Below are 288,358 nucleotides of genomic sequence, written 5' to 3' on the forward strand. Positions count from 1 at the left end.
AAAGCTCTTGTGTTTGCCATGGTGTCAAAAACAAAAACTGCAAACTTGACCAAAAAAAGAGAAAAAAATGTGCAAAATGTTGTGACAAGTGTGATGATTTTTTTTTGCACGTTTAAAAAACAAAACAAAACAAGAGGTCTTGTGTGTGTGTGTGTGTGTGTGTGTCATAATCAAAGCACTAACTTTAAAAACACTTGTGTGACAAATCTAAAAATAACACTAACTCAATCACCAAAGTTTTTTTCCCCCCAGGAAAAATGGTAAAACAAAGGGCACACAAAAAAACTGAATAAAAACAGCTCTTGTGTTTGCCATGGTGTCAAAAACAAAAATCAAAAACTGCAAACTTGACCAAAAAAAGCAAAAAATGTGCAAAATGTTGTGACAAGTGTGATGATTTTTTTTGCACGTTTAAAAAAAAAAACAAAAAAACAAGAGGTCTTGTGTGTGTCATAATCAAAGCACTAACTTTAAAAACACTTGTGTGACAAATCTAAAAATAACACTAAATCACCAAAGTTTTTTTCCCCCCAGGAAAATGGTAAAACAAAAAAACTGAGTAACGACACCTCTTGTTTGCTATGGTGTCAAAAATCAAAAACTGCAAACTTGACAAAAATAAAGCAAAAATGTGCAAACCGTTGTGACAAGTGTAAAAGGTTTACTACTGTAAACCAAAACTACATCATGAGGCTTGTGTTTTGCCAAATGTACAACAAATGACCGAGTATAACGATGCAGGATTGTGAACGGACAAAAAGTGCCTTGAAAGTTGACTATATCGATACTGTGTGATACTATTGAATGCAGGTGAAAGAACAGTGATAAATATTGATTAATAAACCCTGGCTACAGACTGCCAGGAGAACGCTATGGACCACAATGTGTCTTTATTCTATTATACCAGACAGACACCCAACATAAACACCAACACTGGGACCAGATTACTAACAGTTGCTAACAGTTTAGGAAGGACCTTTTCTGATCCAGTGACCTCTGACCTCACGTGTTCTTCCATGCTCACCTTCTTAAGACACAGGATCACATGATTAATGATGCATTTCTGCTTCCTTTGCTGCGGCATCATGTGGGCTTTCTTGTCTTTTACTGCTAAAACGGGAGAACATGGATGAGACAATTATACCAGACATCAATCAAATCAATTCACTGACTTTACCTCTCTTGTTGCCCTCCGAGCCTCCATCCTACTTGGATGACTGACAGCACCAACATGAAGTCACCTGTGTGTTGTTCAGCTTACAAAACACGACACTCACAGAAATGCAGTCTTTCATTTTTTTTTATCTCCAAGGCGTCTGAACGCTTGGTGCCAGGCAACACCTCCAGTGTATCCAAGCTAGAAAGAGATCTTGTTCCTGAAAGACTTTTCACGTACTTGTTAAACAAGTTTATCACAGTCCACCACTTTGTGTGTTCTGTGTGTTAAATGCCCACATACAGTACACGGTTTACACCATTGAAGTACATTAAGCAAAAAATAAGCAAATCTTGTTATAAAGGGAGATAAAATCCAAACCTACGTACCTGTGTGGAAAAGTGTGAAAAAGTCCCCCCTCCTGGAGTGAAAGTAATTGAGTTCAATCAGTGAGAAAAAGGTTACAACACAATTCCTAAAGCTTTGGGACTCCAGAGAACCACAGCGAGAGCCATTATCCACAAATGGTGAGAACATGCAAGAGTTACAAAAGACCCCACACAACATCCAAAGAACTGCGGGTGTCACTTGCCTCAGTTTAGAGACTCATTGCAAGTTAACACAAACAATTGTTGCTGGTAAGAGTGGCTCAACACTTCCTCAGTGTGGCTGAATGTGGGCCAAAATTCCTCCACGGCGCTTTAAGAGACTCATTGCAAGTTAACACAAACACTTGATTGCAGTTGCTGCTGGTAAGAGTGGCTCAACACTTCCTCAGCGTGGCTGAATGTGGGCCAAAATTCCTCCACGGCGCTTTAAGAGACTCATTGCAAGTTAACACTAACACTTGATTGCAGTTGTTGCTGGTAAGAGTGGATCGACGTGGGCCAAAATTCCTCCACGGCGCTTTAAGAGACTCATCGCAAACACTTGATTGCAGTTGTTGATGGTAAGAGTGGCTCAACACTTCCTCAGTGTGACTGAATGTGGGCCAAAATTCCTCCACGGCGCTTTAAGAGACTCATTGCAAATTAACACAAACACTTGATTGCAGCTGTTGCTGGTAAGAGTGGCTCAACACTTCCTCAGCGTGGTTGAATGTGGGCCAAAATTCCTCAATAGTGCTTTAAGAGACTCATTGCAAGTTAACACAAACACTTGATTGCAGTTGTTTCTGCTAAGAGTGGCTCAACACTTCCTCAGTGTGGCGGAATGTGGGCCAAAATTCCTCCACGGCGCTTTAAGAGACTCATTGCAAACACTTGATTGCAGTTGTTGATGGTAAGAGTGGCTCAACACTTCCTCAGTGTGACTGAATGTGGGCCAAAATTCCTCCACGGCGCTTTAAGAGACTCATTGCAAATTAACACAAACACTTGATTGCAGCTGTTGCTGGTAAGAGTGGCTCAACACTTCCTCAGCGTGGTTGAATGTGGGCCAAAATTCCTCAATAGTGCTTTAAGAGACTCATTGCAAGTTAACACAAACACTTGATTGCAGTTGTTTCTGCTAAGAGTGGCTCAACACTTCCTCAGTGTGGCTGAATGTGGGCCAAAATTCCTCCACGGCGCTTTAAGAGACTCATTGCAAGCTAACACAAACACTTGATTGCAGTTGTTGCTGGTCAGAGTGCCTCAACACTTCCTCAGTGTGGCTGAATGTGGGCCAAAATTCCTCCACGGCGCTTTAAGAGACTCATTGCAAGTTAACACAAACACTTGATTGCAGTTGTTGCTGGTAAGAGTGGCTCAACACTTCCTCAGTGTGGCTGAATGTGGGCCAAAAATTGCTCCACGGCGCTTTAAGAGACTCATTGCAAGTTAACACAAACACTTGATTGCAGCTGTTGCTGGTAAGAGTGGCTTAACACTTCCTCAGTGTGACTGAATGTGGGCCAAAATCCCTCCACAGCGCTTTAAGAGACTCGTTGCAAGTTAACAAACACTTGATTGCAGTTGTTGCTGGTAAGAGTGGCTCAACACTTCCTCAGCATGGCTGAATGTGGGCCAAAAATCCTCAATAGTGCTTTAAGAGACTCATTGCAAGTTAACACAAACACTTGATTGCAGTTGTTGCTGGTAAGAGTGGCTCAACACTTCCTCAGCGTGGATGAATGTGGGCCAAAATTCCTCCACAGCGCTTTAAGAGACTCATTGCAAGTTAACACAAACACTTGATTGCAGTTGTTGCTGGTAAGAGTGGCTCAACACTTCCTCAGTGTGGCTGAATGTGGGCAAAAAAATTCCTCCATGGCGCTTTAAGAGACTCATTGCAAGTTAACACAAACACTTGATTGCAGTTGTTGCTGGTAAGAGTAGCTCAGCATTTCCTCAGTGTGGCTGAATGTGGGCCAAAAATCCTCAATCGTGCTTTGAGACTCATTGCAAGCTAACACAAACACTTGATTGCAGCTGTTGCTGGTAAGAGTGGCTCAACACTTCCTCAGCGTGGTTGAATGTGGGCCAAAAATCCTCAATCGTGCTTTAAGAGACTCATTGCAAGCTAACACAAACACTTGATTGCAGTTGTTGCTGGTAAGAGTAGCTCAACATTTCCTCAGCGTGGCTGAATGTGGGCCAAAAATCCTCAATAGTGCTTTAAGAGACTCATTGCAAGCTAACACAAACACTTGATTGCAGTTGTTGCTGGTAAGAGTGGCTCAACACTTCCTCAGCATGGCTGAATGTGGGCCAAAAATCCTCAATAGTGCTTTAAGAAACTCATTGCAAGTTAACACAAACACTTGATTGCAGTTGTTGCTGGTAAGAGTGGCTTCCTCACATATTTCAGCACACTGATTGTCCAGGTTAATTTAAAAAAAATACAGCTGCCAAGTCTCTTACATCACAATATTTATTGAACCATTTTCTGTTTATTTTCTCTACATTTGACTTTTATAGTTTGTTCTCCATTTTTGTACACTTTGTATTTACACACGTTAAAATAAGTCTTTCTCCATTTTATACAGCATCAACAGTTACAAGTGCTCCTCACACCTCAAGTTTCCCGTCTTGTAGGTTTCATCTTGGTGCCAGGGTGCGCGCGCACACACACACACAGACATGCGCACAACTGTGTCGCACCACGAGACGGTCAATAAACACAACCAGCACGTTCACGCATTTTGGATTGGGAGGGTGGGGGGGAGGATTCATGTTGCATAGAAGTAACTCAGACAACAAGAACAAAAAAATTTGGTGCTGCAGATTGCTCAAATGCTTCTTTTTCGTGTGAAAATAAAACTCCTGAGACCTTCCAATAGTCGACCGTTTGGCATCGATCAATAATAAATAGAACACAAACAGCATTGTGTCGTGGGATGTGACGTCACAAAAACTACCTCTTTAAATAAACTGAGCGTACACACACCTACACAGACTCAACATATATACTGTATATCTATATATATATATATTTAGATATCTTTTCATTAATTCTATTGACGTGAGTTGGATAGATTAAAGTGCATTAAAATGACTGAAAACAAAAATGGAACCAGACGGAATTGAAACAACACTGGAACCTCCAAAGTTCTAAAAAAAAAAAGGAATGTTCTGCTTTTTGAGCGATCGCCATAAAAATTTTTTTTAAAAAAATCCTGCAGTACCTAAGAACCCCACTAGAGGTCAGTATTGCTCCGCCGACATCTTTCTTCTACCGCTCCATTATTTTCGATTTTATTTTTTTTTACTTTACGGCTACATTTTGACACATGAAGATTAAAAATATTAAAATGAGTTAAAACATTGCCTGTACAGTTAAAGACTTTTATCTGGAACACATAGTTTTCATGATTTCTTATAAGGAAGCTAGCTTTTCAAAGCTAACTGTGATGGACTTTGGAGGTTCCATTGGGCTGATCCATCAAACATGTTTTGCAACATACGTCCAGCAGACGTAATAATAATAATAATAAACATACAGCTTTAACACGGTGTCAGGCCTTTCATGAAATGTCCATAGCTATCATGGATGTATATATATATACACAATCACCACATACAGTAACCTCGTTTTGGTGGATAATCTACTGCTTTCCAACACAATGACGCTAAGTGAAAGTGCATGTATGTACACTACTGGTGGACACCTAGCTTAGCTTGGCTATTATTGTTAAATCAAAACCTGTTTTCATTTAAGACAGTTGAATCACTTAAGGACAGGAAGTGTGTTGGCACGTGTGGTGAGAAGGATGGAAGGGGAAAAAAAAAAGGGGGGGGGTGCTGGGCAGCCTTAAAACATGCAGGTGAGCATCGCCGAGGTCGGGCCCAGGCGGGGCCGGGCCTGGGGGTGGTGGCAACGTAAGGCAAGCGGACAGCGTGCAGGCCACTCCATACGCGAGGAGTAAAAATAAACAAGTGCACTTTCATGAAAATAAAAGTTACAAAATCATAAGCATGGCATTTTTTTTCTTTTTATAGGTGGGGGGGGGGGGGGTCATAGAACTTAAGTTGTCACTAAGCTACAGCATAAAACCACTTTTGGTCGTCTTTCTCCGCAATATATGGGATTTCCTCAAATAGTGACCTCTAATTTATGCTGTACCCAAATTAATCGCTGATTAATCACAGATTAATAATTAATTCATAATCGCTGATTAATTTAAAAAGGTGGCTGGAGTCCCTTTGACTTGAAAGCAGACCCATCCATTAATTGCATCTGTTTGCTTCATATTAATTCGGTTAGGCCATCTGTTACTGATCGTGACCGATTAACTTGAGCTTCAGATTAATCGACAATGAAATTGATCATAGTTTTCTGAAGTTCTAATTTTCAATTTCTGAATAAAAAGGTGGAAATAAAGTGTTTTTAAAAATCAGATTAATCAATTAATCAAAAAAAAAATAATCGCACTAGAATTTCTTCATTAAAATTAATAGCATCAAGAAAAATGCCATGAAATTAACCTCAGCGTCAAATATATAATATATATGAATTCTATATACTTGTAGGGAAATCGAACATTAAATAATATTTTTCTACTAATTGGATCGAATTAGCCGCTATTTGAGGAAATGCATGAATTCAAGTACTATTATGTTCGAATCCAGTGGGCTGTTTATCCAGGTCAACAACACATGAGGTAGCGTAAACAACAACAACAACAACAAGAAAATAAATACACTGCTATTGTTTTTTTCACCAACCGCTATGTTGTGACAGTCACTCGCCACTAGAGAGCAGCAAAAGCACAGCAAGAAGAGGCCGCAATGCAGCCTCATTTAAAAAGTGCCTCATTCCATCGTTTCAGCCTGCATAAACCTGTCTCATAATGCTTCACAAATACATACACAATTGCGTATGTGTAGATATATATATTCATATATGTATATTTTACGTTTAATTTTAATTCTCAGTAGTGATTTTTTTCCATGAAGTCCAGTTCATCAGATCTCCAGTTTGGTTTTACAGCATTTTTTAACAGATTTAAATCTGATTATTATTATTCATGAAAAATAAACAAGTCGGGAAATCTCTCGATGTCTTTAAGCCAAAAAAAAAAAAAAAACTGCTACCTTCTTTCTTTGGATTGTCATAAAAAAATAATAAATTCATCTCCTCATACTGTATACTGCATATTATCCTGATTTTAAAAAGAGCCGTTAAGAAGGAGGATAAACGAAGCGAGAGCGATTGCACGTGAGCCCGGGGGGGGGGGGGGGGGGGGGGGGGGGGGAGATAAAGGAGGGAAATGAAGAGCAAGAACGCTTTTCCGCGTGAGCGTTATTGCTGAGACGACTGATTCAAGTCAGGGAATCAAACCGCGGGTGAAATGTCATGGAACCACGACGACCTAGCCTAGCATCCGTGAGGACGTTCCTGTGTTTAAGGAGCCTGGAATGCTCAAGTGAGGGATGTGATGGGTGCTTCAGAAACGGGATTTGGACCTGCGGCGGCCATTTTGTACTGATTTTGGAACAAAGATGCTAAGTTGAGTGACACCCAAAATGGCGGCAAGTCTTAAACCTGCGATATGATCTGCATGTTGAAGCTGGGGGATCGGGACTGCTTGGTGAGGGGGGCTCCCGGGGACAGCAGGTCTTGGGCCTCCTCCGGCCTGAGCAGGTGGGCCTCCTGCAAGCTGATGGTGGAGTGGCGGTGAGAACCTGCAGGACGCCCCCGTTCCCGGTCTGAGCCTCCTGCGCCGCCCTCTTGGTCCTCTCTGCCCCCGTTCAGGCTGAAGGTCATGCAGTCGAAAGACTTGCTGGAGGAGGTGCTGCCGGTCCGTACCAGAGGGGGTCCCGCCGGGAAACTCAGGTGCTTCTTGATGGGACTCAGTTGAATTGCGTCCAGTTCGATGCTGGCCGGCGGGGACGGTTTCCTCTGCCGAGTCGCCCCGGCTGACACGTTCTGAGACTCGGGTCTGTCTCGGTCCTTCTCCCGGGACAGTCGAGCTGTGATGGCTTTCTTGATGTTGCTGCCGCCGCTGCTGCTGCTCAGGCTGCCGGCCCTCGGGCCCCCGCCGCCGCCCGCTCTGGTCCCGCTGGGCTGGCTGCTGTTGGACGCCCCGGAGGAGAAGCCCTCATCCGGTTCGTTCACGTTGAAAGAATCCTCGCCGCCGCTCATTCCATCGGCATCTAAGTTGAGACAGGTACTTTAGGTACTTAAGTACTTCTTAGAGTCACAAAAAAACTCCACGGGGAACAATTTCGGATGACCTCCAGCTGAATCATGTGACGTGCCACCACTTGATATGTTGTTGTAGCCACGCTATATAAGCTAGTTGTGCAGAAATGTCAATAATTTGAGCACTCCTTGAAAGCTCTTAAGACATTTTAAGACATTTCAATCATCATGCACAAAGACCCGGGCAGGAAGGGGCTTTGATTGACATGCACAAAACAAAAAGGGGGGGCACGGGGGGGTGCATGCTCTCCAGCCGAATCCATCATTTATTATTATTCTTGTAGCACTGCTTAGTCACATGACTTGGCCCGGACAAATCCAGCCTGTTAATCAGCAGAGAGTGCTGAGGCCGATCCGAACGCCTCGTGAGATTGATCAGGTCCACTTTGAGTCGACAGCCTGCGGGGGGGGGGGGGGGGGGGGGGGGCAGCAAGGCGGTTTGCAAGGCGAGGGCGACACGAGCGATTCCGCTCCACCGCTTGCCATGTTTGCTTTGGTGAAAACTAAGAAAACTAACTCTGGTGTGTTTGATATGCTAGCAAGCTAACTTGGGTTAAGTGGCAACGCAATCATCCATCTTTCTTCTAAGTCAACTCTGGTGCACCCCCCCCCCCCAAAAAAAAAATCAAAGACCTAGACGATGTACCCCAAGTGTGGCCTGGGGCTTCTCCTCCCATTCTGTGTGGAAGTGGTACATTTTGGGCTTTTTTTAAATATAATAATAATACCAATATTATTATTATTATTATTACAAATGAAAATTATAAAAATCATTAAAATCATTATCATCAAAATAAAAATTATAATTATCATTAATATTATAAATTATAAAATAATATTATCAAAATAAAAATAATAAAAATAATTATTATTATCATTATCACAAATGAAAATTAAAAATAATTAATCATTATCATCAAAATAAAAATTATAAAAAATATTATCATTAATATTATAAATTATAAAAATAGTATTATCATCAAAATTAAAATAATTATCATTATTATCATCAAAATAAAAAATATAAAAAATATTATCATTAATATTATAAATTATAAAAATAATAATTATTATCATCAAAATAAAAATTATAAAAATAATAATCATCATTATCATCAAGTGCTCTGAGAACGCAGCATTTGGTCTATGTACCGTTTATAGGACAAAGGTGGGCCGCGGACAGTTTTCATATCCCCCCGAGTTGGTAAAGTTTGGGAACCCCTGGCCTACAAATTTGTCCCTAAAATTGCCTTTCGTATGTAAACTTTTTATATGTTTGCCATCAAATAAGTACAATTCCAAAAAAACTGATTGAACCCCCTGTGGGAGGTTTTCCACCTTCCGGTTATACAAACATGTGATGACATATACTTTTATACAATACAGAATATGACTCTTGAACACAACACAATTGCTGAGTAGATCTCATCTATGAACACATGCAGGCAATCAGGTTAGTAAAAACAAGATCACCCCCCCCCCCCCCCATTCCTCTCCACTGGAAGAAAAAACATTGATGATGTTTTCCAGGTAAGATCATGCAAAGAGCTGAGCAACACCATCCGATGGCTCAAAAGGTCAAAGGTTAAAGATGAAGCAAGCACACACAAATGAAGACATTCAACAGGACAAAATGGGCTGGCAATTCATGGCATTGCACTAACAACTTTGGCATTTTGGATCGTACCAAACACGTTCTTCACGTTCACGTGACCTTTGGGTTACTTCTAAATGCTATCTTTGTGGAGGTGCTAGCTGAAGCACGTGCATGCGTGACGGGAGGGCTCGTTCCCACTCACTGAGCAGAGGAAGTAATGCGACGTGGCAGAATGACTTACGCTGCTGGACAGAAATGTTATTTAAAAAAAAAAAAAAAAAAAAAAAAAGCCACTGGAATACCGGCGGGCGAGATAGAGCGAGCCAAAAATGGTGCAGTGAAACAAGACGTCAGGTGCTCTGCCGGTCAAGTGAAACGGATGGACTTTTTCCTGACTATTATGGCTGAGGGAAGCAGTCGAGGACTCAGTGAGTGACAAGGGCCAAAGTAAGAATGTTTGCTCGGGGCGGCAGAAAGGGAGGATTTGACATCATGACAAGCCCATGCAGGCCGCTGGGCCTCGCTTCCTTCCAAGCAGCGCAGGCAACTCCTTCTACTGGAGATGGGCAAAGAGCAGCAGGCTGTTAGCTGAGAGTCTGGGCGAGGTCAGTCGCGTTTACACCAAGAGGTACGATTCGGTGAGGCTTGGCACGGTACAGTTTGGAACACAAAGTGGGTTGGTGTTGAATCCTGATCCTCACCAAAATGTAACGTGCTCTTTCGGGGGTCGAAGAGCCACCCTTTTAAAAGGATTTGATACTCCATAGTCTCCAATTATATTACTGCCCTCAGTCTCCCTTTTTTCTTGCCCTCAGTCTCCCTTTTTTTTCTTGCCCTCAGTCTCCTTTTTTTTCTGCCCTCAGTCTCCCTTTTTTTCTTGCCCTCTTAAAAGGATTTGATACTCCATAGTCTCCAATTATATTACTGCCCTCAGTCTCCCTTTTTTTCTTGCCCTCAGTCTCCCTTTTTTTCTTGCCCTCAGTCTCCCTTTTTTTTCTTGCCCTCTTAAAAGGATTTGATACTCCATAGTCTCCAATTATATTACTGCCCTCAGTCACCCTTTTTTTTTCTTGCCCTCAGTCTCCCTTTTTTTCTTGCCCTCAGTCTCCCTTTTTTTCTTGCCCTCTTAAAAGGATTTGATACTCCATAGTCTCCAATTATATTACTGCCCTCAGTCTCCCTTTTTTTCTTGCCCTCAGTCTCCCTTTTTTTGCCCCCCCCAGTCTCTTCTTTTTTTGCCCCCCCCAGTCTCTTCTTTTTTTGCCCCCCTCAGTCTCCTTCTTTTTTTGCCCCCTCAGTCTCCTTCTTTTTTTGCCCCCTCAGTCTCCTTTTTTGCCCCCTCAGTCTCCTTCTTTTTTGCCCTCAGTCTCCTTCTTTTTTGCCCTCAGTCTCCTTCTTTTTTGCCCTCAGTCTCCTTTTTTTTGCCCTCAGTCTCCTTTTTTTTGCCCTCAGTCTCCAAATTAAACTTCCGTCTTCACTGTGGCCAACAGGAGGCCCTTGTTCTCGTCGTGCATTAGTGGGTCTCCTACTGATGCATTCAATGCAGCATGGTTTTCACAGTTTTCATGGTTTCCTGTACCACTATGAAATAGACTAGTACTGCAAAGGACCAGAACCCACTGTAGAAGGGACACAAAGACTGGGTGCCAACATTCCAATTGGTTATTTTGGCTAGCCTTCAAAATCCATGAAATCCATGTACTAATCTGTACCTGCTTCCTGGTGGGTTTGTGTTGAATCCTGATGAAAATGTAAAGTGCTCTTTTGGGGTCGAAGAGCCACCCTTCTAAAAGGATTTGATACTCCATAGTCTCCAATTATATTACTGCCCTCAGTCTCCTTTTTTTGCCCTCAGTCTCCTTTTTTTTTTGCCCTCAGTCTCCTAATTAAACCTCATTCTAGTCATGCATTAATGGGTCTCCGACTGATGCATTCAATGCAGCATGGTTTTCACAGTTTCCTGTACCACTATGAAATAGACTAGTACCGCAAAGGACCAGAACCCACTGTAGAAGGGACACAAAGACTGGGTGCCAACATTCCAATTGGTTATTTTTGCTAGCCTTCAAAATCAAAATGTACTAATGTGTACCTGCTTGGTGAAAACAGCGCTTTAGGTTACTTTGGGGAGATGCAAAAGGGAACAGCAAAGACAAATCCCTCAAAGCTGAATAGTAGGTGGAAAAGGAAGAGGAGGAGGAAGATAGGGTGCTTGCTACTCAGGGTGTCCGCCCCTGTCCCCTACCCTCAAGTGTGATGGGGGGAATGATGCTGATGCTGCTGCTGCTGCTGTTGTTGTTGTGGTGATGATGATGATGATGGTGACTGCGAGGTCCGCCTTCTCTCTGCTCTTTCGCTGTTGGGGTTTGGCGGTTAGGACGAGTGACGGTGAGGCTCAAGTCGGCATCATTCGAGTAGTCAAAACAATCTGGGAGTCAACAACACAGATGTGGTTCTTTAGTGCCGGCCGGCGGGGAGGAGGGGAGGTGGGGGGAGGCGGGGCCTCAACCACTTCTGACCGAGCGTCAATCAATCAATTTTATAGATTACTAAAAACACAAAAGCTAGATTTCTGACGGAAGCGGTGGAATCGAGCGCCATTTTGTCATGAGGAGACAAAGCAAAGAAAGACAGGAAGCAGTGAGAAGAAGAAGCAGCACCGTGACGCAGACGCGACACGATGGACACGGGAGACACCATTCGGACGTTGCTAATGGTGTGTTTGGATCACAATGTAAAAAACAGTGTTCTTTCTCACTGTTCAGGAGCACAAAAAAAAACAAAACAATTCAATGTTCTCACCTAAAAGCTCCTTCTTGTGGCCTTTCACAGATTAAAAAAAAATATATGATAGATATTACGTTCATATTATCAAGCTATGGCTTCCTGCACGCTTCCTTGCAAGCATTACCTTCTCTCTTCCAGCGGTGGCGTCGAATGGAAGCGGTCGTGATGGCCGATATGGAGATGCGGCTAATGGTCGGCGTCACCTCCACCTGCAGCACTTTACGGCCCTGCGGCTCGTTGGGAGCGCTGTCTGGCAGCGAGTTCTTCATGGCGTTCCCCAACTGTGTGTGTGACGCATAATCAAAACGGACATCAAATCGCGACAAGTGACTGACTTGACACATGCTGGTGGTCTTACCAGGAGAGGCTGGGAGTAGAGTTCTAGCTGGGCTCGATACAGAATGTCTTCCAGAGCCTCCCGCCCCATGTCCCACTCGCCATTGTATCTGGGAAAACACAACACGGCGTTCGACAATGTCAATGACGTGATGCCATCTGACAGGCTCTGATGTTTGAGTCACTGGACTATTCATAGTTCTTTAGCAGCTACGGGGAAGGACACGGACTTTAATCACACTGATCTCACAATACAACCATAAGGTGGCCAGAAATATTTCAATATTGAACAAAGCAAAATTAGTTCTCAATCAGAAATCACTCCACACTCTTTATTGCTCTCTGCTTCTACCATATCTTACTTATTGTGTGGAAATATGGGCTAATAACTATAAAAGCAATCTTCACTCGCTAAATGTACTGAAAAAAAAGGCCAGTAAGGATAATTCATAATGCCGCCTACAGAGAACATACTAACTCCTTATTTCTAAAATCACAAATACTTCAACTTGCTGATATAGTTCATCTTCAAACAGCTAAAATAATGCATAAGGCTAAAAATAACCAATTAGCTAAAAATGTCATCCAATACTTCTCTACAAGAGAGGAGAAATATGATCTCAGGGAAGAAGAAGTACATTTGAAACACTTCTATGCTAGGACTACTACGTTAAAAAGCCATAGCATTTCAGTATGTGGAATCAAACTATGGAATGGATTGAGTAAGGAAATCAAACAATGCACAACGATGAGCCAATTCAAGAAACAATACAAGCAGTTGATGTTTGCTAAATACAAGGATGAAGAGTCTTGAACCATGTCACAGTGCTATATATATCACAATATTGACACTTACTATGGTACCCATTATGTCATTGGATGCTCATATCACCTCGTACTTCGGTACAAGGTACATTATTAAAAAAAAAACAAAAAAAACTTAAACTGTATTATTGAAAGCAGGAAGTGAACAAATATAACAGTTTAAAAAAACAAACAAAAAACCTTAAACTGTATTATGGAAAGCAGGAAGTGAACAAATGTAACAGTAAAAAAAAACCCAAAAACCTTAAACTGTATTATCGAAAGCAGGAAGTGAACAAATGTAACAGATTTAAAAAAACAACTTTAAACTGTATTATCGAAAGCAGGAAGTGAACAAATGTAACAGTTACTGATTGTAAAAGTACCAGATGGAGGGGTAGGATTTAATAAGCTTTGCTTCTTCCTACTCCTTTTGGACATGTGGAACTGTGAACTGATTATGTGATGCATTCAATTGTAATCTGATGCATGTTCAAATGAAATAAAACCATTACCACACCTAATATTAAGACCAGTGGGGGTATACTGTAACATTATATTTCATATACATACTCCAGTATATTTCATGTGGCACTTTGCTAATTCCCAGTAAGCATTATTTGCTAAATATTTGCTACTTGCTAAATATTGCGACCATCCATGTCACTAAATTGTCAACACAGATCTGTACGTATGAGGTGTGTTATGACGCGGAGTTGGTTGATAGCATTATTATTATTATTATACATTATTATACTTAATCTTTTATCTTCCAATACATCGTCCCCTGATTTCTGCTACTAACTTCGTCATTACCTCACAGAATCAAACCGTGTTTCTGCTGGTTGCCACCAGGCGGTGCATTAATAATCTGTCCATGCCACACAATGGTTAGAATTAATCAATCATTATGTCCACCCCTATTAACCTTAAGGCTGTGTCGCTCTCATCTGATCTGACAAAAGATTAATTATTTTTGTTCTTGCCGCAGGAAACAAAAAGTGTTACCATCAAAACAAGAAAAATAATTCATTTTAATTTCTGAGGGCCTGACAAGCAACAAAAACACCGGGATGGATGCCCGCCCTCTTCTGGGACATATTAACCTAAATCCCAGCGTGTCCTCTTCGGCTGCAGCCAAGGTCTCTGTGTCTTTGTGCATGTTGTATGGTGCTCCATGTATGATAGGCTGGCAATGAGGTGACTGATGATGGGGATTACAAAAAAAAATAAAAAATTTATCTCTCGTTATATATAGAGTGTAATTTTTTGCCGTCACTGGCAGCAATCTTCTTAAAGTATTCCTACTGTGTAATTCTGGAGACGGGGCAATGAGCGGTAGATTGGTCGCACTCTCCTTAGCACATCATGCTAAACGGCGGTGACGCTCCTGCCAGATCAAGGGGCCCCTTGCTAAGGACGAGCTATCATCGAGGAGCCATAATCAGCTTTGCATCGGCCGTCCTCATGAGGAATGAAATCACTTGCTCCTCGGCCGCAATGCTGATGTAATCAGTCTGCAGTGTGGGGAGTTCCTATGACCGTCTTAACATATGCCGCCATCACACCATCACCCAACGACAGAAATGTTGGTCACAATATTAGCTACACATGCACAATCTGCGAGTTAGCATATTAAAAACAAACAAACGTGACACTGCAAAATAAGTGCGACAGTGAAAAGAAAAAAGTTCCAAAACCAAATTAGTTTGCTAAGTAAAAACACAAAAAAAACCCCCAAAAATTTTATTTTCCAGAATAATATAAATAAATGTGCAAACCAAACAAACACAAAATTACAATAGACAAAACTCCATCGTCTATTATTATATTTCATCAACAAATACAAATTATTGAGAAAATATATTGGCTTAGGGGCTGCACGGCGGTCGAGTGGTTAGCGCGCAGACCTCATATCTAGGAGAGCTGAGTTCAATTCCACTCTCAGTTTGCATGTTCTCCCCGTGCATGCGTGGATTTTTGACCACTTGTGGATAAATGGCTCTCACTATGGTTTGCTGGAGTCCCACAATTTTAGAAATGGCTACAACTCCACCTTCGGCCATCTCTGTGTGGAGTTCGCATGTTCCCCCCGTGCATGCGTGGGTTTTCTCCGGGTACTCCGGTTTCCTCCCACATTCCAAAAACATGCTAGGTTAATTAGCGACTCCAAATTGTCCATAGGTATGAATGTGAGTGTGAATGGTTGTTTGTCTATATGTGCCCTGTGATTGGCTGGCGACCAGTCCAGGGTGTACCCCGAGTTCACTATGGAATAGTGGTTGCTGGCCATTTCTGGGAACGTTCACCAGTGTTCCGTGTTTTGACCACTTGTGGATAAACGGCTCTCACTATGGTTTGCTGGAGTCCCACAACTTTAGAAAGGAGACCCGAGTTCAATTCCACCCTCGGCCATCTCTGTGTGGAGTTTGCATGTTCTCCCCGTGCATGCGTGGGTTTTCTCCGGGTACTCCGGTTTCCTCCCACATTCCAAAAACATGCTAGGTTAATTAGCGACTCCAAATTGTCCATAGGTATGAATGTGAGTGTGAATGGTTGTTTGTCTATATGTGCCCTGTGATTGGCTGGCCACCAGTCCAGAGTGTACCCCGCCTCTCGCCCCAAGGTGTACCTAATGAAGTGGCCACTGAGTGCAACACTTACATGGCGTGATACACAGCAGTCAGCATTTGCACCATGAACTCAGGGTCCAAGAGCACGCGGTTACAAGGTTCCCTCCAGAGCTTCTGCTGCTGCCGGGGGAAGCCACATACGCACAACCTGTGAATACACACACACACACAGCATTTAGTGAGCGATGTCCTCGCTCAAAGGCTCCACTCGAGGCCCGAGCATTGTTCTGAAGCTCTGCAATCTTCACAGTCACAGCTTGCCGCATGTCTGAAAGTCAGCTTTGCTTCAGGCGCTGTCCGTCTGCCTGCTCACAGTGGGGAAGTCTTCATATCCTGAAATAGTCTGCAGACGCTGCAGTGGGACCATTACTGGCCGGCAACTCCGAAGCCCCGGAGCACAGGCACTCATCTTGTGAATCACATATTGATTTTTATCTACTACTGCCTGACATCTATGGGAAAAAATGTGAAAAAGTGCAATTCCCTTTAGAAATTGTGCGCTGACAGATGCTGTCGGTAAGATGAAATGTCGATTAAAGAAAATTAATTGAAGACGTGACAGCTATGGATTTCCTACATACTCGAACCTCGAAGCCTTTAGCGCAACCTTCATTAATTGTACACAACATTTTAACTCGTAGTGGGCAGATTGATTAAAGGGGACCTATTATGGTCATTTTGGGGCTTTGTATTGAGTTCTGGACTCCTATAGAGCAGCTCCACACAATAACCCACAAAACAACCATTCTAGATCTTCCAGACTATGCGCCTCTTCTCTTGGATTTCCTGCCTCCGGCCCAAACGGCCTGCAAATTACTCTAACCCAGGCCCTCCACCCGCCAAACCCACTCCACTGTGATTGGTCACACTCCAATGACGCATTTTCTGAGTACAGGCAATTTATGAATTACTTCATAAGCGCCATAATACAATGCACCCCCCCCCCCGAGTAGTTGTGAGCAGCATCCCAAGCAGACCACACATCATTACAACATCTTGAAGATGAGTCTTGAACCAGTTATGATGTGCTTTATATATCACTATATTGACAGTTACTATGGTAACCATTATGTCCTTGTATGGTCATATCACCTCGTACTTCGGTACAAAAAAAATAACAACAACCTTAAACTGTATTATGGAAAGCAGGAAATGAACAAATGAAACAGTTACTGATTGTAAAAGTAAGGAAAGCAGGAAGTGAACAAATGTAACAGTTACTGATTGTAAAAGTACCAGATGCATCTTGAATACTTACTCTAATTTTTGGGTGTCTGGGATGGATTCATTGGATTTACATTTTTTTTCCCCACACGGGTAAAACTTGCTTTGGTTAAAGTCCGTTTTGGTTTGAGTCCTTCTGAATGACGTTAACCAAGACACTACTGTTCGTTGTTGGAGCACAACATACAGTTTACGATCTTCTAAATCCAACTTCCAACATTATTAAGAGCCTTCTAGACATGAAATAATAATAATAATAATAATACATTTTAATAATAAAAAAACTATATTAAGAAAGCAGGAAGTGAACAAATGTAACAGTAAAAAAAACCCAAAAAACTTAAATTGTATTATGGAAAGCAGGAAGTGAACAAATGTAACAGTTACCGATTGTAAAAGTACCAGACGGAATGGTAGGATTTAATAAGCTTTGCTTCTTCCTACTCCTTTTGGACATGTGGAACTGTGAACTGATTATGTGATGCATTCAATTGTAATCTGATGCATGTTCAAATGAAATTAAACCATTACCATTACATTACACTCCGAAAAGCTGCTACAAAGTAGCAAAAGATGTAATCCAAGGTTGCAATATACGTATATATTTACGGCAAACACATTTACACATATTCTATGAGTGTCTCACCGTGAGCTCATTCTGCAGGCTGACTGGTAGGAGGACAGCGGCATGTAGACCACAGCCGCGTTGTAGCACAGCATGAGGAAACACAGCACCTCAAACCTGTAAATGCACACAGTCACAGTGATGTCACGGCAGTCACGATTTAGCAGAACTCATACTGTGTATTCGGTGACAAAGTCTTTTGGAGTGTGTCTTTGTGTCACTGCAAGAGATCCACGGTGCATTTGGGGGGGGGTAAAAACTAGCAATGTATCATCAGAACGAGGCGACAACCCTTAAGGGCGTTAGGGATTTCTGGGCATAAACAATATATCAACCCCAGCCCGGAGCTGGATTTACAGATGTGCTGCAAGGAAGGCCCGGCCCTGCTACAGGTCGGTGATTATTATTTATGACGCCATGTGTTCCGGTAACAGCCAGGGGTACCTGTTCTGAGCTGTGAAGGTCTCTCTCTGAGGATGGAGGCCGCTGTATACCACTCGGATCAGGTCATGTTGACACAGAGCTCCCTCTGTCAATGCCATGGAGCCGAGGCTCGAAGGCTACACACAGATGCAAATTAGTCTTATGTAAATTTCAGTGTCATGTTTAAAAAAAAAAAAAAAAAAGCACTGAGTGGGCAGAAATATAATCCATTAAGAGGCATTTTTTTTACATTTTCCAGCTGTAGTACTTCTACAACACAGTACATATAAAAATGTAATAGTAACTCATAAAGTGAGATTGCGATGCATCTTGAATACTTTAATTTTTGGGTGTCTGGGATGGATTCATTGAATTAATTTTTTTTTCCCACATGGGTAAAACTTGCTTTGGTTAAAGTCTGTTTTGGTTTGAGTCCTTCTGAATGACGTTAACCAAGGCACTACTGTATTTTCGTTGTTGGAGCACAACAAACGGTTTTCGATCTTCTAAAGCCGACTTTTGGTTAAAGTCCGTTTTGGTTTGAGTCCTTCTGAATGACGTTAACCAAGGCACTACTGTATTTTTGTTGTTGGGAGCACAACAAACGGTTTACGATCTTCTAAAGCCGACTTTTGGTTAAAGTCCGTTTTGGTTTGAGTCCTTCTGAATGACGTTAACCAAGGCACTACTGTATTTTTGTTGTTGGGAGCACAACAAACGGTTTACGATCTTCTAAAGCCGACTTTTGGTTAAAGTCTGTTTTGGTTTGAGTCCTTCTGAATGACGTTAACCAAGGCACTACTGTATTTTTGTTGTTGGGAGCGGTTTACGATCTTCTAAATCCGACTTTCAACATTATTAAGAGCCTTCTCGACATGAAATAATAATAATAATAATAATAATAATACATTTTAATAAGAAAAAAAACTTAAACTATATTAGGAAAGCAGGAAGTGAACAAATGTAACAGTTACTGATTGAAAAAGTACCAAATGGAGGGGTAGGATTCAATAAGCTTTGCTTCTTCCTACTCCTTTCGGACATGTGGAACTGTGAACTGATTATGTGATGCATTCAATTGTAATCTGATGCATGTTCAAATGAAATAAAACCATTACCATTTTATTTGTATAGCGCTTTTCAGAGTACTCAAAGAAGCTTTACAGTAGAGAAAAAAAAAAGAACTAAAAATAGAGTAGAGTAAAAACAGAGTAAACGATGCATTAAAATACAATATCCATACATTAATTCAGGGCTAAAAGCAGTCGGGTATAAAAAGTTAGACATTAAAAACCGATTTAAAAATAACACCTTTACACTCCCACTGCTAAACCATTAGCATTCAGACTATATTTTCATTTAGTGATGTTCATCTGATTAACAAACAAATCTGAATAATTGCCACAGAACAAGGTAGAGTGGGGGTGATAACTGAGTAGTAATTACACGAGGGATTATAATCACCAAGCCTCTTCACTAAATTGAAGTGATATTTTCTCTTAAGTATCTTACACACTACAAAAAGGAGAAGTGTATGTCAAGTGTATGGCATACACGCTTCCCTACAGTAGAAGCTCACCGCCATTCCCCGGTCCTTCCGACGCCATGTTTACGGCATTGTCTCAGGTTCGAGAGCCTCTCAAATGAATGGTGGTGAATATGATAACTCACCGTGCACATGCTAGGATTTTATGGAGCCTTGCCACACATGCGTATTCCGTGTCATCGTATTGTATGTAAACACGGAAAGGACCGTTGGTAGCGGACGATGCTCTGCGTGTGCAAGCTCTTTGTCAGCATGTCTAAGCTGTGTTAATGAATTACTGCGCTCCGCATGGCTGTGATGCAAGATGGTGAATCATCGACTGGCTTTGAGGCTAAGTGCAAGTGCAAATATTTGAGAGCAAGCATCCAAACCGCTGAAATGAGTCTAAGAAGGCTAGAAACGGAGCATAAAGAGATACATCTCACCTCGTGGTAAATGGATGGTTTGGATAATGAAGGGATGGTGAAAGAGAGGAGCTTGCCATTGCCGTCTTTGTCCACAATCTCCTGGTAAAATGAAAACAAGCCAGAGAAGCCATGTCATTAAAGCGATACAGTTTTACACCTTCATCAGCGTAACATACACACCGCCGCGGGGTGAATGCGTGGCTTTACCACCATGATATACAATCTGTTCAAGTGAGTATCACATGCATTTCACACCACATATAGTAGACTCCCACTGCGCTGCATTCATTTTCTCAATGCAAGCATGAATACTGCAATTACTGCAATTTTGTGGCACATCTTATTATTGTGAAAGGTGCAGGTAGCAGCCCTCCAGCCCCCGTTTTTTTTCTTGTCAACACATCAGAAATCGCAGGAGGTTATTAATCAATACAATAGTCATTTTAGATATAAGTCTTAATTCATCACACAACAACTTTACACTCCAAATGGTAGCTAAGAAATATACAAGACAAGTGAAATACTACAGTAAACCTCGGATATATCGGACTCGGATATATCGGAAATTCGCTCACAACGGACAGATAAAAAAAGAACCGATTTTTCTGTAATGCATTTCCAATAAAAATTCATTGCATATATCGGATTTTTTATAACGGATTTCGCCTATTTCGGACAAAATCTCCAGTCCCGTTCCAATGCATTTCCATTAAATTTCCCTCGCATATATCGGATGGCCGAATCGTGACAGGCCGCTATACGACGTCATTTGCAGCGTTGCCTGTGCGTCCAGGTACATTGGAAACATAGTCAAGGAAGTGCCTTTTTATAACGGACAAAATCCGATATATGCGTAAAACGAACATTTTCCGGTATCCGCATATAACGGATTTCGCTTATATCGGACAAAACCAGTGGGAACAATTGAATCCGATATATCCGAGGTTTACTGTATTATACTATTTTAACTATTTGCATTACCACCTATCAAAGCAATTCATGACTGAACAATGAGTAACTGTTTGAAATAAACTGAACCTAAACATTTAGGTGTCAAACCTGTGGGCCTAGCATGTACAGCTATATAAATGATGCTATTGCACGTGACGCAGTGTTAGTCCAGGTCTCTTACATACACACGCGCACAGCACAAACACAAACCTCACTACTTTGTAGTAAGGATCGACCGATACATCGGCCGGCCGATATATTATCGAGCCGATATTTGCGTTCTTTACTTGAATCGGTATCGACCGATACACGCGTGGGTTCGCCGATGTATTTTTCTGCCGCATGATTTACAGACAGGCATAAAACTTAAACTACAACATAAATGTTTTGCACATGGTTGAATATTTCATTCATTTTAAAAGTTGATAATGCCGTTTAAATGTGTGTTTAAGAAAGCTGAATCCTACTGTGTTCAGTGTTTACATTTCAATAAATATTTGTTTAAACTCATTGTTATTTTTTCATGTAAATTGAGGCAGTAAAAGCGGTATCGGCCACAAATATCGGCCCAAAAAAAATCGGCCATCGGCTAAGAGTGATGGAAAAAAATCAGTATCGGCATGGGCCCGAAAAAAAAACCTATCGGTCGATCCCTACTTTGTAGTACATCACTGAATATATGATGAAAAGTGCTGAGAGCAGAGCTGTTTATCAGAGCTCAGGCTTATCAGACTTGAAGAGTGTGTGAGTGTGTGTGTGTGTGTGTGTGTGTGTGTGTATAGCATGTGTGTGTAATGAAATAGACAGACGGGAATAAATTATGCATGAGTATACTTTTAACAGCAATGGCTGAAATGGATCTCTTTCTATTGATATTTTTTTTTGCTGTCTCTCGTTCTCTTTCTCTTCACACATTTTCCAAGATGAGCTTTTTCCGGGGGTTTGCAATCTAGCCTGGCACCATTAGCTTAAGGGTTTTTCCCCTGCAAGTTGTTTTATAAGACCTCAGGAATGCTGCACCTGTCTGAGAACGAAATGATCGTTTGTTATGGCGCGGAGAACATTCAGTCCATTCAGCTTCGATCCATTTAAAAGAGATTCTTCTCAAAACAATATTCCACATTATGAGCATCTTATTTGCCTTATGCGCACTATGAATAATACATGCGTTGAGCCGGGGTCAAACGAGGCTTCATGTGTTACCTGACCTGGATGCACAGGTCAGATAACATAATAACATAATACAAAAATTGAGTATGCTAGTTGTAAAATGTTGGTGTTTCTAATAAGAAAATATATAAAATATCATTCAAATTAATGCATTATGAATCTACCACACATTATGTATCATATACAGTAAACCTTGGATATATCGGATTCAATTGTTCCCACTGGTTTTGTCCGATATAAGCGAAATCCGTTATATGCGTATACCGGAAAATGTCCGTTTTACGCATATATCGGATTTATATCCGGCATATGCGTAAATCGGATTTTATCCGTTATAAAAAGGCACTTCCTTGACTATGTTTCCAATGTACCTGGACGCGCAGGCAACGCTGCAAACGCTGCAAATGACGTCGTATAGCGGCCTGTCACGATTCGGCGAATCGGAGCGCCACGATGCGGCCATCCGATATATACGAGGGAAATTTAATGGAAATGCATTGGAACGGGACTGGAGATTTTGTCCGAAATAGGCGAAATCCGTTATAAAAAATCAGATATATGCAATGAATTTTTATTGGAAATGCATTACAGAAAAATCGGTTATTTTTTATCTGTCCGTTGTGAGCGAATTTCCGATATATCCGAGTCCGATATATCCGAGGTTTACTGTATAATAGTAATGGGGCGTTGTCCATCGGGCCAGCCAGTGTCTTTCGTACACTTTGCTGTTGTTCCAGCAAAAAAAAATTAATTAGGAAATAATTTTTTTCTGACCCTTCCACTTTCAGGTTATCTGTACTTCCGTGGAAAAATGAATGAGTGTGAAATAATGTTTGTCTATATGTGCCCTGAATGAATATATGACTAAAACAGGATGTTGCAGGTCCCATATGGACCTTCAAGAGTCCACACGAATACTACCAAAGCAAAAGTAAGGCCCACCAGGTTATAGATGCCCAGGAGGAGTGCCTCGATGCAGCCATTGCTCTGCCGATCTCTGCTGGCCGTGACTCGCAGATACACCCACACCAGCTCAGGCAGAAACTGCAGGGTGAAGCGTCGCAGGCGGTCCTCCGAGCTGCGGTACAGCTCGAACAGCTGGTGGCACACGGGCTCCAACAGCTGGATAGATCAGAGAGTCGGACATCAGAACGTGCAAAAAATAAGTAAGAGATAAGGTCGAACGCAACACTGGTAAGCTTTTATTCCCAATTCCTGTTTTCTTACATGAATCCACATCACCATAACATAACCCAGGGAGGCTTGGGGGCAAAGTTTAGTCAATAGTAGAAGATGTAGAGGACGGCATCATAATGAAAGCCTGTGCCAATGTTTTTCATCCTTGAGGCAATTAAATTAAGTGCCGAAACGGCACTTTTATACACACGAATAAAACAACTTTGGCCCAACAAGTTGTCCGCAACAAGCACTCAGCAGTCACAATTTGACACCGCTTCATTTCTTCCACACGGACACATCACTAATGGAATTGCATGGGCAAATTACAATTTTGAATTCATTGACATTTGCGGTTGGTTGACCTCACACGAAGGAGCTGCAACAAAAAAAAAGGGGGACTAAGATAATTGCGTTCTGCTGCTGAATCACCAGTGTGAAATTAAGGGTTCCATATCAGAGGGGGGACTGCCGAGGTTGTGATATTTGGAGTATGACCAATATTTAAGGAAAACACAGTGCTAATGTCATGCATAAATACCAGTTTGAGCCAGCATCAAAGCATAACGCTATAAAAGAAACTGAAAATCTAGCAGAACCGCATTTAAAAAGGAACAACTCGGTTGTGTCTGCCCTGGTTGTTCAGTACAATATGGCAAAAGCGACAATAAGTGAACAATATTATTAATCATGTAGACCCGAGTGGACCATAAAACATACAATGTGCAGCTTTCCAAATTCTATCATAGGCAGCATTATTTACGTCCTTATTTGTGAAGTCCAACTTGTCTCACTTTGCACTTTGATGTTTGTGCCACATACAAATGTGCAGCTTTCCAAATTCTATCATCGGCAGCATTATTTACATCCTTATTTGTGAAGTCCAACTTGTCTCACTTTGCACTTCTTTGTTCTTGCACAGATGTTTGTGCCACATACAAATGTGCATCTTTCCAAATTGTATCACAGGCAGCATTTTTTACATCCTTATTTGTGAAGTCCAACTTGTCTCACTTTGCACTTCACTTTGTTCTTGCACAGATGTTTGTGCCACATACAAATGTGCAGCTTTTCCAAATTTTATCATAGGCAGCATTATTTACGTCCTTATTTGTGAAGTCCAACTTGTCTTGCTTTGTTCTTGCACAGGTGTTTGTGCCACATACAAATGTGCATCTTTCCAAATTGTATCACAGGCAGCATTTTTTACATCCTTATTGAAGTCCAACTTGTCTCACTTTGCACTTCACTTTGTTCTTGCACAGATGTTTGTGCCACATACAAATGTGCAGTTTTCCAAATTCTATCATAGGCAGCATTATTTACGTCCTTATTTGTGAAGTCCAACTGGTCTCACTTTGCACTTCACTTTGTTCTTGCACAGATGTTTGTGCCACATACAAATACTATTTGACTTTTGGACATTTTGTTGAGATAAAATGTTTGAAATAAGCCCCTTTTCTACATGTTAAATTTTGTCTTAGTTTTAATTTTACTTCCTTCCATTTTATTTTATAACATTTCTTACAATTACAATTACATAGACAATTTTGTAATAAATTTGTGTGTGTGTTTGTCGTGCATCACCTCGTTGCTTGGCTCCTGGATCACACTGTACAATGCTGGTACCAAGGACTTCTTCAGATGGAGGCTGTCTGCATAACTTGAGATGTGGGTTTCTGGTAAGGACTGTGTTAAAATAAAAAGAGACAATGTTTTGCCGAGAAATAACAATTGGTAAAGTGTCTACCATTGATTCCCAAAACATTCTGGTAGGGCAGGTCCATTTAATCGACCAGGTTCAGTAAAAATGGACGTACTCATAAAAAGGAATGATGGGATCGCTCATGAAGGTTAATGACATTCAAATAAGAGGAGGCAGATCTAAACCGAGTCCCAGCATGCTCAGAACGCAATACGGTACAGTGAGTCATGCCATCGCATTTTGTTTCTCTCTTCAGTTGGTCCACTTTTTCTTCACAGTCAAATGTAACAGCTTATTCAAAATATGTCATTGTATAGCATAAGGATGTGCTAACTAAAGGAAACCGCTGCACGTGTTCATGGCATTCATGTTTTCCTGAAGCGCAGCACCCTTTTCAGGGTGAAAGTTTGTCAAAACATGCAACCCTACAGAGTTGCCTGTGCTATTGTTTTTCTGGCAATTCCATAACATGGCGGTGCTGTTAAACCCTAAAGTTTGACCCCATACGGCGGAACAACAACAACATCTATGGTAACTTTAGAGTGTTTATCCAAATCAGCATGACAAGATTGGTTGAAAAAATTGACTACCATCAACCAAACCTTGCCGGTACCTGTAAGTCATTGATCATTTCTTTAATAATTATAAAACTGCAATCTTGCATGTCTTCAAAAGCATTTGGAGGCACCACAAATATCGTGTACAGTCTAATTTTTGCACATAAGAAAACAGTGCATTTCACAGTTTGTGCAATTTCATTAATGCAAGCAAGTTTACTAAAAAAAAAGCATGACAAAGGCGAAGAAAGGATGTTACCTTGAATTCTGAGAGCCATTCTTCGACGACACTGCGCTCGAAACCCAGCATCTTCCTCAGAGACACTCCTCGGCTGCCTGGTGAACAGAGAGAAGCACATACTGTAGCGGATAGAAAGCAACGGCCATAAACATCCTGTTGAATTTTGGAAATGTGCTGAGTCAATATTCACGCAAGATGCCGTTTCACATTTTGGGTTTCACAGAATGGGGGCAACGTTCATCGCATGACAGGTTAACATTCGCTTTTCATGATCGAGCGCATGTTGTCAACACTTCAGAACTGCAGGAATCAGCTGGGCAAATAGCAATGGAAGAAGGATATCCTGTTTTTCCTCAAATAGCAGCCTCCACTCTGACATACGTCGTGCCCTACTTAACGGTGAGGTGTGGTGTCGTCCACATAAATGAATAAATAATTGCTCCATCTCAGTGGTGCATGCAGGTGGCTGTAATCACCATTACCGTGACTGATACCACTACGACCATATGCCACAGTTAACAGACAACATGCTCTATGCCAGGGGTCTCAAACTCAATTTACTTGGGGGCCACTGGAGCTTGGGTCTGGGTGAGACTGGGCCACATCAGGTTTTTCCAAAAAAAAAACAAAAAAAACGCATTTATTAAAAACAAAAAAATTACAAAAAAACTCTGCTTTGGTTCAATTTTCTACAATAAAAGCTCTGATAAAATATTCCACTGTTCTCAAATATCTTACTTTTTATTTTTCTACACAAAATAAGATGAAAAATAAACAAATCAAGAATAAAGAAAATCAATCAGTAATAAATAAACATAATAATTAATAAATCAATAATAAAAACTTAAGAAACCACATATAGTTGGTGTGTAGACAAATTGTTTTTTTCAAATTAAAATGAACAAAGCATTATTAGAGCCCTGTAGACATGACAAAACACGACTATAGTCACATTTATACTCTTTTTATTTACAACATATTGCGCAACTGCAGGGTCTTGAGACACATGCTAACTCGCAAACTAGAGAGCTAGCGACCTAAACGGTAGCCTTCAAGTTATTGCCTTTAAACTTAAATAGCCAAAAACTTACCACTTCCACACGGATAGGGAGGATAACTATTAACAGTTATTTAACCTTTAACATGAACATTAATCAAACGTAATAATTTTTTCTGGGTACATGATACCATACAGCATCCATATCAAACTTACCACTTCCACACGGATAGGGAGGATAACTATTAACAGTTATTTAACCTTTAACATGAACATTAATCAAAAGTAATATTTTTTTCTGGGTACATGATACCATACAGCATCCATATCAAACTTGCGCGGGATGCACTAACATTAAACTTTCATATCAAGGCGGGGGCCTCAAACTAGTGTCCTGCGGGCCACATCAAGCATATTGCATCACGATCCATGTCCCATTTGTTATACAATCCATTGCTCCATTGACATAATATAGCTAAAAGTAAAAATGATGCGAGGTCATAGAAAAGTGGAGGAGATTGTTTTTGTTGACATTTTAAAAAAATCTACTCGTATCAGCCACTCTGCATGTATTATGTATGACAAGGGCTGTTTTCTTACCTCAGTGTCCCACAACTCAGGCCTCCAGAGGGAGAGGCGAATGGGTTTGGACAGCGTCACACATTGTTGATGGTCACCTAAACAAGGACAGGTACAATGAACGGTTAGAGGAGATTTAGCAATTGAGTTGCAAGGGAGCCGACATGGACCTGCCAACCTTGAATAGACCCAATATCCTGCTGGCTGGGGACACTTTGATTTTATTATAGTTTTTTTTTTAAAGGCTAAAACAATTATATTAATATACATACATTGATAATTAATTATGGTACAATTAAGGTTTCTGTTGTATGTGTATTATCATACCGGCGTACTGGATACAGCAAGTATTATGTGTTGTGTCAATCACGTGTTGCCAAAGGCAAGGTCAGTTGAGTTAATTTACTTAATTCATTCATTCATTTTCTACCGCTTTTTCCTCACAAGGGTCGTGAGGGTGCTGGAGCCTATCCCAGCTGTCTCCGGGCGAGAGGCGGGGTACACCCTGGACTGGTCGCCAGCCAATCACAGGGCACATATAGACAAACAACCATTCACACTCACATTCATACCTATGGACAATTTGGAGTCGCTAATTACCCTAGCATGTTTTTGGCATGTGGGAGGAAACCGGAATACCCACAGAAAACCCACACATGCACGGGGAGAACATGCAAACTCCACACAGAGATGGCCGAGGGTGGAATTGAACCCTGGTCTCCTAGCTGTGAGCTCTGCGCGCTAACCACTCGACCGCCGTGCCGCTAATTTACTTAATTCTTAATACTTAATTCGTACAAAATTAAAAACATATAGCATAAATATGGCATCAATTTCAATTAAATTTGCAGTATGAAACAGTGTCTGTCTCAATGACGTCTGTCTCAACAAGCCCGCACGGCATGTCCAAGCCCATAAATTCAAAAAGGAGAGGAATTGAACAGATATTATTTGAGCTGCACGAGATGAAGAAATTGTGGGTGCGTGCGCTATAGTGGAATTTAACAGTTCTAGTTCCTCGTAGAGCGACTCGAGCGTACACTGCGAGAATAAATTATTCAAAGTATCCGACTGTGTGTGTTCACAACAGTGCAATACTAGCTGGGTCTTTAAAGCCCTAATGTAATATTGTCTATTTCTTACACTCTCACAAGCCATCATACTGATATTTGCATCCAGTTTACTAACTAGCTGTCACTATTGCCTGAATATGTCACACCGATAATGAGGTCGGGCAAATGACAATAGGCAAGCGTCTCAGCCGGATTTGCTCATTGTCTTGCAGCGGCGTTTGAAAGGCCCTAACAAAGTACCAACCCATCCTGTTACTGTAACTTCAAACCCCAAATTTCAATAGCATTGCAAACAAACTCCACAAGATTGAAACAAAGCCAATAACTGGACTTCAGAGACAGGATTTCAATATTAAATGATCCTGTGTGGATTTATGGTGCGGTTTGAGTAAGATTTTACATTAAAAAAAAAAAAACTGCCATGCATATTAGTGCATAACAGTACAATACCCAAATTTTCACTAAATCATGCAAAGTGTCAGCTCACTTGCGCTCAGTTTGGGGTGCTCAGGTTTCCATTTCAACACAAATGGATTAGCAATGAAGCTAAAGGCTTATGACGCTGGGTACAAATAAATGCAGGAAATGATTTGGAATAAAACAGAAAATACACGTCAAGATAAAGCATCTCATCAAACATGTTGTTAAAGTTACGACGCTGCTCCCAGATGGAACTGAGTATACGATGCTAACTTGCTAATTGGGTCAAATTATTAAGTTTCATTAATGTTCATGTTAAAGGTTAAATAACTGTCAATACTGTACATTTGAATCTGAAAAAAATAATTTCTCTACCAACTGTATGTGGTTTCTTACGTTTTTCTTATTTGCTGTTTTATTATTATTTTACTTATTTATTACTGATTGATTGATTTATTGTCTTTATTCTTAATTTGTTTTTTTTTATCTTATTTTGTGTATAAAAAAATAAAAATTAAGATATTTGAGAACAGTGGAATGTTTTATCAGATATTTTGGTGTGAAAAAACGGAACCAAAGTACTGAAAAAGTGTAGGGTATAGCAGAAGCAAAAGCATCAAAGATAGTTTTTTTTTATTGATTTTTGTTCCCAGTTTTTAATAAATGTGTTTTTTGTTTTTTTTTGAAAACCTGATACGGCCCGGCTTCACCCAGAACCTAGCTCCGGTGGCCCACAGGTAAATTGAGTTTGAGACCCCTGCTTTGAAACCTCGGCCACAGAGGGTTGTACGGGTTTGACAGTCTGTCTGTATACAAAAAAAAAACGGAATAAATGCATCTTTAGAGTATAAATGTGACTAAAAATTAACAAAAAAATTTAACAAAAATTAACAAAAATTAAAGCATTATTAGAGCCCTGTAGACATGACAAAACACGACTATAGTCACATTTATACTCTTTTTATTTACAACATATTGCGCAACTGCAGGGTCTCGAGACACATGCTAACTCGCAAACTAGAGAGCTAGCGACCTAAACGGTAGCCTTCAAGTTATTTCCTTTTAAACTTAAATAGCCAAAAACTTACCACTTCCACACGGATAGGGAGGATAACTATTAACAGTTATTTAACCTTTAACATGAACATTAATCAAAAGTAATAATTTTTTCTAGGTACATGATACCATACAGCATCCATATCAAACTTGCGCGGGCCGTACTAACATTAAAGTTTCATATCAAGGCGGGGGCCTCAAACTAGTATCCTGCAGGCCACATTTGGCCCGCGGGCCGCGTGTTTGCGACCCCTGATTTAGTGTTTGCTGACAAGACAACTTGACGGGCAGTGTGTATTTATTCCATTCAATACTATACTTGGTAAACGCCACCCCCCGCTCTGATCGAAGGTTGCTTCACCTACAGTACATATATGTGGAAATACTATATTGATACTCATAATGCTCAGGTTGATAATAAAAGCAATATAATAACAGAATTGCAAGGAGAGACAATACTATAAAAAAAAGTGTAAATAAAGTTGCCCCAAATGAGCAGTGCCAGATTTCTGCAAGCCAACAAGCTAGTTTCCCGTCTCAAGGTCAGGTTAGCTCACTCAACCATGAATTATTGAGCTCAAGCAAAGCCCTGGGACTGTTTGCGCCACCCCCTTTTCTGCAAGTAAATATCCAACATGGTATCTGCATTCATCCTCAGCCGCAACACATTAAAGGTAAAACATTAAAAATGTATTCAATTTTCCTAGATGGAATATTCCTCTCACTCATTCATGCTTTCTTGTGCAGACTTGTTTGCAGAAGGTCTTGGTGGAACACACACACAGACATTCATCTAAACACTTTCCCTAGGTAGGAAGATTAACGCTCACTACGTGACCACGATGAAGCTGTCTGCTGTAATCCCCACCCCCTCTGCCTCGCTTAATCGTTACGAGAGCCAGCCACTCACCAGCAGCAGATTAGGCTGGTCTTCGCTGGAATGGAAGCGCTTTTGAAAATTCAGCACTGGAGAATGATGAGCCTTTGTGGAAACGTCAAATGTGGCCCACCGTGTCAGTTTATGTGGTCCACGATTATCTTAAAAGGCGACCCATTATGCTTTTTCCACTTTTCGGACTTATAAATGTAATTAGAATGTTGTATTGTCGTGTTAAATGACGCCAAAGTTTCAGATCAGGTTTGCGCATTTGGATGTGAGCCCTCAAAATGGTCGGTTTCAGACGAAGGAAAGGTGCATTAATGTCTGCATTAATATGCTGTGCGTACACTTACGCTTCTGAGCTCAACCGCACCAACAGTGCCTCTGACAAAGTGTGTCCGACAATGAGTGCTCCTCCTCGAGCAGGCAAGCCCACACGCCCGGCTTCTCCTGAGCTCCACCGCACCAACAGTGCCTCCGACAAAGTGTGTCCGACAATGAGTGCTCCTCCTCGGGCAGGCAAGGTTGGAGGCAAGCCCACATGGCTTCTCCTGAGCTCCACCGCACCAACGGTAGGTCTGACAAAGTGTGTCCGACAATGAGTGCTCCTCCTCGGGCAGGCAAGGTTGGAGGCAAGCCCACACGCCTGGCTTCTCCTGAGCTCCACCGCACAAACAGTGCCTCTGACAAAGTGTGTCCGACAATGAGTGCTCCTCCTCGGGCAGGCAAGGTTGGAGGCAAGCCCACATGGCTTCTCCTGAGCTCCACCGCACCAATAGTGCCTCTGACAAAGTGTGTCCGACAATGAGTGCTCCTCCTCGGGCAGGCAAGGTTGGAGGCAAGCCCACACACCCGGCTTCTCCTGAGCTATACACCGCACCAAAAGTGCCTCTGACAAAGTGTGTCCGACAATGAGTGCTCCTCCAAGGTTGGAGGCAAGCCCACACGCCCGGCTTCTCCTGAGCTCCACCGCACCAACAGTGCATCTGACAAAGTGTGTCCGACAATGAGTGCTCCTCCTCAGGCAGGCAAGGTTGGAGGCAAGCCCACACGCCTGGCTTCTTCTGAGCTCCACCGCACCAACAGTGCCTCTGACAAAGTGTGTCCGACAATGAGTGCTCCTCCAAGGTTGGAGGCAAGCCCACACGCCCGGCTTTTCCTGAGCTCCCCCGCACCAACAGTGCCTCTGACAAAGTGTATCCGACAATGAGTGCTATTCTATTCATTGACTATCAACTCCTATACCCACTATTTTAGAAAGTGGGGTTCGTTCATAGTTAGGAAGAGTGTCGTTGTCATTCAGCACTTCCACTTCCAACACATTTTCTCTATTCGTCATTTGTTTTTCAGATTTTTATTTGTGATTTTGAGCTTAAGTGAGCCAAACCGCCTCGGAATTCACTTGTTTGCGTCGGTTAAAAACAAATTATATTGTGTTTGCTCAGCTTATTGTGGTTTGTTTGTTGGAAGTAAACCAAACGTGACATGTGTCAGTGTACCCTTACAGAGGAAAAAAAAAAGACAGGTACAGAGTCTAAACCAGATGTCATTGATGTTTTCGGTGTGCAAAGGTCACCGTCAATAAGTTATTGTGTTCATCAATAATTCTCCCCCAGGACACAAATAAAAACATTTGGGCAGGCTATGTTCACATAGGACATTGGGGCAGATTCCCCTGTGGAGATGCGGTTTCAGTGTGTACAGTACAGTACAGATTAATTATTATATATGATCAGTTTCTGAATAGTATTTCAATCGCGAATTTCTGTCCCTCAATGGGGACATGACAAAAAATAATTGACATAGAATGAGCATAAATCTAAAAATAGACACGACAACAGAAACAAGCGGTGGTGGTGTGTGATACAGATGGAGGGGAAAAACTGTCTCCACTACAAGCATCACCGTTCTCTCATAGGCCAGCCGAGGGGAACTGAGGCGTACGCACATCCAAGGCTAAAATTAGCTCTGCTGCAGCTGCAGGGCCAGACGTGCTGGGATGGGCCCATGTTGCAACGCACACAGTCACAGTACACACAGGGTTCCATCAATTAGACAGGGCGCGCCACACCAGTTCACACAGGTGATCGCCATCAAGATCCTGCCTCCCATTTCACACAGATAACTTGGACACAATGTAAACTAACCATGAATCACACCAGCAGACACACACGAACGTCTCATGTGTGTCTGACGCACAAAAAATAGACTTTAGGTCCATTTTTGACACATTGATACATAAATTCAGCAGCAAGTACCCGATGCAATAGCCATCTTGGAACGGATCTTCTAGGGATCTAAATAAAAGGTCATCGGGGAATAAAAATTCACATTGTGTGCAGATTAATTGCGTCACACGGCGTGCATTACTAAAATGCAACCAGCAGAGGTGCTGTTGTTTCAATCTTAACTAGTGTGTTGCCTAAAGCAGTGATTTTCAACAACTGTGCCGTGAGAAATCGTCAAGTGTGCCGTGAGGAATTATTCAATATAACTTTTTTTTAATTAACATGTATTAATAATTTTCTGCAGAATGGTAAAGCAATGTAATATTCGTCCGTGTGGCAACACCTCGTTCCTCTAATACAGGGGTCTCAAACTCAATTTACCTGGGGGCCACTGGAGCTAGGCTCTGGGTGAGGCTGGGCCGCATCAGGTTTTTAAAAAAAAAAAAAAAAAAAAACACACACATTTATTAAAAACAGAAAAAAAACAAATAAAAACACTGTCAATGCTTTTGCTTCTGCTATACCGTACACTTTTTCAGTGCTTTGGTTCCGGTTTTCCACAAGAAAAGCGCTGATAAATCATTCCGCTGTTCTCAAATATCTTAATTTTTATTTAATTCATGAAATAAGATATAACAAATAAATAAACAAATAAAATTAAAGAAAATAGATTTTTTTTTCCACAGTATTAACATTTATTTAACCTTTAACATGAACATTAATGGAAATGAACCATTTTACCCAATTAGCATGTTAGCATTGTTACATCTAAGAGCAGTCCGGTGTGCACACAACCATTTTAAGTCATTTCTGAGTACATGATATACCATACAGCATCCATGTCAAACTCGCACATTAAACTTTCATATCAAGGCGGGGGCCTCAAAGTAGCATCCCGTGGGCCGCGAGTTTGAAACCCCTGCTTTAATAGACTTAGTGATGCACGTGAGAGGTAGTGGTGACATTTCTAACATTGTTTGTTAAATTAGTATGCGGATCAAAAAGGGATCTGCTGTGGCGAGTCGGTAATCAGGAAAAAGCTGAAATAAGCAAATAATGTTGGTTATTGGTGTGCCGCAAAATTTTTTCCAACGTAAAAAAACGTGCAAAACGATAGAAATCACATGATCTTTTATACACACCTATCATCGCCTGATACCAACCACATGGATTAATTATACATCTTTAAATAATGATTTAAGTGCTATTGAGCAGGGGATTAGGTAGTTGACCGTTCCCTGAGAGTCACTTAACATCGCAGAAAAAATGGAGGAATGCCGTGCTGCCACAATGGCTGTTTAGCAAGCCTCAACAAAGGCTGACCTTGAGTATGCCCTGACCACGAAGCACCCGACCAGCTTTAAAAACACACACACACAGCATAGCCGAGGGAGTGAGCGAATTAATACCCAGTGTCCGTCCTGAAAGCTTGGCTTTAAGACCTGCATTAAAACGATCAAAAATGGAATTTACATTTTGGCTTCAAATAGTAGCAGCTGACATAGATGCAACATTAACAAGGAACAGACTGCTGAAAGCAAGCTAATAGTCACATAACTCCTGAAGGATATATCTTTATTTCAATCGTCCCTTGCTTTATTCCCAAGCATGTTAACAAATGCCTCGCTCTCCGGTTAGCATCACTCATGGCTTGTTCCAGCAAAAGCCTACGCTTTCCTTCCACGTATTTTCAATCCTATCTCGACATCAAATAGCTGGCACTAATTCAAAGGCTCTATGGATCACCCGGGCTTTGGCGACTGTTCAACCTCAGATGGACACGGAGTCGTGACCAGCAAAGAGAGCAGAGATAGTGACTGATGGCCTGTTATCTAATACTGACCGTGTTCTCGTGTTAAAAACGGTTTCAGTGAGCCTTGTGTAAATTGTCATCAACAACAGAACCAATTACATCAAAGCTTCTCAGTTATACGATCTTACAATTTCCCTTTGACTATAAAGACCATATTTTGAGGCACAGTTAATCCACCATACACATACAGAGGAATCAACTAAATGGTTTGTTTTTATTTGTTTTAAACTTTTTTCCTGATCAATATAGAATTGCGTTAAAACATGCGGCCAACACTAGTTTGAGGCCCCAGCCTTGATATGAAAGTTTAATGTTAGTGCGGCCCGCGCAAGTTTGATATGGATGCTGAAAAAATTAACTGCAGCAGCCGTATGAGAAGAAATTTGGCTTCAACCGACTTAAATGGACAACATGGACAGTAACCAAAACACCAAAATTATCTTTAAAAAAAATAATGCACTACAGCAGGGGTCTCAAACACGTGGACACTCGTTTGAGGCCCCCGCCTTGATATGAAAGTTTAATGTTAGTGCGGCCCGCACAAGTTTGATATGGATGCTGTATGGTATCATGTACCCAGAAAAAATTATTACGTTTGATTAATGTTCATGTTAAAGGTTAAATAACTGTTAGTAGTTATCCTCCCTATCCGTGTGGAAGTGGTAAGTTGTTGGCTATTTAAGTTTAAAGGAAATAACTTGAACGCACAAACAATTAAAACACAATCTATTAAAAACACCTGCAAAATGTGGTTTTATATACATGTGTTAGCATGTAGTAACAGTTGGATTTATGATATCATAATACTCCGCCAGTGAAGTAGCTATTCAGTATAACAATGTCACTACAAATAATGTCGCTGTAGCTTGATTCAAACGCAGATCACATTATGTATGTATTTTTTGGTCCAATCAGATTTCAGCTTCTAAGTGTTGCATGTCAGTATAATCAGCGTTCAGATCAGATTCAGTAAAGAATCAGCCAATACTCCTGATTATACTACGTTAGCAATGGGGCTTTCTCTTTCACCAATCAGATTTCAGCTAGTCCACAGTAACGCCAGCATTTTTCCATCCCGCGATTGGTTGATCAGACCAAAACTGTTCCAAAAATAGTTTGCAGTGACCTGGCAATGAGGATGGATTTTGTCTATAAATAATCAACATCTCTGGTGAAAATGATGTGTTGCAATGAAATAGTTAAAAATTCTTTGTTTTCCAAAAAAATTTCCTGCATTTCACAAACATTTTTATCCATTTCACAAACAATTAAAATGAATCAAATGATTTTCAAAGAACGATCTACATTTTTGCATAGAGACCTACTATCAACAACTGTCAATTGCATCAATCTCCTGGTATGGCTAATGCTAATCCAAGTTAATCATTTTATAAAAGGATAATATATGATTAGAAAATCCATCTAAAAATCTAAACTAAATCTCTTACCATGCTGTTAACAACTCCCTTCAGAGAGCAGCACAAACTGGGTCTAACAAGGACAGAAAAACGCTGCACAAATATCTGAGAGTGTGTAGTTTAAGTCGTCACCTGGCAGCTGCACTAAATAGTACCCGTTCAAACACCGGTCTCAGTCTCGACAGTGAAGCGGCGACTTTAGGATGCTGGACTTCATGACAGGACTGCCAAGAAAAAGCCAAATCTCAGACCCAAAGTGATCCCAAACTTTTGAGCGGTATCGTATGTAATGCTCCAAGTCACTAACAGAAATAAAACTCGGCAATATCATCAAAGACGTATTCAAAGATAAAGGATTAACTGGGCTTTGTGCTTTTGTGACAATGGTAGCCATCCATGTTTTTGTATATTATTGATGGTTTGTACAATTGTGACACAATAGCGGTGGTAATAAAAGGAGCTGTCTGTCATGGTTAGATACTGCAATGGCAGCGCTAGCATTCAAACGTTGTACTGTATGTCTCCGCCCTCTTTCTGCTCAGTCTCGACTGCTAATTGTCAATAGCTTCTCGGAGACGGCGTGCATTTATCTGCATGTGCATGCAGACTATGGGAATGTGCCTGTGCAAGAGTCGTCGTCAGGAATACAGACATGTTTGTACAATCAGAAACCACCGTAGCCGGTTGTTGCGTTGTAATTTTTGATTGAAAATAAAGTGCAATTTGGATCCAAGGAAGAATACATGTAGAACTGCTAAAGAAGTGGATTAATTTTGTCAAATCCCCACTGACGACCCCAGTAACAAATGCAAATCCCACTCGGAGTTTTCCTAATAGCAACCTCTTCAAAGCATATTGTATATTGTTAAAGGTTTATTATGGTGACAGTTTAACTCTGGAACTGACTATTACTATTTCAACCGGGAAGATCCTTTGGGATATTTTCAGTTCTGAACAAACCTGACAGACTGCGGTCGGCCTTAGACGTCTAACTGCAAAGTAATTTGGGACTCGATCTCAACCAATGCATGTACAAATCATGAAACCCGTTTGGTTTACATTTGAGTGTTTAATTTGGAGTATTTGTTGGTTGAAAGACTCGAATGGCTGCTCATGTGTAAATTACATTGGCAGTCAGAACACACAAGACGGACCCCAAAGCCGTGAGTCATACCCGGTCGAGTGTCAAGCCTGAGCACGCAACTCTGCCTAGAACGACTCCACTGGTGACTTTTTAGAGAACTAAGACCACATTTGGAGGCGAGGAACAATATAACAAAATCAAAGACCTGTTTGACTTGCAAAGTGTCTAATCTAAGGGGTCTCTGAAAAAGAACATGTATGAATTGTTTCTTCTGGGGGGAAAACTGAAGGGGTGTCAGGGGGGGACTAGAAGCCTGTGTGATCCTCTGAGGCTGTAGTGGGGGGGGCGAACACAGTGGAAAACAGTCCCCACTGTTAATCCATGCCAGGCTAATTACAGCTTTGATCCTTTGGGTAGGCGCTGCGTCACACTGGAGGTAGGGAACACACGCTGCCGATTCATGCATATTGTTTTGGTTTTATTGATCTTGGTTTAACTCACACTTGTTACATGTTTGTTACAAACATGGACGGAAATAATTTGAATTATTTGCGGCAAACACTTACCACTTCCATATGGAATGGGAGGAGAACTTGCTATGGCAGACTATATATAGTGTTAAGGTAATATAAGGTAATGTCTCAAAGATGTAACGTTCTGACGCCTTGTGACTAGAATACTACATATCACTTGTCTCGATGGAGTAAGGGTGCAATATTCGAACTGCAAAGTAGTGAGGGATGAAAATACAGTAAACCTCGGATATATCGGACTCGGATATATCGAAGATTCGCTCACAACGGACAGATAAAAAAGAACCGATTTTTCTGTAATGCATTTCCAATAAAAAATTAATTGCATATATCGGATTTTTTATAACGTATTTCGCCTATTTCGGACAAAATCTCCAGTCCCGTTCCAATGCATTTCCATTAAATTTCCCTCGCATATATCGGATGGCCGCATCGTTATGCTAATCTTGTTGATGTCACTGGCTATTGTCTTTCTCCTGGCTCCAGATTTAGGACAAATATAAAAGTGAGTGACGTCAATAATACTAGCACAGCAGTGAATGAGATCTTAACCTCACTATTGGAAATAACGTAGGCGTAACGTAACAATTTGTTATGCTCAGAGTCCAATAAAGTTAAATTCTCATTACCTTACGTCTCTTTTCATTGCCCAGTCCAGGTACATTGGAAACATAGTCAAGGAAGTGCCTTTTTATAATGGATAAAATCCGATTTACGCATATACCGCATATAAATCCGATATATGCGTAAAACGGACATTTTCCGGTATACGCATATAACGGATTTCGCTTATATCGGACAAAACCAGTGGGAACAATTGAATCCGATATATCCGAGGTTTACTGTATTGTGTATCTTTATGTAATATAAAGGAATTAATTACATCTTTTATATATAGGGTCAATTAACAATGAGCTTTGTGCTGAAAATGTCCCGCACTCTTAACAATGAGACTATTGTCACATTTTCTGCATTCATTAAAGCTACTTTCAAGTACATTCTTTCTCTACGATAAACTCCTCTGGGCAGCAGTATTCTAGCCAAGGAACCACCTAACCACGTACATGTACTTCATCCACAATCCATTTCTAATGCCTACTACTCACAGGTATCATTTATCAATGATACACGTAAATCCTGGACATAGAGAGGAAAGATTAACTGGGTAATTGGGAGTTTCTGTTCTAAAATAGACCGCCGCTCTGGTGATAGTCCCAAAACACACAGCACCAGAGACGAGAGAATGGGTTGCGGGGGAGTATCGGGAGGATGATGATGATGATGATGATAGAGGATAAGCAGCAGATGGCACGGCATCAGCTCTGTGTTTTTGCCAATGATGCCATTATTTGAGGAAAATGGCAATGCAAAGCTGAAGGGTGGAGATTAATGAAAGTCATTATTGTTGAGAGTTGTTGGTTTGAAGTGCTTTGAGAACCAAACTACTGTTATTCACTGGAATGCTAATCAATCATGTTCCTGTTTTAAAACAATTACCCGGGTGAAATTAGGTGAGTGCAATGCAGAAGCTCTTGAACTGACCATGGCTGTAAGACAAACATTTCGACTGATTAATAATCTAAAAGGCAAATCACAAAAAAAGTCAAACATTCATTCAGATTGATGATGCATCACCTTAATTTTTATAAAGTATCGGTATGAATATCAACGATACCGTCCATGTATTTTCTTAGTATACCAAATCTAGCGGTGTCGCATACCACTACTTAACACATAAAAACTTAAACCTCGGATATATCGGATTCAATTGTTCCCACTGGTTTTGTCCGATATAAGCGAAATCCGTTATATGCGTATACCGGAAAATGTCCGTTTTACGCATATATCGGATTTATATCCGGTATATGCGTAAATCGGATTTTATCCGTTATAAAAAGGCACTTCCTTGACTATGTTTCCAATGTACCTGGACGCGCAGGCAACGCTGCAAACGCTGCAAATGACGTCGTATAGCGGCCTGTCACGATTCGGCGAATCGGAGCGCCACGATGCGGCCATCCGATATATGCGAGGGAAATTTAATGGAAATGCATTGGAACGGGACTGGAGATTTTGTCCGAAATAGGCGAAATCCGTTATAAAAAATCCGATATATGCAATGAATTTTTATTGGAAATGCATTACAGAGAAATCGGTTCTTTTTTATCTGTCCGTTGTGAGCGAATTTCCGATATATACGAGTCCGATATATCCGAGGTTTACTGTATCTCCAACGTTCAAATGCCATCCTCGGAATAACATTTGTTCTTTCTGCACCTCACTACAGCGAGGTGCATTCACGGACACGCTGAACGCCCAACAGCAACACCACTAGACTTAACAACTACCGTAAATTCCGAACTATAAGCCGCTACTTTTTTCCCAAAATTTCAACCCTGCGGCTTATTCAGTGATGCGGCCAATTTAGGTAATTTTTCCAATGGCCGCCAGGGACTCTCGAGTAGAAAAGGTAAGATTAAGTGGAATATATGCGTCGAGGAAGACTGCAACTTCTTGTCTTGTGCATAAATTAAATTAGCGTGAACATACCCTCATCATGGAAAATGCAAAAAGAAAGGCATATGACGCAGCTTTCAAGCTAAAAGCAATCGAGCTGTCCGATAAAGAAGGAAACAGCTGCTGCTGCACGTAAACTTGGCATAAACGAATCGATGGTGAGACGCTGGAAACGGCAGCGGGAAGAACTGGAGCCATGTAAAAAGACGAAAAAAGCTTTCAAACGTAATAACTGGAAAACATATATTATTATTGTTAAGTTATATTATTAAAATTTTGAAAACTCTGTGTACCGTCTTTCTTTGTAAATATGTTTACATGTTTTAATGTGGGCACATGCGGCTTATATACAGGTGCGGCTTGTGTTTGTACAAAATCGTTTTTCCTCTAAAAATGTAGAGGGTGAGTCTTATAATCAGGTGCGCTCTATAGTCCGGAAATTACGAAATTAAGATCCCAATTGTGTAAACGTAATCAAAGACATGAAAGTAGCCATTCTGATGATGGTGTTGAAGTGATTACTATTACTATTTTATTGTTTGTTTTTATTGTTCATTTGTAAACTGACAACATTCTAAGTACATCTACAGTACCGAGCATAAAATCTATTTTATCTATCTATCGTTTGCTCCACTTTTGAGAGAGAGGAACCCACAAAATGGTCGCTTTGTGGTTTTATGACATCATGAAGGAAAAGCCTCCATCCACATTGACACGTTACCACGTCGGACCCACCACTTTTTTTTATTTTTTAAAGGCTTTGCTACACATCTTAAAACAAAGCCTGCAGCTCTGTCAGTCAACTACAGGCATCGGAGCTGTAAGTTTAATTTTTTTTTTTTTCCTTCAGTGAATACGTTAACCTAGCATGATGTTGCTGGTTAAAATGTGACTGGAATGTTAGCGCTGTAGCTCACATAGCCATGCTAGTGTTGCTAAAGTTCATGTCCTCCTTTTCCACTCCTTAATGTCACTTTTTTATATCTATTACATGGGGCAGAAAATGTAAAAGGTGCATTAAGTGAGCTCATTCATGACCTTAATTAGGAAATTAATGTCTTAAATGATACACAATCTGAGAGGAAAAACAATAAGGAAAAAAAATGCACAATCTGAATTAATAATTTTAAAAGTTGAAAGCTTACAGTAAGAATATGGTATTGTATTGCTAATACTATATAACAAGTGTGGAACAAATATCAATATGCAAACATCTGATTGCATACTATTGCACATTATTTCATAAAGTGTTCCACCTCCCACACGCACTAAAGAGTTGACTCACGCCACGGTAATGAAAAAAAAAAAACTGTAAGTAAACAATTTGTCACCATGGCCACTGTAGGTAGTCTATTTCAATAGTAAAGCGTCTAAATTCTTCCAAGCGACGTTGCCACGAAAGCTTCGTGGAGCCGCACTGCTAGCTACCGTAGCTCGGCTCTACAACGGGCAACGGTCCTTGCTTAGTGTCGGTCGTGACCAGGCCGGATATTACCTGACCCTCACCGTCGGTGTGGATGTCCAGGGTCGCTTGTGCTCCCCGGACTCACACGCGTTTACACTTGAACGCCACGTAATAAAAAAAGCCTCCATGCCACCACGGGTACCCTTCAACACCGCACAGCTGCTGCTGATGGTCCATGTCCGCGTTATTAACAGCGACAACACAGGGTATTTGAGGACCTACCTTAAGTGAAGCTTATAGCCACGGTGGAAGTGCGGCGAGAGGAGGGGGGAAGATGGTGTTTGGTGAAGGCGGTCACCCGGGTCGAGCAACGCCGATGCCTGTGACAGACAGCGAGGAGCGCCTCCGTATGCACTGCAATGGTTGATGAAGCACCACGCCACCCGATTGGCTGAGCAGAGCGGAAGTCCTCGCGCTTTGGTCGGGCAAGGGGGAGGAACGAGATGCGTTCATGAACATCGGACAGCACATGACACAGCGATCACGACGCAGTTCAAAGTAGCAGAAAGGCAATGGATGCTAATAAATGGTAATTAAAAAAACTCTACTATAAAGCTGGTTGAGAAACGTCTGCGATATTACAATATCCGATACAAAGTAATTTGAGCACAGGTGTTATTTTAGTATAATAGTAGTCGTGCCTTTTAGCCCTTTATATAGTTTTTTTAATGAATTATAGAGTTGTATGTCGGACATTAAAATGTCGTCTAGCTAACATGTTATCAGTTAACACGTAAATCAACGTACTATGCTAGTACTAGTACTATGAGTTGAAAGCTCCCGTCCCCTTCCATGAAGTACCAGCTTTTAGCTTTCACTTTTATAACTATTCACAGACAATTACGTAATTTCCAACACGATGGGAAGTTTCACGGAAGTTTCAGTATATGCCGACATTAGTAGCGTCACAAGGCAAGTTTAGCTCACTTATAAGATTACTTTATGTTCACTTTACAGCACTTAAAAGCCATCACGATGATCTGTTTTCGTTTCCATGATAGCTAATGGAAACTCCTATGCTACAACAAGCATAAGAATGGCTGCGCGAATGGCTGTCCCAGATAAGCAAATGCTTCAGACAATTCATGAAATATCGGAGGCTCTCGGTAGCGACGAACGCAAGACGGTGTTCTACTTGTGTGGAACCTCGGAGACAAACAATACAGCGACTTGTTTGAAGGAGACACTCAAGTCCAAAGCCATGAGCTACGACAAAGGTGGACAGTTTCTGGCAGAGCTCCTGGTGCATTTGAGAAGATACGACATCCTGAGACTGGTGTTTGGTTGCAGCAGGGACGAGGTGGAGAGGACGTTGAGATCCGGGCAGGTTCTACCGGAATTCAGGTGAGATCATATTTTTTCGATTTAACAGCCACTCTCCGGTACTAGTGCAACTTTAAAGGAAATATGATGTAATAACTATAAAAGCAATCTTCACTCGCTAAATGTACTGCAAAAAAAGGCCAGTAAGGATAATTCATAATGACGCCTACAGAGAACATACTAACTCCTTATTTCTAAAATCACAAATACTTCAACTTGCTGATATAGTTCATCTTCAAACAGCTAAAATAATACATAATGCTAAAAATAAATTAACAAAATAAATAAATAAAACTTATATTAGGAAAGCAGGAAGAGAACAAATTGAACTCGGAGGCCTGCACGCTACCACTCAACCACCGTGAAGTTGCCTTTTTCTAAGCAGAAGGGATCATTTCAATCAGCCGTTTTTATTTTCCCATGTTGTTTGAAGTATGAAATATACACCACCTTTCTACTTAAACTGTATTATGGAAAGCAGGAAGTGAACAAATGTAACAGTTACTGATTCTAAAAGTACCAGATGGAGGGGTAGGATTTAATAAGCTTTGCTTCTTCCTACTGCCTTTTGGACATGTGGAACTGTGAACTGATGATGTGGTGCATTCAATTGTAACCTGTTCAAATGAAATAAAACTATTACCATTACCAAACTGCAGGGACAGTTCGACTTCCTGTTTCTCACTCAATGTACCCGACCGAAACGCGTCTAGTATTTAACCAACTACAGCTTACAGGCATGTTTTTTATTACTCCTGTAGAGTACTGATGACCCATTTAAGTGAGGACATGACCAGTGGAGATGTCAACAACGTGAAGTTCCTGCTGAGCACCATCTTACCACGTGAGAAGATGGAACAAGCAAAGGTGAAAGAAGAATGTCATCGGTTCTGGAATGTACATAACTGCGTGGGTGGGGGTATTTGCTGTGACCAAGCCAAAAATATGTCATACTTTCACTTCTCTTTTTAAAAATTTCCCACTTCCCTTTGGCAGAACTTCCTGGATCTTGCGATAGAACTGGAGCACCTGGATAAAATTTCATCCGAAAGAGTGGGCTTTCTGGAGGAATGTTTAGTACACATTGGCAGGATTGACCTTGCCAATAAACTAAAGGTGTACAAGATATCAGGTGAGCATGCTCAGTACTATCCTTTTGTCCTTTAACCTTTAATGGTTGAACCATTATCAGTTACACACTAAAATGTTCGTTTCTGCTTTTATACTGCGTGGAATGTGAAATTCAAAATTTAAGCTGCATAATTTAAAAAAAATGTAACTAGATTGACTTAAATATACTCTTATATATAATTATACTTAAATATACTGGACTGGTGGCCAGCCAATCACAGGGCACATATAGACAAACAACCATTCACACTCACATTCATACCTATGGACAATTTGGAGTCGCTAATTAACTTAGCATGTTTTATGGAATGTGGGAGGAAACCGGAGTACCCGGAGAAAACCCACGCATGCACGGGGAGAACATGTAAACTCCACACAGAGATGGCCGAGGATGGAATTGAACTCGGGTCTCCTAACTGTGAGGCCTACGCGGTAACCACTCGACTACCGTGCATCAGAGGCAACATTCATTCATTTTCTACCGCTTATCCTCACGAGGGTGCTGGAGCCTATCCCAGCTGTCTTTGGGCGAGAGGCGGGGTACACCCCGGAGTGGTGGCCAGCCAATCACAGGGCACATATAGACAAACAACCATTCACACTCACATTCATATACCGATGGACAATTTGTGGGAGGAATGTGGTAGGAAACCGGAGTACCCGGACAAACTCCACACAGAGATGGCCGAGGGTGGACTCAAACTCGGTTCTCTGCGTCACCTGCGCGCTAACCACTCAACCACTGTGCAGTCACATGTTAAGTTAACTGGCTCTAAATTGCCCATAGGTATGAATGTGAGTGATTGTTTGTTATATGTGCCCTGTGATTGGCTGCCTCTCGCTCAAAGACAGCTGGGATAGGCTCCATCATACCTGCGACCCTAGTGAGGATAAGCGGCATAGAAAATGAATGGATGTGTCGATTTTTAGCTTGTTAGCTTGTTTTCCGTGAAAAATGTATGCCAAAAACTAGCCTCGGTTAGCGTACATTTTCCGGTTAGCACACATATCACACGCGCCTTTCCTTTAAACAAATTGTCATTGATTTCAAGGTTTGATTTCAGGAAACACACAAGTATGTGAACACAACGTACAGCAGTCCTGCCAGGTGAGACTCATACTGTTACTCATTTATAAACAAACGTATTGGAACACTCAGCCATTATTAGACAAAAGTATAAAACTGAGGCATTAAAAATGTTTTCAAATGTTTTTCCAGTTCACTTTTACTACAACAAACTCACTTAAAAGTGCTTTTATGGATCTTGCCTTGTGCACACAAGTTCAAACAGTCAGCATACGATTGTGTAAAAATAAATCGATCTAAAGTGTCTAGTCCAAAGAGTGTCCCGAAACCTTTGTCCAGTCTTTTCCCTGCCTGTAGTACTATGGTACCCATTATGTCATTGTATGGTCATATCACCTCAACAGTGTAAAACTGAGGCATTACAAATGTTTTTCCAGTTCACTTCTACTGCAACAAACCCACTTAAAAGTGCCTTGTGCACACAAAATGAGCCTTCCCCCAAACAGTCAGCATACGATTGTGTAAAAATAAATCTAAAGTATCTAGTCCAAAGAGTGTCCCGAAACCTTTGTCCAGTCTTTTCTTTTATGTCATTGTATGGTCATATCACCTCGTACTTCCGTACGAAAAAAAAAACTTAAACTGTATTATGGAAAGCAGGAAGTGAACAAATGTAACAGTTACTGATTGTAAAAGTACCAGATGTAGGGGTAGGATTTAATAAGCTTTGCTTCTTCCTACTCCTTTCGGACATGTGGAACTGTGAACTGATTATGTGATGCATTCAATTGTAATCTGATGCATGTTCAAATGAAATCTTACCATTACCATAGTATATTTCTAAAAGTCTGTGCTTGAATCTGTGTTCCAGAGTCCTTTAACCAAATACAAATTTACCAGAGGAGTGTGCATCATCATAGACTGCGTGGGCAACGATGGAGGTGAGAGGCTCCACAGGCTACCTCTGGAGTTAAATTGTCACTGTGATGATGTGCAGCTTGCCTCACATTAATAATGGTTGGGTAGACGGCACGGCGGTTGAGTGGTTAGCGCGCAGGCCTCACAGCTAGGTGACCAGGGTTCAATTCCACCCTCGGCCATCTCTGTGTGGAGTTTGCATGTTCTCCCCGTGCATGCGAGGGACTTTCTTAGTAATTGTTTTTCCTTTTAATTGTGGTAATTTTTATTTCTGTAAAGCACTTTGTGTTGCATGTCTTTGCAAGAAAAGTGCTCTACAAATAAAGTTTTTTTTTGCGGGAGGAAACCGGGAAAAAAAAGGAGAACATGCAAACTCCACACAGAAGATGGCCGAGGGCGGAATTGAACTCGGCGGCCTGCATGCTATCTACTTAACCACCGTGAAGTTGCCTTTTTCTGAGCATTCATTCATTTTCTACCGCTTTTCCTCACGAGGGTCACGGGGGTGCTGGAGCCTACCCCAGCTGTCTTCAGGCGAGAGGCAGGGTACACGCCTGGACTGGTGGCCAGCCAATCACAGGGCACATATAGACAAACAACCATTCACACTCACATTCATACCTATGGACAATTTGGAGTCGCTAATTAACCTAGCATGTTTTTGGAATGTGGGAGGAAACCGCAGTACCCGGAGAAAAGTAAACAGAGATGGCCGAGGGCGGAATTGAACTCGGCGGCCTGCATGCTATCCACTTAAACACCGTGAAGTTGCCTTTTTCTGAGCATTCATTCATTTTCCACCGCTTTTACCAGCTGTCTTTGGGCGAGAGGCGGGGTACACCCCTGGACTGGTGGCCAGCCAATCACAGGGCACATATAGACAAACAACCATTCACACTCACATTCATACCTATGGACAATTTGGAGTCGCTAATTAACCTAGCATGTTTTTGGAATGTGGGAGGAAACCGAAGTACCCGGAGAAAAGTAAACACAGATGGCCGAGGGCGGAATTGAACTCGGCGGCCTGCATGCTATCCACTTAATCACCGTGAAGTTGCCTTTTTCTGAGCATTCATTCATTTTCTACCGCTTTTACCAGCTGTCTTTGGGCGAGAGGCGGGGTACACCCTGGACTGGTGGCCAGCCAATCACAGGGCACATATAGACAAACAACCATTCACACTCACATTCATACCTATGGACAATTTGGAGTCGCTAATTAACCTAGCATGTTTTTGGAATGTGGGAGGAAACCGGAGTACCCGGAGAAAAGTAAACAGAGATGGCCGAGGGCGGAATTGAACTCGGCGGCCTGCATGCTATCCACTTAACCACCGTGAAGTTGCCTTTTTCTGAGCATGTGTGCTCGTGTGTGTGTGTCTAGTATGGAGGGTGGGACGGAGGGGCTTTCTTAGTAATTGTTTTTCCTTTTAATTGTGGTAATTGTTTTTAATTCTGTAAAGCACTTTGTGTTGCATGTCTTTGCAAGAAAAGTGCTCTACAAATAAAGTTGATTTGAATTGATTAAGAACTGGTACAGGAGGACACATAATGCTCGAATCTCAATGCAGTTGTGCAATTTGCAGTCTGATTCTTCTGAGTTTCATTCCAGTGACATCTTTTCCTCCTCAGAGATGCTGGAGCGCACATTTACATCGCTTCACTTCAATGTGACCTTGCACAAATGGCTCACTGTTGCCGAGACCGTTTCGGTGCTCCGCGGGTTATTCCGAGGAACTAAAGACGACGGAGCGGACGGCTTCGTCTGCTGCATCATTAGCCGTGGCACCGCTACTCATCTCCTGGCCACAGATTCGTACGGTGAAGGTCTCCGGCTTGAAGATCTCCGACGTCGTTTTGTCGGTGACATGTGTTCCGTACTGGTCGGCAAGCCCAAAGTCTTCTTCATCCAGATGTACAATGTCTTGGAGTCCCAGCACTGTGCCAGCGTGGAACATCGGGATGAGGATTTGGAAACAGACGGTCGATTGAGTCCGGATTCTATCCCGTCAGATGCAGATATGCTCTGGAGTCACTGTTTGACCGGAGAACATCAACTGCAGCAAGGACAACACCGCTCCATTTACCTTAAAGCTTTGACCGATGCCTTGCACAAAGGCAAAGAGAGGTAGCCGCATCAACATAACGCTAAACTAAAACTCTATACATTGTTTCAAGTTTAGATTTGTTTAATTTTGGAGGCCTAACAAAGCTTTGTGTTCTGACAGGAACCGGCATGTGGTTGATCTTCACGTGGAAGTGAATGCAGCAGTCTTTGAACACAACCGCAGGCATCCTGGGGACAAGTACCACATTGATTTGAAACACACTTTAAGAAAAGATCTTTACTTATAGACTTGAACTACTCACTTCATCGCTGTTGTCCCAGCTGTCTTTGGGCGAGAGGCAGCCAATCACAGAGCACATATAACAAACAATGGGCGAGAGGCAGCCAATCACAGGGCACATATAACAAACAATCACTCACATTCATACCTATGGACAATATAGAGCCAGTTAACCTAACATGCGACTGCGCAGTGGTCGAGTGGTTAGCGCGCAGGCCACGCAGCTAGAAGAACCGAGTTTGAGTCCACCCTCGGCCATCTCTGCGTGGAGTTTCTCCGGGTACTCCGGTTTCCTCTAAATTCTAATCTAAATCTCTAACCGGGTGGCACGGTGGTCAAGTGGTTAGCGCGCCGGCCACACAGCTAGAAGAACCGAGTTTGAGTCCACCCTCGGCCATCTCTACGTGGATTTTCTCCGGGTACTCCGGCTTCGACTAAACTCTGAACTAAATCTCTTACCGGGCGGCACGGCGGATGAGTGGTTAGTGCGCAGACCTCACAGCTAGGAGACCAGGGTTCAATTCCACCCTCGGCCATCTCTGTGTGGAGTTTCTCCAGGTACTCCGGTTTCCTCTAAATTCTAAACTAAATCTCTTACCGGGCGGCACGGCGGACAAGTGGTTAGCGCGCCGGCCACACAGCTAGGAGACCAGGGTTCAATTCCACCCTCGGCCATCTCTGTGTGGAGTTTCTCCGGGTACTCCAGTTTCCTGTAAACTCTGAACTAAATCGCTTACCGGGCGGCACGGCGGTCGAGTGGTTAGCCTGCAGACCTCACGGCTAGGAGACCAGGGTTCAATTCCACCCTCGGCCATCTCTGTGTGGAGTTTCTCCGGGTACTCCGTTTTTCCTCCCACATTCATCCCACAAATTGTCCATAGGTGTATGAATGTGAGTGTGAATGGTTGTTTGTCTATATGTGCCCTGTGATTGGCTGGCCACCAGTCCAGGGTGTACCTGGAAAAAATGAAAAAAAGCGATAGAAAATGAATGAATAACCTAACATGCATGTTTTTAGAACCACCATGCGGCCCTGGATGTACCTAATATACTTTTTGGAGTATATTTAAGTAAATCTAGTTACATTTTTAAAAATGATGCAGCTTAAATTTTGAATTCCACATTCCACGCAGTATAAAAGCAGAAACGCACATTACTTATAGACTTGAACTACTCACTTCATCACTGATAGGCAGCTTTGCAGACATTCACATTGTATTTCCTCATGCTACAGTAAAATACAGTCAAATCAAATGTAAGAGTATATTTATAACACTTAAAATATGTATCGCTACAGGTCTCCATACATGTATCTTGTTCTGTTTGTTGTATTCATTCCCTATGCCACTTTCTTGCCATATATGCACAGTGCAGCTAACACATTTTTTCGAGTTTTGTATAAAACTTGCACTGTTTTTGTTGTTGTGTGTCTAAAGTAATTGTGTGATTTGCATTATATATTTAATATGTTTTGTCACTGGTGGTTTGTCTGACTATTACTCCTAATATTAGAACTGGCGTTACAGTGGAATCGGTGCACACACGGTGTCAATGATGAGTATTTTATTATATTTTCTATTTTATTAACTCAAATGATTAAAAAATATGTTTTGCCTTTTTGAAAAAATGATCCCATTAGAAGGTGATACAAAAGAAAATCCGATTTTTGTGACTTTGTCTGCAAATTAACATTGAATCATTGAATCGTAACACATAAAAATAAGTTATCAGTCCCGATATGCGCTGTGTTTGACTGTTCAAAAAAAGCAGAAGCTTTTTTAATTCAGTGTCTGTGATATTTTACCATTCAGTACATCACAAATCTAACATTCCATTTTTATTACAGTGTATGGTTGAAATTTAAATTTCAGTTCACTTTGCCTGTTGTGTTTTGAACATCAACTTATCACCAAACAGAGATTGTGAATTATTGTAGTTAAACTCAGAGGCATATAAATGGATGATTAATCAAAAACTGGTATACCTAAGCATGAAATGACATCATTTCAAATGTTGGACCCAGCACCACCCAGTGGTGGGCGGGTCAAATTTACCCACAAATATCACAGGAATTGGAATAAAACATTCATAATTCAATCCAGCCAATCACAGAGCACATATAGACAAACAACCATTCACACTCACATTCATTCCACCGTGAAGTTGCCTTTTTCTGAGCATTCATTCATTTTCTACCGCTTATCCTTACAAGAGTCGCGGGGGTGCTGGAGCCTATCCCAGCTGTCTTCTGGTGAGAGGCGGGGTACACCCTGGACTGGTGGCCAGCCAATCACAGGGCACATATAGACAAACAACCATTCACACTCACATTCATACCTATGGACAATTTGGAGTCGCTAATTAACCTAGCATGTTTTTGGAATGTGGGAGGAAACCGGAGTACCCGGAGAAGACCCACGCATGCACGGGGAGAACATGCAAACTCCACACAGAGATGTCCGAGGGTGGAATTGAACTCGGAGGCCTGCATGCTATCCACTTATCCACCGTGAAGTTGCCTTTTTCAATCATTTTCTATTGCTTATCCTCATGAGAGTGGCGGGGGTGTCGGAGCCTATCCCAGCTGTCTTGGGGCGAGAGACGGGGTACAGCCAATCACAGGGCACATATAGACAAACAACCATTCACACTCACATTCATACCTATGGACAATTTGAAGTCGCTAATTAACCTAGCATGTTTTTGGAATCTGAGAGGAAATCGGAGTCCCATGCACGGGGAGAACATGCAAACTCCACACAGAGATATCCGAGGGCGGAATTGAACTCGGAGGCCTGTATGCTATCCACTCAACCACCGTGAAGTTGCCTTTTTCCCGAGCAGAAGGGATCATTTTAATCAGATGTTTTTATTTTCCCAATGTTGTTTGAAGTATGAAATATACACCACCTTTCTACTTAAACTGTATTATGGAACGCAGGAAGTGAACAAATGTAACAGTTGGAGGGGTAGGATTTAATAAGCTTTGCTTCTTCCTACTCCTTTTGGACATGTGGAACTGTGAACTGATTATGTGATGCATTCAATTGTAATCCGATGCATGTTCAAATGAAATCAAACCATTACCATAAAGATACAGAACGTTATTTTCAAGAGTGAAACAGATGGAGTATAATTTGTCATTTTGATTGACAGCAAGTCCTCACGCTCGGCCATGTTGCTGGTTCTGCTGCACACCTGCGTGCAATAAGCAAGAGTAGCGACTGATTGACGCAGGTGGCAGCCCTTAAATAGAGCCAGTGTAGTCACTAGTCAGCAGTACCAGGACCCAAGAACAAGTGTGCGTTGGATAAGTGGTGTCATTTACCGATGGCTTGTGGCGTTTGTGTGCGGTAAGGTTACCTTTTGTGCTTCAGCCATTTTGATTTCTTGTTATATCTGCTCATATATGTTGTGTTTCTCCAGGGTTCTTGTTCTGTGTCTGTTAGCCTTCGGACACTATGTGATGGGTATGTACTTGTAGTTCTGTGTACCCGCACAATAGTACTCTAATACTTCCTCTACATCTACAGCTCAGCTTTCACCGCTCCACAACCAGGAGTCCTGGTACGCACCGCCACTGGAATACAGTCAAAGTGATTATGGAATGCAGGATTTTATGCCGCCCCAGGAAGATGGGAGTCGGGAATTAGGCGAGGAGTTTGGTGTGTTTCCACTTGACTGCCCCATCCCCGATTGCGCTCCACCTCCACAATGTCCTCCCACTCTTTGTTGCAAGTGCTCTTGGCGTCGGTGTCGCCGCCGCCGCTACCGACCTCACCAGTAGGATCTTGTTTTTTGCATTCCTCGCGGTGTTGAGCAGGTATTAATGGATTTATGTGGTTCAGTTTTTTTGGAAGGTTTTAACTTGTGTGAACTTTGATTTCAGGTTCTTGTCCATTGGTTACTTTGGAAGTGAAATAAATTTGGAAATTGACTCTGTTGTGGTGTGATTTGATAGATTCTCCGTCTGGTGGTTCAAACGCCAAAAGGTTAGCAGTTTGAGCCTCGCTTCCTCCACCCAATCACTTTCACTCACCTTTTTTAAAGTGCTTTAAAATGTACAGTTTTACGCCCTGTAACCTTTTTTATTGGGACTATTGATCCACTTGTCCTCACTAAGGTCATGGGCGGTATGCTGCAGCCATTCATACCTACACTCAAAAAATAAATGTTAAGACTCAACAAAAAATCAAAACAGTTTCCATTAGATCAGGGGTGGGCAAACTTTTTGACTCGCGGGCCGCATTGACATGACAAAATTTACGGGGGGGCAGACTATATGTTTTACATGTAACAGTCCACCTGGTATTATTGTATCTGTAAAATTGGCATGCAATCTGCTATTATTATTTATTATTTTATATTTATATTTAAATATTTTAAAAATAATAAAATATAATAATTAAGATAATAATTATTATATTATTATTATTATGTAAAATATGCAAATATAACAATATTATATATAATTAATATAATAATTAGCATTAATATAATAATTATAATAATCATAATAGTTCTAATAATTATAATAATCTAATAATCTAATAATAATAATTATTATGTGCTTGTGTCCCTTTTTTCAGGAGCACTTTGTAAACAACAGACCATGTCAAAAAACGAAATTGATAAAACCATCAAATGGTTGGCTCAGGCCATGATGCCAGGTTGTATGTTGAGTTTAAATGAAATACTTTGGAAAGATTGGGCGGGCCGTATTCAAACACTTGGCGGGCCGGATGTGGCCCCCGGGCCGTAGTTTGCCCACCCCTGCATTAGATAGACTCCCTTTATTGTCATTGCACAAAAACACAGTAGTGAAATTGCCAACAAAATGTCGTTGCCTGGCTCCCATATAATAACAGACACAAAAGAAGATAAGTAATAATAAATAAAGTGCGCTTAAAGAGGAGTAACACAAAGTTACATAAAGTGTAAAGTGCAGCGTGAACAGTAAATTGCCCAAATAATTAAAATAAATAATAATAATGTAAGTAAGGTAGAGGGGCTTATTTGGCATTGAGCAGTCTGATGGCCAGGGGGAAGTAGCTGTCTCTGAACCTGGTCGTCCTCCAGAGCGGAGGTATGGAGTGACCAGCCGAGGTTGTCCGTGATATGCACCCCCCAAGTACTTGGTTGTGTTCACAACTTCTACGGCTGTGTCGTTGATGCTGAGTGGAGTGTGGCTGGGTCTGGATCTCCTCAAGTCGACGATGATCTTGCACTTCCTCCGTGTAAGCCAGTTCGTTGTTGTCCTGAATGAGGCCCACAACTGTTGTGTCGTCCGCGTACTTCAGGATATGGTTGCTGCTGTACTTGGGGCGACAGTCGTGGGTCATTAGGGTAAACAACAGGGGGCTCAGAACACATCCCTAACGATGGATATAACTGCCCTGCGCTGGAGACCGATGCTTTGACACTGCGCTGACGATGTAATGACAATCGATCTGCTAATTGCATACAATGACAGGGTTGGGGGTTAGGGTTTACACTCCCCCCACCGAGAACGGTAACAAATTGAACTGCTTGACAATCAAATATCAGACTATAAGTATGCATTCTGCAATTACTCAAAATAACGATGGGGAATGTGCTGAAGGAGTTCACTTTCAGTTAGAGCTTTCCAAATTTCCATTCAAGTTTTTTTTTAACCGGTAGGTTTTATTTTGGACAGTGTAAAATATATCCGGTGGCATCTGGAATAGCCTGTTGCATTTATTTGCTGTCAATTTGAAAAAGAAAAACATTTAGCAAGAAAGATGCATGTGTCCTCTTTTGTTTTTAATTTTTTTATCTTTGGAAATTAAAAAAAATATATATATACTCTACAGAAAAAGAATTGGAGCCAAGCGTTCCCTCATGTGACCTGTATCGGTCCAGAGCGAGGAAACGGAATCTCTTCAGCAAGCTTAATGCTTTAGTTCCAAGCCATGGCTTCCCTACAACTGCTTTGGAGGACCAGTATTCCTGAAACATCCATGCAGTCAGAAGATCGAGATAACAGAAAAAGCCTGGGATAGCCTGTTTGTTGCTAGTTGCATTTTTTTGCTGTTAATTTGAAAAAGAAAAAGAAAAAACACATTTAGCAAGAAAGATGGATGTGTCCTCTTTTTTTATTAACTTTTATCTTTAAAAATTAAAAAAAATATATATATCGTATATAGATTTTTTATTTTTTGTAACCCCCCCCAAAAAATATATATATACACACAATATATATATCGTATATATATAGATTTTTTTTGATGAGTATATGTATCTATACTGCCATCAATTTGAAAAAGAATAAGAAAATACACATTTAGCAAGAAAGATGGATGTGTCCTCTTTTTTGTTTTAAATTTTTATCTTTAGAAATTTAAAAAATATATACACACACACACACACACAATCACACACACATCAAATCTACAGAAAAAGAATTTGAGCCAAGCGTTCCCTCAGTCCATGGCGAGGAAACAGAATCTCTTCAGCAAGCTTAATGCTTTAGTTCCAAGCCATGGGTTCCCTACCACTGCTTTAGAGGACCAGTATTCCCGAAGCATCCATGCAGTAAGAAGATCCGGAGACCCAATTAAAGGCCACACCCACAATTCACTTTCAATTTGAATAAGTGTCTGAAAGGGACAGTTTGCAACCAATTTCTAGTCTTAGGACGCCATCTTTTGTGTACAAAGTGTCCGGTTTCATTGAATGCAATACAAAAGGAACATCACAGCACAAAAGACTGACTCCATATTTTTATTTGTTGCCATCAAAGTACACCTGAAAACAAAATTAACACACAAGTCAACACCTCAGAGTGAAAACTGAATTTTGTAAAATAATATTTACCTGCTCAACAACCACAGGACACAAGGAAGATCTACCAAGAAGTGCGGGGGTGAGGGCGGCGACGGCGACACACACGCCAAGGGCAATTACAGCATCGTGGAGCAGGGCAGCGTGGAGGGGGAGGGCATTTAATAATGGGACATTTAAATTCCCTTAGTCTTGGAGTCAGCCCCCCAAAAGAAGCAAGACCCCCATCTTGGGACATGGAGTCCGGCCTTTCATCTTCACTTGGTGTCATGCTGCGTGGTTGCAATGGCGGAGCGTACCAAGACTGCATGCTGCGGGGTGCTGGAACCAAGTACTGCATGCCAACTTCCTTCTTGAGGATTCCATCTATGTTGGGCTTCCGTGGTTGGTGCTGCTGTGGAGCTCCACTCTGCTGGAGAGGCATTTGATGACCCTCCAAAGAGTCACCATTGGAACCTCCGGCGGACACCCAGTTTCGTTGGTAGCTACTGTCCAAGCGAGCTGGAGAAGAGCTGCCACCCAAGTTGAAAGGAGCAACACCTCCATGGCTAGATCCTCCTCCTAAAGACAGGAAATAGTACAAGACCGCTTTGCAGATCCACAAAAACCCCAACACTTACCCATCACGTGGTGTCCAAAGGCAAACAGCCCAAGTACAAGAACCCTGAAGATACAATAGAACATTTAAGTAGCCGCAACAAGAAAGCAAAATAGACAAAAAAATAAACTTACCTCACACAAAAGTCACAAGCCATTTGCAAAAGCGTTCGCTCATCCAACCTCAGCTCGTTCTTGTTGTTTCTGTTACCTCACTGGCTCTATTTAAGGGCTCTTACCTGCAGCAGTCAATTACACTCAGGTGTGCAGCACGACCAGCCATGTGGCAATGAGTGAGGACTTCCTGTCAAGAACACAAAATATCCTTAGGACCACCAAAATAAAAAACCTTATAATCTACCTAATATGCTTATTATATATATCCCTTTTGAATCCTTATATGCTTATTCCTCCCAAAATAAAAAAGCATGTTAGCTTAATTGGGGATATGATATTTAATTATGATATGACATTTAAGTATAAAATAATTATTATAGATTGTTGCATTGATAACAGAAAAAGCCTGGAATAGCCTGTTGCTAGTTGCATTTTTTTGCTGTCAATTTGAAAAAGAAAAAAAAAATACACATTTAGCATGAAATATGGACATGTCCTCTTTTTTGTTTTTAATTTTTTAAAATCTTTAGAAATTAAAAAAATAATTATAAAAATATATTTATTTATTTATTAAAAATATATTTATTTCTTCTATTTTATTTTAATTTTTTTTTTTACATTTTTTTGGGATGTATCTTCTTGACGCATATTATTTCCAGACTTGCAATGGCCACAAAAACATGCGGTACACAATATTAGAAAATACACATTTCGAAACTACACATTTAGCAAGAAAGATGGACGTGTCCTCTTTTTTTGTTTTTAATTTTTTTAATCTTTAGAAATAAAAAATATATAATAATTATAAAAATATATTTATTTATTTAATAAAAATCTATTTATTTCTTCTATTTTATTTGATTTCATTTTTTTTTATTTTTTGGGATGTATCTTCTTGATGCATATTATTTCCAGACTTGCAATGGCCACAAAAACATGCAGTACACGATATTAGAAAATACGCATTTCGAAAATACACATTTAGCAAGAAAGATGGACGTGTCCTCTTTTTTGTTTTTTGGTTTTTTTATAATTAAAAAAATAATTATAAAAATATATTTATTCATTTATTTATTTAATAAAAATATATTTATTTATTCTATTTTATTTTATTTTATTTTTACATTTTTTGGGACATATCTTCTTGACCCATATTATTTCCAGACTTGTAATGGCCACAAAAACATGCGGTACACTATATTAACTGTACACTAGAACATTGATTCCCTTTACAAAGGTACATCAAACCTTTAAGGTAGTTTTACTGTAACAGAAAGAGACAAAATGTAAAATCCAGAAAAAAATACAAGCTTGAGGTTAGTTACTTCTTTGTTTACAGTTTAAGTAATTTTTATTTGATAGAAAATCCAACAGCGATGATATTTGCACGTCAGCAGTTTGTTGATAAATTGTAATTTCCTCCTCTTTGTTTGTAATGTAAATTTATTTAATTGTGTGTGTGAAAAAAAAAAAACATCCACACAATAATAATAATAGATTGCTGGTTGCAGTGAAATAGGTTTGTGCAGTTGCGGCACAGTGCCGCTAGGGGTCAGTGTCGCCCCACTTGGTCGCAGCAGGTGAGCGCTCGTTGGGGCTGTGCTGCTGTTGCTATGATGCAATGGCGAGCGATGGCTGAGTTGAAGGAGTTCTCGCCACAGTTGAAGTGAGGTAGCCGTCACTGTAGGACGCAGCGGCACCGCAGCCGGTGGTAAAGACAACCGCCGCACCGGGAGTCACATTAGTTTCCCTCTCAATGGCAACACGTCGCCGTTTGCGTGGACTAGCTAGTAGCCGTGTCATGACTGTGCTGGAGGTTTACTTCGAGACGCACCCTGTTTTCTCCCCACGCCGGTGATCGAATCCTTTTTTTTTTTTAGGAGGAGGAGGAGATCGTTCTACCGTAAAGCAAAACCGTGGACACATTTTTTTTATATGGCTGAAAGAACCTCAGCTGGTGTGCTGACCGTGACGCTGGAGCCCACACCGGTTGTCGCTATGACCCTGCCCGCGGAGGTCCGGGCCAAGCTGGCGGAGCTAGAGCTGGAGCTCTCCGAAGGTACCTGTGCTCCAACAACACAATCATACTGTGTTTGTATTCCACGCAGCACCATGACACAACAGCAGGGACTATATTGTACAGTATGTTCATTCCTCGAACTGGGGCACTTTTCCTTGCAAGTCCAACTGTAGACTTCCGGCTGTTATTGCCTTTGACCTGCTTGCTTGGTGTCATTAAGTTGTTTGATTGCACACGTGACACACCCATGCAGCTACTATGTGCTGTTTGAGCACATAACTAATCCATGTTTGTTTTACTTTAAACACCAATAACATTAAAGACATTAAAGGCTGAGTCACGTCAAATAGAATAAAATAGTCTTTTATCACCACCAATTCATTTGGAACATTCCATTGCCGATGAGAGTTTTATGCCGATACCGATGATCCAGGAACGATACTGATACCGATCAGAATCAGAATCGCCTTTATTGTCATTGTATTGCATACAATGAAATTTGAGCGCAACTCCAAGGTGCATTTTGTTCATTCATTCACCCTGGACTGGTGGCCAGCCAATCACAAGGCACATATAGACAAACAACCATTCACACTCACATTCATACCTATGGACAATTTGGAGTCGCTAATTAACCTAGCATGTTTTTGGAATGTGGGAGGAAACCGGAGTACCCGGAAAAAACCCACGCATCCAGGGGGAGAACATGCAAACTCCACACAGAGATAGCCGAGGGCGGAATTGAACCTGGGTGTCCTAGCTGTGAGGCCTGCGTGCTAACCACTCGGTCGCCATGCAGGCCGTAGGTATTTATTCATTCATTTTCTACCGCTTTTTCCTCACGAGGGTCGCGGGGGGTTCTGGAGCCTATCCCAGCTGTCTTCGGGCACCCTGGACTGGTGGCCAGCCAATCACAGGGCACATATAGACAAACAACCATTCACACTCACATTCATACCTATGGACAATTTGGAGTCGCTAATTAACCTAGCATGTTTTTGGAATGTTGGAAGAAACCGGAGTACCCGGAAAAAACCCATGCATGCACGGGGAGAACATGCAAACTCCACACAGAGATAGCCGAGGGTGGAATTGAACCCGGGTGTCCTAGCTGTGAGGCCTGCGTGCTAACCACTCGGTCGCCATGCATCTTTCAGCGAATGCTGAGATATGACATAACACGCAGATCGAGACGTTCTTCGATGTTGGTGTTTACGTTTTACTGGGCATGCCCCATTGACTATTCTGGTTGACTATAGCGGCGCATGTAGACACGCGATTGGAATATTCCTTTCCATGTATACCATTGCTTTCGGAAAGGTCATTCGGAAAGATTGAAAACTCCTCATGTAAACGTGGCTATTCTCTCCATGGTCCGCCATCTTGGATGAATCACATGATGTTGATGTTTGCGTTTTACTGGGCATGCCCCATTGACTATTCTGGTTGATTATAGCGGCGCATGTAGACACACGATTGGAATATTCCTTTCCATGTATACCATTGCTTTCGGAAAGGTCATTCGGAAAATTGAAAACTCCTCATGTAAACGTGGCTATTCTCTCCATGGTCCAATCCATCCATTCATTCATTCATTCATTTTCTACCGCTTTTCCTCACGAGGGTCGCGGGGGGTGCTGGAGCCTATCCCAGCTGTCTTCGGGCGAGAGGCGGGATACACCCTGGACTGGTGGCCAGCCAATCACAGGGCACATATAGACAAACAACCATTCACACTCACATTCATACCTATGGACAATTTGGAGTCGCTAATTAACCTAGCATGTTTTTGGAATGTGGGAGGAAACCGGAGTACCCGGAGAAAACCCACACATGCACGGGGAGAACATACAAACTCCACACAGAGATGGCCGAGGGTGGGAATTGAACCCTGGTCTCCTAGCTGTGAGGTCTGCGCGCTAACCACTAGACCGCCATGCCGCCCCCAATCCATCCAAACGCAGTCAAATCCTCATGCCTACTAGAAAGGGCTTGGATCCTGGATCCTGGATCCTGGATCCTGGAGACATCCATGTGAACATCAAACAAGGCTTGGAAATAGAGTACACGAGTACACAAGTACACGAGCGAGAGAGGTACTAATGGAACATACCTACATGTTTCCACAAGCGTCCTACCAAATCTATATCTGTCCAGCTTCCTCTTCCTGCTCTCCGCATGACACATCCTGCCATATTGGCGCTCCGATAGGAGAATTTCCCCTTTCTCCCCTTGCTGTGGTTTCTCTCCTATCTCTATCACCGAGGCGTCACTGTCGCGTTTCATCTCCCTTTTGAATCCAGTTCCTGCATGCCGCTGTGACCCTCTGACCTCGGAATGATGCCATTCGGTCGCATCCTGTCTCCGAGCGGAATGGATGCCTTGTTGTATCGGAAAGTAGACGAGGCGCTCGCATCTCGTTGATTTCCTGCCCTTCTCAATGAGCTCCTCTCACGGGGACGTTTGACATGTGCTGTCCCCGTCTCTGTTTAGTATGCCTAAGTGTGTGGGTAACCTTTGTGAGGAGGGGGGGGGCGTAGGAACGCTGTATTATTCATATGCATGAATGAATATACGTCGCATGTTTTCTTAAGTAGTCAAGCTGCAGCAACCAACCCAACAGCTTAGCTCCGTGATATTTCCACGTCAGCAGTCGAGACTCGCCGACGTGTGAAATAAACAATCTGTGCAACCTCACTGCGGTTATAAAAAAAAATAATAACACGCATTTATTGTCATTTTCAGCAGTTTTGGAGAGTTTTTACTGACTGTATACCTCCAGGTGACCTTTGTTTTTTTTTTTTTTTTTTTTTTGTTACCCCTGATGACAATCAAACTTTTGGGTATACTGTAGGGAACCCAAAACAAGAATTTCTGCCGTGTGGAACATATTTTACTTTGTGAAATTAATGGTTTAATTTCATTTGAACATGCATCAGATTACAATTGAATGCATCACATAATCAGTTCACAGTTCCACATGTCCAAAAGGAGTAGGAAGAAGCAAAGCTTATTAAATCCTACCCCTCCATCTGGTACTTTTACAATCAGTAACTGTTACATTTGTTCACTTCCTGCTTTCCATAATACAGTTTAAGGTTTTTTATTTTTATTTTATTTTTATTTTATTTTTTATTTTTATTTTAATACACTTTAAGATTAATACAGTTTAATACAGTTTAAGGTTTTTTTTTATTTTTTTTAATTAATTTATTTTTTTTAATAATGCACACAACATAAGATTTAATTTAATACACTCAACACAATGTGATCAATAGTCAAATGGCAGCTGATGCAACCTCAACAATGGTATGTACATGACAGGAAACTTGGAATTGTACAAACTTTTTCCCAAATTTTGTGTCACCTTTGTTAGAACATTATTAAAAACCTACATTTTACATATCAAGGCACATTTTAGTACATTTGATGAGACTTTTGGTAATGGTAATGGATTTATTTCATTTGAACATGCATCGGATTACAATTGAATGCATCACATAATCAGTTCACAGTTCCACATGTCCAAAAGGAGTAGTAAGAAGCAAAGCTTATTTTAAATCCTACCCCTCCATCTGGTACTTTTATAATAAGTAACTGTTACATTTGTTCACTTCCTGCTTTCCATACTACATTTTTTTTTTACAATGACATCATCGGTACCATAGTACTACAGGCAGGGAAAAGACTGGACAAAGGTTTCGGTTACATTTGTTCACTTCCTGCTTTCCTAATATAGTTTAAGTTTTTTCTTGTTTGTTTGTTTTATTTATTTTTTATTTTAAAAAAAATGTAATGTTTTAAATTTTTTAATTTTTTTAATTTTTTTAATTTTTTTTAAAATTTTTTTTTCCATTTTTATTTATTTATTTATTTTTTGTCCTGTACCGAAATACGAGGTGATATGACCATCCAATGACATAATGGTTACTCTTCATCCTTGTATTTAGCAAACATCAACTGCTTGTATTGTTTCTTGAATTGACTCATCGTTGTGCATTGTTTGAGGGTCTTACTCAAACAATACTTTTTGGGAAAAGTTCTTTTTCATCTAGGAGGACGATCAGTCCAAGTGTACTTCTCTGCACTGTGGAATATTACCGATAATAATTAAAATTGTTATTATAGCCTTTGTAGATTGATTGGCCGCGTCCAGAATGACCAAATCCTTAGTGTGGTTTGTTTTCCCCAAATGTGCTGCTGGCAGATTAAGGGCTCTTGATCCCAAATATAGGTATGTGTGTTACTTCTCAGCTGATGAGCGGTCAAAAAATGGGGTGGAAAGGAGGGCAAGAAGACAGATGAACTCCATTATGTCCTGCTGGGATGAAGGAGGGTTCGTTTTGTCTGCTTGGAAAATTCATAGTCTCTCCTGCTCTCATTCCTCAAATGGTTTTCTTTCCTTCTCTGTTCTAGTGAGCCACACCCTCTGATCACAACATTTTTTTTTTTTTTTTTTGGAGGCTGCCAAAGCCGCCAAACACTACACTGATCAGCTTGATGTCATTTTTGCAAAAAATGTTTTTGCTTGTTGAAGCATGTTTTTAGTGTTTGGATGCTGTGTGCTTTGTTTAATTTATTGTGGTTTTCCAATTATTCGAAATGTACTTAATTATTACTTAATTATATCATGACAGCATCCCTCGCTTAAACCATCACCTTTTAAGATCCGGATTTTCATGACGTCATCATGGAATTTTTTTTTTTTTTTTTTTTTAGAAGGCTTTGCTACACATCTTAAAATATAGCCAACTACTTATGTTGCTGTTAAATTGTGTAATGTTAGCACTGTAGCTCCCATTTCTATAACCACGTATACATGGACCCAAATATTCCAATTGCATTCGGTTTATTTGCTCAACCGGAAAGAATCGAACCTTTGTATACACCTCATTCCGAAATAAAAGTGCCAATCTGAATGAATATATAATCGGATTATTCCTTTCCCCAATCCGATTGAGGTATCTTGTATCCGCTCAATCGGAAAGTTGACAGAATGCGTTCTTTTTCATTGTGTTTTTCTTCTTCTGTTGTTTATTGGCGGTTGGCAAGCAGCTTTCGTGTGCATTAGCGCTATCTGTGGAACAGAATCTAACCCCTTCTATACGCCATTCACAAGTCCAGTTTTATTAAAAAAGAAAATATATATCTATATAAAACATGTCCCGGGTTTAATTATAAAATATTAGCAAGATTGAATTTTACCTGGCGGCACGGCGGTCGAGTGGTTAGCGCGCAGACCTCACAGCTAGGAAACAAGGGTTCAATTCCACCCTCGGCTATCTCTGTGTAGAGTTTGCATGTTCTCCCCGTGCATGCGTGGGTTTCCTCCCACATTCCAAAAACATGCTAGGTTAATTAGCGACTCCAAATTGTCCATAGGTATGAATGTGAGTGTGAATGGTTGTTTGACTATATGTGCCCTGTGATTGGCTGGCCACCAGTCCAGGGTGTACCCCGCCTCTTGCCCGAAGAAAGCTGGGATAGGCTCCAGCATCCCTGTGACCCTCGAGAGGACAAGCAGTAGAAAATTAATGAATGAATGTTGCCTCGGTTGCACGGGAGTCGAGTGGTTAGCATGCAGGCCTCACAGCTAGGAGAACCAAGTTCAATTCCACCCTCAGCCATCTCTGTGTGGAGTTTGCATGTTCTCCCCGTGCATGCGTGGGTTTTCTCCGAGTACTCCGGATTCCTCCCACATTCCAAAAACATGCTAGCTTAATTAGCGACTCCAAATTGTCCATAGGTATGAATGTGAGTGTGAATGGTTGTTTGTCTACATGTGCCCTGTGATTGGCTGGCCACCAGTCCAGGGTGTCCATTGACTATTCTGGTTGTGGAAGAGATTGGAATATTCCTTTCCATGTATACCATTGTTTACATTCGCAAAACAAGATTCCATTCGGAAAGAGAAAAACATGACTTATGTTTGTGTGCAGCTCATTAGCATTAAAGCTACAGACACACAAAACAGCATGTTCTTACTCGGAATTCCAAAAAGCACTTCTACTGTCTAAACTGTTTAATATCAAAGCTATGTTTGCCCAACACATTTTGACACTAATCGAAAAATGACCCCTCATAAGTCACGAAGTATAAAAGCTATACCATAGTCACCCTGAGGAGTTCATACTTATTGATGAGTGCAATCAAGTATTCCTTTTTAAAGTTTCTAGATCCATAGAGCATGAATGATGTCAACCTGAATGGATTTTGAGCTTTACTGCTGGTTTCGTTGCATACTGTAATATGATTCAATTGCCCCGGAGTGTGTGTGTGTGTGTGTGTGTGTGTGTGTGTGCCTTAAAGTCCAGTTGGCTGAAGCCATTGTGTCTGTAACAGCGGTGAATGTTACTGGAGACTGGAGATATTTCAAGGGTGTGCCGCAGAGCAGGAGTTTAAATTCTTGGGCCGGGCTCTTGTGCTTCTTTTTACTTTCTGAAGTGTGTTTTTTTTTTTTTTTTTGCACCAGGACTTGGTCACGTTTTTACATTTGGGTGTTTATTTTGGTGTTGGTTTTCGTTAATGAGGGAAGTGTTGGTCATTGGGTTGGTCATCAAGGAAGAAGTCTTTTGTTGTGGTTCTGTCTAGGTGTGGCTCCAGGAATTTTCTTGTGAGACTTGAGCATTGTACTTCCAATCTTTTTCCCAGAATTTATGAATAATAATGAGTTTCTATGACAACATGGCTGAGGTGGACTCTTGCAGAAGTACATACTGAGTTTGATTCCGGAATAAATTAGATGTTATGGAAGGTAAACAATGACAGTTTTCAGTGTGTTTCTTTGCTGCCTGTGTAAAAATATTTTTTTTTTCCTATCAATTTTGACATTACTATTTCAAAAGGTTGTATAACTTAAAAATAGTTATCGATAAAGGCATACTGTAAATTTGAAAAACCATCAGTATGACCCAAGGTTTGTGATGGGAGTGAATGTAGTCATCTAGTTTGCATATTATGACATCACCAGGCTGAAAATTTGTCAGATTTCTGTTTTCAAGTAAACCCAGCCATCACCATCAGCACCCCAAACATCGTTTTCTACACAAAATAAGATGGAAAATAAATAAACAAATCAAGAATAAAGAAAATCAATCAATCAGTAATAAATAAATAAATATAATAATAATAATAATAATAATAATAATGAAACGGCAAATAATAAAAACTTAAGAAACCACATATAGTTGGTGGGTAGACAAATTATTTTTTTCAGATTAAAATTAACAAAATATTATTAGAGCCCTGTAGACATGACAAAACACGACTATAGTCACATTTATACTCTTTTTATTTACAACATATTGCGCAACTGCAGGGTCTTGAGACACATGCTAACTCGCAAACTAGAGAGCTAGCGACCTAAACGGTAGCCTTCAAGTTATTTCCTTTCAACTTAAATAGCCAAAAACTTACCACTTCCACACGGACAGGGAGTATAACTATTAACAGTTATTTAACCTTTAACATGAACATTAATCAAACGTGATATTTTTTTCTGGGTACATGATACCATACAGCATCCATATCAAACTTACCACTTCCACACGGATAGGGAGGATAACTATTAACAGTTATTTAACCTTTAACATGAACATTAATCAAACGTAATATTTTTTTCTGGGTACATGATACCATACAGCATCCATATCAAACTTGCGCGGGCCGCACTAACATTAAACTTTCATATCAACGCAGGGGCCTCAAACTAGTGTCCTGCGGACCACATTTGGCCCGCGGGCCGCGTGTTTGAGACCCCTGCTTTAAGCCAAACAATGAATGGTGCCAATAACAAATAGTGTTTTTATTTTCTGAAAATCTGTCCACTTGAAGCCATGCTGGTTTTTACTAAAGAGGACTCCTTACAAAAGCCACTAGTGACACAGACCTTTAATCATACAACAGAAAGACAACAACGTTGCCAGTCTCCAGCAAGGCCGCCATCCTGTCCTTCCCTGCCACACGAGCAAAAGCTTCCAAGCACACCAGCAGGTTTTTTAGCCACGCTCCACATGGAGCGTATAAAAAAAAAAAAAAAAAAGACAGAAAATGTGCAGCAACTTCTCGGGGTTGTCTTATTTTTAGTTGTCAAAGTACTGTGCCTGGTGTGGTGCCAGTGATGACACCACGGGTGTCCTTGCATGTGAGAGATGCTGACTAAACAGGACGCTTTCCCCCCCCCTCATCAAGGACGTCAAACTCAGAATGCTCCTCCATTTTTCCTGAACCAGCATGACTTTTTTTTTTTTTTTTTTTGGTTTGGCAGACGCTAACTGCCTGCTCTGCCGTTACATAGCTGTGTCCACATCTTTGATCCCTGACCTCTCCCTGTGCCCATCTGGCAATTGGATAGCATCCATTTATCACCCCCGTCCTGCAATAATCTGGCTCTAGTGGATTATATTATAAATGAAATAATTTGTATTAATCAACATCATTTCTATTGTCATTGGTGGACAATGCTAACAAATAAATGTTGTTGTTTTAGTCACTAATACAGTGAAAATCATTGTGTTTTGTTGTATCCCCTGCTGACTCTAGGTTAATGATTAAGACCATAAGGCAGGGGTCTCAAACACGCGGCCCGCGGGCCAAATGTGGCCCACAGGACACTAGTTTGAGGCCCCCGCCTTGATATGAAAGTTTAATATTCGTGCGGCCCGCGCAGGTTCGATATGGATGCTGTATGGTATCATGTACCCAGAAAAAATTATTACCTTTGATTAATGTTCATGTTAAAGGTTAAATAACTGTTAATAGTTATCCTCCCTATCCGTGTGGAAGTGGTAAGTTTTTGGCTATTTAAGTTGAAAGGAAATCACTTGAAGGCTACCGTTTAGGTCGCTAGCTCTCTAGTTTGCGAGTTAGCATGTGTCTCAAGACCCTGCAGTTGCGCAATATGTTGTAAATAAAAAGAGTATAAATGTGACTATAGTCGTGTTTTGTCATGTCTACAGGGCTCTAATAATGCTTTGTTCATTTTAATCTGGAAAAAATAATTTGTCTACCCACCAACTATATGTGGTTTCTTAAGTTTTTATTATTTGCCATTTTATTATTATCATTATTATTATTATATTTATTTATTAATGATTGATTGATTTTCTTTATTCTTGATTTGTTTATTTATTTTTAGCACTGGAATGCAGTTTCACTGACAGTAAACAAGCTTGTTTTTAATGTTTAATTAAAGGATCCGGTATTAATTAATTTTCAAAGAGCTGGTGTGATAATACACCGGTCAGTGCCAGCAACACCTAATTAGCCTCTATGGGATTTTTATAGCCAACCGCTGCAAGGGTCAATGTTTACAAGCATGTCGGAACACTGACCTCACTCTGCTCTGCAGTCACCAGGAACTCAGGAACACCAAGGAAACATGAGGGACTTAAATTATTATTATTTTTTTTTATATGTACTTCATCACAGTTCTATTTGGTCAGGAATTGTATTTAAAGCAATGGATATTACCAAACAACATGGAGTTGTGTGCTGGAGCCTATCCCAGCTGTCTAAAAATTTTAATATATAAAATAATATATAAAGTTCATTCATTCATTCATTTTCTACCGCTTTTTCCTCACGAGGGTCGCGGTGGTGCTGGAGCCTATCCCAGCTGTCTAAAAATTTAAATATATAAAATAATATAATATATAAAATTAATGAATTAATTCATTTTTCTACCGCTTTTTCCTCACAAGGGTCGCGGGGGTGCTGGAGCCTATCCCAGCTGTCTAAAAATTTCAATATATAAAATTATATTCATTCATTCATTCATTTTCTACCGCTTTTTCCTCACAAGGGTCGCAGGGGTGCTGGAGCCTATCCCAGCTGTCTAAAAATTTCAATATATTAAATTATATAATATATAAAATTCATTAATTCATTCATTTTCTCCCGCTTTTTCCTCACGAGGGTCGCGGGGGGTGCTGGAGCCTATCCCAGCGGTCTAAACATTTTAATATATAAAATAATATAATGTATAAAATTCATTCATTCATTGATTTTCGACCGCTTTTTCCTCATGATGGTCGCGGGGGTGCTGGAGCCTATCCCAGCTGTCTAAAAATGTCAATATATAAAATAATATAATATATAAAATTAATATATCATTTTTTTATGTATAAAAATATGTAACATTTTAAAAATATTTTTACTTCACTGACATAACAAAACAACAATAAAACACGTGAGGTACCTCAGAGCCGGTTTACCTATCAAGCTGTAATTATTTTTATTGTCATAGCCATATTAGCCTGAACAGCCAGGACACGTGTCCTTCTTTCCAGTGTCGCAATAAGTTCTAGTTCCTGTTTTATGGTCATTGTGAAACATGCCATCACCGGAACCCCTTCTGTGGTCGCGTCACAAAAAATAAAAATGAAATAATGATGTGCAATATGTGGACCTGGAGTCTGTTTGTGACCAAAATACATGAGAAATGTCTATCATCTTTCTTGCTTGTTGGCTCCAGAGCTACTCAAATTTACAATTTTTAATATTATTATTCATCCAGGTCATTGGATTCTCAGTGGATTGAACAACCTGAACAGTACAGTTGTGATGATTGGGGGGGAGGGGGGGGGGGCTTCGCTACACATCTTTAAATCAATCCTTGAGGTCAGCCAACTATCAGTTGTCAGAGCTACAAATTTTTGTGTTCTATCAATTCAACTTGTCGAGTTTAAAGTTGTGGATTCATCTCATGTGTAACTTCACTGACATAACAAAAGTAGTTACTCAGGTGTGTAACATGCTGATGAAAGACGAACGAGAGCCTCTTGCATCGTGGCGGGGCCACATGGTGGAAGACAAACAGACAAAAAAATGTCCGGAATGTGATTTGACCTATCAACCGAAGCACGAGCTGAAGGGGGCTGCCAAATCCACACTGCAGGACACACAACACACGGGCAAATAGTTAACTAGGCTACCGACATGGCTATGCTATCCCACTCCCTCTTACCTCATCGGCCAAAGTATCCCAGCAGAATGTGGGAGGGAAAGAATAATGAAGTTTTTTTTTTGTGGTGTAAAAAAAAAGCAGGCCCTTTTAAAGATACAATACTTTATTTGGGACTTAGTAAGAAATATATTGAATAAATACATATGCGGGGGTGCTGGAGCCTATCCCAGCTGTCTTCGGACGAGAGGCGGGGTACACCCTAGACTGGTGTCCAGCCAATCACAGGGCACATATAGACAAACAACCATTCACACTCACATTCATACCTATGGACAATTTGGAGTCGCTAATTAACCTAGCATGTTTTTGGAATGTGGGAGGAAATCGGAGTACCCGGAGAAAACCCACGCATGCACGGGGAGAACATGCAAACTCCACACAGAGATGGTCGAGGGTGGAATCGAACCCTGGTCTCCAAGCTGTGAGGTTTTTGTTTCCAAAAACATGCGACTCCAAATTGTCCATAGGTATGATACATATGTATATATAATGAGAATATAAGATGATACGTGTTTGAAGAAGGCGCTGACAACAGGGGTGAGCAAACTACGACCCGGGGGCCACATGCGGCCCGCCAAGCATTCGAATACGGCCCACCAGTTGCTTTTTAAGTATTTCAACTTTTCACACCCCGAGTTCAATCCGAGTTTGCATGTTCTCCCCGAGCATGCGTGGGTTTTCTCCGGGTACTCCGGTTTCCTCCCACATTCCAAAAACATGCTAGGTTAATTAGCGACTCCAAATTGTCCATAGGTATGAATGTGAGTGTGAATGGTTGTTTGTCTATATGTGCCCTGTGATTGGCTGGCCACCAGTCCAGGCGACCTGAAGACAGCTGGGATAGGCTCCAGCATACCCATGAGGATAAGCGGTAGAAAATGAATGAATGTGCACTTGGGGGGGGGGGGGGGGGTCGTACAGCAATGAGTCTCGCACACAATAAAACTAAAATAAAGTAAAATTATTCCAACAACATGCGTGCTAGGTTAATTAGCGACTCCAAATTGTCCATAGGTATGAATGTGAGTGTGAATGGTTGTTTGTCTATATGTGCCCTGTGATTGGCTGGCCACCAGTCCAGGGTGTACCCCACCTCTCGCCCGAAGACAGCTGGGATAGGCTCCAGCATCCGCCTCCACCCTCCTGAGGATAAGCGGTAGAAAATGAATGAATGTTGCCTCTGTTGCACGGCAGTCGAGTGGTTACCGCGCAGGCCTCACAGCTAGGAGACCTGAGTTCAATTCCACCCTCGGCCATCTCTGTGTGGAGTTCATGTTCTCCCCATGCATGTGTGGGTTTTGTCCGGGTACTCCCACATTCCAAAAACATGCTAGGTTAATTAGCGACTCCAAATTATCCATAGGTATGAATGTGAGTGTGAATGGTTGTTTGTCTATATGTGCCCTGTGATTGGCTGGCCACCACTCCAGGGTGTACCCCGCCTCTCGCCCAAAGACAGTTGGGATAGGCTCCAGCACCCCGTGCGACCCTCGTGAGGAAAAAGCAGTAGAAAATGAATGAATGAATGAATGAGCTGTGAAACAGGTTTCCTCCAGTGTCTGTTCCTGGCTCATACCAATCCAGTCCAGTCCAAATCCCTTGTGATGTTTTATATGGCACGTTCCACCAGAACACATGTTTAACTGATAAGTGCTTCAGAGGGAGGTTGAGTATTAATCACGGTCAGGTGAACTTTTCCTAAAAGTGCATTTAACATACAAATAATCCTCTTCATGCATGGTGAGGTCATAGCCATGTGGCTTATCCAGTCACCTTTAATCAGCTGCATATGTTCAATCTCCTGTAGAGAGTTCCCCCATAACTTTTATTCACTTTTACTTGCGGAATCTCAAGCGCTCGGTGAGAAGCAGTGACACACACTGCTGAAAGGTCCTGTCATCTAAAACAAACACACACGTGAGTCAACACCTCTGCACTCCGACTGGCCGCATTTTTGACATAGACGTCTCAGTTGTGTGTGGCTGATTATTCATGGCTGAGCTCCTGTAACACATTTGGGAGTCATTCCTGGGTTTAGAGTTCAGCTGTTGAATCTCAGAAGTCTGCTGTCCGCTCCTTGCATTGTTTACCCAGGGTTGGTTTTCCCAAATATTATCCCACTATTTAAATAGCCCGTCATTGGGAAGGTATTTGTGTGTGTTTTTGCGCACTTGTGTGTTTATCTGTGTGTGGAACATTTGGAGATTCAAATAAACATTCATTCATTCATTTTCTACTGCTTTTCCTCACGAGGATGCTGGAGCCTATCCCAGCTGTCTTCGGGCGAGAGGCGGGGTATCACTATTATCACTATCACTTTAAATATCACTATTACAACATTGGTTGTACTGCTGCTGTGTTGTGCAATATACTTGGGTCAAAGAGAGAGATTGGTTTACTAATTACACTTTCTCATGCACTCCAAATCATTATTAAAGTTCTGTTCTATGTGGTTTAGGTTCATTCTTTTCTACTGCCTATCCTCACGAGGGTCGCGGGGGTGCTGGAGCCTATCCCAGCTGTCTTGGGGCGAGAGGCGGGGTACACCCTGGACTGGTGGCCAGCCAATCACAGGGCACATATAGACAAACAACCATTCACACTCACATTCATACCTACGGACAATTTGGAGTCGCTACTTAAACTAGCATGCATGTTGTTGGAATAATTTTACTTTATTTTAGTTGTATTATTGTGTGCGAGATTCATTGCTGTACGCCCCCCCACCCCCCAACTGCACATTCATTCATTTTCTACCGCTTATCCTCATGGGTATGCTGGAGCCTATCCCAGCTGTCTTCAGGTCGCCTGGACTGGTGGCCAGCCAATCACAGGGCACATATAGACAAACAACCATTCACACTCACATTCATACCTATGGACAATTTGGAGTCGCTAATTAACCTAGCATGTTTTTGGAATGTGGGAGGAAACCGGAATACCCGGAGAAAAGCCACGCATGCACGGGGAGAACATGCAAACTTTAAGATGCTAAATATAATGATAATATAATATAATCAATAACCACTAAAGGGTTTAGCCCCGCCCCTGATAGAAACTGAATGAATGGAGGATCCCTATGTTATTGTGCATGTAGTATTTGGCTCGGTCTGTCTGCTTAAAACATCATCAGCAACCCCTCACTCGGCTTTATTGTTTTTGGCATTGGTCGGCTGCACGTACACATATGAAGGTATGTGACTGAGTGTGTCACACACACACACACACACACACACACACACACACACACACACACACACACACACACACACACACACACACCGCTTCCTCTCCTTCCTCACCCAAGCCTGTTAATTGAATTGCGGCTGTGGGTTTGGCCCCTGGCTCACGAGTCAAGGGGGAAAAGTGCAAAAGCAGACCCTTTGCTTTCCCCACGACTGACCAGTAGATTATGTTTGCGACCTTTTTTCCTGCACAGAATGGTTGTAGGTCTGGAATACTATTATTGCAAGACATTGTTTTTGAAATCATATATTGTGCCATAAGCTTCAAAGAATGGAAGCCATGTTGGAATATTTGTTACCGCTCCATTGGAAGTTGTTGTTTATTTTTTGCTGCATGTCTAATTAAATGGTTTTTAAAGGCAAATTTAATGTTGGGGGTACACGGTGGTTGAGTGGTTAGCATGCAGACCTCACAGCTAGGAGACCAGGGTTCAATTCCACCCTCAGTGTGGAGTTTGCATGTCCTCCCACATTCCAAAAACATGCTAGGTTAATTAGCGACTCCAAATTGTCCATAGGTATGAATGTGAGTGTGAATGGTTGTTTGTCTATATGTGCCCTGTGATTGGCTGACCACCAGTCCAGGGTGTACCCCGCCTCTCGCCCCAAGACAGCTGGGATAGGCTCCAGCACCCCCTGCAACCCTTGTGAGGATAGGCGGTAGAAAATGAATGAATGAATGAATGAATGAATGAACATTATTAGAGACCTCTCGACATGAAATAACACCCCTATAGTCACTTTTACACACATTTATAGTAAACATAACAGAAAATAATACATATAAGGCATAAACAATTAAGACATAAATAATATTTACATTTTTTTGGAATGTTTATGTTCGGTTCCTCCCACATTCCAAAAACATGCTAGGTTAATTAGCGACCCCAAATTGTCCATAGGTATGAATGTGAGTGTGAATGGTTGTTTGTCTATATGTGCCCTGTGATTGGCTGGCGACCAGTCCAGGGTGTACCCCGCCTCTCGCCCAAAGACAGCTGGGATAGGCTCCAGCACCCTCCGCGACCCTTGTGAGGAAAAGCGGTAGAAAATGAACGAATGAATGGACTGCTCTACTTGACTGCAAGCCAATCTGAACTAGGACTAGAACTACGCCTTCAAGCACAATGTTGCACCAGCATGGAAACAGGAGTTCAGAACAATGTACTGTTTTGCGTCTTAATTTCATCGTTGACATACCGTTTGGAGCAGAGAAGCCACCTTCAGGGTACGACTGCTACGGGATAGGCCTGGTAAAGTCTCACTGTCAGCTCCAGGTACAGACAGTATTAGTGGTGACAGCACGAGAAAGATGATCCCCAAGTTTTGCTGAGAAGCTACAAATCATCTCACTCAGAATGAATAAAAGCCTCCCGCTGGATGCTTGTGACAGTTTAGAAAAAGGAAAAGACATTTTGATGTTGTCTTCATATTATGTGACTGATCTCCCAGGTTTTGCTACTGAAAGGAGACACAGAAAGTTGCCTGATTAATTAATTATTGCATTATTATTAAGGCTTTAATAATAATTCACACTGGGTCAAATTGACCAATATCACATGTTTATGCTAATAATTATCCATAATTATCATTCATTCATTTTCTAACGCTTTTCTTCACGAGGGTCGCGGTGTTGCTGGAGCCTATCCCAGCTGTCTTCGGGCGAGACAAACAACCATTCACACTCACATTCATACCTATGGACAATTTGGAGTCGCCAATTAACCTAGCATGTTTTTGGAATGTGGGAGGAAACCGGAGTACCCGGAAAAAAACCCACGCATGCACGGGGAGAACATGCAAACTCCACACAGAGATGCCCGAGGGTGGAATCGAACTCGGGTCTCCTAGCTGTCTGGCCTGCACGATAACCACTCGTCCAAATTCAGCAACTCATTAATTTTCTACCGCTTATCCTCACGAGGGTCACGGAGGGTGCTGGAGCCTATCCCAGCTGTCTTCGGGCGAGAGGTGGTCACCAGCCAATCACAGGGCACATATAGACAAACAACCATTCACACTCACATTCATACCTATGGACAATTTGGAGTCGCTAATTAACCTAGCATGTTTTTGGAATGTGGGAGGAAACCGGAGTACCCGGAGAAAACCCACGCATGCACGGAGAGAACATGAAAACTCCACACAGAGATGCCCGAGAGTGGAATCGAACTCAGGTTTCCTAGCTGCATGGCCTGCTCGCTAACCACTTGTCCAAATTCAGCAACTCATTCATTTTCTATCGCTTATCCTCACGAGGTTCACGGAGGGTGCTGGAGCCTATCCCAGCTGTCTTCGGGCATGAGGTGGTCACCAGCCAATCACAGGGCACATATAGACAAACAACCATTCACACTCACATTCATACCTATGGACAATTTGGAGTCGCTAATTAACCTAGCATGTTTTTGGAATGTGGGAGAAAACCGGAGTACCCGGAAAAAAACCCACGCATGCACGGGGAGAACATGCAAACTCCACACAGAGATGCCCAAGGGTGGAATCGAACTCTGGTCTCCTAGCTGTGTGTCCTGCACGCTAACTACTCGTCCAAATTCAGCAACTCATTCATTTTCTACCGCTTATCCTCACGAGGGTCACGGAGGGTGCTGGAGCCTATCCCAGCTGTCTTTTGGGCGAGAGGCGGGGTACACCCTGGACTGGTGGCCAGCCAATCTCAGGGCACATATAGACAAACAACCATTCACACTCACATTCATACCTATGGACAATTCGGAGTCGCTAATTAACCTAGCATGTTTTTGGAATGTGGGAGGAAACTCCACACAGAGGGTGGGATTGAACTCAGGTCTCCTAGCTGTGAGGTCTGCGCGCTAACCACTCGACCACCGTGCAGCCCTGTGGTTTAGGTATTGTATGTAATTGCCCTGGCTATAATAACTAGAATATTTTGAATTCCTGTAGCAAAGTCTGTATATTATGATTCACATCACCATTGTGGTATGATGATACAGTATATGATATGATATATAATACCAAAATGATCAAAATCTGTCAAAATTTGATTATATCATTTCATTTACAGAACCTAGCTCTCGCTTGTGAATCCAACCTTATGTGATTTGAGGCAGACAAGCAGGAGGAGGTAGAAGCTGTAAATAGCAGAAGGAGACATCCCAGTAGACTCAAGCTGTTTACAGAGAAAATCTACGTAAAAGATCAAACTTAAGAAAGTAAAACGATGAAAAAAATACAGTCGTAATACTGCGTTGTTGGTAATGCAATACCAGTGACCAATTATGCTAATTTCCAGCCCTTAGTATTGGATAGTTGCGGACTCCTATGGAGCAGCTACACACAATAACCCATACAGAATACAGCAGGGGTGCTCACACTTTTTCAGCATGCGAGCTACTTTTAAAATGACCGAGTCAAAATGATCTACCCACTACAAAAATGCAAAACATCTATTTATTTTCAAATGTATTGAGGATTATTTGTACGTACAATGTATGTTGATGTACCTTACATAACCAAATGAGCCAATATTGCAAAACACACATAATTAACTATTAACATTTTTTGTAATTACCTGAGTTTACTTTGATGACTTGCACTGAATTGAACCAGCCAGGGATGCATAGTCCGGACAGTAGCTGCTGATAGCCAGCCTCAAGCACACTTCTAAATGGTTATCAGTCATGGATAATATCCGTATCATAATATCCGTATAATATTCCATATCCGTATGGAAGTCATATGTTTTTTGCCTTTTTACTTGGTCCAGTTTTTGCCTTTTTACTTGGTCCAGCTCCTTCACTCATTTTAGTGACCATAAACTTTAGCGAGGGCTTAAAATCTCGCAATTCGCCGACTAGCTTAGCACTTTGCATCGTTGTTTACGCATGAGCGGTGACCTAAAGGTCAACATTCAGTTGTCATCTGATTGGTTGTCCTGTATGTCAATCAAGTAACGGCGATGGATGATAGGCTGACATCGTAAGTTCTGCTGCACTTAGAGACGTTGTTTGATTTGATTGGTCACCCGAAGGGCAACATTCAGTTGTCATCTGAATGGCTGCCCTGTATATCAATCAAGTGACGGCATTGATGCTGGGATGATATTTTTTTAATGTCACGCCGCGATCGACCAGTACCACCTCCGCGATCGACCGGTAGATCGCGATCGACTTAATGAGCACCCCTGGAATACAGCTTTCCAGACCTTCCAGAATCTGCACCTATTCAAGTCAAGTCAAGTTGTGTTTCCTTGGATTTCTAAAACAGTCATTCAAAACCCTGATTGGGTGTTATGGATTTGCCCTATGGATGTTACCCAGTTAGGAGGTAATATAAGGTTCCAAACTAAAAAAAAACAAAAAAAAACGGACACAACAATTACAATAAATCAATAGGCTTCTCTTGTTTGGTATTTTACCCGGTGAGATGATTGGTGGAGCAGGAAAAGTCATATTGAAGGGAAGGATTGCTGCGAGGTAACCAAAGTAAACATTGTTATCAGGTCCTCTGCAGGAGGAAGTGTCACTCAACCGCTGAGAGTTCAAACCGTGGGTCTTTTGTTGGGCTGTTTTTTCCTACTATTGGATGCCGGACTTTTATGGGATGAGGATATTAAAGATTTTTTTCTAATGTTTGGAAATATATATATATATATTTATTGTAATTCCTGAAGAGCTTTAGTGCATTTCAAACAACAGTTCAGAAGCTTTAATCTTACTTACTTACATTATTTTTCACTTGATGGTTGTTTGCAACAATGCAACATCTTTACATAAATACAGTACATTTACTTAACAAAATATGAGAAACAGCTCGCATTATGGTGCAAAGCCTAATCACATTAATATTCATATTAATAAATATCTCACTTTTTCAGTGTAAACTGATCAATTCTTGTAATAGCTCACATTCAATTGTGCAGATGTACCTAGTACATCTAGTAGACCAGGGGTCTCAAACTCAATTTACTTGGGGGCCACTGGAGCTCGGGTCTGGGTGAGACTGGGTTTCCCCCCCCCAAAAAACGCATTTATTAAAAACAAAAAAAATTAAAAAACTTTGCTTTGGTTCCAATTTTCTACAAGAAAAGCTCTGATAAAACATTCCACTGTTCTTAAATATCTTACTTTTTATTTTTCTATCAATCAATCAGTAATAAATAAATAAATATAATAATAATAATAATAATAAAAAACATTACAATTTCAAAAGGTTGTATAACTTAAAAATAGTTATTGATAAAGGCATACTGTAAATTTGAAAAACCATCAGTATGACCCAACGTTTGTGATGGGAGTGAATGTAGTCATCTAGTTTGCATATTATGACATCACCAGGCTGAAAATTTGTCAGATTTCTGTTTTCAAGTAAACCCAGCCATCACCATCAGCACCCCAAACATCGTTTTCTACACAAAATAAGATGAAAAATAAATAAACAAATCAAGAATAAAGAAAATCAATCAATCAGTAATAAATAAATAAATATTATTATAATAATAATGAAACGGCAAATAATAAAAACTTAAGAAACCACATATAGTTGGTGGGTAGACAAATTATTTTTTTCAGATTAAAATGAACAAAGCATTATTAGAGCCCTGTAGACATGACAAAACACGACTATAGTCACATTTATACTCTTTTTATTTACAACATATTGCGCAACCGCAGGGTCTTGAGACACATGCTAACTCGCAAACTAGAGAGCTAGCGACCTAAACGGTAGCCTTCAAGTTATTTCCTTTCAACTTAAATAGCCCAAAACTTACCACTTCCACACGGATAGGGAGGATAACTATTAACAGTTATTTAACCTTTAACATGAACATTAATCAAACGTAATAATTTTTTTTCTGGGTACATGATACCATACAGCATCCATATCAAACTTGCGCGGGCCGCACTAACATTAAACTTTCATATCAAGGCGGGGGCCTCAAACTAGTGTCCTGCGGGCCAAATTGGCCCGCGGGCCGCTTGTTTGAGACCCCTTTAGTAGACCAATGTGTGTCCATGCAGCCCACTGATAGAAAGATATCTATATATTCCTGGACTATATCTTCTTGGCCATTTTGCGCCTCGATGAAGTCGACCAGCTCGGTTTCAGATGTCCTCTTTGGAGCTTTGCCGCCTCTGTCCAAGTGCTCAAGTCATATGTGACCCCGACAGAGCCGCAGGCCTATTTAACCCAGTCAGGGGCCATGAGCTTTTCAAAGAGGTTCTGGCCTGAGGCTGCTGACCTTTTTGTGGCTTGCCCACACAATTATACCTCTAAGCTTGCCACTGCATTAGTCTGAATCTGCTCACGGCGGGGATGAAATAGAGGCCACTGGAGCTTCCATAGCTTTGCGTTGTCACCAGATGAAGCAAAAGGGCATTAAGGTCTCACCTTGAAAGCAGACTTTGCTTCATGGTATCCATAATGCAGCTTGTGCATGGGGTGGAGTAAAGTCAGACAATTTTTAGGGCCTGTCTTAGAAGAATTGCACAACACAGCAGCAGTACAACCAATGTTGTAATAGCGATAAGGAGCAAACCGCTCAGCCAGCAATAATAATAATAATACCGCTGATGATTCATTGTAAACAACAAGCAAGCGTAACACACATGAGCTTCACAACAACAGCTGAGTAGTGAAACCAACACTTTAAAGCGCATGCAGAGGTACATAAAGCTGCTGGAAGCTGACCACTCACACTTCAAGTTATAGCGTCAATTAAGGCTTAATGATTTTTTTTTTATGGTAATGGTTTAATTTCATGGTAACACACATGAGCTTCACAACAACAGCTGAGTAGTGAAACCAACACTTTAAAGTGCATACAGAGGTACATAAAGCTGCTGGAAGCTGACCACTCACACTTCAAGTTATAGCGTCAATTAAGGCTTAATGATTTTTTTTTTTATGGTAATGGTTTAATTTCATTTGAACATGCATCGGATTACAATTCTTCATACAGAAAGCTTTCCAGATTTTCCAGAATCTGCACTTATTCCAGCTGTGTTTCTTTGGATTTCCAAAACGGTCTGTTTATTCCACCCACAATTTTTTTTTATGGTAATGGTTTAATTTCATTTGAACATGCATCAGATTACAATTCTTCATACAAAAAGCTTTCCAGATCTTCCAGAATCTGCGCCTATTCCAGCTGTGTTTTCCTTGGATTTCCAAAACGGTCTGTTTATTCCACCCACGGCGTCGCCTCCGAGCATGCCCACTCCACTCACACTTAAAGTTATAGCGTCAATTAAGGCTTAATGATTTTTTTTTTATGATAATGGTTTAATTTCATTTGAACATGCATCGGATTACAATTCTTCATACAGAAAGCTTTCCAGATTTTCCAGAATCTGCACCTATTCCAGCTGTGTTTTCCTTGGATTTCCAAAACGGTCCGTTTATTCCACGCCTCCGAGCACGCCCACTCCACCGTAATTGACCGCAGGCATACAGTTTGTATGGAAATTGCAATACCAGTGACCAATTATGCTAATTTCCGGTCCTTAGTATTGAGTTGTGGACTCCTATGGAGCAGCTACACACAATAACCCATACAGAAAGCTTTCCAGATCTTCCAGAATCTGCACCTATTCCAGCTGTGTTTCTTTGGATTTCCCAAAAAAAGTCTGTTTTAATTTATTCCATCAGATCGTATCAGAATCGGCAGGATAAAACCCTGATTGGATGTTATGGATGTTACCCAGTTCGGAGGTAAAATAAGGTTCCAAACAAAAAAAAAAAACGGACACAACAATTACAATAAAAAATCAACAGGCTTCTCTTTTGTCATTTTACACGATGAGATGATTGGTGGAGCAGATGATTGGTTTTAATTTATTCCACCTACGGCATCGCCTCCGAACACGCCCACTCCACCGTGATTGACCGCATGCATACAGTTTGTACCGGGGTATTGAAATTGAAATGTCGTAACTTGAACTTTTCCAATGGCACTCATCATAAATACATAGAAAAATGTACAGTTCATGTATGTGATTGGTATCGGTATTTGCGGAGCGAAGTAAAAAAGTAAAACAGAAGTACTTTTTGCAAAGTAAAAGTATAGTCAAACAGCCTGCTTCTACCCTTATTTTCTCCCAGAGAGAATGTTTCACATAAGGATTTTGAATGATGAATTTTCCTTTAACACGGGATAAACACCATTATATTGCTTAAAGCAGAAAGTGCGGCACCGTAAGCCTTTCCTCGAGAACATAATTCGGCTTGGGACCCTCCTTATTCCCTGAAAAACTGATTTTCTGGAGCATATTTTGTGGCGTGTTGTACTCATCCCAGGCTCTGTTTACTCTTTCAATGTAATCATTTTGCCTTCAAAAAATAACAGAAATTATCTGCTTTTTATTTTTATTATTGCTTTTTATTTTTTTCAAGGTGCTTCATCTCCCTTGAAATCTTGTCGCTTTCCAGTGGAGGTCGTTTTTCACACAAAAAGACATTTTTGAAAAATGTAAAGTGAAGCGCCGAAGAACTGGAATCTGAGGCGGAGTGTCGAATTTGGGAGAAAACTTTATTTTTTTTCTTGCAAACATTAACTTGCACTCTTTGCTACGTAAAGACATGAAAGACATAAAAGCCCCCGTCTCTCAACCACAACAGGAAGCGGAAAACCAAGTCCCTTGCGCCCACCCGTCCGGGTGGCAACACCTTCCCTATCGATAGTTCCGGGGGTGAATTATGTCCCGGTAACCTACCACTGGGTTTGCTGGTTCACAAAAACAAACACAAGCCACAATGTTATGTGCAGTCAGTGCACTGCTGCTGGGGGGGGGGGCTTGGAAAAACGGCCCTCCCCTCTCTAGCACTTTGTTCATATGACAAATTGACCCGAATCCTAAAAATGGTAATTTGCATGGTTTGGTATACACTGGTATCCATCCATCCATCCAACCACTTTTTACCCTTAATCCCACTTGGTATAAAAATAAAAAAAAAAATGCAGCAGAACCGGGATGAGGATAAATATAACAATGTGAATCTGTCCCAGCAGCTCCTGAACCAAACACTCCATGTTTACATTAGTAATCCCTTCAGGACAATGGGTCTTACGTTATCCATGTCTGTCATTTTAGACATTAACAGTGTACTGTAAAGGAGATAATACCAGCTGAGTGGCTGGAACTCACGTTTGAGAGGGATTTGTAGAGTAAGATGCATGCTATTTAGGTTATGTATAATCAGAAGAACCGGGGTGGCTTAGTGGGGGGGGGGGGGATCGGGATTAAGATATTTTATGTACGGTTTTTATGGGTGAGATTTGTTCACTCATTTGTACTATAGTATATTGCTTACAAGTGTGTGTGTGTGTGTGGGGGGGGGGGGGGTGCTTCGTGAGAAACATGCGAAGCCGACTCGTTGCAGGGGTGGTGACATTTGCGTGTTGGTGTAAAGTTTTCCACTAAGGGAGCACATTGATTCCACAGAAAACGTCCATGCTTGTTATGGGGAGATATGGGGACTCCAGAACAAACACACAACTGGGTTTGCTGGTTCGCAAAAACAAACAAAAGCCACAATGTTATGTGCAGTCAGTGCACTGCTGCTGGGTGGGGGCTTGGGAAAATGGCACTCCCCTGTCTCTAGCACTGTGTTCATATGACAAATTTACCCGAATCCTAAAAATGGTAATTTGCATGTTTAGTATACTGATATTATATTGTTTGGTATACACTGATATCCATCCATCCATTTTCTATGCCGCTTATCTTCACTAGGATTGCAGAGGTATGCTGGAGCCTATCCCTATATATTGTGCAACTATACAATTTACACAAATATATAATAATATCATACCTATTCCTTCCTGGTAATGGTAATGGTTTAATTTCATTTGAACATGCATCAGATTACAATTGAATGCATCCCATAATCAGTTCACAGTTCCACATGTCCAAAAGGAGTAGGAAGAAGCAAAGCTTATTAAATCCTACCCCTCCATCTGGTACTTTTACAATCGGTAACTGTTACATTTGTTCACTTCCTGCTTTCCATAATACAGTTTAAGGTTTTCTGTTTTTTTTTTTTTTTTAATAATGTACCTCGTAGTAAGTGTCAATATAGTGATATATATAGCACATCATGACTGGTTCAAGACTTTTCATCCTTGTATTTAGCAAACATCAAGGATGAAGAGTCTTGAACTGTTACATTTGTTCACTTCCTGCTTTCCATAATACAGTTTAAGGTTTGTTTGTTTTTTTTAAGACTCTTCATCCTTGACATATCACCCCGTACTTCAGTACGAGGTGCATTATTTAAAAAAAAAAATTAAACTGTATTATGGAAAGCAGGAAGTGAACAAATGTAACAGTTACTGATTGTAAAAGTACCAGTACCAGTATTTAGCAGCTATATATATCACTATCTTGCTAGGCAAAATTGGTGGTGCACAAGTTTGCAAAAAATCTGCCTGTGCCAGTCACACCCACTTTGCTTTTTTACTTGAGAAAGGACAGGGAGAGTCGGCAGAAACAGGAAATCATCAAAAACAGCACTCTGGAGACTTAAGCGTAATTACTTTCTGATTTGATATAGTTGATATATGTTTCATTGCTTGCTGAACTGAGCTCCTGTGAAGTGCTCTTGAGGTCTTGCATGCACAAAAGCCAAAGAAAAAGCAAATGCTTACTGTTTTTTTTCTCCTCGCTGGTGTATTTTGGTGTTGCTATGTGAACACAATGTGCCAATAGACGTGTAGGATTAGCTGTGTGTACTCTTTACATTTACAACCATGAGCTTTGTTGGATTGTATATTTGGAAAGTATATTTTGTACAGTGTGTGTGTGTGTGAGCAGGTATTTGCTGGTGCAAGATATTCCTCTTCACAACTACTAACACAAAGGAAACCGGGATTAAATACTCTTGAGATTGAAATAGTCTTCAAAGTCTTCAAAACATCGCAATTTGCAGCGACCACGCGGTCACCAAACACGAGGACAGCAGCTGTGCGCGCACCGGAAAAGGCACACAACCCGCAAACAAACACGCTAACACGTCAACGCGATGCAGCTCCAAACGTATATACTGCATTATCATCACGCATCAGCAGACCTGCTCTCATTCTGTGGATCATGTGATCTGCTGCTGCCATCCATCAACTTCAGTAGACACATGACGCACACACGTTGCAAAATCAACAGCGACTATCAGGACAGCTGTTTCCTGTGCAGAGCATGTAGACCCAGAATACTTCGTTTGTCCTCCCCCGGCCAACGTTTGGGTGCCTTTTGTAAAGTGCTTTGAAATGACAACATGTGTTTGACTTATAAACAACTTTAAGAGAACGTTTGTGCAACATGGCTGTGCTGCAATTTGGAACAATATGGTATCCATTGGGGCAGTACGATGGTGTAGTGCAGGGGTCTCAAACTCAATTTACCTGGGGCCTACTGGAGCTAGGGTCTGGGTGAGGCTGGGCCGCATCAGGTAAAAAAATAAAATAAAATAAAATAAAAAAATATATATATATTTTAAAAAATAAAATAAAAATATAATAAAATATTAACACATTTTAATTATATTAAATATTAATAAATATATATATAATATAATAGTATTCGATGCTTCTGCTATACCCTCCACTTTTTCAGTGCTTTGGTTCTTTGCAAAAGCTCTGATAAAACATTAAATTGTAATAAATTATAATAAATTATTATAAATTAATTTTTATTTATTATTAAATTATTAAATACATGTTTAATGTTAATTTTTATTTTTCGACACAAAATAAGATGGAAAAATAAATAAGCAAATAAAAAAACAAATGAAACAAATTAATTTTTATTTATTATTACATTATTAAATAAATGTTTAATGTTAATTTTTATTTTTTGACACAAAATAAGATGAAAAAATAAATAAGCAAATCAAAAAACAAATGAAACTAATGAAACTAATTAAATTTTCATATCAAGGCGGGGGCCTCAAACTAGCGTGAGTTTGAGACCCCTGGTGTAGTGTTTTTGTAATTGGAATGGCAAAATGCAACAGTACAGGCGGAACAACAGTTAACCCCGAGACCGAACTCAACTTGTTCTTGAACGTTCAAATGTTCTTCATTTCTGTTGAAGATTGTACGGATCAATTTCCAATGGCATGTTTTACTTTTGTAGACTATAAACTAGTTGAGACAACAGCACCTCTTCTGGTTGCAGACAAGTATTGCACTCAATTTTGACTATATGTCTTGGTCAAAACAGTGTTAAAAATGCATGAATCAGTAAAATTATTATTATTATAATTATAATTATTGGCATTTAAATGCATGATAGCATATTGTAGCCTACTCCCACAGTGTTCTGTACAAAACCGAAAGCAGCATCAGTCGGAAAATCAGTAATATTTGAATGTAATGCACCCTAATCCCCATAAAAACGCCCCTTTCTCAATGTGCTATGAAGCCCACAAAAAAAAAATACAAGGACCCGGACAGAGCAGACTGTAGCAAGACAGGATGCATTAGGCCACGGTTTATGGGTGGGCTCAGCTGGTGTCTTTAATTGACCGGTCGGAATGCATACAATGGGATGGGTGACTTACGTCTTTTCAAATACCCAATCCTCAAATGTACATTCATCCTGTCAGAAGAAACCATATATTTCATAGGGGTGTACTTCATTTTTGGTACAGCAAGGAAACAAACATTCATTCATTTGCTACCGCTTATCCTCACGAGGGCCACGGGGGTGCTGGAGCCTATCCCAGCTGTCTTCGGGCGAGAGGCGGGGTACACCATGGACTGGTGGCCAGCTAATCAATCACAGGGCACATATAGACAAACAACCATTCACACTCACATTCATACCTATGGACAATTTGGAGTCGCTAATTAACCTAGCATGTTTTTTGGAATGTGGGAGGAAACCGGAGTACCCGGAGAAAACCCACACATGCACGGGGAGAACATGCAAACTCCATACAAAGATGGCCAAGGGTGGGGAAAGACAAAATAAGAAGCCAAAAAGTTACCACTTCCACACAAAATAGGAGAACTCATTCATATATTCATTTTCTACCACTTATTCTCACAAGGGTTGCAGGGGTGCTGGAGCCTATCCCAGCTGTCTTCAGGCGAGAGGCGGGGTACACCCTGGACTGGTGGCCAGCTAATCAATCACAGGGCACATATAGACAAACAACCATTCACACTCACATTCATACCTATGGACAATTTGGAGTCGCTAATTAACCTAGCATGTTTTTGGAATGTGGGAGGAAACTGGAGTACCCGGAGAAAACCCACGCATGCACGGGGAGAACATGCAAACTCCACACAGAGATGGCCGAGGGTGGAATTGAACCCTGGTCTCCTAGCTGTGAGGCCTGCACGCGAACCACTTGCACACCGTGCAGCCTAGGAAACAAACAGCAAACCTAAAATTGCTTAGTGCTTGAAAAATATATATATAAAATATATATTATATGTTTTTTTCAAGCCGATACCGATTTTTTTTATCACCCTTAGCCGATGGCCGATTTTACTTGAGCCGATACTGCTTTTGCTTCCTCAATTTACATGAAAAAATGACAATGATAACAAATATTACCTCCGGCAACACAAAAGCTGCCCGGCGGATGCCTGTGTGTAAATCATGCGGCGGAAAAATACATCGTCCGATACATCGATTCAAGTAAAGAACGCAAATATCGGTATCGGTCAATCCTTATTTTGTACTAATTATTTCTATTTACAATGTAAATAGAGGTCATGCATGTCTTTGGCACGGCACGTGGGGGGTTTAAGAATGAAATCCTAAACAGGCTTATGAGATGCAGGAGGCAAATTGAGGGTTAAAATAAGCTTATGGAGCAAAGGCAGTAGCGAGGGGGGGAAAAGCAAGAGATCTGTTTGTTTTCCACATCCATCATGTTGGAGAGGATTGGCCTCACGGGAGTCATAAAAAGCATAGAAACTACGCAACTGCGGCAAGTCTGTGATGTTATACCTCTCCATTTGTAAAACCCTTTTATAGCGTGTGGCTGCATTAGCAATGCGGTGGCTTCGGTGTCTTTTTTTTTTTTTTTTTTTTTTTTTTTAGTTTCCTTACCAGGTCACACATTCTTCACTGAGTCCACTTCTTGTCTTGATGAGGAGGTCCGTTAGGGTCACTCGGCCTCCCGTGCCTCCTGCTTCAATTAGTTTCAGTTATTGTCACACACCATTAAACCTCCATGAACAGCTGAGGTGGCGAGAAGTCAGGACCCCAGCTGTCTGTAGCGCCGTCTAATCCACTCATCTTCCTCATGTTCCGCCTCAGGTCAACAACTGACGTGATTGCTGACCCGCTTCACACCTCCAAGACGGGACACACTTTTGTCCAGTGGCATTATTTAAGTATGTTTTCATGGACTTCCGCAGATGGACGTGACGGAAAACGTCATGTTTCAAAGCAAGGATACACACTAGGGATCGACTGATATGTTTTTTTTTGGGGGCTGATACCGATTTTTTTCCATCACCCTTAGCCGATGGCCGATTTTGCTGGGGCCGATACTGCTTTTGATCCCTCAATTTACATCAGGGGTCTCAAACTCAATTTACCTGGGGGCCACTGGAGCTAGGGTCTGGGTAAGGCTGGGCCGCATCAGGTCCCCCCCCCCCCCAAAAAAAAAAAAACGCATTTATTAAAAACAGAAAAATATATTTTCTACAATAAAAGCTCTGATAAAATATTCCACTGTTCTGAAATAATTTAAGTGTCATTAAATTTTTATTTTTCTGCACAAAATAAGATAAAAAATAAATAAACAAATCAAGAATAAAGAAAATCAATCAACCAGTAATAAATAAATATAATAATAATAATAAAACGGCAAATAATAAAAACTTAAGAAACCACATATAGTTGGTGGGTAGACAAATTATTTTTTTCAGATTAAAATGAACAAAGCATTATTAGAGCCCTGTAGACATGACAAAACACAACTATAGTCACATTTATACTTTTTTTTATTTACAACATATTGCGCAACTGCAGGGTCTTGAGACACATGCTAACTCGCAAACTAGAGAGCTAGCGACCTAAACGGTAGCCTTCAAGTTATTTCCTTTCAACTTAAATAGCCAAAAACTTACCACTTCCACACGGATAGGGAGGATAACTATTAAGAGTTATTTAACCTTTAACATGAACATTAATCAAACGTAATAATTTAATTTTTTCTGGGTACATGATACCATACAGCATCCATATCAAACTAGCGCGGGCCGCACTAACATTAAACTTTCATATCAAGGCGGGGGTCTCAAACTAGTGTCCTGTGGGCCACATTTGGCCCGCGGGCCGCATGTTTGAGACCCTTTTTTTTCCCTTGAATCGGTATCGGCCGATACGCGTGTGGGTTCGCCGATATATTTTTCTGCCGCATGATTTACCGTCAGGCAGAGGACCCCGGCAACACACGCAGTCGCGGTACCCCGCCCCCCACTAGCACAACATATTCCTTGCTTCATCTCTTTAATTTCTGTCTACTGTAAACCCGTCTGTCAGGAAGAACTTGTTTCTGTGGGTGTTTCTAGCAACTTGCGGTTTGTTTTGCTTATTTATGCTTTGTAAAAAAAAAAATATCTTCATATGCATTGTCATAAATATTTACCTTCATTTAATCTTGTAAATTGCATTCTGTGATTGACAGTTTCTCTTCCTGGTGATCAGGTGTGCTGGATTGGATTATGCATACATGGGATGTTCCACGTTTGCAGAGGCTATGGTGAAGGCGTTAATCAATACTGAGTGGTAAATAGAGTTGGTTGACTTGACCTGACGTACATCTGCCACTGATGATATATTCCACTTGCTGATGAATCTTGAAATGGAATAAATTGAGTAGCGAAGACCAGGTGTATCATCAGATTAGATTATTTATCTGCTTTACAATATTTACAATATTTCCTAGAGCGGCACGGTGGTCGAGTGGTTAGCGCGCAGACCTCACTGCTAGGAGACCAGGGTTCGATTCCACTCTCGGCCATCTCTGTGTGGAGTTTGCATGTTCTCCCCGGTTTCCTCCCACATTCCCACGACTCCAAATTGTCCATAGGTATGAATGTGAGTGTGAATGGTTGTTTGTCTATATGTGCCCTGTGATTGGCTGGCCACCAGTCCGGGGTGTACCCTGCCTCTCCCCGGAAGACAGCTGGGATAGGCTCCAGCACCCCCGCCACCCTCGTGAGGAAAAAGCAGTAGAAAATGAATGAATGAGTTCTCTTATTTTGTGTGGAAGTGGTAACTTTTTGGCTTCTTATTTTGTCTTTCCCCACCCTTGGCCATCTCTGTGTGGAGTTTGCATGTTCTCCCCGTGCATGCGTGGGTTTTCTCCCACATTCCAAAAACATGCTAGGTTAATTAGCGACTCCAAATTGTCCATAGGTATGAATGTGAGTGTGAATGGTTGTTTGTCTATATGTGCCCTGTGATTGGCTGGCCACCAGTCCGGGGTGTACCCCGCCTCTCGCCCGAAGACAGCTGGGATAGGCTCCAGCACCCCCCGCCACCCTCGTGAGGAAAAAGCAGTAGAAAATGAATGAATGAGTTCTCCTCCTATTTTGTGTGGAAGTGGTAACTTTTTGGCTTTTTATTTTGTCCTTCCCCACCCTTGGCCATCTCTGTGTGGAGTTTGCATGTTCTCCCGGTGCATGCGTGGGTTTTCTCCCACATTCCAAAAACATGCTAGGTTAATTAGCGACTCCAAATTGTCCATAGGTATGAATGTGAGTGTGAATGGTTGTTTGTCTATATGTGCCCTGTGATTGGCTGGCCACCAGTCCGGGGTGTACCCCGCCTCTCGCCCGAAGACAGCTGGGATAGGCTCCAGCTCCCCCCCACCCCCCCGTGGATGAATGAATGAATGAATGAACAATATTTCCTCATGTAGTGACAAGATGCAAATATGAATAAATTTTCCGTTTTTGGGTTCATGGCTCATTGTGTAGTTCGTCTTGAAGGTGCACGATGGGTTTGAGGTCAGGGTTCTGAAGTTCATGCATACTGATCTCACCCCAGCACGCCTTGATTGCAGCTCTCCGTTCTTTTAGTGTCATCCTTTTGTTTGTGCACGTGTTCCACACACACACGCTCTCCTTCCTGTGTTCCCGCCCCTCCGTCCCTGAGTCCATGCACGCATATGCATGCAGTTTGCACATGCAGGTGTTGCCAAACTTTTGGAAGGGGAGTGTATGCACACACACACACACACACACACACACATTCCTTCCTCCCTTAACAGGAAAGACAAAGGGAAACAAAAACACCACTTCCTGTACTTACATGGAGCTCTCCACACAATAGAACAGGAAGTGAGTGGCAACTGTAAGCCAGCACACAAATATGAAGGAATCATACAGTGGTCTCTTTCTTCTAGTATAAAATGCTACTTTCCTTCCCAGTTCCTTTCCTGTAAAACCATTTTCCACCACTTTTGTGTCAGACTGGAGTCTGTTGTACAGTTTATAAATCTCGCCCGAAGACAGCTGGGATAGGCTCCAGCACCCCCGCCACCCTCGTGAGGAAAAAGCAGTAGACAACGAATGAATGAGTTCTCCTCCTATTTTGTGTGGAAGTGGTAACTTTTTGGCTTCTTATTTTGTCTAGTATAAAATGCTACTTTCCTTCCCAGTTCCTTTCCTGTAAAACCATTTTCCACCACTTTTGTGTCCTAGCTGTGAGGTCTGCGCGCTAACCCCTAGACCACCGTGCCGTCCCATTATAACTATTATGATTATTATATTTATTATATTAATGCTAATTATTATATTAATTATATATAATAATATTGTTATATTTGCATATTTTACATAATAATAATATAATAATTATTATTTTAATTTTATTTTAATTATTATAATATTTTATTATTTTTAAAAATATTTAAATATAAATATAAATATAAAATAATAAATAATAATAGCAGATTGCATGACAATTTTACAGATACAATAATACCAGGTGGACTGTTACGTGTAAAATATATAGTCTGCCCCCCCCCGGAAATTTTGTTATATCAATGCGGCCCGCGAGTCAAAAAGTTTGCCCACCCCTGATTTAGTGTCTTTTTTCCACCAGCTTGTCCACTCTTTGATTTCAGGTCCCCCTGCAACCCCCCCCCCTTTTTTTTTTCTAAGCATCGCCATGAGGAGAGTTACTCTCATCTTCAAAGTGCATCACCTCTCCCCCCCTTTTTTTTTTACCTGTCTCAGATCTCTTCTTTTATTTGTATTGTCTGCCTTGTTTCCATTGCTCAATCAATACATCTCACCTCGAGCATGCTCTCTCTACTCGTTTCCTGCTCCCCCGCCTTCCCCCCTTTTCCCTCACCCCCCCCACCAGCCATTCATTTCACGTCTTGAGTCTTCAAAGGTTCATCTCCCCCCCTATGCTGCCGCAATCAGGCTCCACGCCAAGGCCAGGTACCCTCAGGGGGGGGATGCAGAGACGTGTGGAAATACTCTTTGCCTTATCTGACAAACTAAAGGTGGAAAAAGTAAAGGCCTCGTTAAACATTTGATGTCATACATTGTGGAATGTATTGACAGCGGTGAAATGTATACTCCGCCTTGTTTGGCTGGAATGAAGAAAATAAGATATGTGAGTACGACAGGCTGTAATCTAAGACGATGCGCTCTTTTTTTTTAGTCCCGTCGTCTTCATCCTGAGCTATTTTTACAGGAGCCTCTTTTTTTTTTTTTTTTTTTTGGAGGAAGGATTCGAGAAATTTAGCTGTCAAAGAATAAACACAAGTACTGTATGGATCTCCTTTCCATGGAACGCCTTTTATCAGTCAGGATTGGACTGATTGGATTCTTACAATGACATGCTTCCATTATCGTGCTTTATTTACTATATTGACTCATTCAATGGACGATTTTGACTGATATTTAAAGGCACAGAATATTCTGTTCTATGGTGGTATAAACAACTTGAGGGCTGTCTTTCATCACAAAACAAAGTTTGACTCTAGCTTTTTTCATTCTTTAGTAATCAGTAAAATATAGGTTAAGTAAGTTTCGGGAAAATGTCAGTTCCCTACTAAAAAAAGTAAAAAAAAAATATTTTTTTGCTTTTGTGACAGCTCAAATATCTAAACTATACCAATAAAAAACACAGATGTTTGTTTTACATCAAAGTCATATTTACAAATATAACACTATGAAAGCTACAACTTCCCTGTACTATGAAATTTTATTTAGTTATTTGATGTTTTTGTTATGCAAATTTAAAGTGACCGGACCGGAGCAAGAAGAAACACAGACAAGAAGAAGGGAAACTAGGGTGGGGGGACAAAAACAGCAGCAACAAGAATTCCCATAACAACAACAGTGACAAACAGGACTGCATCAGTTAAATGTCAATATCATGGCTATGGCTAAATTCTATGTATTGTTAAAGTATCGTATCGCTGGCAGCGCATCGAGTTGTATATCGAATCGTCCTCAGTGCTGAGATTCACACCCCAAGTATTGTAGAAATCCACCCCCTGAGGACTCTAAGTGGGATTCGAATAGAGGAAATGGAGTCTTAAAGAACCAAATTGTTTATTCCTGAAAACAATACCTAATACAACCGTCCGGGCTTATCTGCAGTCCCTGTATGCCTACAAGTAAGCGGGTCTTATTACAGCACCCTTCCTTTCTCTGCCTGGCCTTTTATACACTTTAGGTCCTTGTATGTCTACAAGTAAGCGGGTCTTATTACAGCGCAGCTGCAAAAAAAAGCACCCTTCCTTTCCCTGCCTTTTATACACTCAAGGTCCCTGTATGCCTACAAGTAAGCGGGTCTTATTACAGCGCAGCTGCAAAAAAAAGCACCCTTCCTTTCCCTGCCCGGCCTTTTATAAACTCGAGGTCCCTGTATGCCTACAAGTAAGCGGGTCTTATTACAGCGCAGCTGCAAAAAAAGCACCCTTCCTTTCCCTGCACGGCTTTTTATACACTCAAGGTCCCTGTATGCCTACAAGTAAGCAGGTTTTATTACAGCGCAGCTGCAAAAAAAGCACCCTTCCTTTCTCTGCCTGGCCTTTTATACACTTGAGGGACCAATCAGCTTTCGTCACTGCCCTTGCTTGAACCGCTTTCATGGTGTTTCTTCTTTCGTTTGTTCGCTGGGGCATCAAGGCATCTTTCCTTTGCGGGGGCATGAAGGCGTCTGGAACATTCTGCTTTTCCTTTGTTGCAAAGCAAGCTCTCATATGCGTACACGATGTTTCCACGTTAACTGTCAGATGTCACGTTGGTCCTTTTTGTGTGGGTGCGTATATAAGCATCCTTTGTATTTGTGAGACTATGTGTTTGTTTTTATGTTTAGCTAGCAAAATTGAGCAAAGTTCAGACGCCTGAACAAGTGAGCAGTTCATCTGTTCGTGCACAGTCAGTCAGTCAGTGGTGACATTGAAGGCTGTAGTGGATTATTTGTGCCGGAAAGCGGCATTAGCTTTGTAATTGTCTTTGAGGAGAGGTCATACGTTGGTTGGCGAGGCTCCCACGCTTGTATGGTAAAGAGCAGACATCCATCACTCTGCTTTCATTCGGTGCTTTCGGTGCTTCCTTTCTCTCCAAATGTCCTCATCATCCCCCTCTTATGCATCTCTCCTTTCCCAACTTTCCTGCAATGGCTTTTATCTGCATCAGCAGAGGAGAACATTAAGGGACACGACTGTGTGTTTACCTTCTTCTTCTCTTATAAGTGCTGATGTCATACAATTTATGCAATATATAGAATGTGGACTATTGTGCTCCTTTTGCACTGAATGGTACGCGACTCGGATGAAAGCCCGCTTTGATCTTTTGTAAACCAACACATGTTGACGTGCTATGAAGTTATATATACTTACATATCATCTTTGCGATAGAGGTAACAAAGCGTGTTAGTAGTACGGACTTAGACGTTTGCTCCTTCATTCCCATTTATGCTGGTTTTTTTTTTAAATTTTCCAAATATTTCAAATTTCTTCTTAAATAATCTTTGAAAATTTTCTCCATCCATCCATTTTCCTCCGCTTATCCGGGGTCCGGGTCGCGGGGGCAGCAGTCTTAGTAGGGAAGCCCAGACTTCCCGGTCCCCGGCACCTCCTCCAGCGCCACCGGGGGGACACCCAAGGCGTTCCCAGGCCAGCTGTGAGACATAGTCCCTCCAGCGTGTTGTAGGTCCTAGCCTTTTCCCGGTTGGGCATGCCCGGAATACCTCACCAGGGAGGCATCCGGACTAGATGCCCTCAACTGACTCCTCCCGGATGAAAATTTTCTTTTCGTAATATCATCATAATATCTTGACTTTATTCCAATTTTTGCTCAGAAAACAACCTGAACACTCCAGTTACGATCGCGGCCATCTTGTTTATTTTTTTGAGGACATATTGTTTTGAAAAGCCACTTTACTTTACTTTACTCTTTTCCTTCTTTATCACCGAAATCCGACCAGAACTGGACTTCGGAGACCAAGTTGGAGGGGGGTAAGTTGCTGTCAGTGGAATACACTGTTCATGGGTATATTATACAGCTTTGACTTTATTGTAGAATTACTGCTGTTTTTTTTTTAATTTGTAGTGTTGCTATTGCTATGCAAAGGACACTGTATTATGTAGTATTACAGTAAACCTCGGATATATCGGATTCAATTGTTCCCACTGGTTTTGTCCGATATAAGCGAAATCCGTTATATGCGTATACCGGAAAATGTCCGTTTTACGCATATATCGGATTTATATCCGGTATATGCGTAAATCGGATTTTATCCGTTATAAAAAGGCACTTCCTTGACTATGTTTCCAATGTACCTGGACGCGCAGGCAACGCTGCAAACGCTGCAAATGACGTCGTATAGCGGCCTGTCACGATTCGGCGAATCGGAGCGCCACGATGCGGCCATCCGCATGCATTGGAACGGGACTGGAGATTTTGTCCGAAATAGGCGAAATCCGTTATAAAAAATCCGATATATGCAATGAATTTTTATTGGAAATGCATTACAGAAAAATCGGTTCTTTTTTATCTGTCCGTTGTGAGCGAATTTCCGATATATCCGAGGTTTACTGTATATCCTAGTCTCCTCTTGGCTGCAGAGCTCCGTTTTTTTTGCTGGGCACAGTCCCACAGTCCTTACCGAGACCCTTATCCTCCTTCATTGCTATTGTTAGCGTAATTCGTTTTGAATGGTGTGTTCAGTGCAGGATTGTTTTCCCAGTTTATCACTATGACTGAGATACTAAGATATGAGTAATTAACTATGATTTTTCCGGCTTTAACACATAAGTGAGGAATTGGATTTGTATGCAAAGTCAAGTATATAAACTATACAGCGGATTCCAGACTTTTGTGTCGTGATATAATCTGAAAATCACAATCTGGCCGGGCACTTCACATGCCAGTGAAGTTGCTTAATTGCCTAAAAATAGATTTATTTATAATTGCTTGACCTTTTGTTGAGACAGATGCTCATTAATTACCCGCTCATTATGAAACACAAAGAGAAAAGTGCAATGATAGAGTAGAGCGCTTACAATATGAAGTCAGACCTTTGGGATGTAGCATCCTCCATTAGTGACAGGGTGATACATCCAAATTGTGTCACGGAGCGATATTGAAGATCAGACTCCATAATATAAACTGCTTCAAAAATTCTGTACAATAACTGTGCAATAAACCGTGCAATAACTATGTTAATGGTTTAATTTCATTTGAACATGCATCAGATTACAATTGAATGCATCACATAATCAGTTCACAGTTCCACATGTCCGAAAGGAGTAGGAAGAAGCAAAGCTTATTAAATCCTACCCCTCCATCTGGTACTTTTACAATCAGTAATTGTTACATTTGTTCACTTCCTGCTTTCCTAATATAGTTTAAGTAAATTTTTTAATTTTTAATTTTTAATTTTTAATTTTTAATTTTTAATTTTTAATTTTTAATTTTTAATTTTTAATTTTTAATTTTTAATTTTTAATTTTTAATTTTTTTTGTTTGGGATGGCTCAAAACGCTCTGTTTTAAAAGGCGTGGTAAAACTGCGCCTTTGTGATGTCATAGAGGGTCAGACTTCCTTATATGGTTCATAGTTAGGAAGTAACTGACATTTGTTCACTTCCTGCTTTCCATAATACAGTTTAAGTTTTTTTGTGTGTTTTGTTTTAAATAAAAATACCTCGTACCAAAGTACCAAAAGTTGTATTTAGCAAACATCACCTGCTTGTGTTTCAACTATGAAATAAACAAGTACAATAACCGTGCAATAACTATGAAATAAACAAGTACAATAATAAGATAAGATAAGATATGCCTTTATTCGTCCCTCAGTGGGGAAATTTTTATTGCACGGCAGCAAGAGTACAGAAACAGTTAAGCAGTACAAAATACACAATATAGAAAAATAAACAATATAAGCAACCCGAGTTTTAACAAAATCAACAGTTTTTCCCAGAGTTATATACAAATACAGTATGCAGATAATATGAAACGAGATGAGATATATGACCAGTCTTTATGGGAATACTTCAAATAGAACTTAGTATATTGCACAACAATATTAGTATACTGCACAGCTGTAAATAGTGTATATAACTTATTGATTTGCTGCTGTAAAGTTCCCTTTTGTGGGAATAATAAAGGCTTACCTTATCATCAACATGCATTGCTTGGTATTCCGGTTCTTACGTTTCATGCAGTGAACTGGAAAATAAATGAACAAACAGGAATAGGTGCTTGGTTCAGAAAGATGAGCCATGTTGTTGTTGTTGTTGTTGTAGCGCTCTCTGTCGGATGGATTCCTCAAAAAGCCCGTGGGGTTGGGCAGGACGGTGTCTTTCCACACACCAAAATCCTGTTTGGCTTCAGCATTGTTTACTTTCTGACTATTAGTGTTGATTATGTCATCATAAGATATTTGTCTCGACATCGATGTGGCTCGTGTATTGTGGGTGGAGTTAAATGTGTGTATGTCATTGTGTTTGTTAAATTATTAAGTAAATTATTTTTCTGCACAAAATAAGATGAAAAATAAATAAACAAATCAAGAATAAAGAAAATCAATCAGTAATAAATAAATATAATAATAATAAAACGGCAAATAATAAAAACTTAAGAAACCACATATAGTTGGTGGGTAGACAAATTATTTTTTTCAGATTAAAATGAACAAAGCATTATTAGAGCCCTGTAGACATGACAAAACACGACTATAGTCACATTTATACTCTTTTTATTTACAACATATTGCGCAACTGCAGGGTCTTGAGACACATGCTAACTCGCAAACTAGAGAGCTAGTGACCTAAACGGTAACCTTCAAGTTATTTCCTTTCAACTTAAATAGCCCAAAACTTACCACTTCCACACGGATAGGGAGGATAACTATTAACAGTTATTTAACCTTTAACATGAACATTAATCAAACGTAATAATTTTTTCCAAGTACATGATACCATACAGCATCCATATCAAACTTACCACTTCCACACGGATAGGGAGGATAACTATTAACAGTTATTTAACCTTTAACATGAACATTAATCAAACGTAATAATTTTTTCCGGGTACATGATACCATACAGCATCCATATCAAACTTACCACTTCCACACGGATAGGGAGGATAACTATTAACAGTTATTTAACCTTTAACATGAACATTAATCAAACGTAATAATTTTTTCCGGGTACATGAGACCATACAGCATCCATATCAAACTTACCACTTCCACACGGATAGGGAGGATAACTATAACAGTTATTTAACCTTTAACATGAACATTAATCAAACGTAATATTTTTTTCTGGGTACATGATACCATACAGCATCCATATCAAACTTGCGCGGGCCGCACTAACATTAAACTTTCATATCAAGGCGGGGGCCTCAAACTAGTGTTAAGGATCCTGCTTCTGTGAACGTCTGAGCAGTAATACCCTTAAATTTTAGTCAAATAATTGACTCTGGAGTAGTGAAGTTCATCCCGGGACTTGATCACACACAAAGGATGACACATTTCTGCAAGCCAATTATAGCATCATTAAATACGATCCCGTCTTTATCTTCGTTGCAGGGACCTCCATCACATGACGCTGTGAGGTGTTTACATTCCCATATTGGTCTTGCACCTGAAGTGATCCCACATCTGTCCATGCATTTCAGTTAGGAATAGTTAGGAATGGGGTCATGTCCATACAGTATGAAGTGTGCATCTGAGGTTGTTAATTACTCCCCCCGCCCCCAACCCCCAACCCCCCGGTCTCCTTTGCAAATCAGTGCACAGCTGCAGGGCTTCCAAGGCAGCGCTGCATCTAATGGTTCATTATTCACACTGTCTGTCTGCTCACCAGCCTTGGGGGTGGAATTGGAGATTTTGGACAAAGTGTGTGTGTGTGTGTGTGTGCATAATATGACGAGCAGGTTATGTATTAGCAGAGTGGTAATCGAGGGTTCGTTAAGTTGCCTAATTAGTTGGCACTGCTTAATTAAAAGCATGATTGGAACGGTTGGTGATGTATGGTTCGGGCATACGTTAGCGTGTCTGTTGATGCTAATATGCGGCATAAGCGCATGAACCAATGCCTTTTAATCATATCCTATTTGTGTCATCTTATTTTCATACATCTTTCTTCAGTTTCTTGACCCCCCCACCCCGCCCCGCCCCGCCCCAATTTGCTCCAGCTGGCTTGCAGTGTCACGGTGGTTGTCATCGTCAATCAACTCCCGTTTCCTGGAGCCATTTTCCTTATATTTCCACCCCCTAACTTGCAGTATATGTGGAATGTACAAAATGCCACATTAATGCTATTTAATTAATTATTTAATTTATTAAGAATTTAAATGTCAATTTAAAATAATTTTACTTTTTTTATTTTATTTATTTTATTTATTTTAATTATAATTTTAATTATTTTAATTATTAATATTAATAATAACTTTAGAGGTAAAAGTAAAGGGGAATAACACAATTAATGAGTGTGTTTATTTTGGTGTAATCAGTATATTGAATATTCATACCATTTCGATGTTGATAGGTTGATGACAGTTTTTTGATGACATCAATTGATGTCCAATATGAAAACTTCCAATTATGTGTATTTAAAAAAAATTTTTTTAACGACTTTCTCGCATATCTGATAAAAACGAGAGCAGAACAACATTCCAAAATCCAGATAATTATTCTCTAGCACATACCGTAGCATCAAAGTAATTAGTTTGTATTATCTTTTTACATGATTATTAAATCCAATGGCACGAGTTTTACTTTATTACCGTGAGGACTGAACTAAGTCATTTGACTAAATGGAATTGAACTAACATCTAAAGGCCGTCATGCGGTGGTCCAAACATGATCTGCCATTCATCCTCTGCGAGCAGGAAGGCTTGAGAGGATATCCGCTGTGTCGCTGATTATTCTGCTGACTATAGCAATAATTAAGCCTAATTATACAGCATAGCGCCCTTTCATAGGAACTTAATGCCAAAGGGTGAATAGGCCTCTAGTTTCAGACATAAAATGCACATATGTGCAATCACTCATACACACTCACAAAGGGTGGGTGATACACCAGCTGGGGCTTCTACACTTCAACGTTGAACAATGACCTTAACTAGACTATATATGGTACAGTCTGAAATACTGTATCATCAAAGTATCTTATACTATTGAGTTGGTTGCCATATTATAATATTTTTTATTATTTTTTATTTGTATTTGTAGTCATTTATTTGAACTATTTTCTAAAAGCAAAATAATAATAATAATTAATGAAAACATTTATAGTAAAAATAAAATATATCATCAAAGTATCTTATACTATTGAGTTGGTTGCCATATTATAATATTTTTATTATTTTTTATTTGAATTTGTAGTCATTTATGTTGTACTATTTTCTAAAAGCAAAATAATAATAATAATTAATGAAAACATTTATAGTAAAAAAAAAATAAATAATCACAGATCATGAAAAAAAATCCCAAATATGAGTATGTTTATAAAATAATTATTAAAAATATATATTTTTAATTAATATTTAATACTAATACTACATTTTCCAAGCCACATGTTCCTCACATAAATGAGGCATGAAAGGTATGTTACTAGTGATATAGAAGTATCAATATCATTTTAAAAAAATAACAAGGTCGTATTTTTTATTTCAATTTGTAGTCATTTATTTATTTTGTACTATTTTCTAAAAGCAAAATAATAATAATAATAATAATAAATGAAAACATTTATAGTAAAAATAAAATAAATTAATCACAGATCATGAAAAAAATTCCAAATATGAGTATGTTTATAGAATTATTAAAAACATTTTTTAAATTAATATGTATCGAATAGTAATACTACATTTTCCAAGCCACATGTTCCTCACATAAATGAGGCATGAAAGGTATGTTACTAGTGATATAGAAGTGTCAATATCATTTAAAAAAAATAACAAGGTCGTATTTTTTATAATTAATAATTATTATTTATTATATTATAATTATTATTATTTTTATTAATTATTATGAATTTGTAGTCATTTATTTATTTTGTATTGTATTCTAAAAGCAAAATAATAATAATAATAAATGAAATTTACAAGTAAAAATAAAATAAATTAATCACAGATCATAAAAAAAATCCTAAATATTAGTATGTTTATAAAATAATTATTAAAAACATTAAAAAAAATTAATTAATATGTATATAATAGTAATACTACCTTTTCCAAGCCACATATTCCTCACATAAATGAGTCATGAAATGTATGTTACTAGTGATATAGAAGTATCAATATCATTAAAAAAAAAATAACAAGGTCGTTATTGATATCCAGGATGTATTTTGCCTCCCTGCCAACATTGACTTGGTTCATCCCAACCCGTTCCTTTGATTGGCGGATTGATTTTGACAAAATGTTTAAGCATTTTAAGTATTCTTAGCCCCCTGCATTTCGCCCGAAGACAGCTGGGATAGACTCCAGCACCCCTGCAACCCTGGTGAGGATAAGCGTTACATAATTAATTAATTAAAGTATTTTTAGCTGTGAACCTTGCAGGAAAATAAAAAGTTTTTTTAATAGAAATTAGCTTGATACAGATATTGCGCAATCTCAACTTCCTGTTGACGGCGACTTTAAGTTCACCTGCAAAGACATGCTATAACGAGCACTGTTGTTGTCCAGTGTGTGTGTGTGTTTTGTAAGATTGGTATGTGGGAAAAGTGGGGGTCGGGGGTGGGGGGGTCTGCTTTGACACCCTAATCCTAAAGCCTAGCCCATGCAGCTTTGTGTTGGAGAGGAACGAATGAGAGGGAGGGATGGAAAGAGAGAGCGAGAGAAAAAGGGGGGGGGGGGGGTGACAGTCAATTGAGAGAGATTTGGGGAGGGGGGGGGGGGATCAAGAGGGAATGGGAAGGGTTCGTGAGAGGAGATGGTTTCATTCAGTCTTCTTCTGCAAAAAGGAAACAAAGGATGCTGAAGGGCCTGACTTATGACAGGACGACCCTCCTTAGACTTTAGCCCGTTAGCAGGATAGCCTTTTGCTGCCAATTCCTCTTTTTCCCGTCTGTCTGCGTCTGAATTGAAGACGCATCACCACTCGTCTGCTTCCTCTTTACATGTGAGTGACTCAGCGTTGTCTGCCGCTTGCTTGGTTGTTTATTTCATCATCTTGGCGGCACTGAAATTGCTGCTTTTCTTCTTACTTACTTACTTAAGTTTGTTTTTATCACACGTGAGACCACATAATGAACTTAAACAAGAAATATATCACTTTTGGTGTGAAAAATAAACTGTTGGCCGTGGAAAAAAAAACATCTGCGTATAAATTCAAAAGTCAATATTTGAATTGTGGGTTCATGCCGTGACAGCTGGACGCATCTGCTTTTGCTGGCACACGTGCGTTCAGAGCGCTCGTTGTCAGCGTAAATATGAAACAGTCATCTTCTATGACTGTTTCATAAGCGTTGCCTGCCTGCTTGCATGCAGCAGTATTGGCAGGGTTGAGGGCGACGACGGGTACGTCACGATGGGGATATTTCAGATTTCAACCAGAGTCAAATTCCTTGTTTGTGTAAGCGTACTTAATAAAGCCAATAAAGCTGATTTTTATGATTTGTAATTGTTCCAAAGCAATACACTGTTATGATATGTACATTACCTCTTTATTGTGCTCTTAAAATGCATTTGAAGACATGCAAGCGTTCATCATCAACTTTTTAATAATCATTACACAAATGATTAGTAACTTACAGCTTAATTCCAGCTTAATTTACAGACATATGCTTGTTAGTTGTTAGTGTTGTACCAAATTTTATAGTGATGTGTATTAAACAGGACCTATTATGCTTTTTTTTCACTTTTCTGACCTATAAATGGTAATGGTTTTATTTCGTTTGAACATGCATCCGATTGAATTGAATTGAAACAATTGAATGCATCACATAATCAGTTCACAGTTCCACATGTCGAAAAGGAGTAGGAAGAAGCAAAGCTTATTAAATCCTTACCCCTCCATCTGGTACTTTTACAATATAGTTTAAGTCAATTTTTTATTTTTTAACTTCATGAGGAAAAAGCGGTAGAAAATTAATTTTTAATTTTTTAATTTTTTAATTTTTTAATTTTTTAATTTTTTAATTTTTTAATTTTTTAATTTTTTAATTTTTTAATTTTTATTTTTTATTTTTTATTTTTTATTTTTTATTTTTTATTTTTTATTTTTTATTTTTTAAACAATGCAACATTTTCAGATAATGAGGTTTGTGCTTTTGGAAGTGAGCCCTGAAAGAAGTTTGGGATGGCTCAAAACGCTCTGTTTCAAAAGGCGTGGTAAAACTGCGCCTTTGTGATGTCACAGAGGGGCGGACATCCTTATATGGTTATATGACCAATTGCACCAATCATCCTTGTATTTAGCAAACATCAACTGCTTGTATTGTTTCTTGAATTGGCTCATCGTTGTGCATTGTTTGAGGGTCTTACTCAATCCATTCCATAGTTTGATTCCACATACTTTGGGATTTAACAACAGCATCATCATGTGGTGTATTTGTTTTGAAAAATAACAGCATAGGCAACAGCGTTGGGGTGCATGTTTTTGACACATTTTCTTCTCTTTGTATGCAGTCGTTCAAAAGTAGAGAAGTTGGCAAATGCATACATTTAACTGTTGCATCATATGCAGGAATGCGCTGTGCTCTCCGGATTCATGCAAGTTCATTCCGAAAGAGTCACAAGTCAGTTGTACTCAATAGCCATCAGTCAATTAAAGTCAATTGAGCGAAGCAGAGGCAAGCAACTGTCTCGCTGTCACTGTTTCGAAAGCCACAGCGCTGATTTAAGACCGAGCCAGAGGGATGTTTATGGGAACAACTTCAGACCCAAAAATACCTCTGGTCTCCCGGAAAATAGAACGCATTGTTTCTCCAGTCTGTGTTTGTCACAAAGCCAACTAAAACAGTGGACGTTGGACATGACATCATCCTAGTCCTGCTATTTGTCTTCCCGATTGAAAGATGCTTTGAATTTGCTTCAAAAGACTTCCAGAAGAAGCCCAGCAGGCTTATTTAGTATGTGTGTGCAAGGAGCCCTCAAGAGTGGAGAGGTTAGATTAGCCAAACAGGGACCAGGGGCGGGTTTCTGATGACGTTCTACCCTGACCTGACACATGCATACTGTCATTTTACCATCAACCCTCCTCCACAGATCTTGAGTGGTTACCAATTTTTCACAGCTGTGTTGCACTATGACACCTAAAGTCAGCATGAGGGTGCAAAGGAGGTCAAGCAAAGGTTTACTTGACGTGTTGATGCTATCTATAAATAGTTCCAGTAGCATGCGCATTATTACTGAGCAATGTGGTGTAAACAAACAATAATAGGACTGTAACTGTGACTATAGGGGTACTATTTCATGTCTGCAGGGCTCTTATAATGATAAAAAAAAATATTTACAATGTCATAAACACTTACATTACATTACATGCTGCATGGAGTCAACCATGGCATGTCCAAAGAAAAAGGTTCTCCTCTCATTCTGTGTGGAAGTGGTAAATTTTTGGCTTCTCATTTTGTCCTTCTTCCCAAATCAGTTTGAAACCCTTTCTTCAGTTCGGAATAAATACATTTCAGGCTAACTATTTAGCTCGGTAGCATGCTAGCATGCTAGCTTTAAATCTTCTTATCAACCCCTGTCGTTCCCCAGCCACTAAGCTACTTTATAGACCTTTGAAATGTCCCTTACTACCTTATGGAGCCACTCAAACTTAGTCAAATAATATTATAAATAAGTTACATGCTGCATGGAGTCAACCATGGCATGTCCAACGAAAAAGGTTCTCCTCTCATTCTGTGTGGAAGTGGTAAGTTTTTGGCTTCTTACTTTGTCCTTCTTCCCAAATCAGTTCGAAACCCTTTCTTCAGTTTGGAATAAATACATTTGAGGCTAACTATTTAGCTCGGTAGCATGCTAGCATGCTTGCTTTAAATCAGTGGCCGGCTCATGTGTCGCTGCAGTGTTCCAGTAGCATGTGCATTATTATTACTGAGCTATGTGGTGTAAACAAACAATAATAGAACTGTAAATGTGACAATAGGGGTACTATTTCATACATTACATTACATGCTGCATGGAGTCAACCATGGCATGTCCAGAGAAAAAGGTTCTCTTCTCATTCTGTGTGGAAGTGGTAGATTTTTGGCTTCTTACTTTGTCTTTCTTCCCAAATCAGTTTGAAACCCTTTCTTAAGTGTGGAATAAATCCATTTGAGGCTAACTATTTAGCTCGGTAGCATGCTAGCATGCTAGCTTTAAATCAGTGGCCTGTCTCATGTGTCGCTGCAGTGTTCCAGTAGCCTGCGCATTATTATTACTGAGCAATGTGGTGTAAACAAACAATAATAGGACTGTAAATGTGACAATAGGGGTACTATTTCATACATTACATTACATGCTGCATGGAGTCAACCATGGCATGTCCAACGAAAAAGGTTCTCCTCTCATTCTGTGTGGAAGTGGTAAGTTTTTGGCTTCTCACTTTGTCCTTCTTTCCAAATCAGTTCAAAACCCTTTCTTCAGTTCGGAATAAATACATTTGAGGCTAACTATTTAGCTCGGTAGCATGCTAGCATGCTAGCTTTAAATCAGTGGCCCGTCTCATGTGTCGCTGCAGTGTTCCAGTAGCATGCGCATTATTATTACTTAGCAATGTGGTGTAAACAAACAATAATAGGACTGTAAATGTGACAATAGGGGTACTATTTCATACATTACATTACATGCTGCATGGAGTCAACCATGGCATGTCCAACGACAAAGGTTCTCCTCTCATTCTGTGTGGAAGTGGTACATTTTTGGCTTCTTTCTTTGTCCTTCTTCCCAAATCAGTTTGAAACCCTTTCTTAAGTGTGGAATAAATCCATTTGAGGCTAACTATTTAGCTCGGTAGCATGCTAGCATGCTAGCTTTAAATCAGTGGCCTGTCTCATGTGTCGCTGCAGTGTTCCAGTAGCCTGCGCATTATTATTACTTAGCTATGTGGTGTAAACAAACAATAATAGGACTGTAAATATGACTATAGGGGTACTATTTCATGTCTACATGGCTCTTATAATGATAAAAATTTTACTTACAATGTCATAATAAACAAGTTTAAGCTCTATCTATGAAAATATTCAATGTATTTATTTTGAATCCTACGTTGCTTTTCTTTACTATAGTTAGCATGAGGGTGCAAAGGAGGTCAAGCAAAGGTTTGCGTGACGTGTTGACTCACTCTAAGCCACTGGTTTTCCCTTGAGACTTGATGGAGGTGTTCCTTCTGCATCCTCTTATCAGCCCCTGTCGTTCCCCAGCCACTAAGCTACTTTATAGACCTTTGAAATGTCCCTTACTACCTTATGGAGCCACTCAAACTTAGTCAAATAATATTGACAAGTTATATGTACTGGCCAGTAATATGATGAGATATGAACTTACATTACATTACATGCTGCATGGAGTGTCTGACGTGACATAGAAAAAAAAAGGTTCTCTCATTCTGTGTGGAAGTGGTAAATTTTTGGCTTCTTACTTTGTCCTTCTTTCCAAATCAGTATGAAACCCTTTCTTAAGTTCGGAATAAATACATTTGAGGCTAACTATTTAGCTCGATAGCATGCTAGCATGCTATCAGTGGCTGTCTCATGTGTCGCTGCAGTGTTCCAGTAGCATGTGCATTATTATTACTGAGCTATGTGGTGTAAACAAACAATAATAGGACTGTAAATGTGACTATAGGGGTACTATTTCATGTCTGCAGGGCTCTTATAATGATAAAAATTGTATTTACAATGTTATAAACAAGTTTAAGCTCTAAATATGAAAGTATTCAATGTATTTATTTTGAATAATAGCATGTGCATTATTATTACTGAGCAATGTGGTGTAAACAAACAATAATAGGACCGTAAATATGACTTTAGGGGTACTATTTTATGTTTGCGGGGCTCTTATAATGATAAAAATTGTATTTACAATGTCATAATAAACAAGTTTAAGCTCTATCTATGAAAATATTCAATGTATTTATTTTGAATCCTACATTGCTTTTTTTTTAACTTTGAATTTCACTTATCACTGTCAGGTTTGGAACCAATCAACCGCGATAAATGAGGGACAACCCTTGACCTAATTTTTGCCATCATAAAAATATGTAGCAATTTTCAATGAATTGTTGTTCCAACTTTTTTGGAGGTATGCTAAAGTCTTGCAGGACATCATCCATTAAAAAAATAATAATTTTGTGCCTGAGATTCAGGTCAAAGGTCATTGCCAAGCATGAGTCCATTCCTCTATAATTAACGACTTGTTTGTTCTTGGATCAAAAGATTAGCTTAACATAAATTCACGGATCCGGATACGCACACTTGGGCCCGCTAGGCCACCAAAGCTACAAGCTAGAATTTGGAGCCACTGCCAGAGAAAAGTGCTCTATTGTGTGCTTGTAAGTGTGTAATGCTGTAGTGTGCACCCCTCTTGACACAATGGTATGCACATAGACATGTCCATGATGTACACACACATACACACACACACACACAAATAAGACACACATCACGAGAGAAGAGTCGGTGTCGGGTCAGGAGGTGCTGCCTATGGACAGCTCTGTATTGTTGTAAGCCAGCAGGGATGCTGGACATGAAACAGTGCAGCCATTGAGCCATCACTGGTGACTCAGGACCAGTGTGCAGGGAAACAAACCAGTGTGACAACAACAACACCTGCCTTTACACTACAGCATTGTTGTACTCGGTGGTAGTGGAGTGGCACAATTGTGGCAAAGATTTGAACTATTGTCAGTGTGGACTCAAAGGTGCAACATTAGCCACGTATACATGGACCCAAATATTCCAATTGAATTCGGGTTATTTGCTCAAATGGAAGGAATTGAACCTTTGTTTACACCTCATTCCGAAAGAAAAGTGCCGATATTCACAGGTGTGGAATATTCCTTTCCTCAATCCGATTGAGGTATCTTGTGGCTTCTACTTCATCGTGTTTTTCTTCTTATTGGCGGTTGGCAAGCAGCACGGTGGTCGAGTGGTTAGCGCGCAGACCTCACTAGGAGACCAGGGTTCAATTCCACCCTCGGCCATCTCTGTGTGGAGTTTGCATGTTCTCCCCGTGCATGCGTGGGTTTTCTCAAGGTACTCCGGTTTCCTCCCACAGTCCAAAAACATGCTAGCTTAATTGGCGACACAGACTCCGCACAGAGATGGCCGAGCGATTTTGTGTGGAAGTGGTAACTTTTTGGCTTCTTATTTTGTTTTTTCCCCACCCTTGGCCATCTTTGTATGGAGTTTGCATGTTCTCCCCGTGCATGCGTGGGTTTTCTCCGGGTACTCCGGTTTCCTCCCACATTCCAAAAACATGCTAGGTTAATTAGCGACTCCAAATTGTCCATAGGTATGAATGTGAGTGTGAATGGTTGTTTGTATATATGTGCCCTGTGATTGGCTGGCCACCAGTCCAGGGTGTACCCCGCCTCTCGCCTGAAGACAGCTGGGATAGGCTCCAGCACCCCCCGCGACCCTCGTAAGGATAAGCAGTAGAACATGAATGAATGAACTATGTTGGATAATACCAATGCAAACGTGACTATAGGGGTGCTATTTCATGTATACACACACACAGCTGGAATAGGCTCCAGCACCCCCACGACCCTTGTGAGGAAAAACGTTAGAAAATGAATGAACTATGTTGGATAATACCAATGCAAACTTGACTATAGGGGTGCTTTTTCATGTATACACACACAGCTGGGATAGGCTCCAGCACCCCCGTGACCCTGGTGAGGATAAGCGGTAGAAAATGAATCAATGAACTATGTTGGATAATACGAATGCAAATGTGACGATAGGGGTGCTATGTCATGTATACACACACACAGCTGGGATAGGCTCCAGCACCCCCACGACCTAGGTTAATTGTTTACTCCAAATTGTCCATAGGTATGAATGTGAGTGTGAATGGTTGTTTGTCTATATGTGCCCTGTGATTGGCTGGTGGCCACCAGTCCAGGGTGTACCCCGCCTCTCGCACGAAGACAGCTGGGATAGGCTCCAGCACCCCCGCGTGACCCTTGTGAGGATAAGCGATAGAGAATGAATGAATGAATGAATTTTCTGGTTGATTATAGCGACGCATGTAGACAAGAGATTGGATTATTCCTTTCCATGTATACTATTGTTTTCGGAAAGGTCATTCGGAAAGAGATTTTCTACTCCTTACGTAAACGTGGCTATTGCAAGACATGTTTTTCTTTACAATACTGTGCAAATGTTAAATAAAAGTTGCAAATGTAATTTAAAGTTTAAGAAAAGTTAGAATGGCAAAATACTCTTTGCATCCTCACTTGACTTAAACCTCCAACAATGAATATGTCATGTTGGTTGACTATTTGATTATTCATAGAATTCTTTACTACCAGCTGACATCTTTTTCTCTTCAACAACCTGACTACAGATTCAATGACGCTCATATTTTATACATCCCTTAGAATTAAGATGCTATATAACATTAACATACTACAATGTCCAGGTGGTACCAGGCCTGGACCAAACACAACACCAAAAAATAAAAACCAAAAACCCAAAGCATGTACACACACAAGCTCCTCGAAGCTAATGACTCATCTCTCTGTACCAAACACCCTCAAACACCCTCCCCACCCTTTCTGACTGTCTGTTTTTCTTTCTCTGTGCAGGGGACATCACTCAGAAGGGCTATGAGAAGAAAAGAAGCAAACTGTTGGCGCCCTACATCCCACAGATACAAGGTAAGACAACATTGACTTTCTTGTCTTCTAATCCTGCCGTATGCAAAGCGGAGGAGGGTATTGATTTGTTTCACCAAAGTCATACTCTTATTACAAATATGCAACATAAGGTGGCCAGAAATATTTCAATATCTCAATCAGAAATCACTCCACACTCTTTATTGCTCTCTGGTTCTACAATATCTTACTTATTGTGTGGAAATATGGGCTAATAACTATAAAATAAATCTTCATTTGCTAAATGTACTGCAAAAAAGGCCAGTAAGGATAATTCATAATGCCGCCTACAGAGAACTCCTTATTTCTAAAATCACAAATACTTCAACTTGCTGATATAGTTCATCTTTAAACAGCTAAAATAATGCATAAGGCTAAAAATAAAAATAAAATTAGCTAAAAATGTCATCCAATACTTCTCTACAAGAGAGGAGAAATATGATCTCATGGAAGAAGTACATTTGAAACACTTATATGCTAGGACTACATTAATACGGGACAAAAAATTACAAAATTTTAAAATGAATAAAAAAAAACCTTAAATATATTAGGAAAGCAGGAAGTGAACAAATGTAACAGTTACTAATTGTAAAAAGTACCAGATGGAGGGGTTGCATTGCATAGTGCTGGAGCCTATCCCAGCTGTCTTGGGGCGAGAGGCGGTGTACACCCTGGACTGGTCGCCAGCCAATCACAGGGCACATATAGACAAACAACCATTCACACTCACATTCATACATATGGACAATTTGGATTCGGGTACTAGAACTATTCATTCATTCATTCATTAATTTTCTACCGCTTTTCCTCACGAGGGTCGCGGGGGGTGCTGGAGCCTATCCCAGCTGTCTTGGGGCGAGAGGCGGTGTACACCCTGGACTGGTCGCCAGCCAATCACAGGGCACGTATAGACAAACAACCATTCACACTCACATTCATACCTATGGACAATTTGGATTCGAGTACTAGGACTAGTTGTAGCTTATTGTACTTGATACTAGCTGATTTTGCAGATGGAAAAGTATCCAGAGTGAGGACATAGAGTACTACTCAGTACTACTGTCTTCTGCTTGCCATGGACCAATAAATGCATCTAGTCCAGCAGTGCATACCACTGATTGGCTCAAGCCGATGGATCCTATGAAGTGCCTTCTGCCCAGCAACTAGCTTGTGAATAAACCTTTTCCCTCTGGGATCTGGAGAAAGGCCATTGTGTTACTTTGTGCCAATGTAGTATGTTGATATGTCCGCCCTTGCTCACAGGATGTGTGCCGTGCATCTCTTTGCATGCTCATGTCCTCCCGACTGTATTGAAGCTGATGTGCTAAACGGAGCTTGCGCAATTGAGCAGATTTAGCAAACGTGCGTGAGAGTATTGCTCAGCATTGCTGCAGAGTATGTGTTATATTGCTGTCTAAGAGTTGCTGACAGCGTGGAGCTCACTGATCCCCACTAAGCTTTGCCACTAAAAGGCCAGGCAGACTGATGGCTGGCTGACTGACTGACTGACTGGTGGTGAATGCAGTCATCTGAACACAAGGCTGCATAGGACACAAAATCTGTTGATGTCATGTTCTGTGACGGACAATATCAGCGTGGGTCACCAGGTACGTCACATGTCAGGAACCTCCAGATTACTCTGCCTGTTTATTTTTGTTACGCATAAATAGTTTTAAAGCAGTTCTTTTCTCTATTGGTTCTGTTGCTACTATGTAATGGTAATGGTAATAGTTTAATTTCATATGAACATGCATCAGATTACAATTAAATGCATCCCATAATCAGTTCACAGTTCCACATGTCCGAAAGGAGTAGGAAGAAGCAAAGCTTATTAAATCCTACCCCTCCATCTGGTACTTTTACAATCAGTAACTGTTACATTTGTTCACTTCCTGCTTTCCTAATATAGTTTAAGTTAAACAAAAATTCATTCATTTTCTACCGCTTTTCCTCACGAGGGTCGTGGAGGTGCTGGAGCCTATCCCAGCTGTCTTTGGGCGAGAGGCCGGGTACACCCTGGACTGGTGGCCACCAGCCAATCACAGGGCACATATAGACAAACAACCATTCACACTCACATTCATACCTATGGACAATTTGGAGTCGCTAATTAACCTAGCATGTTTTTGGAATGTGGGAGGAAACCGGAGTACCCGGAGAAAACCCACGCATGCACGGGGAGAACATGCAAACTGATGGCCGAGGGTGGAATTGAACCCTTGTCTCCTAGCTGTGAGGTCTGCACGCTAACCACTTGACCGCCGTGCCGCCCTTTTAAAATTAATTTTTTTTCAATTTTTTTTTTATTTTATTTTTGTCATGTACCAAAATTATGAGGTGATATGAGCATCCAATGCCATAATGGGTACCATAGTAAGTGTCAATATAGTGATATGTATAGCACATCATGGTTCAAGACTCTTCATGTTGTGTAATATACTTGTTAATTATGTGGTTGACCTTCTAATGCATTCCAAATCATATTAATGTAAGTAATGGTATACTGTATTTATGGTATTACTGGACAAAGTGTGCATGCATTCGTGCAGTGTTTTTTTGGGTTTCGTCCTTGGAACTCAAGTGTTGCATGAAAAAGATAGACAGCATGCGGGACGCTACAGTAGACGTCCGCTTTTTTTTTTAGGTGGGATGGTCATGCATATTTAATGCGCTTGCAGGTTATGTGAGGTCATTAGAGGAGGGAAGCTAGAAACTGAAACCTTCCTGGGCGCTTTGTCCACCAATGCCAACAACAGATTAGTTAACAAAGGCCTGTATTAGCTAAAGCAGGGGTCTCAAACATGCGGCCCGCGGGCCAAATGTGGCCCGCAGGACACAAGTTTGAGGCCCCCGCCTTGATATGAAAGTTTAATGTTAGTGCGGCCCGCGCAAGTTTGATATGGATGCTGTATGGTATCATGTACCCAGAAAGAATTATTACGTTTGATTAATGTTCATGTTAAAGGTTAAATAACTGTTAATAGTTATCCTCCCTATCCGTGGGGAAGTGGTAAGTTTTTGGCTATTTAAGTTTAAAGGAAATAACTTGAAGGCTACAGTTTAGGTTGCTGGCTCTCTAGTTTGCGAGTTAGCATGTGTCTCAAGACCCTGCAGTTGCGCAATATGTTGTAAATAAAAAGAGTATAAATGTGACTATAGTCGTGTTTTGTCATGTCTACAGGGCTCTAATAATGCTTTGGTCATTTTAATCTGAAAAAAAAATTGTGTTACCCACCAACTATATGTGGTTTCTTAAGTTTTTATTATTTGCTGTTTTATTATTATTATTATTATTATATTTATTTATTACTGATTGATTGATTTTCTTTATTCTTGATTTTTTTTATTTATTTTTCATCTTATTTTGTGTTGTCGACCCACCAACTATATGTGGTTTCTTAAGTTTTTATTATTTGCCCTTTTATTGTTATTATTATATTTATTTATTTATTACTGATTGATTTTTTAAATTTATTTTTCATCTTATTTTGTGCAGAAAAATAAAAATTAAGATATTTGAGAACAGTGGAATTTTTTATTGCAGAAAATCGGAACCAAAGCACTGAAATATTTTTCTGTTTTTTTATAAATGCGTTTTTTTTTTTGGACCCTAGCTCCAGTGGCCCCCAGGTAAATTGAGTTTGAGACCCCTGAGCTAAAGGATACATCACAGCCTGCTTAAAGCAGAACTGTGCATAGATGACTGGCTTTTTTTTTTTTTGACTTATTGCTGTACTTAATCCCTTTTTTTTTTAGTTTTTATTTCTCATTTGCATTTACTTTCTCTTGAAACCTTAGTAAAGGTCGGACATTTGTAACCGAGGCTGGGTTAATAATAGAGTATTCATTCAACCTTCAAGGCCGTATATATTGATAGTATTCCACTATTTTCTCATTTTTATCTCCGCAGGCGTAGATCCCTCTCTGCAAATTGACACCCGTGTCCAAGCTTCCTCCCAGGCTGTTGTTCCCGCATCCAAACACAACAAGTCTCGGGCCGCCAATACCAGGGATGAGCGCTTCCGATCAGGTAATCATATCATATCACCGTACTGCATGATAGTTTAGAATGCCTACTTCCTAGTTAAATTGTATTTTTGTGTGTTTGTGTGTGTGACACTTAGATCTGCACACAGAAGCCGTCCAAGCAGCTTTGGCCAAATATAAAGAACGAAAGATGCCCATGCCGTCCAAGAGACGATCCGTGTTAGTCCAGTCCTCCGTTGAGGCATGCACGCCACCAGGTGAGGCTTTTTTCTCCATAATAAACACTCTGTTGTTTACATTCCTTTTTTTTCATCCAATGACCACTACAGTGTAGGATGCTAACACTTTCCCATAATTCATGATTCCGTGGCAAAATATTTGCCAATGAAGAGAAATATTCATTTTGAAGAATGCGTCTATTCTTTCGGGATGATAAAGGACCCGGTTGTCGCTCGTGTGTTCCCAGGCACGTCTTCCCACATACTGGATGCATAATTAGATTGTTAGCATTGCTGCCAAATGTCAACATTTTACCTCTTTCTGAACCCGTTTGTGCTGTGTCGATGTCGGCAGTACAAATTCCTTCAATTAAGAGCATTCCGCGTCTCGTTTGAGAATTCCAAGACCGAGCAGTTAAGCACTTTCGTCATTTAGCCTTAGCTGTCTTTAAATTTGCAATTAAATATTGTGAATGTACTCATTTAGTAGTCATTGCATTACAGTGAAATGTCAGAGATGGCCGAGGGTGGAATTGAACCCTGGTCTCCTAGCTGTGAGGTCTGCGTGCTAACCACTCGACCGCTGTGCAGCCCATATTTTATTTTATTTTATTATAAATATTTTATTTTATTTTATTTTATTTTATTTTATTTTTTATTTTATTTTATTTTATTTTATTTTATTTTATTTTATTTTATTTTATTTTTTATTTTATTTTATTTTATTTTATTTTATTTTATTTTATTTTATTTTATTTTATTTTATTTTATTTTATTTTACATTGAAAACTCAAAATGGAGTGGGAAGAAGTAAAACTAATTAAATCCCACCCCATTTTTTCCTTTTTTCCGAGTGATACCTCCGCATTTATTAATATTTATACATGTCAAGGGATATCTAATACCAGCCACAGTAGTACAAATACTTCAATGGTAGGCAACACAGATACACAACAAATACCATCAATGACAAAATGGCCACCACAAGATAAGTAACAGTTAATCACCCATCCAACATGAAGACAGTTTTTCACATCATCATATAGTTTTATTTAAACTGGAAATGAATACTCAATTCCGTTCAAGTCATCCACTTCCACAGCGTCATCCTTTTCTCTGCTGTAGTGCCTTTGTTATGACGCTCTTCTACCTTGACCTGTCAAACACAGACACCTCCTCAGCGTCGGAAGACGAGGGCTCGCTGCGCCGAAGGGGACATCTCGCCAACTCCACGCCCTACCAGAGCCACAGCCACCAGGCCGTGGAGCACTGGTTTAACCGCGTCATCCAGGGTTCGTCCACCTCGTCTTCCGCATCATCAACCTCGTCCCACACGGGAGGGAGATCCATCACCACCACCACCACCGCCGCCGCCAACAGCACCGCCCACAGCGGCCTCAACGCCAACACCAAAGCTAATGCACTGTCTGACCTTATGGCGCACACCCACCTAGGTCAGTGACGCACACGAGACATCACAGTTCATGCTTTGGACGAGTGGTTAGCATGCAGGCCACACAGTCAGAAGACCCGAGTTCGATTCCACCCTCGGGCATCTCTGTGTGGAGTTTGCATGTTCTCCCCGTGTATACGTGGGTTTTCTCCGGGTACTCCGGTTTCCTCCCACATTCCAAAAAAACATGCTAGGTTAATTAGCGACTCCAAATTGTCCATAGGTATGAATGTGAGTGTGAATGGTTGTTTGTCTATATGTGCCCTGTGATTGGCTGGTGGCCACCAGTCCAGGGTGTACCCCGCCTCTTGCCCGAAGACAGCTGGGATAGGCTCCAGCACTGCTCGCCTCCGGTTTCCTCCCATATTCCAAAAACATGCTAGGTTAATTAGCGACTCCAAATTGTCCATAGGTATGAATGTGAGTGTGAATGGTTGTTTGTCTATATGTGCCCTGTGATTGGCTGGCCACCAGTCCAGGGTGTACCCCGCCTCTCGCCCCGAAGACAGCTGGGATAGGCTCCAGCACCCTGTGACCCTCGTGAGGATAAGCGATAGAAAATGAATGAGTTGCTGAATTTGGATGAGTGGTTAGCGTGCAGGCCACACAGTCAGAAGACCTGAGTTTGATTCCACCCTCGGGCATCTCTGTGTGGAGTTTGCATGCGTGGGTTTTCTCCGGGTACTCCGGTTTCCTCCCACATTCCAAAAACATGCTAGGTTAATTAGCGACTCCAAATTGTCCATAGGTATGAATGTGAGTGTGAATGGTTGTTTGCCTATATGTGCCCTGTGATTGGCTGGTGGCCACCAGTCCAGGGTTTAACCCGCCTCTTGCCTGAAGACAGCTGGGATAGGCTCCAGCACCGCTGCGACCCTTGTTATTATAAGCGGTAAAAAATGAATGAATGAGTTCTTACAAGTGTAAAAAGATGTTAAGCAGTATATTCATCCGGTTATTTCATATATAGTTCCTAATTTATATAAAAGTGCTAGTTCTCTAACTTTTGCCCTTTTGACTCTGCCCACCGTAGATAACCACATAGCTCCTCCCGACGTAACGGGCCTCTCGGAGCGCTCCTCGCTTCACGTGGAACCGTCCCACGTTGCCTCGGTGCGGGGAGTCTCTCGTGGCTACAACCACCACACCAGCATCATGGAGACAGCAGATGGTGAGTGTCCATCCCGCATCCATAGCACACACCTCTCCGGTTTGCCGTCCTACCCCCCCACCCCACCACCCCCCCACCCCCCCACCCCCTGCTGTGTGTCCCTCTGTTTTTCTCTTTAGTCAGTCTGCCCGTCAGACTGGCCCAAGCTGCTGGCTGACCCTCTTGTGTTGCCATGGTAACATGTTTCTCCTCCTTGTCTCCACTCCAAATTGTCCGTCTTAGTGGTTGGGTTGCTCTCTGATAAAAGAATATCTTGTTTCATTCATTGCTAGCGGTCATATTACATATATAATACAATATAACCATGATGATTCTGGAATCTCAAAAAACATTTTAATCAGCGGCGGGTAGGTGTTTTGCGATGTTGGTTATGAGTTATAAAACAGCTTTTGAGCACCATTCATCATCAAAGACCTCAGGATCGCAAGGACAGCGTTATGAAACATCCATTGAGATAAAATTGGTTTTAAATGAGTTTGACATCCATAAAGGCGGGCGTCGTCCTTCGATTTTTTTTTTTTTTTCAATTGTGCCAAAGTTACCACTGTGGAAATTTCTGTAATGACACACTCTGCAAATGTGTGCTAAAAATGCTATATTGACATATGTTTAGCCACACTTTCAGTAAGTTAGCTTTAAGTTTTAAAAGAATGACTCCAAAAGGAATGTTATTACAATTTTGAATCAACATTTGCCATGAAAATGTAAGGCATTTTTAAAGCAGGGGTGTCCAAACTGCGGCCTAGGGGCCATTGTTTCCGATGCCTTGTTTTTTATTAGCCCGTGGCACTTTGTAGAAATACAATTACAACCCCAACCACTCATAATATTTCGTCAGGCTTTGCAGGTCTGTGTTTTTAAATGTCTGGATTTTGCTTATTAATGTTAAATCACATCGTTTGCTATCTGAAGAACAACAAGACCTGAGTTAAGGGAAGTTGAAGTTGAATAATCATTGAAAGATAATTATCCACGTAGTCAATCATAGACTACAGTGATATGAAAAAGTATCTGAACCTTTTGGAATTTCTCACATTTCTGCATAAAAATTGTGATTGTCAAAATCACACAGATGAAAAAACTGTGTCTGCTTTAACTAAAACCACCCAAACATTTGTAGGTTTTCTCGCACCGATGAAAAAACAGTGTAAGCTTTAACTAAAACCACCCAAACATTTGTAGGTTTTCTCACACAAATGAAAAAAACAGTGTCTGCTTTAACTAAAACCACCCAAACATTTGTAGGTTTTCTCACACCGATGAAAAAACAGTGTAAGCTTTAACTAAAACCACCCAAACATTTGTAGGTTTTCTCACCCAGATGAAAAAAACAGTGTCTACTTGAACTAAAACCACCCAAACACTTGTAGGTTTTCATATTTTAATGAGGATAGCATGCAAACAATGACAGAAAGGGGGAGGAATATGTCACTGAACTATCACATTTAATGTTTTGTGCCCCCCCCCTTTGGCAGTAATAACTTCAACCAGACACTTCCTGTAGCTGCAGATCAGTCTGGCACATCGAATAGGACTAATCTTGGCCCATTCGTCTTTACAAAACTGTTGTAGTTCAGTCAGATTCCTTGGATGTCTGGCGTGAATCGCTGTCTTGGGGTTCAAGTCAATGGGGTTCAAGTTTCTGGGTGAGAAAACCTACAAATGTTTGGGTAGTTTTAGTTAAAGCAGATACTGTTTTTTTCATCTGTGTGAGAAAACCTACAAATGTTTGGGTGGTTTTAGTTAAAGCAGATACTGTTTTTTTCATCTGTGTGATTTTGACAAAGATCAGATCACATTTGATGGTGATTTTCTGCAGAAATGTGACAAATTCCAAAAAGGTTCAGATATTGTTTTATACCACTGTAAGTACTCCAGTACTAAGTATTTTAGGAATACCTGGGATGTCTGGCGTGAATCGCTGTCTTGAGGTCATGCCACAGCATCTCAACTGGGTTCAAGTTTTAGATAAAGCAGACACTGTTTTTTTCATCTGGGTGAGAAAACCTACAAATGTTTGGGTGGTTTTAGTTAAAGCAGACACTGTTTTTTCATCTGTGTGATTTTGACAAAGATCAGATCACATTTGATGGTGATTTTATGCGAGGTCATGCCACAGCATCTCAACTGGGTTCAAGTTTTATTTAAAGCAGACACTGTTCTTTTCATCTGTGTGAGAAAACCTACAAATGTTTGGGTGGTTTTAGTTAAAGCAGACACTGTTTTTTTCATCTGTGTGAGAAAACCTACAAATGTTTGGGTGGTTTTAGTTAAAGCAGACACTGTTTTTTTCATCTGTGTGAGAAAACCTACAAATGTTTGGGTGGTTTTAGTTAAAGCAGATACTGTTTTTTCATCTGTGTGATTTTGACAAAGATCAGATCACATTTGATGGTGATTTTATGCGAGGTCATGCCACAGCATCTCAACTGGGTTCAAGTTTTAGTGAAAGCAGACACTGTTTTTTTCATCTGGGTGAGAAAACCTACAAATGTTTGGGTGGTTTTAGTTAAAGCAGACACTGTTTTTTTCATCTGGGTGAGGAAACCTACAAATGTTTGGGCGGTTTTAGTTAAAGCAGACACTGTTTTTTTCATCTGGGTAAGAAAACCTACAAATGTTTGGGTGGTTTTAGTTAAAGCAGATACTGTTTTTTCATCTGTGTGATTTTGACAAAGATCAGATCACATTTAATGGCGATTTTATGCAGAAATATGATAAATTCCAAAAGGTTCAGATAATTTTTCATACCACTCTAAGTACTCCAGTACTAAGTATTTTAGGAATACCTGCATTCAGGGAGAATTATGTCCTTTGACATTCTTGTTTGTTTCTCCTCCAGGCTGTGAGTGGAGAGGTGAGGGATCCCTCACTATGATGAATGGTATTTATTATTGTATTGTTACTGTTGCTTTGTGGCAGCCTGTGCATTTGTTTTGTGCATGTGCCTCTTTGCCCGCACCTCTGCTGTCAGGTGTTGCATTCCCTTCCATGTTTGCAGAAATAAAATTCCATCTGTTTGACGTTGTTTGTGTTGTTGACGGTCTTGCCCGGGACCAGAATGCATTAGTGTTTGTGGTGGTGTGAATCTATAAGGCTAACCTATGTTGCTGTTGACTGTCAATACTAGCATGGCTACTTCCTGTTTTTTTTGGTGTTTCCTTGACACGACGGGTCCAACAGAAGGTGCTTTGTGTCATTTATGCATACCGTGTAAAAGAATAGTCAGTGTACTGCTTGTATAGCAGTATACATGTACTTTCACCTGAAGAAGACTTTCTTCACTTTTCCACCATACGGAGCCAAATTCACCTCCAAGAAGACAAATGCCGTACTGAGGAGGGTGAAGGTGCTGGAGTTGACAAGTATGTCATCTCCACCGGTGAGCACCTGTGAGGAAAAAAGAAGGTAGAGTCTTGCAAGGTGTCTTAACATTCACCACGGAGGTGTGGAAGTGGTTTCCAGTATCAACCTCTGCTGCATCTCTGGTCATTTCCATACCCAAGAGGATTAAGTCTGTGCAAGATAATGGTGCTTCCATGAAACATTCACACTAAGGATCGACCGATATGTTTTTTTTGGGGCATCTTTTTTTTACGTTTTTTAAAGAACGCAAATATTGGCCCGTTACATCGGACGATGCTTAATGCAAACTCAACACAGAGCGTGGGATTGAACTCTTGTCTCTTAGCGGTGAGGTCTGTGCGCTAACCACTCGACTGCCGTGGTGCTGGGGGGGGATGGAGCCTATCCCAGCTGTCTTTGAGCGAGAGGCGTTAGACACCCTGGACTGGTGGCCAGCCAATCACAGCGCACATATAGACAAACAACCATTCACACTCACATTCATACCTATGGACAATTTGGAGTCGCTAATTAACCTAGCATGTTTTTGGAATGTGGGAGGAAACTCGGAGAAAACCCACGCATGCACGGGGAGAACATGCAAACTCCACACAGATATGGCCGAGGGTGGAATTGAACTCGGGTCTCCTTTCTAAAGTTGTAGCCATTTCTAAAATTGTGGGACTCCAGCAAACCATAGTGAGAGCCATTTATCCACAAGTGGTAAAAAAAATGGAACAGTGGTGAACCTTCCCAGAAATGGCCAGCAACCACTATTCCATAATGAACTCGGGGTACACCATGGACTGGTGGCCAGCCAATCACAGAGCACATATAGACAAACAACCATTCACACTCACATTCATACCTATGGACAATTTGGAGTCGCTAATTAACCTAGCATGTTGTTGGAATGTGGGAGGAAACCGGACATAAACTCCACACAGAGATGGCCGAGGGTGGAATCGAACCCTGGTCTCCTAGCTGTGAGGTCTGTGTGCTAACCACTCAACTGCCGTGCATCCGTCAATATTCCATTTGTAATATAAGTTAACATAGCACCGCCTGCCCAAACTGGCGCTGTTCTCATGCACTAGTAGTGCTAATAAATCCTAGCTCTTGAGTGGATGGGACTTAAAGCACTCAGATGTTGTCATCTGTGTCTAATTGGAACATCAGGTCCTGCACTGCCCGTCACATATGTGTACGCCTTTTATACGAGCAGGCTGTCTGAGGCAGCCTTATTATAGAACAACGCATCAGGCAAAGCTGTGTGAAGCAGCTGTGGCCTCTTGTCTCCTGTGGCTGGAATGTCTGGCGTTTGAGCGCCACCTCAACTCAGTATGAATTCACACTGAGGGAAAGATGTTCTTAGTAGCTGATAAAAGCCACGTTTACGCCAGGTACTCTTTTTGTTATTTTTTTTTTATTTGGGCAAATATATGAAACATTACAGTGCATTTCTTACATCATCAAAATATAAATTTCCATTATTTACATTTGTATTCAATTTGCAAGATCTTGTTTTCCCCTGTTATTATTATCATTGTAATATTCATTCATTCATTTTCTACCACTTTTCCTCACGAGGGTCGCGGGGGTGCTGGAGCCTATCCCAGCTGTCTTCGAACGAGAGGCGGGCGGGGTACACCCTGGACTGGTCACCAGCCAATCACAGGGCACATATAGACAAACAACCATTCACACTCACATTCATACCTATGGACAATTTGGAGTCGCTAATTAACCTAGCATGTTTTTGGAATGTGGGAGGAAACCGGAGTACCCGCAAAAACCCGTTTATTACCTTCTAAAATTTTTTTTACACTGTTAGAGCCTTGTAGACATGAACTAACACCCCTATAGTTACCAGCACAATTGTATTAATATAGTGGACAAAATGAGAGTAAATAAGCCATTTAATACATGAATAAAACTTGTGCTTGTATATTCATTCATTCATATTCTACCGCTTTTCCTCACGAGGGTGCTGGAGCCTATCCCAGCTGTTTTTGGGCGAGAGGCGGGGTACACCCTGGACTGGTCGCCAGCCAATCACAGGGCACATATAGACAAACAACCATTCACACTCACAGTATCCGGAAAATACCCACGCATGCACGGGGAGAACATGCAAACTCCACACAGAGATGGCCGAGGGTGGAATTGAACCCTGGTCTCCTAGCTGTGAGGTCTGCGCACTAACCACTAGACCGCCGTGCCGCCCCATTGTAATATTATTATTGTTATTATCATTATTATCATTATTGTTATAATCTTTATCATTGTTACCATTATTATTGTTATTATTGTCACCATTATTTTATTATAATCATCATTAATATTACATCATTAATATTACCATTTTCATCATTGTAGTTGTAACAATTTTTGGATTTTTTTTAATTATTATTATTTAATTTCAAAAGGTCTCAAAAAAACTACAATGTTTGAAAACTGAAGCAATTTTTTCCCCATCAGAAATAATGTAAATCCAATTTATATATTTGACACCCAAATTATTAACGTAGAATATGTCGAAAATAATGTAATAAAGTAACATTACTCGTTATTGAATACTCTTGTTGGTGAGGAGGGTAGTGAGGGATCCACACCAACAATCCAAATTTGGCAAAATGTCGGAAAATTTTGGTCAAATTGTACAGAAGTGTTTCCTCCATTGTTGTTATTTGTGATGCATTGATGCATTCAATGCAGCTTGGTTTTCCCAGTTGTTTCTGTCTTGAAATGAAGTACCGCTGAACTGAGATGATACTCTGCAGCGAGTATCGGCGTGTAAACATAAGTGAAACATGTCATACTTTACTTGTGGTATGTGACAAATAGACAAAAAAGTAACAATATGAAAAAAAAGGGACTTCCATTATTTATGTCCATTTTCCAAGCAATACTTTTATGATTCATAGTGCATAATGATGTATGGTTGGGCATATTCAAAGATGTGTAATGAGCAGTTGACTTGACTTTGCATTAGTTGAGGCCGCTCACTGTGAGCCTAATGAGACACCGCAAGCCGAACATGCTGCTGAGGAGACATCTTTGTTGCTAGGCAGCAACCGGATCCTCCTTAGCTTTTTTTTTTTTTTTTTTTTTTAAAGGTTATCTGAGTTTTCTGACCCAAAATACTAACTTATGACCTCATTGTATGCTGTTTTGTTGTCTTTTCACAAATTGAAAGGCTTAATGTTTACCCTGAAACACAATACTGACCTTTGGTGTGTTTTTTTTTCTCCCCTCACTCATGTCTTTTTTTCTCATTAATTTCTCAATTGATCTGCCGCATGTCTGATTTAATCCTTCACATCATCTTCTGCTGCTGTTTTTTTTTTTTTTTAACCTTCGTTTCCTGTCCATGCTCCTCCTTTATGTCTTGTATTCTTTTCATCCCTTCCATCTCATTGTGTAGGTGTTCCAGTCAACAGCCGTGTCTCCTCCAAAATCCAGCAGCTGCTCAACACTCTGAAAAGACCCAAACGACCGCCTTTGCGAGAGTTCTTTGTCGACGACTTTGAAGAGCTTTTGGATGGTAAGCTGGCCTCAAAGTCCTTAACATGAACATACGGCACTCACTTTTTTTTTTTTTCATCCATTAGTATCGGCTAGTTATTACCTCTACAAAGGCAAAGTGGTATTATTTTTGTTCATGTTGGCTGGTTTGCAAACTCCACACAGAGATGGCCGAAAGTGGAATTGAACCCGGTTCTCCTAGCTGTGAGGTCTGCGCGCTGTTGTCGAGTCATATCAAGAAAAAAAAGATGCTAATGCTAGAAACATCCATCCATTTATTGGTACTTTTACAATCAGTAACTGTTTTTGTTCACTTCCTGCTTTCCTAATATAATAAAAAAATATTTTATGCGAAGATGCATATTACGTGCCAACGTAACGTATGAGTAAAGTCCTAATCTGACTGCTCATACTGTACATTCTGGTCTTTGCTGTTCTATTGAAGTCCTTTTGGTTTAAGTAGTATGTGTTGTCGGGTCATAAAAAGTCAAAAAAAAGATGCTAATGCTAGAAACATCCATCCATTCATTCATTTTCTATACCATTTATCCTCACGAGGGTCGCGAGCATGCTGGAGCCTACCCCAACTGTCTTTGGGACTGGTGTCCAGCCAATCACAGGGCACATATAGACAAACAACCATTCACACTCACATTCATACCTATGGACAATTTGGAGTCGCTAATTAACCTAGCATGTTTTTGGAATCCGGGAGGAAACCGGAGTACCCGGAGAAAACCCACGCATTCACGGGGAGAACATGGAAACTCTACACAGAGATGGCCGAAAGTGGAATTGAACCCGGGTCTCCTAGCTGTGAGGTCTGCGCGCTGTTGTCGAGTCATATCAAGAAAAAAAAGATGCTAATGCTAGAAACATCCATCCATTCCTTCATTTTCTATACCATTTATCCTCACAAGGGTCGCGGGCATGCTGGAGCCTACCCCAACTGTCATTGGGCGAGAGGTGCGTACACCCTGGACCGGTGGCCAGCCAATCACAGGGCACATATAGACAAACAACCATTCACACTCACATTCATACCTATGGACAATTTGGAGTCGCTAATTAACCTAGCATGTTTTTGGAATCCGGGAGGAAACCGGAGTACCCGGAGAAAACCCACGCATTCACGGGGAGAACATGGAAACTCTACACAGAGATGGCCGAAAGTGGAATTGAACCCGGGTCTCCTAGCTGTGAGGTCTGCGCGCTGTTGTCGAGTCATATCAAGAAAAAAAAGATGCTAATGCTAGAAACATCCATCCGTTCATTGGTACTTTTACAATCAGTAACTGTTACATTTGTTCACTTCCTGCTTTCCAAATATAATAAAAAAAATTATTTTATTAATTTTTATTATTTTTATTTTATTTTATTTTTTGTCCCGTACCGAAGTACGAGGTGATATGACCATCCAGTGACATAATGGGTACCATAGTAAGTGTCAATATAGTGATATGTATAGCGGTCCATCTGGTACTTTTACAATCAGTAACTGTTACATTTGTTCACTTCCTGCTTTCCTAATATAATAAAAAAATAGTTTATTAATTTTTATTATTTTTATTTTATTTTATATATTTTTTTGTCACGTACCGAAGTACGAGGTCCATCTGGTACTTTTACAATCAGTAACTGTTACATTTGTTCACTTCCTGCTTTCCAAATATAATAAAAAATATTTTATTATTTTTTATTATTTTTATTTTATTTAATTTTTTTATTTTTTGTCACATACCGAAGTACGAGGTCCATCTGGTACTTTTACAATCAGTAACTGTTACATTTGTTCACTTCCTGCTTTCCTAATATAATAAACAAAATATTTTATTAATTTTTATTATTTTTATTTTATTTAATTTTTCATTTTTTGTCCCGTACCGAAGTACGAGGTGATATGAGCATCCAATGACATAATGGGTACCATAGTAAGTGTCAATATAGTGATATGTATAGCACATCATGACTGGTTCCTTATGGAAGATATGAACGGGCTAGAAATAATATATTTTCCTTAGTGTGTGATTTAGCTGGATGCCATTTTTTTCACCTTGCCTGAGTTCAGTTCTCTACTGACCAAATCCCATTGCCACGCCTCACAAATAAACTGTCCAAGTATACTTGTAGATCAGCAATTGTTGCGGTTTTTTTGTTGTTGTTTTTTTTGTCCCCAGTATGGTGCAAATCCCACTAGGTGTACTCAGGGAGTGTACCAGTCGATCTGATCCAAAGATACACACAGACACACATTGTGGAAGAGTTTTTTTTTTTTTTTCGAAGAATTCCTCCATTCCTCAGCAGCCCATCATGGCTTTTGGGTGGTACTCTTTCCAGGCTGAATAAATAGTGTGCAAATGAAAACACAGCAGGATTAGTGACACATCAGCAGGTCATTGTAAAGCTTTCCTACGTGAGCTCTGTGTGGTATATATGCACAGAAACATTTCCTGATATAAGTATTTTATCTCCTTTAAACAGTTTTGTATTTGAAGAACATTTCTACGAAGGAATTTTCCAAATTGAATCCAAAGGAAAGCTTGTACAATGATAAGGACATTGACTATGGCTCACTTTTAATCTCCTAGCCTTTTTCTCCGTCCCCACTATTTCACCACTGGACCAATCCCCATCTGAGCCTCCCCCTCTAAGAGAGAGACAGATGTATAAATCACTGATTTAACACTGCCTTGTAAAACACTCACACAAAATTGCTGCACAGAGTGATGGGATAGGCTGTTAAGGTGGTGCCTTAGGATGCTGCAGTGTTGTCGCCCCCTAGTGGTGGAGGGTATATTTGTGTTGTATTATTTTTATTACTGGATGCACGATTAAGCATTTGCAGAGTCGGGGGTGCTGGAGCCTATCCCAGCTGTCTTTGGACAAGAGGCAGGGTACAACACCCTGGACTGGTGGCCAGCCAATCACAGGGCACATATAGACAAACAACCATTCACACTCACATTCATACCTATGGACAATTTGGAGTCGCTAATTAACCTAGCATGTTTTTGGAATGTGGGAGGAAACCGGAGTACCCGGAGAAAACCCACGCATGCACGGGGAGAACATGCAAACTCCACACAGAGATGGCCGAAAGTGGAATTGAACCCGGGTCTCCTAGCTGTGAGGTCTGTGCGCTGTTGTCGAGTCATTCATTCATTTTCTACCGCTTTTCCTCACGGGGGTGCTGGAGCCTACCCCAACTGTCTTTGGACGAGAGGCAGGGTACACCCAGGACTGGTGGCCAGCCAATCACAGGGCACATATAGACAAACAACCATTCACACTCACATTCATACCTATGGACAATTTGGAGCCGCTAATTAACCTAGCATGTTTTTGGAATGTGGGAGGAAACCGGAGTACCCGGAGAAAACCCACGCATGCACGGGGAGAACATGCAAACTCCACACAGAGATGGCCGAAAGTGGAATTGAACCCGGGTCTCCTAGCTGTGAGGTCTGCGCGCTGTTGTCGAGTCATTGATTCATTCATTAATTTTCTACCGCTTATCCTCACGAGGGTAACAGAGGGTGCTGGAGCCTATCCCAGCTGTCTTCGAACGAGAGGCGGGTGGGGTACACCCTGGACTGGTCGCCAGCCAATCACAAGGCACATATAGACAAACAACCATTCACACTCACATTCATACCTATGGGTAATTTGGAGTTGCTAATTAGCCTAGCATGTTTTTTGGAATGTGGGAGGAAACCAAAGTACCCGGACATGCAAACTCCACACAGAGATAGCGGAGGGTGGAATTGAACCCTGCTGGTCTCCTTGCTGTGAGGTCTGCACGCTAACCACTGGACCACCGTGCAGCCCCATTTGCAGATTTTTTGGTCAAAAATATTTTTTAGAGTTTGAGACCCCTGTTCTACTACATCATTCATTTGTAGTCACTTTTATTGTAAATGATCCGAAATCAGAGGGGAACATTAACGTTACAGGAAACAGGAGAGTTTGAAGGAACATTTTTATGGACTGATTTTTTTGGAATATACGATGCTAATATTGTGCTAATCCAGTAAATGTTTACCTATTAACATATTTTTACACACTTTTTTCTTGTTTAAATTTAGTCCAGCAGCCAGATCCAAACCAGCCAAAACCAGAAGGCCAGCAGATGAATCCACTTGAAGGGGGACCTCTTGGTGTGGTCAGTAACTGGCCCCCCTCCTTGACAGCCGCTTTACAACGATGGGGCACCACCCAGCCTAAGAGCCCCTGTCTGACCGCACTTGATAATGCCGGCAAGCCTGTTTACACTCTCACCTATGGTAGGTACCACGCCTTCACGGTGCATTGCATGTTTTTATGTGTTTTGACATCCAAATCAGCGTTATATTACGGTTAACCATTGCAGGGAAATTATGGACCCGCTGTCAGAAACTAGCCTATACCCTTCTCAACAAGCTGAGCACTAGAAATGAGCCCTTGCTTATGCCTGGAGATAGGGTAAGTACCCATACCCAGAATCCCACGTTTGGTGTTAGCTCAATAACCGATAGCGGTTGTTATTTTTGTAGGTAGCGCTTGTGTTCCCAAACAGCGATCCAGTAATGTTTATGGTTGCTTTCTATGGTTGTCTGCTGGCGGAATTGGTGCCTGTACCCATTGAAGTGCCGCTGACCAAGAAGGTAAATGCAACACCAATTGGCATGTTTACATCCACTAGAAGGTTAGATGATATGGACTTGTTTGGTATGCAGGTGCTTTTATTTTTATGGTGACTTCTTCCAAGGTTCTTACATTTAGTTTTTATTCTTTTTTTAAACATGCTAGGTTAATTAGCGACTCCAAATTGTCCATAGGTATGAATGTGAGTGTGAATGGTTGTTTGTCTATATGTGCCCTGTGATTGGCTGGCGACCAGTCTCGCCCAAAGACAGCTGGGATAGGCTCCAGCACCCCCCGCGACCCTCGTGAGGATAAGCGGGAGAAAATGAATGAATGAATGAATTTGACTTAATATCAAATTTTACTTAAAATTAAGTAGTTAATTAAGTTTAAAATTGACTTAAAATTTTCCTGTGTTTACATCAGTCATTCATTCATTTTCTACCGCTTATCCTCATGAGGTTCGCGGGGATGCTGGAGCCTATCCCAGCTGCCTTCGGGAGACATAGAGGCGGAGTACACCCTGGACTGGTGGCCAGCCAATCACAGGGCACATATAGACAAACAACCATTCACACTCACATTCATACCTATGGACAATTTGGAGTCGCTAATTAACCTAGCATGTTTTTGGAATGTGGGAGGAAACCGGAGTACCCGGAGAAAACCCACGCATGCACGGGGAGAACATGCAAACTCCACACAGAGATGGTCGAGGGTGGAATTGAACTTGGGTCTCCTCGCTGTGAGGCCTGTGCGCTAATCACTCTGTGACACTCATATTAAACCAAAAAAAAATCATAATATCAATATGTCAAAGTCATTGATTAATGGATTTGATTGTTGTTTAAGCGCAGTTGATTATTATTATTATTATTATTCCTTGAAGCAATTGAAGCAAAGTTGAATGCAGTACTTGGCTGCGTCCAGCAGAGGTGCTGTTGATTCATTTGTACAGCTCCTATAGGAAGCATTAATCAGGCACGGAAACACTGGCTTCCTTCTGTTGAACGATATTGCTTTACGATATTACCGCCCCCCCCCCCTTTAGCAATTAAGAGTCAGTATAATATCCTTGAACGTGTGTTAGTATCTAATACCATCTTGATTTTAGTTGTCGTTTGTCGCATTACCGCAGTACAAGCAGCTTTATCGGTTATCAGTTTCAAGAGCGTTATGATGCAACGGCGTCTCCTGTGCATCCATCACACGGATGAAACAAATCCGTCTCATAAGTGGTACACGTGCTGAATATTAATGCTTGTACTTGATTGCCCTTTATAAGGATACTGTTTGCTGAAGCGGCTCCCATAAGAAATGGCAGCAAAGTGAATGGATTGTTATTGTTTTTGTTGTGTTTTGGTGTCGATCAAATAGTCAGATGAGGTGTTTATTCCTATGACGTTGAGTTTATTCCTAATTAATTGCTACTCTGCAGTGTCTTTTAATCATAGTGTCCGCAGTTGTTTTTTTTTCAGTCTCATTTTGTCCCACAGGATGCTGGAAGTCAACAAATTGGCTTTCTGCTTGGCAGCTGTGGGGTGACTTTGGCTCTTACCACCGATGCTTGTCAGAAAGGTTTACCCAAAGCGCAAACAGGGGAGGTAGCCACATTTAAAGGTACGGTCTTTTTTTTTTTTTTAATATAATACAGTGTACTTTTCAATATTAAAATAAAAATGGCCTTACTGTTAAACTGATTTTATCGCCCTTCAGGTTGGCCCCGGTTGCTGTGGTTTGTGACAGACGGGAAACATGTTGTGAAGCCCCCGAAAGACTGGCACCCTTCAATACGTGAAGCCAGCAAAGACGCGGCCTACATCGAGGTACGGTTACTATAACATGAGTCCAAACAGTTCAGTCTAAGAACATTTTCAACATGTACTGCAATTTTTTGTGAAAGTCTTGAAAGCATTTCCTGCTTTGAATTTAGCGCTTTCATTCTCTTTATCATATTTTTTCCAAATAATTTAATATATTATGGTGTGTCGTGGTTGAAAACTGTCTTTTTTCAAGCATGCAAATGGATAAATGAACTAAAATAATACAGCGGTCTCAAACACGCGGCCCACGGGCCAAATGTGGCCCGCAGGACACTAGTTTGAGGCCCCCGTCTTCATTATGAAAGTTTAATGCTAGTGCGGCCCGCGCAAGTTTGATATGGACGCTGTATGGTATCATGTACCCAGAAAAAATTATTACATTTTGATTAATCTTCATGTTAAAGGTTAAATAACTGTTAATAGTTATCCTCCCTATCCGTGTGGAAGTGGTAAGTGTTTGGCTATTTAAGTTTAAAGGAAATACCACACATTTACCGCAGTCTTTATTGGGTAATATGCATGTACACACGTTGTAGGGGTGCTAATTCTTGTCTAAAGGGCTCTAATAATGTTAAAACAGGTTTCCTGTGCTCTAACTGTGAAAAAATGTTATTTATGAAAGAATGGCTTCACACATTTACCGTCTGAGATGGCTTGTTTTCTGTTATTATGTCTACTATATTGGGTAATATGCATGTGCACGTTATTGTAGGGGTGCTAATTCTTGTCTACAGGGCTCTAATAATGTTAAAACAGGTTTCTTGTGCTCTGTGAAAAAAATAAATTTATGAAAGAATGGCTTCACACATTTACCGCAGTAATTTATGTCTGAGATGGCTTGTTTTCTGTTATTATGTGTACTATATTGGGTAATATTCATGTACACGTTATTGTAGGGGTGCTAATTCTTGTCTAAAGGACTCTAATAATGTTAAAACAGGTTTCCTGTGCTCTAACTGTGAAAAAATTAAATTCATAAAAGAATGGCTTCACACATTTACCGCAGTCATTTATGTCTGAGATGGCTTGTTTTCTGTTATTATGTGTACTATATTGGGTAATATGCATGTACACATTATTGTAGGGGTGCTAATTCTTGTCTAAAGGGCTCTAATAATGTTAAAACAGGTTTCCTGTGCTCTAATTGTGAACAAAATTAAATTTATGAATATGCATGTACACGTTATTGTAGGGGTGCTAATTCTTGTCTACAGGGCTCTAATAATGTTAAAACAGGTTTCCTTTGCTCTAACTGTGAAAAAATTACATTTATGAAATAATGGCTTCACACATTTACCGCAGTAATTTATGTCTGAGATGGTTTATTTTCTGTTATTATGTGTACTATATTGGGTAATATGCATGTGCACGTTATTGTAGGGGTGCTAATTCTTGTCTAAAGGGCTCTAATATAATGTTAAAACAGGTTTCCTTTACTCTAAAAAATTATATTTATTAGTAATTTATTATTAAAATTTATGAAAGAATGGCTTCACTTGAATGCCTTCACTTGAGCCCAGACCTAAATCTAATACTGTACAAGCCATTTGCAGGGTTCCACTGGACTGCGGACTTGATGCTATAATGCTATGCTATGACTGGTCAATTTTTGGAGTCTAGTTATTTGAATTTTTGGAACATGTATCATTGTTAGATCATCAAAATTGTTAATTTTACATAATCGGGGCCCCGTATCGCTGATTCTACTGTATGTACGTACATGAGAACATTTCAAGATGCCGCTTGGGATGAATTGTGGGTGTCAATGACCATCAACCATGTATTTCTTTTTCTTTTGATGATATTATGATATTATAATACAATGTTTTAAACAAACTGCAATTGTGTTTGTATGTGTTTTAACTGCAGTACAAAACCAGCAAGGAGGGAAGCACCATGGGGATCACAGTGAGCCACTCGGCAATGCTTGCTCACTGTCACGCTCTCACACAGGCCTGTGGCTACACTGAAGGTACACCATCCGTTTTTTGGTATGCATTTATTGCATCACAATATGGATGAAGCCTTTTTCAAAGAAAGTTTCGGCTCCTTCATTCTCCTTCCATTGTCCCAGTTTTGCTGTAAATAACTTGGAACTGCACCAGTCTGTTCTTCCCTTGACACTTTTTAGGTCACCTATCCTTATAGTCAGTTTTATTACAAGAACATCTCAAAAGTAGTGGGTATATATGTCCTTGTGCTTGGGAAAGAAAAAAAAACAGAATTTCCTTTCTGATTCACAGCTGAGACAATAACCAACGTGCTGGACTTCAAGAGAGAAGCGGGTCTATGGCATGGAGTTCTCACTGTGAGTCCCTTTAAACCTCATTTAGATTAGGTTGTATGATCGGTAATGGTAATGGTAATGGTAATGGTAATGGTAATGGTAATGGTAATGGTAATGGTAATGGTAATGGTAATTGTTTCGCCTTCGCCAAACTAACACAGACATAGACAGATGCTGTGTAGAATAATAAACCCCTCGTTTCAAATAAACACCCTTTTTTCCCAGGAATTAAAACAATTCCAGGTGATATCACAAGGGGGTATCCACAATAATGATTTTAATTTATTAGAATATATTAATATCCACCACTACTGATATATACATATATTAATGCACATTTTATAAAAAAATATATACATTTTTATAAATGCATTTCTACCACTGCACCCTCTCACATTGAGTCTTCAAATAAATCTCAAATAAGTCTCAAATAAATGGTAATGGTAATGGTAATTATTTCATTTGAACATGCATCAGATTACAATTGAATGCATCACATAATCAGTTCACAGTTCCACATGTCCAAAAGGAGTAGGAAGAAGCAAAGCTTATTAAATCCTACCCCTCCATCTGGTACTTTTACAATCAGTAACTGTTACATTTGTTCACTTCCTGCTTTCCTAATATAATTTTTTTTATTTTTTTTTTTATTTTATTTAATTTAATTTTTTTTATTATAAAAAAATATTTATGTTATTTTAAAAACTTAATTTAATTTTTTTTATTTAAAAAAATAGAAATTTTATTTATTACTTTTTGTCACGTACCGCAGTACAAGGTGATATGAGCATCCAATGCCATAATGGGTACCATAGTAAGTGTCAATATAGTGATATGTATAGCACATCATGACTGGTTCAAGACTCTTCATCCTTGTATTTAGCAAACATCAACTGCTTGTATTGTTTCTTGAATTGGCTCATCGTTGTGCATTGTTTGATTTCCTTACTCAATCCATTCCATAGTTTGATTCCACATACTGAAATGCTATGGCTAGCATAACGTAGTCCTAGCATATAAGTGTTTCAAATGTACTTCTTCCCTGAGATCATATTTCTCCTCTCTTGTAGAGAAGTATTGGATGACATTTTTAGCTAATTGCTTATTTTTAGCCTTATGCATTATTGTGCATTGTATAAGAAATAGACATATTATATACTGTCGATAAGACTGACAGGTAGGGTCAGAGTGAAAGTTATAGCTGATTAAATCTTGATGTATTTAAGACACATGATCTCGTATGCGACGCCTGTCATTCCACCCTGCAGAGCGTCATGAATCGGATGCATGTGATCAGCATTCCTTACTCCCTGATGAAAGTCAACCCCCTCTCGTGGATACAGAAGGTTCACGCATACAAAGGTGAGCGTCGGTTTCACTAACATATACAAGCACAAGGAGACCAGGGTTCAATTCCACCCTCGGCCATCTCTGTGTGGAGTTTACATGTTCTCCCCGTGCATGCGTGGGTTTTCTCCGGGTACTCCGGTTTCCTCCCACATTCCAAAAACATGCTAGGTTAATTAGCGACTCCAAATTGTCCATAAGTATGAATGTGAGTGTGAATGGTTGTTTGTCTATATGTGCCCTGTGATTGGCTGGCCACCAGTCCAGGGTGTACCCCGCTTCTCTCGCCCGAAAACAGCTGGGATAGGCTCCAGCACCCCCGCGACCCTCGTGAGGAAAAGCGGTAGAAAATGAATGAATGAATGAATGACTTATTTACTCTTCTTTTGTCCACTATATTGAGTAATACAATTGCACTGGTAACTATAGGGGTGTTAGTTCATGTCTACAAGGCTCTAACAGTGTAAAAAATAATGTGAGTGTGAATGGTTGTTTGTCTATATGTGCTCTGTGATTGGCTGGCCACCAGTCCAGTGTGTACCCCGCTTCTCTCGCCCCGAAAACAGCTGGGATAGGCTCCAGCACCCCCGCGACCCTCGTGAGGAAAAGCGGTAGAAAATGAATGAATGAATGAATGAATGAATGAATGAATATATAAGCACAAGTTTTATTCATGTATTGAATGGCTTATTTACTCTTATTTTGTCCACTATATTGAGTAATACAATTGCACTGGTTACTATAGGGGTGTTAGTTCATGTCTACAAGGCTCTAACAGTGTAAAAAATAATGTGAGTGTGAATGGTTGTTTGTCTATATGTGCCCTGTGATTGGCTGGCCACCAGTCCAGTGTGTACCCCGCCTCTTGCCCGAAGACAGCTGGGATAGGCTCCAGCACCCCCCCGCGACCCTCGTGAGGAAAAGCGGTAGAAAATGAATGAATGAATGAATGAATATACAAGCACAAGTTTTATATTTACTCTTATTTTGTCCACTATATTGAGTAATACAATTGTACTGGTAACTATAGGGGTGTTAGTTCATGTCTACAAGGCTCTAACAGTGTAAAAAAATAATTTAGAAGGTAATAAACTGTTTTTTTTATACTGTAACAAACAAACCCAAGAGATTTCGTCTCATCGACTGTCCTGTCTTTGTCTCTGCTGCACAGCACGGGTTGCCGTGGTGAAGTCGAGAGACATGCACTGGTCTCTTTTAGCGCAACGGGACCAGAAAGACATCAGTTTGAGCTCACTGCGCATGCTGATTGTCGCCGATGGAGCCAACCCATGTGAGTCTGTAAAAAAAAAAAAAAAGAAAAAAAAAAAAGACACCACAGCACTGATTTGTCTTTGCGTCTCCACGGCATATGCTGACTGACTGATTTTTGTGCATGTGTGCACGTGTGACACAGGGTCGATATCTTCCTGCGACGCCTTTCTAAACGTGTTCCAGGCACGTGGGCTGCGACCTGAGGTGATCTGTCCATGTGCCAGCTCTTCGGAAGCCATGACTGTTGCCATCCGCAGGTTTGCTACTGTTACTGCAGCTTATTTATGGAGGAATTTATTACTGCTGCACTAATATGAGACTGGACTATTTCATAAGTTGTCATTTTAACGACTATAAGTGACATATAATGTTCTTTAGACCTCCAGAAATGGGCGTCCCTCCGCCTGGGAAGGCGGTGCTCTCCATGGGTGGTCTGAGCCATAGCGTGATTCGCGTGGACACAGAAGAGAAGCTCTCCGTCCTCACCGTGCAAGACGTGGGACAGGTCATGCCTGGAGGTGCAGTACTCAAGTGGACATGGACTATCATGTTTATTTATATAGATAGTCCTTAATCACAAAAGAGCCTCAAAGGGATTACAGTAGATACAGTAGATCAGGGGTGCTCATTAAGTCGATCGCGAGCTACCAGTCGATCGCGGAGGTGGTACTGGTCGATCGCTGGTCGATCGCGGTGTGACATTAAAAAAATATCATCCCAGCATCAATGCCGTCACTTGATTGATATACAGGGCAGCCATTCAGATGACAACTGAATGTTGCCCTTCGGGCGACCAATCAAATCAAACAACGTCTCTAAGTGCAGCAGAACTTACGATGTCAGCCTATCATCCATCCCCGTTACTTGATTGACATACAGGACAACCAGTCAGATGACAACTGAATTTTGACCTTTAGGTCACCGCTCATGCGCAAACAACGATGCAAAGTGCTAAGCTAGTCGGCGAATTGCGAGATTTTAAGCCCTCGCTAAAGTTTATGGTCACTAAAATGAGTGAAGGAGCTGGACCAAGTAAAAAGGCAAAAACTGGACCAAGTAAAAAGGCAAAAAACATATCACTTCCATACGGATATGGAATATTATACGGATATTGTGATACGGATATTATCCATGACTGATAAACATTTGGAAGTGTGCTTGAGGCTGGCTATCAGCAGCTACTGTCCGGACTATGCATCCCTGGCTGGTTCAATTCAGTACAAGTCATCAAAGTAAACTCAGGTAATTACAAAAAAATTTAATAGTTAATTATGTGTGTTTCGCAATATTGGCTCATTTGGTTATGTAAGGTACATCAACATACATTGTACGTACAAATAATCCTCAATACATTTGAAAATAAATAGATGTTTTGCATTTTTGTAGTGGGTAGATCATTTTGACTCGGTCATTTTAAAAGTAGCTCGCATGCTGAAAAAGTGTGAGCACCCCTGCAGTAGATGATATACAATAGACCACATCCCTGATCTGAACCCCCATCAGGGCATGGAAAAACTGAAAAAGAAACCTTGAGTAGGGGCCCCAGATGGGGTTTTAGTAACATTCTAAAAACATAATTGTACAACATACAGTAGATACTTTCATGCATATTTTTAATTGAATGACATTTGTGTATTTGCAGCTCTGGTGTGCGTCGTGCGGGTGGAAGGGACGCCGTACCTTTGCCAGACAGATGAGGTGGGCGAGATTTGCGTCAGCTCGAGGTGCACCGGCGCCGCCTATTACGGACTCCAGGGCATGACCAAAAATATATTTGAGGTTAGTGTTTTTATTGTGCGTTATAATCACATTGTGGTTCAAATTCCGTTGCTTCGCTCTATCACACTTTTTAAAAAATATATTCATTATAAAATGCTGTTTTGTGGTTTAGTACGGCCTATAATTATTCAATATGTACGCATATTTAAACAAATGTTACATAATTTTGGCCTAAATCAAGCATTTTGCAGCATAATAGCGAAATGAACTAATATACAAATTCAGAAGATGCGTTCAAAGACATGGATGAAGATTAGTATTCTACACTAGTCACTAGGTGTCAGTAGTGTTAATGTTCAATGAGACACACAAGCATCAGACTTTTATTGCAGGTTTGAATCATCTCACACAGGTTGCGCAAAGCTGACATTCAACTCTGTACCACCGACGTCACTTCCTGTTTTTATACCTCTTTCATGTCCCAAAGAAAACATATTTATAGTAACATATACAAGCACAAGTCTTATTCATGTATTAAATGGCTTATTTACTTTTATTTTGTCCACTATATTGAGTGATACTACTGGTACTGGTAACTATAGGGGTGTTAGTTCATGTCTACAAGGCTCTAACAGTGTAAAAAAATAATTTAGAAGGTAATAAACGGGTTTTTTATGCTTTATGAAACTATGCCATTTGTAAGTAAGGAATCCTACTTTGCTGAAATTCACTTATCACTGTCGGATCTGCAACCAGTAATACAGTTGTTCTGGTAACTATAGGGGCGTTAGTTCATGTCTACAAGGCTCTAACAGTGTAAAAAAATAATTTAGAAGGTAATGAACGGGTTTTTTATGCTTTATGAAATTATGCCATTTGTAAGTAAGGAATCCTACTTTGCTGAAATTCACTTATCACTGTCGGGTCTGCAACCCGCAACTGCAGGGTCTTGAGACACATGCTAACTCGCAAACTAGAGAGCTAGCGACCTAAACGGTAGCCTTCAAGTTATTTCCTTTCAACTTAAATAGCCAAAAACTTACCACTTCCACACGGATAGGGAGGAAAACTATTAACAGTTATTTAACCTTTAACATGAACATTAATCAAACGTAATAATTTTTTCTGGGTACATGATACCATACAGCATCCATATCAAACTTGCGCGGGCCGCACTAACATTAAACTTTCATATCAAGGCGGGGGCCTCAAACTAGTGTCCTGCGGGCCACATTTGGCCCGCGGGCCGCGTGTTTGAGACCCTTGCTTTAAATAATCACAGTGAGTCTTCGGTCAGTTTGTGTTTCACCATGTAGCACTTGTACCTCAACAAGGTGTATTTTTATAGACTGGAATACTTTCTGTCACTGTTTATGACAATCTGGGGTTTTTTTGTGTTTTTGTTTACAGACTATACCTCTCACGTCGAGTGGAATTCCTGTCAGTGACCGAGCTTTCACCAGAACTTCGCTTCTGGGCTTTGTGGGACCAGTAAGTTCTTTGTATCAAAGACACTCATACTGAGAAGTAATAACCTTAGTCTGCATCTTTTGTATGCTGATCACAAAGTAGACATCTTTAATGGTTCATCTGACCCAAATAACAAATAACACCTCAGATTGAGTTTTCCAGCACTCACAGTATTATTGTACTAGGAAACTATATGATCTAAATAAAGTAAATAGCTTCATTTTGAAATATTTCTGTCTAATATTGTTGTTTTTGTGTCCGTCAGGACAACCTTGTGTTTGTTGTCGGGAAGATGGATGGACTGATGGTGGTCAGTGGGCGGCGACACAACGCTGATGACGTGGTTGCCACGGCGCTCGCAGTGGAGCCTATGAAGTTTGTTTACAGGGGGAGGTTAGGAGACACATGACTTCATGTCCTTTATAGCTGTACTTGTGTAGACAAATACACACCATTAAGTACACAAGTACATGTTTGTGTCTGGGTAACAGAAATGGCAAAGAGGAAAAGTGTGATGATGACCATAGAACCAAACATGGATACACAAATCTTTCCCGTTTTTTTTTCCACTACTACCACGTTATTGTAAGCTTGTAATAATTTCATTAGATTGTATAACTGCTATTATAGTAGGGTCAGTTTAAAAGCCACCTACTCGTGCATCGGCCAAATAGGATATTTTGCATTGTGTGTTGCAGGATAGCTGTGTTCTCCGTGTCAGTGCTGCATGACGAGAGGATTGTCGTCGTGGCAGAGCAGAGACCAGATGCCTCAGAAGAAGACAGCTTCCAGTGGATGAGCCGTGTCCTTCAGGTGCTTAGTGGCTTTTTACTTTTGACAAGGTTCATATAAAACATGATATGTATACCAAAACACATGGATATTATTATGAATATTAACTCATTGTTAGACCATCACACTACCACCACCATATTTTACTGTTAGACCATCACACTACCACCACCATATTTTACTGTTAGACCATCACACTACCACCACCATATTTTACTGTTAGACCATCACACTACCACCACCATATTTTACTGTTAGACCATCACACTACCACCACCATATTTTACTGTCAGACCATCACACTACCACCACCATATTTTACTGTTAGACCATCACACTACCACCACCATATTTTACTGTTAGACCATCACACTACCACCACCATATTTTACTGTTAGACCATCACACGGTGGACGAGTGGTTAGCGTGCAGGCCTCACAGATAGGAGACCAGGGTTCGATTCCACCCTTGGTGGTTTTTCTCCAGGGACTCCGGTTTCCTCCCATATTCCAAAAACATGCTAGGTTAATTAGCCAATCCAAATTGTCCATAGGTATGAATGTGAGTGTGAATGGTTGTTTGTCTATATGTGCCCTGTGATTGGCTGGCCACCAGTCCGAGGTGTAGCCCGCCTCTCGCCCCGAAGACAGCTGGGATAGGCTCCAGCACCCCCTCCAGCGACCCTCGTGAGGATAAGCGGTAGAAAATGAATGAGTTGCTGAATTTGGATGAGTCCTTAGCGTGCAGGCCACACAGCTAGAAGACCCGAGTTCGATTCCACCCTCGGGCATCTCTGTGTGGAGTTTGCATGTTCTCCCCGTGCATGCGTGGGTTTTCTCCGGGTACTCCGGTTTCCTCCCACATTCCAAAAACATGCTAGGTTAATTAGCGACTCCAAATTGTCCATAGGCATGAATGTGAGTGTGAATGGTTGTTTGTCTATATGTGCCCTGTGATTGGCTGTACAAAATGAATGAATTATAATTTCCTGTCAATCATTTAGCACAGTTTATTATATGAAAGGCCAATGTTTAAACTCCTGAGATCTGATAGTTATCCAAAGGATTAGAGAGATTAATACCAGCATGATATAAAGTAACTAATAGCAGAATTAATGCAGCGACACTCAAGTGTCTTATTGTATAATACAGTATGTTTGTATCCTACAATTAAATATGATTTTATGATTATATCTTTGGTTTGACAGCTTTGTTGACCTGCTGTTTTATTTATTTTTTATGTTATTTTTCCAGGCAATAGACAGCATCCACCAGGTGGGGGTGTACTGCTTGGCTCTGGTGCCTGCCAACACGCTTCCCAAGGCTCCCCTGGGCGGCATCCACATTTCAGAAACTAAACAGCGCTTCCTAGAGGGCGCCTTGCATCCCTGCAATGTCCTTATGTGCCCTCACACGTGCGTCACCAACCTGCCCAAGCCCAGACAAAAGCAGCCAGGTATCGAGCAGCACGTTTCTCCGCTGTTGTCGTCGTTACTGATGTGTTTATCTCAATGATGTTGGTGTTCACTGCGTGACGGATGATACGTGTGCTGTGCAGAGGTCGGCCCCGCTTCTATGATAGTGGGCAACCTGGTGGCAGGCAAGAGGATAGCACAGGCCTGTGGGAGAGACGTGACCCAGTTAGAAGACAACGATCAGGTACGTCCACTCAGGTTTACATGGTTTGTCAAAGCAAATGACTGCAAAATGTTTTTTTTTAAACTATATATTAGTGAATAATTTATGCTGTTTGACTTATTATTTGTCAAAAATATCGATATTTTAGCAAATTTGCAAGCATAAAAATGACAAAAATATGATTAACCAAAATATAAATTATATTCCCAAAATAATTAGGTGTCATTAACTAATATTTGGTGAGACACACAAAGATCAATTGCAGATTTGATTGTTCTCCCTAATGAAAAATCAGCCGAGGGTGGAATCGAACTCGGGTCTTCTAGCTGTGTGGCCTCCACGCTAACCACTCGTCCAAATTCAGCAACTCATTCATTTTCTACCGCTTATCCTCACGAGGGTCACGGGGGTGCTGGAGCCTATCCCAGCTGTCTTCAGGCGAGAGACTGGTGGCCAGCCAATCACAGGGCACATATAGACAAACAACCATTCACACTCACATTCATACCTATGGACAATTTGGAGTCGCTAATTAACCTAGCATGTTTTTGGAATGTGGGAGGAAACCGGAGTACCCGGAGAAAACCCACGCATGCACGGGGAGAACATGCAAACTCCACACAGAGATGGCCGAGGGTGGAATCGAACTCGGCTCTCCTAGCTGCGAGGCATGCGTGCCTAATAAATATATAAATAATAACAAATAAACAAGGTACTTTCACTTTGACACAAACTCGGTCAGGCTGCACGGCGGTCTAGTGGTTAGCGCACAGACCTCACAGCTAGGAGACCCGCTTAACCACTCATCCGCCGTGCAGCCCCACTAATAAAAATCCCTACTAAAAATACAGTCGACTTTTACGGCCGTTACTCACACCGAGCTGAAACTCCACTCTGAACCCTCGAGGTCACTTCCTGTCCGCTTCTCTTTCAGGTTGTTTAAGGGAAGACACACATGGACAGGAGTCTTATTATTTCATATTTAATATATATTTAATATATATTTTTTCTACTTTATTAGGTATTACTAGTGTAAAGGTGACTATAGGGGTGTTATTTCATGTCTAGAAGGCTCCAATAATGTTATTATGTAACATAATACTGTATTTAGAAGGTTATGAACAGGTTTTCTATACTTTAACAGCAAAATTATTAATATAAATATAGTTAAGGAAGCCTACTTTATGGAAATTCATATATCACATTTGGGTCTGGAACTAATTAATTGCTTTAAAGTGTGTGTTGTTGACATATATACAGTATGTACTGTATGTATATTTAGTTTTGTAGACCATGCACCCGGCCACAATAGGAATATTCTGCAGGTTTTTGTGTCTAAGCTCTGTTGTTATAGATATGATGCATTTATTAAATATAGATATCCTAACACTTCATTCATTCATTCATTTTCTACCGCTTTTCCTCACGAGGGTCGCGGGGGGTGCTGGAGCCTATCCCAGCTGTCTTCGGGCGTAAGGCAGGGTACACCCTGGACTGGCACATATAGACAAACAACCATTCACACTCACATTCATACCTATGGACAATTTGGAGTCGCTAATTAACCTAGCATGTTTTTGGAATGGAAAACCCACGCATGCACGGGGAGAACATGCAAACTCCACACAGAGATGCCCGAGGGTGGAATTGAACCCTGGTCTCCTAGCTGTGAGGTCTGTGCGCTAACCGCTAGACCGCCGTGCAGCCTGACCAAGTTTGTGTCAAAGTGAAAGTATTATTATTTATTATTATTTATGTATTTATTAGGCACGCAGGCCTCACAGCTAGGAGACCTAAGTTCAATTCCACCCTCGGCCATCTCTGTGTGGAGTTTGTACGTTCTCCCCGTGAATGCGTGGGTTTTCTCACTGGGTTTTTACTGTTAGACCATCACACTACCACCACCATATTTTACTGTTAGACCATCACACTACCACCACCATATTTTACTGTTAGACCATCACACTACCACCACCATATTTTACTGTTAGACCATCACACTACCACCACCATATTTTACTGTTAGACCATCACACTACCACCACCATATTTTACTGTTAGACCATCACACTACCACCACCATATTTTACTGTTAGACCATCACACTACCACCACCACATTTTACTGTTAGACCATCACACTACCACCACCATATTTTACTGTTAGACCATCACACTACCACCACCATATTTTACTGTTGGTAGGACGTTCTTTTTCTGAAATGTGCCGTAACTTTTTAGGTCAGATGTAATAAGACACACAACTTCCAAAAAGTTCGACTTTTGTCTCGTCAGGCTACAGAGTATTTTATAATATACTAAACATAACAACAGAAAATGGCTGCACGGTGGGCGAGTGGTTAGCGTGCAGGCCTCACAGATAGGAGACCAGGGTTCGATTCCACCCTTGGTGCCGCCCTATCCTAACACTTACTACTGTTAATTTAAAAAGGAACCCTTGTTTCTTTGTGTTTGCCTGCAGTTCCTCTATATTCAAGATGTACTACAGTGGAGGGCGCAGGCCACGCCAGACCATCCGTTGTTCCTTGTTCTCAATGCCAAGGTACCTCGACCCGTCAAACAGTCAGTCAAGATGTCCAATGATGGATAAATTCGGCGTCTTGTCTTTTAGGGCACGGTAGCAAATTCAGCGTCCTGTCTGCAGCTGCACAAGCGAGCGGAGCGGGTGGCTGCGGCTCTTATGGGACGCCTCAACACCGGGGACCATGTAGCACTCGTCTACCCACCAGGTTACTCAACATAACCCGGATGTTTTTTTTTTCCCAAATATATATTACAATAATCCATAATTGCTTATATTTATGCACAGGAATCGACCTGATCGCCACCTTTTATGGGTGCTTGTATGCTGGCTGCATCCCGGTGACAGTCAGACCTCCACACCCACAGAACCTGGCTACCACCCTCCCCACTGTCAAGATGATTGTTGAGGTGACAGAGACCATGCAGACCCACAGTGATATACTCTTATATATCCTATACCAGGGGTGGGCAAACTACGGCCCAGGGGCCACATCCGGCCCGCCAAGTGTTTCAATATGGCCGGCCTGTTTTTTTCCAAATATTTCATTTGAACTCAACATAAAACCTGGCATCGTGGCTTGGGCCAATTTTTTGATGGTTGAGGTAGCTGCTTTATCAATTTCGTTATTTGATGTGGTCTGTTACAAAATGCTCCTGTAAAAAGGGACACAAACACATGATAATAATAATAATAAGAAGAAGAAGAAGAAGAAGAAGAAGGAGGATGAGGATGATGAGGAGGAGGAGGAGGAGGAGAATGAGGAGGAGGAGGAGGAGGAGGAGGAGGAGGAGGAGGAGAATGAGGAGGAGGAGGAGGAGAATGAGGAGGAGGAGGATGACGAGGATGACGAGGATGAGGAGGATGACGAGGAGGAGGATGACGAGGAGGAGGATGACGAGGAGGAGGATGACGAGGAGGAGGATGAGAAGAAGGGGAAGAAGGGGAAGAATGGGAGGAAGAATGGGAGGAAGAATGGGAGGAAGAATGGGAAGAAGAATGGGAAGAAGAATGGGAAGAAGAATGGGAAGAAGAATGGGAAGGAGAATGGGAAGGAGAATGGGAAGGAGAATGGGAAGGAGAAGGAAGGAGAAGGAATGAGAAGGAATGAGAAGGAATGAGAATGAGAAGAAGAAGAATGAGAATGAGAAGAAGAAGAAGAAGAATGAGAATGAGAAGAAGAAGAAGAATGAGAATGAGAAGAAGAAGAAGAATGAGAATGAGAAGAAGAAGAAGAATGAGAATGAGAAGAAGAAGAAGAATGAGAAGAAGAAGAAGAATGAGAGGAAGAATGAGAGGAATAAGGAGAAGGAAGGAGAAGGAAGGAGAAGGAAGAAGAAGGAAGAAGAAGGAAGAAGAAGGAAGAAGAAGAAGTTGTTGTTGTCAATAATGATAATAATACTACTATTATATTAATATTGTTGTTAATAATATTAATATAATAATGGTAGTAATATTACAAAATACTCCTGGAAAAAGGAGCACAAGCACAATAATAGTAATACAAATAATGATAATAATACTACTATTATATTAATATTGTTGTTAATAATATTAATATAATAATGGTAGTAATATTATTATTATAACAAAATAATAATAATAATATAATAACATTACTATAACTAATAATAATAATAATTCTAATAAAAATAACAATAATAATAATAATAATACATTGAGAAACACACTTTACATCAAATAAATGATTTCAAAGTGCACATATAGCAGATTGCATGACACTTTTACATGTAAAATATGTGTAAAAATATAGGTGTAAAAATGGACTGTTACGTGTAAAATACTACATAATCCCCCCCGTCAATTTTGTTAAATTAATGCGGCCCGCGAGTCAAAAAGTTTGCCCACCCCTGTCCTATACTATGGTCTACCTTAAAGGAACAATGAAGCAAAGTCAATGACATGATATAGTAGTAATGTAATGTAATGTAATGTAATGTTATCTGTGTGTTAAAAGGTCAGTAAGTCAGTGTGTATCCTCACCACTCAAGCAATAATGAAGCTGCTGAAATCCAAAGAAGCTGCCGCTGCAGTGGATGTCAAGAGCTGGCCCATGGTGATAGACACAGGTGGACTACCATACTTTCATATTCTTTTTTTCTTCTTAATTTATTTCACACATGCATAATATGTTATATTATTGTATCTCACATATACACTTACAATATGATTGTATGGTCATCATCTTGTACTTCGGTACAAGGTACATTATTAAAAAAAAAAAAAAAAACTTAAACTGTATTATAGAAAGCAGGAAGTGAACAAATGTAACAGTTACTGAGCATACCCGAGATTGGAGATTGGAGCTTTTCTTCTTGTCACTCACACGCACACTAGTGACTTGTTAGCAAACAATAGAGGAGCAGCCATGATGCTTATTTGGTTTAATTTCATTTGAACATGCATCAGATTACAATTGAATGCATCACATAATCAGTTCATAGTTCCACATTTCCAAAAGGAGTAGGAAGAAGCAAAGCTTATTAAATCCTACCCCTCCATCTGGTACTTTTACAATCAGTAACTGTTACATTTGTTCACTTCCTGTTTTCCTAGTTTAAGATTTTTTTATTTTTATTTTTATTTTTATTTTTATTTTTATTTTTATTTTTATTTTTATTTTTATTTTTATTTTTATTTTTATTTTTATTTTTATTTTTATTTTTATTTTTATTTTTATTTTTATTTTTATTTTTATTTTTATTTTTATTTTATGCATTATTTTAGCTGAAGATGAACTAATATATGAAGTATTTGTGATTTTCGAAATAAGGAGTTAGTATGTTCTCTGTAGGCGGCATTCTGAATTAGCCTTACTGACCTTTTTTTATTTCAGGATAATGATAATCAGTGAAGCAGATTAATCAAACATCCAAGAAAGCATCCTTTTTTAAAATTTTTCTTTAATTTTTTTAATTTTTTTGTCATTGATTTTGTTGTATGAATTATTTTCCATAACAGGGTCTTGAAAAAGGTGTCCCAATACAGCGTATTGTTCTTTGAGTCGGTCTTTACGTCTGCTCATTTAGATGACCTCCCCAGGAAGAAAAGTTCCCACTTCTACAAGCCCCCAACCCCAGAGATGTTAGCTTATCTAGACTTCAGTGTTTCCACCACAGGCATCTTAGCAGGAGTCAAGGTGAGCTGATCAACGCCCAAATTCCCTTCACGGGTGTTTCATACCTCCGCCTCATGTTTGCCATTGGATGTCTCGTAGATGTCTCACGCAGCCACCAGTGCCTTATGTCGCTCCATCAAACTGCAGTGTGAGCTCTACCCTTCTCGCCAGATTGCCATCTGTCTGGACCCGTACTGCGGTCTCGGCTTTGCACTCTGGTGCCTGTGCAGGTCAGTCGTTGACACCAATAACCCGCCATTTTGAGCCTGTGTGCCATTTTGCGTTGTGCTATGTTTGCCGTTTCAGTGTCTACTCAGGCCACCAGTCCATCCTGGTTCCCCCTCTGGAGCTGGAGACCAACGTGTCGCTGTGGCTGGCGGCAGTCAGTCAGTACAAAGTGCGGGTCACGTTCTGCTCGTATTCAGTCATGGAGATGTGCACCAAAGGTCTCGGTGCACAGACCGAGGCACTGCGGGTGAGTGGGAATCCTCCGTATATGCTAAGAACCGTCGCTGTCATTTTAAATGTTGCTTTGTTCCTTCACAGCTGCGAAACGTTAACCTGTCGTGTGTGCGCACGTGCATGGTGGTGGCAGAGGAGAGGCCTCGCATAGCATTGACGCAGTCCTTCTCCAAGATCTTCAAGGACCTGGGGTTGTCGGCACGGGCCGTCAGCACTACATTCGGCTGCAGGGTTAATGTGGCCATTTGTCTGCAGGTAAGATCCATCAGCGATAAGATGTTTGTTTTAGGACTAAACTGTTTGGATGGAGTGGTTTTATGGAGCTTTTTGACATAAATGTTTGAAATATATACATTCACTGGCCATAACATTAGGTTCACCTGCACAATGTAATCCTGGGGTACCTAATGTTGTGACCTAAGTGTGATTATTTTGGAGAACTTCGGGTGATTTCTCCGTCGGACTGTGAGCTGCTGGTGATTTTTAATGTGCATGTATTGTGTGTGTGTGTGTGTGTGTGTGTGTGCATGTGTGTCCACATGTACATACATAAAATTGTGTCTTTTATTTATGTGTCCCGTCAGTCCAACAGGTTAGGGAAACTGGCTGAGCAGGTACTGTCAGACAAGAGTGGCCGTTTGCTCTTTTCGGGGGGCTGTCGCTGCGTCCGCAAGCGTGTTTGTGGTCATTGGTGTTCATTTGTTTGATTTTTCTTTTCATGGTTTTGTGTTCGTCTGACAAGCTTCAGCTCCCATCGTGCAAGCCGAGTTTTGTGTTCTTTTTTTGTATTGGCTGAATCTCTTTTGTGCTGCATTGCTTTACATTGGAGGAAGAACTTAGTGCATGGCTGTTGAGGACGCTTTCTAATGTCGAGTGTGCGCTGTCAAACACTGTTTATCACACACTGCTAAAGGCACAATTACAGGGAGGCTGGACTGTACCTTATGTGTCCCAAAAGGCCAAAGAAAACATACTTACATACTTACATTCTCCATACTTACATTAATACTTACATACATACTTACATACATACATACTTACATACATACTTACATACTTGCATACATACTTGCATACATACATACATACATACATACATACTTACATACATACGTACATACATACTTACATACATACGTACATACATACATACATACATACATACATACATACATACATACATACATACATACATACATACATACATACATACATACATACATACATACATACATACATACATACATACATACATACATACATACATACATACATACATACATACATACATACTTGCATACTTGCATACTTGCATACTTGCATACTTGCATACTTGCATACTTGCATACTTGCATACTTGCATACTTGCATACTTGCATACTTGCATACATGCATACTTACTTACATACTTACTTACATACTCACATACATACCCACATACATACTCACATACATACTTACATACATACTTACATACATACTTACATACATACATAAATACTTACATACATACTTACATACTTGCATACTTACATACTCACTTACTCACATACATATTTACATATGTACATACTTACATACTTACTTACATACTAACTTACTTACTTACATACATACATACATACTTACATACATACATACTTGCATACATACTTACATACATACATAAATACTTACATACATACTTACATACTTGCATACATACTTGCATACTTGCATACTTACATACTCACTTACTCACTTACATACATACATACATACATATTTACATATGTACATACTTACATACTTACTTACATACTTACTTACATACTCACTTACTCACTTACTCACTTACTCACTTACATACATGCATACATATTTACATATGTACATACTTACTTACATACTCACTTACTCACTTACTTACTTACATACGTACATACATACATACATACATACATACATACATACATACATACATACATACATACATACATACTTACATACTTTATTCATCTCCAAGTGAAATTCACAGATCCAGCAGCTTACAGATTTCGCACGTGCGTCACGCGTCGTCTGTAGCCCGACACGGCCTGACACACAACAAAAGTTCCTCCTGCACTAAAAGTGCTACATAGCGTCAGCATGCTCCCAAATCCGTACTGAGGCGGTACTCATCCCCAACTTTCGGTTGGGACCGGGACTTTATAGCCGCTGCCTGACGGATGATCACATGCCGCACCCCCAAATGCCGCACCAATCTAAAGCTTTTCAAAGAGAGCAATACCAATCATTATTATCATACTCTAATATAAAATATTCCTGTCAACTTTATAGTCATTTTTTTGTGTCTTTGTCGTTCCTCAGGGTACAGCGGGACCGGACCCCACGACGGTTTACGTGGACATGAGGGCTTTACGACATGACAGGTGGGCCAGTTGGTGCTTTTTGGGTTGTGAGACTATTGCGCAAGTTTGCCTCATACGGTTTTGTCTTTTTATTTTGACTTCTCTCCAGAGTTCGCCTGGTTGAAAGGGGGTCCCCACACAGTTTACCACTGATGGAGTCGGGCAAGGTATAGCCTCACACGCTATAAACATGCGGCCAAGGACTTGTTCTTTCTTCAATCGTTGTACTTTGATTGTAGATCCTTCCTGGTGTCAAGGTGATTATCGCCAACACCGAGACTAAAGGACCCTTGGGAGACTCTCATCTTGGAGAGGTGAGCTGCAAATGAAGTCCAGTCCTCCTTGTGATGTATATTTTCATTGAATATGAGCTACCTAAATTAAACGTATAAACTTCCTGTCGTTTATCTATCTCACCTAACGTAGATCTGGGTGAGCAGTCCTCACAATGCTACAGGCTACTACACCGTCTATGGAGAGGAGGCGCTGCACGCTGACCACTTTAACACCAAGCTCAGCTTCGGGGACACTCGTACAGTCTGGGCGAGGACGGGTTACCTGGGCTTCCTGCGGCGCACCGAGCTGACTGATGCCAGTGGAGGTGAGCTCCGTAAAAATTGTGCGCTAAATTGTGCGCATAGTCCAGATAGGTTGGCTTTTGCATTTCACAATGCATTTATTTCTAGTCTTCTCACATTATGAACTGAAAACATGGATGGATGGATGGATGGATGGATGCATGGAGGGATGGACTTACATACATACATACATACATACTTACATACTTACATACATACTTACGTACTTACTTACGTACATACGTACATACTTACATACTTACATACATACATACATACTTACATACATACTTACGTACTTACATACTTACTTACGTACATACGTACATACTTACATACGTACATACTTACATACGTACATACTTACATACATACTTACATACTTACTTACATACGTACTTACTTACTTACATACATACTTACTTACATACTTACTTACATACATACTTACATACTTACATACTTACATACTTACATACATACTTACTTCCTTACGTACATACTTACATACATACTTACATACATACTTACATACTTACATACTTACTTACTTACTTACGTACGTACTTACTTCCTTACGTACATACTTACGTACATACTTACATACCTACTTACATACTTACGGTTCTTTGGAGTTTTTTTATTTCCTTTTTTGTTAAAGCTGCATGGGATTCATCAAGATGTCTTACGTACATACTTACTTACTTACTTAAGTACATACTTACTTCCTTACGTACATACTTACTTCCTTATGTACATACTTTCTTACGTACACACTTACATACTTACTTCCGTACGTACATACTTACATACTTACACATACCTACTTACATAATTACGGTTCTTTGGAGTTTTTTATTTTCTTTTTTTGTTAAAGCTGCATGGGATTCATCAAGATGTGTAAACAAAGTGAGGAAAGTGAGCAGCAGGAAACAAAGGTTTCTGAATAGCAGTCTCCTCTAAAAAGCGATGCTGCTTTTTCCTTTTCGTTTGCACATTTGACTTTATATTTGGTTGTGGAATATTTAGCGATTCTGTTTATTGAGTTTAATGAGTATGTGTGTGTATTTCTGTCAGAGCGCCATGACGCCCTCTACGTGGTTGGCTCTGTCGACGAAACCCTGGAGCTGAGAGGGATGAGGTATCACCCCATTGACATCGAGACCTCCGTCATCCGCTCCCACAAGAGCATAGCTGAATGGTGAGGCCATGATGACCGGAACACACTCGTTTGTCCGTTCACTCCGCTTGAACTCCATTTCTCCTCAGCGCTGTGTTTACTTGGACCAACTTGCTGGTGGTGGTGGTGGAGCTGGAAGGCTCCGAGCAAGAGGCCCTGGACCTGGTGGCCTTGGTGACCAACGTGGTTCTAGAGGAACACTACCTTATCGTGGGAGTGGTCGTGGTAGTGGACCCCGGCGTCATCCCTATTAACTCCAGAGGGGAGAAGCAGCGTATGCACCTGAGGGACGGCTTCCTGGCGGACCAGCTGGACCCCATATATGTGGCGTACAACATGTGAGAACCTCTACGGACGAAAACGGACTATAATTATTTGCCTGGAAGATCCATCTTGATTTGTACAGTCCACTATGTCTTTTTTTTTTTTTTGTCTGTTTTTAACCGGCAGCAACACAAGTAGCTCATAATGTGCCCCGATCATGCATGTGTTTGTTTTTGTAGCTCAACCAATCAGACGGCGCCATTTAACTACATTTTTATTGGGCGGTTAATCTATGAATTATTTTAAGAATGTTTATATGGATGTACTTCGCGTAGCTGATAATTGAGACTGACTCAACAGCGCCTCCGCTGGTTGCAGCCAGGTATTGCCCTCCCAAATACAGCTGTTGATTGACTACAACCCATTTATTCCTCCCCATCCTTATTCCAAATAGCTTCCACTCCAGTTTTGTAATATAGTTTTTTTTGTGTCCTTTTGTATGTACTCATAATGCAAAATGACTTATGTAAAGATAACGGGTTCCATACATGAAGAGGACGATGCCTTAAAAGTCTTTTTATTTTCCCTGCAAGTTCAGCCGTTTGAATCCAGCCTCAGTCAGCCATTTTAAACAAACACTCCATTATACTTGATTAGTCCTCCATGATGCCAACTAGGATGAATATGTGTGTTTTCAGTCATATGATAGCCACGTTGCATGTGCCTCCCCCTCTTATCAACAGGACTCAACCATGACTTCCATGTTGCTTCTTTGCCTCAGAAAAAAAAAAAAAAAAAGCCTTCGGCATGCTGCAAGGATGTACAGCTTTGACGCAATAGGAGACGGCAGAACGCAAAGACTGAATCTGCTACATATGTGATATATATATATATTTGTCCCTCAGAAAAACAATCTGAAATGAAGTCAGATGTGGATTGCAGGCGGAGCACCTGTGGAAATACATTTTTGTCTGATATATGGTAAGTCGTTGTTATTTTCATAACATGTTTTCTTAATGAATAAAGTAATGATTTTAACTTAAACATGACATCACAATTTTTAATGTTTTAATAATGGGTTCACTTTATTGTGAAGTGCTTTGGTTTGCATTGAAAAGCACTATAAAATTCATTGCTTACCAGTGATGACCACACGGGGGTGCTATTGTTTCATAATGAGTGTTGTGCCACGCAAAAGTTCGTAATGAAGAAATAAGAGCACAAACTGATTTATGATACTGCATATGTTGTAACTCAATTGTTCTTTGGAACTGTTTACACCAAGTACTACCTCGAAATTTTGTTTAGTAGAGGTACAAGATGAAATGTTGAATATCTTGTACCTTAGTATCACTACAAGTACCACCAGTATGTGTACCACACTTTAATAATATACATACATATTTATATCCATCATATAACCATCCACAGTACTTAATAGTACTATTACGATATGTGTTCAAATGTGCTAACATCGTTAATATAAACGATTGATCATTCAACTACTGTACTCCATTATGGGTGCATGTTAGTTACACCGCCAGCCGCCAGGTGGCGATATTTCAGCTACGCTGTTGGATCACGTGACTTAGCTTTCCTTTGTGTTGCCGCAGAAGAAATTGTCATTTCCGCGTCACGCTTGAGAGCATCTTCACGGTATGTAAACTCTTCTTCAAAGCCACTTAGGAGGTGAATATTGATGCGAAGCGTAGCCCGAAATTCATATTTGTTTATAGGTGAGCGTATTTTTATGTGTTCTGGTCTCCTCGATTGATTAGCTCAACATACGAGCTACATTATTTTTCTTGTTCTGTCAATCTCCGTCTCCTCGTAAGGTACACATTCACGTCATCATGAAATCCAATACAAGAGCCTTTAGGCCTTAATGGAGGTAATAATGCTCAGTATTTAGGTCTGAATTGAACAATGCAAACATTGTGGTTTTCATTAATGGAGCTAGAAAGGCACTGCAGTATCTTTTGGACCCTCCCAAACAATTAATGCATTTATATACCACTGAAAACACTGTAAACGTGTAAAATGAGTAATATACAAGACAGACGTATTCCTTCACCATTGTTATTGTGTATGCACATGTTGGAAATATTTAAATTATGAATTATGGCCCTAGAGCTTGTTTACGGCAACCAAACATGAGAAAAATGTTCTCATTTATAAATTTTTTGTTCCACTTTTGAGAGAATAGTTGCTCAGCGGGTGGACTGTCATGAAAAATCTTCCTAAATGGGCACCCTGGACTGGTGGCCAGCCAATCACAGGGCACATATAGACAAACAACCATTCACACTCACATTCATACCTATGGACAATTTGGAGTCGCTAATTAACCTAGCATGTTTTTGGAATGTGGGAGGAAACCGGAGTACCCGTAGAAAAACACTGAGGGTGGACTCAAACCGGGTCTCTTAGCTGTGAGGCCTGCACGCTAACCACTCTCTCACCGTGCAGCCATTTTCTGTTGTTATGTTTAGTATATTATAAAATACTCTGTAGCCTGACGAGACAAAAGTCGAACTTTTTGGAAGTTGTGTCATTACATCTGACCTAAAAAGTAATGGCACATTTCAGAAAAAGAACGTCTGACCAACAGTAAAATATGGTGGTGGTAGTGTGATGGTCTAACAGTAAAATATGGTGGTGGTAGTGTGATGGTCTAACAGTAAAATGTGGTGGTGGTAGTGTGATGGTTTAACAGTAAAATATGGTGGTGGTAGTGTGATGGTCTAACAGTAAAAATATGGTGGTGGTAGTGTGATGGTCTAACAGTAAAAATATGGTGGTGGTAGTGTGATGGCCTAACAGTGAAATATGGTGCTGGTAGTGTGATGGTCTAACAGTGAAATATGGTGGTGGTAGTGTGATGGTCTAACAGTAAAATATGGTGGTGGGAGTGTAATGGTCTAACAGTAAAATATGGTGGTGGTAGTGTGATGGCCTAACAGTGAAATATGGTGGTGGTAGTGTGATGGTCTAACAGTAAAATATGGTGGTGGTAGTGTGATGGTCTAACAGTAAAATATGGTGGTGGTAGTGTGATGGTCTAACAGTAAAAATATGGTGATGGTAGTGTGATGGTCGAACAGTAAAATATGGTGGTGGTAGTGTGATGGTCTAACAATAAAATATGGTGGTGGTAGTGTGATGGTCGGGGGATGTTTTGCTATTATTTTGATATTAGGTTTAGGGTGCAATCACTTTTTAAAAACTGCAGTTTGTGTTCAGAAAAATAAAACTGGGCAAAATTGCCAAAAAAAAACGTGCCTGTTCCTTTAAATGAAAGCGTGTGTTTGCTCACTGTGGTTGCAGACGTCACCATGCAGGAGAAAAGTAGCCCCGAAGGTCAGCGGCAGTGCACAGAGTGTGGAACCAGCTTCAGCCTACCTCAGTCAGACCAAACCAAACAGACGGATGAAACCAACAGCGAGTCCGGGTGTCCATCCTGCCGAATGGCCGGCGGCCTCATCAACGGTCAGCAGGCCCAGAAGAGCATCAGCTTGGACCCTCACAGCTGCTCCGTGTGCAACAAAACCTTCATCTCGTCTGCGCATTTGACCCTTCACCTTGCCTCTCACAACAAGGAGAGGAGGTTCAGGTGCAACACTTGTGGGAAGTACTTCCACCAGCCCTCGCACCTCGTCGCCCACGAGGCCATCCACAGCGGGAACCGGCCTTTTAAATGCCCCGATTGCGGCAGGGCATTCGGCCGCGCCTCGCATCTGAAGACGCATCGGCGACTTCACACGGGCGAGAAACCTTACAAGTGTTCTTGCTGCGACAAGGCCTTTGCGCAAAAATCGGGGCTCCTCTCGCACGTCCGCCTTCACACCGGCGAGCGCCTCTACAGGTGCGAGGAGTGCGGCGCCTCCTTCGGCTCTCTGCCGCTTCTCCTCTCGCATAAAGCCGAGGAGGCCGCTCGGCAGGGGAAAACGCCTCACGCGCCTCGTCCTGATGGCGCTGCCAACGACATCAAATGCGGCGTCTGCTGCCGTACCTTCATCCGCTCCTCCTACATCAGACTTCAAGTCCACTTGGAGAAGGGGCTGCGGCCTTATCACTGCAAAGTGTGCAACAAGACCTTCATCAAGATGGACACCTTCATCGCCCACTGCGATAAACACCTGAAGCAGAAAGGGGAAAAAAGCGACGAAGAGAGCGTGGTGAAACCGCCGATGTTCATCCCTCTGTCCAAGCCGGCGCCACCGCCGGAGGCCGCCGAGCCTTTGTTTTCCGCTGACGTCACGACACGATCCAAGGCCAAGTCCAAAAGCTAAACATGATCAAGATGCATCAAAGTGTCTCAAGTTTTGGCCAATATTTTATATTTGGTTTTAATTATTCCAACTCTACTCAAATATGTTGTTCTTTAAATGCTATCGCTAAGCTAGCGGTGTGTCGGTCATGAACGAACGTGTCAAAAGAACTAGTTGTGAACGAAACGAACGAGGTCACCGCCCCTTTAAATACCCGTTCAGTCCTTTCAGTTGCAAATGCTTTTATTTGATTGGCTGGAGAGTCAGTTCACCGATCCTTTTTTCGAAGGGCGGGACTTTCTGCGTGCTGCCCTATCGTCGCTCCTCGCTCTGAATGTGGGTGGGGTTAGCTGATTGAAACACGGAGACGGAGAGATCGACCGACACTCGTCGGCAGTTCATTCGAGACCGACATTTGAGTCGGAACGGACTGACTCGATGCGGCTGACCGGGTTTATTCACAAGGGTTAATGACCAATTGACCGTAATGAACGGATCTTTTTTATCGAACGGTTTTGCCCACTACGACGCTAATACGCTAGCTACAAATTGTAATAAATAAAAGGGATTTTTAAGAGCAGTAAAGTGGAAATAATGAAAAATAATACAAAATATAAGTGTAGATATTAAATAAGGAAAAGTAAAGCAAGGACATTTAACATGAGTATAATAAGTGCTGGATGGAATCCAATTTATAAATTAAGTCATAATTTATGGATGATGATCACTGAATTAAATATATCGCTTCATAATGTTGGAAATGGCGTCAATGGTGGAATTGTCGGTTTCTTGTCCAGATTATTTTTTAATATTTGTCCATTGAACTTGTCATAGATTCTATAGTTGCCTTATTATATATATATATATATATATATATATATATATATATTTGTTCCGCTTCTTTTAAAACTGCTACTGCGTTTCCAATAGCACCGTTAGCAACATATTAGCTTCCTGTCCATCCATTTTGCACAGTTATGTAAAGGGAAGAAAGGCAAGAATATGAAAATTAATTTGGGACTTTTTAACATGAATGATTTTGGTCTTAACTGTATCTTGTACTGTATAAGGAAACCAAGTAGTGTTTTGCATTGCCCAAAGTAGCTACACGGCAAAATATGAATATTCTGACAAAGCATTATTATCTTTGTAATATGCTGGCTTTGATTATATTTAGCATCAAAATATTTCTAGTGTCAGGTACTGGCCAGTGTTATTTACATTTTATCGATATAGTCCTTTAGAAAACAAAAGACTTCTAAAATAATGTGTATAAATTTGTGTAAATAATCTATGAAATAAAGTTAAATACAAACAAACCTTGTGCATTATGTGTTCGATTTCCGGTATTAATATTACTCCATAGTTTTTCTATGAGACATTGAGCATTATTTGTCCACTATTACTAATTGCTAATCAGACAATAAAATACATAGACGTGTTCAATGGGAGGCACTGCTGTGAGCTGGAAGGTGCTTGTCACTGCCATCCTTCCATTGAGATCAACTCGGTGTTTTGTTTTTTTACAGCAACGTATTTTATGCTTTGCTGAATAAATTAATTTAACTACTAAGATGGGGCGTTGTATACCTAAGCTTAGCTTACCAGGACGTGACCAGACCTTTACAACAAAGTATCTGAACCTTTCCTGCAGAAGAATAGGGTCCATGTACTTCATATTTAGATAAAGGGACGGACCACATGTTGATCATTCATTCATTCATTTTCTACCGCTTTTCTTCATGAGGGGTGCTGGAGCCTATCCCAGCTGTCTTGGGGCGAGAGTCCACCTACACAAGCTATGCAGGGTGAACTTACGCGCTGATATTTGAAGATCCATCTGCAGCACTGGTAAGACTGAATAAGTAAATTTATCTGTGATACCATGAATGTGATGATTATTTATTACAAATGGATGATACACAATATCTTTTTAAGACAAACTATACAGTGGTTCACTATGTTTTATACTTTTATGGCATATTTGTACTGACTTAAAACCTAGACTGTACACTTTATTGCTTTAACTGAGTGGAAAGTGGACTTGCCCTGTGACCTCCCGTCCTTCTGTGTCTGTGATGTAGCAGATGGTGAGAAGCCGTCATCTCCACATAGGGAAGGTCTTGCTCCCGGCCTAAAGAGCAAAAGAAAAATGATGCACTTGATTCTAAGAGTCTAACCATTAGCCCCGTTATTATAGCATTAATCACACTACAGATTAGATTAATTTGCCTTGCACGAGAGCGCCTCCTGCACGTGGCTGCTGACGTCCCAGTGCAAGGTGACGGTCATGTGGCGCCTCCAGACGGGGTTCCTGCGTAGAATGATGCTTCCGCGAATGCTGTCGCCAACATGAGCAAAAATAGGCTCATCAAGCATGAATAGCGTCTGCTTCCAGTGTGTTGGTCTGGGAAGTAAAAAAAAAAAAAGTAAATACAATTTGCATTTTTTTGTGGAAAAATGTGCCACAAAGTTCAAACCATCATCAGAATATGTTTATCTTTTACTTGACATCACAGAAATCTACCGATGATGTCAAAGAGCAGAAGTTTGACGATAACCATAGAACAGAAAATGTACCAATTTTATATCAAAATGTGCCAGAGTTCAAACCATCATCAGAATATGTTTATCTTTTTCTTGACATCACAAAAATCTACTAATGATGTCAAAGAGCAGAAGTGTGACGATAACCATAGAACAGAAAATGTACCAATTTTATATCAAAATGTGCCACACAGTTCAAACCATCATCAGAATATGTTTATCTTTTTCTTGACATCACAGAAATCTACCAATGATATCAAATAGCAGAAGTGTGACGATAACCATAGAACAGAAAATGCACCAATTTTATATCAAAATGTGCCGCAGAGTTCAAACCATCATCAGAATATGTTTATCTTTTTCTTAACATCACAGAAATCTACTAATAATGTCAAATAGCAGAAGTGTGACGATAACCATAGAACAGGAAATGTACCAATTTTGTTTCAAAAGGCTAACAGAAATACTTCACACAAGTTAGTTGTTTCCACACACCAGTTGGTGACAGTATTACTCTGAAATTGGAACAAATTCAACTTATGGAATGTTCTGAACTCCTGTTTCCATACCAGTGTTGTACAGGGCGTAATAATAATAATAATAATAATAATAAATAATAATAATAATAATAATAATAATAATAATAATAATAATAATAATAATAATAATAATAATAATAATAATAATAATAATAATAATAATAATAATAATAATAATAATAATAATAATAATGAAGGTATGTTCTCCTATCAGTGCACTCCACAAATAGGATGAATGGAATGATTTATACTCAGCATTGGGACCGGTGTTGAGCTCTACCGATGCCCCCCCTTCTTCCAGGCTCTTGAAACAAACGCTGAACCAGGCGGAGAAGCCGTGGAAAAGGCCTGATTTTTCCAAGCAAAACTGAAACTGACCCTGCATTTCCTGATTTTAAATGAAACACAAATGCCTCTTGTTATTGTTATGATGTCATACACAATACGCCTTGCCGCTCTATCACTGATATACACACCGACAGTACACTATACCTCCAGGTCTGCTACCTGCAACGTGTACATGTCCAAGCGGATGACGTCCTCAGGAGAGGCCAGGCAGTCGTCCGGGTCCATGACGTGGCTGAACTTGGGTTTGGCAAAGAACTCCTGCAGTGCGAGAGGTCTGCCGGGAGGAAGCATGGTGTCATTCATGCAAAATACCATGCACAGGAAATGGTGCTGCCACTTGCAACATGGTGAGATTTCTAACTATATTATTATATATAATCCATTTGGCTGCACGGCAAACAAGTGGTTAGCGCGTAGGTCTCACAGCTAGAAGACCTGAGTTCAATTCCACCCTCTGTCATCTCTGTGTGGAGTTTGCACGCTCTCACCGTGCATGTTTGGGTTTTCTCCGGGTACTCCGGTTTCCTCCCACATTCCAAAAAAACATGCTAGGTTAATTGGCGACTCCAAATTGTCCATAGGTATGAATGTGAGTGTGAATGGTTGTTTGTCTATATGTGCCCTGTGATTGGCTGGCGACCAGTCCACCCCCCGCAACCCTCATGAAGATAAGCTGGGTCATTTTCGCTGGGTCGCGGGGGTGGTGGAGCCTATCCCAGCTGGGGTACACCCTGGACTGGTGGCCAGCCAATCACAGGGCACATATAGACAAACAACCATTCACACTCACATTCATACCTATGGACAATTTGGAGTCGCTAATTAACCTAGCATGTTTTTGGAATGTGCGAAGAAACCGGAGTACCCGGAGAAAACCCACGCATGCACGGGGAGAACATGCAAACTCCACACAGAGATGGCCGAGAGTGGAATTGAACTCGGGTCTGCATGCAAAACACTCACCCACCGTGCAGCCTTACATATAACATATTTCTGCAAAATATGGTAACTCCACAAAATATTAGCTTTTGATGATAGATCATTTTGGTTTCCATCGTTTGTGTCTTACTGAAGAGGGGTAAAGTCCAGGCCGTAGGTGTTCTCCCAGAAGGCCATTTTCTCTGCGTAGTAGCCATGGGCCATACATGGGACTAGGGTGAGGGTCGCAGAGGAGGGCCACATGGTGCCACCGTCCCTCAGCCAGCGGTCCCTTGCGAGCAGGACTGACTCCACCATGTACTCGAACTAGACCACAAAGTCATGTGATTTGATTTCAATCTAAACAAAAATTGGATGGGGGTGAGGTTTGATTCTTACCAGTAGGCAGTTCCCCATCCACTCCGACACCAGAATGTCTACCTGCTCAGGTAGTTGGACCTCCTCTGCTCGCCCCTGCAGCACCGTCACCACCTCCTCACATGCGTTCTGCTTCACCAGCGCTCTGGTGCACGCCGCCATGGAGCTGGCCTCCACGGCATACACCTGCAAGACCACAGATGGAGCTGCCACACTTGGGCGTCTGAAGAGTGGAGGTTACGCCTTTTTAGAGTGTTCAAGCACCGCCGCCGGTTGAGCCAGCTTAGCACAGAACAGGCTCACAATGCCCGTCCCGCAGCCGAGGTCCATGACCACCTTCTCCTGGAGGGAAGCGCTGTTCCTGACGATGACCTTCCTGAACGCCTCCGTGCGGCTCTTGTCTGACAGCATCTCCAAGTGGAGCCTCTGGGATTGGACAAATGTGAGTTACTCCAAAGGAACACGCTTAGAAATGTGTCAATCAACTAAAGACCAACCAGGGTTCCATAACTGCCAAAGTACTCCTCATCCTGCCACGGGTCCTCCACCTCCTGCTGTTCTGCAGCATCCCCATGGAGGAGGTGGCTGGCAGGGACGTAACCGTTGGCCCCTCTTAGCTCCACCCACCACCAATCTGAAGACGGCTTGGCGTGGACGAGCAGTCGGTCGCCTCTGCTGACACTAAGCTGTACAATAAAGTCAACGCCAACATCATGAGAAGCCCCCGTACCTCACGTCCGGTTCTCATGTTGCTTTTCTAATATTAATATTAAGTTAATATTAAGTTGAAGCGCCGAAGAACCGGAGTCTGAGGCGGGGGTGTCGAACTCGGGGGCGAACTTCATTCTTTTCCAGGACATTAACCCACACTCCTCGCTCCGTTAGACATGACAGCCAATTCTCCGCGCAGCAACAACAAAACCCTCTTTTCCGTCCGCTCACCCCTCCGGGTGGCAACAACTCCCTTATCAATAGTTCCGGGTTGAATTATTAAATTATGTACCAGGAACCGAGCACTACAAAGTAATATTTTCATTATTGCTAAATGCTTTTTATGCTCATTAACCCTCTAAAATAGATAATTTACCTCCAATAAATACCTGTTACTCTACAGTAGAGTAAACTTCCTGGCAAGTATTGATTCGTACGCATGTTATCGCTACTAATAAAGACGAGAAAATTACAACGCCATTGTTTTATTTTCAATTATATAATAACATAAATATATAAATCAGTTTCTAACCTGATCGCTGCCATTTCCAGTGAAGCTGCACAGAGCAACATACTCCTCAGGAGGTTCCTCGTCCTCCTCCATCTTCTGCTAATGGCGGCAATGGATTAATTGTCGATTAAAACTAAATAAAAAAAAAATATATATATAAACCGTCTCGTAATATCTCGGTTCTGTTAGAGGCAGGCTCGTCTGAGTAACTTTTGACTCAACATGACGGGGGTGGAAAAAACTACTTTCCAACTAGCAAGCACACATTTTGAGAGCACTTCCTGTTTTTGGACGTCATTTTGATGCATTCAAGAACGGTAGGAAATATAGACGTTCATAGGAAAATGTGTCTGGGACTGTACATATATCTAAATGTATAATAATAATAATACATTTTATTTTCATAGCGCTTTTAAGAGTACTCAAAGACGCTTTACAGTAGAGAAAAACAAAAAAAATAGAGTTGAGTAAAAACAGAGTAAAAGATGCATTAAAATACAATATCCAAACATTCATTCAGAGCACGGAGTGAATGGGACAAAGAGTTCCAGAGGGTGAGGGCAGCAATAGAGAAGGCTCTGTCTCCCCATTAGATATCTAAATATGTATAATTTCATGTAAACACCAACGGTGCAACTGCTTAATTCTAAAATTATTTCTAATTACAATATAATGTAGATACATGCTATGTTTACAACCCCATGCTCTTTTGTTTGCACGGAAATAACAACACAACTACTATTAAATATTTATTAATTCATTCAGATTTCACCAAATAGCAGTGGACAGTTATTACAAAACAGTTATAAAACATATACATGTATATGTTGACAGCATTAATTGTCATTTTCTGTCTTTGCTGCAGTTAAAAACAAGCCATCTTGTGATAGCGCATTTCAACTATCACACTTGGTCTTGGATTTTCTGAAGGGTTTGTGAAGCACATCATAGAGACGTCTTGCCTGCAAGCACAAAACGCCAACATGGTCATTTCATAAATATTATATTTACGTTTTCATTGCATGGTGTATGTGCACATTTCCCCTCACTTTTTGTGGCCCTAAGCCCGGACAGAGTACAAGGTCTTCTTTCGAGGCACTGATGATTCCTTCCAAAGACTGAAATGACAAAATAATAACGAAGATTCACAGAAATCAAATGTTTGTTCTTTTTTTTAGGAGGTACTCACTGAGAAGGTTGACAGTAGTGTAATAGCATCTGTCTTGTTTATGGACTTCACAGTGGTAAGGCAGTCTGTCACCTTCAAAATAAACACAAACATAAGCTGACAGTTTTTCCAAAGAAAATAAAACATTTGACGAGTTAATCAGATGCATTGGTGTGTGACTGCAGCTTTAAAAACAAAATAATGACCTTTGACAAATAGTCTTTTTCAACTTGCTCCTTCAAAAGATCTGCTGGTTTCTTCTCGTAGGACTTGTAGGTTTCTAGGTAGCGTCCTGCCTCCTCTGGACTGTCGGTTCATTCAGCACAAACAAGACTATTATAGCAACATACACATCATATTCATTTTCACTTATTAAGTTACAAAAAGGATGATAGGAACTATAATGTGATATGGCTGTTATTGCATTTGTGGCACATATTTGGGATGAAATGGGATAAAAAATCATCTACCCAGAGCCAATTAATAGTATCACTTATTTTTTTTCTTTGAGCCAAACCAGATTTACCTCCACGCCAAAATAAGAGTGCAGTCCGCCATGATACAAATGCGAGCCAGCTCCTTCAGTGCATGATGAGGGTCTTTCTGGAATATGAGGAGGAATATGAAAATGAATACATTTTTAAGTAAGAGCCGTAATTTTCAGTGTATGAGGCGCTTAGTCACACCGACTAATTTTAGAGAGAAAAAAAATATTTGTACATGTATAAGCCCAGCAAAACTATAATTGTTATATAATTATAGATTGTTACGCGCTCAAGTCAACCTTTCATGAATCGCAAGAGGTCATTAATGTCCGAATCTTAGAAATAGCACTAAAATCATCACACAGTAACTTAACACTCAAAGGGTAGATGAGAAATATACAAGACAAGTACTGGTTTAGAATTAAAAAAAAACTATTAATGTCTTCCCACCATGCATTGCATTATTCATTCAGATGCCTGTGTGCACCCTTACCCAATGCCCCCTCATCCACATCCACACTACTCACCACATCCACTTGAACTAGTAAAACTCGGAGGGTGAAACAGTGTCCGAGCTGCTTGAGTCGGTCGTGAATATAATTCGGATGCAGATTGTGATACCTCAAGCTGAGAGAGAAGGGGAAAAAAAGTTTTAAAAAAAAAGTACTACAGATGTTTCACAGCAAGTATTTACCTGAGAAAGAGAGCACATGTAGTCTGGCCCAGGACGTAATCCGGTACAACTTCTCCAAACTCCCATGGTACACTCCTCACGAATTTCAAAATGGGGTTTCCCCTCTGAAAGCATCGTCAGAGTGTGTGACATGACTTTTGATTGACACTTCCATGAAGATATTCATTTAATGATATGTGTATTGTTGTGGTTGTGTCATTAAGATTGTGCAGGTGTACCTAATGTGTCCCGATGCATACCTGTCGCGGACTGACAATAATGCTGCTCCCGGACCCAGCTGGTTTCGGACCAAGACCAGTACTAAGATTCCCTTCATCCGTGCTCTTCTTGACCTCGCCACAGCCATCATTGTTCTTATCCTTTGCATCTGTAGATGAGGGCACTAAATCGGGTTCTTTTTGCCTGAGATTGGGACCAGTGAGGACGCCACCACCTTCAGGGAAGCCAGGGTCTTTACTCTTGATGATATATTGTGCATAGGACAAATGCTCGTCCGGTTTTGCAGAAGAAGCACTTGTACTGCTGTGGCCTACATTTGATGATGGCTGAAAGTGATGCTTTGGCTGGAAAGGCACAGAAGCTGTTAGCTTTACTGAAGACAGCTGATAAAATTAGAAAGTTTACATGATTACTGACCGGTGTTCTTTCTTTGGTGAAGGCAGAGTCGTCCAAATCGATGTTAAACCTCTTCTTCATTTCTCAGCTCGGGTATGTTTTTGAACAAAGAATGGACAACAAAACATCCGGTTCGAAAGACTCGGTTCACATAATCTAATAAATGAGTACACACTAATATATTATTGTATATGAGTGTATGTCGCATTCACAGGACAAAATGTAAACATTTCTACTTCCAGATTTGATTAGTTGGCGGTGAGAGTACGATTTTTCTGAATTCACTGCGCAGGAAGTTTTCATATGGAGCAAATTTTACGCTTCCGGTATTTGCTTTTCAGCTTAAAAGCACTTGTTTACACTCCCTTATAATGATTTTTGAAACACATTGCTAATAATGTAATATTTCATTAATAAAACTTTGTTTCACTATTTTATTAACACAACTTCAACTCGGTTATTGAAATTAGCAAAGCCTCCGCGCAAAGAATGGACAACAAAACATCCGGTTCGAAAGACGCGGTTCACATCCTCTAATAAATGAGTACACACTAATATATTATTGTATATGAGTGTATGTCGCATTCACAGAACAAAATGTAAACATTTTTACTTCCAGATTTGATTAGTTGGCGGTGAGAGTACGATTTTTCTGAATTCACTGTGCAGGAAGTTTTCATATGGAGCAAATTTGACGCTTCCGGTATTTGCTTTTCAGCGTAAAAGCACTTGTTTACACTCCCTTACAATTATTTTTGAAACACATTGCTAATAATGTAATATTTAATTAATAAAACTTTGTTTCACTATTTTATTAACACAATTTCAACTCAGTTATTGAAATTAGCAAAGCCTCCGCGCAAAGAATGGACAACAAAACATCCGGTCGAAAGACGCGGTTCACATCATCTAATAAATGAGTACACACTAATATATTATTGTATATGAGTGTATGTCACATTCACAGGACAAAATGTAAACATTTCTACTTCCAGATTTGATTAGTTGGCGGTGAGAGTACGATTTTTCTGAATTCACTGTGCAGGAAGTTTGAATTTGACGCTTCCGGTATTTGCTTTTCAGCGTAAAAGCACTTGTTTACACTCCCTTACAATGATTTTTGAAACACATTGCTAATAGTGTAATATTTCATTAATAAAACTTTGTTTCACTATTTTATCAACACAATTTCAACTCAGTTATTGAAATTAGCAAAGCCTCCGCGCAAAGAATGGACAACAAAACATCCGGTTCGAAAGACTCGGTTCACATCATCTAATAAATGAGTACACACTAATATATTATTGTATATGAGTGCATGTCGCATTCACAGGACAAAATGTAAACATTTCTACTTCCAGATTTGATTAGTTGGCGGTGAGAGTACGATTTTTCTGAATTCACTGTGCAGGAAGTTTGAATGTGACGCTTCCGGTATTTGCTTTTCAGTGTAAAAGCACTTGTTTACACTCCCTTACAATGATTTTTGAAACACATTGCTAATAGTGTAATATTTCATTAATAAAACTTTGTTTCACTATTTTATCAACACAATTTCAACTCAGTTATTGAAATTAGCAAAGCCTCCGCGCGTGGAGTTGCCGTGGCAACGGTGACGCTGCCACTGAACGCGCGCAGTAGCATTGCATTGTGGGATCGTGGTTGATACCGTCCTATCATGGCGGAAGAGTTAGCTGGCTAACCAACGTTGTCGGTACGCGATTGTTTGGCTTCGCACGCTTTTGGAACTACGACCGCGGCAGCTTGGCATTTTGCACGCACTTACTGCAGCCGAAACTTAAACTGGGTAAAATGTACGCTACAAATCTTGTGTGTGATAAAGTAACGAAGTTGCCGTGTTGAAACCAGCAAAAAGCTAGCTGAAAGGTCTTAGCGCGCTGAAGTTGTTAGATAACTACGGCCATGCTAACGTTGATAGCGGTAATGTCCTCGCTGAACGAATTATGGTGGTGGAGGCCGCAGTCGTGTAGCAGCCTGTTTGTTGTATACCTGTTACATTATCAGAGTGATAATCGAAAATATTATTTTTTCTTTTGTGAAGTGTACAACTCTATAAGTAATTAATTTCAAAAAAGGTGGCGCTAGCTTTATTGATTTATGAATGGATGTTAGTCAGCTAGCTGCAGCCACGCAGGCCCGCTGGCAGGCACTAGCCTCTAACTTATATTGGAGCCCGTTGTGGCATTTGTACATTTTGAATTAGTTTTGCCTTATTTGCTCAGTCAACTTTGCTAGACATGTACAAATATTAGCATACTTAAACGATCAAAATGTGTCCGGATTTGGTCAGCCAATGTGTCAGTTTTAGCGTTAAAACAACATTATCTTTGTTGGCTATGTGCGCGGCAACCTTAACGATAATGTCATTACTGGCTGTATTTTTAAATTGTGGTACTTTTGAAGCGTGTTTACTTTGTAGTTGATATTCAAAAACTTTTGTGCGATACATAGACTGATATCAATAAAAAACAGTGGAAATGCATTTACTTATTCCCGATTATGACACACTACGTGGAGTCCCAGTGTATAAATTATTACCTTCTTTTGCAGACTTTTACTTCCATGATGTTTTCGTTGCATTTAGGATAATACTGATGTGTTGCAAAACACTACACTGCTGTTAAATTCCAATATCAACCCATTGCCGAGGTGTATTGTGTTTTACCAACCTATGATTGGGACCCAATGCAGGTTGTCATTTATTAGAATGAAATACTGAAACCCGAGTTAATAGTGTATTCATTCTTCCCCAGTGTTGCCTGAGAAGACCCTTTTTTTAAAAAAAGCACCTGCAACATATCAAATGGAGTGTGCAGTGGACATTCCAGCTGGTGAGTGATGTGCAGACCACATATTATTGTGCATGAGGTGCTTTATTTTAGTTTTATAATACGCAAATATTGTTGTATTTTGCATAACGTGAAACACCTGGCTATTGTGTTCAGGTGAGGATGAGACAACGGAGAAAGATGACGTAAATTCCAAGGAATCGACCGAACCGCCCCATAAGAAAAACAAGAAGCACAAAAAACACAAGAACAAGAAGAAAAAGAAGAAGAGAAAGGGCGAAAGGGAAAGCAGTTCGGAGTCTGGTGCCGAGTCTGAGACGGAACCAACATCTCCACCGAAACCTGTCCGGACTACTAGAGCCAGGTCAGAAGAAACACCTTTTACTGTGTTTGTGACAAAATAGCTTACTTAACATTTTTTCCACTCAAAACCAATAAGCCTCTGCAGTGTTTTCCATACATTGATTTATTTGGGGTGGCCCGCTGCGATTAAGTTTGGACTGCCACAGAAAAATTTAGCATCAGAGTTCCTCCTTGTTCCATTTTCACTGGTGGTTGTTATCTCATCTAAGCTTTTTGGTTTGTGTCAAAAGAAATATGACACAATCTCATGTTTTTAAGCCATATTTAATACAAAAGCATTCAGTTATTGACATGCAGGGATTGGTTTTGTGGCGTATCAATGTTATTTTGCTGATATGCATTGAATTTGAAAGTGTAACTTTATTAGCTATACGATGTGGTGGTAAAAAGCTTACATTGTGGAATATGCCTTGCTTATATGACTCAAAAACAGGCCGGGTTTCATTTTGTGCAGCGGTCGACGTGAATATGTGCACCTTAATAAAAATAACTTTGATGTTTTTTGCTATGTTGATGAATAGATACATTATAATGTTCAACCAAGTCAGTGCCATGTTAGTGTACAATGTGTAAACCTCACTCTTCAATGCCGTACGACATGTGCCGGTCAATGTATTCACAGATCGGGGGTTTTGGTTGAGTGGTTAACGTTGGTGCACTTAACGCTCAATCATTGGGGGTTTGTGGATGCGGTGAATGGCTGATCTGATGGTTACATCTGCGTCTGAGGTGCTTCAAGACTTTTGATTTACCGTTTACCGAGTTGCCGTTTTATACAAACAAACTCAGGGTGCATTTGAAACAGCATCACGCAGGAAACTCCCACAGGACCACAATCAGTCGTTCGCTATAACATAGAAGAGCTGGATTCTATCGGTGGTAAGTAAAGTTAGGTTTAAATGCTAATTGAGCACTTTGAACCTCATTATATTATGCATAGTTGCCATTACTTTGTGGATAAAATTACACAGTACATGCATAAGGAAGTAAATGGGTCTCTGTTTGTTATACCTACCTATTGTTCTCTGAGGAATAACACATAATTAAGCCTTTTATAACATTCCACACTATAAAATGGGTAAAAGTATCCAACGATTAAATTTTGCGTGACATGGCTCAATTGTGTCGTCAGCATGCATATCACGATATAAATAAAAATCCTTCATGTTGCGTCTATCTCATATTGTTTATATTGAATATTCCTAATTTAGATATTAACGGTACAATCAAGTGTATATAATCTTTAAAATTAGCATAAACTGACCACATGGCCCAGAATACAATATTAAGGTGTTTTTAATCACTTCTTCATAAAATCACAAAACAAAATTAACTCCCCAAATTGAAGTCGTTAAAGAAGATTTAAAAACACGAGATAATTTTGCACATTCATCAAGACACAAACCAAAAATCTTTTTATCTTTCCACTCACCCGTAGAGTTTTGCATAGCCAATTATGCAAATTAGGCGATGATGTCACCTCACCCCAGAAAATACCGACGTGCTTCTAAAGATGCTAGGCTGCAAAATATGGTTGGAAATGATTGAGTTGATTAAATATTTGATGAAGTTGTTCACTGAGAGTAATTCACCATGAAATACATTTAATGTGTTGATCAAATAAAACTGAAATTAAAAAAAAAAATTATTTACATGTTTTTTTTTGTAGTGCAAGGCTGGCAGCGGCAAAAACTGGTGATCATGCCGGGCAGAAGGAAGACAAAACAGGTAGGGCATTTTTTTTTCCCACAATAAACCGTTTTCTATTATTTTGCTATTATTTTGTCAAATGGAAGACTATAAGAAAACAGAATAAAAAGGCTCATTAATTGTCTTGTCAGATTGTGTGGACAAGGAAGCAGATACAAAATCTAAAAAACACAAAAGACATGCCGCCAAGAAGAAGAAAAAGAAGAAGAAGAAGGACGAAAAGAAATCCCAGTCTCGCTCTTCATCTGATAGCAGCTCAGGTTCGGGTTCTGAGTCTGAAGCGGAGATGCGTGCAGCGGCCGGCGATGGCAAACCCTCTCCAACTGTAGCGCCTGGTCGCCATGACCCGGTGACCAGAATGTCGACGAGAGGCAAACGAGGTGATGAGAAAGCCGTTCCGATCCTTATACCGAATCCTGAGCCGCTTGAAGTGAAAAGGGAGAGCGTCGGCGACATGGATGTTTCCCCGAAAGCCGAAACGCCCGCAAACGACAGTCACACCAATGGAACAGAAAAAAATATCAAATCGCCATCACCCTGCGAGGAAGCGATAACACAGACGGCAACGGTTGAGGTAAAAGAAGAAGCCTGTCCTGGGGATGGGACTTTCAGCCAAGCTCAGGAACTCCCAGATATTATTCCCAAACAGGAAGGCAATGCACAGAGAGATGAACCAGTGCAAAAAGATGACTCCGATGTAATCCAGCCGGAAACATTAAAGGAATCTAATTCACCCACGCCGGGTGAATTACAGGCCAATTACGCACCAATTACAGGCCCAGATATTAAGCAGTCTGGATCACAACATAGTCGGTCACCATCCCCGAGTCCCCCTCAGCAGAACATCGATGGTCAAGCAGTGGCCGCAACAGAAGAACCACCGGGAAATGATTCCGGATCAGCCTCAAAGGACAAACAATCTCCCACGCCTCCGGAGAAGTTGTCTCGTTCCATCTCTCGCTCCCGGTCTCCAAAAACGAGAAAGAAGTCCATCTCCCCGCCTTCCAAGTCTCCAAAGAGAGCTCGGCGCCAATCACGGTCCAGCTCTCGTTCCCTCACGCCCAAGAAGAAGACCGTAAAGTCCCCGCGGAAATCAAAGTCGCCGAGACGTCGCAGGAGCTCGTTGTCCGTGTCGCCAAAGCGACATCGAAGTCCACCATCTCCGAAAAGAAGAGCCTCAAGATCACCAAAACGCAGTAACCGCAGGTCTCGTTCCAAGTCTCGGTCTCCAAGGCGAAGCCGGAGAAGGTCCGACTCCCGCCCACGAGGAGGTTTGAGGCGCTCACGAACCCGCTCTCCCAGACGTAGCGGTGCAGGCAACAGGCGCTCACGGTCACGCTCCGCTAACAGGGCACGTCGCTCCAGATCTAGACGCCCTTACCGCCGGTCCAGGTCCCGTTCCTTGGCTAAACGTGCCGGTGGCAGACGCTCGAGGAGTCGATCTCTGTCACGACATAGGAGGTCACCACCTCCCAGATCACGTCGCTCACGTTCTCGATCTGCCCGCAGGAGCAGGCGGACTCGATCGCGTACTCCCGTAAGCTACAAGCGTCATCGCCGCTCGAGATCAAGGAGTCCACGCAAACGGACCAAATCCCGAACCCCTTCATTCCGCTGGCGCTCCAAATCCAGATCTCCGCTTAGAAGGCGCTCTCGCTCCCCAGCCAGGAGAAAGCGATCTCCACCACCGAGGTCGAACAAACGCTCAAAATCCCGCTCGTTGCCGAGAAGGCACCGCTCAAAGACGCATTCGCCACTACCGAGCCGAAAGAGGTCCAAGTCTCCGAGGATCAGCAGCAGAAGGTCAAAGTCAAAATCTGTCTCTGTTGGCTTGCACAGATCCAAGTCCAGGTCCCGGTCTGAGTCAAGTGATAGGCCGTCTGATAGCTCGTCCCCTGCCCGATCCACTTCATCTCTTCCCATTGAGGAAAAGACATCCTCTTCTCCCCAAGCGGAGCAACAAACCGACCAACCGACCCAAGAACAGACGATACCAGATGATGTAGTGGCTTCTCCAGCAGGTTAGTTCTTTTGTTTATGAAATATGTAATTATGAAATATATAAGTATGTTTGTTGTGGTGTTGGTTTTACCACAACACTCCCAATTTCACCCTCAACTACACAAAACATCATTTTTTCACAAACATCTTTCTTATAGTTGCTACAGGTGGTTGGAAGCCTGTGACTTCATTCGGTCCCTCCAGTCCCCAAGCTGCTATCTCTGTGGATGAGTCCCAGCAGCAGCCTGAGCCTCCTGCTGCCATCCTCGAACCGGAACCAGAACCCGAACCGGAACAAGAACAGGAGCAAGAACAGGAGCAGGAGCAAGAACAGGAACAGGAGCAGGAGGAGGCCACCATATCCCACGAACAAGATGTTTCTGGTTCCCAGGACCCTGGCGCTGGGCCAGATGGCTCTGACGGATCTGAAGGGTCAGGCGAAGGATTGAATTCTGCCTTGCCAGTAGAAGCGGAAGCAAAATTCCAGAGAAGTTCCTCAGGTTCACCGTCTCCAGGAAGGCAGACTAAAGAACTGTCGCGGTCACCAGTCAATCAAAGGGAACAGTCTCGGTCAGCTTCGCCTCGGAAAAGGTGTGCGATTTTTTTTTTAGTATGCAACATTTTAGATGTGCAGAAAGTTGAAAAGAATTTGTACGTTGTACAGTAAACCTCGGATATATCGGATTCAATTGTTCCCACTGGTTTTGTCCGATATAAGCGAAATCCGTTATATGCGTATACCGGAAAATGTCCGTTTTACGCATATATCGGATTTATATCCGGTGTATGCGTAAATCGGATTTTATCCGTTATAAAAAGGCACTTCCTTGACTATGTTTCCAATGTACCTGGACGCGCAGGCAACGCTGCAAACGCTGCAAATGACGTCGTATAGCGGCCTGTCACGATTCGGCGAATCGGAGCGCCACGATGCGGCCATCCGATATATGCGAGGGAAATTTAATGGAAATGCATTGGAACGGGACTGTAGATTTTGTCCGAAATAGGCAAAATCCGTTATAAAAAATCCGATATATGCAATGAATTTTTATTGGAAATGCATTACAGAAAAATTTGTTCTTTTTTATCTGTCCGTTGTGAGCGAATTTCCGATATAGCCGAGGTTTACTGTATTAAAAGTATGATTTTATTAAGATGATAAAATATGTATTCAATACCCAGACAATTAACTTAACCCAAATATAATTGCTCTCCTGTCTTCAGATCCAAGTCTCCAGTGAGGAAGAGGGAATCGGTCTCTCCATCAGAAAAGAAGAAGCGTCGGTCAAAATCTCGGAGTCCGGGCCGCCGCCGAAAATCCAGTCCTTCCCGCTCCGGCACCCGACGCAAGCGATCCCGTTCCAAGTCTCGAACTAGAGCGCGCCGATCCAAGTCTCGCTCTCCGGCACGCAAGAGACGATCCCGCTCGCCCAACGCCAGGGGGAGGAAGAGATCCAAATCCACCGACAGGAACAAGCGATCACGGAGCCGCTCTGCAGGCCGAAAGAAAAGATCTAGGTCAGGAGACAGGGGTAGGAGATCCAGGTCTCGTTCCTCGGAGCGAAGGCGCCGGTCGAGGTCGAGAGGGCGAGGGAGACGTCCGGTGTTTCGCAGTCGCTCCTTTGACAGACGGGACAGGTGGAAGAGGGAACCTAGTCACTCTCCGGTTCTGATTCTCCGCAAACAGCGCCGCTCAGGGTCCCGGACGCGTCGCAGCACTAGCAAGACTCCTCCACGGCTTACAGAATTGGGTAAAACCTTTCGCATCACAACAGTCATTTGCTGTCGTCTGATTGGTTTTGTGATCATCCTTCACTGAATGCACTCCCTGTCCCAATTCTCTCCCAGATAAGGACCAGTTACTGGAGATAGCCAAGGCCAACGCGGCCGCCATGTGTGCCAAAGCCGGGGTACCAATCCCCGAGAGTCTGCGGCCAAAAGCCATTCTTCAGCTTCCCCTGCCGACCCCGTCTCCCACGCCGCTATCGCTTCCTCTACCGTTACCCCTCCCCATGGGCATGGGGATGCCAAATATGCCCAACATGGGTCCAATGGGGTTGCCCACTATTCCAGGCATGCCCAACATGTCCAACATCACCATGAGTGCGGCCATGGCAAGCATGACGGCGGCCACGATGACGGCGGCCTTGACCAACATGGGTGCTTTGGCAGCCATGCCTCCCCTGGCCCCGCTTCCCACTATCACCAACAAACCTCCTCCGTGTCTTGCGCCGCCGACGCCATCCCTGAACCTGGACCACATTGAGGAAGTGAAAAGGAAGGTCACGCAGCAAGCTAACATCCACACTATAAAGGAGCTAACAGAGGTAAAGAATGTTAAGGGGGGGGGGGGTGCACAATGTTGCAGCAATTGGAGTTAACCGCTTGTCTTTTTTTCTCTTTCTAGAAATGTAAGATGATAGCAAACAGTAAGGAGGAAATGGCTGTTGCTAAACCACATGTCTCAGATGACGAGTTCTAGAATCTTCAAGCCCTCAAGGTAAAAATGCAGGTAAAAAAAAAAACATTTAGAATTTTTTTTAGATTGCAGAAAAACCGCATTCAAGTTTTCAGCTTGATTAATTCAAGAGTAAACTCGGTTTTAACAATGCTTAGAGACACAAATGTTTCCCGTGCATTCGTTTATTTGCGGCAGGCCACCACACTAAAGGCTCACTCAAACACATTCTAATGAAACTGGTGTTGCTTGACGTTACAACCATGTACAGTAGATGGCATCACTGTTCTGCAACATACTGTATTCACATACTTGACCAATCAGAAGCCTGGAAAAGTTACAGACTCAAAACTAACTTGTTCACACATTACATATACAATGCATCTGTTTTGTGAGATACTAGATTTTTTAATCCGCATACACTTATATGTCGCCCAGGAAACATCATGAATGCAAAATGAAACCAACATATTCTGTTGTTAGCTAAGTTAAAAAAAACGTGAGCCAATGTTATATACAGTAAACCTCGGATATATCGGACTCGGATATATCGCAAATTCGCTCACAACGGACAGATAAAAAAGAACCAATTTTTCTGTAATGCATTTCCAATAAAAATTCATTGCATATATCGGATTTTTTATAACGGATTTCGCCTATTTCGGACAAAATCTCCAGTCCCGTTCCAATGCATTTCCATGAAATTTCCCTCGCATATATCGGATGGCCGCATCGTGGCGCTCCGATTCGCCGAATCGTGACAGGCCGCTATACGACGTCATTTGCAGCGTTTGCAGCGTTGCCTGCGCGTCCAGGTACATTGGAAACATAGTCAAGGAAGTGCCTTTTTATAACGGATAAAATCCGATTTACGCATATACCGGATATAAATCCGATATATGCGTAAAACGGACATTTTCCGGTATACGCATATAACGGATTTCGCTTATATCGGACAAAACCAGTGGGAACAATTGAATCCGATATATCCGAGGTTTACTGTATTTCATGACAGAAACCAAAAACATCAGTTCGACTCATCCACACACACAAATGGTGAGCTGGATTTTTGGAAAATAGTTTTTCAAAAGCGTGTGTAAATTTATGAAATGTACCCTAATGGCACTAATAAAGGCTTATCATGTTATTATTATTATTATTATTATTATTATTATTAATCAGCCCTCCCTACCACTAAATGCCACATATAGTTTGCAGTACTGTGGGCAACGCTGCAAAAGAAAACAATAATAAAAGGTTCTCTTCAAACTAGTTCATTCTACAACAACAGTGCCTCTGCTGGATGCAGTCAAGTTTTTAGTTTTCTTAAAAAAAAAAAAAAATAAAAAATCAACTATTTCTTCTATACAATTGACATCATTGTTAGCGGTCACGCTGATCTGTTTTTATGTCCATCCCTGTCTTTGAAAAATGTCCACAATGGTCATTATATTATGAATCATGACTTTTGTTGCCCTTTTAAATGTATTGGTATATCACCTATAATATAATAATATAGGTCCTATATACTGTAGTAATGTCCTGTTTACAAAAAAACGTTTTGCCTCAATTGATTTTAAGACAAGATTAATCAACAGTCAATTCCACATAATGAATTCCCCACCCTTATTGAGCTATTGACTGTCAGCCCCCCCCCCCCCCCCCCCCAACCCAAGTTTCTCACATCGACAGACCGGGATTGACATATGGAATATTTCTTTCTCTGCAGGCTCTCACTGACTAGAAGTTAGACACATTGAAGATACTTTTTCCTTCTTTAGGAGCCACTTCACTGACAGGAAAACGCAACAACAAATACAAAAAAAAAAGCCCTTTTCAGGACAAACTATAGTTCCCTGTTGGAGGTCAGGTGACGTGTAAGAACATCCTAGTCGGTTGGCCTAGCACCATCCCTAACTCTCCTCTACACTCTGCTCTGCATAGTTTTGTGCGAGTGCGTCGCACCGCTGAAGAACGTGAACGCACCGACCTGTGTATGACTATAGCGCGAATGTGAGTGTATGTGTGTACATAGTGATTTTCACCGACATCCCCTGCAGTGTTTCTGCTTAATTCAAGCAGTCGCTGTTGTAAAGACTGAAACCAAACGTAATAGTGGTGCAAAGTTTTTTGTTTTTGTAAAAGATGTGTCTAAATTGGTTTTACATCCAAGGCTTTCTTAAAGGATTGTGTTAAGCGGACACTGCTTCCTTCTTCTGCTGTATCCCTTCTTTAATCTTTTGTGGTTTCTTTTTTTTTTCTTTTTTAACAGATTAAGTTTCAGTCAATCCTCATGCGTGAGTTGCTCGGATAACGTTGGGTGCAAAAGGAAAACCTCATGTTATGAGATCTGAGCTATTCGGAATGTTGTGGCTGCAAAACAAGAGTGGCAGACACAAAATGCATCACATTCAATTAGTTCTGCCCTGGTTGTGATTATCGTTCTCTAAAAGCGGCAGCTACATTTAAGAAGGAGATGCACGCTCTGAGGAAATAATTCATGACATAAAAAAAAAAAAGAACGGCTTGAGACGAGACTAGTTATTAGTGTATCAGACAATCACCTTCTGTTTTTCGGGGAGTCATCAATGTCGCTTATTAGAGCTGCCTTTTACAGCATTTCAACTAAATGATGGTATGGTAACGCGGTCGTTTCCATTCGCTGGTGTGGGAAACGGAGCCATCCACTCGCAACCAGGGCTATCTAACTGGATGGTAATGTGAAGGCTTTTCTCAGCACAGAACTAAACAGCTCCATAGTGTTGAATGCCTTTTTTTGAGGTGATTTAAAAAGACAGGGAAATGGCATTTTATGATTTACAATTTTTTTTTGGTCATTTGAATAAGACGTTGCTTGCTCTGTATATAAATGTGTTGATGATTATTAAAAACCTCAGTGATCTGTAGAGATTCATGTCCATGTGTGTTGTTTTGCCCTCTCGGTGTATTGCTGCGTAATCACAAATGCTAATTTAGCTAACACAATAATAAAATAATCAGCCAAATTGAAACTTTTTTTGTAGTTTCCAAACTCACGCCTTTTTAAATTGAAAGGTATACCAGACGATTGGGGCCACACTAAAAATAAAAGGGAAACTTGTGAAGAAAAAAATCTTGACTATCACACTCTGTGTGTTTTTAAAAAAACAAAACAAAACAAAAAAAAGTTGTAATATGATGTATAACTTTAACAAGTCCACTATGTACACTATAGGCTAAGAGTTTCAGATTTATTAAAAGGAAAAAAATCATCTTATAGAACGAGTATCCTCAGTTCATTGTTAGCTGGTTCATTGTCACTAGTTAGCATGGTAAAAAGCTAGCTAGCTATTGTAGCTAGACTTTATCTGCCTAGTTTCCCGTCTTCAGACTCCAAATGATACTTTTTACCACAGTCACATTTTATTTTTTAAACAATGCGGTTAGTTTGGAGCTCGTTTTTGTCCCACGGGGAAGTGAATATGGGGTAAGTACTATCTTTGTCTTACTGAACAATTTTGCTCTCTTGTTGTACTATTGTACTATGTCTTGACCTCAAAACAATACTTGTATGTCGTTAAACATAAACCCATAGTGTGTCCAGCTTTAAGATCAGGGGTCTCAAACATGCGGCCCGCGGGCCAAATGTGGCCCGCCGGACACTAGTTTGAGGCCCCCGCCTTGATATGAAAGTTTAATGTTAGTGCGGCCAAGTGTGCAAGTTTGATATGGATGCCATATGGTATCATGTACCCAGAAAAAATTATTACGTTTGATTAATGTTCATGTTAAAGGTTAAATAACTATTAATAGTTATCCTCCCTATCCGTGTGGAAGTGGTAAGTTTTTGGCTATTTAAGTTTAAAGGAAATAACTTGAAGGCTACCGTTTAGGTCGCTAGCGCTCTAGTTTGCGAGTTAGCATGTGTCTCAAGACCCTGCAGTTGCGCAATATGTTGTAAATAAAAAAAGTATAAATGTGACTATAGTCGTGTTTTGTCATGTCTACAGGGCTCTAATAATGCTTTGTTCATTTTAATCTGAAAAAAATAATTTGTCTACCCACCAACTATATGTGGTTTAAGTTTTATTATTTGCCGTTTTATTATTATTATATTTATGACTGATTGATTGATTTTCTTTATTCTTGATTTGTTTATTTACTTTTCATCTTATTTTGTGCAGAAAAATAAAAAGTAAGATATTTGAGAACAGCTGAATGTTTTATCAGAGCTTTTATTGTAGGAAATCGGAACCAAAGCACTGAAAAAGATTGTATATTTTTCTGTTTTTAATAAATGCGTTTTTTTTTTTGTTTGGAAAACCTGATGCGGCCCAGCCTTGCCCAGACCCTAGCTCCAGTGGCCCCCAGATAAATTGAGTTTGAGACCCCTGTTTTAGATGGTCATACTACCACAAGTGTCTCCATCAATCCCTGGAAATAACCTTGTGAGAAATAATCAGCCTCTTCTTGTAGTGCCATCTGGTGGTCAAGTGCAATAATTGCAGGATGAGATTGCAGTAAACATGCATTTTTCTGTAAATATAAGGTGTTTTTTTTATGTTACCTTATTTGCTCCCTTGAAATATCAGTATATGTACTACAGTAATTAATTGTCCATCTGTCAATCTAAATCTTAGGTCATTCTAAAGGCAATATTGACAACCCCCGAGGTAAGTTGGCTTCTGTTTTGTTTGTATCGGACCCTAAATGACTAGTAGTAATATATTTACCCCCAAAATGCTAAGGTTTTAATCAGTAAAAGCACTTACCTGTTACTGTTTGTCCATTTGTACTTCTTGTATCTGAAATAATTGAAGCTGGCAATGAATGAACCGTACTTGGCTTGACGCCTTTCTGGTTATTTGCTTTGTTCAGACTATCACCCAGACACAGACACATCACAGCTAAAAGGATGGCACCTTTCATCGGGCAGGGACGTGCAGAGCCAAAAAGGTACAGCATTTTATTATTTAACATGAAGACAACCCCGGTTGTATAACGCCATTGTGGTAAAAACTAAATACGGTAGTTTCTATTCACATACGAGCACCAGGAATGAGTGTGTGACCTGCTTTTGGGTCATGAACCACCAGTTGAGAATCTTCATATGCATGACACATTATCACGTGAGTAAACAATTTTCCTTTTTAATGATGCTGTTATAACGATATTTATGTGCTGTGTAAATGTGGACCCCGGTTGCCGCGGCGTGAGGCTGAAAAGTTAGTCTTTTTAATGAGGGTCACACAAAGTACAACAAAGCCAACAAATGAGGGAGCAGCAGGCGCCAGCTAAGCTTTGTCTTGAGCTGGCAAAAGCCTTCATGAAAACTTACTGTTAAAAATAAAAAAGGAGAGCACAGAGCCAGGCTGGATGGCAGGGAAACAGCTGGGTGTGCTACTGGGAGACACAACAACTATTAAATGTCCATCCAGGCATCCATTTTCTATGGAAGAAAGAACCGGTGACTCCTTGCTCCGAACGATTTTAAAAAGCCAGCTAGCCAGCCAGCGAGAGGCGGGGTACACTCTGGACTGGTCGCCAGCCAATCACAGGGCACATATAGACAAACAACCATTCACACTCACATTCATACCTATGGACAATTTGGCGTCGCTAATTAACCTAGCATGTTTTTGGAATGTGGTAGGAAACCGGAGTACCCGGAGAAAACCCACGCATGCACGGGGAGAACATGCAAACAGGGGTCTCAAACACGCGGCCCGTGGGCCAAATGTGGCCCGCAGGACACTAGTTTGAGGCCCCCCGCCTTGATATGAAAGTTTAACGTCCGCGCAAGTTTGATATGGATGCTGTATGGTATCATGTACCCAGAAAAAAATATTACGTTTGATTAATGTTCATGTTAAAGGTTAAATAACTGTTAATAGTTATCCTCCCTAGCCGTGTGGAAGTGGTAAATTTTTGGCTTTTTAAGTTTAAAGGAAATAACTTGGAGGCTACCGTTTAGGTCGCTAGCTCTCTAGTTTGTGAGTTAGCATGTGTCTCAAGACCCTGCAGTTGCGCAATATGTTGTAAATAAAAAAAGTATAAATATTTACTATAGTTATGTTTTGTCATGTCTACAGGGCTCTAATAATGCTTTGTTCATTTTAATCTGAAAAAAAATAATTTGTCTACCCACCAACTATATGTGGTTTCTTAATTTGTAATTATTTGCTGTTTTATTATTATTATTATTATATTTATTTATTACTGATTGATTGATTTTCTTTATTCTTGATCTTATTTTGTGTAGAAAAATAAAAATGAAGATATTTGAGAACAGTGGAATGTTTTATCAGAGCTTTTCTTGTAGAAAATCAGAACCAAAGCAAAGTTTATTAATTTTTCTGTTTTTAATAAATGTGTTTAAAAAAAAAAACAAAAAAACCTGATGCGGCCCAGCCTCGCCCAAACCTGAGCTAAATTGAGTTTGAGACCCCTGCTCTAAAACCAAGAAATCCAGTCTCTAAATCCAAATAAATCAGCCACTTTCTTTCAGATTACCGCTAACCACTCGACCGCCGTGCCGCCGTGGTATTGTTTATAGTAAAGTGACATTTCCATAAACCCGCTGCATTAATGTTCAGTATTCCGGTCCGATTACATGTCCTGTGCTTTGCGTAATCAGCAAGAAGGCGTAGACTACGTCGGATCACAGCGTTGTTTGCATGCAAACATATGTGGCCCCGCAACTTGCATACTGAGCAGTAAGTGACTCATTGGCATTGGCAGATCAATGGCTGCTGGTCGATGGACGGCTGAGTGCTTTGCAACAACCACTCTGTTGTGCAGCCACTAAAAGGAGGTCACGCGCACTAATTTCTTCTCAGTCCTCTCCTCCTTACATGTTCCGTTTTGCTTTTCCCATCAACCGCCCACACACACACACACACACATATACACACACACACACACACACACTGGAGCTTCTTTCGCCACAATCTGAGACACACTAATGAAGACAACACAGGCGGTGAAGAGAGACGGATTTGAGAGGAAATGAGCTCCTTCTCACAGATAAAAACTGACCACAGCAAAAAGGAGATTGACTCCGGAGCTGAGAAATGAAGATTTTACCGAGAGGGATTTGGACAAAAACCAAGTGAGCTGTGATGGTCTATGCAATAGTCAGGGGAAGGAAATACAGGTTGTGACTTGGACTGTCAGTTCACTGGACCATCAAAACAGTTTGTGCATTTTGCAAACTGTGTGTGTGTGTGTGTTTGACTCCCAAGTAAAAGTATGTAAAAGCAGAATCTTATGCAATACCGATGGAGAAAGCATAAAAGCATGAATAAATATTTCATCAGTTACAACCAAGTAAATCACCTGAAACATAACACACTGTCTTGAATATGTATCCATTTTATGTTGCATTTGGAAACACACGTTAGTCGTTACCACACCGGCCTGAATACACACACGGCTTGGGGTTCTAAGCTCAATTTGGCGTCTCTGTGTAGAAAATACTCCTTTCACATCTGTCGTGAAACTAAGGCCAGATTTCAGAAGAAGAACGTCATACCAACTGTAAAATATGGTGGTGGTAGTGTGATGGTCAGGGACTGAATAGATGAATAGATCTTTCTAGAAAGCCAAACACAACACTTTAAAGGTAGGTTGAGGTTGAAGCAAGTGTGATCAGAATTGAAGACATAGTGGGTTCTTCCACGGCGCACTGCGCTGTACTTTGATCATTCATGTTTGGGAGCGCCCACGAAACGGCGTAGCACACAAACGCCGTAAAACCGAAGACCACCTGTCATGTCATTATATCACTAGATTGACAGTTACTATGGTACCCATTATTAAAAAAAAAAAAACCTTAAACTGCATTATGGAAAGCAGGAAGTGAACAAATGTAACAGTTACTGATTGTAAAAGTACCAGATGGAGGGGTAGGATTTAATAAGCTTTGCTTCTTCCTACTCCTTTTGGACATGTGGAACTGTGAACTGATTATGTGATGCATTCAATTGTAATCTGATGCATGTTCAAATGAAATTAAACCATTACCATTTTCTAAATCCATCTATGGGCTAGTTTTGGTCATTTCTGATCATTCCGGACTTTGACAAAAATAAAATAACAAAAAAAAAATTTAAAAAAAGCTTAAACTATATTAGGAAAGCAGGAAGTGAACAAATGTAACAGTTACTGATTGTAAAAGTACCAAATGGAGGGGTAGGATTTAATAAGCTCTGCTTCTTCCTACTCCTTTTGGACATGTGGAACTGTGAACTGATTATGTGATGCATTCAATTGTAATCTGATGCATGTTCAAATGAAATTAAACCATTACCATTACAAAAAGTCCCGATCCTGAATCCTACTGAGATGCTATGACATGACCTTAAAAAGGCTGTTGACAGTGAAAAAAACCCTCCAATGTGGCTGAACTACAACAATAATAACAAACATATAACAAAATAAGAAATGACCACACTACTGTATAATAACGGCGGCTTCTGCTAATAACCTGTAGTCATCTGTAGAGCGTGACTTGCTGGCGCACAAGCCCAACAATTAATTCATTTTTAAAGCTAAAAGGAATTTTATGGGTCAGATATCACAGAGTCCACACGGAGCCATTGTGTGTGTGGAATATGTAGTGTGTATGTGAGACAGCCTCAGGAATGTGTACGTTAGTTCCAGTCCATTGCTTGAGAATGAGCGCTGAGGTAGTGCTTGTGTGTTTCTCTGTGTGTGTATGATGTATTTCACAAGAACAGAAAGAAGAGAACTCATCATTGCTGCGCACAAAGAAGATCAAGGTCACCAGCGATGTCGTCTGCGGCCCATCACTGGTGACACTCAAGACCCCCCAGAGGTAACAACACACTCTTCTACTCGGGGGGGTGATGGGCAGCATAATGTCACTCTCTTATCTGCCTTAAAACCTATTTCCTGTGGTTAATTAGAATTGTCAGCACAATGCACACTGTACATAAATGCTTGCTACTAAAGACTATTGAACGCTCTTAATCAATGTATCAATCAGAGTAAGGAGTCCATGATTCCCCTTTGGGATAGGTGCGCTTCCCCAAATGGACAACTAATATTGTATACATGACACAAGCGCGGGTGTTCCACTCTATTACCCACTCAAGTTGACGATATTGAGAATAGGTCACAATGACCCACAATGTAAGTTAATGGCGCAACAAGGTTTATAAGATGTGTCCAAACTACTCAAATATGCTTGGTACATCAGCATCAGCAGGAATACTCAACAATAGCCGTGTATACATGGAACCAAATATTCCAATTCCATTCAGATTATTTGCTCAAAGGGAAAGAATTTAACTTTTGTATAGAGCTCATTCCGAAAGAAAAGTGCCAATCCGAGGGGTGGAATATTCCTTTCCCCAATCCGATTGAGTTATCTTGTATCCGCTCAAACGGAAAGTTGTCAGACTGCGTTCTTCTTCTGTTATTTATCTGCGGTTGGCAAGCAGATAAGACGTAAAGCGCAGCTGGAGACGTTCTTCAGTTTTAAAAATGGAGGCAAGGAATCGGAAAATTTGTTTTTGATCCGAACTAAATTTCAAGACTGGACTAAGGAAAAACTGGCAATACAAAGTTATTCCAAAAACGGAAAGAAAAACTTGCGGAAGTTGGTATCACGTGATGTTGGTGTTTACGTTTTACTGGGCATGCCCCATTGACTATTCTGTTTGATTATGTATTATTTTGATTATGTAGACAAGAGACTGGAATATTCCTTTCCATGTATACCATTGCTTTCGGAAAGGTCATTCGGAAAGAGAAAAACTCCTCATGTAAACGTGGCTACCGTTGGGTTTCACACCAACAGTTGGATGTTTTTCCAAGTAGAATAACCATTGTATACCATTGTTTTTTCGGAAAGGTCATTCGGAAAGATTCCATTCGGAAAGAGAAAAACTCCTTATGTAAACGTGGCTAATGTTTCCCCTTCGTCCTACCTGTAACATTTCTAATCAAATATTGAAACTTGCAAGGCGCTATAATTAAACCTTCATACTTGCCACAAGGCTCCAAGGTGTTCACGTTGGTTAGCGGAGAAAAGCTCTTAGTGAGAGATAGCAGCTTCTATTCCTGGAAAAAAAAAACGCTATAGGCATTCAAGTTTTAACCTGGATCCTTGTGGTGGTGGTGTACTCGCTTGTTGGGTCAGAGTGAGCTGTCAACGCTGGTACTGTAATTTAGCCTTCAATTGATTGGATGATTTTGGATGTGTTGGAAGCAGGGGCGGGCTTATCGTTAGGCAAACACAGGCAATTGGCTGCCTGATTATTTCTTTTATCTAAAGTAAATATTACTGTTTTTGTCTTAATTTGCATGGTGAAATACATCAAAATGTGTAATCTATCATCTTTTCCACCTCACCCCCCCATGCTATGGACCACTTCAGTGGTGTCCAAAGTGCAGCACAGGGGCCATTGGCGACCTGTGGCTGCGGCTTCATTGGCCCATGCCACTTGCTAAAAATATTATTTAACAAGAAAACAAAAAAATAACAGTACATGTAAAAAATAAGCAGTAATTAAAAAAATATTTAATTTAAAATATATATATATTACATTTTTTTAATAAGCAGTAATTTTAAAAAAATCTATTTTTTTAAATAAGCAGTAATTTAATATATATATATATTTAAAAATGAAAAAAAAATAAATTAAAAATCTTTATTTTTTTAAAAAATTAGTAATTAAAAAAATATTTATTTGTTTTTAATAAGCAGTAATTAAAAAAAATATATATTTTTTTATTTAAAAAAATTAAAAATATTTATTTTTTTTAAATATTTCAACAAAAAAAATTAAAAATATTTAATTTTTTTTGTTGAAATATAATTTTAACTCTAAATATTAACAGTAAAAAGAAGAAAGCTGACAGTATGAAGTTGCCATCGATACTGTATATCGTTAGCCTTTTATTGTGGCCATTCTAAGGTGGATGGATTTTTGTGGTGTTTTTATACATTTTGTAGAAAAAGAACAAGATCTTTTGAGTTTAGCTCATGAAAAATAGGGGGGGGGGGTTATTTATATTTTGGTTGAGTGTGGTGAGTTTTATAGCCACTGTACTCTGTACATTGTGCAGTCAGTCTGTGAATATAATATACTCCCTTAAGGCTCCACAGTGTGTAAATTCACAGTGACGAGGTCAGCATGCTTCAACAAGCCTGCAGGAGGGTTGGGGTTGGAGGGAGTGGGGGGGTCAGGAGTTGAACCAGCAAGATCCTGTAGTTGCTCGAGAGCCTTTCCTAACCACTGAATTACTCCTTCCTCAGGAATATATAATATCTCTATTTTTGCCCCTCGTTGGCTAAAATAACTGGAATTCTTGTGAATCAAATGTCAGTGGAATTCCAACGCCAGCATTAGAAGAAGACTGCGTGTAGCAAATGCTGACAATTAATCATTCATGTTTCTGCAAGAGGAAGTGTAGCATGCACAATCGATGTTACGCCCCACCCACACTTAAATGGCATTGACCTCCATATTGGCTAATTGACAGAGTGTTACATTGACTGGACAGGTACTTTCGATAGCTCGTTGATATATGCTGGAAAGAACACCCAACATTAGACATGCAGGCACTCATGTAATAATGTATTATTATTATTATTACAAATGTAATAATGGAGTGGAGAACAAATTATCCACCAGAATCTACCTTGTGGTCATTGTGGTCGTCATTACAAGGTGGCTTATATGATGGGTCATTGGACGCCGTTTGCAACAACTCCGTTCACCCCTTGGCGATCTTTGTGTTCTCTTGCAGTTTAATTTTGTGAAGAGCTTTGCTATGGCTTGCTAACATGCTAAAGTCTCGGCTGGTAACGATATCCGTGGCTGCTCTTGCGACTCGATGTGGGAGGCTAAACTTGAGCTGCTTCGGTGGTAAGCAAAATACTTTTTTTTTTACACACAGTATTACTCTACCTTGATCAATGGGTGCCACGGGAGTGTTTTTCAAATGTAAATCGACCATTCATTGGTCCAAACTCTCACATTCTTTATTATTTTTATGTCTCCCCGCACCTCACCTTGCCCTCCCAATTACAATTGAAGCCTATCAGCAAGCCCAAATATAATGACAGTCAACCAATGTCCACTTCAGGCACAAGAAGAACTGATTTTTGTAAAAAAAAAAAAAAAAAGGTAACTAGCATCCAGAAACCGTAAAGTTAAACACTAAATATAATAATTAATTAATCGCAATTAATACACTAATTTGACACCCCTATGTAACTTTTTCTGTATGTTTTCTTTACACATATAAACTAATTATTATGAAGCAAAAACAAATTATTAGAATAATAAGGCCGCTTTTCAAGACATTGGTGATCAATAAAATAGCTGTAATTTACTCGGGGACCCAATCAAAATACCCCTTTTGGAAAGCCTGATCTCGACGTTATTGTTTGATGTCCGATTGCATCTGATCTCATGTTTGTCAGACTCTAAAACAGCGGTCTCAAACACGCGGCGACACTAGTTTGAGCCCCCCGCCTTGATATGAATGTTTAATGTTAGTGCGGCCCGTGCAAGTTTGATATGGATGCTGTATGGTATCATGTACCCAGAAAAAAATTATTACGTTTGATTAATGTTCATGTTAAAGGTTAAATAACTGTTAATAGTTATCCTCCCTATCCGTGTGGAAGTGGTAAGTTTTTGGCTATTTAAGTTGAAAGGAAATAACTTGGAGGCTACCGTTTAGGTCGCTAGCTCTCTAGTTTGCGAGTTATCATGTGTCTCAAGACCCTGCAGTTGCGCAATATGTTGTAAATAAAAAGAGTATAAATGTGACTATAGTCGTGTTTTGTCATGTCTACAGGGCTCTAATAATGCTTTGTTCATTTTAATCTGAAAAAAAATAATTTGTCTACCCACCAACTATATGTGGTTTCTTAAGTTTTTATTACTTGCCGTTTTATTATTATTATAATATTTATTGATTACTGATTGATTTTCTTTATTCTTGATTTGTTTATTTATTTTTCATCTTATTTTGTGTAGAAAAATAAAAATTAAGATATTTGAGAACAGTGGAATGTTTTATCAGAGCTTTTATTGTAGAAAATCGGAACAAAAGCACTGAAAACGTTTGTATATTTTTCTGTTTTTAATAAATGCGTTTTGCCCAGACCCTAGCTCCAGTGGCCCCCAGGTAAATTGAGTTTGAGACCCCTGTAATAGAGGCTTCTCTACATACAATATGTGTGTGCATGCCACAAATATCCACACATAACAAAGGAGTTTAGTCGTGTGCGGACGCGAGTGCCGCACGTCTCCCTCTTTATCTGTGTCAGGAGATTTATGGCCGAAGGTAGCAAGCACCCCGCAACAAAACAGCCTCTGCTGTTTCTCCCTGAATTGATATGGCAGCTGTTAAATCAACTGCAGGCACAGCTAAGCGACAATGCCTCTACCAAGTTCCAGTGAAATCTCCTTCTTACCCCCCCCCCCCAGCTGGAAAGTCTCTACGCTCTCTACGTCCTCCTGTCTGTTTTACTTGTCAGCCTGCTGTGTTGTGACTGCGTATGACTTAACATCCACTCCGCTTTGTCGAAGCGGTCGCATTTGATTCACTATTGTGACTATGTCGAATTTGATGAACGTTTGGGAAATGTTCTTCTCAGGACGGGGTCAGGACGTTGACTCCCTACAGAGGTTTTTGTGTACGGCCGCCGTCGTCGTCACTGAAAGGCTTGATTACATAATGCATATAATTATTCATGCAGCAAGCTTTTTTTTTAAAATTATATTTGGGCAAATATATGAAACATTACAGTTCATTTCTTACATCAATCAAAATATAACTTTGCATTATTTACATTTGTATTCAACTATCTAATCACAAGTCCAAAAGGAGTAGGCTGAAGCAAAAGCTTATAAATGCCTCTATGCTGGGCAACAACAATGAATATAAATACATTTACGGTATTTTATTCAATGCCTGATTAATATAAATTATAATAAGTACTTTTTATTCATCTGTTATAACAACGGAAATGCTTTAATTTTAGAATACATCACATAATTTCAAATCACAGTTCCGCATGTCCGAAAGGAGTAGGAAGAAGCAGAGCTTATTAAATCAGACAGGTCCATTTTTGCCATGTCGCAAAACCTCTTTTGTTCCAGTGCAGAAACGGCACTTTTCTCGTGCGGGAGGTGAACCAAACCCACGACACATTCCTCAGGGGTAAATCCTATCCCCCTATCTGTTTTGCAGTACTTTTATTCCAGATGTATTTTTTTTTAATCAATAATAAAGTGATAAGGTAGTGTAACCATACGGTGATGGAATGATGATTTTTCACAATCGTAATAAATCGTGATTATAAATATAACAATCAGAATAAAAATACTAATAATAGAGATAAACATAACACCTTGTTTCTTGAATTCGCCCCTCGTCATGCGTCCCGATATCAGCTCAAAAATGCAATATTTTAAATATTTAAAATATTTAAATATATTTTAAATATTTATATTTAAATATTTACTTTTAAATATTTTTATATATTTTTTCACGATCATCTAAACTAATATAAATGCTGTATACAACACATGTAGTAGGTCATTCCACCACAGGAGATATTTCATGTTACAAATTTTGGTATTGGTATTGGCTGAAAAATTGAGAATTGGACAATATTGGCATATACGTTTTTGAAAAAAAAAAAAAAAAAAAAAAAAAACAATATCGGACATCCATAATAATAACAATGCTGTATTATTTATATTTATCATTATCAAATCTATTAACTAACTACTATAATAAAGACCGCATAGTATGTATAGATAATTTTACAATGTATTATTTCGTTGATATGGATAGGTCATATAATGTTGCAGGAATGATATGGTGTGATATTTTTATTATTATACTACTAGTTCTCCAATTTCCTGTATTAAAAAAACAAAATGTTACATTATTATAACCGCCGCAGTGTGTAATTAGCGCCAGTTCTAAAAACATCACAACAACAGCTGTGGCTGTATAAACAACCTGTTGTTTTTTTTTTAATTAACGCCACAAAATGCCATTTTTTGAAGCACCGTGAGTGGTCAGCTTTATCTACATACCTTTCTGCGTACCTTAGCAGTAAAAAGGTTTTTTTTTTGATGATCAATCCAGAACCTTTTCGCTCCAAAGCATACCCGGCATACAGCACCATCATCTACTTTTCTGTTTTTCCCCTCAAAGGACTTCCATGCAAATAGAGGTCATTTAAGAAAGTTCAGCAGGGTCCACCGATGTGTCAGGTAGGAATCTTAAACACCCTCATACACACACACACACACACACACACACACACACACACCCTGAAAGACGGTGACAGATTGAACCATACAATATGCATGTCCGTGGCGTGCTGTGAGTGGCTCTCTGGATGTGTTGCATGTTCTTCAGTAGCTTGTTCATGCCTAAAGACATGCACAGATGTAAGTTATTTTTAGGACAATTAAAGGGACAAACAAATGAAACCACTTCAAAATTCATGATGTGCAGGTCATGCCAATTTGCAAAGTAATATGTTGCGTTTTTTTTTTAATTATTCACCGTATTCGCATGCATCTTTCACACAGCACATTCATTGCAGACTCATTGTTTGGTGTGAACATACTGTAACCGTACTGTACATTAGGCTACCTTCACACTGCCGGTATGATGGTTCTTTTTTTTTTTTAAACAAATCTGTTATGTGGCTGTTCACATTACCAACAACTGTAAAAAAGGCCAGTAAGGATAATTCATAATGCCGCCGACAGAGAACATACTAACTCCTTATTTATAAAATCAAAAATACTTCAACTTGCTGATATAGTTCATCTTCAAACAGCTAAAATAATGCATCAAGCTAAAAATAACCAATTAGCTAAAAATGTCATCCAATACTTTCATTCATTCATTAAATTAAATTAAATATTGAAAAAAAGAAATAATAAAAAAATTACATTAGGAAAGCAGGAAGTGAACAAATGTAACAGTTACTGATTGTAAAAGTACCAGATGGAGGGGTAGGATTTAATAAGCTTTGCTTCTTCCTACTCCTTTTGGACATGAGGAACTGTGAACTGATTATGTGATGCATTCAATTGTAATCTGATGCATGTTCAAATGAAATTAAACCATTATGATTCAGTCAAAAGATCTGTTCATTTCGGTCAATTGGTCGTTAGCCTGTGATCTCCCCCCTGTGCCTGGACCCGGTCAGCCGTTTCGAGTCAGTCCGTTCACTCATTTTCACGTTCGTTCCAACTCAACAGAGCAACAACATATGATGACTAGTGGTGTGTCGGTTATGAACGAACGGGTCAAAAAAACGAGTTCTTTTTTGTGAACGGAATGAACAAGGTCACAGACAGTGTCAGTCAATCTCTCGGTCTTTCAGTCAGCTAACCCCACCCACCCACAGCATTTGCAACTTTAGGGGCGGTGACCTTGTTCATTCATTCATTCATTCATTTTCTACCGCTTTTTCCTCACAAGGGTCGCGGGGGGTGCTGGAGCCTATCCCAGCTGTCTTCGGGCGAGAGGCGGGGTACACCCTGGACTGGTCGCCAGCCAATCACAGGGCACATATAGACAAACAACCATTCACACTCACATTCATACCTATGGACAATTTGCAGTCGCCAATTAACCTAGCATGTTTTTGGAATGTGGGAGGAAACCGGAGTACCCGGAGAAAACCCACGCATGCACGGGGGGAGAACATGCAATGGCCGAGGGTGGAATTGAACCCTGGTCTCCGAGCTGTGAGGTCTGCGCGCTAACCACGAGACCGCCATGCCGCCCTTGTTCATTCAGTTAAAAAAAAAACTAGTTCTTTTGACCCATTCGTTCATGACAGACACACCACTATTGTACTCCGTGAATTCTGCCTAGCAACAGGTGACCAGATGAACGCTTATCCCTCCAAAAACAAGGCATATGCTACACCACCTGTTTTCTACATTTAATACAGAGGAGTCGTTCAAGAACATTAGTAGTCCACATTGTCGTATCCTTCTGTTCACACACCATGATGTGTCCCAAGTTTCGAGAAACGCCATATAAGAGTCAAACGTACCCTGCAGGGAAAACAAAAAATGGAAGCATAAACACATCAATGCCACACCAGAGTTTCATAAGCACAAAGACGACAAAGGTGAATAAAACTGTTCTTTAAATATGACAAAGTATAACCCAGGTTTCTGTTCACGAACGCAACCAAAAGAGCACACTTTTACACAGCAAAATGTGCCATAAACTACATTTCTGCCACTCAATGAAGTTGCACGTCTAATGTATTTTGCATGGCTGCCATTACTAATACATGGCGCAGTGGGCGAGAGAAAACATGCATTTCTTGGATGTCTTGCAATGTCGCCAAACTTTAAATAAAGAGCTGTCGTGTATAAACCTACCAGGATAAATGAGGGCTATATACAGTTATGCAATCATGCAAAGAAAGGCGTTTAAAACACATTAAACCACCCCCCCCCCCCACACATACACACTCAAAACCCCCGGAAAACACACAAGACAAGTCTAAGTCCTAATCATGGGTGACTATAGGGGTGTTATTCTATGTCTAGAGGGCTCTAATAATGTTTATCATGCAAGTTGTTTAAAAGTAAAACACTCCTCCCAAAATGTTGCATGACAAAGTTACAACACCCCCCCCCCCCCACCGCCACACACACACACACACACACTCAAAACCCCCGGAAAACACACAAGACAAGTATAAATCCTATTCATGGATGACTATAGGGGTGTTATTCTATGTCTAGAGGGCTCTAATAATGTTTATCATGCAGTGAAAGGTGTTTAAAAGTAAAACACTCCTTCCAAAATGTTACATGACAAAGTTAGAACACAGTAAACCAACCCCCCCCCCCTCCCCACACACACACACACACTCAAAACCCCCGGAAAACACACAAAACAAGTCTAAGTCCTAATCATGGGTGACTATAGGGGTGTTATTCTATGTCTAGAGGGCTCTAATAATGTTTATCATGCAAGTTGTTTAAAAGTAAAACACTCCTCCCAAAATGTTGCATGACAAAGTTACAACCCCCCCCCCCCCCCCCCCCCATCCATTCGTTGTCAAGACCACTTGTCCTTAGGGTTATTTTGCGATCATAAATAAATAAATCAATAACAATACCAAATATTAAAAAAAAACACCTTAGTTAAAATGCAGGTGAATAGTATGGGATGAATATGAGACGAATAGTTGCATCATATTTTTAGAATGTACAGAAAATAGAAATACATATGTTTGTGTCTCAGAATTATGGATGTATAATTCCAAAACAAAAGTGCACTTTTCATTTAAAAGTCCTAAAAGTAATCAAAGTGCACCCCCCCCCCCCCCCCCCCCCGTAACAAAATCTTTAATAAATCAAACCAATTAAGGCTTACAGGTGTTATTTGGAGCCCTTACCACTAAATGTGATGTTAGTTTCACTTTTGATCGAGTGACAAAAATCCATTTTTACACGCTTGTTGTGTGGCCATCTTGACCTGTGCCTGAACAAGCCTACAAGGAGCCATGATTACACCTTCTTTTATTTTTCCACTGCGTCTCACAGCCTGTGCGCCCACCCGCCGCTTAAGAATCAATAGGCCTACTCATTTTCACCGGGCGGAATATCTATTTAGCGTCAAGCGAGAGCACACATGCCCACAGCTCAAGTCCAAAATAGCATAAAACTACAATTAGTTTCCTGTCATTGCATCTTGCTCACCTCTTCTAATTGCTTCTTTTCACGCTCTTCACTCCTCTTTATCTGCTATCTCTCCTTCCCTTCTTCCCAATGAGTCATTCCACTCATCCTTTAAAACTATCTCACGTTTTCTGCACTCATCTACTCTTTCAGGAATATCGTCCTTCCGGTTGCTATCTCAGCCAATCCTGCTTTTCCGCTGCTCCCGTCTGTCCTTTACTTTCCAATCTCAATGTCCTCCCATCCCCCATTGATGTTGTGAGAAATACCAATAAGCTGCTGTTTACGGGAGAGTGTGTGTGTGTGTGTGTGTGTGTGTGTGTGTGTGTACGCGCTCCCGAAGCCCAAAGCTGCATGTGAGTGTTACTCCGTAGGCTGTCCACTGCACCACTGCTTCATAGGCTCCTGCAACCTGCAGTAACTCCACGGAGGTGGACTGCAGGAGAAATTAGCTAACATCCCCCCCACACACACACGATACAACTGTTGGTGTGTGGGTAAAAAAAAAAAACTCAAAGAAGTATTGAATGTTGCACGGCTGCGCGGTGAACAAGTGGTTAGCACGCATGCCTCACAGCTAGGTGACTCGGGTTCAATTCCACCCTCGGCAATCTCTGTGTGGAGTTTGTATGTTCTCCCCGTGTGCATGCGTGGTTTTTTTCCGGGTACTCCGGTTTCCTCCCACATTCCAAAAACATGCTAGGTTAATTAGCGACTCCAAATTGTCCATAGGTATGAATGTGAGTGTGAATGGTTGTTTGTCTATATGTGTCCTGTGATTGGCTGGCCACCAGTCCAGGGTGTACCCCGCCCGCCTCTCGCCCGAAGACAGCTGGGATAGGCTCCAGCACCCCCGCAACCCTCGTGAGGAAAAGCGGTAGAACATGAATTAATTATTAGAGCCCTCTAGACATGAAACAGCATCCCTATATTCAACGTTACACTCATATTACCCAACATAGTTGACAAAATAAACATAATATAGACTCACATGTTCCAGTTCCAGTTTCGATTCCTCACGTTCTTTGCATGTTTTCCGGGTATTCCAATTCTCCTCAAATTGTCCGTAGGTATGAATATGAGTGTGAATGGTTGTTTGTCCATATGTGCCCTGTGATTGGCTGGCCACCAGTCCAGGGTGTACCCCGCCTCTCGCCCGAAGACAGCTGGGATAGGCTCCAGCACCCCCGCCACCCTCGTGAGGATAAGCTGTAGAAAATGAATGAATGTTGCCTCTGTTGCACGGCAGCCGAGTGGTTACCGCGCAGGCCTCACAGCTAGGAGACCCGAGTTCAATTCCACCCTCGGCCATCTCTGTGTGGAGTTTGCATGTTCCTCTCGCCCGAAGACAACTGGGATAGGCTCCAGCATCCCCGCCACCCTCGTGAGGATAAGCGGTAGAAAATGAATGAATGTTGCCTCTGTTGCACGGCAGGCGAGTGGTTACCACGCAGGCCTCACAGCTTGGAGACCCGAGTTCAATTCCACCCTCGGCCATCTCTGTCCTCTATCCTCACAAGGGTCGTAGCGCGTGCTGGAGCCTATCCCAGCTGTCTTTGAGCAAGAGGCGGGTTACACCCTGGACTGGTGGCCAGCCAATCACAGGGCACATATAGACAAACAACCATTCACACTCACATTCATACCTATGGACAATTTGGAGTCACTAATTAACCTAGCATGTTTTTGGAATGTGGGAGGAAACCGGAGTACCCGGAGAAAACCCACGCATGCACAAGGAAACATGCAAACTCGAGGGTGGAATTGAACCCTAGTCTCCTAGCTGTGAGGTCAGCATACTAACCACTCGACCATCGTGCAGCCCGTTTTGTGAAATGTATCACATAAAAAAAAACACCTCTGTGAAAACTCAGTGTTGAGATTCCTGATGGGAATGGGAGTTAGTATATCTGCAGTGACTAATTAGCGCTGATACGGCAGAATCTTCCCAACCAATCTAAACGGACGCTTAAGGAGTCACAACTCAACGGCTGCGAGCACATTTGTGTCCTCTTTGTTTTGTTTTCATTACGACCCATTCAATAACAATTAGAGCTGAGTTAATGTTTCAGTATCATCGCGGTAACACTTACTATTAACACAAAATCCATCACTTCCAAACAAAAAAAAAAAATAACGTGATGTACTTATTTAGTAATCTTACGAGGCTGATGGATCCGCAGCTACACGGGTTGGTAATTGTTCGAATCCATCACTGTGCTCAGTTATGATCGTGATAGAGCCAATCGGTGCCCCTAGAGGAGGAGACGGACATAGCACCTATTCATTAATTTTTTACCGCTTTTCCTCACGAGGTTTGCAGGGGGTGCTGGAGCCTATCCCAGCTGTCTTCGGTCGAGAGGCGGGGTACACCCTGGACTGGTGTCTGGACTCACATTCATACCTACGGACAATTTGAAGAGAATTGGAATACCCGGAAAACATGCAAGGAACATGGGGAATCGAACCCACTTCTTCTAGCTGTGTGGCCTGCGTGCTAACCACTTGTGCAGCCGGAACTGGAACATATGAGTCTCTATTATGTCTTATTTTGTCAACTATATTGGGTAATATGAGTGTAACGTTGACTATAGGGGTGCTGTTTCATGTCTAGAGGGCTCTAATAATTCATTCATTTTCTACCGCTTTTGCTCACAAGGGTTGCAGGAGCCTATCCCAGCTGTCTTCGGGCGAGAGGCGGGGTACACCCTGGACTGGTGTCTGGACTCACATTCATACCTACGGACAATTTGAAGAGAATTGGAAATACCCGGAAAACATGCAAGGAACATGGGGAATCGAACCCACTTCTCCTAGCTGTGTGGCCTGCGTGCTAACCACTCGTGCAGCTGGAACTGGAACATGTGAGTCTCTATTATGTCTTATTTTGTCAACTATATTGGGTAATATGAGTGTAACGTTGACTATAGGGGTGCTGTTTCATGTCTAGAGGGCTCTAATAATTCATTCATTTTTTACCGCTTTTCCTCACAAGGGTTGCGGGGGTGCTGGAGCCTATCCCAGCTGTCTTCGGGCGAGAGGCGGGGTACACACTGGACTGGTGTCTGGACTCACATTCATACCTACGGACAATTTGAAGAGAATTGGAATACCCGGAAAACATGCAAGGAACATGGGGAATCGAACCCACTTCTCCTAGCTGTGTGGCCTGCGTGCTAACCACTCGTGCAGCCGGAACTGGAACAAGTGAGTCTATAGTATGTCTTATTTTGTCAACTATATTGGATAATATGAGTGTAACGTTGACTATAGGGGTGCTGTTTCATGTCTAGAGGGCTCTAATAATTCATTCATTTTTTACCGCTTTTCCTCACAAGGTTTGCGGGGGGTGCTGGAGCCTATCCCAGCTGTCTTCGGGCGAGAGGTGGGGTACACCCTGGACTCACATTCATACCTACGGACAATTTGAAGAGAATTGGAATACCCGGAAAACATGCAAGGAACATGGGGAATCGAACCCACTTCTCCTAGCTGTGTGGCCTGCGTGCTAACCACTCGTGCAGCCGGAACTGGAACATGTGAGTCTCTATTATGTCTTATTTTGTCAACTATATTGGGTAATATGAGTGTAACTTTGACTATAGGGATGCTGTTTCATGTTTAGAGGGCTCTAATAATGTTTACAAAGAAAGTCTTATTGACGGAATTCCGAGATTTTGGGAAATGCTCCGATCCACACTTTCACACAGCGACATGGGTATCTCACAGTCCGGTCACGTCACCTCTAAAGGTGGAAAATTGCCATGTCTGCTTTTCAGGGTCCCCTTTCACACAGAGCAACGCCAAAAATGGACACATCAGCGCCGCAACAGGAAATCATTTAATATTATTTTATATATTATTTATTATTATGATGATTATTATTATTTGGTTGTGCTTTCAATATCATGTCTCATACACAGAACTCGGAAAAAGTGTGAAATTGCTAGAACTGTGTGTGCTGTCTGGTGGCAATTGTAGAGCTGGCCTTTATACACTTGCTCCTTTCACACAGGACTCACCAAAATGTGTCACTTTCACACAACAACGTGGCATCCCTAAATCGATTTATCGATGTTTTTCATGCATTTTGTGGCATTTCTTGTGCTATTTATTGCCTCTTGTTCTGAACTTCCTCTGCTCATTTTCTTTGGTGCATTTCTTTTGTTGACAAATCAATTCACGGCGAGTGCTTTGCGCATAAATATGATTTGATTTGACTGCACGGCCATATTCTAATATGATAAGAGGGATAAAAATACTCTAAAAGCATTTGCGGCACCACTGAAGCCAGTGAAGTGAAGGCAGGCAAATGGGCAGGAGATGACGCTCTCAGACAGCCTCGTGCAGGTTGACTGAAATTTAATTGGCTTGCTCACGACTTAAATAAGATCTCATGTCGGGGGGGGGTTGCAGGAAATTGAAAGCCCTGCAGAAACATTTGTTGGTTTCTTTTTTTTTTTTGCCTTCAAAATGTAGATTAAATGAGGGAAAAGTTTTTTTTTTTTTTTTAATATGCCTTTTTTAATATTCCTAAAGGGTGTCATGTGACCAACCCATAGGACCTTTACACTCTACCGCATGCAAATGACACAACCAAGACACACACCTTACACTGCACCAGAAGTTGGTGTGTCTGGGAGATTCATAAAATCAAAATTAATTAATTAATTTGTAGTTCTTTCATATCACCAAATACTGCTGACCTTTTTTTCATTCATTCATTCATTTTCTACCGCTTTTCCTCACGAGGGTCGCGGGGGGTGCTGGAGCCTATCCCAGCTGTCTTCGGGCGTAAGGCGGGGTACACCCTGGACTGGTCGCCAGCCAATCACAGAGCACATATAGACAAACAACCATTCACACTCACATTCATACCTATGGACAATTTGGAGTCGCTAATTAACCTAGCATGTTTTTGGAATGTGGGAGGAAACCGGAGTACCCGGAGAAAACCCACGCATGCACGGGGAGAACATGCAAACTCCACACAGAGATGGCCGAGGGTGGAATTGAACCCTGGTCTCCTAGCTGTGAGGTCTGCGCGCTAACCCCTAGACCACCGTGCCGCCCCTGACCTTTTTTTTTATAATTAAATGAACCCATGTGATAAAAACTGAGAAACAAACACAAACTAGTATATAAATGAAGTATTTAAAGCTCCATGCAACACTAAAATAAAATATAGTAATGCAATACAGAGGCAAGGTCAGGGTCTTATTATTGATTCCTTTAACAATATTAGTATAAAGGACAACCTCTGCTACTGAGTATACAGGAATGGGTTACCTTTAACCTTCAGGTCACATGAGGGCAACACTTAACCTGAGCCGGGGGGCCCTTGGGAAGACACCAGGGTCACTCAGGCGCCCCCATCGTGTGTGGAATTGAGTATTTTTTTTTTCATTCAAGGGAAATGGAATCAAAAAGAACACAGAGATATTTTAATAATAATAATAATAATACATTCCTGGGCGGCACGGTGGATGAGTGGTTAGCGCACAGACCTCACAGCTAGGAGACCAGGGTTCAATTCCATTCTCGGTCATCTCTGTGTGGAGTTTGCATGTTCTCCCTGTGCATGCATGGGTTTTTTTTTTCCAGGTACTCCGGTTTCCTCCCACATTCCAAAAACATGCTAGGTTAATTAGCGACTCCAAATTGTCCATAGGTATGAATGTGAGTGTGAATGGTTGTTTGTCTATATGTGCCCTGTGATTGGCTGGCCACCAGTCCAGAGTGTACCCCGCCTCTCGCCCGAAGACAGCTGGGATAGGCTCCAGCACGACCCTAGTGAGGATAAGCGGTAGAAAATGAATGAATGAATGAGTTCTCCTCCTATTTTGTGTGGAAGTGGTAACTTTTTGGCTTCTTATTTTGTCTTTCCCCACCCTCGGCCATCTCTGTGTGGAGTTTGCATGTTCTCCCTGTGCATGCATGGGTTTTTTTTTTCCAGGTACTCCGGTTTCCTCCCACATTCCAAAAACATGCTAGGTTAATTAGCGACTCCAAATTGTCCATAGGTATGAATGTGAGTGTGAATGGTTGTTTGTCTATATGTGCCCTGTGATTGGCTGGCCACCAGCTGGGATAGGCTCCAGCACCCTCGCGACCCCCGTGAGGAAAAAGCCGTCGAAAATGAATGAATGAATAATACATTACAATTAATTACATTACATTACATTACATTACAATACACCTCTTATTCAGTTCAGGGGTTGAATACAATGAGTACACAGTTGGACTCGCGCAGTGTATTAATAACACACCAGAATATGTACTTAAACCGAGACAACATTTGGTGTGCAAACTGGGGACGATGCTAACCAAGGTTTCACTGAATTTAGGTTAGATTGTGTAAAGATAAAGTTTGTCATTTACTATGACTGATATATTATGAGTGTTTGTTATGTACATTATGCTAAAAACATGTTAAAAAGTCATTTGTATCACTATTTAAAAAAATAAATAGAAAAGGTAAGGAAAAGTGTTGCATTTAATAACAAAAATCCGGCATCTTTTCCTCTCAAGTTCACCCCCAATATCCCTTGTCTTGGACTAATATTATGTTATATCACCATACTATTTCCTATGTGATTTGCTTACCATAAAATGCTATTTACTTATTCAGGCATTTATTGTCACCTTTACGTTCATGGCAGGTGCAATTTTAGCTTTCTAAGTTGATAGTGTCCTTTTTATAAATGATTATTTTAACGCCTCAGACTTCCAGGTTTTATATTTAATATGAGCCTGAGAAAGAAAGACAGGTTGTTTTTGCTTGCAGAGGCTGTTGGGCTGAATAAAGTCTGCCCTTGTAACTTGTGTCCTTCCTTTTAAAACTCACACACAACACACACACACACACACACACACACACACAAGAAAGCCACAAATATACACAATGGAGCCTCCAAAGTCAGTTGACTTCCAAGGCGTTCTATTTTCATAACAAATTATCATAACAAACCTGAATGTATTGTAAAGGAAAAGTAACTTTAACTCTCCTACAAGTGTAAAAAAAAACTGTCTAATAAAACAAAAATAAAGCAAAACTACTCACCTTTTGAAGTCAAGGAAGGTGATTGTAGAAAAATAATACTTACGCCTAATGATGCTTAATAGGAATCGAAGTGAACAAGGGTTTAAGAGTGTACATATACTCGTCTCTTGTTTATCGTGGTTTATTGATTTCAGACCCGACTGCTATAAATGTATTTCCCGTAAACTAGGATTCGATATTACTAAACAGAATATCGTTCACAGAGCATAGAAAACCTGTTTAGAACTTTCTAAATTCAATAACACCCCTATAGTCACCTTTACACTGCTTTTACACTATTGCGTAGGCGACGGAATCACTGCAGGGACTTAAGAGACAGCCGCCGCTAGCATAGCAAGCTACCGAGCTAACTAATTAGCCTTTCCAATTGACTTCTTTGAACTTAAGAAAGTTTTTGGGGAAAAAGGATAAAGTAAGAAAATAAAAGCGTACCACTTCCACACAGAATGGGAGGATCATGTCGGACATGCCATGGCTGATGACTTGTAGTGTGATGGTAATGTAATCTAAGGTTTGCATGTTCTCCCCGTGCATGCGTGGGTTTTCTCCGGGTACTCCGGTTTCCTCCCACATTCCAAAAAAACATGCTAGGTTAATTAGCGACTCCAAATTGTCCATAGGTATGAATGTGAGTGTGAATGGTTGTTTGTCTATATGTGCCCTGTGATTGGCTGGCCACCGGTCCAGGGTGTACCCCGCCTCTTGCCCGAAGACAGCTGGGATAGGCTCCAGCACCCCCCTCTGCGACCCTTGTGAGGATAAGTGGTCGAAAATGAATGAATGAATGAATGAGTTCTCCTCCTATTTTGTGTGGAAGTGGTAACTTTTTGGCTTCTTATTTTGTCTTTCCCCACTCTTGGCCATCTTTGTATGGACTTTGCATGTTCTCCCCGTGCATGCGTGGGTTTTCTCCGGGTACTCCGGTTTTCCTCCCACATTCCAAAAACATGCTAGGTTAATTAATTGGCGACTCCAAATTATCCATAGGTATGAATGTGAGTGTGAATGGTTGTTTGTCTATATGTGCCCTGTGATTGGCTGGCCGCCAGTCCAGGGTGTACCCCGCCTCTCGCCCGAAGATAACTGGGATAGGCTCCAGCACCCCCGCGTGAATTGTGCTTATCCAGGCATCCACTCATACCGTGTGCATGCAAGCAGAGATGCATCAGCAAGTCAAGACCGTTACGGATATGCAAAACAAAAAAGAGACGCATGCATTGTTGAAGAGAAATGTGGACTTGGGAGAAGTTGGGAACGTCTGCGGCAAGCTGTGCTGACGTGAGGAGTGTTCCCAAACACAGAAGCGACTGCAGACCCCGCTGCATTACCATACTTACACACACACATATATATATAAATATATATTTATATATAGCAGGCCTGAGGGAGAAAAGCTATACAGGCTGAATAGAACTAGAACAGGACTTCCTGTTCTGGTCCTGAAGAGGTCACTGTGCACCTTTGGCATCATTTGTGTAAAGTGATCTTGTAGCTACAACAGGTTACAATATGGTTTCCATCTCCGGCTTATACATGCAACAACAGGTGTGTGTGTGTTTTTAAAGATACACTATGTAACATAATGTTCTCCTTCATAGGTGAGGAGCATTGGATCAGTGGCGGGCTCGCTGCATCACTGTCCAATCGCATTTAGGGGGAGCACCAGAGAGGGAAAAGGAGAGAGAGAGAAAGAGAGAGAGAGGAATGGGGGAGGGGGGAGTCAGCGAAAGGAAGAGAGAGAGAGAGGAAGATTGATCATTTGTCCTGGGCCTTACATCCCATCGGAGAAACACTTCAATTCTTTCCTCCAGCGCCAATATTCCCCTCTCGTTTTCTAATTGGATTACTAATAACGAGGATTCTTGCTTTGTTTTCTTCTTTTTATTGTATTTTTTTTTATTTTTTTTTGGGAGGGATTCGCACACGGGAGACGCTCAGCCACCAGCAGCGGCACAAGCAGCATCAGCAGAGGGAGTCACACCACCAAATATCCCATCCCAGACCACGTCGGATAAGCCCTTTGCTGCATGCACCATCCTCGGACGTGCATATTTTCCAATCGGCGTCGGAGTCAGGTCGGTGCTTTTAAAGCATATATATTAATATTTATTATGAAATATTATGTTATGACTGTTTTTTTTTTGTATGGTTAAATGTACACATGCTTGGATAAGGGGACTGCGGCGTACGAGGAGGACGCCCCGGGGTGTGTGCACGGTGGCGGGCTTGCAGGCTTTGCGCTGATAAATGGAGCGTTATTCCGAAGCGTGCGTGTGATCACCACTGGAATGTTAACTAGCACCTTGGACAGCGCACACAACCCCGCACACATACACTCCACGGTGGGCTGGTGGTGGGAGGAGCAAGGCTGATCACCTCCACACTGCTGTCACATATATATATGTGTGTGTGTGTGTGTGTGTGTGTGTGTGTGTGTGTGTGTGTGTGATTAGGCTGAATTGATGTTGCACTGTCTGGACGTGCGCGTCTGCATGTGTTGTAATTCTGCCCTTAAGGTCTTTAGAGCGATATAGCAGCTGTATGTACGCGTGCACGTTTGTGTGCGTGTGTAGTGAAATGGAGAAGGTGTGTGTGTGTGTTTTGTCATTGGTAGAGGGGAAACCTGCACTTGTGCTTTGGGGTATAAACAGTGTGTGTGTGTGTGTGAGTGAAAGAGCATGTATTGAAATGAAGATGTGTGTATTGGAAAGTGATGTGTGTATTATATAAAAAAAAATACATCCTGCTCTAAAAATTCTACACAAAATACCCCATAGTGACACATGGAAAACGTTATTTTAGATTTCTTTGTAAATCTAGTAAAAATGAAAATATTTGTATTTTTTAATGTACGATAATGGAACATTTTGTGTAGAATGATGAGGTAAAATGATTTGAATCCAGTTTGGAATACGTCTAGTAGGAGTACTTTAAAAAATGAGTGTGTGTGTGTGAGAGAGAGTGAAAGAGCATGTATTGAAATGAAGATGTGTGTATTATAAAAAAAATACATCCTGCTCTTTACATCCAGAAAGTAATCATATTATGTTACAGCTTAAATCCAAAATGGAATACCTACATTTTTACCCTAAAAAATTCTACACAAAATACCCCATAGTGACATATGGAAAACGTTATTTTAAAAATGAAAATATATTTTTTTAATGTGTGATAATGGAACATTTTGTGTAGAATGATGAGGTAAAATGATTTGAATCCAGTTTGGAGTACGACTGATAGGAGTACTTTAAAAAGAAAGTAATCATATTATGTTACAGCCTAAATCCAAAATTGAATACCTAAATTTTTACACTAAAAAATTCTACACAAAATACCCCATAGTGACACATGGAAAACGTTATTTTAGATTTTTTTGTAAATGTAGTAAAAATGAAAATATATTTGTTTTAATGTGTGATAATGGAACATTTTGTGTAGAATGATGAGGTAAAATGAATTTAATCCAGTTTGGAATATGTCTGGTAGGAGTACTTTAAACAATGTGTGTGTGTGTGAGAGAGAGATAATATATAATACAATAACATATATATATAATACAATATAACATAAACAACATATAGACAAACAACCATTCACACTCACATTCATACCTATGGACAATTTGGAGTCGCTAATTAACCTAGCATGTTTTTGGAATGTGGGAGGAAACCGGAGTACCCGGAGAAAACCCACGCATGCACGGGGAGAACATGCAAACTCCACACAGAGATGACCGAGGGTGGAATTGAACTTGGGTCTCCTCATTGCAAGACCTGTGCGCTAACCACTCATCCGCTGTGCGGGCGAAACAGAAAGACATAAGACAGAAAATCTCATCCTAAAATCTTTACCCCAAATGTATAATTTTATTGGCTATTCAGTCATTGGCTGTCATCAACGGATGCTGATTGGCTACTGTGCCACAGCTGGACAAGCTGCTGGTTCGAGTCAGGTGTAGTTGGATGATGACATTTGCAGCACTCTGTGGTTTTTCCCTCATCTCGAGATGTTTGTAGAGCATTTGGCACATTTGGCAAAACGAGCGACGCCATGTTTGTTTACAAGCGAGCTCAGGGGAAGTTAGGACAGGCCGTTTGCAGCATGTCACAAGACAACGAGCGGCCATTCCAGCATTGTACCATTCATCTCGCCTCATTGGGTCCTTCATTTTTTTTTTACCTTAGTACACCCATAACGCCAAAATTCTGAATTCTGCTGGCTATTCAATAAGCCGGTTATGGTGAATATTAAGAGTGGATGTACACTATGTGAGAGAAGCATGGACAGTTTTACGCACGGACGAATATTGTGCCATGGCTGACAGGCTAAAATGTTATTTATTGGTTATTTAAGTGAGGCGTCAGTCAAAAGTTGTTTGTGCAGCACTTTGCGGCTAACGTATGCATGCTAACTGAAATCTTGACCTCCATTCATCCATTTTCTATGCAGCTTGTGCTCAACGGAGTCATGGGGGTATTTTGAGTTTGGGTGAGAGGCAGGATGAACTCTGGGCTGGTCACCCAGTCCTATTCATACCTATGGACACTTTAGAGCAGGGGTGGGCAAACTACGGCCCGGGGGCCACATACGGCCCACCAAACGTTTGAATCCGGCCCGCCAGTTGCTTTTAAGTATTTCAACTTTTAACATACCAGCTGGCAACATGACTTGATGTCTCATTCAGTAAAAATAAATAAATAAATAAATCGTAGTTTGATGTGGTCTGATGTTTAAAGTGCTCCTGAAAAAAAGGAAACAAGAACATATAGCTGATAGTATGACAATTAAAATTAGACAAATAATTCAAGGCGTAAAATTATTAACATTATTAAAAATTATTAAAAAATTATTTAAAATTATTGAAAATTATTAAAAATTATTAAATTATTAAAAATTATTAAAAATTATTAAAAATTATTAAAAATTATTTAAAATTATTTAAAATTATTTAAAATTATTTAAAATTATTTAAAATTTAAAATTATTAAAAATTAGTAAAAATTATTAAAAATTATTAAACATTATTAAACATTATTAAAAATTATTAAAAATTATTAAAAATTATTAAAAATTATTAAAAATTATTAAAAATTATTAAAAATTATTAAAAATTATTTACAATTATTAAAAATTATTAAAAATTATTTAAAATTATTAACATTTAATAAAATTTAATAAAATTTAATAAAAATTATAAAAAATTATAAAAAAATTATAAAAAATTATTAAAGATTATTTAAAATTATTTAAAATTATTACAAAGTATTAAAATTATTAAAAAATATTTAAAAATTATTAAAAAATATTTAAAAAATATTTTAAAAATATTAAAAATCATTAAAATTATTAAAATTATAAGCGTAAAATCATGTGTGTTAAATATATGTTCTGGCCCCCCGCACAATTTTGTTAACTCAATGCGGCCCATGAGTCAAAAAGTTTGCCCACCCCTGCTTTAGAGTCTCCAATTAAGCTATAATGCATATTTTTGTAATGTGGGAGGAAATTATAGTCCATACACAAAACCCACACATGCACAGGAAAAACATGCAAACTCCACACTGTTGCCCATACGGAGATTCAAACCCAGATCTTCCCAATTTCCTGGCTACGTGGTCAACATGCTAACCACTAGGTCACCGTGCAGGTGGATAAAGGTGGAAAATAAGCACATCAGTGGTTAGTGGAATCTTCACGAATTTAAAGCTGAATGTGGATTAACTAAATTATTGGACAGGCTGCACGGTGGTTGAGTGGTTAGCGTGCAGACCTCACAGCTAGGAGACCCGAGTTCAATTCCACATCTCTGTGTGTGAGTTTGCATGTTCTCCCCGTGCATGCGTGGGTTTTCTCCGGGTACTCCGGTTTCCTCCCACATTCCAAAAACATGCTAGGTTAATTAGCGACTCCAAATTGTCCATAGGTATGAATGTGAGTGTGAATGGTTGTTTGTCTATATGTGCCCTGTGATTGGCTGGCCACCAGTCCAGGGTGTACCCTGCCTTTCGGGCAAAGACAGCTGGGATAGGCTCCAGCACCGCCGCGACCCTTGAGAGGACAAGCGGTAGAAAATTAATGAATGAATGTTGCCTCTGTTGCACGGCAGTCGAGTGGTTACCGTGCAGGCCTCACAGCTAGGAGACCCGAGTTCAATTCCACCCTCGGTCATCTCTGTATGGAGTTTGCATGTTCTCCCCGTGCATGCGTGGGTTTTCTCCGGGTACTCCGGTTTCTTCCCACATTCCAAAAACATGCTAGGTTAATTAGCGACTCCAAATTGTCCATAGGTATGAATGTGAGTGTGAATGGTTGTTTGTCTATATGTGCCAGTCCAGGGTGTATCCTAGGATAGGCTCCAGCACCCCCGCGACCCTCGTGAGGATAAGCAGTAGAAAATGAATGAATGAATATTTTCTCATTGACTCATTGTCAACCTTATTGGTTGGGTTATTATCTGCTGTTGGAATTCTATGAGTCAGTTGCATTTAGTTTTATTTAGTTTTAGTTTTAATTTGTGACTAATGTCACATTTGTGTTCACGGATTTAAAAAAAAAAGCCGCTCGGTGAATGAGTGGTTAGCATGTAGGCCACAGAGTCAGGAGATCAGAAGGACCTGGGTTCGATTCTCCGCTTGTGCATCTCTGTGTGGAGTTTGCATGTCCTCCCATTCAAAACATGTATGTTAGCTTAATCGTCAACTCTAAATAGTCCATAGGTATGTATGGGAAAATTGTTTTTTTGTACTGATTTATATGACATTGGAGGTTCCACTGTACGTGATGACCATGAAGGCATCCATAAATGAAAGTGTGTTGTGCCGGTACAGCGATATAGCGCGCGTGTGCAGGATTCCTACCTTTTATGCGGGTCAGGAGCTCATGTGTGTTCATGGTTTAATTAAGCGTGTGACTGACTCTCCCCCCTCCCCTCCTCCTCCTCCTCCGACACCCTCCCCCTATCACAGGGTTCTGTGATGTGTGCAGCATCGTAGCAGGGTGTGACATATGTCTGCAGCTCACACACACACACACACACACACACACACACACACACACACATCTGCATATCATTCACTCTGACACACCAGTTAAAGCTGAGCAGTCACCATGAACGCTAGCTTATCCTGTAGACCAGGGGTCTCAAACTCGCGGCCCGCAGGCCAAATGTGGCCCGCGGGACCCTAGTTTGAAAATGAAAATTTAATTTGTTATTTTGTTTCATTTGTTTTTTGATTTGTTTATTTATTTTTCCGTCTTATTTTGTGTCGAAAAATAAAAATTAACATTAAACATGTATTTAATCATTTAATAATAAATAAAAATTAATTTGTTTCATTTGTGTTTTGATTTGCTTATTTATTTTTCCATCTCATTTTGTGTCAAACAATAAAAATTAACATTAAACATTTATTTAATAATTTAATAATAAATCAAAATTAATTTGTTAAATTGTTTCATTTGTTTTTTGATTTGCTTATTTATTTTTCCATCTTATTTTGTGTCGAAAAATAAAAATTAGCATTAAACATTTATTTAATAATTTAATAATAAATAAAAATTTATTTGTTTCAGTTGTTTTTTGATTTGCTTATTTATTTTTCCATCTTATTTTGTGTCAAAAATAAAAATTAACATTACACATTTAGTTAATAATTTAATAATAAATAAAAATTAATTTGTTTCATTTGTTTTTTGATTTGCTTATTTATTTTTCCATCTTATTTTGTGTCAAAAAATCAAAATTAACATTAAATATTTAATCATTTAATAATAAATAAAAATTAATTTATAATGATTTAATGTTTTATCAGCGCTTTTCCAAAGAACCAAAGCACTGAAAAAGTGAAGGGTATAGCAGAAGCATTGAAGACTAATATATATATATATATATTAATATTTAATTAATATTAATATTAATATTTTTATTATATTTTTTATTTTTATTTATTTCCTGTTTTTACTATATATAATTTTATTTTATTTTATTTTTTATTTTTTTAACCTGATGCGACCCAGCCTCACCCAGACCTTAGCTCCAGTGGCCCCCAGGTAAATTGAGTTTAAGACCCCTGCTGTAGACTGTATGTATAGGTCTACTTTATATATATGTCTATCTGTGTGACATTTGCCTTGATTTCCACCTTGATTCCACTGACGATGACTAATGGTCTCATTCTGTTCACTTCTTCTCTTCTTCTATGTCTCCGCTTCCTCCTGCTCCATTCTTCCAGGAGGCAGTTTGGGCTTGTCATGGGGGTGAGCGGAAGGAGGAGAGTGACAGAGGAACAGTGATGCTACTGTTTACATAACAAGACATTCACACACACACACACACACATGAACACATAGAGGCAAAGGACTGACGCCAACTGACTCACTACACACTCAGAGGCACTGAATCACACACACACACACACACACACACAAAGGGGGAAAGGTTACTTGTAAAGGGTCAGGGTGTGTGTGCGATGCGTTTATGGGCCAAGCTGCATCAGAGTGCAGAATACCTCTGAAGCCCGATAAAGCGGCATAAACACGCACACCGGTGACAGCTTTCCCAATTCCCCCAACCGCCTCCGAACGCACCGCCATGTCCGAGCAGAAGAGGAGAAGGAGAACTCCTCCGCACGTCTCCTCTCTCCTCTGGCTCCTCTGCCTCCTCCTCACCCGCTATGCGGCCCCCTCGTCGGCGCAGCAGACGGTGCCTGTCATCTCCACGGCGCAGGGACGCATCCGTGGTATTCTGACACCCCTGCCCTCGGACCTCCTGGGCCCCGTCATCCAGTACCTGGGAGTGCCTTACGCCAGGCCCCCGACCGGAGATCGGCGTTTCCAAGCACCTGAGCCGCCGTTACCTTGGCCTGGAATACGAAATGTGACCCAGTTTGCTCCCGTTTGCCCGCAGTCGCTGGATGAGAGGAGCATGCTGGGAGATATGATGCCCTCTTGGCTCACGGCCAACCTGGACATTGCCGCCACCTACCTGACTCACCAGAGTGAGGACTGTCTCTACCTCAACATCTACGTGCCCACTGAGGAAGGTGAGGACTGTTATGCGTTCATTCCCAGCTATGTGGGGGAGGGGGACGGGGGCTGGAGCCGATCCCAGCTGAATTTGGGCAATACAGGCTGGGGAGAGTCACTTTTATTGCAAATGTTAATCCGAAATTGTAGCAGAACATCAATATCAAGCTATCAGAAAAAAAAGGTTTTTGTATTGTATTTTCCTGTATTTTATGTATGCGTAGTATTATCATATAGTGTTATCATATGGTGTTATAGTAGTATGGTAGTCATATAGTAGTTATCATATAGTGTTATCATATACTGTTATAGTAGTATAGTAGTCATATAGTAGTCATAGTCGTATAGTAGTATTGTGGTTATCTTATTTTTACATTTGTATGATACTCAAAACAGGGCTGCACGGTGGTCGAGTGGTTAGCACGCAGGTCTCACAGCTAGAAGACCTGAGTTCGATTCCCCCATCCGCCATCTCTGTGTGGAGTTTGCATGTCCGGGTACTCCGGTTTCCTCCCACATTCCAAAAACATGCTAGGTTAATTAGCGACTCCAAATTGTCCATAGGTATGAATGTGAGTGTGAATGGTTGTTTGTCCATATGTGCCCTGTGATTGGCTGGCCACCAGTCCAGGGTGCATGTCCGGGTACTCCGGTTTCCTCCCACATTCCAAAAACATGCTAGGTTAATTGTTTTGATAGTAGTTGGTCAAGATAAGTTAAACGTCTCGATATGTGTTACGTAACAAAAGAAAATAGTATGCAGTCACTTTTATTGCAAATGTTAATCCAAAATTGAAGCAGAACATCAATATCAAGCTATCAGAAAAAAAGAGAGGTTTTTATTGGACTCTCTGGTGAGTATTGTATTTTATGTATGTGTAGTATTATCATATAGTGTTATCATGTAGTGTTATAGTAGTATAGTAGTCATATAGTAGTTATCATATAGTGTTATCATATAGTGTTATCATATAGTGGTTATCTTATTTTTACATTTGTATGATACTCAAAACAGGGCTGCACGGTGGACGAGTGGTTGGCACGCAGGTCTCACATCTAGAAGACCTGAGTTCGATTCCCCCATCCGCCATCTCTGTGTGGAGTTTGCATGTCCGGGTACTCCGCTTTCCTCCCACATTCCAAAAACATGCTAGGTTAATTAGCGACTCCAAATTGTCCATAGGTATGAATGTGAGTGTGAATGGTTGTTTGTCTATATGTGCCCTGTGATTGGCTGGCCACCAGTCCAGGGTGTACCCCGCCTCTCGCCCGAAGACAGCTGGGATAGGCTCCAGCACCCTCCGCGACCCTTGTGAGGATAAGCGGTAGAAAATGAATGAATGTTGCCTCTGTTGCATGGCAGTCGAGTGGTTACCGCGTAGGCCTCACAGCTAGGAGACCCGAGTTCAATTCCACCCTCGGTTATCTCTGTGTGGAGTTTGCATGTTCTCCCCGTGGATGCGTGGGTTTTCTCCGGGTACTCCGGTTTCCTCCCACATTCCAAAAACATGCTAGGTTAATTAGCGACTCCAAATTGTCCATAGGTATGAATGTGAGTGTGAATGGTTGTTTGTCTATATGTGCTCTGTGATTGGCTGGTTACCAGTCCAGGGTGTACCCTGCCTTTTGCCCGAAGACAGCTGGGATAGGCTCCAGCACCCCTGCGACCCTCATGAGGCTAAGCGGTAGAAAATGAATGAATGAACATTATACATATATACATATTTATATATAAATATAGCTCCATTGCTTCCAATGGGAAAAATGTATTGAAATGAAATAGTGTATTAGATTGTGTTGGTCTTTCAATGTTCCACTGTACTTCTTCCCGCCGTGCGTGCGCTAGCGGCACTTAGAATGCAGGCACCTGCGCTAGTTGCTGAGGGGTTCACGCCTCAACTTGTGGAGGGAAGTGAGAAGGACAAAGACTCACTCATGCATACATAGTGGTTCATACATACGGATGTGACACACACACACACACACACACACACAAACACACACTCAAACGCACACACATGTGTTTCTTCCGTAGCCGCCATGAAACACTCTAACAGCCTCAATTTAAATCCACTCACAGATATATGAAGGTAAGCGGGGGTGTAGGCCGGGTGGAGGCTTCACTTGCCCACAGAGCGATTAAACACGTACACGTGGACGTGGACGTGGACGCAAATCGGACTGTCACTCACTATTACACGTCCTCTCTGTTCTTTCAGACATCCACGAGGAGGGAGGCCAGAGACCCGTGATGGTCTACGTCCACGGCGGCTCGTACACGGAAGGCACCGGAAACATGATGGACGGCAGCGTGCTGGCTAGCTACGGCAACGTCATCGTCATAACGCTCAACTACCGCCTGGGTGTACTCGGTAAAATCATATTTTTTTTACTCAATTTGTGGATTTAGCTTTAGATTCTCCCGTGTGTTCTTGAATACATCACTGAGATAAAAAACGGGGCAACATTTCTGCCTGAGAAAAATATCATATATCATCATAAATACTATATTTTCCTCACTTTTAATTCACTTCAAAACTGATGTTTGGGTTGGTCACCTGTTCAGACTCAGTCTCAAGTTCTTGTTTTTTTAATGCACAAGATTAGACACATTCAATACAGAAAATGATATGTAAATATTACATATTTACATATTTAAGTGGGAAAAAGTGGGCTAATAAATTGACAATAAAAACACAAATACTGTGGATTTCATAAAACAAAAACAAATGCAATGATACAGCACTCTACAAGAAGCAATGAAGTCTGTAAAATTAAATAATAATGAAAAAAAATCCAAAAATATTTACAACTATAATGATGAAAATGGTAATATTAATGATGATAATAATAATGGTGATAATAATAACAATAATAATGGTAATAATGATAAAGATTATAACAATAATGATAATAACAATAATAATATTACAATGGGTGGCACGGCGGTCGAGTGGTTAACACACAGACCTCACAGCTAGGAGACCTGGGTTCAATTCCATTCTATTCTTAATAATAATTCATTCATTCATTTTCTACCGCTTTTTCCTCATGAGGGTCGCGGGGGGGGGGGGGGGGGGGGGGGTGCTGGAGCCTATCCCAGCTGTCTTCAGGCGTAAGGCGGGGTACACCCTAGACTGTTGGCCAGCCAATCACAGGGCACATATAGACAAACAACCATTCACACTCACATTCATATTCGACAATTTGGAGTCGCTAATTAACCTAGCATGTTTTTGTAATGTGGGAGAAAACCGGAGTACCCGGAGAAAACCCACGCATGCACGGGGAGAACACGCAAACTCCACACAGAGATGCCCGAGGGTGGGATTGAACCCTGGTCTCCTAGCTGTGAGGTTTGCGCGCTAACCCCTAGACCACCGTGCCGCCCCTCTTAATAATAATTAATCAAGATATTGTTTAAAGCTAATTTACCAATATATTGTTTGATATAATGGGCGGCACGGCGGTCGAGTGGTTAGTGCGCAGAGCTCACAGGGTTCAATTCCCCCCTCGACCATCTCTGTGTGAGACATGAACACGCATATTTTTCTTTTCCGTGTGTTCTAAAGATATAAAAACAGATAAAAAGAGACACTTCTATGCCGCTACTACAAAAATCTTCCAACGAGGTTTTATATACATACCATGGCTGCACGGTAGTCAAGTGGTAAGTGTCACAGGCCTCACAGCTAGAAGACCCGAGTTCAATTTCAGCCTTGGTCATCTCTGTATGGAGTTTGCATGTTCTCCCCGTGCATGCGTGGTTTTTTTTCTCCGGGTACTCCGGTTTCCTCCCACATTCCAAAAACATGCTAGGTTAATTAGCGACTCCAAATTGTCCATAGGTATGAATGTGAGTGTGAATGGTTGTTTGTCTATATGTGCCCTGTGATTGGCAGGGTGTGCCCCGCCTCTTGCCCAAAGACAGCTGGGATAGACAAATGTAAATAATGGAAAGTTATATTTTGATGATGTAAGAAATGCACTGTAATGTTTCAAAAATTTGCGAAAAAAAAAAAAACTGCAGAGAGTCCCGGGTACCTCTTAAGGCGTTTATTTAATCTTATCAATAATTACATTTAATTATCATAACTACAATATAACACCAAGCAGCTTTTCTCCACAATGTTTCACATACAGAAAAAAAAATGGAGGCACGGTGTTTATTCAAGCAGAGAGGCCACAATGTGAGGAAATATGACTTTTATAACTTTTTCACATTTTGGAATTATTGTACGCTATATTTGTTACACCGTTTGCACTATGCATGAAAACAATGCATGGTGAACTTTACATTGCCCCCCCCCCCCCCGTCTGCCCTTTAGAGCCAAGCAACAGCAGCGCAATTACCACCGAGGCTATTTATGCTCTCAAATGCAACTTTTATGCCGAACTAACATGTTGCAGGCAATAATGATACTTTTATATTATCCTCTCAATGGGGAAAACCTTGAATCGCAGTGTTTTTATTATTGTTTAGCTTAGCATCACAGCAGGCAAGGACATTATGTGTTCAATATCTCTTAATACTAACATCCTACAGCCTGTGTAATGGAAGTGTGATATCTACAGTATATTCTTGCCAGTCGGACAATAAAATGCATCGCAACGCCCCAATCCTGAAGGGTGGGTGGGGTCTGGAAGGTGCTTGTCACTGCTGTCCTTCCCCCAGAGAGGAAAAGCCAGTGTTTTTTTTTTTGACGCATTGCCAGCATGAGAGCAGAAAGTCAAATATATTATTATGCTGTGCTGAATAAATGAATGAATTTGACTGCCAAGATGGAGGAATATATATCTCCAAGCTCACTGGAAGGTGATGAGAATTCATAACAACATATCAGAACTTTTGCTTGTACTTCATATACAGATATAATGTAATGGTAATGGTTTAATTTCATTTGAACATGCATCAGATTACAATTGAATGCATCACATAATCAGTTCACAGTTCCACATGTCCAAAATGAATTTGTTCACTTCCTGCTTTCCTAATATAGTTTTAATAATTTAATTTAATTTAATTTAATTTAATTTAATTTAATTTAATTTAATTTAATTTTATTTTATTTTATTTTATTTTATTTTATTTTATTTTATTTTATTTTATTTTATTTTATTTTATTTTATTTTATTTTATTTTATTTTATTTTATTTTATTTTATTTCGTTTTATTTCGTTTTATTTCGTTTTATTTAGTTTTATTTAGTTTTATTTAGTTTTGTTTTATTTTCTTGTTACCTCATCACTGTTAAAGCGGACCTATTATGCTCACTTTTCGTCCCTTTTTATTGAGTTGTGGACTCCTATAGAGCAGCTGCACACAATAACCAGCACACAAAGCTTTATGGTTCTTCCAGAATCTGCACCTATTCAGCTGTTTTGCTTTGGATTCCGTAGTTCCTGCAAAAACACGCCCACTCCGCTGTGGTTGGTCTCACTAACAAGTGCATAAAAGGACTTCCGGTTTGTGCCGCTAGCTGCGAACGGTATAGGAGTTGATAATAAACAGCTATGTATCTTTTTTAAATGTCGGATTTTAACATATTATGTGTTGGATTCGGAATCCAGACCGGAATTCTTAAGAAAAGAAAAATAAATAACTTTACCATTTTAGCGTCTATAGCATCGGTAATATTTAATTTGGCCACTAATTGTGGTGGGAACCGGCTATTAGCAACCCTGCTCCCTGTATGCAAGCGCTTTTGCGCCATACCCATATAAGGAAGTCCGCCCCTCTGTGACATCACAAAAGAACGCTTTTACCACGCCTTTTAAAACTGAGCATTTTGAGCCATCCCAAAATTATTTTTAAGACTCACCTCCAAATGTGCAAACACGATAATACATCATAGGTCAGAAAAACGAAAAAAAAAGGCATAATAGGTCCCCTTTAACAACATGCAAGTCATGTATGTTTGACCTGTCACTGATCATTCAGGAAGTGACATTAAAAGTGGTCTCAACTGAAAAAACCCAAGAACATAACTAGCATCCATGTGCGCGGTTGACTTAAATAATTAAAAACATATTTTATATTCTTGCTCTTAGTGCAGTTCCACATGCAAATCATTAAGATAATTTCCTCCAGTGAGGAAAGCGTACATCTTTGCTGAGATGTACGACAGGAGTGCAGAGTACTTGTTAAAAAAATATATAAGATTGCTAATAAATGAAAAAGTTCTGACCTTGCAAGGAAAAAAAAATTGATGACTGTTTTAGGCTAATCCTGAATTTTTTTTTATTTTTTTAAATCATCTCCATCTTCTGTGCTTGCACCACCTCCATAAAGATCATCATCATCATTATCATCATCGTCCACCATCATGGGTAGCTGTGTCTTCCTCTTTGTCCTCCACCCCTCCTTCATCTGTACGTTCATGAGGTGAGCAGAGTCCTTAAAAGAAACACTCGTGCACGCACTTAAATTGTCTTTGCTGTTCTTATTCAAGCTGGAACTCGAGCATGCCATTTATGGAAATGTGCACAATGTTGATAAATCCCAGTGCTGACCTAGATTTTACTGTGGGAGCATACAGAATTATTCAAAGCATCGTAAAAGTGGTTTAATTTGCAGTTATTTTCCATTTTGCATGAAGGGGATTTCTGTGCAATAGAAAATAAAGAACGATGAAACGAATGATTGACATTGATGCTTTCTTGCATGTTATTCTACCGAATGCGTTGATGTGTATTAAACAGTGAGCTATTGAGATTGCTTAGGTTTAAATAGCGTTTCTAACAATGACCATAATACGGGACTTTTTAACGTTTTGACGGAGTAGCACATTTTTTTTACTGCTTTTTCGGCTAGTTTTGAAACATTAAAACACGCTGTTGTCCGCAACAAAATGAAAACCCACCTCAGAGATAGAATAGATGCTAACCAAAACAGCAGCACCTACTGAAGCACAGAATAGATCTCTTGTTTATAACAGACTTCATTCATTCATTCATTTTCTACCGCTTATCCTCACGAGGGTCGCAGGGGTGCTGGAGCCTATCCCAGGATATACCCTGGAGTGGTGGCCAGCCAATCACAGGGCACATATAGACAAACAACCATTCACACTCACATTCATACCTATGGACAATTTGGAGTCGCTAATTTTAACCTAGCATGTTTTTGGAATGTGGGAGGAAACCGGAGTATCCGGAAAAAACCCATGCATGCACGGGGAGAACATGTAAACGCCACACAGAGATTGCCGAGGGTGGAATTGAACTCGGGTCTCCTAGCTGTGAGGCCTGCACACTAACCACTCGAACACCGTGCAGGCCATAGGTATTTATATGTATTATAATTCATTCCTCGCGGGCGAGGCTGGAGCCTATCCCAGCTGTCTTCGGGCGAGAGGCGGGGTACACCCTGGACTGGTGGCCAGCCAATCACAGGGCACATATAGACAAACAACCATTCACACTCACATTCATACCTATGGACAATTTGGAGTCGCTAATTTTAACCTAGCATGTTTTTGGAATGTGGGAGAAAACCGGAATACCCGGAGAAAAGAACATGCAAACTCCACACAGAGATGGCCGAGGGTGGAATTGAACCCAGGTCTCCTAGCTGTGAGGTCTGCGTGCTAACCACTCTACCTCCGTGCAGCCAACTATAATTTTATTTAATTTTATTTAATTTTGTTTAATTTAATTTAATTTTATTTAAATTTATTTAATTTTATTTAAATTTATTTAATTAAATTTTATTTTATTTTATTTTTTCTATTTTTCATTTTTTAAGATTATTATAAAAATACATATGTAAAACTAAAGACCTCTCACTCACGTCGGTGCATCAGCTTTAATTGAGGTCTGGTATTCTCTGCAGTTAAGTAAAGAAACACCATATATATAAGAAGTACAGCCAATGATGTTTGTGTCTCCTTTGCAGGATTTCTGAGTACAGGCGACCAGGCCGCCAAAGGGAACTATGGCTTGCTGGACCAGATCCAAGCTCTGCGCTGGGTTAAAGAGAACATTGCGGCTTTCGGAGGAGATCCAAACAGGGTGACGGTGTTCGGATCTGGAGCTGGAGCTTCCTGTGTCAGTCTCCTCACCTTGTCTCACTACTCTGAGGGTAAGAACTGCTTGACTCACTTTTGACTCGTATCACCTTGTGTTCACTTAAGGCCAATTATGGTGATGGGCAATTAAAGGTTTATGGGATGGACGCCCATTAATAACATACGCTTCTGGTGCAAAGAGCGACATTATTCATTATTCACAGGTTATAATATCTTAAAATAGTGTTTTATACCTGATTACCAAATTCCCAAATTTTTATCCCAATCCTAACGTGAAACATGAACACACATATTTTTCTTTTCTGTGTGTTCTAAAGATATAAAAACAGATAAAAAGAGACACACCTATGCCGCTACCACAAAAAACTTCCAACAAGGTTTTTTTTATACATACCGTGGCTGCACGGTGGATGAGTGGTTAGTGTCACAGGCCTCGCAGCTAAGAGACCCGAGTTCAATTCCACCCTCGGCTATCTCTGTGTGGCGTTTACATGTTTCCAACAAGGTTTTATATACATACCGTGGCGACACGGTGGTCGAGTGGTTAGTCTCACAGGCCTCACAGCTAGGAGACCCGAGTTCAATTCCACCCTCGGCGTCTCTGTGTGGCGTTTACATGTTTCCAACAAGGTTTTATATACATACCGTGGCTGCATGGTGGTCGAGTGGTTAGTGTCACAAGCCTCACAGCTAGGAGACCAGGGTTCAATTCCACCCTCTGCGATCTCTGTGTGGCGTTTACATGTTTCCAACAAGGTTTTATATACATACCGTGGCGACACGGTGGTCGAGTGGTTAGTGTCACAGGCCTCACAACTAGGAGACCCGAGTTCAATTCCACCCTCGGCGATCTCTGTGTGGCGTTTACATGTTTCCAACAAGGTTTTATATACATACCGTGGCTGCACGGTGGTCGAGTGGTTAGTGTCACAGGCCTCACAGCTAGGAGACCCGAGTTCAATTCCACCCTCGGCGATCTCTGTGTGGCGTTTACATGTTTCCAACAAGGTTTTATATACATACCGTGGCTGCACGGTGGTCGAGTGGTTAGTGTCACAGGCCTCACAGCTAGGAGACCCGAGTTCAATTCCACCCTCGGCGATCTCTGTGTGGCGTTTTCATGTTTCCAACAAGGTTTTATATACATACCGTGGCTGCACGGTGGTCGAGTGGTTAGTGTCACAGGCCTCACAGCTTGGAGACCCTAGTTCAATTCCACCCTCGGTGATCTCTGTGTGGCGTTTACATGTTTCCAACAAGGTTTTATATACATACCGTGTCTGCACGGTGGTCGAGTGGTTAGTGTCACAAGCCTCACAGCTAGGAGACCCGAGTTCAATTCCACCCTCTGCGATCTCTGTGTGGCGTTTACATGTTTCCAACAAGGTTTTATATACATACCGTGGCTGCACGGTGGTCGAGTGGTTAGTGTCACAAGCCTCACAGCTAGGAGACCCGAGTTCAATTCCACCCTCGGCAATCTTTGTGTGGCGTTTACATGTTTCCAACAAGGTTTTATATACATACCGTGGCTGCACGGTGATCGAGTGGTTAGTGTCACAGGCCTCACAGCTAGGAGACCCGAGTTCAATTCCACCCTCGGCGATCTCTGTGTGGCGTTTACATGTTTCCAACAAGGTTTTATATACATACCGTGGCTGCACGGTGGTCGAGTGGCTAGTGTCACAGGCCTCACAGCTAGGAGACCCGAGTTCAATTCCACCCTCGGCGATCTCTGTGTGGCGTTTACATGTTTCCAACAAGGTTTTATATACATACCGTGGCTGCACGGTGGTCGAGTGGTTAGTGTCACAGGCCTCACAGCTAGGAGACCCGAGTTCAATTCCACCCTCGGCGATCTCTGTGTGGCGTTTACATGTTTCCAACAGGGTTTTATATACATACCGTGGCTGCACGGTGGTCGAGTGGTTAGTGTCACAGGCCTCACAGCTAGGAGACCCGAGTTCAATTCCACCCTCGGCGATCTCTGTGTGGCGTTTACATGTTTCCAACAAGGTTTTATATACATACCGTGGCTGCACGGTGGTCGAGTGGTTAGTGTCACAGGCCTCACAACTAGGAGACCAGGGTTCAATTCCACCCTCTGCGATCTCTGTGTTGCGTTTACATGTTCTCCCCGTGCATGCGTGGGTTTTCTCCGGGTACTCCGGTTTCCTCCCACATTCCAAAAACATGCTAGGTTAATTAGCGACTCCAAATAGTCCATAGGTATGAATGTGAGTGTGAATGGTTGTTTGTCTATATGTGCCCTGTGATTGGCTGGCCACCAGTCCAGGGTGTACCCCGCCTAGGATAATGAATGACTGTTCTAATACGTGACTGTGTATGTGTCAGATTTGTTCCACAGGGCCATCATCCAGAGCGGCAGCGCTTTAGCCAGTTGGGCCGTCAACTACCAGCCCAGCAAGTACGCCCGACAGCTGGGTGAGAGGGTGGGCTGCGGCATCGATGACAGCACCCAACTGGTGGCCTGCCTCCAAGGCCGGAGCTACCGTGAACTGGTGGAGCAGCACGTCACTCCGGCCAAGTACCACACAGCTTTCGCTCCGGTCATCGACGGAGACGTGATACCCGACGACCCGCAGATTCTGATGGAGCAAGGGGAGTTTCTCAACTACGACGTGATGCTGGGGGTCAATCAGGGTGAGGGGGTGAAGTTTGTGGAGGGCATTGTGGACTCCGAGGATGGAGTCACAGCTGAGGATTTTGACTTTGCTGTGTCAGACTTTGTGGATAGTCTGTATGGATACCCAGAAGGCCGCGACACTTTGAGAGAGAGTATAAGGTAAACATGTTTACTATACTACTATACAAATCAAACTTGGATATACATGTTACAGTATGGAGGTCGATTTGTTAGCGCTTTGGGTTCTAAAGATATAAAAACAGAAAAAAAGAGACAGCACGTAATGGGACACACCTACCACAAAAAACTTCCAACAAGGTTTTATGGTTATTTATACATACCGTGGCTGAGTGTTTAGTGTTCAGGCCTCACAGCTAGAAAATCTGAGTTCGATTCCACCCTCGGCCGTCTTTGTGAGGAGTTTGCATGCGTGGGTTTTCTCATACCAAAAACATGCTAGGTTAATTAGCGACTCCATAGGTATGAATGTGAGTGTGAATGGTTGTTTGGCTATATGTGCCCTGTGATTGGCTGGCGACCAGTCCAGGGTGTACCCCGCCTCTCGCCCGAAGGCAGCTGGGATAGGCTCCAGCACCCCCCACCCTCGTGAGGATAAGCGGTAGAAAATGAATGAATGAATTAAAACAAAAACTCAAAACTCAAGTAAAAGTAAAGTAAAAGTAAAGTAAAACTAAAGCAAAGTAAAACTAAACTGAACTGAACCGGACTGAACCGAACTGAACTGGTCTGAACCGAACCAAACTGAACCGAACTGAACTGAACCGAATCGAACTAAACTAAACTAAACTAAACTAAACTAAACTAAACTAAACTAAACTAAACTAAACTAAACTAAACTAAACTAAACTAAACTAAACTAAACTAAACTAAACTAAACTTTATTTGTCCGTCAGTGTGGAAATTTGCATTGCACAGCAGCAAGAATACAGAATCAGTTAAGCAGTACAAAGTACAAAATACACAATATAAAAATATAAACAACCCAAGTATTAACAAATCAACAATTTTACCCAGAGTTATATACAAATACAGTTTGCAGATAATATGAAATGAGATGAAATATAGTATGTCTTTACACTATGAGATTATAGAAATACTTCACTTAGAACTTAATATATTGCACATGGAGCTTGATTAAATATTACACAGATAATAATACAGATGTAATAAATTAATAATAATTTTTTAAATTAATTAATTAATTTTTTAAATTAATTAATTTTTTTGTTAAGTCCCACCGGCACCTGCAAATTTGTTTCTGATTGATGCCGTTTTTTCAACGTATCTTGCTCAAATTGTACAGACATGTGTCTGTTAGTCGCCTAAAGGTGTGTACCAAATTTCACGGTAATTGAACTGAACAGCCCACAGTGACAGTGACCGTGTCTGTTTTGTAGACTACATTGACCTGTGTGAAAAATTTCAGGTCAGTCCGACTTTCCGTCCTTTTTTCCATGCAGCGATTCAGCGACAGAATCGGCCTTTTGCTTGTACATGCGTGTTATGACCGTATCACATTGACACAATTAGCGATGATGCTAACGAATGACATCATGCATTGACCGTCGCGTGTCGTGTTTTCAAGGTTCATGTACACTGACTGGGCCGACCGTGACAATGCAGAAACCCGACGGAAGACCCTGGTGGCCTTGTTCACAGACCACCAGTGGGTGGCTCCAGCCATCGCCACGGCAGATCTCCATGCTCAGTACGGGTCACCTACCTACTTCTACTCCTTTTACCACCACTGTCAGAGCGAAGCCACGCCACCATGGGCAGACTCTGCGCATGGCGATGAGGTAAGAAGCGCTTTTTATATGGAATCATTTCAAAATATTAAAATGGAGTGCCTACCGTATGACATTTCTATGTATTTTATTGTCCGATTAGCGAGGATAATGATGTCATACTTACATTAAAGACATTACACAGGCTGTAGGAAGTCGTAGTGTATCATAAATATTTCTGCAACATTATATTATTGGCAAAATGCTGACAAACAGAAACTGGCAGGCACCATAATGCAACTCAGTGTGCAAATTCAGTGATTTGACTGAATAAAATATATTTAAATACATTTTATTTTATTTTATTTTATTTTATTTTATTTTATTTTATTTTATTTTATTTTATTTTATTTTATTTTATTTTATTTTATTTTATTTTATTTTATTTTATTTTATTTTATTTTATTTTATTTTATTTTATTTTATTTTCATTCATTCATTTTCTACCGCTTTTCCTCACGAGGGTCGCGGGGGGGGGGTGCTGGAGCCTATCCCAGCTGTCTTCAGGTACACCCTAGACTGGTCGCCAGCCAATCACAGGGCACACATAGACAAACAACCATTCACACTCACATTCATACCTATGGACAATTTGGAGTCGCTAATTAACCTAGCATGTTTTTTTGGAATGTGGGAGGAAACCGGAGTACCCGGAGAAAACCCACGCATGCACGGGGAGAACGTGCATGGTCGGGGGTGGAATTGAACCCTAGTCTCCGAGCTGTGAGGTCTCCGAGCTGCGACTGACAGATGAGTAGATAGCTAGCTCTCGATATTGCTACAAGACTCAACAAGACTCAAATCTTGTTATTTTTTTGTACAGGGCTTCATAGTGAAAATTGGTGTATTCCAATGACGGCATTGTGAGCTAGCTGAAATTAACTAGTTTTTTGTGTTATAATGCACAGAAAAGGGAAATAAATAAACGATTATGAGTATTGGTGCAAAATTCTGCAAAAAGTGCAGTTTCACGTTAAAACTTGCTTACATTAGCTAAAACATGTATTTACATTGACACTCAGCATTTGTGAATTTATATGTTTTTGGTCAATTCCCATAATTAATTTATGTACACCAGAAGCAATTTATAGTTTTGTCATTCATTCACACCCTTTTTTCTGTCCTCTATTTATTTCTTTCAATTGGCCGGATGCCTTTCTGGAGGAAAGCTCAATGTAAATGTTTCCTGCTGGGTGTTAGTAGTTAAAAGGCAGAACGTTACGAGGTAATGGAGATGGACTGCGGCACCGGCTCCTCCCGCCCATCTGCAAGGGCGTCCCTGCAATACTAAAAAGCACAGATACGGCCGATTGTGTGCAAGTCAGGTGCTTAAAACGAAGCTATTTTTTTTTTGTGCACCGTTGTTTTAACGACTCGATTAAATGGCTTACGCTTCACTGGACATGCATGCTAATGTTAGCATTGCTGGAGCTAACACGTCGCAGAGACAGGTCTGATGCGCCTGACTGGTTTATCAACATCAATCTGCTAACAGAGGAGACGTGTTCACAGTTGCCCCTGGTGATAATCATGCTCATGGAAAAAAAAAATGTGTACATTATAGTCATAATAAAACTGGCAAAGCGTCAAATCTCTTGTGAGCAGTAGCACTCCGTCGTACGCCGATGCCACAATGTGGAGATTGGATTTTTTATTGTCAGCCGCAGACTGAGGAAGTGTAAAAGATTAATGGTTAAAGGAATTTTAAAGCGATTCTGACAACTGCTGGCAACTTTGGAAGTGCTGTTTTGGCATTGGACTGATTATTACTATGATAGTTTTCTATTTTAACTGGACACTTGTGTGATTTGTTTTTAATAAAGTGTAAAAAAAATACTAAAAATTCCAAATTTCCAAAAACAACAAAGCAATTTTGCATTGGAGCTGATGAATTTCTCTCTATACTTGGGGTTATTTTATTCATTCAGTCATTTTCTACCGCTTTTTCTCATGCTGGAGCCTACCCCAGCTGTCTTTACACTCTGTACACCCTGGACTGGTCGCCAGCCAATCACAGGGCACATATAGACAAACAACCATTCACACTCACATTCATACCTATGGACAATTTGGAGTCGCTAATTAACCTAGCATGTTTTTGGAATGTGTGAGGAAACCGGAGTACCCGGAGAAAACCCACGCATGCACGGGGAGAACATGCAAACTCCACACAGAGATGGCAGAGGGTGTGGAAAGACAAAATAAGAAGCCAAAAAGTTACCACTTCCACACAAAATAGGAGGAGAACCATTCATTCATTCATTTTCTACCACTTCTACAACATTCTCACGAGGGTGCTGGAGCCTATCCCAGCTGTCTTCGGGCAAGAGGCGGGGTACACCCTGGACTGGTGGCCAGCCAATCACAGAGCACATATAGACAAACAACCATTCACACTCACATTCATACCTATGGACAATTTGGAGTCTCTAATTAACCTAGCAGTTTTTTGGAATGTGGGAGGAAACTGGAGTACCCGGAGAAAACCCACGCATACACGGGGAGAACATGCAAACTCCACACAGAGATGGCCGAGGGTGGAATTGAACCCTGGTCTCCTAGCTGTGAGGTCTGCGCGCTAACCACTCGATCGCCGTGCCGCTTAGGGTCATTTTTTATGTTTTAAATAAAAAAAAACTATGATTTATAATGTGATTTATCCCAGACAGCCAATGAAGAAAAGTGATGATATTAAAAAATACATATTAAAATATATATATATATAAATAAAATTGTACCAAAATATAATGGATAAAAAATGGAGATGTCCTATATTGTCCTTTTTTGCAGAGAACAGATAAGCTGATATGTGAAATGAACACATATGTGTTCCATACAGCATTTTTAAAATATCAATTTTCATGATCGGGAAAAAATTCAGATACCGATATCAACCAATATCGCATTTTTATGCTGATACTGGGCCGATAATTATTGGTCCCAATATCTATTCCTAATAATAATTAATCAAGATATTGTTTAAAGCTAATTTACCAATATATTGTTTGATATAATGGACGGCACGGCGGTCGAGTGGTTAGCGCGCAGACCTCAAAGGGTTCAATTCCACCCTCGGCCATCTCTGTGTGGAGTTTGCATGTTCTCCCCGTGCATGCGTGGGTTTTCTCCGGGTACTCCGGTTTCCTCCCACATTCCAAAAACATGCTAGGTTAATTAGCGACTCCAAATTGTCCATAGGTATGAATGTGAGTGTGAATGGTTGTTTGTCTATATGTGCCCTGTGATTGGCTGAATGAATGAATGTTTAATATAATTATTTTTGCATATTTTAAAATATTATAATGAAAATCTTAATTCTGTAAAAAAGTAACAATATTTTTTTCACTGACATTGAATGCAAATTTTGAAGACACACAAAAGTTAAAAAAAACCTTTCTATTGTACAGTCAAACCGTATATTTTGGTGTAGTGATACTTCCGAACCAATGCACACGAAAAGTTGAAAATCCAAAAAACGAGCACCCCTGCTGTGTTGACTTTGCTGTTATTTTTCAGGCAAATAAACCACATGGTAGCGCTAGTATTAAACCACACAGTTTATAAACCAGAATTACTTTGAATGTCTTGAACGCTACAAAACACCCACTATAACTTTCGTGTTTTTAGCTGAGAACCGACATGCACATTTGTGTAAAATTCCTGCAAAATTAAGTGAAAAACATGGCCGCCAACAGACACAACGGGACGGGACACAGCAACTAATTGATCATTTGTCTAACGATAATATAATACACATATGCTAGCATTAGTGGCAAATGGGGTGTCCTAATTGCGCTAAACGTGCGAGCACACGTTTGTAAATAAATAGCGGGACTCGGAAGCAGGAAGCGGATCTCAGTCCAAACAATCGCAGGAGACCTGTCAAGCTGAAGATGAGTTTAGAGAAATGAGCTGTGCTCCCCTGAAGCATGAAAATGTGTCTCGAGTCTCTGCTGAGGTGACATCACATTTTGGCGTGACTCATTTAAACTTCGGTTTCCTGTCGAGAGAATCAATGTAACCTGTCAGCTTAAACCAGGGGTGGGCAAACTTTTTGACTCGCGGGCCGCGTTGATATGACAAAATTTACGGGGGGGGGGGGGGGGGGGGGGGGGGGGGTAGACTATATATTTTACACGTAACAGTCCACCTGGTATTATTGTATCTGTAAAATTGTCATGCAATCTGCTATTATTTATTATTTTATATTTATATTTAAATATTTTAAAAATAATAAAATCTTATAATAATTACAATAAAATTAAAATAATTATTATTATATTATTATTATGTAAAATATGCAAATATAACAATAATATTATATATAATTAATATAATAATTAACGGGCGGCACGGTGATCTAGGGGTTAGCGCGCAGACCTCACAGCTAGGAGACCAGGGTTCAATCCCACCCTCGGGCATCTCTGTGTGGAGTTTGCATGTTCTCCCCGTGCATGCGTGGGTTTTCTCCGGGTACTCCGGTTTCCTCCCACATTCCAAAAACATGCTAGGTTAATTAGCGACTCCAAATTGTCCATAGGTATGAATGTGAGTGTGAATGGTTGTTTGTCTATATGTGCCCTGTGATTGGCTGGCGACCAGTCCAGGGTGTAACCCGCCTTACGCCCGAAGACAGCTGGGATAGGCTCCAGCACCCCCGCGACCCTCGTGAGGAAAAGCGGTAGAAAATGAATGAATGAATGAATAATAATTAGCATTAATATAATAATTATAATAATCATAATAGTTCTAATAATAATTAATATAATCTAATAATACTAATAATAATTATTATTATTATTATTATGTGCTTGTGTCCCTTTTTTTCAGGAGCACTTTGTAAACAACAGACCATGTCAAAAAACGAAATTGATAAAACCATCAAAAGGTTGGCTCAGGCCATGATGCCAGGTTGTATGTTGAGTTTAAATGAAATACTTTAGAAAGATTGGGCGGGCCGTATTCAAACACTTGGCGGGCCGAATGTGGCCCCCGAGCCGTAGTTTGCCTACCCCTGGCTTAAACCCACCTGACGTCTGTGTGTGTGTGTGTGTGTAGGTTCCCTACGTGTTCGGTGTTCCGATGGTGGGCCCTACTGATCTATTCAACTGTAACTTCTCCAAGAATGATGTCATGCTCAGCGCCGTGGTGATGACCTACTGGACCAACTTCGCCAAGACAGGGTGAGTTGTTACAAACATTGATTTTCCCCCCTTTGAGGAAGGAAAATGTTTTGTCTTTTAACTGACGACAGCACGAAGCCAAAGACAAAAAGCACCGCTTCAGCATTATTCACTTCTATTTATATCAGCCCTCTAAAGACACACACATCAATTTGTAATTTGGGTTTTTCCAAAGGCTGCAGTGCGGAACTCGGCTATCTCCCTTTAGGCAACGCTACTGTTGCTTCGATGTGCCGAGGAGGCCCGTAAAGATCTCGCTTTGTGTGCTCAACACTGTACTTGCGTGGGCAGCACACTCGTGATTTTTACTAGAGCCAATGGCTGCAAAGACAGAAGACCTTCTTTTCATTTCATTTCATAAATATAATCCTTTTCATATGAAAATACATTTTATTTAATGGTAATGGTAATGGTTTGATTTCATTTGAACATGCATCAGATTACAATTGAATGCATCACATAATCAGTTCACAGTTCCACATGTCCGAAAGGAGTAGGAAGAAGCAGAGCTTATTAAATCCTATCCCTCCATCTGGTACTTTTACAATCAGTAACTGTTACATTTGTTCACTTCCTGCTTTCCATAATACAATTTAAGTTTTTTTTGTTTTTTTACTGTTACATTTGTTCACTTCCTGCTTTCCTAAAATAATTTATTTATTTTTATTTTTATTTTTATTTTTATTTTTATTTTTATTTTTATTTTTATTTTTATTTTTATTTTTATTTTTATTTTTATTTTTATTTTTATTTTTATTTTCATTTTTATTTTTATTTTCATTTTCATTTTCATTTTCATTTTCATTTTCATTTTCATTTTCATTTTCATTTTCATTTTCATTTTCATTTTCATTTTCATTTTCATTTTCATTTTCATTTATGTCCGGTACCGAAGTACGATGTGATATGACCATCCAATGACATAATGGGTACCATAGTAAGTATCAATGTATTCAAGACTCTTCATCCTTGTATCCAAAAGGAGTAGGAAGAAGCAAAGCGTATTAAATCCTACCCCTCCATCTGGTACTTTTACAATCAGTAACTGTTACATTTGTTCACTTCCTGCTTTCCTAATATAGTTTAAGTTTAAAGTTTTTTTTTTTTTTATCAAGTACCGAAGTACGAGGTGGTATGTGATTTTAGAAATAAGGAGTTAGTATGTTCTCTGTAGGCGGCATTATGAATTATCCTTACTGGTCTTTTTTTGCAGTACATTTAGTGAGTGAAGATTGCTTTTATAGTTATTAGCCCATATTTCCACACAATAAGTAAGATATGGTAGAACCAGAGAGCAATAAAGAGTTAATATAAAGAATTTTTTTGTGTTAGCGGCATAGGTGTGTCCCATTACGTGCTGTCTCTTTTTATCTGTTTTTATATCTTTAGAACACACAGAAAAGAGAAATATGTGTGTTCATGTTTCATGTTAGGATTGGCAAAGATGTGCAAAGTAAGTGCAGTTTTTGCACAAAATCCTCCAAAAGTGGTGAAAGGCTTGTGCGTCCTGGTGTGGCGTCTTGTTTCTAAATCATATCTGACGTGTGTCTGAGTGTGTTAAAAAGTGACCTTGTCCCGACTGGAGAGTGTGTCATTTAATTTGGAACATTCCGCTGTGGACCGTGCAAAAATAATGCTAAGCCGACATTTAACTTTTTTTTTTAATGATCCTCACTCCAGTGTATACAAATAGCTACAATAACAATGTTTACTCATGACAATGAATATATTTATTTGCTGTGAAATTCTAGCCAACCAATCGGAAGCCGGAATCTCGAAGCCTCCTAATGACAATAATTACTGTAGATGCACATTAGAGCGTAAATTATGGGCAGCTGTGGTCGCCACCATTCAAAGCTATTTTTATATTAGTTGACTTGAACCGGAATTTTTGTTAGAAGTATGCTTCTGGGTAATAACAATATACAGGAAACAAAGACTTCAATAATTATTATTTTTTTTTTAGTACAACAAAACTATTTAACAGAATCAAACCCAAAATGTAGCAGCTGTACCATTACACCACCAGAGACTGACAGTTGAGCACACAAATTCTGTCATTTGTTATTATTTATATGTATTCTCTTATTCTGCTATGTGCTGTCAATCATTGTGACATAATTTTGCCTGTGTATGTTTCTACACAATATTCTCATAACAATATTTTACCAAGTACACCATTATTATCACAAAACAGCCAAAAAACGCTGTACATAATAAGATATGTATAATATAGAAATTTATATCACATGAATAGTTCATTGGCTGCACGGTGGATGAGTGGTTAGCAGGCAGGTCTCACAGCTAGGAGACCCCGAGTTCAATCCCACCCTCGAGCGTCGCTGTGGGTTTCCTGCCACATTCCAAAAACATGCTACGTTAATTAGCGACTCCAAATTGTCCATAGGTATGAATGTGAGTGTGAATGGTTGTTTGTCTATATGTGCCCTGTGATTGGCTGGCCACCAGTCCAGGGTGCACCCCGCCTCTCACCCCGAAGACAGCTGGGATAGGCTCCAGCACCCCCGCCACCCTCGTGAGGATGAATGAATGTTGCCTCTGTTGCACGGTAGACGAGTGGTTACCGCGCAGGCCTCACAGCTAGAAGACCAGGGTTCAATTCCACCCTCGGCCATCTCTGTGTGGAGTTTGCATGTTCTCCCCGTGCATTCGTGGGTTTTCTCCGGGTACTCCGGTTTCATGCTAGGTTAATTAGCGACTCCAAATTGTCCATAGGTATGAATGTGAGTGTGAATGGTTGTTTGTCTATATGTGCCCTGTGATTGGCTGGCCACCAGTCCATAGTGTACCCCGCCTGTCATCTGAAGACAGCTGGGATAGGCTCCAGCACCCCCCTCTGCGACCCTCGTGAGGAAAAGCGGTAGAAAATGAATGAATTAATTTTCTGCATTGACTTAGCAAAGTCACAAATATTGTGACCCCGGATGTAGAGTGTACTAGGTCCTTGTATTCATATGCTACGAAAAAGCTAAGCAGTTTTTCTGTTTTGCCTTATGTTGCCTTATTAAACCCTTGTGCATGTTTCACGGACAAAGACCGTTTAGATGTCTGACTTTCGGATTAGCATACTAGATGTTAAAATATGCCGTTGCCTTTTTGGATAAGATCTTTTTTTTTTTTTTTTTTGAAAATATATATTAGATCTGATTTGGAGTGAACATGAAGAAGCTGTGCAGTGCGATAGAAGTTTTAGAGCAACAAAAATAATGAGGATACAAGGAAAAGTTGTTATCTCTTTCCGCTCGTCAGAACTCCATTGAAGGAACGCCATCTCATCCGGACAGATAAAATAAAACATCCATCCATTCATTCAATAATTTTCTATGCCGCTTATCCTCACTACCCTTATGGAAAAAAAATTATTGCAGTATATTGGCAAATATAATGCTATGTATTAGGAAATATATTTCCATATATGGGATCTTATGTTTATATTTTCCAATATATTGCAATATATGCATAGATCATATATGTGTATATATTGATACATACAAGACCAAAAAAGGACTATATTTTTACATATATAAAATTGCATTTAATTTGGGATATATATAAACTCATATAATATATATTTGGATTTAATATATTTGAATATATTATAAGCGGCAATCATTTGTATATTCTGCAATATATTGCCATGTATTACATGAATATATAATATATTGTATAATATATGTACAAAAATATGATTCCATGTATTTATAATATATAACGTATTGAAAAATATAATAGAAAAATAATATATTATAATATAATACTATTGATAAATACATTTTTTTTTCTATGCCGCTTATCCTCACTACCCTTATGGAAAAAAAAATATTGCAGTATATTGGCAAATATAATGCTATGTATTAGGAAATATATTCCCATATATGGGATCTTATGTTTATATTTTCCAATATATTGCAATATATGCAGAGAGTGTATATATTGATACATATACAAAATATCTTGCGATCAAGACCAAAAAAGGACTATATTTTTACATATATAAAATTGCTTATAATTTGGGATATATAAACTCATATATTATATATTTGGATTTAATATATTTCAATATATTATTTTTATATTATTATTATATATATTCTGCAATATATTGCCATATATTACATGAATATATAATATATTGTATAATATATGTACAAAAATATATGATTCCATGTATTTATAATATATAACGTATTGGAAAATATAATGGAAAAATAATATATTATAATATAATAGAATATATTGAAAGTAATATATTGATAAATACATTTTCTTTTCGTAAGGGTAGCGTCGCGGGTATGCTGGAGCCGAGATAAAACAAAAATTTTGAATTATTCCAAAAGCATTATTCCTAAAGCTTCCATAGAGGAATTGTGTTCTGCTGTTATTCCTTTATAATGTGATATTAAAAAATGAGTTACCAGTTTATGAAAATAAAGCATCTTTATATCCAATTCAGTAAAGTGAAAGTGGAAGTATATTCGTCACACGGACAATACAGAGTTAAAAATCCGACAGTGGCGTGTTGATAAGAGGACCTTTTATCTCTGTGCTCTGACACGGAATACAAGATAAAAGCAATTGTTAAGAATGGACCCTATTTCAGAGCTCCGAGTGAGTCGTTCCCAGTAATTAATCCATCCGAGGCACTCTCCACTGAGACCCCTGCACACTTATGGAGACACTCTCCGAGTGGACCTTCATCTAAATCACAGCGGCGCGTTGCTATGTCACAAAAAGAATTAGGACACTACATACTTTTGCCTGCTTCCACAAGCTGGATGTGGACTTGAACAACATGGAAGAAGGACCAACAAAGCCTTCTCTGTTGGACTTCACGCCATCAGAAACACTGAACTACATTTGCAACTTTACCGAAGAACTTGAAGATGTCTGGCCGTGGAAAGAAAGTGTCCTCCAAAGCCAAAAAAATCAGAAGTTTCCAGGTCCAAGAACGTAGGAGTCGCCTTCCCAGTAGGCCGCATCCACAGGTTGCTCAAGAAGAGCAAGTACGCAGAACAAATTAGTTTATTTCACCTCTGCGCTGAAGTGCTAGACCTCACGGGCAACGCCAACCGAGACAATAAGAAACATCGCATCGTTCCTCGTCACATTTTGTTGGCGGTGAAAAACGACGAGGAGCTCAACAATCACTATTTCGGATGGTGGCGTGACCTCCAATATCCAGGCGGTGCTCCTACCCAAGAAGACAAAAGTCACTCGAGATGACTCTGTTGCCAAAAATGTTCAGTCCGTTCAGTTTTAATATTTGAGTACAATAAAGTGTTTTAATGTAAAAAAAAAAAATAGTATTTATTCCATGAATTTGTCATAATTAAATCAAATCAACTTTATTTGTAGAGCACTTTTCCTGCAAAGACGTGCAACACAAAGTGCTTTACAGAATTAAAAACAATTACCACAATTAAAAGGAAAAACAATTACTAAGGATGCCCCTCCCACCCTTCATATTAGACCAGGGGTGGGCAAACTTTTTGATTCGTGGGCCGTGTTGAGTTAACAAAATAGTCCGGGGGGGGCCGGAATATATATTTCACACACACTATTTTACGCTTATAACAGTCCACATTTGAATTTTATGTCATACTATCAGTTATATGTTCTCAATTCCCTTTTTTTTCAGGAGCACTTTAAACATCAAACATCAACAATTGAATTTTACATGAATAAAAAAAAAATTACTGAATAAGACAATCGACATGCAAGTCACGTTGCCCGCTTGTATGTTAAAAGAAAAATACTGGCGGGCCGGATTCAAACGCTTGGCGGGCCGCATGTGGCCCCCGGGCCGCAGTTTGCCCACCCCTGTACTAGACACACACACGCACACAATCACACAATCACACACAGTAGGGAGACATGGCATGGATCAAGGATCAAGGAAACGCCACCTTTGGAGCCGTCCACACTGGGACTGGGACCAGCACCCAGGCGGACCCCCACATTAAAGGGAGGAACCCCCAGCTGGCCCGTGTCAAAGGGACCCGAGGATGGCACCCCCTCAGCAGCCCCCAGTCTGGAGGACCCCCCCTGAGGAAATACTGGAGTTAAAAGCTAAAAACTAAAAGCATAAAAGCATAAGCATAATTAATTCCCAATATGCATTATATTGATTTATTAATGTGTCTCTAAGCTCCACTGCTTCCAGTAAGGTACCGGTAAGTGTTACATTTACATGGCGCATGAAGAACACAGCATTCCAAGACAAACACTTGCTACCCACAGTAACATTTGGTGGTGGTTCCATCATGCTATGCGGGGCTGTGTGGCCACTTCAAATACTGGAAATCGGAATCATGGATTCCGATCAGTATCAGGCGGACCCCCACATTAAAGGGAGGAACCCCCAGCCGGCCGGGTCGAAGGGACCCGAGGATGGCACCCCCTCAGCAGACCGGACACAGCCCCCAGTGTTGAGGACCCTCCCCTGAGGAAATACTGGAGTTAAAAGCTAAAAACTAAAAGCATAAGCATAATTAATTCCCAATATGCATTATATTGATTTATTAATGTGTCTCTAAGCTCTACTGCTTCCAGTAAGGTACCAGTAAGTGTTACATTTACATGGCGCATGAAGAACACAGCATTCCAAGACAAACATTTTCTACCCACAGTAACATTTGGTGGTGGTTCCATCATGCTATGCGGGGCTGTGTGGCCACTTCAAATACTGGATTCGGAATCATGGATTCCGATCAGTATCAGCAGATTCCTGCCAACAGTGTTCAAGAATCATTGACAAAGTTGAAGTTGTACCGGGGACTGGAAATTTTGCAACTTGAATTTTAGTATTTATTCCATGAAATTGTCATAATTAATTCCCAATGTGCATTATATTGATTTATTAATGTGTCTCTAAGCTCTACTGCTTCCAGTAAGGTACCAGTAAGTGTTACATTTACATGGCGCATGAAGAACACAGCATTCCAAAACAAACACTTGCTACCCACAGTAACATTTGGTGGTGGTTCCATCATACTATGCAGGGGCTGTGTGGCCAGTTCAAATACTGGAAATCGGAATCATGGATTCCGATCAGTATCAGCAGATTCCTGTCAACACTGTTCAAGAATCATTGACAAAGTTGAAGTTGTACCGGGGGCTGGAAATTTTGCAACTTGAATTTTAGTATTTATTCCATGAAATTGTCATAATTCCTTCCCAATGTGCATTATATTGATTTATTAATATGTCTCTAAGCTCTACTGCTTCCAGTAAGGTACCAGTAAGTGTTACATTTACATGGCGCATGAAGAACACAGCATTCCAAGACAAACACTTGCTACCCACAGTGACATTTGGTGGTGGTTCCATCGTGCTATGCGGGGCTGTGTGGCCAGTTCAAATACTGGAAATCAGAATCATGGATTCCGATCAGTATCAGCAGATGTTTTGGGAACAACAACGGTCCGAAATGGTTTCAACCAGAATCAAGACCCTTAATGGAAGCCATAGGAAGCAGAGTGATTGTATTAAAATGTGTATTAGGTCACTTAAGTCTCCTCTGAAGGCCCAGGTCTGCATGGCCCAACACTGCTTTCATAGCACTTTCATAGTTTGGTTTCCTGTAGAAGATGTGATTACTCCCTGACGTATATAAAGCGCAGGCATCGGTGTGGGCGCAGCAATTTACATGTTAGAGTGCCCTTGGGTCCTCACACCGGTTGTGTGTGTCTTTGCACTTTGTAAGAGGTGTGGTTTGACAAGTAAACGCATCACTTGGAGCTGGCATGTCTAGACTACTAGAACATGGACAGACTTGGAATATCATACATGTTGTCCGTCTATGACAGGGGTCAGCAGCCGAGAATACACAAATGGACCGCGCAGTGGATGAGTGTTAGCATGTAGAACACAGTCAGGAGATTAAGAAGACCTAGGTTAGATTCGAGTTTGCATGTTCTCCGGGTACTCCGGTTTCCTCCCGCATTCCAAAAACATGCTAGGTTAATTAGCGACTCCAAATTGTCCATAGGTATGAATGTGAGTGTGAATGGTTGTTTGTCTATATGTGCCCTGTGATTGGCTGGCCACCAGTCCAAACCATTGAAAATATAAAATATTATAATTCATTGTAATCCCTGTATTCATTTTCTAAATGAGGATGCCAACTGGATCAAACCCGAAAGGGAGCAGCTGTACCATTACATCACTATACATCACCAACCAAGCCTCAACTGTATCTGAAATTGAGGCAAAAAAACAACTTTGACCGTGATTCCTACGGATTATGATTATTATGATTATTGTGATTATTATGATTATTATGATTATTATGATTATTATGATTATTATGATTGTTATGATTATTATCATTATTATCATTATTGTGATTATTATGATTATTGTGATTATTGTGATTATTGTGATTATTATGATTATGACTATTATGATTATGACTATTATGACTATTATAATTATTATGAATATGAGTAAGATTATTATGATTGTTATGATTATGATTATTATCATTATTATCATTATTGTGATTATTATGATTATTGTGATTATTATGATTATGACTATTATGATTATGACTATTATGACTATCATAATTATTATGAGTATAAGTAAGATTATTATGATTGTTATGATTATGATTATTATGATTATGATTATTATTATTGTGTAATCAATGTCTTGATATGCCACACTGAGACGTAGATGGATTATCTTGGCATAGAAGAAGTTCTCGCTAACACACCTACAGCAATAATAATATCTTCTATTTTACCAGTACAATCATTATGTCTTATGTTTCTTGAATATTGACTGAATGATGTGGAGCAGCTGCATCGATTGTACGTGTGAGCAAATCCTAAGAGACGACTGTACATGCTCACTGGTGGAGAAAAAGACTTCAGAGTCTTTGACAAGGTTTTAACACGTTAATGACTACTTGACTCACATGATCGAGCTTTTGTTGTCGGATGGGAATGTTAAACGCAGATATTTGACACGCCGTCTTCTATGGAATTTTAATAAGAGCTGTTGTCATTGACACGGAGAGTGTCGTTATTAAAGGAGCTTGTGATCTGCCAGGATGCGATCTGATTTTTAATATTGGCACGGTTAATTAGTGAGGATGCTGCTTCTTTACACTGTTGACTTCATGTCATTGTCTTCATAATCATTTTTGTTTTTTTTTTTTCTAAAGATATAAAAACAGATAAAAGAAGTCTATTCTGTCTTCTGAAAAATCTCAATAAAGCGCCAAGAACGCCCAATTTACATAATGTGACGTGCGTCAGACCACTACCGCCACATACGTTGCTATGGGAAATCAATGCACCCAGAAAGGAAGTTCCAGTAATGCTTAAAATGACCAAAGTATGGCAAAATACTATACATATCACTATATTGACACTTACTATGGTACACATTATGTTATTGGATGGTCATATCACCTCGTACTTCAGTACAGGACAAAAAAAAATGAAAAAAAAAATTACATTTTAAAAATTTCATTATTAAAAAAAAAACCTTAAACTGTATTAGAAAGCAGGAAGTGAACAAATGTAACAGTTAAAAAAAACAAACAAAAAACCTTAAACTGTATTATGGAAAGCAGGAAGTGAACAAATGTAACAGTAAAAAAAACAAACAAAAAACCTTAAACTGTATTATGGAAAGCAGGAAGTGAACAAATGTAACAGTTAAAAAAAACAAACAAAAAACCTTAAACTGTATTATGGAAAGCAGGAAGTGAACAAATGTAACTTTGAAAAAAAAGCAAACAAAAAACCTTCAACTGCATGATAGAAAGCAGGAAGTGAACAAATGTAACAGTAAAAAAAACAAACAAAAATACCTTAAACTGTATTATGGAAAGCAGGAAGTGAACAAATGTAACAGTAAAAAAAAAACAAAAAAAAACTTAAACTGTATTATGGAAAGCAGGAAGTGAACAAATGTAACAGTAAAAAAACAAAAAAAACAAAACCTTAAACTGTATTATGGAAAGCAGAAAGTGAACAAATGTAACAGTAAAAAAAAACAAAAAAAATTAAATTGTATTATGGAAAGCAGGAAGTGAACAAATGTAACAGTTACTGATTGTAAAAGTACCAGATGGAGGGGTAGGATTTAATAAGCTTTGCTTCTTCCTACTCCTTTTGGACATGTGGAACTGTGAACTGATTATGTGATGCGTTCAATTGTAATCTGATGCATGTTCAAATGAAATTAAACCATTACCATTACCATATAAATAAAACAATAAAACTTCTCATTTTGGATGATGGGCAAAAATGTGCATTTTTTTCCTTTAAGAACGTTTAGGTACAACGTGGCCAGTGGAACTACTTCATCATAAATTATTTTTAGCGTCTTCTAGCCTGCAAATTGCACAATGATTTTCCGATGATTATCTACTATCCTGGAGTTTCCTCGGTCATTTGTCAGCTTCATCATGGCCACGCTCTTATTCTTTTTTCTTTTTTGTACTGTAGAGACCACCTTGAAAAAGACAGAAAAATAACATTTTTATTTGATGTCAGTTGAGTTTTATCCGCTTTTTATATTTTGCAATATGGTGTTTGGGTAGTCATTGAAATTTTACACCAAAAAGTTGCCTCGGTTTGGTGCATCCTTTGGTTAGTTTACCATATTTTGATCGTACTTTCATGTTTTTAGTACACTGGGTGAGTCCAACTGTGTTCTTAATGGTAGTTCTGGAGCCTATCCCAGCTGTCTTCGGGCGAGAGGCGGGGTACACCCTGGACTGGTGGCTAGCCAATCACAGAGCACATATAGACAAACAACCATTCACACTCACATTCATACCTATGGACAATTTGGGAACGTTCACGTTTAGATTAGAATACCGGAAATGCTTCAGACTGTGGCTGTAGGCAACCTCATGATGATGTTTTTATTAGCGCAATATAAATATAAACGCATATCTGCGTAAATGCCTAAATCTTTGTTGAGATTAGAGAGCAGGATTATTGAACAAGTGTACTTTAGGCTGGCAACAATAAAAGGCCACTGCAAAATGTGCAATTTGCTGTATTGGTCTGAGTTTCTGAGGCTCACATTCATACCTATGGACAATTTGGAGTCGCTAATTAACCTAGCATGTTTTTTGGAATGTGGGAGGAAACCGGAGTACCCGGAGAAAACCCACGCATGCACGGGGAGAACACAATTTGATTTCTTGGTACTTCTGGAATTAAGTGTTTAAACCTGACATTATCACCACCGACGGGTGGCTTGCCGTTTTCTGTTATTTCTGTATGCGCGATGAGGTTTGTGGCATTAAACTTCCTCGGTTCTGCGCCACCACAGCAAACCTGTACATGACAAGTTTTACACTCGGCTGCACGTCTTCATGTCTTTTCTGCGGAAAAAACAACTGACATCACTTCTTTTGCGTGCTACTTTGTTAGACGTGCTGGGGGGGGGGGGGGGGGGGGGGGGTCTGGATTCCAATGCTTGTATCCCAGTGCTAACATCCGGAGATTTTAGAAGCGCAATAGCAATATCAAATCCGCACATCCCTACCCCTACTCTCATTCTGAGTTGGCTGGGATAGGCTCTAGCACAACTGTGACCCTGAACACAATAAGCGACATAGACGATGAATGGATGAATGGATGAATGGATGAATGGATGAATGGATGAATGGATGAATGAATGAATGAATGAATGAATGAATGAATGAATGAATGAATGAATCATGCGGCTTATACAAGATAAGATTAGGATGTGATGTAAAGTGTCGATTCTTTAACCTTCTTGGAAATGTTCTCCGGAGCTCTTTCCTGGAATTGTCATATCCTGTTATTGTGCTCCAGTCAAGTGCTGTCAAGTACGAGGAGTATAAAGTCTTTCCTTATAATTCCACACATAATCTCCACAGTGGTGCAAAACCTTGCATGTAAAACCATCATCAAGCTGCTTGATAATGTCTTTTTTTTTTTTTAAGCTGTATTGTTAAAGAATAAAAGCAGAATGACTCTTCTCTCTGCTGGTTTTTTCAAAGTCAAAGAAGCAGATTTAGAGTGGGGGTTTGTCATTCTTAATGTCTGCTCTATAATTATATGACTCATAGCAACTAGTCTTGCCTGCTGGTCTTTCTAAATGGTGTTGTTCTAGTCAAACCTGGAATAGACAACTGGGGAACAGGGCTTTCTTTCAATATGCTGGGTCACTGCATCCATCTATTCATTCATTCATTCATTCATTTTCTACCACTTATCCTCACAAGGGTCGCAAGGGTGCTGGAGCCTATCCCAGCTGTCTTCAGGCAAGAGGCGGGGTACACCCTGGACTGGTGGCCAGCCAATCACAGGGCACATATAGACAAACAACCATGCACACTCACATTCATATCTACGGACAATTTGGTAATGGTAATGGTAATGGTTTGATTTCATTTGAACATGCATCAGATTACAATTGAATGCATCCCATAATCAGTTCACAGTCCCACATGTCCAAAAGGAGTAGGAAGAAGCAAAGCTTATTAAATCCTACCCCTCCATTTGGTACTTTTACAATCAGTAACTGTTATATTTGTTCACTTCCTGCTTTCCTAAAATTGTATTTTTATTTTTATTTTTATTTTTATTTTTATTTTTATTTTTATTTTTATTTTTATTTTTATTTTTATTTTTATTTTTATTTTTATTTTTATTTTTATTTTTATTTTTATTTTTATTTTTATTTTTATTTTTATTTTTATTTTTATTTTTATTTTTATTTTTATTTATTTATTTTTTAATTTTATTACATTTGCATTTGTTCACTTCCTGTTATCCTAATATAGTTTAAGTTTTTTTCTTGTTTGTTTGTTTTATTGTTTTAAATTTTTAAAACATTAAAAAAATTTAAAAAAATATACATTTTTAAATTTTTTTTAATTTTTCAAGTTTTAAAGTTTTTTGTCATTCATTCATTTTCTACTGCTTATCGTCACGAGGGTCACGGGAGGGGTGCTGGAGCCTATCCCAGCTATCTTCGGGCGAGAGGTGGGGTACAACCTGGATTGGTGGCCAGCCAATCACAGGGCACATATAGACAAACAACCATTCACACTCACATTCATACCTATGGACAATTTGGAGTCGCTAATTAACCTAGCATGTTTTTGGAATGTGGGAGGAAACTGGAATACCCGGAGAAAACCCACGCATGCACGGGGAGAACATGCAAACTCCACACAGAGATGGCTGAGGGTGGAATTGAACACAGGTCTCCAAGCTGTGAGGACTGCACGCTAACCCATCACATAATCAGTTGACAGTTCCACATGTCCAAAAGGAGTAGGAAGAAGCAAAGCTTATTAAATCCTACCCCTCCATCTGGTACTTTTACAATCAGTAACTGTTACATTTGTTCACTTCCTGCTTTCCTAATATAGTTATTATATATATAGTTAATATAATATAATTTTCTTGTTTGTTTGTTTTATTTTTTTAATTTTTAAAACTTAAAAAAAATGTCAACTTAAAAAAAAATTAAATTATTAAATTTTTTAAATGTTTTAAATCTTTTTAATTTTAGTAATTTTTTTAATTCTTTTAATTTTTACATTTTGCTTTTCCTCATGACGGTCGCGGGGGGAAAATGTTGTTTTTCTTTATTTATGCCAAGCTGCTACACCCCAATTGAAGTCATATGGCAAAACGTTCACAGCATATCCTTACCTAAATGTAACCGTCTCTGTTTTTCCAGAGACCCCAACCAGCCTGTCCCCCAAGACACCAAGTTCATCCACACCAAACCCAATCGCTTTGAGGAGGTGGCCTGGTCCAAGTACACCCCAAAAGAGCAGCTATACCTCCACATCGGCCTGAAGCCCCGTGTGAGAGACCACTACCGTGCGACCAAGATTTCCTTCTGGCTCCAGCTGGTTCCTCACCTGCATCACGTCAATGAGCTCCTCCAATCGGTGTCCTCCTTCACCCATAGTCCATCTCCGCAGGATGACACCCCATACTCATACACTAAGCGTCTGTCCAAGGGCTGGCCTCCGAGTAGCACACGTCATCCCGGTTCCCAAGGAGGTACCCCCCAGCCGCCGGAGTCGGCTCTCGGACAGGGAGGACATGAAAACGGCGTCCACGTGCCCAACGAGGACTACTCAACAGAACTCTCGGTAACCATCGCAGTCGGAGCGTCTCTGCTGTTTCTCAACATCTTGGCGTTCGCTGCTCTGCTTTACAAGAAAGATAAAAGGAGGCTGGAGCATCGCAGGCCTCGTCCACTTCCTGCTCCGCGACGCGATATTACCGCCGCTGATGTTGCTGCTCACCTTCAGGGGGAAGGACTGATGTCGTTACAGGTAAGTCAGTTGTGTATTTGTTTTCAATGACCGCATTAACCGAATGTAAACCCAGATCTGGTTTGCGTTTCCAACCAGTGGTTGTGTGGAAATATGGGCTAATAACTATAAAAGCAATCTTCACTCGCTGAATGTACTGCAAAAAAGGCCAGTAAGGATAATTCATAATGCTGCCTACAGAGAACATACTAACTCCTTATTTACTAACTCCTTATACGTAGTGCAATTCCGCCCTCGGCCATCTCTGTGTGGAGTTTGCATGTTCTCCCCGTGCATGCGTGGGTTTTCTTCCGGGTACTCCGGTTTCCTCCCACATTCCAGGGTGTACCCCGTCTCTCCCCCGAAGACAGCTGGGATAGGCTCCAGCACCGCCGCAACCCTCAAGAGGACAAGCGGTAGAAAATGAATGAATGTTGCCTCAGTTGCAGGGTAGTCGAGTGGTTACCACGCAGGCCTCACAGCTAGGAGACCCGAGTTCAATTCCACCCTCAGCCATCTCTGTGTGGAGTTTGCATGTTCCCCCCGTGCATGCGTGGGTTTTCTCCGGTTTCCTCCCACATTCCAAAAAACATGCTAGGTTAATTAGCGACTCCAAATTGTCCATAGGTATGAATGTGAGTGTGAATGGTTGTTTGTCTATATGTGCCCTGTGATTGGCTGGCCACCAGTCCAGGGTGTACCCCGCCTCTCTGGCCTGAAGACAGCTGGGATAGGCTCCAACAGTGCCGCTACCCTCGAGAGGACAAGCGGTAGAAAATGAATGAATGTTGCTTCAGTTGCACGGTAGTCGAGTGGTTACCGCGCAGGCCTCACAGCTAGGAGAACCGAGTTCAATTCCAGCCTCGGCCATTTCTGTATGGAGTTTGCATGTTCTCCCCGTGCATGCAAGGGTTTTCTCCGAGTACTCCGGTTTCCTCCACATTCCAAAAACATGCTAGGTTAATTAGCGACTCCAAATTGAATGTGAGTGTGAATGGTTGTTTGTCTATATGTGCCCTGTGATTGGCTGGCCACTAGTCTAGGGTGTACCCTGCCTCACTTAAGTACTTGAAAGTGTTACTATCTATTACTATGTACTAAGTATGTTGATATGATCCTGTTTGGTTAAATATTGCAATATTAACATAAACACAAATACATCACTAAAAAGTATTCAGAAGTCAGTAATGGGACATTTTCATAGAAACGCCTCATATGGGGGTAGTATAAAGAATAAGTATCTTTATGGTCTCCTCTTTTGCCAGTGGATCAGCTGGCAATGGAGCACATCTGCAAAAACATAGCTTGCCATCAGAGCGAGAGCGTGTGTGTGTGTGTGTGTTTGTGTGCACGTGTGTGTATGTGTGTATGTGCTGTGTCCAGGTGCCTCACTTGGTACCCATTTAAACTCATCTGCTGACTATTTGGCATGTTGTTTGTTCTGTTTGTTGGCTCACACGCTGGCTTATTGAGCGCTAAATGCCAGATTTCCTTTCGAGCTGACATGCTCTGCTGATTGTCGCTGCACTTCTATTCTGCTCTCTATATTCAGAATATCCGCTCTTATCCGGTGTCTATTATATTCCCCCCACTGCTACATTAGTGGGACATTTTTTTTTCCTGAGAACATATTATGTGATGATGTAATTCTGACTGCAGGAGGTTTATCGACAGGAAAAAAAATGCCAAAATTTAATTGAACAAACATTTTTTTTGACCCAAACCAAAATCAATTAGCATGTAGAAAGGAGATTTTGAATTATTTTTAACTGTAATAAACATAATATTACCAGAAACAGTCTGTTTGTTACTGCAAACTGCATAATTAATAAATTTTATTAATTAATTAAAAATTGTTATAAATAATATACTATAATATATAATATTTTACTAAATTATTATTATTAAATATGTATTATATTTATTATTCATACTTATATATTATTATTATTAGCCCACATTATTGTATTATTATTATATTATTTATGTATCTATTATATATATATATATATATATATATATATATATATATATATATATATATAATATTTATTATTCAGGTGGCACAGTGGTTGAGTGGTTAGCGCACAGACCTCACAGCTAGGAAACCAGTGTTTAATTCCACTCTCGGCCATCTCTGTGTGGAGTTTGCATGTTCTCCCTGTGCATGTGTGGGTTTTCTCCGATTTATCTATATGTGCCCTGTGATTGGCCGGCCACCAGTCCAGTTGTGTACCCCGCCTCTCGCCCGAAAACAGCTGGGATAGGCTCCAGTCGCTAATTAACCTAGCATGTTTTTGGAATTTGGGAAGAAACTGGAAAAAAAAAACGGGGAGAACATGCAAACTCCACACAGAGATGGCCGAGGGTGGAATCAAACTCAGGTTTACTAGCTGTGAGGCCTGCATGCTAACCACTCGGCAGTGCATATAATAAATGCCAATTAAGTTCTAGTCATAAATGAGTATATGCAGGTTAGCCATAACAGCTAAGTAGTTTGGCAGTCAGATTACTAAATATTTTACTAAATTATTATTATTAAATATGTATTATATTATATTTATTATTCATATTTATATATATTATATATTATTATATCAGCCCACATTATTCTATTATTATTATTCTATTATTTATGTATCTATTATATATATAGAATATTTATTATTCAAATATTATAGAATAAAATAAATAATTATTTAAAAATTTAAAAATTAAAACTTATTTTAAAAATGAATAAAAAATGAATAAAAAATTAAATTAAATATTTAAAAATAATTAATAATTAAAATAATTATTAAAAAAATAATTAATTAATTAATAATTAAAAATTAAATATTTTACTATTATTACTAAATTGCTATTTACTAAATAAACAAAATGTCACCCCGAGTATAAGAACATCAATAAAACATCACATATACCTGGGAGAAGCCAGTAAATAATGCCAATAATGATTCAAATCTATCTCTGAAAGCATAAAAAAGTCACATTGGCAATGACTGTACAGAGAGATAATAACACACACAACACGGAATCGGATGTGACATTGAAAGAAAAAGGTTTCAAAAGTATCTGCGACTGTCAAATGTAATTTCGTGGCGAGCCGCCACAAATAAATGAACATATGAGAAACTCCGATTGGTGTATGAACAAATATAAGTGGAACCCTCAAGTGGCTCCACTCCCGCAAGGCCACTATGACGCCCGGCAGCTCTGTCATAATTCTTTTCAATGGGGGTCAGTGAGGGTCAGGCAGCCACTGTTCAGTTCCTTGACTCTAAAAGCAAGGAACCTTATCCTGAACAACAATGGAGTCATCACTAAAACTGTCAGCATCGACTCCACTGCTGTGCAAAGCTGCAATTGTGATCAACGGCTCCTCTTGGCGTTGGTCAGGTGACTGCTTCCCAGTTTCGTGGTCTCCGTGGTCGAAGATTGTCCAGTCATTTTCTTCTCCAATATGAAGAACTAAATTTAAATAAGTTCTGGTCGGATGTATTTGAGTATTAATGTTAGTAGGGCTGTCAAAATTAATAAGCTTTGCTTCCGGGAGCATTAAAATTAAACTTAAAATTAAAATTAAAATTAAAATTAAAATTAAAATTAAAATTAAAATTAAAATTAAAATTAAAATTAAAATTAAAATTAAAATTAAAATTAAAATTAAAATTAAAATTAAAATTAAAATTAAAATTAAAATTAAAATTAAAATTTTTACATTTTTACATTTTTACATTTTTACATTTTTACATTTTTACATTTTTACATTTTAATTTCAAAATTAAATTTTTTTTTATTTTTTTAAATTAAATTAAATTTTTAATTTTAATTTTAATTTTAATTTTAATTTTAATTTTAATTTTAATTTTAATTTTAATTTTAATTTTAATTTTAATTTTAATTTTAATTTTAATTTTAATTTTAATTTTAATTTTAATTTTAATTTTAATTTTAATTTTAAGTTTAATTTTAAGTTTAATTTTAAGTTTAATTTTAAGTTTAATGCTCCCGGAAGCAAAGCTTATTAATTTAAATTTAAATTTTAAAATTAAAATTAAAATTAAAATTAAAATTAAAATTAAAATTAAAATTAAAATTAAAATTAAAATTAAAATTTTTATTTTAATTAAAAAAATTAAAATTAAAATTAAAATTAAAATTTAATTAAAAAAATTAAAATTAAAATTAAAATTAAAATTAAAATTAAAATTAAAATTAAAATTAAAATTAAAATTAAAATTAAAATTAAAATTAAAATTAAAATTAAAATTAAAATTAAAATTAAAATTAAAATTAAAATTAAAATTTTTATTTTTATTTTAATTAAAAAAATTAAAATTAAAATTTAATTAAAAAAATTAAAATTAAAATTAAAATTAAAATTAAAATTAAAATTAAAATTAAAATTAAAATTAAAATTAAAATTAAAATTAAAATTAAAATTAAAATTAAAATTAAAATTAAAATTAAAATTAAAATTTAAAATTAAAATTAAAATTTTAATTTTAATCCCGGAAGCAAAGCTTATTAAATCCTACCCCTCCATCTGGTACTTTTACAATCAGTAACTGTTACATTTGTTCACTTCCTGCTTTCCTAATATAGTTTAAAAAAAGTACGAGGTGATATGACCATACGATGACATAATGGGTACTATAGTAACTGTCAATATAGTTAGGGTTTTCTGAGGTTTCTTTGGTTTGTTTTGTTTTTTCCAGTAACGAGATTCACTCATTCGAGATGTTAATCTACGATCCTTATCCTTAATTACAATCACGACCGTGTCGTTTTGAGAATAGTGTGACTGCGTGTGACCTGCATATAGCGCACTCTTTACCGAGTGTGAAATAGTACCGAGTTCTCAAGTGAGTCTCGTGTTTACAGACCAAAAATTAAAAAGAGAGACCACCCCTTACCTCTCCTCGACATGGTGGTCTGGAAGCCCTGGTTTACACCACATTATCAGATTTAAAAGGGTTTGAAATGTTTATTGATGAATACATGATTTATTAACACCAGGGCTGTCCAAAGAAGACACTTGTAATCCATATTTAATTTAGATTAGTACACATTTATTATTAATTGTGCTGTGTTTTGCTTTCTGTGCTTCTTAATGGTGTTTTTATACAATGAACCTTCAGATGCGATCGTACAGGAGCACTCATCCGTGCCAGTTAGTCATTTTAATAATTTAATTATTTTTTTTTGAGTTATCACGTTAATTTTGACAGGTCTACGAACACTAATACTCAAATACATCCGACCAGAACAAAGAGTCATTGTTGACGGGGATGTCAAATTATCCCTTCAAGTATGCATTCTTTGGATGAATCGGCCATAGTCAACCACGAAACAGCATCATTTATTCATCAACAGATTATTTATTAATGAATACATTTTCGGAAAACCGCAATAGAGTGAGGGAGCGATGTTGTAACCGCAATGGGTTAGAGTACATTTGTACAGTGGTAACTCGGTTGTCTTTATTAATTTGTTCCAAAAAGTCAGACGAAAACCAGAACATATGAAATCTGTTCAATTTCTCCTATAGGAAAAAAAAAAACAAAAAAAAAACCTTAAACTGTATTATGGAAAGCAGGAAGTGAACAAATGTAACAGTTAAAAAAAACAAACAAAAAACCTTAAACTGTATTATGGAAAGCAGGAAGTGAACAAATGTAACAGTAAAAAAAAAAACCAAAACTCAAACTGTATTATGGAAAGCAGGAAGTGAACAAATGTAACAGTAAAAAAAACAACCTTAAACTGTATTATGGAAAGCAGGAAGTGAACAAATGTAACAGTAAAAAAAAAACCTTAAACTGTATTATGGAAAGCAGGAAGTGAACAAATGTAACAGTTAAAAAAAAACAAAAAAAACCTTAAACTGTATTATGGAAAGCAGGAAGTGAACAAATGTAACAGTAAAAAAAACAAAATAAACTTAAACTGTATTATGGTAAGCAGGAAGTGAACAAATGTAACAGTAAAAAAAACAAAAAAAACTTAAATTGTATTATGGAAAGCAGGAAGTGAACAAATGTAACAGTAAAAAAAACAAACAAAAAACCTTAAACTGTATTATGGAAAGCAGGAAGTGAACAAATGTAACAGTTACTGATTGTAAAAGTACCAGATGGAGGGGTAGGATTTAATAAGCTTTGCTTCTTCCTACTCCTTTCGGACATGTGGAACTGTGAACTGATTATGTGATGCAGTCAATTGTAATCTGATGCATGTTCAAATGAAAACAAACCATTACCATGTATACACAATAACATTAAAAGTACGTCTTAATGGTTCTTATGAAATGAATGAACTGGTTTTTCGATATTTCCAGGTGAAGCAACTGGAGTCAGACGCCGCATCAGCCGACGAGCGGAACAACACACACCACCACCACACTCTGGACACGCTGGACGCTCTGGACGGCTTGGACACCCAGGACATCTACAGCACCCTGGACACCGTGCGTCTCACTTGCCCGCCCGACTACACCCTCACCTTGCGCCGCTCGCCCGACGACGTCCCACTCATAACCTCTCTGACCCCGGGCTCACTACCCGTGACCCCCGGCTCGCACTCTGTTACCCCTGCCACGCCCATGACCCCCATGACACCCGGATCGGTGGTCGGCATGAGAATGGGCCACCCTCACCAGGGATACACACACCACAGCCCGTACAGTAATACACACTTGCCGCACACACACATCTCCACGCACACGCACTCCACCACGCGTGTATAACCGCAGCGAGAATCTCGCCCCTAGTGGGACATAATTACTACACACATGCTTACACACATTAAACAAGTACAAGACTCAAATACCTCTACTAATTACCCTGCAGGATTGTTCCACGTGGAGACAATACAATAGGAACGGGGGACTAACAGCTGTGTGGGAGCAGATGAAGAACTGGAGATGCAGTTCTATGCATCGCTTTCAACCATGACACCTTCTGCTTTTTCTATGCTCCGGGAACAAAAAAAAAAAAGGGGGGGGGGGGGGTCAGTTGTGGACTATCTTTAAAGAAATGTGGGGGGGGACCACACACACACACACACACACACACAGACTGCTGACGTCCACCTGAACAACCTGTGAAATGTGAATGTAGCCTTTTATTTTTGTTTTATTATTATTATTATTATTTTTCAACTAAAAAAAACAACCTACCCGGAATCCGAAAAAAATATATATTTAAAAGAAAATAACCTTAGCTGAAGAGAAAGTGAGAGATTTATCAAAATGGGGGGGATTATAGTGTACCAGCCCCTCTGAGATGTTACACCGAAGCATCACCCGTACCAGCTATGTGTTCGATACCTTGTAAATAGAATAGAAAGATGATATATTATAATTTCTAGCATTTACTTGCATCGACTTATTTAACCACATTATTGCTTTCATTTCTGATATTACTCTTATTATTGTATAGATGTCCTGAAGCAAGGTCGGTTTGTATGTCTCTCTCTCTCTCACCCACTCTAGTATGTAACGCTTCATTTAAAACGGCTTTATTCGCTATATGACATCATTCCGATAAGTCTCATTGTAATTGTATACTTGTTTAGTCGTTGAAATATGGGCATTTTTGGAAAAAAAAAACAACAAAAAAAACAACAACACGGTCCTGTCTATTTGTTTGACGACTGGATGATGAGATAGTATTGTGTAGATAATGCAGCATTGGTACGATGATTGATCACCAGCCAAATATCAATAACCATTGGAATTCTTTTCCTTTCTCCATCTGAAGCAGCTGTTCCAGTTTAGAATGATCAATATAGATATCAATATAGATATCGTAAAGAATAACAACATGATTGAGGGATATATCTATCAACAAATTCATGGCAAGTAAATTCAGATTAATTCGATTTATATTCCTGATTCCCAATCCCAAATATTGATAGAAATAGTTAATAAAAAATGATAAAACAAATCAAAATAGGCTTTTTACAACATAAGTTTGGACGATGGAGTATTAGGTCCACATTGAAAAATCGGCGAAAAACTGTGCCGTTCTAAGTAAGAGCTAGCCTTGCCTATGCTCTGTTTTTCCTATGACACCTAAATTACGACTTCATTCTCAAAATATTTTTTTCTTTTTTTTTCTTGTAAATTACTTTTTTATTTATTCTCATAAATTTTGGACTTTTGTTCCTGTAAATTTATGACTTTTTTCGGGGGTTAATTTGTGACTTTATTTTTTGTAAATTGATGACTTTATTGTCGAAAGCTAAGATTTTTTTTTTCAATTTGGTCCGATTACTCTGTCGTATTTTGATGATGTGCCTATGCGTAACACACGGGGAGGTACTATTCAGCAGTTTTTGGGAGTATTTTTCCCGTGTATTTTTCCCAAGGCACCAAAAATGTAACTTTAGCCCGCACAATATTAATAATTAATAATAACAATACACAGAACCTAATCAAAAGTGGTACTATTCATCAACTTTTGGGAGTATTTTTGCCGTGTATTTTTTCCAAGGCACCAAAAATTTAACTTTAGCCTGCACAATATTAATAATTAATAATAATAATACACAGAAGCTAATCGACGGAGTTACTATTGAGCAACTTTTGGGAGTATTTTTGGCGTGTATTTTTTCCGAGGCACCAAAAATGTAACTTCAGCCTGCACAATATTAATAATTAATAATAATAATACACAGAAGCTAATCGAGGGAGGTACTATTGAGCAGCTTTTGGGAGTTTTTTTGCCGTGTATTTTTTCCAAGGCACCAAAAATGTAACTTTAGCCTGCATAATATTAATAATAATACACAGAAGCTAATCAAGGGAGGTACTATTGAGCAACTACTAATATTAATAATTAATAATAATAAAAATACACGGAAGCTAATCGATTCTCAGAATGTCCTCCATGCTCGGGTTCCCAAAAAAGTACAGTACACAAAAAAAATACATACTTTCTACATATAATATATTTAATGGCAACCACTTCCACAGAATTGTAATATGTTTGTATTTAAATTACATTAACAATATTGATGTTAAAATATTCAAATATACTTTCAAAATGATACTTTTTTGAGTACTCCTATCCAGAAGGCAAAAAAAAAAATCTGACACATTTTTGGTATATTTCGTTATTATGAATATGACGGCCATGACTAAAAATATTGCCTAAAAGTTTGTCATTTTTCCATGATTGAGGTTTGAATGAATTATGTCCAACATAACTCGACAAAAACATGTTTGATGTTAAAGACCTTGCAAAGTCATATCTGTGCATATTGCATTTTCCAACCTTGTAGTGAACCATATTTTCTCAAATCAAATGCACATTGTAATATTTAATATTTAATCAAACTTCAGCTTCTTGTGGACAAAAATGACTATGGCTCTAATTTAGAGAGAATTTTGGAGATTATCCAGCTGGCTTCACCGGGAACGCTTAAGGGCTCTTTTGTCAGATTGTGTCACCATATCATAGCATTTGGAGAAAAAAATATCAGGCCATTATATTAACCAGTCATATCTCATATGCTTTCATATCTGCCACTAAAAATTGATTGACAGCCAGTCGGGGGTTGCTAGTGTAAATCTAAAAGCCTTGCCTCTTTGTCAACTATTCAACTGTTTGCACTTTCATTTGGCCCAGTTTCACCTTTTCAAACAAGCCTCAACCCGGCTGTGCTGTTTCGGGTCGCAGTTCCATGACCCTTACCCGAACCCCGTACTGTACCTCCAATGCTCCCGACCGTGCTGCTTTTGCCATACTATTTAATCCTAAAACCACAAGAGATTTCCGTTAACTGACATTTGCACACCTGAAAAAAGAACGCTGTTAAACTTGTGGATGACAGAGCTTTTGCAGAATTCCCATAAAAAAAAAAAAACAACACGGAACGGGTGATGGAATATTATTCTTTTTCATATTGACTAGGTGGTTGGATAGATTGTGTCAAGCATAAAAACATTTCTGCTGCATTTTTGAAGAATAAAAATATCAATATTTTACAATTTATGAGCAATTCAAATGCTGTGTATGTCTTCATTTGGAATTTCATTTACTAAGAGAGGTATTATTATTAGTATTGTTATTGGCCTCACAGCTAAGAGACCGGAGTTCAATTCCTTCCGTGCATGCGTGGGTTTTCTCCGGGTACTCCGGTTTCCTCCCACATTCCAAAAAAAACATGCTAGGTTAATTAGCGACTCCAAATTGTCCATAGGTATGAATGTGAGTGTGAATGGTTGTTTGTCTATATGTGCTCTGTGATTGGCTGGCCACCAGTCCAGGGTGTACCCCGCCTCTCGCCCCAAGACAGCTGGGATAGGCTCCAGCACCACCGCGACCCTCATGAGGATAAGCGGTAGAAAATGAATGAATGAGTTGCTGAATTTGGACGAGTGGTTAGAGTGAAGGCCTCACAGCTAGAAGACCCGAGTTCGATTCCGCCCTCGGTCATCTCTGTGTGGAGTTTGTATGTTCTCCCCGTGCTTCCGTGGGTTTTCTCCGGGTACTCCGGTTTCCTCCCACATTCCAAAAACATGCTAGGTTAATTAGCGACTCCAAATTGTCCATAGGTATGAATGTGAGTGTGAATGGTTGTTTGTCTATATGTGCCCTGTGATTGGCTGGCCACCAGTCCAGGGTGTACCCTAGGATAGGCTCCAGCACCCCCGTGACCCTCGTGAAAATAAGCGGTAGAAAATGAATGAATGAGTTGCTGAATTTGGACGAGTGGTTAGTGTGCAGGCCACACAGCTCGGAGACGGAAGTTCGATTCCACCCTCGGGCATCTCTGTGTGGAATTTGCATGTTCTCCCCGTGCATGCGTGGGTTTTCTCCGGGTACTCCGGTTTCCTCCCACATTCCAAAAACATGCGAGGTTAATTAGCGACTCCAAATTGTCCATAGGTATGAATGTGAGTGTGAATGGTTGTTTGTCTATATGTGCCCTGTAATTGAGGATAAGCGGTAGAAAATAAATGAATAAATGGGGGGAGTACAACTGCAATTTTTAATTTATGAAGTCATCTCATAAGATTTTTGCCACCAAAAAAAGGAAACTGCATTCGTTGTGTGATATAAACAGTTCCATTCTCGCCATTGATTAACTATTACAGGAAAAGAAATAATCCAAAATGCTGACTGTGACAAAAAGCTGAAGAATTCAGCCTATCATTAACCATAAATCTAACTAATTAAATAAAAAGGCCTCATACCTCTCGTTTCACTTTTTTCTCCTATAAAAACACTTCAACGTCTTTATCGTTTCACCCTAGCGAATTCATCATTCAAATAAAAAGTTGCCTCGCCACCAAATAAGGCAGCCATCGCTGTAAACAATGCAACAGTAGAAGCCCCTGCCAGCTGGCCAAAGAGACCCTGTGGGATGAGAAAGAACCAAATCCGTGGCCCACTTCCAGAGCGGACTGACGTCTCCGGCATTGTGTCTTCCCTCTAATCCCATTAACTCCATAAAAGTGCCGTTAATTTGATTGAGGAGAAGGCAACATATTTGAAAGCAGCGGTTCAAGTCAAGAGTAGGTGTTATGGCGACACGTCAACACGGAACAATGGGACCCTGATCTGACACACAAGGAAATGGATTTGGATGGACTGGAACCCACTGGAATATTGCACGCATAAGAGTAGGGCGACCAAACATCCTGTTTTCACAGGACAAATGGTTTTTAGTCGTTTACCCAGGTTTTTATGGTAATGGTAACGGTTGTATTTCATTTGAACATGCATCAGATTACAATTGAATGCATCACATAATCAGTTCACAGTTCCACATGTCCGAAAGGAGTAGGAAGAAGCAAAGCTTATTAAATCCTAACCCCTCCATCTGGTACTTTTACAATTAGTAACTGTTATATTTGTTCACTCCCTGCTTTCTTAATATAGTATTTAGCTTTCTAAATAGCTAAATATTAAAGCTCTGATATACTCAAATGTTTGAGTTTATGAACTCAAAAAAAAACTGGCAACTGATTACCTCACTTTTTTTGAGTTCTGCTAACTTATTCGGGTTTACAGTGTAATGTGTAAAAAGATAGAATACAAGCAATACAATACAATCACTATATTGACACTTACTGTGGTACGCATTATTTCATTGTATGGTCATATCATCTTGTACTTCGGTACAAGGTGCAATGTTTAAAAAAAAAAACAAAAAAAACATTAAACTATATTATGGAAAGCAGGAAGTGAACAAATGTATGCTTTTCTTTATGATAATTTTATATTTAATACAGAGCAGGGATTCAATTCAGTTACTTCGGTACGAGGTGCAATATTTAAAAAAAAACTGTATTAAACTGTATTATGGAAAGCAGGAAGTGAACAAATGTAACAGTTACTGATTGTAAAAGTACCAGATGGAGGGGTAGGATTTAATAAGCTTTGCTTCTTCCTACTCCTTTCGGACATGTGGAACTGTGAACTGATTATGTGATGCGTTCAATTGTAATCTGATGCACGTTCAAATGAAATTAAACCATTACAATACAATTGTACAATAACTGAAGGTGTACAAGAAGTGAGGCAAAAATATTACAGAAAACGGGCGTTTGTCTGTACTGTACTATACCGTACTGTACTGTAAAATAAAAACAAAAAAAAACCTTAAACTGTATTATGGAAAGCAGGAAGTGATCAAATGTAACGGTTACTGATTGTAAAAGTACCAGATGGAGGGGTAGGATTTAATAAGCTTTGCTTCTTTCTACTCCTTTCGGACATGTGGAACTGTGAACTGATTATGGGATGCATTCAATTGTAATCTGATGCATGTTCAAATGAAATCAAACCATTACCATTACCATTACATGTATACACAATTACATTACCATTACAATACAATTGTACAATAATTGAAGGTGTACAAGGTGCAAAAATATTACAGAAAACGGGCGTTTGTCTGTACTGTACTGTACTGTACAGTACTATACCGTACTGTACTGTACTGTACTAATGGAGGATAGAAAAATAAGACATCTAACATGTGAAAATGATCCAAGCTCGTATTCCATAAAACAGTGTGACATTCTTCTCTCCTACTTTTCACTCGCCGGGCGGTGGGAGAAACAAAGAGGTGGGAAAAGCGAGGTTAAAAAAAAAAACAAAAAAAGAAGTAATTGAGCCAGAAAATATTGAAAGAGGAGGAGAAGTGTAGGATGCAAGATGAATGATAATGGGACACGGGAGGGAGAGCAAATGAGATAATGTAAAGGACAGTAAATAAAGGATGCATGCATGCAAGGGGGAGAGCAGGGCAAAGGAGGGAATAGATAGGGAACTCATTAAGGAATGGAACACAGCCTGCTTGTTTATTGGCTGGCCGCCTCCTTGTACTTAATCACTCCTGTCCGAGCCGTACACATACATGCCTCGCAGCGACGAGAGTACCCGAATCCCTTTTTTCCAGTGGCCTTTGTCATACTCTTTTCTCCCTGCCGGTTTATACTATCCTCTTATCTCTTCGCCATTCATTCCATTCTTTCATCCGTCTCTTATTTTCTTCTTATCCAATAACCTTCAAATGATCTTCACAGCATCGTTGCATGTGAGGTCACAGCTCTCTCTCTCTCTCTCTCTCGGCTGCTCTCAAAATTCAGTTCTCGTCGTTACCCTGCCCTCTGTAACCTTCTCTTATTTGGTATCACACTCCATTTCTCAACCCCCCTCCTCCCTCTTTCTCCTTCTTCCCCACAATACCATTTACTTTCCTCACTGCTCCTTTTCCATCAGTCTTTTCCTCTACTAGGAAGCTGCAGAAAAAAAGGTTATGTGAGGTTGTTTTTATGTGTGTGCGTGTTCTTGTCTTTCAGCGTGCGACTATTACTGCCACAATGTTTTAAAAAGCTGTCTTTCAAGAAGCCGCCTCATTACATCTCCTCGGTGCTCCTTGTATTTATATTCTATTCTATCATGGTCCTCCTGTTTCATTTATACATGGACAAATTGTAGAACATGTCCTAAGGGGGGGGTGTGGTGGTATTCACTATCAGACTTGACTTTTTTTTTAATCATTAAACAACAGCAGTAACTCTGCTGGTCCAGCTGAGGTCAGCATTGTTTCTAATAATCCTAAAGGGGCAAGAACTCCTTGAGGGGAGAGATTAGAATATGCAGACATTTTACATTTAAAGTGTTATGAGCAGCATGGAGTTGCAGTGGTTGTGGTTGTGGTTTCATTTTTATTTTGGAACATGTTATTTATGTTGGACTGATTCACAATTCTATATGTTCAAAAAAAGGACTAGGAGGAAGCTTATGGAATGCTAGCCACTTTCTGTTTCATATTGACTGCCTATGCGTTTGTTCACTTCCTGTTTTCAATAGAAGTTAATGTTTGTAAGTCGATATAAATTCATTCATTCATTCATTTTCTACCGCTTATCCTCACAAGGGGTGCTGGAGCCTATCCCAGCTGTCTTCAGGCAAGTACACCCTGGACTGATCGCCAGCCAATCACAGTGCACATATAGACAAACAACCATTCACACTCACATTCATACCTATGGACAATTTGGAGTCGCTAATTAAGTGACTGGAGGAAGTACCTGGAGAAATGGTGGAATTGAACGCGGGGCTTCTCGCTGTGAGGCCTGCATGCTAACCACTATCACGCCCTGCGTTTGTTCACTTCCTGTTTTCATTATTAGTTAATGTTTGTAAGTTTATATGAATCATATATTCATTTATTCATTTTCTACCGCTTATCCTCACAAGGGTCGCAGAGGGGTGCTGGAGCCTATCCCAGCTGTCTTCAGACGAGTACACTCTGGACTGGTGGCCAGCCAATCACAGGGCACATATAGACAAACAACCATTCACACTCACATTCATACCTATGGACAATTTGGAGTCGCTAATTAACCTAGCATGTTTTTGGAATGTGGGAGGAAACCGGAGTACATGGTAGAGAGAGGGTGGAATTGAACGCAGGGCTTCTAGCTGTGAGGCCTGCACGCTAACCCCTTTACGCCGTGCAGTCTTATGCGTTTGTTCACTTCCTGTTTTCATTATAAGTTAATGTTTGTAAGTTTATATAAATCATATTCATTAATTTATTCATTTTCTACCGCTTATCCTCACAAGGGTCGCGAGGGTGCTGGAGCCTATCCCAGCTGTCTTCAGGCGAGTACACCCTGGACTGGTGGCCAGCCAATCACAGGGCACATATAGACAAACAACCATTCACACTCACATTGTTTATTCCTGACAACAATACCTAATACAGACGTCCGGGCTTATCTGCAGTCCCTGTATGCCTACAAGTAAGCGGGTCTTGTCACAGAGCTTTCATCGGAGTGTTCATCTGCTTCATTGTCTAAAGGGCTTTAATAATGTTGAAAAAAAACATATTTAGAAGGTCTTAAACAGGTTTTCTATACTCTGACCATGACAATATTCCATTTTAGAATAATAAAACCTACTTAGCGGAAATCCCTCCGAGATAAACGAGGGATTCCTGTACTGCACTTCACTGCCATCTTGTGGAGTTAATAAAAACTACATAAAAAGGACTGCCTGCAGTCACAGCTGTTAATGCCAGTGTTTTTGTTTTGGTGCTCCTCAGAGTGAACGTGGTGGAATCGAGCCATTCTTTGCAGCTTTTAGCGTATACTTATTTAACACAAGTCGTAAACTGTTATAAGTATTATCATATCCAAAGAAAAGTGACATTTAAATAAGAAGCCATATCCGCTACTTTAAATGATGCATCTATTCGACAGAGCTTTCAATTATGTATACTTATTTGTACCATCATGAATACATATGTATATTGCATTGGTTGTCATAGCGACAAAATGTTGCTCTGATACATTCGCAGCGTCTCAGCACGTTCTCTTCTTTACCTAGACGTCATGTGAGGCTGTCCTGCAGACAAGACAGTGTGTGTTTTTCTATTGTTTACATGTGTAGTCTTGCCAAGGAGTGCATGTGTGTATGTTGTTGTTGTTGGCCTGTTTTCTGTATGGCACAGACAGGAAGAATGTTTGATCTCCCCACAGTGACTCTGCAGTACGTGACTGTGCTCCACAGCATGACACAAAGAAGTCTCACCGTAAACTGTAACCCGTGTAACGTATATTTATGTGCGTAACAAGCTTAATCCTAGCAATTATCATGAAGGGAACTATTTATAATAATTATTATCCATCAAGCATGTGGGTTGTAGCGTCATGGCTTGGGGCTACATGAGTGCTTCCGGGAGCTGGGGAGCTGCGGTTCACAGTATTTCACTTTTGTATGAGATACATGCAAAAACAATACACACACACATGTACAGATGACATAAGACGGAGACATATTTCAGACTCAGTAACATATAATGACAGTTACTATGGTACCCATCCAAATAAAAATAAAAATAAAAATAAAAATAAAAATAAAAATAAAAATAAAAATAAAAATAAAAATAAAAATAAAAATTAAAATTAAAATTAAAATTAAAATTAAAATTAAAATTAAAATTAAAATTAAAATTAAAATTAAAATTAAAATTAAAATTAAAATTAAAATTAAAATTAAAATTAAAATTAAAATTAAAATTAAAATTAAAATTAATCAAATCAAAATCAAAATCAAAATCAAAATCAAAATCTAAATCTAAATCTAAATCTAAATTTAAATCTAAATTTAAATTTAATAAAAATGGCTGCACGGCGGTCAAGTGGTTAGCGCGCAGACCTCACAGCTAGGAGACCAGGGTTCAATCCCACCCTCGGAAAATGAATGAATGAATGTCTATTTTGGGTAATGAGTGTAAAGGTAAAGGTGACTATAGGGGTGTTATTTCATGTCTAGAGGGCTCTAATAAGATAGATAGGATAAGATATCACAATATTATTATAAGATTTTATTATTATAAGATCTTATTTAGAACGTTGTGCGTGGGTTTTCTACAAAAAACATTTCACTCATTTCACTCACGAGGGATTACTGTATATCTTTTGTGAGTCTTGTAACCTCTGGAACATACCTTGTATTTGTCCGTCATAAACCATTAAAAGAACAAGAACATGTCAAAGGTCTTAAGTGGTCATGGCCCAAAAGCGTGTTTATAATAAAAGGTTATATACTTTACACTCTTGACCTTACCAAACATGCCCCTGGTGCTGATGAAAAGAGAAAAGCCCACAGGAGCGCTTTGCAGGGAATGTGTTCCACCAAGGACATGAGCTGAAAGCTTTTGCAAAAAAATGATGACCGGGTCTCTGTGTGAGGCGACAAAAGGGTAAATGAGGACTGAGGTTTCAGACGAAGAACTTCATTATACTGTTTCTGATATCTGATTCATATTAGTATGATACAGTGCACTTCTACGTCTCAATTAAGACACTGTCAATCAAAGCTGAATGTCATTACTTTTTGAAAAATTCTGCAGACAACTTGAAAAGATGACGAGATAGCAAACCTATGCAACGAGAGCAACCATGAGAGGTGCTCTGCATGAATGGTCGCCATTATCTTAACATGGTGAGCATCCTGGAATATGTCTAAACGAGGCCCAGTGGGGATGTAGAGACCTGCTGCTTTCCTAAATAAACACCAGAAACCTGAATAAATGTAGAATGTAGAGATGTTACTATGACACAAGGGGGTGTGGGGGGTGTGGTTGGGGGGCATCTCAGCACCTGCTCGGCTGCTTTCAAGGCTGAGGACATGATGTTGTAAATTAGCTGTTGTGAGTAATTGAAGTGACCGGATTGTAAATACAAATAAGCTAAAAGGCTGCAGGGTGTGAGATTATCTGATTTTATCTTCACACAATCACAGCCTGTTCACACCCGAGTAATAAGCCCACTTTGCACTTGTGCATGTGTGTTACGAGGTGTGTTTTTGTCATGTCATGGAGACAACATTGTGAGTCCTCATACTAAGTCCCTTCATTGGTTATTATTTGGTAATGGTAATGGTTTAATTTCATTTGAACATGCATCAGATTACAATTGAATGCATCCCATAATCAGTTCACAGTTCCACATGTCCAAAAGGAGTAGGAAGAAGCAAAGTAAATGTTACATTTGTTCACTTCCTGCTTTCCTAATGTAATGTTTTATTTTTCATTATTTTTATTTTTATTAATTTTTATTTTTATTTTTATTTTTATTTTTATTTTTATTTTTATTTTTATTTTTATTTTTATTTTTATTTTTATTTTTATTTTTATTTTTATTTTTATTTTTATTTTTATTTTTATTTTTATTTTTATTTTTATTTTTATTTTTATTTTTATTTTTATTTTTATTTTTATTTTTATTTTTATTTTTATTTTTTCTACCGCTTTTCCTCACGAGTGTCGTGGGCGGTGCTGGAGCCAGCCAATCACAGAGCACATATAGACAAACAACCATTCACACTCACATTCATATCATCATCATTCATTTTCTGGCGACGCATCTTGCTAGCATTCCCGATGACGCACTTTGCTAGCAAAGCACAAAGGTAGCATCTGTCACAGTGTGTGGAATCATGATAGTAGCAGCCTTTGGAGTTTACAATATAGTGGAATATAAGTATACACCTCTATCCCATCCACTCTCTAAAATTTGAGTGGATGGGGACGTATCTTGCTAGCATTCCCGATGACGCACTTTGCTAGCAAAGCATGAAGGTAGCATCTGTGTGTGGAATCATGATAGTAGCAGCCTTTGGAGTTTACAATATAGTGGAATATAAGTATACACCTCTATCGCATCCACTCTCTAAAATTAAGAGTGGATTAAGAGTGGATGGTGATGCATGCTAGCACTTTGCTAGCAACATGGATGGATGGATGGAATATAAGTATACACCTCTATCCCATCCACTCTCTAAAATTTAGAGTGGATGGCGACGCATCTTGCTAGCATTCCCGATGACGCACTTTGCTAGCAAAGCACGAAGGTAGCATCTGTCACAGTGTGTGGAATCATGATAGTAGCAGCCTTTGGAGTTTACAATATAGTGAAATATTAGTATACACCTTTATCACATCCACTCTCTAAAATTAAGAGTGGATTTAGAGTGGATGGTGACGCATGTTGCTAGCACTTTGCTAGCAACTTGCTAGCACTTTGCTAGCAACATGGATGGATGGATGGAATATAAGTATACACCTCTATCCCATTCACTCTCTAAAATTTAGAGTGGATGGCGACGCATCTTGCTAGCATTCCCGATGACGCATTTTGCTAGCAAAGCATGAAGGTAGCATCTGTCACAGTGTGTGGAATCATGATAGCAACAGCCTTTGGAGTTTACAATATAGTGGAATATTAGTATACACCTTTATCGCGTCCACTCTCTAAAATTAAGAGTGGATGGCGATGCATCTTGCTAGCATTCCAGATGACACACTTTGCTAGCAACACACGAAGGTAGCATCTGTCACAGTGTGTGGAATCATGATAGTAGCAGCCTTTGGAGTTTACAATATAGTGGAATATAAGTATACACCTCTATCCCATCCACTCTCTAAAATTTAGAGTGGATGGCGATGCATCTTGCTAGCATTCCAGATGACACACTTTGCTAGCAACACACGAAGGTAGCATCTGTCACAGTGTGTGGAATCATGATAGTAGCAGCCTTTGGAGTTTACAATATAGTGGAATATAAGTATACACCTCTATCCCATCCACTCTCTAAAATTTAGAGTGGATGGCGACGCATCTTGCTAGGATTCCCGATGACACACTTTGCTAGCAACACACGAAGGTAGCATCTGTCACAGTGTGTGGAATCATGATCGTAGCAGCCTTTGGAGTTTACAATATAGTGGAATATAAGTATACACCTCTATCCCATCCACTCTCTAAAATTAAGAGTGGATTTAGAGTGGATGGTGATGCATGCTAGCACTTTGCTAGCAACATGGATGGATAGATGGAATATAAGTATACACCTCTATCCCATCCACTCTCTAAAATTTAGAGTGGATGGCGACGCATCTTGCTAGCATTCCCGATGACGCATTTTGCTATCAAAGCACGAAGGTAGCATCTGTCACAGTTTGTGGAATCATGATAGTAGCAGCCTTTGGAGTTTACAATATAGTGGAATATTAGTATACACCTTTATCGCATCCACTCTCTAAAATTAAGAGTGGATGGTGACGCATGTTGCTAGCATTCCAGATGACACACTTTGCTAGCAAAACACGAAGGTAGCATCTGTCACAGTGTGTGGAATCATGATAGTAGCATCCTTTGGAGTTTACAATATAGTGGAATATAAGTATACACCTCTATCCCATCCACTCTCTAAAATTTAGAGTGGATGGCGATGCATCTTGCTAGCAAAGCACAAAGGTAGCATCTGTCACATTGTGTGGAATCATGATAGTAGCAGCCTTTGGAGTTTACAATATAGTGGAATATTAGTATATACCTCTATCCCATCCACTCTCTAAAATTAAGAGTGGATTAAGAGTGGATGGTGACGCATGTAGCTAGCACTTTGCTAGCACTTTGCTAGCAACATAGATGGATGGATGGATCTTTTTTTAAGTTGCCAATTGCACCGTGTACGTGAATGAGGCACCTCCTCAGCTCCTCCTCATTTCGGGAGAGGCGGTCGCCATGTGTGACTGGCCAATCACATAGCCTGAAAAATGAATACATAATGAGCACTCGTTTATAAGGAGTATCCGACTCATTCGACTCATCCGACTCATCCCTACAAACGGCTGAGAATAGTCAAGCCACGTAGACCCACAAGTGAGACACACAGAACCACTTATCCCCCGAGCGGGGGCCGTGTACTTGGTGTAACGCTGGCTGGTTTGACAGATGCAAGGTTGCACTCCACTGAGACTCGTGTCGTCCTAGTTTTATCTGGCCCGCTCCAGACTTGTGCACATCTGCATTTCTACGCTCGTGCATTAGGAGCACGTCTGGTGTTTGGCTTTTAGGTGAACGTGTGCGTACATCCTGGACTCTTTGTATTGAGGAGGGGCCTTGAACCCTGTTTGTGTTACATAAACACAACATCCAGGTGTCTCTGTAATAACAGCGGTGACGTAAGACAAGGTTGTGGACGCATAAACCGAGATAACTAAAACCAGAACCTCTTGTAACCTCGTCTTAAGATTTAAGATTTCGTCATTTGAAGCCATTTTGGGTCCATCCAAAGTGGACCAACGTGGGTGCATTCAGGGGCCAGGAGGGTCGGCCGGCGGGGGTTGGTGGTGTGCTACGGCAATGTCCTGGGGTTTTTGCTGGGGTGTCCGATGTTCCCACTTTTCTTTTGTTGTTTTGTCTTATGTAAGATTGTGTGATTATATGTGTGGAAAAAAAAATCACTTTTGGAATTGGTAACTTCTTAGGATTTAATAAGCTTTGCTTCTTCCTGCTCCTTTTCAGACATGTGTAGTAATGAGGTGTTGTGTATGTATGTATGTATGTATGTATGTATGTATGTATGTATGTATGTATGTATGTATGTATGTATGTATGTATGTATGTATGTATGTATGTATGTATGTATGTATGTATGTATGTATGTATGTATGTATGTATGTATGTATGTATGTATGTATGTATGTATGTGTGTATATATATATGTGTGTATGTATGTATATGTATGAATATGTGTATGTATGCTGCACATATATCTATATATATATATGTGTGTGTGTGTGTATGTGTGTATATATGTAAGTATATAAATAGATATTGTAAGTGTATTGCATTGTAAGTGTATATGTGAGATACATTAATGTAACATAGCATGTAAAATAATTAAGAAATAAATTAAGAAGAACAATCAACAATACTGCCCCAATGGCAAAAAAAAACAAACAAAAAAAAAAATTAAAATAAAAAAAAATTAAAAAATGTAAAAGAAAATAAATAAAAAAAATTCTTTTAATGTAAAAAAAATAAAATAAAAAAATAAATAATTAAAAAATAAAAAAATGTAAAAAAAGTTGGACGCAAAATCATCACTGTCGCTCCTTGTTGAGAATGGCGATATAGAATGCAGTATCAGTATTTTCATTTTTCATCTCTAACTACAACTATATTCCAATTATGTATTTAAAATAGCTACAACATACAAGCAAAATGGAAACTTAAAGGCAAAACAGATGTTAAGGGGTTAAATATGTGCTGTCATATCTTCTTTCATATCTTGCAAATTCTCCCTAATGTTCCCTAATGTTGACCCGATGCTGCGTTCAATTACACAGCTAAAGAATAGAAGAAAGAACATTATCATAACACAGACAATTATTTGTCAATATAAATCACCAAAATGTGTCTTAAACTGGGTAAATATGAATTATTCTTTGCCTGAATTCAATTATCATGGTTATGCAAAATAATAATAATAACACAGGCTACTGTTGTGAGCTAAAACTCAGCCCTTACTTCCTGTCCGCCACCCACTCATCTCCCCTTAGCAACAAACACAAGCAAGTTTTATTTATGTGCTAAATGGCTATGATTGTTATTATTATGAAGGTTGTAAACATGTTTTATATGCTGGAACTACAAAGATATTCCATTTATAAAAAAAAGGAATACACTGATCAGGTCTGGAACCAATTAACTGCTATGAACAAGGAATAACTGGTAGGAATGGGCATCGAGTCTCAAGCATCAACGGGAACCCGGACTAACATTATGATTCTGATTCATTATCTGTCAATCATAGAGAGCGTCCTACTATTCCGGCTTCATTTCAGTCGATAAGGCAGGCTTATTCCCGCATAAGGAACCATTTATGGAATAATCCCGTTACTTTCTTCGTGTCCTTGAAGTTATATGTTTTTAAATAAGACGAAAAAGCCACAAAAAACAAAACTTTTAAAAAAAGGTTTTGGTTGAACTCTGCATGGGATTGCGTGTACGTGCACACAGAGAAAGACTATCTTTATTGAGGTCAGGGGTCAATGCCAAAGGTTAAACTTATATTCTTCTCTGCTTTGATGTTAAGGTGCTTGAGTTCTCCCCCCCCCCCCCCCCCCCCCCTTCTGCGTTTCCACGGGCCTGCAGCACATGAGGAGAATGACAAATTTTCTCATCTCCTGTCTCGCTGCCCTCATGGCCTCTCATCGTGACTCATCTTGCTCCCTCAGCCCGCTCGGCTGCTTTATTTGGGAATCCTGACTGCAGCCAATGGTCAGCCCTGATTGTCACAGGGGGGCCTGCGTGGATGAAATGTTGAGTTCAAGTCAATGTTTATTTATTGAATGGGGATATTTTAGCTGGAAGACATGGCAAGGACGCCAATGACTGGAAGCCATTGATAGATGGATGGATGGATAAATAGATACTTTATTCATCATCCAGCAGCTTACAGATTTGGAAAACACGGGGGCATGCAGGGTTCAAGAAGATAAGGTAGATGGATGGATGGATAGATAAATAGATACTTTATTCATCATCCAGCAGCTTACAGATTTGGAAAACACGAGGGCATGCAGGGTTCAAGAAAATAAGGTAGATAGATGGATGGATGGATGATGGATGGATAGATACTTTATTCATCATCCAGCAGCTTACAGATTTGGAAAACACGGGGTCATGCAGGGTTCAAGAAAATAAGGTAGATGGATGGATGGATAGATCTATTATTATTTATTCAAAATTCAAAAATCCATCCATCCATCATGGCAAAGAGGCCAATGACTGGAAGCCATTGTCATGAAATGATAAATATAACGACTATGTAGAATGGATGGATGATGGATGGATGGATGGATGGATGCATGGACTTCCTCTATTGTCATTGCACAATAACACAGCTGTGAAATTGCCAACAATGTCATTGCCTGCCTCTGGTATAATAATAATAATAATAATAATAATAATAATAATAATAATAATAATAATAATAATAATAATAATAATAATAATAATAATAATAATAATAATAATAATAATAATAATAATAATAATAATAATAATAATAATAATAATGTGGAGAATAAATACAAATAATTTAAATAATTTTGAATAAATAATAATCATTTAAAGTTTACAAAACTTTAAATGATTATTATTTATTCAAAATTTTTAAAATTATTTGTACAAATATGTTGCTTTATTTATAGCTGTTTTATTTTATTTTAAGTCTTATTTATGCCTTATTTCTTCCCATTATAATTACTCAGGGTTGGGTCTGAATTCTTTGCGATATTTCTTATTTATTTCTATTATGAAAGGTGGTGGCTATGAAGTGTAGGTGTCGATGGTCGATCACAATGCAGTCGGCTCTGCTGTGTTTATGCCGGTGTTCCTCTGTCAGCCATGATGAGGCAGATGTAATCCCAAAATACTCAACAATAGGCCCAGAGTTGCCCCTCAACACAACCCGCGACATAAAGTTGGCTTTGAGTTCTGGCCCCCTGTGCGATGGATGAATGGATGGGTCCGTCTTCTTCGGTTGTCATCAATCTTACACACACAACACAGTGCAGGTGTGTCGAAAACCAGCAGAGACAAAGCCCCCGAATCTCAAACAGGTGTGTATATGTACGCAAACAAACTGGCAAGGTTGTGTTTTAGTTCCAGCTCTCACATTAAGCGGTGTTCAAACTACCACCTCTGTTGCTCATAAACCTCCAACTATTCCATGTGTCCCCTCCCTCTCTCCCTGCCTCCATGTGCAATCCGCACGGAAAAGTTGAAACGAGTACGTTTGTTTTTAACTTACTATGTGTGGCACTTTTTGTGTGTATACCAACAACAAGTCACCTCCCTTGCCCGGCTCTATTTTTAGTTCTAGTGTGTGTGCGTGCCAGTTGGGAATGTTGCTCTCTTCTCAGCCACAGAGCATCATGCATATCTGACATTTTACCCCCCCGTGTGTGTGTGATTTTGCATTGCTATTGTGCTTTTTTCTGTTGAAGCCGACTGGATAGGAATACACACAAACATGCAGGAGGAATCTGTGTTGCTTCCCAAACTGATCCGAAACGTCCGCCCTCTGAGTTTCATCTTCAATGATGCAGAATTTAATCGTGCAATATGCTCTGTCGGGAAAAATGCAGCTGCAATATTTTAGGTCAAATAGATAAAAAAATTGCTTTAGGGGAGAAGCACAAACACGCACACAGAAAACTAGACCAAATACATTGAAACCTCCAAAGTTGAATACAATCCACCCAGGGATGGTAAAAAATTCAATATGATGATTTGCAATGGAAATCATCTGTTCCAGTGTCAAACCGCCACCGTCAACAGTAACAGTCAAGTCAACAGTCAAGTGTAAATAGAAGTTAACCACTGTATAATTACATGGATAAGAACCAGGGCTGTCAAAGTGAACTAAATAGGCTTTTTACTAACAAACATTAAGAAATTAAAACCAGTATATAATTAAACAAATCTCATTTGGAGGTGACACAAATAAACAAAAACATGTTTATTTATATACTACTAATTATAGATAAAAGTGTATTTCCATCCTCGATTAAATGAGATTAATTGAGTTAACTGTGGACGAAAAATTGTGATTAATCACGATCAAATATTTTAATCGATTGGTTAGAAACACAACTAAAATAAAGCAAAAGGACTCAACCATTCATTCATTCATTCATTTTCTACTGCTTATCCTCACGAGGGTCGCGGAGGGTGCTGGAGCCTATCCCAGCTGTCTGCGGGCGAGAGGCGGTGGCCAGCCAATCACAGGGCACATATAGACAAACAACCATTCACACTCACATTCATACCTATGGACAATTTGGAGTCGCTAATTAACCTAGCATGTTTTTGGAATGTGGGAGGAAACCGGAGTACCCGGAGAAAACTCACGCATGCACGGGGAGAACATGCAAACTACTATACTCTAAACTATACTCTAAGTATACTATATATATATATACACTATATACTAAGTATACTATATGCATCAACATCAAGTATCATTTATTGTACTGAGCAGCCTGGGTAAGCAAGGTATGAGTTACAGTATATCACAATAACTTCAACTTCCTGTTCTATGGTTATCATCACACTTTTCCTCTTTGCCATCGCAGTTACTTTTTGGTGGAAATAAAAAGTAGAAAAAAAAAAAACAGTCGCTGCAGTCGGCAGCACGGCGGTCGAGTGGTTAGCGCGCAGACCTCACAGCTAGGAGACCAGGGTTCAATTCCACCCTCGGCCATCTCTGTGTGGAGTTTGCATGTTCTCCCCGTGCATGAGTGGGTTTTTTTTTTCCGGGTACTCCGGTTTCCTCCCACATTCCAAAAACATGCTAGGTTAATTAGCGACTCCAAATTGTCCATAGGTATGAATGTGAGTGTGAATGGTTGTTTGTCTTTTTATGATTTATCCCCCAAATTGTACCATTTTTACAGTTTGTTATTTTAAGCACCATAATAGTATGAATGACGCAAAATCACAGTAACCGTAGTTCATTCTAATTTTGAAAAAGTGCCTTCATAACACATTGAGTGTATATTTTTTTATAATGTAAACAAACTGAAATGAATAATATAACATGGCGGTCTTCACTTAGCATCACTAGCACCACTGAGCCACATTCCGTTGCTTTTGACAAAGGACTTATGGAATAAGTGACTCTTACCCCGGCATGGAATATTGTCTGTCAATTCCCCGTCCAGGTGGCGTTCTCCATCACGCAGCCCTTGAGGAACACAGGAAGCATCAAGCACTGCTGACAGCAAGATTTAGAGTTTGCACATTGGATTTAACTCAGAGGCTCAGTCAAGCATTCACACATACATAAATGATGTTCTGCTCTCATTGCTGCACTTACATCTAATATTAGTTGGACACCAAAACAGATTATCTTTAGAACGGAAAACAAGTATTACTCTCACGTTTCCCCTCAAGCATGCAGGCACACTGCTGTATATGACACAAGTACGGAGGCACACCTCGTCAACCATGAATTATTCAGTCGGGGGCAGTAAAGAAACTGCATCCAGCACACGGTGATGCTTTTCTTTATGATAATTTTATATTTCATACAGAGCAGGGATTCAATTCAGTTACTATGGTACCCATTATGTCATTGTATGGTCATATTATATGGTTATGATAAGATTATGCTGGAGCCTATCCCAGCTTTCTGGTCTGGTGGCCGACCAATCACAGGGCACATATAGTCAAACAACCATTCACACTCAAGTTCATATCTATGGATAATTTGGAGTGGCCAATTAACCTAGCATGTTTTTGGAATGTGGGAGGCAATATTAAAAAAAAACAAAAAAAAAAACCTTAAACTGAATTTGGAAAGCAGGAAGTGAACAAATGTAATAGTTACTGATTGTAAAAGTACCAAATAGAGGGGTAGGATTTAATAAGCTTTGCTTCTTCCTACTCCTTTTGGACATGTGGAACTGTGAACCGATTATGGGATGCATTCAATTGTAATCTGATGCATGTTCAAATGAAATAAAACCATTACCATTACCATTACATTACCATTACCATTACCATATTACTATTACCATTACTATTACCATTACAATTACAATTACCATTACCATTACCATTACCATATTACTATTACCATTACCATTACCATTACATTACCATATTACTATTACCATTACCATTAACATTACCATATTACTATTACCATTACCAGTACCATATTACCATTACCATTACCATTACCATTACCATTACCATTACCATTACCATTACCATATTACTATACCATTACCATATTACTATTACTATTACTATTACCATTACCATTACCATTACCATTACCATTACCATTACCATTACCATTACCATTACCATTACCATATTACTATTACCATTACCATTACCATATTACCATTACCATTACCATTACCATTACCATTACCATATTACTATTACCATTACCATTACCATTACTATTACCATATTACCATTACAAATTTCCCCACTGAGGGACGAATAAAGGCATATCTTAATTACCATTAAGATTACCATTACCATGACCATATTACTATTACCATTACCATTACCATATTACCATTACCATTACCATTACCATTACATTACCATTACCATTACCATATTACTATTACCATTACCATTTACATTTCCATATTACTATTACCATTACCATTACCATTACCATATTACCATTACCATTACCATTACCATTACCATTACCATTACCATTACCATATTACCATATTACCATATTACCATATTACCATATTACCATTACCATTACCATATTACCATTACCATTACCACTACCATTACCATATTACCATTACCATATTACCATTACCAATTGTGAATGTAATCTATGCATCATTACATCATTTTGCATCCAATGATTGGATCATTGGATGTCTCAGTGTAATGCTATTTGTCCATGGGCGTGGTGCCACAGCCCGGTGGGCGTTGATGACATACGCCACATTCTTCACTGACCTATGAGGAAGTTACAATTAGCCTCTGGGAATTCAAGAGATCAGATTTTCTTTCCATATTCTGCAGGATTTCACTTTGTTTTAGATTCACCCCGCCTTTAACCTCTCAGGTCTCATTTATTTTCAGAGTTGGCTCTAAGAGCATGACATAAAAAAAAACGTCAATGCGAACTGCATACTTGGCTCTGCATCTTACACGTCACATCAATCTGAGTCCAAATTTATACTAGTTTTAATTACATGGCAATGGGTGTGTCTCATATGGAAAAAAAAACATCTTCCAGTGCAATTTATGTAAGTAAGTAAGTACAGTAAGTAAAGAGAAAAAGAAATAAATCAAGTGAATCTGTTTTGTCATATCTAATCACAACCGTTTAAACATCTACAGAGAGACAGTCAACAGAATCAATCAGTGATTTGCGCATACGTGCTCGTGCATAAAGCGTGTATAGAAAATGGAGTGGATTAGAACGTATGAGCGAATAATCGTTTGCATATGTACGTTTATAATAAGTGAGCATAAAGTTGACTAGAGTGTGTGCATCCAGTCCCTTGATCCTCCACTGCTTCCATCTGACAGTAATTATTGTTAGTTACCCGGGGCCCAAAGGGGATGATTAATACCTGTACGCTTGTTTTGTTGGTCAGGGTGTAATCATTCACTTGGTTTTACATGCTATTTATTCCATCAAGGACCTAATGTCTGGTTTTTTAAATAACTCTAAACTTGTTCATGTGTCAACATTATCTTAGAATAAATGCTTCAAAATGAGGTGACACAAATAAACAAAAAGATTGTTAGTGTGAGAGGTCTCACTTGCTCACATTTTGTATTTGCTGGGCGAGTTTAAGAGCTAAGATGCTAATAATAAAGATAATTAAATCGAAAATTTTAGGGGAGGCGCACAAACACGCACACAGAAAACTAGACGAAATACATTGAAACCTCCAAAGTCGAATCCACTCAGGGATGGTAAAAAATTCAATATGATGATTTGCAATTGAAATAATCTGTTCCAGTGTCAAACCGCCACCATCAACAGTAACAGTCAAGTCAACAGTCAAGTGTAAATAGAAGTTAACCACTGTATATTTACATGAATAAGAACCAGGGCTGTCAAAGTTAACTAAATAGGCTTTTTACTAACAAACATTAAGAAATTAAAACCAGTATCATAAATAAACAAATGTCATTTTGAGGTGACACAAATAAACAAAAACATGTTAGTGTGAGAGGTCTCACTCGCTCACATTTTGAATTTGCTGAACGTTTGTGGGCGAGTTTAAGAGCTAAGATGCTAATAACAAAGAAAAACAGTCATACAAAAATATGCTTGCTGATTTTATTTTCTTTAATAATGACCCAAAGTTCCCAAATTTATATCCCTTTACATAAAATTGGATGTAATTATCATTGTAGTTGCACATTGAATCGTTTACCACAAAGATATTTCCCCTGCTAATTATAGATAAAAGTGTATTTCCATCTGTGATTAAATGCGATTAATTGAGTTAACTGTGGACAAAATGTGATTAATCCCGATCAAATATTTTAATCGATTGATTAAGAACACAACTAAAATAAAGCAAAAGGACTCAACCATTCATTCATTCAGTACACCCTGGACTGGTGGCCGGCCAATCACAGGGCACATATAGACAAACAACCATTCACACTCACATTCATACCTATGGATAATTTGGAGTCGCTAATTAACCTAGCATGTTTTTGGAATGTGGGAGGAAACCGGAGTACCCGGAGAAAACCCACACATGCACGGGGAGAACATGCAAACTCCACACAGAGATGGCCGAGTGTGGAATTGAACACTGGTCTCCTAACTGTGAGGCCTGTGCGGTAACCACTCGGCTACCGTGTGCAACAGAGGCAACATTCATTCATTTTCTACCGCTTATCCTCACAAGGGTGGCAGGGGTGCTGGAGCCTATCCCAGCTGTTTTTGGGAGACAGAGAGGCGGAGTACACCCTGGACTGGTGGCCAGCCAATCACAGGGCACATATAGACAAACAACCATTCACACTCACATTCATACCTATGGACAATTTGGAGTCGCTAATTAACCTAGCATGTTTTTGGAATGTGGGAGGAAACCGGAGTACCCGGAGAAAACCCACGCATGTAGAGATGGCCGAGGGTGGAATTGAACTCGGGTCTCCTAACTGTGAGGCCTGCGCGGTAACCACTCTTCTGCCGTGCAACAGAGGCAACATTCATTCATTTTCTACCGCTTATCCACACCAGGGTGGCGGGGGTGCTGGAGCCTATCCCAGCTGTTTTCGGGAGACAGAGAGGCGGTGGCCAGCCAATCACAGGGCACATATAGACAAACAACCATTCACACTCACATTCATACCTATGGACAATTTGGAGTCGCTAATTAACCTAGCATGTTTTTGGAATGTGGGAGGAAACCGGAGTACCCGGATGAAAACCCACGCATGCACGGGGAGAACATGCAAACTCCACACAGAGATGGCCGAGGGTGGGGAAAGACAAAATAAGAAGCCAAAAAGTTACCACTTCCACACAAAATAGGAGGAGAACTCATTCATTCATTCATTTTCTACCACTTATACTCACAAGGGTCGCAGAGGGGGGTGCTGGAGCCTATCCCAGCTGGACTGGTGGCCCAATTTTAATAGTGTGAATGTATATCGTGCCGGTACATAAATATTATACTATGAATTATAATTATTATAAAGTTGCTACATTTTACAAAGTTTATAATATGCTATAATTTTGTAATTTTGGAGGTTAAAATATTTTCATATATTTCAGTGAGTTACCTATAAAGCGATACAAAATGGTTTCTTAATTTGAACTTAATGGTTTATTCCCCTGTGGGCTTGCTTTATTAGCTCGCCTGCATATTTGTGTGTGTTTTTACACAGTGTGTTATGAGTGTGTATAATGTGTGTTTCTCACGCCAAAAGAATATATTGTATTGCTACCTGGGGATTAGCGTTATTGCTACAAAGACAGTCGCCGGATAAACAACCCAAACACTGTTCTCATTCATACCCGACTAGTTGTCGAAGCGAGAGTCCGGTACTTCATTCCACGATACACAGACCAAGACTACAGACTCGTCGTTTTGGTCCATTTCTATCTCGTCATTGTCATATTTTTTCTCACGACCTTGATGTGACCCTCAGTTTTAGGGGCTTAATGCAACACAGGCTAAGCTGCAAGAAGTTATTTCCGTCTGAAAATCCAATCAAATGATCGTCAGATGTTTGATGCCGCATTCTAAGTTAGTGCTGATCCAGTCTGAATGGAAGTGCAGATTCACAATCAGCTGATCTGATATCAGCTGGTCCGATTCCATCCGTTTGGTACCAAGCTTAATTGACTTAATCCGTCTCAAAAAAAAAACTATATTAGGAAAGCAGGAAGTGAACAAATGTAACAGTTACTGATTGTAAAAGTACCAGATGGAGGGGTAGGATTTAATAAGCTTTGCTTCTTCCTACTCCTTTTTGGACATGTGGAACTGTTCAAATGCATGTTCAAATGAAATAAAACCATTAGCATTAGCATTAGCATTAGCATTAGCATTACCATTAGCATTAGCATTAGCATTAGCATTAGCATTACCATTACCATTACCATTACCATTACCATTACCATTACCATTACTCTACGAACGACCAATTCTCTAGTTAGACTGAATGGTTTACGTTATTTGGGTGAGGTTTGGCGGACCGAATGAAAAGCTTTGGCAGGCCCCACCTGCCATTCATACCTATGGACAATTTGGAGTCGCTAATTAACCTAGCATGTTTTTGGAATGTGGGAGAGAAACCGGAGAACCCGGAGAAATGCACGGGGAGAACATGCAAACTCCACACAGAGATAGCCGAGGGTGGAATTGAACCCTGGTCTCCTAGCTGTGAAGTCTGTGCGCTAACCACTCAACCCCTGTGCAGCTTGGCTAATTTCAAGTGGAATAAAAAAGTAAAGCTAACATTTTTTTGTCACTGGGACAAATGACTAAGCGTATTGAAACGACGTCTTTAATAATAAAAACATAAGTCTCATGTTATTTTTCAATATTTTAATGTCACATAAAATGTTAAGTACTATTAAACCGAAATCAAAACACATTATGTTTGTGACCAAGTGGCTTAGCGTACCCTGGTTCTATTTTTGTCCTTCTTTTGTAACAAGTGATGCCATAAAGCCAGAAAAAGCAAAAAAAAAAAAAAAAAACATACCCTGATTTCATCATTTGATGTTATCTGAAGTGACATTTTGAAAGATTATGGAATGTGCCCCCCCCCCCCCAAAAAAAATGTTACACATTGCACTTGAGAAGCTCCACTGTACAACAAATGTGTTCTTGCCTGTGCTCAATGTTAGCCCCCCGCCGGGCTTACGTGCATCTTGGTCATGCTACATGCGGTGTGCAGACTTGATATTAACGGTGCGTTTGTGCCAAATCCCAAATTGCACGACCCGCAACACATTAATTAAACCCCATGCATCAATCTTCCGCGCATTTCGCTCTCGGTTTTATGAGCTCATCAAAGCTTTTCCATCCACTGAGTCACCGTCTCCGAGCCTCTTTGATAAAGAGCACACTTCCCTCCAATCTGTTCTCAAAGAATGACCTTTGAGGAGGCAGTGGAAAAACTCCCTGTAGCAAAAGTGTGTTTATATGTAGCTATAGCCTCTGTTAGCTTTGAAAAAAACAGGCAGACGATTCCCAACCATACACATTTTAAACATCATCCGCATCCGGTGCAGGTCAGCCATAGGAAATAATGGAAATTCGATGAATGACAGGGGCTGCACGGTGGATGAGTGGTTAGCACGCAGACCTCACAGCTAGGAGACCAGGGTTCAATTCCACCCTCGGCCATCTCTGTGTGGAGTTTGCATGTTCTCCGGGTTTTCTCCCACATTCCAAAAACATGCTAGGTTAATTAGCGACTCCAAATTGTCCATAGGTATGAATGTGAGTGTGAATGGTTGTTTGTCTATATGTGCCCTGTGATTGGCTGGCCACCAGTCCATAGTGTACCCCGCCTCTCGCCTGAAGACCCCACGACCCTCATGAGGAAAAAGCAGTAGAAAATGAATGAAATAAATGAAACTTAGGCACTTTAAGTGGACAGTGTTGATGTTGCTGATTTGGACATCTTTGCTCCACTTCCACGGTCCCATCTGGGCGTATGAATAAAAGCATTTCACTGTTTTGCTTATTTTTGTGTTGTTGTTTTTTTTTTCTTAATTGAGTAGACAGTAGTTCAGTGGATTTTGGAGTTTTGTTTTCCACATCCACTACATGCACTACAATGTCTTCTTCTCAATTCTAAAAATCGAAAAAATTTTTATGACACTCTACTGTACGTTACATGTTATATTTCCTGTCAAATGTATACATGGCTAATTTTAGCCTTCTTTCTTTGTTTTTTTTTTTTTTGAAACATGAACACACATTTATTTCTGTTTTCTGTGCATTATAACACAAGAAAGAGTTAATATGAGCTAGTTAACAATGCAAAAAAAAACCCTCTTACAACATTGCATCGTTTGATATAACACGTACACTGATGATAACATGTAATAGTTGCAGTATCTTTGCCATATTTTGATGATTTAAAACACTAACGAAACTTTCCTATGCTAGCATAGATACAGCAACAACACTTACTATGTCGGCTCTACTTGGGATGGCTGTATCTTCCAGCACGTGTGCTCCAGTTCTCAGTTAAAAATGCGGACGTCAAAAAAGCATCTTTTTTTTTGTCTTCTTTCAATTGTTTTAGTTTTATGAGTTATTGGCATAAATTATATAACATTTTATACCACTTTTATTGATTTTTTTCACATCAGTGTATATCACATACAGTGCTAGTCAAACATTTAAATCCGCTTAGTCATGCTTTTGAATGAGAACCTTTGACTGGTATTGTTTTACTGTTCTGTTAACGACTGCCCACCTCTTCTTATAGTCAGACAGGGCAGACTTGTTCTATATAAGATAATTAATTATGTATCACCGTGTAATTTAGACTTTGTGCAGTCTAGAGTCGAGAGGACAAAGATGAGAGAGACCAGATACTCGGAAGTGACATTCTTCTCTGCTGAATTTCCTCTTTGCTGTTTTGTTCTTAATCTCTTCATCTCTGTCACCTTTTATTGTCCCATTTTTGCTTCATCTCCTCTTTTTCCTCCTCCGAGACCGCACGGTGGAGCTTTATGTGGTCCTTAAGTCTGGAGAGATGGAAAGAAAAAAAGAAAGAAAGAAGGGCAAGAGGATGAAATACAAAAGATGTTCCATTTCGTCAGGATTAGTATCACATGAACGACGCACGCACCCCCCCGCCACACACACACAGGGGTCTCAAACAAGCAGCCCGCGGGCCAATTGTGGCCCGCAGGACACTACTTTGAGGCCCCCGCCTTGATATGACAGTTTAATGTTAGTGCGGCCCCGCGCAAGTTTGATATGGATGCTGTATGGTATCATGTACCCAGAAAAAATTATTACATTTGATTAATGTTCATGTTAAAGGTTAAATAACTGTTAATAGTTATCCTCCCTATCCGTGTGGAAGTGGTAAGTTTGATATGGATGCTGTATGGTATCATGTACCCAGAAAAAATTATTACGTTTTTGATTAATGTTCATGTTAAAGGTTAAATAACTGTTAATAGTTATCCTCCCTGTCTGTGTGGAAGTGGTAAGTTTTTGGCTATTTAAGTTTAAAGGAAATAACTCGAAGGCTACCGTTTAGGTCGCTAGCTCTCTAGTTTGCGAGTTAGCATGTGTCTCAAGACCGTGCAGTTGCGCAATATGTTGTAAATAAAAAAGAGTATAAATGTGACTATAGTCGTGTTTTGTCATGTCTACAGGGCTCTAATAATGCTTTGGTAATTTTAATTTGAAAAAAATAATTTGTCTACCCACCAACTATATATGGTTTCTTAATTTTTATTATGTGCCGTTTTATTATTATTATTATATTTATTTATTACTGATTGATTGATTTTCTTTATTCTTGATTTGTTTATTTATTTTTCATCTTATTTTGTGCAGAAAAATAAAAATTAAGATATTTGAGAACAGTGGAATGTTTTATCAGAGCTTTTATTGTAGAAAATCGGAACCAAAGCACTGAAAAAGTTTATATATTGTCAGGGTGTACCTCGCCCGAAGACAGCTGGGATAGGCTCCAGCACCCCCCGCGACCCTTGTGAGGATAAGCGGTAGAAAATGAATGAATGAATGAACATTATTAGAGACCTCTCGACATGAAATAACACCCCTATAGTCACTTTTACACACATTTATAGTAAACATAACAGAAATAATAATACATATAAGGCATAAACAATTAATATATAATATTTACATTTTTTGGAATGTTTATGTTCGGTTCCTCCCACGTTCCAAAAACATGCTAGGTTAATTAGCGACTCCAAATTGTCCATAGGTATGAATGTGAGTGTGAATGGTTGTTTGTCTATATGTGCCCTGTGATTGGCTGGCCACCAGTCCAGGGTGTACCCCGCCTCTCGCCTGAAGACAGCTGGGATAGGCTCCAGCACCCCCGCGACCTTTGTGAGGAAAAGCGGTAGAAAATGAATGAATGAATGAACATTATTAGAGACCTCTCGACATGAAATAACACCCCTATAGTCACTTTTACACACATTTATAGTAAACATAACAGAAAATAATACATATAAGGCATAAACAATTAATATATAATATTTACATTTTTTGGAATGTTTATGTTCGGTTCCTCCCACGTTCCAAAAACATGCTAGGTTAATTAGCGACTCCAAATTGTCCATAGGTATGAATGTGAGTGTGAATGGTTGTTTGTCTATATGTGACCTGTGATTGGCTGGCAACCAGTCAAGGGTGTACCCCGCCTCTCGTCCAAAGACAGCTGGGATAGGCTCCAGCACCCCCTGCAACCCTTGTGAGGAAAAGCGGTAGAAAATGAATGAATGAACATTATTAGAGACCTCTCGACATGAAATAACACCCCTATAGTCACTTTTACACACATTTATAGTAAACATAACAGAAATAATAATACATATAAGGCATAAACAATTAATATATAATATTTACATTTTTTGGAATGTTTATGTTCGGTTCCTCCCACGTTCCAAAAACATGCTAGGTTAATTAGCGACTCCAAATTGTCCATAGGTATGAATGTGAGTGTGAATGGTTGTTTGTCTATATGTGCCCTGTGATTGGCTGGCGACCAGTCCAGGGTGTACCCCGCCTCTCGTCCAAAGACAGCTGGGATAGGCTCCAGCACCGCCCGTGACCCTCATGAGGAAAAGCGGTAGAAAATGAATGAATGAATGAAGAGTATTGACCCAATTATCCAAAATCCTATGCATATAATTGCTGAAATTCCTGTTGCATTTTATTTTGAATGCATTTAAATCCAGTTTTCTATGTACTGTATATATGACGGATGGATAACAACACACCGTATTGGTATCCGTGTCAACTTCCAGGCTTTGAAAACAAGCTCACTTGGAAATGTACGGCACAAGTTCCCAGTGTCATAAATAATTAATAGTAAAAAAGTGTTCACGCCACCAGTTGACATTTACACTAAAACGCCCACACCAGTGAACACTGACACTGACACCCTCCTCGCACCCACACACACACACATATCGCCTCGCAGATAGACTCACAGTGACATCCACCCCCACCCGCAGACATGCACCCAAGGCACCAGAAAAAAAAAAAAAAACACACAATCCTGCACATCAGACAGACACAACTTGTTATTGTCTCAGTGCAACACTCTTTGCTTTTTCATTGGCTCTTCACACAAGCATCTCGACCCTCTTATGTAATGGCTAGCTTTGCTCGGAAGCCCGGTGGGAAGATGCAAATTAATTACATTGTAGAATGCCACACGGATGTAGCTCACCTATTAGCCTCCTGTCTGGGTTTATTGCATAATAATAGTTAAGCGCTACAGTCGCCACACACCGTTTATCATGCACTTATAAAGAGGCAAATAAGACGTCACGCTGATTAACGACACACATAGTTTGGGCTACATCGGTGGCCTCAAAATTGCGGCCCGCGGGCCAAATGCGGTCCGTGGGATGCTACTTTGAGGCCCCCCTATCTTGATATGAAAGTTTAATGTTAGCGCGGCCCGCGCAAAGTTTGGTATCATGAATACAGAAATGATAGCTTTGTGCAAGCCGGATACAATTGGCGTTATTTTTTTCAGATGTAGCGATGCTAACTTGCTAATTGGATAAAATGGTTAAGTTTCATTAATGTTCATGTTAAAGGTTAAGATTATCTGACAAAAAATAATTTCTCTACCCACCTACTATATGTGGTTTATTAGTTTTTTATTATTTGCTGTTTTATTATTATTTTATTTATGTATTACCGTTTATCATGCACTTATTAAGAGGCAAATAAGACGTCACGCTGATTAACGACACACATAGTTTGGGCTACATCGGTGGTCTCAAAATTGCGGCCCGCGGGCCAAATGCGGTCCGTGGGATGCTACTTTGAGGCCCCCCCCCATCTTGATATGAAAGTTTAATGTTAGTTTGATATCATGAACATAGAAATGATAGCTTTGTGCACGCCGGATACAATTGATACAATTTTTTTCAGATGTAGCAATGCTAACTTGCTAATTGGGTAAAAGTGTTAAGTTTCATTAATGTTCATATTAAAGATTAAGGTTATCTGACAAAAAATAATTTCTCTACCCAACTACTATATGTGGTTTATTAGTTTTTATTATTTGCTGTTTTATTATTATTTTATTTATGTACTACTGATTATCATGCACTTATAAAGAGGCAAATAAGACGTCACGGTGATTAACGACACACATAGTTTGGTCTACATCGGTGGTCTCAAACTTGCGGCCCGCGGGCCAAATGCGGTCCGTGGGATGCTACTTTGAGGCCCCCCCCATCTTGATATGAAAGTTTAATGTTAGTTTGATATCATGAACATAGAAATGATAGCTTTGTGCACGCCGGATACAATTGATACAATTTTTTTCAGATGTAGCAATGCTAACTTGCTAATTGGGTAAAAGTGTTAAGTTTCATTAATGTTCATGTTAAAGATTAAGGTTATCTGACAAAAAATAATTTCTCTACCCAACTACTATATGTGGTTTATTAGTTTTTATTATTTGCTGTTTTATTATTATTTTATTTATGTACTACTGATTATCATGCACTTATAAAGAGGCAAATAAGACGTCACGGTGATTAACGACACACGTAGTTTGGTCTACATTGGTGGTCTCAAAATTGCGGCCCGCGGGCCAAATGCGGTCCGTGGGATGCTACTTTGAGGGCCCCCTATCTTGATATGAAAGTTTAATGTTAGCGCGGCCCGCGCAAAGTTTGGTATCATGAATACAAAAATGATAGCTTTGTGTAAGCCGGATACAATTGACGCGATTTTTTTCAGATGTAGCAATGCTAACTTGCTAATTGGGTAAAAGTGTTAAGTTTCATTAATGTTCATGTTAAAGGTTAAGGTGATCTGACAAAAAATTATTTGTCTACCCACTTACTATATGTGGTTTATTAGTTTTTTATTATTTGCTGTTTTATTATTATTTTATTTATGTATTACTGATTATCATGCACTTATAAAGAGGCAAATAAGATGTCACGCTGATTAACGACACACATAGTTTGGTCTACATCGGTGGTCTCAAACTTGCGGCCCGCGGGCCAAATGCGGTCCGTGGGATGCTACTTTGAGGCCCCCCCATCTTGATATGAAAGTTTAATGTTAGTTTGATATCATGAACATAGAAATGATAGCTTTTTGCACGCCGGATACAATTGACGCAATTTTTTTCAGATGTAGCAATGCTAACTTGCTAATTGGGTAAAAGTGTTAAGTTTCATTAATGTTCATGTTAAAGATTAAGGTTATCTGACAAAAAATAATTTCTCTACCCACGTACTATATGTGGTTTATTAGTTTTTTATTATTTGCTGTTTTATTATTATTTTATTTATGTATTACTGATTCATTGATTTTCTTTATTTTTTCATCTTATTTTGTGTAGTAAATAAAAATTAAGATATTTCAGAAAAGTGGAATGTTTTATCAGAGCCGGGATAGGCTCCAGCACCCCCACAACCCTCGTGAGGACAAGCAGTATAAAATGAATGAATTATCTGTGGAATCTTTTTGTGGAACAGAATCATTTGTTGCATTCACATCAGTCCCGCCCTTTTAAAATAGTCAATAAATACAATAAAAAAAACTAATTAAAGTAATAAGACTGATTTGATTAATAAGACTTGGTTTTCCACAGGGATGCGGAAGAGAATAGCGTGATTACATACATTCCCATTCCGGGAACAACGGGATTCTTAATAGTGACAGAAGCTTGATGTGTTGTTGTTATTACATGCTGATGTATTTTCTCTTAGTCGACTCCACCCTTATCTTGTCTCTGCTCTACTGATCAGTGTGTGTGTGTGTGTGTGTGTGTGTGTGTGTGTGTGTGTGTGTGTGTGTGTTGGCCCATCTGCAGATGTTTGAGGTGCAAGAGAGCTACAGATGGTTGTCATTCTCCTTTAAGAGCGTCAGGAAAAAAGAGGCAACCAGAGAAAGAGTGAAGCGAGACAGGCTTCTGTCGACCTCAGAGTGGAAACGTTTAGTTCATACTGCTCGAGGGGACGTTTATGGAAATGACAAAATGGCAACATATCTTTACACTTACAGCCACACTGCAGGAAGAAGGATTTGCATTCATTTTTTTTTTTTTGCCATCTATCAAAACTTCATGTAAAATAGAAAAATGTTGACATGTAAAGCCATGTATCTCTTGGCTGAGGTTTGTGAGTTTTGGACTTTAGTTTAAAAGGAATTTAACCCCTTGACGTTCCCATCTTCTGCAGTCTTTTATTATTTTTCCACATTTTATCAATTGTATTGCATGCATCAGCTATGTCAACAAATGTCCACGTCAGACTTTTGACACCTCGCTGGAATCAACCTACATGTCTAAAGAAGTACCAGAAGTACATCTTCTCACATGCGTAGTAGGACACCAGGACAAAACTGCCCTGAAAGAGAAGATCCAGCATCAGGAAGCCACTTTGGACCAAGCGTGACCAAGTGCACACAACTGGAAACAAAAACACTGGTCAACAAGCTCGCCGCACGGTGACCGAGTACTTAGCATGCTAGCGACACAGTCAGGACATCAGGGAAAACTTGGGCTTCTCCGTTTGGGTATCTCTGTGTGGAGGTTTTCCTCACACATTCCAAAAAAAAAAAAAATGAAACACTTATATGCTAGGACTACATTAAAAAATTTGAACATGCATCAGATTACAATTGAATGCATCCCATAATCAGTTCACAGTTCCACATGTCCAAAAGGAGTAGGAAGAAGCAAAGCTTATTAAATCCTACCCCTCCATCTGGTACTTTTACAATCAGTAACTGTTACATTTGTTCACTTCCTGCTTTCCTAATATGGTTTAAGTTTTTTTTTTTTTGTCACGTACCGAAGTACGAGGTGATATGAGCATCCAATGACATAATGGTTACCATAGTAACTGTCAATATAGTGATATGTATAGCACATCATGACCATCATTGTATGGTCATATCACCTCTTACTTCGGTACTTGACAAAAAACCCCATAAAAAAAAACGTCAACTGTATTAGGAAAGCAGGAAGTGAACAAATGTAAAAATAAAAATAAAAATAAAAATAAAAATTAAAATTAAAATTAAAATTAAAATTAAAATTAAAATTAAAATTAAAATTAAAATTAAAATTAAAATTAAAATTAAAATTAAAATTAAAATTAAAATTAAAATTAAAATTAAAATTTAGTTTAAAAAATGAAAAATAAAACATTACATTAGGAAAGCAGGAAGTGAACAAATGTAACATTTACTGATTGTAAAAGTACCAAATGGATTTAATAAGCTTTGCTTCTTCCTACTCCTTTTGGACATGTGGAACTGTGAACTGATTATGTGATGCATTCAATTGTAATCTGATGCATGTTCAAATGAATAAAACCATTACCATTACCATTACCAAAATTCCAGAATGTCCATGTGTATTTGTGGCCTTGCTTTTTGCAGAAACAGACACTCATTTAGTTTGGGAGTCTTGCTGGCTGACCTCCTTGACATTGTCTGGAACAATTCCGCATTTATTTTTCCCAAAATTCTCCTCCATAGACTCTGTTGCCTTCCTTCAGTTCCTCGCCAACGTCACTATGCTAGCGTGCCAGCAGTAATTACATGAAAGCACAAAGGGTGGCAGGTATTGTTTACATAAATTTACATAACATTTGTGGAGCTGAACAAGAATCCACTTTGTTTTGTGGAGGGTAAAAAAAAAAAAAAAAGACACATGGACCCATGGACGCTTGGTCTAATCTTAAGACTTACTAAGCCTGCTAATTATGGAGGTTTACTTGTCCTTCATTTTGAGGTAGCAAAGGCAGATTTGCATGTTTATAATTTATAATTATCCATATTAATATGCAATAATTACGGTTGTGTGCACAAGCACAGGCTTAACCTCTGCTCACTTTTTTTCTACACTAAATATGGAAAGACAAATTGTATGTAGGGCTGCACAGCGGCCGAGCAGTTAGGAGACCCGAGTTCAATTCCACTCTCGGGCATCTCTGTGTGGAGTTAGCATGTTCGCCCCGTGCATGCGTGGGTTTGACTCCGGTTTTCCTCCCACATTCCAAAAACATGCTAGGTTAATTAGTGAGTGTGAATGGTTGTTTGTCTATATGTGCCCTGTAATTGGCTGGCCACCAGTCCAGGGTGTATCCCGCCTCTCGCCCGACGACAGCTGGGATAGGCTCCAGCACCCCCGCGACCCTCGTGAGGAAAACGCGGTAGAAAATGAATGAATGAATGAATGAATGCTAGGTTAATTAGCGACTCCAAATTTTCCATAGGTATGAATGTGAGTGTGAATGGTTGTTTGTCTATATGTGCCCTGTGATTGGCTGGCCACCAGTCCAGGGTATACTCGCCTGGAGACTGCTGGGATAGGCTCCAGCACCCCATGCGACCCTCATGAATGAATGAATGTCTATATTGGGTAATGAGTATAAAGGTAAAGGTACCCCGCCGTTCCCCCGAAGACAGCTGGGATAGGCTCCAGCACCCGTAGCGACCCTAGAAAATGAATGAAAGTTGTATGTAGTATTCTGGTCAATAGGTGTCACTATGTTGACATTGATGAGTTGTGACGTCACGTTACAAAAAAGGTTTTCCTCTTATTTTGTGTGGAAGTGGTAAGCTTTTGACTTCTTTGTCCCTCTTCCCCACTTTGTCTGAAATACTTTATGTGGTGATGATGTATCTACAATGTGTATGCTATGTAGATATAGATTTGGTTGATTTGTTTTTACATTTTAGACATTTCTAGTTGGTATTTGAGTCAGGATGGGAGGAAAACAGTGCAGCCGTGTCACCTTGCATCATCCACCACAGGTTATGATTTCTGTTACTGAGTAGTATTTGCATCAGAAAGTAACTGGCTATTAAATAAGGGGTTTGGGTACTGGTACTGGTTATGGGTGTAATATTGACAAAAAGGCCAGTCTGTGCTCTTATACTTAATTGTTGTTGCACTTCTATGATTGCACGAATGATGAAATTCTGTAATTTTCTGACTGCAATGACTTTTTTTTGGTATATAAATGTTTGGTATTCTGGTTGCGAAAGCATTGTAAACATTCCTTTCCTCCGAGGAATGTGCTCTTTGTTTTTTCACTAGAAAGATGGCAAACGATCAAAAGTCTTCACTCGAGTCCTTGTATACGCTTTAATCATATCAGTCATTCTCAATCAGCCCGATCGCTCACTGAAAGCTACACATGCACCGTATTAAATTTGCATGCCAGCTGAAAAAAGCCTGCCAAAAAAGAAAGTCGGTGTTATTGGAATATGAGAGAATGCATAAATGGAGTATCATTTTCCAATGCCAAGTTTCACAACCTCCAGCAGATTCCAGCGTGGGACAGGTGCTCTTATTTGACTGCATAATAAACTACACATTGCATGCATTTCTACTTTAATAAACTAGATCAATTTCCGAATGACTTTTCCGGTCAATGGGGCATGCCCAGTAAAACGTAAACACCAACATCACATGATACCGACTTCCTCAAGTTGTTCTTTCACTTGTAGGAATAACTCCGTATTGCCAGTTTTTCGTTTGTTCAGTCTTGAAATTTAGTTTGGATCAAAAACAAACTTTCCGTATCCGATTGCTGGCCTCCATATTTAAAACTGAAGAACTGAAAAACACAATGTTTTTGTAGAAAACCCACGCACAACGTTCTAAATAAGATGTCTAACATTATTAGAGCCCTCTAGACATGAAATAACACCCCTATAGTCACCTTTACACTCATTACCCAACATAGAAATTCATTCATTCATTCATTTTCTACCGCTCATAATCACGAGGGTCGCAGGGAGTGCTGGAACCTATCCCAGCTGTCTTCAGTCGAGTTAGACTGGTCGCCAGCCAATCACAGGGCACATATAGACAAACAACCATTCACACTCACATTCATACCTATGGACAATTTGGAGTCGCTAATTAACCTAGCATGTTTTTGGAATGTGGGAGGAAACCGGAGTACCCGGAGAAAACCCACGCATGCACGGGGAGAACATGCAAACTCCACACAGAGATGGCCGAGGGTGGGAATTGAACCCTGGTCTCCTAGCTGTGAGGTCTGCGCGCTAACCACTAGACCGCCGTGCCGCCCCAAATGATGATTAATTAATGTTAATTATAAAAAGTGATATTGTATAATTCCTCACGGCACACCTGACAATTTCTCAAGGCACACTAGTGTGGTTGAAAATCCCAGGGCTCGACCTCCACCGGCGGTGTCCTTCTGAACAGCGAATGGCAGCAAACACATGTCATGCATTACGAAAATCTTACTTAGCGTGCTCAAAATTCGATGACAGGAAAACGAGCGTCACTCTCAGAATGTTAAAACGGTCAAGATTTTTTAAAAAAAAAAAGCAAACAGAGCAATGGAAAGATGAAGAGGAGGTTAATGAGGAGTCTGACGCCTCGGGGGCAAAGCGTTGCCTGGCTCCAGACGCACACTTCCACTTCCACACCTAAAACAGGCTGGTAAAAGACACCCAGTAAAAAGCTGTTTGCCTATATCTTAGCTTATCAACACGCTTGGCAACACTGGAATGCTGCGTCATTAACACGCTTAAATATACTCACAAGTCCGTAACGAGACAACAAGCGCTTGTGTAAGATGAGAACATGGCCAACAAATAAAGTTTACAAGGCAGCTCTGGTTGCGTGGGGCTCGGACATTAAACAAACAATTCCCTAAACAAAATGAAAGAGAGAAAAAAAAAGACACTATTAAAAAAAGTGGCATTAATTTGTCAGGGTTTAGCACACCTGGAACAAATGGACTATTCCACTATAATGTGGTGTATTCCATTTTATATGCACTCTTTCAAAGCATTGCTCTACTGTGTAGCATTTGATGGGAGCTGCCAGTTAATGAAACTAATATGCAAATAAACAAATATATGAATAAACAATTTGGATTTGAACAAAGGATTGGTTTAACTTTATAATAATGTACGCAAAAAATACAGTAGTAGTGGTTAGGGTGGGGTGGGTTCCTTTCTCATGAACTACGGACATTTTTTTGTGTACCTTATTGTAACGTGTTACCCCTCGCTTTTGTTTATTTTCATTCATTTTCTATACCGCTTATAATCATGAGGGTCACGGGGAGTGCTGGAGCCTATCCCAGCTGTCTGGACTCCCTGTACTGGTGGCCAGCCAATCGCATTCATACAATGTTTTTGTAGAAAACCCATGCACAACGTTCTAAATAAGATGTCTAACATTATTAGAGCCCTCTAGACATGAAATAACACCCCTATAGTCACCTTTACACTCATTACCCAATATAGACATTCATTCATTCATTCATTTTCTACCGCTTATAATCACAAGGGTCGCAGGGAGAGCTGGAACCTATCCCAGCTGTCTTCGGGCGAGAGGCGGGGTACACCCTGTACTGGTGGCCAGCCAATCACAGGGCACATATAGACAAACAACCATTCACACAATGTTTTTGTAGAAAACCCATGCACAACGTTCTAAATAAGATGTCTAACATTATTAGAGCCCTCTAGACATGAAATAACACCCCTATAGTCACCTTTACCTTTTCACTCATCATCCAATAAAGACATTCTTTCATTCATTTTCTATACCGCTTATAATCATAAGGGTCGCAGGGGGTGCTGGAGCCTATCCCAGCTGTCTTTTGTCTTCGGGCTAAATAAGATGTCGAACATTATTAGAGCCCTCCAGACATGAAATAACACCCCTATAGTCACCTTTACTTTTACACTCATTTTCGAATACGGACATTCATTCATTTTCTATACTGCTTATAATCATGAGGGTCGCAGGGGGTGCTGGAGACTATCCCAGGACTGGTGGCCAGCCAATCACAGGGCACATATAGACAAACAACCATTCACACAATGTTTTTGTAGAAAACCCATGCACAACGTTCTAAATAAGATGTCTAACATTATTAGAGCCCTCTAGACATGAAATAACACCCCTATAGTCACCTTTACACTCATTACCCAATATAGACATTCATTCATTCATTCATTTTCTACCGCTTATAATCACGAGGGTCGCAGGGAGAGCTGGAACCTATCCCAGCTGTCTTCAGACGAGTTGGACTGGTGGCCAGCCAATCACAGGGCACATATAGACAAACAACCATTCACACTCACATTCATACCTATGGACAATTTGGAGTCGGCAATTAACCTAGCATGTTTTTGGAATGTGGGAGGAAACCGGAGTACCCGGACATGCAAACTGTACAAAGAGATGGCCTAGGGTGGAATTGAACTCGGGTGTCCTAGCTGTGAGGCCTGCGCGCTAACCACTCGACGGCCATGTAGCCTATTTTCATTCATTACTATGTAAATATTGCAGACAATTTTGTTCTGCATTGGTCAAGTTGAGCAAATAGATAATATAGACACAGTTTCAATTCAATTCAAGTATTTATTGTTATTGTAGCAAAACAACAATGAAATTGCATTTTTAGCATCCATATGCGTATTTAGAAAAGTGAAAATAAAAGTGAAATAAATAACGCTGGTGTTAAAGAGGACGGAGCCAGACCAAATAATACCACGACTGCTTGACAGATGTGGGAAGTGGTTGTGACAATGCATACCCATGTGGGAACTATGAGCATGGCGTGTACTAAGTAGAACACAAACAATGTGCAAGCCACCCTAATTTTGGGGTATATTAGCACCTTTGAACCATTCGGCTTCTACAGCGGTGCAACATCTCATATATTTCAGAAGTACTACTACCGTATTTTCCGGACTATAAGTCACACTTTTTTTTTCATAGGTTGGCTGTTTCTGCCACTTATACTCCAGAGCGACTTATTTTTTTTTCTTATTATTATTTTTTGTGTAGCTGAATAACAATTGTGTTAGCATATCTTACACCTATTCATCTAACTATGGACAATTTGGAGTCGCTAATTAACCTAGCATGTTTTTTTGGAATGTGGGAGGAAACCGGAGTACCCGGAGAAAACCCACTCATGCACGGGGAGAACATGCAAACAGAGATGGCCGAGGGTGGGATTGAACCTAGGTCTGCGCGCTAACCACTGCGTGGTGGTTGCTGGAGCCTATCCCAGCTGTATTTGGACGAGAGGCGGGGTACACCCCGGACTGGTGGCCAGCTAATCACAGGGCACATATAGACAAACAACCATTCACACTCACATTCATACCTATGGACAATTTGGAGTCGCTAATTAACCTAGCATGTTTTTGGAATGTGGGAGGAAACCGGAGTACCCGGAGAAAACCCACGCATGCACGGGGAGAACATGCAAACAGAGATGGCTGAGGGTGGGATTGAACCTGGGTCTCCTAGATGTGAGGTCTGCGCGCTAACCACTAGATCACCGTGCAGCCTGGTTCTGGAACATGCAAACAGAGATGGCCGAGGGTGGAATTGAACTCTGGTCTCCTAGCTGTGAGGTCTGCGCACTAACCACTCGTCCACCGTGCAGCCTGGTCTGGAACCATTCATTCATTTTCTACCGCTTTTCCTCACAAAACTAGCATGTTTTTGGAATGTGGGAGGAAACCGGAGTACCCGGAGAAAACCCACGCATGCACGGGGAGAACATGCAAACTCCACACAGAGATGGCCGAGGGTGGAATTGAACTCCGGTCTCCTAGCTGTGAGGTCTGTGCGCTAACCACTAGATCACCGTGCAGCCTGGTCTGGAACATGCAAACAGAGATGGCCGAGGGTGGGATTGAACCTGGGTCTCCTAGCTGTGAGGTCTGTGCGCTAACCACTAGATCACCGTGCAGCCTGGTCTGGAACATGCAAACAGAGATGGTCGAGGGTGGAATTGAACTCCGGTCTCCTAGCTGTGAGGTCTGCGCGCTAACCACTCGACCACCGTGCAGCCTGGTCTGGAACTAATTAACTGCAATAAAAAGTATATATAACATTTATAACATTATGCAGTATCATTAAACACAAAAAAGCCTTTTTCTACTTTCTATATCATATATATATTTCTATATTATACTTGTTGTTTAAACAGCAGAGACCTGACCTTTTAACGTGTAAACCTGTCAACATATATATAATATATAGAAACATTTTGTTTTGTTTTTCAGGTTTTCAAAACCAAACCTAAAGGTTCTACTCTCATTTGTGTACTCCACTTTTTTTTATTTATTTATTTATTTTTTTGCAATGTGGCGACATGACAAACGACCTCCCTCTGAAGCATACGATATCTGGGCTTTCTATTTGTTCTTCGCTTCTCAAGTAGGCTGGACTTCCTCAAGCTCGCAGCAATTCTCACACTTTACCGTGGAATCAACGGCAATTTTAGAGACACTATTAGGAGTGGACTTTTTTTTTTATTCATGCAATCCGTCTTTTACAGTTCTTCCTAATTGACCTCATCCGAGGCAATGGGGGCTCTGTCAGACATCTCATACACTCGGAGCATGGATGATCATCGCTTTGTAGTGAGGCATTGTGAAATTAATTTTCCACAGGTGGTGGAAATGTCCTCTGGGCTGTCTGGGACCTTTGATCATGGCTGATTGTCTCCACCTTTCTGTCATTGGCTCCTCTCTGCAAGATGCATAATAAAGACTTCACTTTGCATGCGCACATTGTGAAGTGAGTGTGTGTGTGTGTGTGTGTGTGTGTGTGTGTGTGTGTGTCGGTGGAATCGAGTGCTGGCTTTGTCATCTTTGACCAGCTGGAAGTGAAGAGAGCAGCGTGTCAGCATGGCGGCGTGAAGCGATACGCTCGTTTTAGCTCTATTTGCAAAAGAACATCCGCAGGGCCGAGTCAGTTTGAGCTCTAAGTATTTTCTTTTTTTTTTGTTATGCTACATTCAATGACGGACAAAAAAAATACAAGAATACATTATTCTTACTGATTACATGACATGACATGACATGACAAAACACGACTATAGTCACATTTATACGTTTTTTATTTACAACATATTGCGCAACTGCAGGGTCTTGAGACACATGCT

General features: G+C 40.1%; 8 protein-coding genes and 1 pseudogene across 20 annotated transcripts; 6 read left to right on the top strand and 3 right to left on the bottom strand.

Annotated features, from left to right (window-relative positions):
- Positions 1 to 6,829: 6,829 nt before the first annotated feature.
- Positions 6,830 to 43,360, bottom strand: LOC131136140 (hyccin 2-like). Of its 2 annotated transcripts, XM_058082701.1 has the most exons (13): positions 42,251 to 43,360; positions 27,563 to 27,639; positions 25,984 to 26,060; positions 25,050 to 25,151; positions 23,229 to 23,408; positions 20,184 to 20,264; positions 18,234 to 18,349; positions 17,811 to 17,906; positions 15,972 to 16,088; positions 12,526 to 12,613; positions 12,292 to 12,448; positions 11,626 to 11,808; positions 6,830 to 7,734 (listed from the first exon to the last, which is right to left on the bottom strand). In XM_058082701.1, exons 3-13 carry the CDS (start codon positions 26,032 to 26,034, stop codon positions 7,118 to 7,120), a joined length of 1,788 nt encoding a protein of 595 aa, XP_057938684.1. In that variant the 5' UTR covers positions 26,035 to 26,060; positions 27,563 to 27,639; positions 42,251 to 43,360; the 3' UTR covers positions 6,830 to 7,117. The 2 variants fall into 2 exon arrangements, with proteins under 2 accessions (XP_057938684.1, XP_057938685.1); XM_058082702.1 differs by lacking the exon at positions 11,626 to 11,808 and having other exon boundaries at positions 42,251 to 43,354.
- LOC131136141 (CASP8 and FADD-like apoptosis regulator) lies at positions 42,113 to 52,715 on the top strand. Of its 3 annotated transcripts, XM_058082705.1 has the most exons (12): positions 42,534 to 42,557; positions 42,865 to 42,940; positions 43,030 to 43,372; positions 44,113 to 44,218; positions 44,348 to 44,483; positions 45,547 to 45,590; positions 46,381 to 46,450; positions 48,063 to 48,558; positions 48,659 to 52,131; positions 52,205 to 52,248; positions 52,312 to 52,601; positions 52,668 to 52,715. In XM_058082705.1, exons 2-9 carry the CDS (start codon positions 42,916 to 42,918, stop codon positions 48,783 to 48,785), a joined length of 1,347 nt encoding a protein of 448 aa, XP_057938688.1. In that variant the 5' UTR covers positions 42,534 to 42,557; positions 42,865 to 42,915; the 3' UTR covers positions 48,786 to 52,131; positions 52,205 to 52,248; positions 52,312 to 52,601; positions 52,668 to 52,715. The 3 variants fall into 3 exon arrangements, with proteins under 3 accessions (XP_057938686.1, XP_057938687.1, XP_057938688.1); XM_058082703.1 differs by lacking the exon at positions 42,865 to 42,940 and having other exon boundaries at positions 42,113 to 42,557; XM_058082704.1 differs by having other exon boundaries at positions 42,458 to 42,940.
- Positions 52,716 to 57,895: 5,180 nt separating this feature from the next.
- On the top strand, positions 57,896 to 151,065 carry dip2a (disco-interacting protein 2 homolog A). Of its 2 annotated transcripts, XM_058081223.1 has the most exons (39): positions 57,896 to 58,355; positions 108,727 to 108,798; positions 112,706 to 112,825; positions 112,920 to 113,039; positions 114,170 to 114,454; positions 115,487 to 115,624; positions 118,467 to 118,508; positions 122,397 to 122,516; positions 126,583 to 126,780; positions 126,867 to 126,958; positions 127,030 to 127,140; positions 128,617 to 128,740; positions 128,837 to 128,946; positions 130,813 to 130,915; positions 131,187 to 131,251; positions 132,499 to 132,592; positions 133,749 to 133,868; positions 133,992 to 134,106; positions 134,228 to 134,367; positions 135,492 to 135,628; positions 136,979 to 137,059; positions 137,304 to 137,431; positions 137,737 to 137,851; positions 139,084 to 139,285; positions 139,388 to 139,488; positions 141,949 to 142,029; positions 142,099 to 142,216; positions 142,297 to 142,418; positions 143,987 to 144,098; positions 145,059 to 145,168; positions 145,247 to 145,377; positions 145,454 to 145,622; positions 145,694 to 145,864; positions 147,959 to 148,020; positions 148,109 to 148,166; positions 148,239 to 148,313; positions 148,426 to 148,600; positions 149,655 to 149,778; positions 149,847 to 151,065. In XM_058081223.1, exons 1-39 carry the CDS (start codon positions 58,232 to 58,234, stop codon positions 150,097 to 150,099), a joined length of 4,818 nt encoding a protein of 1,605 aa, XP_057937206.1. In that variant the 5' UTR covers positions 57,896 to 58,231; the 3' UTR covers positions 150,100 to 151,065. The 2 variants fall into 2 exon arrangements, with proteins under 2 accessions (XP_057937206.1, XP_057937207.1); XM_058081224.1 differs by lacking the exon at positions 118,467 to 118,508.
- An 827-nt stretch (positions 151,066 to 151,892) lies between these two features.
- On the top strand, positions 151,893 to 155,611 carry LOC131136264 (zinc finger protein 677-like). Its single transcript, XM_058082932.1, has 2 exons — positions 151,893 to 151,912; positions 153,349 to 155,611. The coding sequence occupies exon 2, from the start codon at positions 153,357 to 153,359 to the stop codon at positions 154,311 to 154,313; it is 957 nt and encodes a 318-aa protein (XP_057938915.1). The 5' UTR covers positions 151,893 to 151,912; positions 153,349 to 153,356; the 3' UTR covers positions 154,314 to 155,611.
- A 504-nt stretch (positions 155,612 to 156,115) lies between these two features.
- On the bottom strand, positions 156,116 to 160,523 carry prmt2 (protein arginine methyltransferase 2). Its single transcript, XM_058082931.1, has 9 exons — positions 160,266 to 160,523; positions 159,520 to 159,708; positions 159,287 to 159,448; positions 159,044 to 159,208; positions 158,796 to 158,971; positions 157,871 to 158,000; positions 157,630 to 157,766; positions 156,525 to 156,699; positions 156,116 to 156,426 (listed from the first exon to the last, which is right to left on the bottom strand). Exons 1-9 carry the CDS (start codon positions 160,335 to 160,337, stop codon positions 156,394 to 156,396), a joined length of 1,239 nt encoding a protein of 412 aa, XP_057938914.1. The 5' UTR covers positions 160,338 to 160,523; the 3' UTR covers positions 156,116 to 156,393.
- Positions 160,524 to 160,991: 468 nt separating this feature from the next.
- On the bottom strand, positions 160,992 to 163,625 carry ercc1 (excision repair cross-complementation group 1). Its single transcript, XM_058082387.1, has 9 exons — positions 163,228 to 163,625; positions 162,831 to 163,154; positions 162,592 to 162,695; positions 162,425 to 162,524; positions 161,939 to 162,015; positions 161,619 to 161,718; positions 161,434 to 161,505; positions 161,294 to 161,362; positions 160,992 to 161,206 (listed from the first exon to the last, which is right to left on the bottom strand). Exons 1-9 carry the CDS (start codon positions 163,285 to 163,287, stop codon positions 161,141 to 161,143), a joined length of 972 nt encoding a protein of 323 aa, XP_057938370.1. The 5' UTR covers positions 163,288 to 163,625; the 3' UTR covers positions 160,992 to 161,140.
- Positions 163,626 to 164,840: 1,215 nt separating this feature from the next.
- Positions 164,841 to 175,454, top strand: sona (SON DNA and RNA binding protein a). 7 transcript variants are annotated; one of them, XM_058082532.1, is made up of 10 exons: positions 164,841 to 164,920; positions 165,981 to 166,058; positions 166,173 to 166,380; positions 168,049 to 168,107; positions 168,221 to 170,110; positions 170,249 to 170,681; positions 171,315 to 171,841; positions 171,939 to 172,417; positions 172,498 to 172,602; positions 174,278 to 175,454. In XM_058082532.1, exons 2-9 carry the CDS (start codon positions 166,031 to 166,033, stop codon positions 172,570 to 172,572), a joined length of 3,699 nt encoding a protein of 1,232 aa, XP_057938515.1. In that variant the 5' UTR covers positions 164,841 to 164,920; positions 165,981 to 166,030; the 3' UTR covers positions 172,573 to 172,602; positions 174,278 to 175,454. The 7 variants fall into 7 exon arrangements, with proteins under 7 accessions (XP_057938515.1, XP_057938513.1, XP_057938510.1 ...); XM_058082530.1 differs by having other exon boundaries at positions 164,846 to 165,013; XM_058082527.1 differs by having other exon boundaries at positions 164,856 to 165,020.
- An 18,856-nt stretch (positions 175,455 to 194,310) lies between these two features.
- On the top strand, positions 194,311 to 246,307 carry LOC131136023 (neuroligin-4, X-linked-like). Of its 3 annotated transcripts, XM_058082484.1 has the most exons (11): positions 194,311 to 194,471; positions 194,603 to 194,803; positions 200,241 to 200,402; positions 206,559 to 207,368; positions 209,571 to 209,723; positions 215,249 to 215,434; positions 217,737 to 218,187; positions 219,635 to 219,848; positions 224,895 to 225,019; positions 238,736 to 239,345; positions 245,668 to 246,307. In XM_058082484.1, exons 4-11 carry the CDS (start codon positions 206,918 to 206,920, stop codon positions 246,073 to 246,075), a joined length of 2,598 nt encoding a protein of 865 aa, XP_057938467.1. In that variant the 5' UTR covers positions 194,311 to 194,471; positions 194,603 to 194,803; positions 200,241 to 200,402; positions 206,559 to 206,917; the 3' UTR covers positions 246,076 to 246,307. The 3 variants fall into 3 exon arrangements, with proteins under 3 accessions (XP_057938467.1, XP_057938468.1, XP_057938466.1); XM_058082485.1 differs by lacking the exon at positions 200,241 to 200,402; XM_058082483.1 differs by lacking the exons at positions 194,311 to 194,471; positions 194,603 to 194,803 and having other exon boundaries at positions 200,049 to 200,402.
- LOC131136025 (histone H2A-like) lies at positions 229,421 to 231,186 on the top strand (annotated as a pseudogene).
- Positions 246,308 to 288,358: the final 42,051 nt, after the last annotated feature.

The sequence above is a fragment of the Doryrhamphus excisus genome, chromosome 9 (assembly GCF_030265055.1).
Source record: "Doryrhamphus excisus isolate RoL2022-K1 chromosome 9, RoL_Dexc_1.0, whole genome shotgun sequence".
In the NCBI taxonomy this organism is placed as follows: domain Eukaryota; kingdom Metazoa; phylum Chordata; class Actinopteri; order Syngnathiformes; family Syngnathidae; genus Doryrhamphus; species Doryrhamphus excisus.

Coding starts and splice junctions, on each gene's coding strand:
- LOC131136140 (XM_058082701.1), bottom strand. CDS start 26,034: ATGCTGGGTTTCGAGCGCAGTGTCGTCGAAGAATGGCTCTCAGAATTC. Junction 25,152..25,983: donor AATGGCTCTCAGAATTCAAG/GTAACATCCTTT, acceptor ATTTTAACACAG/TCCTTACCAGAAACCCACAT. Junction 12,449..12,525: donor TCTACTCCCAGCCTCTCCTG/GTAAGACCACCA, acceptor TCACACACACAG/TTGGGGAACGCCATGAAGAA.
- LOC131136141 (XM_058082703.1), top strand. CDS start 42,395: ATGAAGCACCACGCCACCCGATTGGCTGAGCAGAGCGGAAGTCCTCGC. Junction 44,219..44,347: donor AGAAGATGGAACAAGCAAAG/GTGAAAGAAGAA, acceptor TCCCTTTGGCAG/AACTTCCTGGATCTTGCGAT. Junction 46,451..48,062: donor CTGCGTGGGCAACGATGGAG/GTGAGAGGCTCC, acceptor TTTCCTCCTCAG/AGATGCTGGAGCGCACATTT.
- dip2a (XM_058081223.1), top strand. CDS start 58,232: ATGGCTGAAAGAACCTCAGCTGGTGTGCTGACCGTGACGCTGGAGCCC. Junction 115,625..118,466: donor CATCATGGAGACAGCAGATG/GTGAGTGTCCAT, acceptor TTTCTCCTCCAG/GCTGTGAGTGGAGAGGTGAG. Junction 145,169..145,246: donor GCATCTTAGCAGGAGTCAAG/GTGAGCTGATCA, acceptor GATGTCTCGTAG/ATGTCTCACGCAGCCACCAG.
- LOC131136264 (XM_058082932.1), top strand. CDS start 153,357: ATGCAGGAGAAAAGTAGCCCCGAAGGTCAGCGGCAGTGCACAGAGTGT.
- prmt2 (XM_058082931.1), bottom strand. CDS start 160,337: ATGGAGGAGGACGAGGAACCTCCTGAGGAGTATGTTGCTCTGTGCAGC. Junction 159,709..160,265: donor CTGGAAATGGCAGCGATCAG/GTTAGAAACTGA, acceptor TTTATTGTACAG/CTTAGTGTCAGCAGAGGCGA. Junction 156,700..157,629: donor AACACCGGTCCCAATGCTGA/GTATAAATCATT, acceptor TTTACTTCCCAG/ACCAACACACTGGAAGCAGA.
- ercc1 (XM_058082387.1), bottom strand. CDS start 163,287: ATGAAGAAGAGGTTTAACATCGATTTGGACGACTCTGCCTTCACCAAA. Junction 162,696..162,830: donor TTATTGTCAGTCCGCGACAG/GTATGCATCGGG, acceptor CGATGCTTTCAG/AGGGGAAACCCCATTTTGAA. Junction 161,207..161,293: donor CGGGCTTAGGGCCACAAAAA/GTGAGGGGAAAT, acceptor TTGTGCTTGCAG/GCAAGACGTCTCTATGATGT.
- sona (XM_058082532.1), top strand. CDS start 166,031: ATGGAGTGTGCAGTGGACATTCCAGCTG. Junction 166,059..166,172: donor TGCAGTGGACATTCCAGCTG/GTGAGTGATGTG, acceptor TATTGTGTTCAG/GTGAGGATGAGACAACGGAG. Junction 170,682..171,314: donor TCAGCTTCGCCTCGGAAAAG/GTGTGCGATTTT, acceptor TCCTGTCTTCAG/ATCCAAGTCTCCAGTGAGGA.
- LOC131136023 (XM_058082484.1), top strand. CDS start 206,918: ATGTCCGAGCAGAAGAGGAGAAGGAGAACTCCTCCGCACGTCTCCTCT. Junction 207,369..209,570: donor CTACGTGCCCACTGAGGAAG/GTGAGGACTGTT, acceptor CTGTTCTTTCAG/ACATCCACGAGGAGGGAGGC. Junction 225,020..238,735: donor ACCAACTTCGCCAAGACAGG/GTGAGTTGTTAC, acceptor CTGTTTTTCCAG/AGACCCCAACCAGCCTGTCC.